The 288358-nt window shown below is 42.5% G+C and overlaps 1 protein-coding gene across 9 annotated transcripts; it reads left to right on the top strand.

Annotated features, from left to right (window-relative positions):
* Positions 1-61140: 61140 nt before the first annotated feature.
* Positions 61141-254354, top strand: EPHA5 (EPH receptor A5). Of its 9 annotated transcripts, none has more exons than XM_036382376.2 (18): positions 61152-61397; positions 76160-76224; positions 104694-105357; positions 167193-167348; positions 173005-173340; positions 202858-202982; positions 205784-205943; positions 209905-210010; positions 219425-219490; positions 226087-226154; positions 227522-227647; positions 228696-228881; positions 232445-232506; positions 233304-233513; positions 235319-235468; positions 239973-240166; positions 243123-243278; positions 251533-254354. In XM_036382376.2, the coding sequence occupies exons 1-18, from the start codon at positions 61268-61270 to the stop codon at positions 251636-251638; spliced, it is 3066 nt and encodes a 1021-aa protein (XP_036238269.1). In that variant the 5' UTR covers positions 61152-61267; the 3' UTR covers positions 251639-254354. The 9 variants fall into 9 exon arrangements, with proteins under 9 accessions (XP_036238275.1, XP_036238276.1, XP_036238277.1 ...); XM_036382378.1 differs by lacking the exon at positions 251533-254354 and adding an exon at positions 246954-247950; XM_036382377.2 differs by having other exon boundaries at positions 61153-61397; positions 209908-210010.
* The last annotated feature ends 34004 nt before the right edge of the window (positions 254355-288358 follow it).

The raw sequence follows: 288358 nt of genomic DNA, 5'->3' as shown, positions 1-288358 counted from the left end.
AAACTGTTATATTAAAAATAAAATATAAGCTTTGAGGGCATCAATGTATATGTTTCACACTTAGCAGTAGAAGCTAAACATAACTTTAAATATCACAGAACCATCAAGGTTGGAAGAGATCTTCAGGATCATCCAGACCAACTAGCAACGCTGCACCATCATAATCACTTCTAAACCAGCTCCCCAAGTGCCACCTCCAGACACCTCAAACACTTCCTTCACCTGGAGAGATAGTGACTCCACCACCTGCCTGGGCAACTTATTCCAATGCCTAACCAATCTTTCAACTGATAACATGAATCCAAACAGCTGCCTTAGCAGGTTTTGCAGTAAGATAAAGAAGGATTAATCAAGTGAAAACCTTTAGACGTGGTAAGACCAGGACCCATATAGAGCAGGACATCCTGTCTTCCCTAGTTTTCTCTAAAGGTTCATCAGGATCTCCATGGTGTAGAGACCACTACTCATGAACATCCTGCATATTCTACAAGAATCATTTCCCCCGCTAGACTCAGCCCATGTCCAGGAAAAGACTTGGTAGTAAATGTGTGTTACCATTCCTCTTTACACGTGCAAGACATATTACTGGGGTATCTGTACTACTTGATCACTATGAAGTGTTGACATAAATTATTTAAAGAACAATTGTCCAAATAAATGAGCAACATGCTGCTTATTTGTGAATGCACATTTTCTTGCTAATTTGTAACAACTAGTTCACACAGAAGGATTCAAGGCCATTACTGTGAGTTAGTGTAGCCCTACAATATGTTTTATTTTTATGGCTTAGCATATCCCTGACAAATACAATAAAATAATTTATTTTTTTTAATGTTTCATACTTCAAAGCAAATCCTGGGCAGAAATCCAACCATATAAGAAACACCAGAATATATCAAGACACACAAACTTCAAAAAAATAACTGTTTTGGACAGCAGCCTCTGCCATTATAAGGCATAAAGAATCAATGCACTGAAGTTGTGAACATCTAATCAAAGTAGGGACTTCAGCTAATTAGGGGAGTGCATTAAAGGTCTAATGGTCAGAGTCACTTGGAGTTAATTAAAGATTTTCCTCGTACAAAATATGTAATATTTTGTTGCGTTACTCAACATCATCATGTAATCCCCAATATTAGACAAGCCTGTACCCACATCCTCTAGGCAATGCCATCTAGAACTGCCAGCTGCTGCGGAATTACCAAAAGCTCTGACATATCAATAAAGATGAAATACCTCAGAGAATGTGAGTGTTACATTCATGAAGACTGTTCCCTCATTTTTTGTTTATTAAGTATAACAACTTGTAAAAATAAACAGTGATGTAAATCCAGTTTTCCCATATGTCAGGAGAATGCATCATCATTAAATGATAGTATGCCTTTAGGCAGAAGAAGATGTGAAAAAATTCTGACATACTTTATTCCTGAAATCGTGCTATTTCAAATGGCATAACGTGGACCTAATTATTCACAAATAAAACAGCACGCCTGCATTTCTGAAACCAATACCTTGAGCAGAGGGGTCACTACACTGTAGATTCCATTCCCAAATAACTCTGAAATATGAAAAAGTAGAAATAGCTCTTGCTGCACAGCTAAAGCCTGGTTTCACCCATGCTGGCTGCCACACTGAAAGATAGTCTTGCCCTCACTTGCACTCCACCAAATTCTTGCTCATTTATGAGAAGTGGAAGAGGTTCAACAAAAATCAGTAAAAGCATCCTAAAATATTCTACAGACAGCCAAATATTTGCAAGTCCTGGGAAACAGTTGCTTTTAAAATCTCTCAGTCAGATGAGGGATTTGAATGTTTTTCACATTCTGGATAAACAGTAAGAAGAAAAGATGGGGTCACAAGGTAAACACAAAATGCCACTGAGGTAACAAGAAAACACAAAGCTTCAGCATCGTACAGGGATTGTAACTACCTAGAAGTCAAAAGTTAAGTAATTTAGCACTCAGTATCATAACACACAAACTTTCTGTCTATATTCAAGTTGATAAGTCTAAAAAAAGTCATGTTTTTAAGGAAAAAGAAAAATCCAATTATTCAGGCAATCTTAAAAGAGGTTCCTGGATAATTAAGTCCCATTTCAAGAAGCATCTTGGACAGATAAAGATATGTGTTGAAAATATGTTTAATAATCAATTCTTTGGGTTTTCCAAGGATAACTAAAGGAGTCCTAGTAATCAATTCTACTGCTTTTAAAATATTTGCTTCCACTTCCCTGCCCCTCTGGCTCTTGTCTATTTATACTTTAAGTCTTTAGGACAGGGACTGCTGCTGACTGGAATGATAGAGGCCTGAACTAGGTTGGGCCTGCAGTCATTCCTTTGATGCAGACCATAATATGTTTACAGAAAGGAAAAAAGGCTATGTTCCTTAGCAGCTAGACCAACTTTGAATAAACAGCCACCTATTTCTGGCAGCAAGTACACCAGAGAACAAGCACTCCTGTCTTTGATCTATGCTCACCTAACAAAAAAGGACTGTTTGGACAGGAAATCTCCAATCAAGAGGATAACCTGGACAGTGCATCACAGCTAACACTGGTGAACAACATTTTATTAAATTCATATACTGGTGAATTATCAGCTGTTATTTTAGCCTGTGTGTAGTGCAGCTTTCAGCATTATTGATCATGAAATTTTAATATAATGCTTGGAAGCATTCACTGGCATTTCAAAAGCGCCACGCGATTGATTTAGAACTTTGCTGCACTCGAGAGACAAGTCCTTATTGTCTGCAATCCTCCTCCTCTCCCTTTTCAGCTCAGCTTGTTACTGCATAAAAAGTTGCTTGAAATTTAAGTTTGCTCTGAATCCATAGGCCATGCTGGCCTTTATGATATTGCCCTTTACTGAAACTCTGCATTTCTCAACAGCTTTCTATTACTCTATAGATTTATTTCACTTTTACCTCATTTGATGCTGTTTTGCTGGGCTGTCTTTTCCCCAGCTCCATACAGCAGTGAAAATCCAAATGTAATCAAGTTTTCTTACACATAAATGCATTCAAATCTGAAGTTATGATACCTTGTCACCCCATTGCCCTCACAGTTAATAGTCCATTTCAATTTGTTTTCAACAGATTCACCTTTTGGATAAAACCTTGCCTTCAAAATCAATTTGGACTGTAACCCACACTATGGATTACCTGCAGAACTTAAAGGCTATTTTAAAAAACCCAACCAACATACAAACCAACAAAAACCAACAAGCCCACAATAAAAATACAACAAAAAAATTAAATAGGGGAAAAAGCCTGTCACTATTTCCTCTCTCCCTACCCCAAGTACATTCTCCATCTCTTGAATATTACCTGACTTTGCTGACATTTGTTTCCCAATACTGAAATTCTGCCTCAGATATTGATTTTGCCCCATCCCCAGCAAGCTGATTATTGCAATTCCTTGTACTTTGTCTCCCTTTAGCTACTCATCAAATGGACAGACTCAGCTGACACAGCCCTGCAGGAGACACCAAGTATCACTTGGTGCCATATCAAAACACATCCTGAAATAATTCCAAAATAAGTACAAGCCTGATGCCACTCTTGTGAAATAACACCTGGCTCTGAATCAGGTCCTGAGGGCCAGTTTCATCCCAACAAGTTTCAGGCACTTAACTCACATATTCTAGGAAACCTGAAGAGAGCAAGATATCTTTGCACATTCCCACAGCAACCCACTGCTGCCAGACCATAGTCCTAAGAGAACTAGAGCTTCTAAATGTCTAAGTATGGCCACTGTTTGATAACAATATAAACTCTTTTTTTTTGTTTTACTGGAAAAAATAAAAGGCAAAAAAACCCCACAAAACAGCCAACAACAACCCTCACCACACCTGCACCCAAGTTAAAAGCATAACCAGTTGTACTGCTGGCGTGTTTCAAGTCCAAAGTGAGATGCCAGGCAAATTTAAGCATGAAGAAACAGCTCCCTATCGTTCTACACATCCCAAAATCCATTAATAAATGACAGGGTGAAAAAAGAAGCCCTAATTTTGCCATGAGAGCTCCAGGCAGGCAGCTCCCCCACCCTGGCTGTGCCCAGTAGAAAGCCATTGGCTCAGTCCTGCTGCCCTCACACAGGCAGGTGCTGGACAGGTGAATCTCTGCACCAGCCCAGTGTGCTGGTTTGGGCTGGGGTAGAGATCATTTTCTTCACAGCAGGTGGCATGGGCTTGTATTTGGGACTTTTGTTGGAAACAGTGGCTGTAACAGAGGGATGTTTTCTTCATTTCTTGCGCAAAAAAAATTCTGCACATCGTTCTGCAATCTGCCCTGCTTGCACATCATCAATGCTTTTCCTGCTTCTCACGCTGGTTCTGTGTGGCTGGCATGGCCAGGAGGAGTTGCTCTGTGCCTGGCTAAAGCAGGAGCAGCTGAGCCCTCGTGCCAGGGAAATCAGCCTCTGTGCTTCAGAGAGATATCTGCACCCTGCTGTACCCCTCTCCTGTGGAAAAGCCCTGCACAGTGCCCAGCATGTTCCCTCACAAGGGCTGGTCCCCTCACCCTCACCCTGGAGGATTGGGAGGAAAAGCCAAAAGGCAAGCACAGGATATTTTCCCAGTAGGGCAAAGCTGTACAGAGACAGCCATAATTCTCAGAACACCAGATCTCCTCATTTGCTGCCCCTCAGTCTCCTTCAGAGACATTTTATTATTCAGCAATGATTCTTCAGCTGTGATAATTATCAACAATGACAGGCTATTGAGGACTTAAAACTGACAGAGAGAAGCAATGCAAATAATATCTAAGCAGAGGATAGACTATATTCAGGATTAATAGCTATTTTCCTAGTCCTATCATTACCTTGGCTTCCTGCTGCCCATGATATCACAGATACTCTAGTACCATGTCAATGGCTGAAGCCACAGCAAAACTGTAGTCTCAGCAAGGGTGTGCAGAGGGAGAGCAAGAGACATGATCAAACCTCTGGCCCCACAAAGCAGAGCAGGGGCTGCTCTCAGCAACCCCCTTTACCATAAGGATTTCCAGAACTGAAAGCACCAGCAGTGCTAACTCCCAGTAGGAAGATCAGCTTTCATCTGGTCACTGGCTAAAGAAACACTTCCCTACAGTACTGATAGCTCCAGCCTGAGGCTCTGTGGAATCCCTTAGAGGAAATTTAGTCATACATACACATTCTTCTCTCAACATGTCATGTTTTATAGGCCTTAAACGTAGGCTTTCGATTCAACAAGCTCATCTTTCATTCAAAGAGTTGGAAATCACTCTAGCAAATAAACTATGAAAATTGCTCTTGCTTCCAGTCAACAAGTCACAGAATGCAATTACTTTGTACATGAGTTTGCTATTTCCCTTCACCAAAGCAGGACAAAGAGTTGGGCTAAAATGTAGAATATACAACAACAAATTCCTTTCTCCCCTACATCATCCTAGACAAGTAGAGAACTGTTTGACACAAAGGAAAGCGATCAGAGCCCTGTGCACTTCAGTGGAGACAAGTCAATAGCAGCTGAGTTATGTATGGACTCAATACCAATGTACCAGCTATAAGCCACTAGACCACTCAGGGAGGCAGATCTGCTCCCAAAACCCTGTTCTTCCTGAAAACACTCCAAAAGTGTCCCTTCCTGGGAGGTAGACCTCTGACTGCCAAGGGCCAACATCAGACAGCTAGTAGTAGTTTTTACCCAGCCCCAAATGTTACGCTTTCCCCAAAAGAGTGTTAAATTAGGGAGGTACAATGCATAGCCTTATAAAATGAGAAGACATGAAGTGATCGGATGACTGGGAAGGTTGCTAGATACATAACAAGATTCCTGCTGAAGCTTCCAGCACTACCTCTGCAGTCCTGGCACAGGCTGGAATATCAGCCACAATGACTAGATCTGACACAGGGCCTGACCTTTAAATGGGTGCTTGGAGCAGGCCCTTGTCTCAGAGTTGCTAGGGACACTTTGCCACCTTTCCAGAAATGAACCACTCCAGAAAAATTAATTCTGTTGTCTTTCCACTTTCACAAATCCACATGGTCATTAAGAAAGTGGAATTGAAGTGTCATTCCCAAAGATTCTCAGGTGACTAAGCTAGGATGGCTAATGACTTTTTAATATCTTTTTATGCCTTCAGGAAAAGTGACATAAGTAATGTAGTATTTTGTTTTACAGTTCTGTAAGCCCATTTGTTTTCGTCTCATTTCAGAATCCCTCTTGGAGTAGCTCTCCAATTGGGCTTATTTAGTATTTGTTGAAATTTATATCCATTTATTGTCCTAGTAACAGGGTTGAAAGCCAGGAAGCATATCATCTTTCTGTTTCTGAGAAGTCATTTCTTTCTGGCTAACCTGGTCTCTCTGACCCAGAAGAAACTGTATCATCACTGAATTAATTTTCCTCAAAAAGAGAAAAATAAGCTTAAAATGAAATAAGCCACAGGGAGCTGTGTGGAATAGGAATAACAGCAGACCGATATGTTCATTTTATGTAACTACTTCTGCTCTTTTATGAGCCAAATAAATTATTCTATTCTTCCAGTTCTTGTGCCTTGTTAAACATTAGAGGTGTTATTATAGCTACAGCTAGAAGAATCTTATTTCAGTACTATTTAAATATGTTTAGGGTTTTTTTAAAGAAATGTATCTGTGCTTAGATAGAATTACTATTAAGAATAAAACAAAACCAGCCAAATATAAACTGGAAAAGAATTACAGTCAAATGAATTGCAGGAGGTAAATGTGTTTCATAGAAAGTAATACAAGTGCTATCATTCAGACCAGAGACTACATTAGAGGAATTAGAGACAGATTATTGCTCATTAGGATTTTATACAGAGACTTTTATGAACATTTAAGCAGGCTGGTCCTCCAATTTAAACATCCTCCTTAGACCAGATCAGAGAGTAAATACTAGGACACAATTATCTAGTATGCCTTATTTTCAAGCTCATGTTACAGGTGTCTTGCAACTCACTGTACTGAAGGACTAAAGCTGAATATTGGTATCTATTTTATCACCTATTTAGAATGCTGAATTTGCCACAACTGGACATGACATGTTTTTCTTACCCCTGTGGCAGAGTCACACAATTTTTCAGTGTCATGGGTTAATCCCAGCCAACAACTTAGCCCCAAACAGCTGCTCGCTCACTCCCCTGCCAATGGGGTGGGGGAAAGAATCAGAAGCGTAAAAATGAGAAAACTCGGGAGTTGAGATAGACACTAAAACAGGTAAAACAAATGTTGTGAACACAAGCAAAGCAACACAAGGAATTCATCCACCATTTCCCATGGGCAGGCTCAGCCATCCCCAGGAAAGCAGGCTCCTCCACGTGCAGAGTTTACTTAGGAAAACAAACACCCATTCTCAAGGTATGCTGCTCCTCCTTTGCCCAGCGTTATGTGCTGGCATGATGCATGATGCCATATGGCATGGAATATCCCTTGGGTCAGCAAGGATCAGCTGTCCCAGCAGTGTCCCCTCCCAGCTTCTTGCCACCCCAGCCTCCTCACTGGTGGCGTGCGGTGAGAGGCAGAACAAGCCTTCCAAAAGTAGTCAGCACTATTGAAAATATCCCTGTGCTATCAACTCTGTTTCCAGCACAAATGCCAAACACAGCCCCATATGAACTATTGTGAAAGAAAATTGACTCCACTTAACAGTTTACAGTGCCCCACAGGTCACTTCAAAGGGAAGCACTATTGGCCACATCAGTCCAGAGACTATACAGGTTGTATGGCTGTTATCAGGACTCGCAAGCATCTCTAACAGACAAGTGAGACCTTCACTAGCAGAAGAGATTCTACCTGAGGAACAACAGCTCACACAGAGGCAAACCTCTGAATATCGCCACAAACTGGCACCAGTGACTGCCTCTTTGGCACAGACACAGGAACAATCCCTTAGGGTGTTGGCATTCTCCATGCCAGGGTTTTCCCACATAATTAATTACCTTTAGCAAGAAAAATATGTTAGGCTCATTCTCTCTTCAAACTTTGTGCTGGAACGTACCTGTTTAGATGCCAGCTACCAATGTTCCCTCCTGTCACGGTTTGAGCTGGGAGAGATTTAATTTTCTTCCTAGTAGCCAGTGTAGTGCTGTGTTTTGGATCCAGGATGAGAATAATGTTGATAACACACTGATCTTTTGGCTGTTGTTCAGCAGTGCTTCCAATAAGTCTTACTCAGTTTCCCATACTTTGTCAGTAAGGAATTGCTTATGAAGCTGGGGTGGGAGCATGGTAAGGACAGCTGACCCAAACTGGCCAAAGGGATATTCCACACCACAGAACATCATGCTCAGTCTGTAAAATGGAGTGAATTGGTTGGGATGTGCCAATCCATGCTTGGGCACTGACTAGGCATTTGTCGGTGAGTGGCATTTGACTATTGAGCATCACTTGTTTTTTTCTCATATTTTTTCTCTGTCTCTTTTTCATTAAAGTCATAAAATAGTTTGAGTTGGAGGGAACCTTTAAAGCTGTTACTACCATTATCATCATCATTATTATATTTTGTTTTCTTTCAATCAATAAACAGTTCTTGTCTCAACCCACAAAGTCTACTTTTTTTTGTTTCTGATTCCTCTCCCTTGTGGGGGGTGGGGGAGAGGATGAGTGTCTGCATTGCACTTTCTTCCTGGCTGGGGTTAAACTATGACATCTCCAGGACATTCCTTTCTGAGAACTGGAGACTACAGACTACCCTGACTCCGGACGCTCCCACCAGGCATTTCCAGGTTGCACGCAGGTCCAAACAAAGCTAAGGCTATGCCAGCAGAAGGAGAGTCACACCTGTCTCAGATACATTTTTTCCAAGCAGTTTGTTTGTTCCTCCGTCTCAGATACATTTTTTCCAAGCAGTTTGTTTGTTCCTCCGTGTGAACGTGTGCTGACAGCCTGTCTCTCTGTCTCATCTTCAGCATCGCAGGCAAGGGTGTTGTGCTGCAAGCAGCAACAGTCTGCTGATAGCTCAGGTTTTGCTGGTGATGTGGAAGGTGTGGTATTAGAGATAACCCAGACAGAGGTAGTTCACACAACATCTCCTCTCCTTAGTCCCATTCTTCCTTCAAAAAATTACCTACCAGTCTGTGGACAAAAAAAAATCTCAGCATCCAGCTGACTGCTACTTAGGACCTCTGTAAGCAGAGACAAAACAAATTACTCCTGTTTCAAAGCTCAACCTCACAAAGGAAATGCTTATACCTTTCCTACCACCTGATTTCTCAATGGTCATTCCCACAGACAGGAAATTATGGCCTTCCTCCCATCCTACTGTGCTAACTGATCCTGTCAAACTGAAAATGGTCTGCTAAATGCCCTTCCAGAACTAGCCAAAGTGGAGTAATCCGATTCCTTCTATTTGTGCTATCTACACTTCTGCTGACCTATTGGGGGTTTAATGATATGACTGCAGGGGATTCATATATGTACTATAGGAAAGTTACTTCACCCCCCCTTGTCTGTTAATCTTCTCTAAGAAAAGTAGCATGTTATGGTTTGTGAGCTAAACTCTGCCAGCTTTCACAAAAAATGCTGTCAAAGCGGCATTTCCATGAAATCCTGGTCAAGACCTTTTTTTTTTTAATCTTATGGTGACAAGTCAGAAAGCTTTATTCCATAGGATTTATAAAGCAGGTTAACCTTCACTGGCCCTGTATCTTTCTCTGGCCTTAACATACATACAAATGGGGTTAAAAGCTGTTGTATCAACAGTCCTTTATTACACTCCCTTATAAGCCATCACACAAGAGACAAAATAAGGCAATGGCAGATTCACATTCTGGAAACTTGTACTTCCCATTGGAAAGTTGGAGTGCAAGAGTACCCTTGGCCATTGCAGAAAATGTCAGCTGTAAGTAAATATTGGATTGCTTTGCATTTAAAATGTTTTGCTTCAAGGGCACCGTACACAGTTTATGGTTCCATTTGCTTCTATGAATCTTCTGAGCAAGTACCCACAGTGTGGTTGTGCCACAGCTCTCCTCCATTTGACTCCAGACCTTGTTTTTATGATGTGGTTGGCTCCTAAGTACACTTACCCTTAAACATGTTAAAGAAAGAAGGATCAATACTAATTAGATCACTCTGGATTAAAATATCCCCGCCTGCCCAAAAAAAATCTTATATTCTAATCTTGTGATTCAGTGTAATTATGTAATGCTTGTTCAGTGATGAATACACTGACAGGTTGGCATTAAAGCCAAGCTTGAGCTATTCTAGTCTGTAGCATAATGATCACATGTCCAGTAATAAAATTAAAGCAGCTTCTTGGAATTGTACCCTCAAATTCTCTGCTATACAAAAGAAATGCCTCAAGAGAAAGAAGAGCTGTAGCATTTCCTACAAACATTTTTTGCTGCTGTATGCCTTTCTGCCTTTTTTTTTTTCAAAATACTTCCATCTGCCTCCTGCAGAGCTTGCTACAGCATCCCTGTGTGCAAATAGCATGCTCCTCTATAATTAGCTTCCTCCTCTGTGACTTAATCAGTGATATTGTAAACCAGACACTGTGATAATTTGATCAGCTCAGTGGCAGTGAATTGTACCATGACTAAAAAGTCCAGGCTGGTTGTAACTGTAGGAGAAGCATCTGCTTAAGGGGAAGGGTGATATGGTCCTTAGGTTAAGAGCACATGGCTGCATTTAAATCCTATAGCTAATCCCAGCTCCTATTCCTCACAGACAGCCTCACTCCCCAGAGTAAAGACGCACACAAGCTTTCTCTCCCTCTGTGATATCCATTGATTCTTAGCTACTCCATGCAATGCTTATGCAGAAGGAGAGGGATTGCTGTATCCACTCCAAATGAGATCACAGTCCCATGATTAAATGCTTTCTAGTGAAGTAAATCTGAGTTTCAGAGCCCTTCAGGTAGGAGAGGACATAATCCTACATTTCTCCTAGCTGTACAAGTAGATCAGAAGGTATCAAGAGAAGCAAGTTTTTCTCTTGTCCCAGAAAAAAAATGAAAAATTACAGTAGTGCCACTGGATTTGGTTGGACGCAGTGATTTTAAAGGTTTTTTCCAGGCTCAATGATGATGCACACAAACTTCAAGCTTCACCCTGCACATCACACTCAGGGCAAGGTAGGCAAAAGGATGCCTTTACTGTGAATAAATGGTACTGCCTTCAAAGGACTTCCCTCCCAACAGGTTTTTATTAGTGCAAAGCTGCTAATCCAGTAGGTTACAGGGCATGCAGAAATAAACACTGTATTTCTTTTGCTTTGGAGAAGATTAATGTTCCAAGACAGCTCTGTGGTTACTTTGGGCCTCACCAGTTCCTCATTGAATCCACCACTACTAGTTTCAGGCAGTACATTGCAATCTCCATGTAATCTTGAAACATTTGGATATTCATATATGTATAAATGGATTTGTTTAATCCTGCTTTCATCCCCTACATGGAAGACCTTGCAAAACCTCCAGCAGGAGATAGCTTTATGTCCTCTGGCTTTGAGGACACCCATCCTAAGACATCCCCAAACCTCAAAGTTTCCTTCTGCAGTGTAAGTTTTTGCTAGACCATTAGTTCATACAAATTGCACTCCCTGATCTGCCAGTGAGTCCTCATGCTGGATTGTGCACTTTAATAGCTGAGAATTGCTTCCATAATTTGTCTTTCCAACCTCCCTGCCCCACATAAACCTGATTCTCTGTGCATGGTAGCTCTGGGTTTGCAGGTGTATGCTTGCATGGAGGCAGCATGAGCAAGCTTGCCTTGTGGCACTTAGTGCCAAAGCTCTCCATCAGTGCTCTCACTGAAGACCTGAGTTCACTCCTTCCTTTATGTCAGCTGGGTATGAATTTCAGAGCATATGATATAAGTGAAGAAGAAAAAGCTGTGCATTTCTTTCCAAGGAATCCAACTGAGTCCATTCAGCAATGAAGTACCAAGATACTTCTGAGAGTAGCAAAGGATGAGCTGGACAAGAAGAAATGAACGTGGTCTGTGTACACTCTGCCTGAACAGATAAGCCAAGCCATGAGGGGAAGGTGCATTGTGTTACATGTCTGGGAAGCCAGGGGAGAGATTCCCTGTCTCCAGTCAGGAAAGAAATATGCATAGGCAACTGATGCAATTACACTGTGCTGTCCCAGCACAGGGGTGAGGCACCCGTGGGGCATCATTCACAGATCACCTGATAGTGAGATAAATGGAATATGAGGGATAAATTTAATCTCCCTATTCAGAGGCCAAATTCTGCTCCCATGGACTCATGCAAAACAATTCTGGCTTCTTACCCTATCAACGAGCTGAACTGAAACCATATCATGCCCCTAAAGTGGCCCATTTTGTTCAAGGATTTGTCCTTCTTCCCCCAGGCAGCAAAACAAACAGTGCTGGTTGGATTCAGACCACTGGAGCTGCTGTTCACTCTGTGAAATGGCATCAATTGGCTGCTCCCAGTGCACTGGGAGGGGTGGAGGTGTTCACAGTCTGCTTTAATGGCCTGAAAGAATTCTGGTGATAAATATTCAGTTTGCCTGTGTGAGGGGATAGGTAGGGATGTATATGTGCGAAAACCACATGTAGACCTTATTCTTTACCTAAGAAATGCTGCTGCAGTGATGCAGGGATGGACACAATTTCTCATTGAATAGGGTCTTCCCAGGGACTCCGTTCTGTGGTCCCAATGCACAACCTAAACCAGGCTCCAGAGTTACTGTCAGGCAGACAGGAGCAGCAGAGAGTGGTAAAGCCTCCGTCTCAGCAAGCAGAATTGCAGCATGTCATGTAGTCCCCTGTGGCTTACAAAACAGACTAGATAAATCAGAAGCTTTTCAAAACCCACAGTATCTCCAGGAACAGGCACATTGCCCAATATGACAGTATTTTTTTCTCTTTCTTGAGATTCTTGTCCTGAAAAATCTCTCCTAATTTCTGTGCTTGTTTTGTACAAAGGCAAGACAGCAAATTCTGCCTTGCGTTCAGTGCTTGGATCCTTTGCCATGATGGGAGTGTGTTGCTGCAGAGCTTTGAAAAAAGCACTGAAGGAAATTAGAAGCAGAAATACCACTGAGAAATGGTGAGCTTGGCACTCCTAAATCCTTTGGCAGCCACTGGGAAAACTGCCCAGCATCAATGCAGACCCTGAATGCTCAAAGGACTTTGTTACTGAAAGAAGGATGTCTGCAGTAGGATGTCATGCTGGTGCATCTCCATTGTATAAAACACCAGCCAAAATGACAACTCAGCCCACCTCACTAAGGAAAGGGGAAAAAGGAAAACTCAACCTGTGCAAAGTTATCTTTTCCTGTCTTAACTTCAGCAAACAAATTGGAGCCGATGCAGCCTATTTATGCATTGGGATTTCTAGAGAGGGTAAGGCTTTTCCTTGTAGTAATTCAGTCACAACAACAGCACCCCACCAAGTGAGCTTGCATATGGGCTAAGTACTGTTCCAAGCAAGTACTTCTACTTAAGGGATGTTATGTGGGAGCACTTAGGAGCTCTCGCCAGTAAAAGGATCCAATTTTGGGTCCTTAAAGCATTCTCAAAATGTGTTCTACATATGCTTCGCCTTAAACTATTTGCCACAGAGCTTCTGCATAACTCTGCACCTTGCAAATGAAGAGCAGTGTTTGCTAGGACATGTCTGACACCACCATTAAAATACTACTTGCAGCCATTTTTACATTTCAGAAAAGATACTGAAAAGTTGGAGAGGAAGCAGAATTTTGCAGTTCGAGGAAGGGAAAAAATCTTGCTTCAGTAGGCCTAATTAGTGTACTTTGCTTAAATTTCCAAAACAAATATCAAAAGTTGACTTAAGAATGGAATAGTTTGATGTGGATAAAGTTCTGGGTATTGAAGATACATTTAACTACTGGAGAAAGATGTAATAAGACAGTAGCTGAGAGAAGAAGGGACACAAATTTAAATGAAAGAGGGTGGGTGTTGCATTTAACAGTGAAGGAGCTTAACTACTGCAACAAAATATTGGGGCAATGGCAGTGCCACGTCATTAGATAAGTTCAGATCCATCTCACATCTCTTTCTGACAAATTGCTTCTATTTCTCAGGGATTTCTGCTTGCAGTACAGGAGGACTACATATTGTTTTAAGGTCTTATTGGGGTGCAGACCAAATAACCTATGAATATGTTCTGAAATAAAAATATTTGCACTGAGGATCCTTGCTATACTCCACAAGACCTCCAGATCCCTGACCTAAATCCTCCTAGAGTATTCAAGTCCTTAAGTATCCTGTCCTCCACTTGCCTGACACCTTGTCTCCATCACATAGTCACCTTGAGCACCACATAGAGAGGGATCCTCACTAGAGGGGCAGTTTTCAACTCTTTAACAAAAAAAACCTCCAAAAACCTGTCAGCAGCCATGATAGAGTCACATAGAAAGCTGGGTTTCAGCTGAAATAATTGCTTCATTTTTATTGGGACAATACCTTAAATCACAATTTGCTAAAGCCATCAAGTACTACAAATAAAATCTTTTTTTCAGTTTTGAGTTGCCAGTTTTGGAGCCTGAATGCCTCAGGTTCCTTCAGCAAACACTTGCCTGAATGGCAAGTGGGAGTCCATTGACCAGGGAAGTCCCACAGCAAACCCTGAAACTGGGCTCCTTGTCTGGCAGGTGACTCCTCACACTCACATCATTGTGTGGTGGCCATAACTTGTGCTGCATGGCAGGGGATCTGTTTCCTTTCAGGGCACAAAGACAGTTAATTTTGGCAGGTAACCCTTGCTCTTCTCTGTCTAAATTCCAACGTGTCATGGCTCCAGTGTGAGATAAACATAAGCAAAAGATTCATGTGCTGCTCAGCAGCTACTGCACCACATTATGAATTCACCATATTCATTTAAGCAGAGCATTCACATGCAGTGTGGGATGCAAGTGCTTTATGTATCACACCACATTTTTATCACATACCACTCAGTCTAATTCACTATCAGCAAAACAAACCTTTTGCAATATTTTCCCCTGTATTTGTTTGGATATTGAATTTGGACAAACGGGAAGAGCTCCCTAAAGATGATCTCCAAACGATTGCAGCAGAAAGCATAATTAGGTTCATCCTTTGGAGTAGCATGAAATCATCTGCATGTACTTACAACTTCAGCAAAGCTTAAATACTTTGATGGATAAGGATTGATGCATAAGTCAGATCTGCAATGAATCTGTCTTTCAGATTGCTACACCCTTGGCACATCAGCACTCTGGTCCCAGTCCGTAATTGCTGGCTGTATTCAAGTGCTAGATCTCTTTTCCACTGCCTGTAGGAGACAATGCCAGGTAGGGTAAGTCCTGTTGGCTGATTTTAGTATAATATTGAGTAGAGTTTCACCACAAACTGAAATACTTGAAAGAAGTTTGGCATCCAATCGTTCAAAAAAAAAAAAAAAAAATCTGGAGGCTGATTGCAGCCCTCTGATAGATATCCAAGACACTTCCAAGTAATGAGTAGTATAGGACATCAGTCCAAGTAATGGCATATGCAGATGTGGCTGAAGTTTCGTTCTATTACATACGACAAGCAAGAGTTTTACAGCCATTCCACAGCCACACCATTTAAAAGATATTATCCTCCCCTTCAGCACTGCCTGCTACAGAAAATGTGGCAAATGTCTTCCATTCCATTTTTTCCCTAAAGGCTTGCAACAAATAAACCAAGATAAACCTTATCCTATGATCATAGAAAAATTCTGTTTGGAAGTTATTTGAAGAGACCATTTACTTCTCATGATTCCCCTATAAGTAAGATTTCACTGCAGTAGCATAGAAAGTTGTGTCATCTATTTGTATGAGCAAACCAAGGTCAATCTTGGTTTTGCTAGAATCTGGAAGAATGGCCTTGAGCTGGGCACCAGGAGACTGCTGCTTCAGTATTCAATACTGCTGCTGTGCAGCTTTGTGCAACCCTATCTTCTTTTTATCCTTTTTGTGGCTTAATTGCACAGAAAGGTCTTGGAGGGAGAGGCTCTTTTCTAGGATATTTGTGTTGTGTGTAGCATGATGTGGCTCCAGTTTCAGTCAGGGTTTGTAGATTGAATGATAAACTTAACACAAGAGTGAAGTGATAGCAGCACCACACAGAGTCTGCAGCAGATGCTGGAACTGAAACCAGATTTCCTGAAGCTTTGTGTCTGCCTAATCAATAATGTCATCTCCTGTGGAATTTGCCTATTTTCATCAATAAAATACCAAGATTTTCACAACAGTTCACTCATTACTCACTCTCTCTTTTTATAAGACTCATAGCAGGTGTCTGAGTTGACTGAATCATTTAAAGATTCTGGTTATTATTTTTTCTAAATCCTAATTTCTTTTTGCCTGCATTGCAAAGTTGAAAGGCATCAATTTAAGTGTCTGCACTGAACCACTCCAAATTATTTCTTTGAAGCATCATCTCACAATGGGACTCATCTTACTATTGAGGATTTTTTTAACAGCAGCACATTAATGATTTACTGAGTTATTTAGAAAAACCCCTGTTGATTTGGCATGGCAGTGAGCTCTAAAACGAATGCTCATACTATCTTTTCTCCCTCCCAGGGTGTCATCAAAATATTTAACGATGCAAGCCAGATCCAGAGCTATGAATTGGTGTTTTCTAACAACTTAGGCCAGGTATTCACCTGCTTTATATCATGATAGAGCTGCTCAGACGTGCAGAAGATATCTCTACCTCAAGAATAGTTTTCAATGGAGTCAAATTAGGCACTTTGCAAGAAGAGCTTTTTTATTATGCCAATGGTCAGCATGCCTCATCTTGGGGAGAGTGCAGATTACTTAGCCCAGAGAAAAAAATTGATGTAAGATTAAATGACAATTATTATGCCTTCTTGCCGAAGTTAATTTTACATGTTTCCTGGTATATATGATTTCACTTTGAGATTATAAAAAGTATGGTTTAGTATGCAGACACAAGCCAGCTCTCTCAAATGGAAAGAAGGAACTTTAGTCTAATATATTATAATTTAGTGATTTAAATTGTTACATATTTTTCCACTTATTCTATTAGAAGTAGTAGTACTCAGGAGAGGTGGAAGAGAAAAGACATCTAAAAACAATAATTGTACTATTTTTATTCTAAGGAACTTGCCTTTTTTTTCAATGCAGTTAGAATCATTTAGGTTGGAAAAGACCCTTAAGATCAAGATGCTCAGTTTGAAAAAGTTGACTCAGTTGCCAACAAGAAAAGCCATGGGACCAAATTGTCATGGTCTGTGAATATACTATATATTTCTGCTAACCATCTGGCTGCCTTCAGTGCTTTTGCCACTGAGGGAAAATGTCATTTACAATCAATTTCAACAAATACCATATGCATTAAGGTTGGAGAACAAATGATATTTCAATATTACACATTATAGAAGAGCTTCAAGTTCACCAGACCTTTCAAGTTGTTCAGTCTGTGGTGTTCTGGTTTTTGTTTGGTTTGCTTTTTTTCAGATTGTCTGCAGCCCAGCAGCTTGGTACTGTACCTGTGGGCACTTGCTCAGCTGCTTAGGGTGAGAGATGCAGAGAGACTGAGGAGTCCCTGCCAGGACTTGTGAGACCACCTCACAACCATCAATTCTAGAGCACTGTCCACAGCCTGGGACTGAGAGCCTCTGTCCTACTCAGACAAGGGTAAGGACCAGAAAGATTTGTATCAATCAACACCAGGGCTGCTAACCTTAGATTCAGGAGCTAGTTTGCACGCACTGAAGATTTAGTGTAAAAACACAGGATCCCTCATCCCTTAACTCCTTGAGGTTCCTTCCCAAGTATTCAGATATTCAGGCATGAGAGGAGGTTCTTCATAGCTACTCAATTTTTAAGGACAGGCATTGAGATTTTGATAAAGATTTGTCTAATAGGTTTATTTTTCAGTTAGAAAAGTATAGATTTTATTTCTACAAAAACAACTCTGAAAAATCAGTAGAATCTCATTAATCTTTTCATTTGTTTGAATATTCAGATAGTAAATATTTGAATAGTGCTTCTAATTAGTTAACAGTCATCTAGTCTTGCAAGTAAAACATATGGAAAATTTCTGCTGAAGTTGAATGTTAATGGTTGGAACTTTACAAGCAGTCATCATCTAATCCCCCTTCTATTTGACTAAAATGGAGTTTTACCATTTGCTTCAGAAAGAACAGGTTTGGGGCAATTTTAAAATTCCTTGGCTATTAAGTACATAATAACTACCAGATTTGGACAAAGTTGCTGTCTCATTTTCAAGATGGCATGATAAGTATTGATATTTTTAAATACTAATTACAGTCACTCCTCTAACATTTTATAATAGGCACATTAAGCAGGATTTAATTGCTATTCAAGCCACTAAAAGATGTTACAATTTGATCTTTTGAACCTCAGCTCAGCAGCAATGTGAATGGCATTGACAAAATACACAGAATAAGTTCAGAAGCACTTCAAAAAATATCACGTCACAACCTTCAGATTACAAATGCAGGTTCCTCAGTGGAAGTATACTAAGTTTACAGGTAAAATATTATCAGCCTGACTTCAGCAACTTCATCTACATTAGCAACTTCATTTTTCAGCATGTTTGGAACCTTATGTATTGCAAAATGTGTCTTAGAACTGAAAAGACATTTTCAGACAAGACATACAAATCACTTCCTCAATCAAAAGACCTTTTTCAAAAAACTCATATAACGTAATATTCCTCAGCATTCATAAAAAGATGTATGCTCATTTCTGCTAATGAGGGAATTGATTCTCCTGCACTGCTTATGAGCAATGTTCTTGGCGAGTTACAAACAGCACATTATCTGTAGATTTAATTTTTCATGGAAGGGTGTAATCAGCACTCCTCTTAAAGTGTGTTTTTTCAATGGAAAGTGCTCCAAGCATAGTTAGGCATTTTGCCTCCAGAAAGGAAGAGAATGATTGTTAGAGCACCTGCAATGCCCTCAGCAGATTAACTATTAGCTGCCTCCCACTTGTGCTAGCAACCAGAAATATGAACTCATTACAAAAATAAAGGAATTGTGCATTTTTTGAACTGGTCTGTTACATGTGCTGTGCCTTGGACAAGGCTGACAGGACTCACTGCAATTCTTTTCAATGAAAGTTGTAAGGTGTCAGAAGAGATTTTTATTGAATAGTGTCTATGGGGACCTGTCCTGGAGCAGTTAGCACCAGTCTGAAATAGTTCTGCTATAGATATTAATATGACACAATAGTTGGGTTTCAGGTTTTCAGAGGTTAAGCGAAACCTGGGCATCAGAGTCTTTTCCAAGACCCCTCTAGAGGAGTGGTCTTCCTAGTGCTTCTTTTGAAAGCAAAGCCCCTCTCCCCAAGACTTGTGGCTGTTAACACAAGCTCAGTGAACTAAAGAAAATCTTTCCCAAAGTCAGCTTTGTGACTGTTTCAGCTTGGGGACACACTGCCAGCACCTCACAAAACTGCCTGCCACACTCCTAACAACTGCTCAGTGCTTTGGACAGCAAGAGAGAGGCACAGCTACAATTAGGACAGGGTGACCTCTAGGCATGTCTCTCTCCATATTCACAAATCAGACACCATTTGGGTCAGATCTTTCAAAAGCCCAGGACCCTCCACCCCATATACCTTGTGGTTCGGTTCTGGCAGAAAAATCTGATTATTTCTCTCCCTGCTGTAATCAATTTTCAATCTCCCTAATTAGGGTATGTTAAGGCTGTGGGTTTATTTTCTCAGCTTCTGACCTTTTTTATCCTGTTAACTGCTATTTTCAAATGCAGGAATCTCATCATGGGTTTCCTAATCACCTCTCCACACAAAGCCCCAAAGACCTCTTGTTGAGGAATGCTTTTTGGCCTCTACATGCATTTCTTCCTTGTGTTGCCATGTGCATCTATCCATTCTCCCAAATATGTCTATTAACTGACAGGCAGCTGTTTCAAGAACATCCCCTGCCTACATAAATAGAAATCTGTAGTCTGGATATGGGACTGACATGTGGACAGCATCACATGGAAGTCTTGACAGCTGCCACCAGCTCCTTTTGTACAGCTCCTTAGCACAGCACCTTATTTCAGAGCATTTTCATTAGCATTAGTGTCTTATTGCACAATACAAAACAACCTGGTTTTGTTTGCTTATCCACACTGCCTCATGGCTAAAATGATTGTGTTTCCTTTTTTCTTTTCTAGCCACATCAGTGTTCACTAAAGCAGAAATAAGGATTAATTTAGTGAATGCACAATATTAAATAAACTCGTCTGGTGAGTACACATAACACACTGAAATATGGGGAGCATAGAATTAAAAACCCACTTCATTTATCAGCAATGCAGCTTCCAAAGAGTACTCCTGGCTTCCAGACGCCTAAGAAGCAGATTCTGATTAATAGATGAACACCAAACAAGCAGAGGAAACACTTCTGTGCTGCCAAGGTTAGCTGATAAAGAGCACTGTTGGTGAGCACTCCTGCTTCAAGTGTTTCAGTGTTGGATCTACACCGGAGCTTTTAAAGGGTTACTACCAGCATAATGCTGGTAGAATAACCGGATAATAAATATAAGTGCAGAACTCTTTGCAACTGCATCTGAAACCCTATAACTTAATTACAAGTCTGGACTGTGGGTCATTTTCACCTGTGGCACTCAGATTTTCTTTATGTCCCTGAAAAATGGAAACATCTTTTACTTAAGAATGAAGTGCTTAAAAGACTTATCCCTGATTTTTTAGCCCCTTCAGTTTTGGCAGTCTAATTACGAACAATAATACCCATAATTTCATCTATGGCAGGTGCTAAGCTAGAACCACAGGCGCTTTCCATTTGGAGCAAATGAAAAATAGCAGCACCAGTACAGCGTATTTACTGCAGAGTGTGGCTTCTGAAATATAAGATTAACTTCTGTCTTTGGAAGTTGAAGTCTAAACTGAGTGCAGTTTCCAAAGTTCTGACTGCATTATACAGTTTTTAAATATAAATATGTGATTCTAAAGTAAGTGTTCATACAAAACCCCATCAACAAAACTACAGAAATCTGATAAACACAAATTTCAGAAAATGCACCAGAGAAGAAATGTTTGTTGTGAGCATTTCAGCTATATAAAAAAAATGTGATATTTTAAAAACAGCTACAGAGAGTATAACTCTAAAACAGCTCCTCTGAGATTTATTGTTCAAATTGTGAATAAGTCTAGGGGCCCATATGAAAAGGAAAAATGCCAGATGGAGAATTGATAGGACACTTTCCCCATTACTAATCTGCAGAGCTCTACCATTAGATGTCTGTGGAAGATACCACAGAAGCATTCAAAATAGCAGCATTTGTTTTGATACAAAACATTATCAGTGTTTAGGGAATAGGTTAGGTAAATGAAGTTACTTTAGAAGTCAACTTCTATTAAGACATAGAAGGAAAACTTACTTTATAGACAACTTGCTTGCATGATGCTTATATCTCCCCCTGAAGCATCCAGTGCTGACTGCCACTGCAGTCAGTGAGGACTTAACTGGGGTCTTGATTTTATCCAGTCTGAAGATGACACTGCTGAAGTCACATGCAACTGTGTTGCACTCAACAAAAGCATCAGACTTCATTAAACATTTGTTTGTAACAGAAAATCTAAGAATCTGACTTTGATAATTTAGAAAAACCTGTAAGAGGTTTGTTTTTTAAAAACTCACCTTCACGTTGCACCTATGATTTACTCCTATTCACACAGGGCACTCAAGATCAGAGATCTTATTTCTTTATGCCCTCCTCCATGAAAGCAGAAAGTAGTAACTGACCTGGTCACATACTGAAAACACATCAACATAGCTTTAAAATCTTTCCTTGCAAAAGAGAAGTTGCCTGAAAAAATCAGATGCTAGACTAGGTGGCAACCCCATAACTGCTGAGACCTGAGAACAGGACAACAACAAGGCACACCCCAGCCAGTTACAGCTGTGACAATGCTTTGTGTTTTGGTTTACAGCTGTGAAGGTGTAGAGATGTATGCTTGCACCTCCCCATTTTAAAAGCATACCTTGGATGCACTGAGCTTTGCAGAAATGTCTCTCCTAACTCAAGAGCCAAATGCCTGGCAAAGCAGGGACCTTATAGTTTTTAGGGTATAGATCAAGTGAAGGGTTTCCTCAAGCAATTACTTTTCACTTAGCTGATGCTCAAGATGACACCAGGAATCTAACCAAGTATTGAGTGAGAAGCTGACATCGGTGTTGAGCAATTGCTGAAAACAGATTACGCTTGAAATCCAGACAACTTCAATTCAGGCTTTATTTCCAGCTGCAAAGCCCTGGCAGGGAGACACAGCTAGAGCTGAGCCTCAACCAGCTTGGCTGGGGATGTCCACATTAAACAGGGTGGACACACAACGTGCAAGCAGGCAGCCCTGGCCTCAACCTAGCGACAAAGATCCACACAAAACTGGAGGGAATGGAAGAAGGGGGCATGAAATGAGACATCCGGAGCAAACTCTGCCTTCTAGGGTACCACACAAGCATTTGTAGCCCACAGGATCAATCTTAAAAGAGTGAAATCCAATTGCTCCTTGTTCCTGGGACAGCACCAATGCTCCTGGCCTAATCTACTCTTCATTCTCTAGTCCCCCCTCCTCATTCAGTGAAAGGAATAAGAAACTACCCTTGCAAATGAGCCATTATAAGAAAAGAAACCATTTTATCCAACTGATTTATACTTGTGATTTAGAAGCTTCTCTTCCCATCACACTTCAACCTTTCTAAAATAAAAAGTTACCAGGTGAAGTCTCTTTCAGCTGCCAAATAGGTTCTCAAAATATCAAGCTGAACTACAGATGGAAAACTCTTGCTGAAGGAGGAACTGCTGCAGTTGTCGTTCTTTGTGCTATATTTTATTCATTTTCAGGCCTATTAGCACTCCTCATTTTTCACTCCCATTCCTTCTTTTCACCCTATTACAATACTTCTGCTTTGTTAAATGTCTGTGAATGAAAAGCAAATCCACTAGTCAGAATCAGAAGACAGATTCAGACCCTTGTGAGCAAAATGGGCAGTTTAAGCAACAGCTTGCCTTTGTCATTTGTTTTTTGAGCACTGACAGCTTTTTCCCTTCATCCTAGGTAAAAGATTGGACTGAAGGAACCCAGCTCAGCCAGTTTTGCTTGTTCATCTGGGAAGGATTTGGGATGGGCTGGCCTCTGGAGGATGCCTTTTCACAGGAAGTGTTCAGCCCACAACAGTGCCCACTATCTGAGAGACATTCCTGTCCTTGATGTCTCACACCAGCACTCACAATGAATATGCCAAGCTTTTCCCCTCAGTCCCTCTGTGTCATCCCCACAAGTTATCTGTCTCCTTTGCTCTCCCTTATTAGTTTGCCAGAAAAGTAGCTTTCAGCGTCTGTAGCCTTTAGAAAACAAAAACTTCACAGATCCCCTATTCAGTGTCCTGAAGAGTTTCAGGGAGCAAGGACAAAACCCCTAAAGACTAATTCCTCTCGAAAAAAAAATTCCCCTCTCTAGTTTAAGCAGTAGGAAGACTTTACTTAGAAATGTTTGCTGATGAGTAAACAAACCAGGGAAAAAGCAGGAGAAAATACAAAGAACATTCTGTAGGATTTAATGGCCAAATGTCTATCTATCTTGCTGCCATCATTTTCCCCTTTCTTTACAAGATCATCTTGGCTCAATCAAACGAACCAGTTTGCAAATCTAATTTGAATTCTTGAAAGCAACTCTAATTTATCATGATCCTCTCTGAGGTCAAATCTATTCTGTATTATTTTTCAAAGTTTTCCAGCATGGTAAGTACTGTAGCTGCATAATAAAAGGAACACAATTCTTACTTTATGGCAAATTTCCTTGAAAAAGAAAACAGCTCTGCATTGCTGTAGTTATTATGAATTTCAGCTTTTATAATGGACCTTGGTGTGTTCATCAGTTTTCACAAGAGCCTTGTATTCCTTGCAACTGGCAGACATTCCATTATATATATGAACACATAAGCACATACACACACACAGACACATATATATATATATGTAATGCTCAAAGAAGATTAAGAAATTCAAAAGATGCCAAAGTGCAGCAAACTTGAGAATTATATCTTCTTAATACCAGTGCTTTGCTAAAATCTGTCTTTAAGTAGAACAGTAGTTGATGGACTTTGCAGGACTATAGGATAGCTCAGGCGACTTAATTACTAAATATCAGTACTAGTTTCAAGTAGGCTGCTACACTGCTAAAAAAAATAGGAAAGCCCAGAGAAAATATAGACAAAGTAATGGCAGAGGAGTTGAATGCATTTGGCTAAGGAAGCACAAATTTCAAATTGCAGATCTAGTTCTCTAAGGATGATCTAATTCCCAAGGGATGGTGAATTCCCTACAGACACAGAAATTACATGCTGTGGAGCAGCATCACATCTCAGATATTGGCTGCAATCTTCTGAAAAGCCTGAGTGAGGCAGTTCTAAATACCACTGAAATTAAATACACAAAGATAATTTCATTTTCTTGAATAAGCAGTTGTGCAGAGCCACTACCCACAGAATGGTTAAGGTTGGTAGGGACCACTGGAAGTCATCTAGTCCAACCTCTTTACTCAAGCAGGATCCCCTAGAGCATGCTGTTCAGAATTGCATTCAGACAACTTTTTATTGCTTCCAGAGAAGGTGACTCCACTAACTTAAGTCAGTAGTGCTAAAACCTTGCTACCACATTGCTCCACAGTAAACACTTGGTTTCATTAAGAAGTTACTCCTATTCTTTTCACTGGTCCATTTTTAAACTTTTGACATAATGTGGAACTCTGGGGACTTACAGAACTGAAAAAAGAGGAAAAACAAGATAAATTTCTTTCAAGTAGATCACTGTAACAGCACTGCAGGTTGTTGCAGGAAGAAAAGCAGTGCTTTGTTCTTACAGACATGACAATAGTCGCTTCCCAGTGGTAGAGGGAGTCTACTGCTCTTTCTAAGCATATGGGATGTTATTACACCAAGCTTCACGCCAGCAATGTACATTAACCACTCAAGTCTTAGACTAGAGCTCTTAGACTAGAGCTCTTTTGAAATAAAGTTTGATTGAGCTTGGTGACCGGATCTAAGCTGCACAGCAAAACTTTTCTTTGCCAGGCAAGGTGCTACTCTTCAAACAGCTTTTATCTTGCATATTTAAAGCTGCTTGCAATGTTAGACTAAATCCTGAGGGAGGCAGGCCAAGAAGGAAAACACAGGCAAGATGCTTAAACAAAAAACTCTGCACAACAATGCAGCCCACAGCCTACAACTGCTCTCAGCTGTATTCAGAATAGCACCAGCACTGCCAGAGCCTGGTGCTTGACAAATGCTCATTTCACAGTAGGCATAAACACACCCCTGCGGGTATGATCTTTTGCACCAAGCTTAAGAAACAGATTGTGACCATCCAGCTCCCATAGGCACATATTCATACACCTGTACACTGAGTTTCAGGCAAATATCTACCCAGCACATCCCAATTTGGTAGACTAACAACTGATGTGGAAACTTCTACTTCTAGAGGCTTTGGAAAACCTGGAGCTGATTTATTCTCTGAGGTGTTGGGTGACTACAGGGCAGGCAAGCAGAAAGGTCTGAGTGTCTAAGGCACAAGACTTGCTTTTAGTGGTGCTCCATGGCAAACTCAGTCCAGAGGTTAATGGATGAAGGACAACTAATGAAGCCATGCACCAGTTTTTATACTAGCTCTCAGGCTTTTAAGCTCAGCAACCCTTTGTGGTTATGCTTTTTCCCACCCTTCTTAGAAGTTGGGAGCACTTCAAATTTCTTCAACAGTAAAATGTGGAGCTCAAGAAAAAGAAATCCAAATGCACTCCTCATTCTAACAGCCTGTAAGGGACATACTGAAAACCCTCCAGGCACAGTTTCCACACCAAGGCCCAGAACTCAACTGTCAAAATTCAGACAGGTTTCCCTGTTGGCAAACAGGATGACAAGGAAGGGGGAATGGTTTCCTAGCCAACGGGATTCACTAAGCCAACATTTGCCTGGTGTCTTTAGAACAACACCATAGCCAGAGACAAATGCAGTCGGGTTCTGTTCTCAAGATTTTCCCCAGTTTATTCAGTATACCCAAGACAACATACTTCACAAAAATGGAAACAGTCCATCCTCCCCAAAACTTACAGCTCCCCCACACCTCCCTCAAAGGAAACCATCAGAGAAGTGCCTTGAGGTAGGAAACCATTCCTGTTAGTGCATGCCTTGCTCCTTGTTTGGGAGTACGGACACAGGCATCGGTATGCTTTCCTCAACAGGTTTCTCCCAGCCAGGTGCTTCATGCTGCTTCTTTCTTCAGCAGCGCCTTTGTTTTGTGTCTTTTCAGTTTGGAATAATAGCTCATTTAAACAGGCAGATTTTCCACATCAGATGAAAACAGGATCTCCCACATCAGGGTTCCAAACTGGCTGCATAGCCAGAATACAACAGAAAGTACCGAAACACGGAATAAAACCTTAAGACCATTTTTGAGACAACACTGTGGAACAAGTGATTCTAGTCCCCTCCCCCAGTAATGACAATGATGACTTATGTAACAAAATTATGAATCACTGATATTCTTTTGTTGTACCAGTGTATAATTATTCCTCAAAGCATCTCCTTGCATCTGATCATGGATATTTGGACACCTTTTGACACATCTGAAGGCAAATATATACCAAGAGATGACATAAGCCTGTCTAATAAAATACTGCTTTTTACAATAGTCACAACAAGGGAATTATAGGCTGTTATTTTGTATTTGTTGACCAGAATGTCTTTTAACTACTTATTGTTTATTTACAAAACAATAATCCTCAATTTTAGAGATTCACAGAGCAAACAGGATGACTTGTTTTTCTGAAAAGAAAATTGCCCTGCAGATGTAGATGGTCATGCAACCAGTCGGGGGTGACAGCTGGTATTTAAATGGAAAATTAATTCTTTTCAGTCTGTCAAAGCAGGGACCTCATCTTCCAAAGGAAGTGCGAGATTGCTTAAGACCCTGCATACCATGAAGTCCCTGACAGGAAGAAGAAATGAGTGAGGTGAAGCTAGAAATGATCTTTCCCTATGAAGGCTGCAGCTGCCTTGTAAGCCCTGCTCCCACGTTTTCAGGGGTGGGGGGTGTTTGCCCTGCAGGCTAGCAGAGGAGTTTCATTGGTGTAACAATGGTGACAGTCCAACAGACCCTAGGCAGACAGTGTCTCACTGACAGTGAGGGCTCACACTTGGCTCCTGCTCACACTCACCCTGGACTGTCCTTTCACAGCCTGCTTTTAAGCCCTGAGACATATCTGGAAAGATGAGAGAATGAGGCTGGTCAGAATCCTGATTGCTCCCCACTGTGTGAATGCCAGTAGGTTATTTCACTCCAGAGCACTGCCAATCCCCTGGGACATCCCCCAGCTTGCTGTCAGGGGAGCTGCTCAGTCACTGGGCGCTCCTGCTGGGTGCCTAGGGAAACCAAAACCATTGTGTGCACTCTTCTGTGCATCCCATGCTCACTTCCACTACCTTTCCCTGCCTGCTCCTGGCCAACAAGGACTACCTTGTCACTGCACAGTCATTGCACAGCATAGCAGGACACTTCAGAGCTAAATTTGTGACAGCATTTGGGGAGGACATTCATGCTGTATGTACCAAAGATGGTCCATATGGAATTTTTTTTTAATTCTTGGACCATATGTATTTGTGATAGTATCCTCAGGTTCTCTACTTGAGGAGTGTTTTGACAGCCAAGGCAGTTTGTTTTGTTTCAGAAAGAATTCAATGCAGAATTATTTTAAAAGATAATAAAGCTAAGTGTTGGGACAGCCCCATGTATTTCCAGGCAGAGACTCCCATGTATTTTAAGAGCTTCTCAAATAGATATACGATCATCTTCAAATCATGAGCTTTTAAATATCTGTAGGCCAGATAAACCCCCACTAGTGTACCTGCTGTTGCCCCCATCCTTCCACAGCCCCACAATACCAAAAAGCACTACCAACCAAATTAGAGATGAAGATAAGGTCCAGAGGAAACCAGGGCAACCCCTTATGGCTGGAGTGCAGCCAGCTTGAGAGAAGTCACACAGGAAGCACCTAGCAGAGCTGGGAAGCAAGCATTAGGCACACATATACTGATACATGTGTACTAACGCTGTATTGCACCACCCCTCCCCTTCCATTTAAATATTCCATTTACTTTGTCTTCAGGCTCTCTTCTTTCCCATAGGAGGATTTTCACCAGGAAAGGAGCCCATGAGCATACACACACACCTACAGGAGCTGTGCAGGCAAACAGAGATGATTTTAAAAGCACACTAGACATCACATAGCTTTAACTTATCAAAAGTCTACCACAGACTATGCTTCATGCTCCTGCCAAAACGATGATCTGGATGCAGATCAGGGGCTCTGACTGCAGATGTTAGGATTGCACCATTCCTAACAGATGCATAATCTGATTAAATATGAAATGCAATGATATTGTCAAAACCCATTAATCACTCTTTCAAGACACATTAACGTAGGCCTATCTGACAGCTGTGATGATTTTAGTGTCTCTACAGGTACTGTTGCTCATCAAAGTTACCCATTGGGTCTCAAAGAAGAAAAGGTATTCAGTATGCAGAATATTCTTCAGTGCACAGTACCAACATTGCTTTCATGAACAGTGTTGGTATTATTGTCATGTTACTATTATTCCTGCAACTTTCTCTAGATTATTATCTGATTTCTATGTATTCCTCCTAATCTGCACCTTGTGCAAAAATAGTGATAACTTCTCAAAAATAAATGGAAATTAGAAACAAGCAGCAAGCATGGCAGGTCCGTAAGTGAGGAGCACAGCAGTAAGAAGAATTTATAAGGCTGTTGTATCAACTGAGATAGACTCTCCTTTAGCAGAAGCACCCAAATACCTAGCTTTTTGGCCTGGGAATGAAGCATGCTTGTGGTCCCTTATTTTGTCTCTGTGGGCCCAAAAGAGATAGGCCATGAATCCATCTTGATCCATGCAAACTTCCTTTATTCTGGCCTTCTATGCTTGTGATGCATCTACCACTATAAACCATCCATTGCCAAAGATATCTGCACGTTTGTGTACAATTAGAATTTATATCTACATCTGCTTTTAGTCCTATTTTAGCTTCATTTGTTTGTTTCCAGCCTTGTTACAGAACTTTCTAGACCTATGAAGTAGTTACATTGAATTCAGTGTAGGAGTAACAGCACCTCCCTGGACCAGGGGACATCAGGAATGTCAAAAGGAGACAGCATTTGGAAATAGTTGAGGGATCAGGTCCAACTGATTGGCACACTAGGGACATGCTCATTTACTTTAAGAGTTTGGCTATGACAAGCTGCCCAAGAGCAATGGCTCATTTACAGAAATTACCAGCTGTGTGTTGAGGAAAGGGCAATAAAGGCCAGTGTTTGTCCACAAAGCAAAAAGTTTTGGCAAATTTAACAGTAATAAAGTCTAGTGGCTACCATTACATTAGCATACCAGACTTCCCCAAGAAGATGATGACAAATAACAAAGCACAGAACAATAATACTGAGATGTGCTGTCTCACAGCAAGGATTAATGTTCCATCACAGACAGTGGCTAGGCACGGATATCTGCAAACATAAGGGGTTAAAACTGAAAAGCACAGTTGTTACTTCCTGGCCCACTGGAAATTTGTTTCTCAATCATGTGCCAGAGGAAACATCTCTATTTAATCTCCTGCAATGTCTTTTTATTGCATTAATTTGTCCAGTGGCACTTTGAGCCCACAGAAGCTTTCTGAGTGCCCAGTATCCTGTGGCAAGTACATTAAAAGCTTCACTCTCCATTGCATGACAGATTATTATCTCCTTTAACTCTGCCTTAACTTTTACCTACTAGCCACCTACTAGGTTACCACAATGCCTTGAAGCTCTAATGCTAGAAAATGCAACATCCCACCCTTATTTTGATTCACCATATAATTCATTACTATGTACCTGTCACATCTCCAGTCATTTCTCAAATGTTTAACCATTGCTAAGTTACAAAAACTACTCCATCATTTTTGTTTCTCTTATTTCCATTGTACTTCTCCATTTCCTCCCACCTCAGCCATCTTGTCAATCTCAGCCTCCATTCTGCAATTTACAGGATCAAATAGAGGATAAATTAGAAGCCTGAGAGTTTTGGAGGGGACCAAGATTGGCACAGCAGTCTATCATATATTGTTGATCAAAGGAATAGAGTTTATAGAGTTTATATTGAAACTCTTCAATGCAGGGATTTTTACCACATATTTACACAGTACTTGTCGCAGTGGGACTTTGCCTTCTGTAGGACTCAGGGGTGTTGTTCAAACAAATAATTAATAAATAGCTCAAATAGGTAAAACAGTGCTAGACAGGCATTTAAGGAGAATAAACACTTGTAGTTGGGGCTTTCAGGTACGCTAAAACAAACATTAAGGTGGTAATAAGTGAAGGAAAGGACACAAGCACATTTTGTAAAGTGACACAGAAATGACTTTTGTCATTGAGATGTTTCAGATCAGTTGCACTTGAATACATATGCACACATAACTGGCATACATACAGACAGCAGTATTTTGTACCATGTAGGCTGGACAAAATCCTTATTAAAAAGCATCTTTCTGCACTGCCTCTTAATGCAAGACTGTGGTATTTTCAGGGTCCCCCGTGGCAGGAAGGAAATGAATCTGACTCCACATTCTTAGAAGGCTAATTCATTATTTTATGATATAAATTATATTAAAGAATGCTATACTAAAACTATACTAAAGAATAGAGAAAGGATACATGTAGAAAGCTTAACAAGATACTAATTAAAAACCCGTGACTGACTCCTCCAAGTCCTAACACAGCTGGACTGTGCATGATTGGTCATTAATTCACATGGAACCAATAAAACAATGACCGGTTGGTAAACAATGTCCAAACCACATTCCAAAGCAGCAAAACAGGAGAAGCGGATCAGATAATGATTGTTTTCATTTTTCTCTGAGGCTTCTCAGCTTCCCAGGAGAAGAAATCCTGGCGAAGGGATTTTTCAGAAAATATGACAGTGATACAAGACCATAGAGGCTTGAGAGAGGCAGCACTATACAGTAGGGCCAGAAATAGTGGAGAGGCTTTTCTTAGCTTGAAACTGATGCATTGACAACTTAATGGGGACCAAGAACATCCACACTAGCCTTATGGATTTATGAGAGGATCACTAAAGTGAAAACTAACAAACCCTGCTGTACAAAAACTTAGCAATATTCTCTTTATAGTTACCTAACTGTAATCTAAGATTCTGTTTGCCTACATGATCAGAAAAAACAATTCTGGACTGTGGTTCAAAACCACTATAGAAACTGTTACCTGACACATCACAACCTGAAGAATTCCTAACACCACCTCCTCAGTAACCACCTCTAACAGTGCTCCACAAAAGCAGAAAAGAAATCCATGTAACAGAGCAGCTAGAAGAATAATAAAGTAACAGCATTCTAGAAAAATTGGGATTTGGATTTTTTTTTTCTCAGAAAGGATCCATTGGGAAATACTGACAGAAATCTTCCTTCTAGTCTACAATCTCAGCCATGGCCATGCTTCATTGGAACTGTTCTTGCAGAGTTTTATTTTTTATGTTGGAATGTGCAAGGTGGAACTCTCCTGAACAAATGTTTACAGAAACTCACAGTAATGTCTGTTACTTCTAAGAAGAGGTTGTCATCCTGAAAGACACTGTGCATGAAGTTTTAATGAGAAATGCTGGCCCACAGGTGGGACTGAGAATGAGTTGTCTATGCACGGACAGTTTCTTAAATAATACATTTTAGTACCCATAGGTCTTCTTCTCCAGACCCTTCACCATCCTTGTTGCCCTCCTCTGGACACTCTCTAACAGCTCAATTTCTTTTTTATATTGTGGCACCCAGAAGTGGCCCCAGCACTTGGAGGTGAGGCTGCCCCAGTGCAGAGCAGAGCAGGACAATCCCCTCCCTTGCCCAGCAGGGTCCTTAAGTTTTAGCTTTTATATTTTTCAGATTTTGTGCTGCTTTAGTGTGTAGTTCTGAGCTTCATATTAAGTGTTGGTAAGCTCTCTTCACAGAGTAGGTTGACAAAACAATTCCTTTTCTAGCCTGGGACCAAGGACAACTGATACAAGTGTCAGACACAAGAGCATAAACAATGTGGACTGAAGAGAGAAACCAAGAAGGATGGTACTTCATAATCAGAAGCTGTACCTGGACAATTAACTCCAATAGGCTAATGCACCAAAACTTACAGAAGTGAGAGGCTTGTGACTGGTCGTCCACCTTGTGACCATTTTGGGTCCATCTTGGGTGTAGGCCTGGCTGGGCTCCTGCACTGCGCAAAGTGTATCCATTAAGGCCTTTTAATAAATATCTACTTTATTCTTTTATTCCATCTAGCCTCTGTTGTAGGTCAGCCTCCTCAAGGCATCAGGGATGCTGTGCCTGATGCTCCCCAGGACATGCTTGGCCCTCCTGGCTGCCAGGCACAATGATTTATATTCAGCTTGACATTGACCAGGAACTCCAGTCTGTGGGACTGCATCCAAGTTATCAATGAAGATGTTGAAGAGACCTATGGTGAGGATGGAGCCCTGCAGAACCTGACTAGTGACTGGTCATCAGCCTGCTGTTACCCCATTCACTCTAACCCTTTGTGCCCAACCATTATAAACTATCTATTACAATCAGTAAAGTTAGTACGAGAATTTGGGGCTTTCTGATCTCCATCTCAAGCCAAAAGTCACTGCAATGGTAAAAGACTTGCCCTCTGTCACACTCTGGATCATGCCCTAACAATGCCATTTATTTGCATTTTCATTCAAAGTGGCTTTCAATGATGGTTCAATATCAAGGAACACTCAAACAGATGTATCCATCTCCCCTCTTTATCTTCATGTTTCTTAAGAGCACAAAACCCTCCCACTGCAGAAAGCAGAGACACAAACATGTGATATTAGAATACTGACTTTGTCCTTCATCAGGCCACGGTAGCCTTGTAAAGGACTGGAAGAAAAATCTTGCCTTGAGGCCATCTCTGTGCAGAGATCACCAGAAATAATACTTTATTGCAAAGTAAGGCATGACCCTAGCCTGGCTCAGGATAAGGGCACTGTGAATAGCACAGCTTGAGAATGAGCCAAAGCACACTCAGAGACTGCCAGTCTCTTCTCAAGCATCCTTAACAGCCCAGATGTCTGAAGGAGAGGATCATGGTAAAGAAAATATATTGGAAAGGCAGTGATAACACCATTTCCCACTGTTCCCTGTCATGGAAGAGTCATTCCATTATGCTAGCAGCTCCTGAGTCATTCTCCAAGAGTGGAACCTGTGGAAGGTTTTTCTTCTTTTGCCATGTATTTACACACACAGTTCCAAGAACTGACATGTAACCATACTTCTTTCACATGGAGAAATATCCAGGCTCCCAGTGTCCTTTGTAAAAAAAAATAGGCTCTAAGAGGTTCAGCTGTGAACTGCAGCACTTGTATTCTGGCAGGGACCATCTCCTCATGGTACAGTAGTCAGTACCCAGTTGAGGGATGACTCAAACACTCACTGGTTTTGGGTGACTCACCCAGTTAGGGGGTGACTCATTCCATGAGGGCAGTGATTTAACTCCCTCATGGACCCCAAAATCTAAAGCAAGCCTTTAGCAGCTGCATCCATCCTGAACACAACTCACAAACTGAAAAAAACTCAGCAGCATGGGTACTTTGATTTTCATTCCCCCTCCTGGAACTCACTAGTCACTACTCAAACACCAAGGATCAAGGAATCCAAGACATACACCTGTTAGCTTGTTTTCTTTTAGAGAAAGCAAGTTCCCAAATAAAAAAAAAAAAAAGCAGAAGCTTCATGGAAGTGAAAAGTTTTATGCACTTGCTAACATGTATCATCTGGAGCACAGGGAAAAGGGCTGCCAGAAGAACAGGGAGCAATGTTACACTTAACAGATCTGTACCCGTTTGCACCTCCACAAAAAACCTCTTCCACAGCAGGAGGCTGCTAAAAACTTCAGCAAGTTCAAGATGATATTTTCTTCCCACCAAGAAAAATACTGACAGGATCAAAGTATAATGAAAACCTCCGCATCTCAGAGGGGAAAACAAGAAAATCCAGGAACAGTTTGAAGCTAACCTGTTCATATAGCAAATCTCACCGGAAGTGTTTTTCTGGCCATTTTAAACTATACACCTGTTCTGGGATCAACTTGTAACAAGTTGAAGAGGAGGGAAGGTGCTGCTATGGTCACCTGGGTGCAGAACAGCCCAGAGCTGCTATTTCTCCATTGTGCCTTACTGAACCAGATTTTGGGATCTATCATTGACTTCCCTTCAAATCCAAGGATTTAGGCTAACTTTTATGAAAGTAATTTATTGGCTGGATTTGGACATACCCAAAACATTTTAGGGAATCTGTGTGACTGATGCACAGCATGAGAAAATTATTCTATTCTTACTCACCCCACATCAAGATGAATGCATGTAAGGTTTGTAACAGGAGCTATCTTTCAAATATCAAATTTAACACATAACTGTCACAGAAAAACAAATAGCCCACACAGCATAATCTACTGCGATAGCTAAAATCTGCTTAAAAGCAGGGCAAGAGTTGGAACAAAAATCTCTGCCAATTGTTGGCATTGGCAGAGTACAGTTCCTGGAATAACATTGCATAAGCAGGAGAATTACTCATAGAAGATAACATGGTCTGAAATTTTATTATTCTGGAATTTGCTGAAACACACAGCTTGGAGAGGAGAAGCCAGGCTGTTGATGTGTGTGACAATAGTTGGGAACATTGTCTGTATTTCAGAGACAACATGCTGTCCCCGTCAATAGCATCAGCTCCATATCTCCATATAATCACTCCAGTTTAAAATTAGAACAGAGCCTGTGGCCAGAGAGTTTTAACACTTCTGCAGCACTTAAACAGTCAACATTTGGAAGAAAAAAAATGGATCAGGTGATCCATAGTGCATGCACTTTGCTAGCTGTCAGGAGGTTAATGGTGTGCCTCAAGCACAAGGCTAAATTAGGATGTGAACACCTTAATCTACAGTTGCAAATGCTGACAGCAATGGCACTTCATCAACTATTTTTGCAGTCTTATTTGCTGCATATCTCCCTGATTTCTCAAGCCTGTGCCACCAACCCTCCCTCATCTCCACATAAATTAGCTAAATGACCTCTTGTAGCCTGCTTGAAATGAAAATTGTCATCTGAAGGAGAAAATAGCTGTTCTAAATGTTTGCAGAGAATGGAGAGGGTGTTGAGGATTGCAAGATTTTCTGCAATACAAAACCTTCAAAAAGTCCTGTGCCAGAAATTAGTCTTATCTAATATTCAGAGTCAAGTAATGAACAATTTTCCCTAAAAATTAAAAAAAAAACCAAACCAGCAGATCCCCTCCTTATACTTGAATTTAACATTTTCAGGTCTGTAATGCATTAAAAAGCTACGGATATTGCTTAAGATTTTTTTTTGTAGCAGAGCATGTTTGTTACATGTGTTTTATAGCACAGACTGTGCCATACTACTAAAATTGATGGGTAAGAGGTGTCTGAGGAGCCACCATAAATGCATTCATACTATGCTCTAAAAGCTTTATTGCAGGAGTGCATTAAACAAAGCTGAATGATAGAAACAGCTTCAACTTCATGCTGGCACTGTTTGAGGGGGAAGAGAGATACTGAAATCACAAAATGGAAATTAATATATTTGCCACAAGTATAATATTAGCAATTCTCCAATTTGTTACATGTATCCCTGCAAAGATTAATTTAAGGGCAGCAATGGCAACAAGTCACAATGAATTGATCTGGAAGTGAATTTTCTCCTCCAGGATAGCTGCCTCTGAAGACTTGACACAAAGAACAGGACTAAACAGGAAAGTTCCCAATAACTTTATCACAGGTCCTATGGCCCATCAGGTAGGAGAGGGGGATACCACCTCACTTCACCTGCTCCTACACAGTGACAGCAGAGAAATAGAGAGAAGGCTCTCAGTCAGGGTGCGAGAAATATGACACTGATTGGGAGGAGGATTATGACAAGACTTATGGCTAATAACAGTATCTAAATGTTTCCAGTGCAGTATATAATACCTTAAAGGTTTATATTATAATGTAGGTTTGGCTAGAAATGTACAGATTTGCAGTCTTTCGACACCCTTGAGCCAAGAATGACAGAAGAACAGACAAGAGACCCAATTGCAAGAGAAGAAAAAGAAACTTTATTACAAAGGAGTCTCCGGTTTATATAAACCGATATGATACATTCTGCTCGATTGGCTAGTTAATAAAAAACATCTTTCTCATACACTGTCCTTGAGAAGAACAGGAAAACAAAGTGGAAAAACACCACTTGCAGATTGTTTATACTAACAAGCTATCACATTCCTACAACTCCCTAAAATTCTCACAAGGCACTGTGAGAAACAATTGCCGTTTCTCTCTCCCTGGCCAGGCTGGCATCCACAGTCTTGGGCCCTGCAGAAGTCACAATAACAAAGCACCTATGGAGCTACTTTAGAATTTGATGTCTGTGTGTGATCAATCTTAGAGCTTGCTTTTACTCACCCACCCAAAGGTGAGTGTTCCACATCCTCATGAGTGTTACCCATCTTCAGTCCGGATGTACCCTGCAGCCGTCCCTGTCAGCGTGGGGAATACACCTGGAAGCTGCCTGCGACCTTGGAAGGCCAGTTTGCACAGTTAGCCCAGTCTCGAGCAGCATTTTATACTCTTTGGAAGGGTGATGTGTACCAAAGTCAATTGCAATCCCCACAGCTTCCCCATCTCTGCAATGCATTTATCATTTATTCACCCTGCCCATCAGGGACAGGAAAGGGAGAGGGGGGTGTGAATATGAATATGTGGGTCAGGATACAAGAGAAGACCTGACCACCTTACCTTGCCTGCAGTCACAACAGCTCAAGATGCCAGTAGCTTCCACTTCCAGGGCACATATCTCCCCCCACACCCAGTTCCTCAATAACTCTACCAAAAATTTAGAGTCCTAGGAAACTGCAAAACCCATTTGCTCCAGCAAGTTGGGGTATCTCCTTCTTGCTTATGACTGCTTCCTCAGGAGGAAAGGAGGCTCCAGAGCAGGCAGAAAGGGCAATAGAGAAATATAAAGGAACATGGTTGCCCTGAAAATTCTCATATTCAACTTGCCATTGACCAGGACCCCTTTTCACAGTACTGCTCTCCATCATCTCATTCCCCAATCTGTACACACATCCAGAGTTTACCCATCCCAGTGCAGAATCCAGCACTGGCCCTCATTAAATTTAATTTATTTTTATGTATTATGGAGGGTCCCTGTAATGCACTTGTGCAATTCTATGCAAACTGGGTTAATTTTCATCCCTAGCTGAGTCATAAAACTAGACACAATGGAGAAAGAAAAATACTCGTGTACTCAAGGTCACCTTTGTTCAGAAAGGCCATTAATACAAGGTTGCTAAGCAAGTACTTACAGTTACACCTGAAGATTCCCTTCAAATAATCATTTTCTAGATTGAAATCCAATCAAAAAAGAAAAAACAGCATTCTTGTCCTGAGATTCTAAGTATAGCAAGACCCAGCAAAGTCTAAAGTGTCCTACAAAGGAAAACTTTCTAGTGTAAATTTAGAGTACTTCTTCCAAATACAATTCACTGCTAAGATGTTCATTTTTGCACACTTGGCACAGGGCTATTGCTAGCACCTTTTGCACCGAGATCCTTGGACTCACAGCAACTCAGTTCAGGTAGCCCTGGCCTCAGTATTCACTTGTTTTCAGTAAAGCCTCATCAGTCAGAGAGGCAGTGTTCCCAGATCCCATGGAAGCTTTGGAAGGGACTGTTCTGCACAGCCATCAAATCTATTCTCTAGTTTTTGCACACACCTCAGAGGACACATGGTTTGAAAGAATTGGGACAGTGATTCCAATGGTTTTCATCACTGTCCCAGAGCCTGGTGAGATGCCCCCAGAATCACTCTCACCAGTTTCACAGAGATGTAGCAAAAGAGAGGTTTCAGAGAAATAAAAGATTCATGTCAGCCTAAGCAGAAGAGAGTGCTTCATCTGGTATTTCCCAGTGTAATGGTGAGGGGCTTATTTACATTAGTTATTCAGAGCAGTAACCACTGGCAAACCACCCACAGCAGGTTTGCTGAGTATTCTGCTGCCAGAGAAATTTTCATCTCTTTGGTGATTCCAGACCAGCAAGCAGATGTAAGAAGATAACTTTCATTATTACAATAGAATGCTTTTTCATAGCAGTTGTTACCCCATTTGGAAAATACTGCTTGATATCCTGTAATCCCTCTCTATCTGTCATTTCAGTTTATTAGTTTCTCAAGTATATTCAAAGCTGTAAATGGAGAAACTGAGCTGTCTGTGCTTCAAATTGGAGATGGGAGACAACTGACAAAATACCATGTAGCTGTTCCAGTTTAATAATCCCACATGGACAGACGATGCATCTCCTATTCCTTTAGAAGCTTATTTCCCAAAGTTGGTTATCATGCAGATGGTAAAATCCATTCTTTGAGGGTCAGGATTAAAGCCAATGGAATTACCGTGTAATTCTTTGAGGAAAAATAGCTATTACTGCTACCTGGAAGGTAATATCTATTTCCAATACAAAACACTCCACATTTTATGACAGCTAACATTTTCCCAAACCTTCCTAAGCAGCTAAACTTTAAAAAATAATCTAATTTCAGACACTGCACAGAAGCAGCAAACAAGTAAAGGTCAATATAACCACAAATGCTTTCCATGCTATATAATCCAAATAAACAGATGCCCTTACATGAAGGGCATTACCTCTCTTTCAAATCCCAAGTGCCTCAGCACCCAAAGCAGGACTTGGACACCCAGTCTGCTAAAACTCAGAAGTGAATGACGAACTTCTGTGCATGCCAAAGCTTTCCCAGCCCAAGAAACCAAGCATCTTCTGTGCCCAGCCTTCACAAGAACTCAGCACAGGTGGAGTCATGCCTGTGTCCTGTGAAGGGTCCTGGCATCCTTAATCTAGCCAGAGAAGTGGAGAATTCCCCAGGGCTTGCTCACATGATGCATCAATCAAGCAATGAAACTGATCTAACAGCTGCACTAGAAAAAAATGCAGACCCCTCTATGGCATCTCTCCAGCATGCCAGAGCATATGTAAAAATTGGCTAATGGTGTAAAACCAGAAAAATATTATCCCAGTGTGTCTTAGAATAGGTTCATAATATTTATTACTTTGGAAATTATTAATTCATATAGATGGTGCACTTTTATTTTTACTGGGGAAAAAAGGCATTCATTTTAACCCTACCATTAAAATACACTTGTTAAATGCAGCAGCAGGCATTGTTGAGGACAAATGAATTTAAACATGAGGCTGACTCTATAAAACATCAGAATCACCCTTCCAAAGCAAAAATGCTTTAAGGACATTTAAGTCTTTAAAAACAAAATTAGTCAGTGACTTAAAATGTCTTCTCTTCGTCACAAAAAATGCAGTTCTCTGGCTCAGCTGTATTTCCACTATTTATATACCTGCAAAACAGGCAGAGGCCAAAGTTCCACTTTTTATTATTCCCCTCGTCTACAGAACTGGCTAACACTCAGTTTTACCTGAAGGAATTTGCAGACTTAAGAAGTTATGACCTGCTAGCCTGCTCATGGAAGCAAACTGTGATTATCAAAGGGAAATCCATGGGGCATTCACCATTAAAAACTGAATTAGCAAGGCACTCTGCATTTCCTCTGAAGAATCTTCTTTGAGGGAGGATTTAAGGGGCACTATGAACGCAGTAGCTCAATTAATACATTGCAGTGTCACAGCAAACCTTCCAAGCACATCCTGACCCACACATTGGCATGGTACCACACCAAGGCAGGCAGGTAGCACTTGCTAGCAAGGAGCAGTACAATGCAAGACAAGGTCCTAAATTTCCTCAAAATCTGGACCTTGGCCAATCTGTCCGGATAAAACAAGCATGGCTTGGAGCAACAGACGAGGGGAATCCTCCACACAGAAAACCATCAGGCATATTTGCCTCCTGCCCCACCCCGAGAAGCTCAGATTGGGCCACAGCCCAGTTCTTTGTCAGGTCTCAGCAGGGAGAGGTGGAAGCATTAATGAGGGGTTTCCCTGACATTACAGTGTTCCATACAGTAGAAATGGAACACTCATTTCTACTGCCAGGGAAAGTTTCGAGTCTGCTGGGGTGGAAGTGGGGGGATTGGTGGGGTTTTTTGTACAATACAGCTTTTACCCCAAAGTTAATGCACTCCTCACAGACCTTTTCGGCTAGAAGGTATCATGTTTTAAATCTAAATTCCCTGTAGAGGGATGCACACTATCAATATCTTTGAGCAACTCACCACTGCAGACGGCAGGGAATTCTGCTCAGAAAAGAAATCAATGGCATAACCAAGCCTATGGTTGTTGGGACTGTTTTATATATATTGCTTTATAGCTTTTAAATGAATCCTGACATTGATCCTCAGAAAAAAATAATGAAAAATTAAATGAAAAGGAGAAAAAGATGACAAAATACTGCAGCCAAAAGGCTGGTAAGGCCAAAGACAGTAACATATTGTGCTGCTGGAATATTAAATGTAGAATCCTGAAAGTATCATAAAATAACTTTACTGGAAGCCCAGCAGGTGTTTGTGGGATCTGTCTGCATACTTTAATTATTTATTGTAGAAACAGTCTTAAAAAATAGAGTAGGGCTACCACTATCAGAAATGAAGGACTACAGAAAGCTAGCCAAAAGGATGACATTTGACATGTGAAATCCTTCAAGAACCTCTCCACTTCTAAAAAGAAAGGGACCAGATTTCCTAAATCCTTCAAGTGCATGAACAATCCTACCTATTCGGTGCAAAAAAACTAGCCAAGCACAGAAGCTTTGCCAACATGCCAGTCCCAGAAGCTACAAAAAGAAAATCCAATTTTACTGGCTAAGAAGCCACCCCTACCTCTCCAAGCTTTAATGGAGTAGTGATTAATTGCACCAAAGTGGATCTGGCCCAGTCGTTTCAATGCAACACTATTGATTTACTCCTGTAGCACAAGTAGTCCACCAGATTTTGACATTGAAATATGATCTCCTTTAATGACGCCCTCCCCTAGTAATATCTTCCAGCTTTCTCTGTTATTCATTCTGGGATTTAGATTTAATTTGGATGCTGTTATGTTGCATATACTTTTATTGTGCTCTGTTTACAAAATGATTCTTGCAATTAATTACAGTAATGAGATCATGGCTAAAAGACTCGCAGAATGCTGATTAGATAATTAATGATTGGCTGTTTTTTGTAGCATTTTATTGAATACATACTCCAGGTTGGTCTCTCCCCTTTCCTTTTTTGGTCTTTCTTGCCTGAGTTCTAATAGGTAATTGAATAAATGATTAGTGGGAAAGTAGATTACATGAATCATATTTAACCCCTCGGCACTTAGACAGGAATCCAGAGTAATATAATGGGAGGAATATAAGAAATCAATTTCTTTGGTATTTTCATTGTAGTAATTACAGGCTGAAAATAGTTTTAAATCAGACATTAGTTCAAAATTGTCAAATAGGCTGGACCCAACGTAAGGAGTCTCTCTGCAGAAGCAAGTGATGTTAGAATAGTTGCCTGCCAGCAAGAACAGGACTGATCACCCTGACAAGGGGCTGGCCAGGACACAGCAGAGCTTGATCACTCAAACCTAATGTGCCCAAGTTTACAGTAAAATGGTTGACCATAGTAAAACATTTTATTTCTGGGCCTGGAATGGAAAGAAAAGATCAGGTCACCCTTCAGGTCACTCTCAGGAACCTCCTAAGAAACCTTCAGCCATGCCAAAAGGCCCATTGCTCTTTGGAGCCAAGATATACCACAGGCAATAACACTACTGCCAGGAACTGGCCGATGAACTGCTGCAGTCAAATTCCAGACTGATCAAAACCTCACATCCAAATGCCACTGACTCAATCTGGTTTGCTTTCAGAAGACTAGATTGACTAGAGGCACAAAAGTGAGCACTTAGTCTGTGCATATATGATGATACAGTCTAATTAAGATAACTCCCATCGACTTCAACCTCAACACAAGAGTGAAATACACAGACCTCCAGTAGGAATATAGAAAATGAGGAACCTGTTTCCAGGCCAGCAAAGTAAAAGTACTCCCAGCTGTCTTCTCTTGATCAAGCCCCAGAGAGAGTACTCTTCGTATCTTGGTACACTTCGGACCTCACAGCGAAAATCAGCCTGTATTTAGATAATTGAGCAAACTTCATTTGCAAAAATTAGCCAAAGGAAAGGGTCTGGGGAGACTTAACTACTGTCTTATTGAAAAAGCAGAGCACACTTTCCCAGTTATTTGTCTTGTTTCTTTTTTCAATCTCAAATTTTTAATTAAAAAGGGTTGTTTTCAGAGTTCTGTTGAAGTGTTTAGATCTTCTTGAATAGCTGAAAAAAAATGAGCAAGGAAAGCTACCACAGTTTACTTTCAGCTTCTAATGGTGCCAACCAGATGAAATACAGAATAAATCATCAGGAGAGATGGATAAGTTACATTTATTTATAGGGACAAAGGTCTAAAATAAAAGTTACATTGTCAGAGAAGGAATTGTGGTAGATCCCGAATATTCTGTAGAAAAAACCACTGAGCCATGATCAATCTCCATCTGTCCCACAATGACTTCTATGTGATTTTTAATGCCAATAAGCTCACATAGCATTCCCAGCAAAACACAATACCAGACACCACATTTGAACTTGGTCCCGCAATTGCAGGGAGTTTCAACAAGCCCAAGTGCCAGGTCCTGGCCTTTGCCCACAGCTACCCCAGGTATTGCTACAGGCTTGGGCAGAGTGGCTGAAAAGCTGCCCAGCAGAAAAGGACCTGGGGTCGACAGCAGCTGAACATGAGCCAGTGTGTGCCCAGGCGGCCAAGGAGGCCAATGGATCCTGGCCTGGATCAAGAACACTGTGGCCAGCAGGACCAGGGCAGTGATTGTCCCCCTGTTCTTCAGCACTGGTGAGGCTGAACCTCAAGTCCTGTGCTCAGTTCTGGGTGTCTCACAACAAGAGGACATTGAGGGGCTGGAACTTATCAAGAGAAGGGCAACAGAGTCCTGGAAGGGTCTGGATCATAAGTCTGATGAGAAGCAGCTGAGAGACCTGGAGTTGTTTAGCCTGGAAAAAAGAAGGATCGGGGGGACTTTCTCATTCTCTACAACTATCTGAAAGCAGTTTGCATCAAGGTGTGGTCAGCCTCTTCTCACCAGTAAGAAACAGTAGTACAAGAGCAAATGGTCTCAAGTTGCACCAGTGAACATTTAGATTGGAAATTAGGGAAAATTTCTTCAAGGAAAGGGCAGTCAGGCAGTGGAATGGGCTGCCCAGGGAAGCAGTGAAACCACAATCTCTAGTGAGAAGAGTGTGGGTGTGGCACTTAGGGACAAGGTTTAGTGGTGGACTCAGCAGTGCTAATGTCAATGGTTGGACTCTACTTTAGAGGATTTTTCCAGCCATAACAATTCAATGATTATTCCACTACTGAATCAAACCACCCAGATCACAGTGTTTGCCATGCCAACCTATTTTGAATGCATTCTCACACTGATTTAACAAACAAAGGTGAATTATCCTGTTTCCATATACTACCAAAGACATAGGCCTCCACAGATAAATTCCTACAAGACAGACCTATTCACTATGGATAAACAGGTTAAGCTATGAAATGCCCAAGGCACAAAACTTTCTCATCATCCTCCTGTATTTCCTCAGCTGTCAGCTCAGTAGCTTTCCAATGAAACACGGATATCTTACAATTCATTTTCAGAAGAGAAATAAACTAGTAGGAGAAAAGTCAGCAAGATTTCTCTCCAGCCACCACCAAAAAAGAAACATTACCAAGTGGCTAGGAGAGCCATACATTTGAGGGAAGTTACATATTGCACACATTTTTTTTCTACACAGCATGATTATAGATAATTAGCATACATGATTGCTAAGAACACAATTATAAGATCCTGGATAGAGCTGAATTTTGCCAGAATCCAATTCAAATCAGGGGGTATGAGGGTCACAATCTGTTCTGATTATATCATATGTTATAGATGCTTCCAATATGTTTAAGATGAGGAACAGGATCACTTCTAATACAACACAAGGTTTTTCATGAGCTACAGTAGTTGAATATCTTGGAGTAAAATCAAAGTCGAGCAACATGGCTTGTTTGGTGAGAATAGTTAACAACAAACTTGCTCAAGATGCTTTTTGATAACCCACATACAGCTTCTAACACCTGATGAGTCATTGCCTTAAGATATTAAGGGATTAACATCTACCTTGAATGAGAAAAAGCATCCAAAGGACTAGATTTGATTTTATTTATAACTGTCCTGCAGTTACACAACAGTCTGTGGCAGGCTGCTGGCAGCTTGCCTGCACTCTAACCACATTTATCTTGTACTCCTGCAAAGTAGTTTTTGCATACAAGACTCTAATGCCTTCTACAGTTCTAGCTAAGAGCTAGACCCTTGCACTAACACCTTAACTTACCTTCTGTGACCAAGGGCTGAATGAACTGCACAGCAAGCCAGAAGTATATTTAAGAAGATTTTTTAATTTTCTGGATACTCTAGACTTTTGTAGAACACCTGCTTGCAAACTACCAGAGAAGCTACCATAGAAGGAGACTCTGTGTCTGGCACTTCATTCATACAATGACATTCAAAGAAAGCCATTGCTCCAACATGGGTCCCTTCCAGGGGATGCAATCCTTCAAGAATAGGCTGCTCTGACATGACTCTTCTGAAAGTCACCAGTCCTGACAGCAAGCCAGCTCCAGTGTGGAGTCCTCTCTCCACAGAGCCACAGGAGCCTCCTCTCTCCTGCCAAGGAGGCTGCTCCAGCATGGCCTTCCAGTGGGTAACAATCTTCTTTGGGCATCCACCTGCTCCATTGTGGACCTCCAGGGGCACAGTGGGCTCACGACTGTGTTCCCCATGGGCTGCAGGGGAATCCTGCTCCGATGCCCAGAGCACCTCCCGCCCCTCCTTCATTGACCCGTGTGTCTGCAGAGCTGTTCCTCTCACGTGCTCTCACTGGCTGCATTGGCTCTTGCACAGCTATTTCCTCCATTCTTAATGCTGTTATCCCAAAGGTGCTACCACCAGCACTGATGGGCTCGGCCTTGGAGAGCAGCAGTCCCATCTTGGAGCCAGCTGGCATTGGCTCTATCAAACATGGGGAAGCTGATACCCCCTTATCACAGAAGCCACTCCTGTAGCCCCCTCTACTACACAACCCAAGCCACCTCCCACCTTTGAAACAGCCTGCTGGCTAAACCAAAGGCCAGTCACTTACTCTAATTATAAAACCAGGTCCTACACTCTGGATGTCCCTGAACTGCCAACCACAGCACACATGATCCAGGCTTCCTGCTGTGAGTAAAGCTCAAAATAGCTTTTAGCTCACCATATCTAGAATTCCAAAGAGATGAAAAAGAAGTCACTTTAATTAAACCAGGAAGAAGATATTTTGGCTTTGGTTTAAGTCATTCATTTCACTACAAGCAGTTTCAGTCAGTCTTCATTTTGGAAAACCCCACTGATGTTTGGGTCAACCACTGACCAATTAGAGTAAGAGTGTCAGTCCAACGACTTGCCAAACTAACGTTTACATCAGGCAAGCCTCCTAAGCCAAGGCTAACCTCCCCACTTCACCGAGAAGTATATTGTACAGTTAGCCACTAGCTGCAATTTCCCTCATGCTGGAGTATATAGTTTGGGGAAAACCCATGAGCATTCTCACCATCTGAGATGAAAGTTGCTGAATATTTTGCCCTGAAGCCAGACTGCAAAGTGCTATAGAAGCAAGAGAAAAATCAGAAACTTGACAGGAGAAAATACTTGCAGCTAGTTCTTTTAAAAAGAACCCTAAATCACAGATACCATGATAGCAACTTCTGTTCTTCTTAGTCATAAAACAGGGAAGCCAATACTACCTAAATATTCATCCCACTTCCACAAAGCAGTTGAAAACACCTATCATACCTGGACAAATACACCAACCTCAATCACACTGCTGCTTAACTACCAGCTCCCTCCCTAATTGCAGTCACACCCCTTTGGTCCCTTGAAGGACACTTAAATATAACATAAAAGCAGATGAAGTAGAGCCAAATAGTCATATTAAACTGAAGAGCAGGACTTCAGCTGAAAGATGCAGTTTCCCACCCACATATGGCAAGTGGATGTACCAAGTTTCCTTGACAAATATCACCTGATGATTTTTTAAATTTATTAGACAACTGAGATGGAAATCCTACTCCTTTGCCCTTTTATACACTCAGGTCTAAATAGAAGATATTGACTTAGGTGGTTATTTACATCTGAGCTCAGACTTCACATTCATAGGCTATGAGGCATTTCCATGGTCTGTGCCATGCCTGATGTGATGAGCTAACTCCCAAATCAGTATTTCTTACTTTGATTAATAAGACATAAGGTAGACCTTATCAGCACACTACAGGAATTAAATGCTTATTTTTTAATTATTTGCCTGTTGACACACCACATTTATTCTAGCAGATACAGCATTAGTATGAGGAAGAAAAAATATTGAACCCCTAGGACCAGTACAAAATCGTGAGACCATAAAAATCAACTGGCCATTACAGCTATGTGCTAAAGTAACATTATTCAATACATTATTTTTTTCATTAGAGTAGCTTCTATGTAAGGGAATTTTTTCAGGTATTAATTACTAATTTAAGAAATACTATGGAAACATTACCAACAGGGAAAGTAAAATTGTTAAAGGAAGACCCAGGCATGAGCTCAGTTTCTTGAAGTTCAACCTGTGAAGGGGTTGAGTTTTACAGCATGAACAAGCACTTCTAGTGAAGTGAAACTTTCCTCAGATGCTGCACGTTACAGAGACAAAGGCACTAAAAATCACTTTTAAGATTTCCAATGTAGCTTCTATGCGTTACCTTTTAAAATCCTTCAGGTAGATCCATGTTTGTCTTTTGCAAGTTTCAGAGAAGTGTCCCATTTGGAAGGCCTTAATTTCACCTTAATTTCAATACCAGATTCAACAGCTAAAGAGACAGTAACTCTTCAGAAGTGTATGACAGTTGCTTTCTGTGCTCTTTGGTCTCATTTAACACGAATATGTGCAGTTATGCAGAAAGAGTTCATCCTTACTATCCTACAACCTGCATATAATCCTATTTACCGCTGGTGAGACAAACAGATTCATAAACCCCGCATTTGGCTAAGAAAAGTTTTCCCTGCTGGGAAGGGATATGAGCCTTATCCTTCCCACATACATAACACTCACCCTCCTCATCCAGGAGAATATAACTCATGGAGCAGTTTAAAGCACTTATCAATTATTGTTAACACAGCACAAGTCCTTAGGGAACCTGGCAAGAAAGCACCTTATCACACACACCACATAACAGGAGCAAGGAATCAATCACTAGAGACTTTGTCAAATGCCTCTACACACATCTAGATGGAGAACTTGCTATAAACAGATCAAAACCAGAATGAAATTAAGTGAAAGGGTTAAGTGTTATTGAACAGGTTTACAAAAATAGCACACTAGTAGCAAAAGGAAAGCCAGTCAGTTTTCTGCAACAGTATCTGTGAGAAACCATTTCCAAAATTTTATTTAGGGAAGACCATATAGGAAGTCTTGGTGGCAGCCCCTGCTTTACACATAATAAACCCCAGGAAAGTGAAAGTTGATATACAGACCATCAAAGATTCAAACAATCCTTTCAGGCTCATAGGTATGACCACATGCATTGTCAGACGCCTCAGTTCTGCTATAAAACACCAGCTCACAAACAGAGAGCGTGAATGAAGTCCCTAGGTCATATCATAATATGAGAAGCAGTCTGAATCAAATCTCTGGAACTTCACAGGAACAAAAATATACATCAATTAAGCTAATCACATCAAGCATTATCAGCAGACTATATTTCTTCTGCACTCACCAAGAACGAAGTCTCTTTCCTGTTGTTTCTCACACAATGCTTCATTTCATGCAGCGCCAATACATCTGAAGCAGCACCAATACATCTCTAAAATTCTCCTCAGCGTGAAGTTCTGTATATGCTTCGGTAGAGAAACAAACCTTGATCTATATATTAGCAGCTCTGGGTAGAAACTCCCTGCATTGAGCAGGCAAAGCTACCTGTACCTAGCAGGTAAAGCTTAACTAACAATTAGGGCAACAATCAGACTGCTCAAGGAAGACACAAAGTTTTAACTAATTTTCTGAAACAACAACTGCAGCAGCCACCCTCTCCCCCTCTGCTGTCCCAGGGAAAAAAAAAAAAAAACAAAGAAAAAAAACCAAATCAAAACAAAACAAAAAACCAACCAAACAAACAAAACAAAGGCCTATTACTTACTAGAAAAACACATATATAAGATAAAGAGCACCCTAAGAAGTAAAAGGTATTGTGCTACTCCTCAAGAATAAACTGAATAGAGAAAAAACATCTCTACGTACTGGTGTATGAAAGAAAGATTTCTTCAGCTCCCAAAACTGAGAATCCTTATTGTCCACTGTATGTTTTAAATATGCTCTAGTATCAGAGCCCACCTACACAGGTGAGAAGCCTCAGGCTACTCATAAACAACAGCTGCTTACGGAGAAAGCCCAATTATTTTGTTGACAAAGAAACCAAAGGGCTTATTAACACCATTGCCACCAACTACAGACCTCTTGGAAAGGTCTCCCTACTGCCTAAAATTACAAAATAGATATAATATAATATTTATTGCTTGGGTGTGTGCTAGAGGCTCTTGCTTATTCTTGCAAGACAGTAGTAGAGTAGAAGGTGATTTATTGCCTTTTTTTATTTATTGTTGGGATATGTTGCATTTGTTAGGTTTTTCAGTGTCTGGAAGGAAAGTACTGGTTTAAATTTAAGTCTTTGAATTCTGTTGACAACAGGATTTCAGCACTTTGGTTTTATTCCTTTCATTTAATTTCTCTTGTGTTTCTCCATAAGGCAGAAGACTGAAGCTGTTGACTGTTTCTTGTGGAAAAGGCATTGCAGGCATATGGTTGATCCAGTACTGTAGCTTAATGGGTGCATCCCAAAGGTATGTTATGTTATTAACTGATATTAATAACTTTTGATTATAGAGGAAAAGAAGCTACTTTTAATTATGGGTTCTATATAATATGTTTAATTCTTCTAGTGGTTTTACTTACCTTTTTTTTAAACTTTTTGCTTATACCTCCAACAGGCTTACAGAAGTTATTAATAGCTTATTAAACATTCATAAAGTGAAATTTTTTTCAGAGGACTGAGTGTTTGTTTAAAATGAAAGTAAAAGCCATCAAAACTTGTTCTCAAATTTAATCTCTGAAATAGCTCAGTTACTTTAACATTTCCTTTTATAGTTCTAGTTTTCTAATTAAGAGTATTACAGAATGTATTAATTGAAATTTTAATGAAGGTTGATATTTTCTAATGTAGGAAAATCAATGAAGAGGAAAAAAAATGTTCTAAAACTTATCTGGCAGACTGTTATTTTCAAAAACATAATTTTAATAATTTTCTTGAGGGTCTTAATTTTATTTTAGTCTAGATTCTAGTCTTAGAGGTATTTTAAATTACTCAGAAGAATTAATGATAATTAACTGGTGAAAAATTTTAGTATTATTTTAACATTCTTAAAGGATCAGTCTGAGTGTCTCCAGATCTACACGGGTAAGATGCAGACAACAATTTTGTACAAAAATCAGGACTTTTTAAAATTATATTTGTGATTGCAGAGAGTACTAGAGGAGGTTTAAGTTCAAGTAACAGCTTCCTGGTCTATAACACATTTGCAATGCACGTGTCACTAAATTTCAGGTTTGACCAGAGTCATAGTGATGCCAAGATGATTTTTTGCCTGTTCTTTTATATACCTTTTACCTATCCTCTGTACTCCTAGCATGCATACTTGTAATTCCTCAAGTCTGACAACTTAGCATTGTCCTAATGTTGTGTTAGGCCAGGAGACCAAACACCCTAAAGGCCTTGCAGCTGGAGGCTGGAAAGCCATATGCTACCTTGAGAAACCAAGGTCCTTCCTAGAACATATCCTGTAAACTAGAGATTTGGCCCATCCAGGGGGACATTCCTAGGGATAAGACTCTATTCATTCAAGCTTCTCATTGGGGCATCCTTGTTAGATATGTTAATTTGTAAGGGCTATAAATTGTACACATGATTTATCATGTCTGTGCATTGCGGTGCATCCCACCTTGGCAAAACGGTGCACCACGAGGATCCTTTTGAAAATTCTGAGGTAGAAACCCCTTATCCCTTAACCATGTCTGGCTTTCAACTTTTAAGATCAGGAAAAGGCATCAATAGCACACAAAAACTTTCAATAGTGAGCGATACATGTGCTTTTGTATTTACAGTGTTTCTGGTTCTTTGATGTTTTAACACTAAATAGGACTTTCTTTAAATGCAAAAGGGAGAAGGACTGAAACTATTTTGCAGCTCATGGTTCACCCCCTGTACTTGAATGAGAATCACACTTCTGCTAGCCTAAAAATGGTGATGCTTTTCCACATCATGTAACTTTAACCTGGTATGCCTGTACAATGTGCCTTCCAGTTTGCTGGCAGCCCGTCTTGCTCAGAGTGGTTGTAAACAGTGATGCTGGTATTTTTATTGGCTAATTTTACAAGCTGGCATCTGCTGTCAGCAGCTTCATGTAAACACACTCCTGCCACAGCATCTGTTCTGCTGCATGTTGCCCTTACCTTAGTGCTTGCATGGATCTGGGGAGGGAGTGATAAAGCTGATCCCTCTTCTGAAAGGAGGTATGTGGTGGGAAACAGGGGCTGAATAAGACTTTCTCCTGGGACAGAGTTTCTAGAAATGGACTACTTGAGTCAATTCAAGGACACTGTTTTCTAAATGTCTTTGAAGCCTTTGCTCTGAGCCTAGCCCTGCTCAGCATTGTGAGCAAGCACACGCTTTCCTAATGTAAGGCCAGGAAATATGATAGCTATCAGAACAGTGGATTTCTGTTCTGAATGAAAGATGAAGTTTTTTATGAATAAAACTTGACTGAGATGACATGACTGAATTGCTAGCTGAATGCAATTGAAGTAAGATTGATATTGTGGAACCCAGCTATAACCTAGTCAGGTATGAGTATCAGGAGAGAACAGATCACAGTGAAAGCAGGAGCACTTGTGCAAGGAGCTGGATATATACATAAATACAAACCTTTGTTCTCAATGGAGACAGTAAAAGATAACTATGACCTGCAGTTTGCCAATAGATTCTCAAGCTATCTAGTTATAGCAATGTAGAATTTAAGACCACAACAAATCAGTAGCAATGCCACAGAAGTCCAGCTTGCTTTGGTCTCAGGACAAAGACCTAGGTAAAAGCTGAATAGTTGTATGCAATACAGTAAGTTATGATGTTACCATGTTAAGTGACCTTGGCATCTTTTACTCTTTTTGTAGTGTAAACACAGTTCCTTTGAGTGTCTTGGATTTTTTTTTTTGTGCTTGTCACCATTAGCTTTTTTTCCAGCAGAGCACTAAGGGATGATTCAGATAGAGGTGATAGAGAAAGGAACAAGGGAATCAGCATTGAATTTTTATTTTTTTGAGGTGTTGAGGGCTTTTGGGTTTAGAAGCTCATGTAAGGTTTTGAATCAGTCCTAGGAAAAAGGTCAGTTGCAGAATGGAGAGAGCTGTATTGATGTATAAATGCGGCCTAGGAAGTAGGAGTCTTTTCTCCCATGTTCAACAGTGCCCAAGTGAGATCTTATGGCTGGTATAGCTCTCCTGTTCCACTCAGTGTCTTTTTCTGCCTCCAGGGTTTATGGAATGGTAAAACCCAAATACTGGAGAAGTAGCTACTAATCCAAAAATAAACTAAGCCTGTTCCATTCTCCTGGAGGTGTGGGCATCCCTGCCTCCTCTTCTCCATATATGTGACACGATGTGAATGTGCTCCCACCTTCTGGATTGGGGGCTAGCTCAGACACAGAGTGGGTACCCAACACAGAGGGGCTCAGCTCCTGGGGACGTGGTTGTGCGAAGAGTTAATAGGATGGAGTTTGCTGTAAACAAAATGGGGAGAGCCTGATATGGAGGAAATTAATATGCAACACCCACCAGCAACAAAGCAGAAGAGAACAGAGGTTTAGCTGCTACACTGTGCACAGAATTTTAGTATATACTCAGCCTTTGTGCATATGCTTGTGCTGGCCAGGGGATAATGACTGGTGCAAATCCCTGTAGTTCTGAGATGTTCCTATTTTCTGAATAATTGTCATTTGGTTAGGGGGACTTGACCAGAAAGGAGGGGCTGTGGATTTGATCCTTCCCTCAAAACACAGAAAAAGCTTATTTAGTATTGAAATGTTTGTTTGGAATAATTCTATTTGAATTGGTTCAGAAATATGAAATGTAAATGGTCAACTAGTTAGGTTAACAAGACAGAGAGGTAGATTTGCATCTCCTTCTGACTGGACTCTTCTCTTTCCAGTAAATGCTTATTTATCTTTCTATTCTGTGGACAGAGCAACATTTGTCACTTGAAATATGACAAGCTAACTTGTCATATTTAAACACAACTTGTTTGTTACTGTGTAAGTATTTCTGAGCAGAAACAGCAAGAAGCCCCCAAAGACATCATGTTATTTTTTTTAATTTAATGTTCTATTGGGATGTGTAAAGAGTCTGGATACTGTGACTACAAAATGGCAGTGAATATACTGGTTCTTGATTTAACTTCTTTAAATACACTGATCCTGCAAAGGACAATGTGTGTCTGAGATGGGATATGTTTTGAGATGGCTTTTGCTCAGTGAGTAGTTCTTGCATAAGGCATTGACCTCACCAAGGGTGAGTTCTCAGTAAATCTTTATGTAAGTGGCCTGATACTGTCTTCTGCTCACTTCCCTATGTCTAAAGTCTTCACTGTCTAAGGGAGCTATGCAATCAGTGCATCTGTAATTGTTTTATTAAAGTTTAAATGTTTATACCAGGCTCAGTATTTTCTGAAGTAAATGTCTTTGGGTGACTATGGCACTCTGGGTAAAATGTCTATTATGTGCCCTAGACCAGAGACCCATTATAAATTCACATTATGAAGAACTGTGCTTTAGGCAACAGCTGTAATCTGATTGCCACTCCTTTCTCGGCTTGCTGTGCACGTGTCCCATCTCCTTCACCTCCTGATTGAATGAAATTGTAATCACCTACTCTTCTGTTTAGCTGGGGGCAGAATTAGAGGCAGAAAATGGAGGCAGCCAGAATTGTCTGGGACAGCACATGCAGGGTGAGCTGAGTGGAGATTGAGCAAAGGTGCCACAGCCCAGATCTCACAAGAGACAGAAAGGGGAGTAATGTTTAGAGAGCAAGGAGAAGTGGCTATAAAAGAGAAATAACAGGAAATAAGCTGCCAGTTCTCATTTATAGGCATGTCATGATGCATGGTGTATTTACACCTCAGCGTACTGTCCAGTATTACCTCAGTGAAATCTGTGAGGAATACAAACATTGTCTGAGCACGCAGAGATGATGTGAGAAAAGCCAATGTCCTACTGGAATTGGATCTAGCAAGGGATATCAGAGGTCATGAGAAGGGCTGACTTCTCTGAGGACCCTGGTGACAAGTACGGCTGGACAATGGTTATCTCGAAGGGCAGTTGTGCTTGAAAGATGAGGCAAAGGCTGTGTGGCAAGGGAATGGTGTACTCAGAAGAATAGGGAGGTGAATTAGGGCACACCAGTATTGCAAGCATTGGATTTGGCTTGTCAGGATACTGCTTAGAATCATAGAATATCCTGAGTTGGAAGGATCAGGGCCAGAAGGATCATTCAAATCCAACTCTTGGCCCTTATTGAAGAATACTTTTGGTCCAGAAAACTTGGTGTGTCAGATACAGTTCCAGCTGCAGACTGAGCTCAGGGTGGGCAGGAGCCCCAGGCAAGAGGTCCTGAGCTGGTGCCAACCCTTTGCATAGCAAAGGGCACAGGGACCTGTGGCTCAGCCAGGCGAGCAACACTCAGAGACACAGCAGGAGCTGGAAGGAGACACAGCTGAGGAGGAAGAGCAGAGACTGTGAGGGTATAAAAGCCCAGGGATTCCATTGTTGGGGGTCCTCTTCAAAGGCACCAGCTCCAGGTGTTGCTGTGTTACTGTGCCATGAGTAAATGGCTTTATGGAATGGGACATCTGAGACTGCTGTGGGAAATCTGGGATGGAGCCAGTAAGGAAACCTGGTCTGACCCTGTGTGAGTGGGGTGTGCAAGGAGTCACGGGGGCACCTGTCGGGTCACTGGAGCCACCCACCATGAAAATGATTAGGTCCCAGCATTTAAAATGTCTGGTAGTAGGAGTGTGACTGCCAGAGTCCCATGAATAGTCAGGCAGGAAAGTTTCCTTAACACCCTGCAGAGGACAATGCCAAGAATCACACCACATGCCTGACAGAGTTGTCTAGCTTGGTGACCACATCTCTGGGGAGATGTTCCAGTGTCCAACCACCCTCTGGGTGAAGAATGTTTGCTTAACATCTAACCTAAATCTTCCCTGACACAACTTCAGGCCATTCCCTTGTGTCCTGTCACTGGGACACAGAGAGGAGAGATCAGTGCCTGGCTTATTAAACATTAATGAAAAAAATGCTACTGGAATAGTCATGGTCCAAGAGCCAGGCTGGCTGATGATGCCCTTCAGCCTCACCTCGGGTCTAATGACCCTTTAAAGCACATGTCTTTGAATAGGGTATTATTTGCATCTTGACACCATGTCACTGAGCATTGAGAAAAGGGTTATCCTCAGCTGAGAAATAGCTTCCTTGGGATAGTGCAGGGTGTCTGTGTTGGAAGCAAAACTTATATCAATGCACCTGAGTCTTACAGCTTAACTGCAATAGCACCTAATTGCTCCAGCTCTTCTGGTGTGGACACTTTATCTCATAATGAGCAGAAGTCTGTCTGGAAGACTTGGTCCTTTATGGTAGGTAAACCCTCAGTTTGGGAACTCCATGTCTGGAGTTGATGACTGGATATCTTCCTTTTTATTTCCATTTTTAAAAATCTAGCTCTTTTCAGCATTATTTTGTTCATGATTCTTGGGTGGGATAAAGAAAGAAACACTGAAAGCTAAGAGTGACAGTAGGAAACACATGGTATGTCACTGTGCAATATTTGTGTCAGAATTTGTCACATGAAGCAGTCTGTCCCAGAAAGGTGGCATTGATCCTACTTTATCGTTCTGCTGTTTAAAAATTACTTATCAGACTACATGCCAGAAAATTATTTATACTTACTGAAGTAGTTCTCTGAGGAGACACTGGAGTTTTGCAAGTGAAGTATTTCTGAGTTTGGAATGGAAGACTTACCTAAAGGCACAACTTGAGCACTGCAGAGGAAGGAGAAAAATAAATATGCTCCTGCATTTCACAAACAGTTGCAATTAACTGATGGAAAGGACTCAAAGACGATAGCTGTGATTCAGATGGCATCTCCAAAGAACATAAATTAGTGTGTTGGCAGCTGAAATTGCTAAGCATTTGCAAGTATTTGAGATATGATGTGATTGACAATGATGTGATTTATTTTGGAAATTATTAGGGTTAGATTGAAATAAAGAAGTCAGTATCAAACAGTTCTGCTTGGAAGAGTGAGGTGAGATGAGATGAAAAGGATATGCTTTCCTCAAACAAGAGGAAAATAGATATAGTTGGCCTCAATGTGGAATGCATGGCAGTGGCTCAAGCTAATGAAACTAGTCTGCCTATAATAAAAAAATTCAGGGTAGCCATCCAGCCTGCTATTAGAAATTAAGGAAGGCATTACTGACCTTATGAAACATAGTTCCAAAAGGAACTGAGTTCTGGACAGTACTGTGTGCAGGAGATTAATGTAGTTCGCTATTAAATGATATACTGAATTTCATCATTATATCCATTATTGTATTTATACCTTGAAAGAATGTGCATTTAATGAGTGAAGTGCTGAATGTGAGCCCTACAATAACATCTACATTTGATAGCATAGATCCTGATCAAAAATGACATGCTGGAAAAGGAAAAGTAAGAATGAAAAGCAAATGGATGTTCTAATACCTTTTCAACTTGATTCAGGACTGCCACACACCTTCTGTGTGACCTTGAGCAAGTTATTCAAGGGCTAGACTTTCACAGAGCACTTTGGTACTTGTAAATGCACCCAAGTCACTGGCACAAGCTTGTGCAGTGTCTCCTATTGCTCATGACTGACTGTCCTGAGGAGACAACCCTGTTCCCTTTAATATCTGCTGATTCTTATTCTGAAAGAAGAATAAGATAACTTCATTAGTATTTAGAGAACATTGTCCCAGATCTAGAGTAGTCATAATCAATTCAGTAATGTTTATCTGAATCTTTAACCTCTCCTTTGTTTCTGTCTATCTGTGCAGGAGTAGTAATGTTCCTCTTCCTCACAGGAGTGGGTTGGGAAGACTGGCTCAGGAGTGTGAGGTGCAGAGCTACTGCAGTTAGTGGATGCATGTAAATAGGTTATGATGAGAAATGTGGAAGCAAGTCCATTATTAAATTTATACAGGGCTAACAGTGTAATCAAATTAGCCTTTGCACTTTCTCCTGTGCTCCACTTTCTGCATTAGAAAATCTCCATAAATCTCTGCAAAGCCATTTCATTTGTTCCCTTTAATGCTCTCCTTTGGTGTGATGCAAAGAAACACCTCAATACTTGCTAAGTAGTGAGTGGGCTGCAAGTGGTGCCAGCTGTGGTGCTCACAAGTGTGTACTTCCACATCTGACCTGGATTATTTTGCTGATCAGTCTAATCCACGCTGGCATGTGAAGTGATATACACTGTCCCCTCAGGGACAGGGAACATTGCTCTGCCTTCAGTGGCCTGCTAACACCTGGGATCTGGCTCTATGGGGGTCACTGTAAGGCAGTGAGAGGGAAGCAGTGACACAGCATTTGCAAAGGGGAGAGTGTGCTGCCAGGTCATGGGCTTTTGGAAGGACTCTTATCAGGACGGAGGGCTGGTGATGAAGCACTCCAAAAGAAAATGCCAGGCTGAAATGTCATGCTTTCTCCAAGCCTTTTCTGACTGAAACAAATATTCACATGTTTTTCCCATGCATTTTCACGGGTTTGGATCTAATTTCAGGCTGTAAATGAAGTGAGCAGATTTTCCTTAGTGCACAGTTGCCAATAGCTCCTGTGTCTTGTGGGGGTGGCAAAAGAGAAATTGGTGCTGAGACCATACAAGTGACTGGGTTGTGAACTTGCACTTGCTTTATTTACCACTTGCTCATTTTTCTTCATGCAAATTACGAGTTCTTTAGTGAACATCTTTCTCTGCACTGCAGAGTGAAGATTCCAGCAGCCTGAGGGGCACAGGGATGGACATACCTCCGCTGGCCAAGCGGTGGCCCACCCGCACTGGCTCTGTAACACTCCTGTCCCTGCTGGCTCCTGGCACTGATTTGTCTGTTGTCCACTGGGGCTCTGACGATTGCTTTCTGCAGCCCAAAAAGGCTGCTGTGGTGGGAGTTGAACAACAGCCATTTTGTGCTCAAATTGTAGTTGCAGTCATGGTACTAATCCAAATATATCTACTATGCAAAGCTGCTTAGCTGCTCCTGGATTGCTTTTTTCTTTTAATATGCATCTAGTTTTTGAACAGAAGGTAATTCTTCTGTTTCAAAGGGCTTGTGGGAAAAAAACAAAAAAAAAAAAGAAAAACAAACCAAATTACTAAATTTCATTAGGGTATTTCTTAAAGGTGTCATCTTCTCTGACTCTTGAAAGAAAAGGACTTTTCAAAGGAAAATGGAAATGCTTACATGCCTAACTAATTAAACAGTTTGCTGCATTATAGTGGTCCTCTATTCCATTATTGCAATGAAGACATGACTTTAGAGGGACTGTTTGCACTTAAATTTAAAGTATGAAATTGAATCTTTTCTCGAATGAAGGCCATGTTGAATATGGAGATGTAATAAGTATTTCGCCCTTACACTTCAGTAAAGGATAATGATATAGGGAATAGATTTGGCTGGCAGTTTTTGGTTGCTGAAATAATCTGAAGGATAGACTCATTTATTTTTCAAGTGTATCCTGTTGATGATAGGATAAACAGCACGCTAATGAAATGAATTGGCAATGCAGAATTAGAAGCCAGTCAGAACACAGAAATTATATGAAGGGAACTACCTACACAGGAAAGAAAATAAACTTGGGAAAAATGAGCTTTTGCATATCTAAGTGGAAATAACCAGAAATGCACTAACTCCAAAGATGTCTGGTTTAATAAATAGTTTAAAACACATGTAATAGCTGACAGCAGATTGCATGTGAAGTGGCAAGTTACACAGGGCAAAGTTGTCATTTCAGTTTCAGACACTATGTTCAAGAGCATTTTAGAGACAGTTGTTTATTATGGCACTAGTATGATTACACTTCTGAGCAAAATGCTGATGGAGATGTAGGGAAAACTGGAGGGACTTTGTAGTATAACAGTATTACTATCACTCTACAGGAATGACTCATGAGAAAAAGATATAAAGGATTAAATATAGATCTTAACTGAGTGATGATTAAGAGGAAATGCTGTTTACATAGATGAAAAGACACAAATGTAAGGGGCAGGAAAAAGTTAATGAGATGCAGAAAGAAAAAATTGAAACTAAGACAAAATATAGGCTAGATATGGGGAGAAAAGGTATGATTCTGCAATGGTTTAGGTTCCTGAATAGTTTGCAAGGTGACCAATCCCTTGTGATTTCCACAGTAAATTTGCTCAAAGCAATAGAAGATAAACTCTTCGATGTGAAATAGGAAGGGATCCCATGTGATTGTCCAGCTTCTCTCTGATTACCCATCAAGGCTACCTGGGTTGCTGCAGCACTTTGCTAGAATTTCTTTCCTCTCTTTAAGAGCCTGCTGGGTGCACTGATGAGGCAAAATCTAGGGGGATGGGGGGGAGAGTTGCCTGCTGCAGATTACTAATAAGATTGGTGGCAAAACCAGGAGGAGAGTTTTAGAAGACAGCCCCCAGCAGGATTCACTATAGGATGCATATCCTGCACCAATATCCTGCATTTTGGAACAAGGCAATACCCCTTTATAAAGCAGCATTTCCTTTTTTATCAGTGTTCCATGATGTCCAGTGAGATGGGTGGGGTGCTCTTGCTGTGTGACATGCAGGGTGGGGAACAAAACAAATATCGTGGACTAGGAGCTTGTTTCCTGTAGGAAGAAAAGAGGCAGCTAAAATGAAATCTAAAGCATGGTGGCTATTCTTAAATAGCTTATGAATCATATGAAGCTCATCTCACTGTTTCCTAGAAAATTAAGATGTCACTAACATATCATCTGAAATGCCTCTAAATTATAAGTCTGGCAGTCCAAACAGCAGTTAGTGACTGTCAAACAGCATTGAAAATTGGGAGCACACAGCAATTTGACATGAGATTCTGTTAAGAAACTTGTCTAGCTACAGCAGCCTTGCCCTCGTCCAGCAGAGGTGCCCATCCGGCTTGCCATTTTACTTGTTCTTTGTCATCTGATCTTTTTTACTGTGCTAGCAAAGTGGTTTTCCTGATGTCTTTTTTTTCCTGCATTGTCCCAATTTCTGGATGGCAAAACTTAACCATTGCTTTTGCAGATGGCAAATCCCTAGAAAGAACTTTACCCCATGGTGCTACTCCCCTCCTTAACCTGATGCAGGGCTGGAGTCAGACATTCTCAGCTGTGATTTATTCCAGCGGAGGATCCAGTCATGTTCCATTTAGAGGGGCTGTGTGATAGCAAACCTCCTTTCAAACTTTGGACTCGGAAGGTATTCAAATGTGAAGATCTGAGGCAGTGCTGTGAAGAGATGCATGCCGCACTTTACATCTGGCTGGCAACTCTACTGTCGTACCTCATGTATAGTAACAGTCCTTGCCTTGTCCTCCTGGTGGCAGTAAAAATGTTGAATAGCCTGAGGTAGAGAATCCACTTGCAACAGGAGCCAACACTTCTGAAAATAATATGCATGAACATATTCCATATGTTTATGGAAGTAGCAGAGGTGTATATGTGGTGTAAAGACACAGAGAAACACGCTGTCCGGCTAATAAGGAATTAAAGATGAGTAATGTCGGTGTAGAGAGCTATGTTATCTGAAGTTCCCCGGTTGAAAACTACTTGTCCTCTTCAAACTGGCTTTGGGGATTGTATATTTCAATTGCAACTTGCTTGGAACCCTGGTCTTGAACGTTGCACCTTGGAGATAGAGGGTGCCCGTTGCAGGTGCTCAACTTTTGGTTAAGCTTTTTATTATATAAATCAACAGGGGTGAAATGATGGAGGAAGCATGAGGTGAGCAGGGCTCTGGTTAACTCATCTGGCTGCTTATGCACCTGCAAGGCTGGGTTTGGTCTTTATTGGCTCATCTGGAAAAAGTTTCCTCAAGCGAGGAACCAATGTGAGTGAATAAACCTCCCAGAATTAATTTCTTTGGAGGATTTTTTTTTTTTTTTTTAGGGAGATGGCCTGGCTGACAACTAGGGTTCTGAAAGGTAAAAACGTCTCAGTGTAGAAGTGTTTGAACAATACTCTTGCGCACATAGTGTAATTCTTGGGAATGGTCCTGGGCAGGGCTAGGAGTTGGATTTGATTATCCTTGTGGGTCTTTTCCAATTCAGCACATTCTGTGATTCTCTAAAACTAGCTGTGCTGGATTCAGGGCTGTGCTCTGGTGGTGGCTTGGGGTAAAATACACCTGAAACTCATCTTTCTGTCGGCTCCATTACGGAGTTTGTGGCATTTTTGCTTACCTGGCCAGGGGTTAGCCTTCCTCTCAGGCTTGCCACCCTTGTGAGATCGCGGCTTTCCCGGCTCTGAGCTCCGTGTGTAGGTTTTGGCACCGTAACCCGTGACTGCTGCGGGGAGCTCTGGTGTTCCCCGTCCCCCCGAGCGGGCTCGAGGGGCGCCTGGCAGGGACAGCGCTGCCGCCGCTCCCTCGCACGGGCATCCCGGGCGGCCAGAGCGGACACTGGCGGCGCGGTACCCGCTGCTCCCCGGCTCCGGGAGGCTCGGGGGGCGCCGTCCCCCGCACACGGCGGCGGCGGCAGCGGGTCCGCCCCGTCGGGGGCGTCTCCGCGGCGGCGCGGGGCCACCTCCCCATCCCCGCCCCCTGCCTCCCCAGTCGCGGCGGCGGCTGGACGGGAGCGGAGGGAGCGAGTGCATCCGCGCTGCCAGCCCGCCCCGTCCCGTCCTGAGCCGGCCCGAGCGGGCAGCGCTGGGGGGGAGCCGCCGCCCCATGCGCTGAGCGGCGGCGGGATGGGGCCGCGGGGCACCGGCGGCTGGGCCGGCCGCGCCGGGGCGCCGGCTCCCGCTCGGACGTGCCTCCTGCCGCTGCTGCTGCTGTGCGCCGCGCTCCGGAGCCTGCGGGCCAGCCCCGGCAGCGAGGGTGAGCTGACACGGGGCGGCCGGGCCGTCGGGGCAGCGCCCACCCGGGAGGGCGGCCGCCCGGCGGTGCGCGGCTTCAGACTCGGCGGATTCAATTTTGGGACATTCTGGGGAAAGTGGAGATGGGCTGTGCCCGCGGGGATGCGGACGGCACCGCCGGTGGGGCAGGGGGCTCCCGGCGGGCAGGCTGGCACGGGTGGGTGTGCACAGATGCCTGGGCACGGGCAGCGGGTGTTGCCCTTGTGCGGGGATGGATGGATGTGTGCGGGCGGGTGCGCACGGCGGTGCCTGCTCGCGGTGTGCCCCGGCAGTCGCGCAGGTGCATCGGAGCGGGGTGCCGGGCTGGCACCGGGGAGTTCGCACGGGGCAGGGGAGGCTCCCGATGCGGAGCCCTGCAAGCGCCGGCCGCAGTGCGCTTACTTCGTGGCTTAAAATACACGTATAAAAAGGAGATGAAGCCGTGGCGGTGTGTAACCCGCAGCGGAGCGCGGCCGCTGGGGACAGATTTTTTTATGCCTTTGATCTTTGTGAGGCCAATGGCCAAAAACGCGTCCAGGCTTCTTGTCTAGCAGGATGCTTCCAGTCTTTGAAATTGACTGGGATTATTTTCTCCGTGCGTGGTGTGGGCACTGCATGGGGCTTTCTTATATTTTTGGATCCGCGGGCAGGCTGTAATGTGAAAGCAATGGGTGGAGAAGTTCAGCATCTGCAGGGGATGCCAGCGGCTCGAAGCCGGCTGGCGTCGTGATGCACCGTAATTATTTGTGAAACTCCTTTAGAAGGAGGAGGAGGTATGCAGGGGTTTGTAAAGGAAAACCGTACCAGAATTTCAAAGATGTGGCCTGAGGTAACCAGCTAGCTGTAATTTATTTTTGAGAGCGAGAATAATGTGAATTGCAGTTTTCTTTTAAAAAAGAAAAAAAGTGCAGAGGAAGGGAGAGATACTGTTCCTCTGTGTACAAAGATATCTAATATTCAGGAAGTGCATTGGTTTGGGAGATGATTGAAATGGTTTGGCTTTGCTTTGGTTAGATAACAGTGGGCCCAATCCTTCTGCCCCCATGCAATTTCAGATTATTTCACCCATGGGAGCAATGCTGTTGAGATGGCATGGCTGATTGAGAAGGGCTTTCCCTGTTACTCACCTTCGTTTTAGGAAGCATGCTGTCCTGTGTGAGCCCGTCTGCCATGATACCGTGCTGAGAGACCAACAGATGCTCCGAGCCCCGTCTCAGTCATCCCTGCCAGTTCTCGGAAAAGCTGGATATTGCTGACTGAGTCAACGGGACCGTTTGCCGAGCACAGAGGTGCCTCTGCGTGAACAGGCAGCTGCAGAATAGGACTTTTACACGATAGGAAACTACTGGAAAGGATTAATGAAGCTGCCTGGCAAATGGCTTTAGTAGCATCTTCACAGGGAGGTTGCGAGGGAATATTACAGTAATGACGAGCAGTGCGAGCGCTTGCTTCACGGTGTCTCTGCTGCTACTTTTCTCACTGCTGCTCTCTAATTTCCATCTCCTCAGTAAATGCAAAGCTAAAAAGCTGCTGCTAGGAGGGGTCTGACTGTGGACCTGAACTTTTTTTCAGTAAGCGCTGTCCTTCGCTGCGAGGAGATTTATTTGTAAACAAGCATTATTTGACAAGTGCTTCTTGCAGCGTGCCTCCTTTGCCAATTGCTAGGGAGCAGCTCCGTGCCTGGGAATGGCTCACCCTGCAGTACCTGGAGCCCAGTGCGTGAGCAGCCTCGGGCAGTGGAGCCCTCCTGTGCCAGCTGACACTTGTCGCCAGTTTGGGTTTGAACTTGGCTGCTTCTGGGCTCTGGTGAGAGAGCTTCTCCCCTGGGGTTGGTTCTTCGGCTGGCTCAGAACTTTACCTTTGCTGAGATGGAGGTAGCCATCTTAGACCAGTGAATAATGTTTACAAAAGTTGGTGGTATTGGGTTTTCAGGGTTTATTTTTGATTTAGTATCACTCATCCTGCTCAGCGTGGGTAAACAGCTAGCCAATAACCTGTGCTGTGTAGGCATGGAGCACATCAGTAGTTGCATAGATGATGACAAATTATCAGGATAATTTTTTTCTTTACCCCTGCATTGTGTTTTTTGTTTCTCTAAATCATTGTAACCCACAATGACTTCGTGGAATAAAATACATGCAGTTAACAATTCACACTATGTGATGCTCTATTTTACCCTCTAGTGGAGGGAAGTTAGGGGAAAATGCTTTAAAAAAATCTAAGTTATGATTCAGAGGGGAGAAAAAAGTAAATTCATTGTTTTAGTTCCTTATCATGGAAGTAGCTTTTTCCATGCGTTTCAGAATCTCCTGTCATTTTTATGGAGAAGTAGTGAGTGCCCAACCTCTATCACAAATCTAGTCACTTTCATTGATATATCCAAAAATGGATTGAAGGATATAATTGGGAAAAATGAATTAATTTTTCTCCAGCCTTTCCTGTAATAGCAAAATAAAACAGATTTTTGTTTTAATCACCTTTCCTCAGTTTATATGTTAAAAGCAAAACATGTAGTGAAAGAAGAAGACTCAATTCTATTTCATGCATTTTCAAGTGTTGTTTAGCCATTACTTTTAACTCTTTAGCAGAGCTCATTGTTAAAACTAGACACTTGCTTTTTGCTTTGAGTAATGTTTAAAATTCAGAAATTAGTCCTGATGAAAATATTCCAGGGAGTACTCTGAAAGCATTGTGCAATTTTGTGAAGTGCTGGTATTCCAGAAGTGCATGGTTGCTGTAAAATGCACTCCCTGTGATCATAGGGTCCGAGAGGCAGCCCTGCAGTATGCCACTGGGCTTCCTACACTGCCTTTGGTTTAAAAATGCATGTGTTTTAAATCTTTCTGTTGTAAGTACTAGGGTTTGGGAAGTGGCTTGTATAAATTATTTATGTGGAACACAATGAATGACTGATTTGGTTGAAGACTCCCCCCCTTCACCCTAAACTATATGATTTGTTACACATCGCCCATGGATTTGAAGAGGTTTGCAGATCACATTTGGTCGTCACTTAGATGACCTTAAAAAGTGTCATGTGGGCAAATTATTAAAATAATGGAGTGTGCTATATCTGATTGCTTGTAACAAAGTAATTCCACAAGATATTTGCATAATTGTAATTAAATAAAAAGTATATTTCATTTTTGGGCTTTTCAGCAGAAGTGCTGATGAGGCAGTGCTTAACAATGAAGTGTACTGTTAAGCAAATCAAAAGAAATGCAGTTTGCAAGCATAACATTGACTTAAATAGACAGAGGTGAAAAAGGCAAAATGGATCTTTGGAGTCTGTTGTATTTGTTTTAAGACTAGAAGGATATTATTATTTTTTATGAACTCCTGCTTTTTCTCCTTTCCCTCTTAATTGTTTCAGGGCTTTTTGAAGCTTGCTTTATCCCAAGTATCATTTGTTATTTGAATGAATGAATAAATGAGTACAATTAAAGGGGTGGGTCTGGTGCTGGCAAAAATAAAGGAAGGTTGTAATTTGCAAATTATTCGTGCCAGAGCCTGAAATGAGCCTACCTGTTCTCAGTGTGTTGATTTGTGTGTGTGTGTGTTGTCTCATAGTGGTATATAATTTCTGTGTCATAGCACACAGATAAATGCATATTTAGCTATAACATTACAATGTTTATCTTTAATTAGTGAATTAAGTCTTTTTCAGGAGGTTTTTTTTTTTTGTGTAGTAAAAGCAGGTGGGAAAATAGTCTTAATTTTCATATCAATGTATATAAATTAGTCTAATGCTTCAGATGAAAATACACACTATGAGAATGTTCTGCTTATTAGGTTGTACTGCTTGGCTTAGTATGTAGTGCATTCACAAACTATAGCATTTTGTGTAATTCTGTAGGTGTTGAGTGCTGCTGGCATGCATTTGCCTTGTGTATGCAGAGCAGGTAAGTCTGGACACAGTTCAGTGTGCTCACAGTGCCTTAAGGAGGCTGTAAGGAGTTACCAGTTCTGTATTTGGTGTATTGCAATGGTTCCCTGTGTGCTTGCCATGAGAGCAGAGCATAGCCTCAGTGCCATGTGTTTATTTTACTCACTGGAGTAGTCCCATTAACTTTTAAATTTACTGCAGTGGAATTACTGGTATGAGGAAGGACAGCTCATGTCTAATGGTCTTTTTGGGATCTGTCTGATGTGTGATTTATGGCTTTTCAAGGGGTTTAGAATGACTCAGTCATGGCTTTAAAATGGAACTACTATCCTTTTGACAGTAAAACAACATTTGAAACTCAGCACTTTTAAGTATATGACTAAAAGCATTGCTGCCTAATGACACGTTTTAAACATGGAAATAAACAATGGCAAAGATTGACTCCAAGATAGTGCCTGTTTCCTTCAAAGCTCATCTTAAAAATTGTGATAAATAGTAGAAAACAGTCAAACTGTCTCAAACAGTAATTGACTGCTTATAATGTGGTAAATTTTGATACTATAATTTGATGTATAAAGCAGCTATTTGCACATCAATATACAGAGGGGTTAATTCCATGGAAGGAAGGGAATTTATTTGGCTTGTGTGACAGATTCTTCCCCCTTCACTGTTAACTCTCCCACCATTGCCTCACTTTTTAGCTCCAGTATACACGCCAGTTCCATGTCTGCTGCTCTCTTTCTGCTGAATAAGAAAACAAAATCTTGCCCACGGTGAAATGTTTATTTTTTACACTAAAAATTACCAAGCTTTTTGCAGCAGGCTTGAGGGAGGCACAGGTGGTGAGGTAAGAGCAGGATTTCATAAAATCTGGCAGAAGTTGTAAAGGTGGGACAGCTTTTGACATGGTGTCCTGTGCTCTATTCTTGCTGGTTTTATGCTTTATTGTTCCAAGGATTTCCATGCTGCTTCTGCAAGAATCCCGGTGTCCAGCATGTGCTGAGAAAGTTCAGAGCCCTTAACCTGGGAAAGTCCAGCTGAATTAGCTCAGCTTAGTGATGGTGTTGGACCCTGTTGGCTTTAGGGTCTAGACCCCCCCAGTCTTTCTGACTTGGAGCTGCATTTCTAGAGGTCCATTCCTGTAAGTGTGAAAGTGTGCATATACTCGAGTGGAGATGAGCTTTAAACATTGCTCAGGGATGTCATGGAAATTAAGCCTTGCCCCAAAATAAGAAGAAAACAAACTCTTTTTGCAATTTAAAAAAAATATTCTCACTTCCTCTTCAGGAATAAATTGAAGTCTGTATATGGAATAAGGGCAAAATGAGAGAAACCCCAAACACACACAGATTGGTCACTTTGTAGAAGCACTGAATTTCTTAGTTAAGTGCTTGCTTTTATGGAGGAAAAAGTACTCACTCAGCTCTTCAGTAGGTACTCAACCTATTACTGTCCATTAAAAAGGTTTAAAAAAGAATGTTGTTCTTCTAGTAAAACATGTAAAGGCAGAATTGAAATCTGTCACAAATGCACCTTTCTGAGTAACCATAAGTGCTGCTGAGAGATGAGGCCTCATTTCAACCCGAATGGACTTGAGCTGGGTCTTTTTCTTTACTCAAGAATGGTGCAGAAATACTGTGTTAATTATTGCATTGGAACAAAATTTTTAACTTTCTCTTCACTAAATTGGTTTTCTTTGATCTCTGCTAGAAAAACTGATCTGTATTTAAAAAGCTTGTAGAGAATTCTCTTTTTCCTCTGAAAATATATTTTATTCTTAAGGTGTGCCTGTTTTTTGGCACAGGCAGAATGGAGAGCTGGATTGTCCTTTGTTGTGCCTGTCCCTCACTCTGCTCTGTGACGAACTGGACATTGAGGTGACAGGTGAAAGCATTTCCTGCCCCAGCTGCTTTCACAGCCAGCTGTATTGGCAAACCTGAGCACTGGCCTTCAGTAGCTTAAGCTCTCTCTAGGGATTTGTTACCCTTTGAGTTGTCTCTTTGACCTATTATATCTCTTCCAGTCTCAGTTTTGGTATTTGCTATCTCTTTGGTCAGTGCATTATCTGAACCTCTCCGAAGGTTTCATGCACTTATCCTCTTGGAGGTGGAAAGCAATTATCCCTGTCTCCTGCAAGGAAGCTGCTCCAGAGCAGGCAATCAGGAGGAGATGCAAGCACTGTGATCCATGGCACCTGGCTGCTGCTGGGTGTGGTAGGTGATGGGTGGGTGGCTGTTTGCAGAGATGCAGAGCTTATTGCCTGCTGTGGACAAGGGTGCTGGGAGCTGCAGGCTGCCCTGGGCTGTGTGTATGAGCACAGCTTTCCTGCTTCTGCCTTGCAGAGAGGGCTGAAGATGCTTTGGGCCAGAATAATTGCCATGGGAACATTTCAGTGGGTGCTGTTTCACCAGGAGTGGTGTTGGTGGTAAAACACGCTCCTTTTCTCTCCCTCTTGCCTGGCATTTGAGAGGTGCAGCAGGTGTGCTAGGAGCACTCTGACCAAGGTGCTCTGGTGACCACTGGCTGGAAGCATGAGTGATGCCTCCTGGAGAAGGTGATGCTATGACAACAGGTCTGGGAATTCCCCTGTGAGGTGATCTGGCATCCCTGAGGAGGAAGGGGATTCCTGCTTCTTGTCTTCCCACTGGCAAACTCCTGAGAATCTGTTCAGCAAACTGTGCCTTGAACAGGAAACTGTGCATGAACAGCAAACAGTACCCTCAGAGGCTGAGAGCTCCTCAGTGTAGGTGGCTGTGTAGCAGGTGTTGAACCTGTAGGAGAGAGGATAGAACCCTGGGCTTGCAGCCTTTCATGTCATTTTGGTGCAGGGGGCAGTATTGAAGTGTTTTGCCAAGGTGTTAACTACTGGGTTCTCTAACTTGGATCACTTCATGTTAGAAAGAGATCAGAACCAGTCTGAACTTAGTAATTCCCAGAGGGAATAGAGGAACACCTGAGAGAAAATCAATTATTCATCATCAGTAATGAGCATTTCTTGATGCTTCTGAGTGGACTTTTATCACTTTTTAAACTGTTTGTCCCAAAACAGTGAAACTACTTGGGGAAATTATCTACATACCTGCTTTTTTAAGATAATTTCTAAAAATAACCCAGTCATTTTGGCTTATCCATCCTTGCTTTACTAATACTCAAAAGCAAATTCTTACTAAAATGTGTTGACAATGTGCTGTTCCCACTAGCTACCTCCACCCTCTTCCCTCCACAGAAATAGAAGGGATAAACTGTCAACCCCCCTGCAAAGCCAGTAGATCATTTTAAACATTTTTTTCCTCCCAAATGCTTGCTAAGCATTATGTCAGTTCCTCTTATTTTCTACTTGAATGAATTCAGTGGCAGCAGAGTAGTCATTATTTTTAACAGGAAGGCTTTATTGATGGTGGACAGTGGGATCTTGCAAGTCCACTAGTGCTGAAAGCTGACAGCCTTGCCAGGCCTGGATATACCTGTGCCAAATTTCTTCAGTTTAGATATATGCATAACAGAAATTGATCTCAATGTCTTTTAGGACACCTTTTAGGAACAGAGACCACAGAAGACTGTATTGCTTTTAGTTGTTAATTTGGGAAGAAGGTGAGATTTCATCTCAGCCCTGCTAGCGGTGTTTTGATTGCACTGAGAAGGTGTTGGGGTGCTAACATTCAGCTTGACTCTGTGTGTGCTTGATGAGGTGCTAGCTTTAAGCAGGGTCTTGAAGAAATTGCTTCCTTCAATGGCTGCAGATGCCTTGACAGTGGTTGGAGGCCCTGATCTGCAGGACAGCACTGGTATTTTGTTTCTCCATGCAGGCTGGTTGTCAGGTTGCAGGTGCTGGTTGCATGTTGCACTCAGTGGAAGCTTCTTTTTCTTTCTTAGTGGTAAAGTGATACTTGCCCAGATGGTTACCCAAAAAAGTGGGGCTGCAGCCAGCTTAGAAATCTGCTCTTGTGTTGGTACAGTGTTGTTTCCAGTGAATTTGTTGAGTGAGAATGGAAGTGTTTTACAGGCCTTCTTCACAGTGAATAAACCCTTTTCAGTTAAATGGTGATTTTGGTGGGAATAGGAGTGTTTACCATTAAAGAAAAGCAAAACATTCCTGAAGTTTTTAAGTTTCCAGGCACTTTGGTGTCAGGCTAATCCAACCACTTTCTTCCATTAAGTAATGTATGGTGGGAAGAACAAATGACTGCCTCTTGTTTTGACTGGAAATTTTTGTAAGGAAAAACTCTGCAGTTTTCTAATTGTTTTAGTGGGTCAGGTTATCAAAGTGAGCTTTTGGTCTCCCTCCCTGGTGCTACAGCTGGTTCTATGCACATGGGGAAAAAATGCAGCCAACCTGAAGAACTTTGTCAAAGGGCAATATCATTTCCTTGTAAACAGTGTGTTCAAGCAAATTACAGATGTAATGCAGAAATTACTGGATTAAATTCTCTAGTTGGTGTTATGATTGCAATTGTCCATCTGGCCTTAAAAATCTATGAATCTGTGATGCAGATTCATTTTGGCTCTTGCTATAAAAGGGAATCATGATAACTTGGATCAGAATGAAGCCAACATAATAAAATATAAATCTGCAGTTAATATTAGTTTGCAAGTTCATTAAGTAGTGTATACTTTCCTCCTCCAGTGGGCTATAAATAATAGGTTCTGCTACAGCTTGTACTCTGACGTAGCTTGTTTCCACTGATGGAAGTATTTCAGAGGCTCTTGCTTCTGTGTGTTTTGCCCCTACTCAATGTAGCTCATTAATTCAAGGCATCTACTCCCTGATGACCTTGATTTCTTTCAAGAGATACATTTTTTCATTTGTTTTTGCTTTCATGAGTTATTTTTGACTTTCACTTCTTGGACTACCTTGGATATATACTTTTTAGAGAAACACTTGGCACAACAGGGAAAACTGTTGGACAATGAATGAACTGCAGCAATGAGCTGCAATAAAATCAGTGAAGATTTATGAAGCAGGAAAACTTTGCCCCATTATGATGATGATGGAAGATTCCTCTGCTGTCTATGTGTCTTGTTAGTGCTGTGACCCCTGGAAGTACTGGGGGAAGGATGGGGGTGTACACATTGTAAGGGGAAACGAGCTCTGTTAATGATGATGTTGGCAGCTGTGCCCCCTCCTTTGGGTGGAGGGGAGTAAAGGCATGAAGCTTGGTGGAGAGTCTGTGATGCTATTCTTCTGATGACCTGAGATGAAGTCTCAGGTCAGATGAAGACCTCAGAAGAGGTCTCCTGAGACCTTCTGATGAAGTGCAAAGTGCTGCTGTCAGATCTTGTCCTGCACCTTGACCCCCATCCAGCAGAAGGTTTCACCTTGTGCTTAATTGTCAGTGAGTGTTCCTGTGAGAGGTTTCTTTAAATGTAGTTGTTCCCACGAGCTGTGAGTGTTGTGTCAGAGCTGGGGCTGCCTTGACCACCCACAGAAAGGTTGGAGGTCCATTGTGTCCTGCAGTGTGTGTGCAAAGGGGGCCAGGAGCCTGGAGGAGGATGTAGGAGCATGACCTTCTTTCACAACGAACTTCAGCTTCAGGCTACCAAAAATAACATTTACATTCCTGTTCAATTTGTAACAATTTTATTAAAGAAAGTTTTCCTTCAGTTGTTAAAAACAAAACATTTTCATTTAAGTGTTAACTTTTATTTAGGTTTAGTGTTAGTTGTTTAGAAATGTGCTACTTTAGAACTCATGTGATGTCTTGAAATATCTGTGCAGGCTTTCAGGAAGGTTTCTTTACTTCTGTTTGTTTTGTGATGGAAGGTGGTTTTTTAGGGTCAAAGTGGATTTTCTTTCCCTCCTGTTTTAGGTATATTTCAGTGAGATAAAAAAATATATTCTTATGGCTTTACATACGGCTTTATCATGATATAAATTCCATCAGCTTTTGCTATCCCGACCATTTTGCCTATTCTAGAGCTCTTAGTTAGGGTATACTTTGGTAGAGGATGCCTTGTGGTAAACCTTGGCTTGCAAATGGTGCTACTGAAGAGCAGCATTATTCTAGTGTATGATTTGTTGGAAATTAGCTCAAAGACCATGGCAACTCTGAAGAGTTCAGTTTTTGTATGTCTACAGAGACTTTGCCCCAGTGTAAGCAGTGAAGGACTTCCTAGAAGATCTTTAGATAATAAAATGGCAGGAGGATGTGTAGCTGGTAGGATCAGAAATACTGCATGTTCTAGACTGTTGGTGGGACATTTTTGTTTTTTAGCTTGGGGTTTTTTTTCCCGCTTGAAATTGGAGTGAAGGAAAAAAAACCCCAACACTCCAGATGATCCTGCTTCAGCCCAGAGCCAGAGGAACCATCTCATTTTAGTGGTGTGATCAAAACAATCCATGAATTGGTGGCTCCTACTTCAAGCATTGTTCCATCATTTTAAGCCTGTCCTGCTTTCTCCTGGACAAGCTACTGCTGCCACATGTTTTAGGTGGCTGTGCCAGGTGGGGAGCTCTGCTGTGCTGGGGAGAGTTGGTTTAGGGCAGTGTTGAATTTCATGTGCTTCCTCCCAGCCACGGTCCCTGTGTAGCCATGGTTAAGCTGCTCAATGCCAGTTGTATGACCATGACAAGGACATTTGAGTAAAAAGCTATATCCAGGCTTCCTGACAGATTCCCAAGTGAAAAACCACTATTAATTCACCAGCTAGAGTTCAGGGCAAAGGTTTAGATCACGTCTGTTTTTACTCTAACTTGATTGCTCACCTGTAGTAACCAGCCTGTCAGAGGACAAGAGTGTATGCAAACTCCCCAGGCTATTATTCTGTATTAAAAAAAAAAAGAAGCTGTGGTATGACTTTAGACTTAATCATCATTTATCCTACCCTGAAGGCATGGAAGTTAATGATGATATAGATCTGTGTGGTTTTGTGTTCCCCTTGACTGAGCATTAGAAATAATTAGGGCTTGTGGGATGGATACACTGATGGTGGAGATGAGCAAAAAATATATATTATCTTCCAAGTTTGCTGGCAAAGATACAGGTGCTAAGTGTGTGCTTATGGGGTCTGAGGTTTCTTGCTTTTTTGTTGAGGTAAAGCTAGCTGGTGCTGATAGAAAGGAAGTAGGGATAAAGGACTTCTGTTATTTTGGAGCCTTTTAAGGTTATGGGGCCAGTCAGAATTGCTAGTAATTTCTGAAGAGATTTTTTTTTTTCAGCGTGGTTAGCTCTGCAGTATCCCAAGGGCTCCTGAGTACAGCTCTGGGTTATGCTCATGGAGTAGGCAGTGCTGGGGTAAGTCCAGGAGTCACCCAGGAGCTGGCACTGGACCTTTTGAAGTGTGCAAGCCTTGCACACATAGCTGGTGGTGCTCCTGGATTATCTCCTTTGGTGTCCTGAGTCTTTGGATTACTTAGTTACTAAACACAGCCAAATACATTCTGACAGTCATCACAGGTTGAATAGGGAGAAATGCTTCTGTTCCTGTTTTCCTCTGTTCCAGGTGTCTTTTTTACCTGCTGTTTGCTCACTGATTTTTTTCCCCCAGCCTGGCCAAGTAGCATTATTTTTGATAAAAATAATTTCAGCAAAAATAATGTTCTGCCAGGCTGGAAGGTGGTGGGAAGAGAGGTGGTGCTGAGCCTGTCTGGGCTCGTGCAGTGGGACCAGCATGTGCTCCAGTGACCTCTGGGCAGTGCAGGACAGGAAGGCTGCCTGAGAAAGCATCCCCAAAGTGTGCCCCCACTGCCATGGGGAGCTCCTGCACCTGGGCTGTTGGAGGAAACACCCCTCCCTTGGAGTGGGGGATGCTGGGGCCCTGTTTTGAGGCTGCACTGGGGTGGGGTAGTGACCTGCAAATGGTGCAAGTGAAGGACAGACAGACATACTGGAAGTGACTGGGGAGGGTGCTGATGGGGAACATGCAGACACCTTGTATCTCAACAGAGCAAGGGATAATTTGTGTTTATAACCTAGAATTTTGGGGCTTCTCAAAGCAAAACATCTCTGTCCTTGGAGGTGGTTTAGGTTACTGGCTAAATGAATTCATCAGAGCAGATGGATGCAGCGCAGTGGTTCAGATGCTGCAGTGTGGAAGCTGCCCTGAGCAGGGTAGGTGATAGCTGCTCATGGGGCATTCAGTGCCTGCTGTGCCTTACAGCCCCTCAGAGCCTTTCTGAGCTGTGCTGGGAGCCCCTCTGGTCTCCACAGCAGCCCAGAGCCACGGACAGCTTCAAGTCACTTGTCACTTTTGCCTTCTTGGCACATGAGTTTTGAGTTACTGCATGGTGCCTGTCAAAAGGTGTATTCCATCCTATTTACTTATGCAGAATTCAAGAGGATACAAGAGGAATTGAGTCTTTTCTAGCTGGGGATTTGGTATTCATCTCTGCTAGCTGACTCACTAGTCAGAAAATTCCCACTGACTTGACTTAGAGTTGAATGGGCTGTATTATTTTTTCATATGCAGAAAATTATTTTGAATTGGAAGTTAATAACAGCAATTTAAAAATTGTCATTGATAGAAAGATAATACAATATTTAGTTGTATCATGTTCTTTTTATGATCTGATGTTCGAATAAAGCACTTTTTCTGGTTTTTCCTTAATTAGCATGTCATGAAGAAGCTTGTGACATCAAACACAGCATCTAATTACATTCATTAGTAGCATCTCCAGGACAACTTTTAATTAAGTTGAACAATGTAGATCAATACTTGTTTTGCATCCATTGCAACTTAACGACAGGAATATACTGTTCTGCACAGCTTAATTACAGTGATTGTAATAGAAGGAATTTGAGTAAACCTGCCATTTTAGCAACTTCATTGCTGTCTCTTGCTTTTTAAAATAGTATATAGTTATAACATGGGATGTGTTGTTTATGTGTCTTATTTTGAAGAATATTTTGGGGTCATTCTTTTTATCCCAAGAAAATAGAGTGTAGCTCAAGAGCACTTGGATGGCAGTGCTTGGCTTCAGCTGAAGCAGGAGAAATTAATTACCATTTTACCTGGAGACTTCACAAGGGGAAAGGCTGGGCATAACTGGGTGGCATATCTGGTGGTAGGTGATAGCAGTAGCTTTATTTTGCACAGACTCTGGGGTGGAAAGCCACCTGATTGTATGTTTACTTACTGTGAATACAGTCCAGTGTAGTCTCTGAGTATTGCTTCCACCACATGTCCTGTAGTTTGGTAGCACTGACAGCTTCCAACTGTTTCTGCTTTTGGCAGGAAAAAGCAATCCAGAAATGAAAACCCTGAGCCACCAAATGTGTTTTTTACTCAACATAGCAAAAATATACTTGACTAGGCAGAACATGTATGCCTTGTGGTAGTGTCCTGCATTAATACTTGCATGCATTGTGAAAATATCTGGATAGACAAATCACTTTTAAGATAAGTGTTTGCCCAATCTGAGAACTCTGTGTTGTATTTTTTGTGTTTTGGCCTGATTTTGTGTACAAGGGACTTGTACACAAGTCAGCCTTCAGTGCAGTACAATGATAAAGACCAAATTGATTTAGAGAACTTTGGTTTTTTTCCAAACGAAATCAGTTGCTTAGCCTTCCTTTGGTTTTAAATATTTCTTAATATTTTAAAGGAGCAAGCTTTGCAGTATAGTACTTCTGGATTTTCTTACTGTGCCTCCATAAATGGTGTAACCCTGAGGGTTAGTTATGATACATGCCTTCTTCAAATTTGTGCTTACAACTTGTTTGTTTTTTTCTCTGTAGCAATCTTTAAGTACTTACATCATTGCAATTCTAAAGAAAAGAACACAAAACCTCAGCACCCATTTCAAGCTTGTTCTTGGTCTAGATAATCACGTGCTAGATAGTCCTGAAAGTCCAATTACCAAAACTTCCAGTGAGATTTTTAAAGAGCACGCAGGGTGGAGGTCAGGAATTGAAGACCCAGGGAAGTCACTTCCTTTTCAGGAAGAACATGAGGACAAAAAGTGAGGTCTTATGCAAACAAATATACTGAGAGAAGTGAGTCTTGTAATCTGATGAAGTATGCTATTAAGGTAGACAAAAGTTGCTCCTAAATTGAGATTTTGGATGACAATTGACGATTCAATCTTCTGCCTAGGAGATTTAGAGCCCTGGGTGCAGGAGGTGAAAGCTCAGCACCAGAAGCTGCCACTGTTTTTCTTAGCTGGGTTAGGTTTGTGTGGATTTAGTCACTTCTCACTTTTTACCCAATATTTCAGGTAATAAGAGAGGAAAAAAATGTTACAAACTTGGCAATAGGTTTTTTTTTGCTCTTTAATGTAAATTGTTGGTTGCTTGTGTGACTTAAAGTTGTTCATGAATTTTTGTGTGTAGAAGACAAAAGATCCCTTGCAAAGCTTATAATGAAGATGTCAAAGACTTGGAGGAAAAGGTGGAAGAGGAAGAAAATTATAGATTGCTGATGAAATTAATACTTGCACATATAATACTTAAAAAATTCCTGTTTCACTTTTGTCCTAAGGGCCTGATTATGCCAAAAAATACATACCACCTTAGAAGAAATGTGTGCATAAACTTTTAAAGATGTTTGTGAGTGTATATTTTTACCTATATACTGTATGTCTGACATATACATGTAAACACACAGTGTACATGAGGTACTTATTCCCCTGGCAGGTCAAGGTCCTAAGAATGTGCAGGATCCGGATTTTGTAGAAGTTCAGTGCATTTGCAACTTGGTTTATGTGGCAGATCTCAAAGGAATAAGCTAATGGATAGAGAGAATTGTTTTCATTGTATGACCTCATTGTTAGAGGAGTTATTGCATTGTTATTTTGCTTTACAGAAATTCAGCTTCCCTGGTTAATTATAAACTATCTGTTTACCAGAGCCATCCATACCTTGAAATATCTGCTGAAGTTTGTAATCCATCTGTGTTCTTTAACAGTTTTTTTCTTTTATTTTCAGTGAATTTACTGGACTCACGTACAGTAATGGGGGACCTAGGATGGATAGCCTACCCAAAAAATGGGGTAAGTCTCTGCTGTTGTTTGCTTTCTCTCTCCCATATTATACTAATCGTTTCCATTCAGAAAGTAGACTACTGGGTTTAAAAACTCTCTAGAGTGATTTGTCGGCAATGGAGGGAAAAAATAAATAAAACAACAAGCTGTGACTGAAGAAATGGAGCTGTATGGCTAGGGAATTGATTTATTTATGTAGCAGAGCCAGCCACAAGTATTAAAAAAATAATCATGAGTCAGCCTTCTCACTCTTCCCCCCTCACCAAGAAAATCCATGAGGTTATTTAAATTTCCCTTCAATTATAAATTCTTGGGTTTTTTCTTGAGTCTTTGCGGTAAATGTGGAAAACAATTTTTTGGCAGTTAGCTTCTGAAGAGCAAGATCTGGAAGATCATTGTTAGCTTTAAATGAACAAGGCTGTTCACAAATACATCTCAGATTCATGGTAAAGTTCTGGGACTGGATAACACTGAAACAGGAGCTGAGTTCTAAGCACCTTGAAGAGCCTCTGTCCCTTACCTATATTAAGAGCTGTTCAGCCTCAAGAGGAGACAACTGAAACAACAATGTCTGTGAGTGAAGGGAGGCTGCCAAGAGGATGGAGCCAGGCTCCACTCAGTGGTGCCAAGCAATAGAACAAGAGGCAAAGGGCAGAAGCTAATACACAGGAAGCTTCACCTGAACATGAGGAAGAACTTGGTTATTGTGTGGGTCATCATGGGTTATTGTGTGGGTAACAGGTTGCCCAGAGAGGTTTTGGAGTCTCCCTCACTGAAGATACTCAAGAACTCTCTGAACACAATCCTGTGCCAAGTGCTCTGGGGTGGCTCTGCTTGAGTAGTGAGGAGGGACCAGATGACCCACTGTGGTCCTTTCCAATCTGACCCATTCTTGTGATTCTGCATCTGAAAGAGCCTGGCCTCCTATTTTATACTTGAAGTAAATGGTGGAGTTTAGATGCATTAATACCCTCCAGTGTATCTGCTTGACCTGACTGCATCACACGAGCACTCTTGGCTGTGATTTTTGGTCTTTGATTTGGGGCATCTGCAATGCTGTACTGTGACAGAGATTTAGTGCAGTCTTGAAAGGTTGATTTCTGCACCATGCTGGGTTTTCCTGTCAGTTCCTGAAATGCCATGAGCACTGTGTGAGGTGAGAAAGCATCCTAAGTTAGAAATGCTTCATGACTGAGCCCTCCAACAGAGCGAGTCTCAGGAATGTGTTATTCCAGAGTTTTAGTCACCAGATGAAACAGACTGCATAATTGTCTTGGACTCCAGTTGGATTGTTATATAGATGGTGTTTATATAAAATTCAGCCAACCTTGAAAAAAAATATATATTAGACAGTAAATTAAAGTTTGGCTTTCCATATATTCTGTGTGGATGAAAGGTTGTGGAAATGGCAGCCTCACTTGGACAAGCTGCATGTTTACAGGCACTGGTTACAGCAGGGATGTGAAAGCTACACAGGGATCTGAATTTATTTTCAATTCATTCCAAGATCTAATCCTGTTAGGGTTAGTCTGTAACCTTTTTTTTTTTAATCTATTGATTTAAAGCTGCGAATAAAACTTACTTGACTTGCTTGTGTGGCCATCAGAATGACCAGTGCCAGATATGCTGGCAGAGCAATATTTTGGTGCCATGATGTGCCATAAGGATCCCAATATCCCATCCCTTCTTAAAGGATGGTTTTATTTGTTTTTTGAACATCATCTGGTATTTTTCCTGTGGTATAAGCCCAATTCTGGTATATCCCAATGCCCCTAAAAGAATATCTGTAGAAAAACAGGGCTGAGAAGTTCAGAATGCTTCTGAGTCTGTATGTGTAGATGAGTAAATCAAAAGCTAACTATCCTATACATAACCCACAACTGTATCTTTTCATTATTTAGGGAAACCTTTCTATATTTACAAGCTCAGTTTCCAAAGAGCACATCAAAGTACACTCAGGAATGCCAAATTAAAGGTTACTGACTCAATAGGGAGATTTTTTTTTTACATTAATTAACTTCTGCTTTGTGTTTAAAAGTGAATTAGGCAGTTGGTTTTCAAATTTCCAAAAATCTCATCTTAATCTTCTTTGTTTTCATGGGACATTATAAAAATCCAGGAGGTTAGTCCAACTGTCTTTCTTTTTTCGTCTAATATATTTGCAGTATTTTATGAGCACTAAAAAAGGTCTTTCCAGAGTTACTTCTCTAATTGCTATATCTGCTCTGCAATCAGCTACACTGCAGTTACACAATCTTTGCTTAATTTTTTTACAGTATCTACCAAATGTAAGTATTTAAAGTCACTCTTTCTTCAGGATTTGAATTTGGAAAAGGAAGGAGCTTTAACTGTCATCTGATATAGGCATTCTTGTGTGTTTTGGGGCATTCTCATACAAATTTGTTATCTCAGGATGTTCTCCTAGGGAAATTTTTCAAGGTCCCTGTATCTGTCTGCACAGTCCCCCCTGAAGGAAAGGAGCAAGAATGTCAGGATGTGTCACACTTTGCTGTGCCAGAGTGTGTAGATACAAACCACATTCTGAAGTAAGCTTCTCGATGCATGGTGTTTCACTATTGCTGTGGACAACATACTGTGGAGTACAGTCACTATTCAACAGTGGTGCAGTTCCAGCTGAAGATACATTGGTTCTCTTCCAGTGTTGCTGCTTCTCCACTTGATTTTTATTATAATCTTAACAGAACTTAAATACTTTTCTTAGAACTATAAGTGCTAGAAGTAGGAGACTGTAGCGGGGCACAGTTGCTGTTAAAGAAAGCAAGTGTTTAGTCTTTGGCATTGTATGGGAGTGCTTGGGAGAAATTATCTTTATACCACAAAGGCTCAAGCTGGTAGGTTTTGAAAACAGATTTCCACATGTAAAACAAACAAACAAAATCCCACAAAAAGCCCCTACTGAGACAATTGGGATAAGAGGTCCAGGCAAGCCAAATGAACTTGCTTTTGGCAGATCCTTTGTAGATATCATAGTCTAAGCTTCTATTACAGCTGTGTGCTTTGTTAATGTTTGTATATTGAATATTTAAAACATTTCATGCTCCAAAAAGATCCAGTTGCCCTTGTTTAGTCTCTTGTTCACCTCATTTTTTCTGAACACAACGGGAAAATGTGATCTAACATGGGAAATGAAAGCAGCATTGTATGGGAAGGAGGCTGACTCTCCAGCCTGGAAACAGATCAGGAATAAAAGTAGACCTGTTTTGTGCTCTCAACTCAAATGAAGAAGCACTGTAGCAGCTAAAGTCCCCACAAGATCAGACCTTGATGCACTGCTGAGCAGTGTGTGCTGGCTCACCTTGTGAGAAGTGGGTTTTATGGGAAGGGAGATGAGCACTTCAGCCAAGGCTGTCCTCTGAAGTGCTGTGTCTGGCGAGGCACTTACCTGCTACTGGTTTGGGTGGTGGCCATTATCCTTGCAGCCTGGTTGGCCTTCATATTCCCCATGCACATAGAAGGTAGGAAAAATCCCCCTTCTTCCTTCATATGGAGTACTGAGGGATGCATAGGAATGAGATGACTGAAATATGCTATGGCCAAGTTGGGCTTTGAAACAATGCCTTCTGGTGTGAAGAACCAGCTGTTGAGCAGGAGAAAGGGCTTCCTTATTTCTGCTGCTTTTCCCCAAAGGATAAGTAAATTGCAGTAGTGTGGCTTCCTGGCTGCCCTGTGTGGGTTCAGCAGCTTGCAGCAGTTGTGCAGTCAGCTCTTAAACTTGCATTTTATCTGTTAAAAGCATGAGCAGAGTTCCTGTGATGTTCTCGTGGCCATGGAGCTTAGAAAAGGGACTCTCTTCCTGACAAAAGAGCACGGTCAGCATGGAAAATACTGTTCTTTGTGTGCTCAGGTTAGGAATTGATCCTCTTATTACATGCCAAAGGGACAATTTTGATTTATTTCTGCAGCTCTTGTAAGTTTCTTTTAACTTGAAGGTGGTTATTGTAATTACTAGAGGCTATATCAGGAAAGTCTGGTCCCTCTTGTGCAGTAGGAAGCCCTCCAAGCACATGAACAAAACCAGTCAGGTTTTCTATTAAAGGCTTGTACAGCAGGTCTGCAAAGTCTTTTACCTCTGGACCGATTGCTGGGGCAGTGCTTAGGATTGCCCAAAGTGGGCACATCAGAGGTTTGTGTGTGCATTGCACGTGGCTGTGACACTGGACAGCTCTGACCTGCAGGAAGGGCCTGTGCTTCTCTGTGCTAAACATACATTTTTATCCTATGGAAGCTTGCAGTGGTCGGAACAAGAGTAAGTGCTGTGACAGAAATAGTCAGGTGAGGTCAGGCAGTGTTTGTGGGCTATATTGCATCCTCTTCCTCCCTTGACTGGGCAGGAGGCTGTGTCATGCATTTCAGCTTGCTGCAAAGCCATAGCAGGGGCTACAGAGCAAACCCATGCTGTGCAGTTTTACTTGTTCTGGCCAAGTGAAAACAAAGTTGGTGATTAAAATATATATATATTTTTTTAGCTGGTTTGATTTATTCAGCAATTATATCTGATTTTTGTTTCAGTGGCCCTTGTAGGGCTGATTTACTTGTTTGACCCTCCCTCCTTTCACTGTTACTTTAAAATTCCTTTTTTTTACAGACTAGAAGTACTATTTTTCTGTCCAAATCAGAGTGCTGCACACCTGCTTTGCTTTTGCACAAAGGGTTCTCTTCCATCTCCTCCACCTCACACTGATTTCCCTGAACTTCCTGTAGCACAGAACAGGAAAGTCTCTGTGGTCCTTGGGGTATTGCTTCTGTGCTGTGGCTCATTGCACAGCTCCATGTGATGGCTTTTTTTTTTTTCCTTATGCTCAAACTGGAAAATAAGTATGTACTGAAGAACCCGAGGAGATGTTAATTTTCTGCAGTGAATAAAGAGTTGTGAGGGAGCTAGATGATTTCTTGCACATGGACAGCAAGAAGGAAAGCAATTGCCCCTCCTTTGGGGGGGTTAGTAAGGCCAAATACTGAAAGTTGGGTAAATTGAGCTAGACTGATTCTACGAGTTGTTTCTAATTTATGTAGGATATTGGTCTTCATATTTTTTTTGCTTGGTTGGTTTGGGGTGTTGTTTTTTGGTTTGGTTTGGTTAGGTGTTTTTTTTTCGAAGCAGCATTTCTGGCTTATTTTTTTGAGGATAGGTACCCTAGGGTGCCTCTTTAAAGTTAAAATAACAGCAGTTTTAGATTACTCAGCATGATTTGGGAATAGATTCTCTTGCCCTCTGTCAATCCTAGTTCAGATAGAGATTTAACACAGGAATCTTGGATTGGAGGCAGTGCTTGCCCTCAGGGATAGAAATAAAATAAAGGGGGAGGGATGAGGGCTAGTGAAAGGAGAAGGAGGATTCTTGGCACCATTGAGCTGTGTCATGTAGTTATGATTATAATTGGCATTTTCAGGGCAGTACTTTTGGCAGCCTGTGGTTTTTTTTCCTGCAAATGCTGCTGCTCGTCTGTGACCAGCGTAGGAAAGGAATTGAGAGGGATCTGCTCTGTGCTTTAACCCCTGCCAACAGCTAAGTCCCACACAGCTGCTTGTTCCTGTCCCTCTCCCCAGTGGGATGGGGGAGACAATCAGAAGGGTAAAAGTGGGAAAAGTCATGGGCTGAGATCAAGGCAGTTTAATCAGTAAACTAAAAACCACTTGTGCAAGCAAAGCAAAGCAAGGAATTCCTTCCCCACTTCCCAAGGGCCAGCAGGTGTTCAGTCATCTCCAGGAAGCAGGCTCCATCACAAATAACTGTGACTTGGGAACTCAAATGCCAAGGATATTCACTCTGAATGTCCTTCCCTTCCTTCTTCTCCCCAGCTCTGTATGCTCCATATGGTGTGGAATATCCCTGGGGTCAGCTGGGATCAGCTGTCCCAGCCGTGTCCCCTCCTAACTCCTTGTGCACCCTCAGCCTTCTTGCTGTAGGGCGGGGCGAGAGCCACAAAAGGCCTTGACTCTGTGTAACCTCCCCAAGGAAAACATCCCTGAATTATCAATATTCTTTCCAGCACAAATCCAAAACATAGCCCACACCAGCTACCATGAAGAAAATTAACTCTATCCCAGCCAAAACCAACACGTATTCTAACATATAAGAATGCAATTTAAACGTTAGCAGGAAGCATGATGGAAGTAATACTGAGCAGCTGAAAAACTGTAAATGGCACCCTAAAAGCCTGCAATTTGGCTGCTTTGTTTATATGTACACATTTTTGTACATGCACACTTGAGTAAGAAACAATACTGCATGTCCAAGGGTTTGAAGTAAACTGTGTAATCCAAGCCCAAGCAGTAGTACCTAATGTTTTCTGTTATGTACCAAATAAAGGAATTTTACACAAACCATGTGTGGAGTGATGTTGAGCTCAAGAGTTGAAACATATGGGGTGTTTTTTCCCCACTAGGATTTATTATATATATAATTATATATATATAGCTATATATATAGTTATACATCTGTCCTCTGTGACTCTCTTTCTGGTACTTCATGTCCATGGTCATTTTTACTCATCCCATGGGGCCATGATGATGTGTCTTCTTTTGGTTGTGCTGCCTGCTTAGTGTGCCAGAGTCATGCTTGGTTGTTTTGTATAGCATAACTCAAAAAAAAGAGCTTGAGCTTTGGGTTGGGAAAGAGGTTATTTAACCAGAGGTTAATAATGCAACTGTATGAGACCCTTGTGGTATTTAACTAATCTGTGTTTTAAAGCAGAACTGACTTCATGTTTCCAACTCTGAAAGCCCCAGAGGGAGAATGAAGATGCTGGAGTTCAGTGGGAGTAGGGCACTGCCGTGAGAGGTAAATTTGGCCAGCAGACTACTGTCCAAACGGGTGGATTTCCCTGCTGAGTTGGTGATGCTCATAGAGCTGCATTTGTTTCACAAAGCTTTATTATACCAATCCAAATCTAAAGAGATCAGCTTTGCAATGGGGAATTGGATCTTGTGTGAGAAGGCGGATGGAGTTGGGTGTAGCACAGAGTCTTGGGCTGGCCCACAGCCAGAGAGGAAGGGAAAAAGCTTTCATCCAGGGTTGCAATGGGTAGGACAAGAGAAGCAGAATTTGTTTCATCTAGACTGGTTCAGGTGAGATTTGATGAAATGTGGCTTCTAATGGTTAGTCTGTGGGGCAGGTGTGGGATTTCTGTCACAGGAGGTTTCTGACAGCAGGTTGGACTCTCTCTGCTACTCTGGTCAAGCTGAGTTAATCTCTTCTGAAGGAACAAACCAGGTGGTCTGCTCTGACCTATTGCAACCCTAAGTCTGAGGCCCTTCTGTCTGAAAGTTTGTCCTGACTCTGTCTATGGTGAGATCTGTTTTTGTTTCCCTCTGAAATTTGGTGTGCCTTTTGTTTTTTTTTTTTTGGGGGGGGGGGGGGGGTGGGGATTGAGTATTGGTGGGTGCTGGGTGTTGTTGTTTTTTTGTTATTATTTGTTTGTCTTTTCTTATTTTTTTAATCTTGGCCTGACTAAAATCAGGTTACTGCTACTCATCCATCAACCTGCATTTAAGATCCACTCTTGATACCTGCAACATATTAGCTGGAGTATGTATCTGCTTTTAAAGATACTCATGCTAGACAAGAGTTCTCATTGTATAGCCTTACCATTTAATTCATGTCCTTTCTCATATCTCCTTTTGTATCTGAAGTCTAATCTTTTCACTCCATTTGAGACTGCTCTTGTTGTCATGTCCTCTCAGCTGGCTGCCCTTTGGTTGTGTGCTGTTGACATAAATCAGCATTTATTTGGGAGCAGCATCTGGCGAGGTGTAGGCCTTATTAAAGGAGATCTAAAATGCCTAGAGTACTCTGAGGTATTGTAAAATAAATTAATGCTAGTGAGATTAGGAATAAAGCAAATCTTTATCTTGGCTAGAACTGTATTACTGGAATAATATATTCTACATGGGAAAAAATAAAGGTTGATCCTTCAGTATATCATTTTGTAAATACTGTTGTCAGCATTAGGTTCCTCCACACAGGCTCATTGGGCAAACAATAATCTCCTTTCATGCTAAAATGTCTTATTTTTTCTCTAGTGTCTAGGAATTACATTGGGGGATAAAAGAGCTTTGAAGAGCTTTATCTTCTAAAACCATTGTTTTCTTTGTTGCTTTTGTGCCAATTTCAGAAATATTGGTATCCAACAGTTAGTAACCATACAATTAAAATGTATTAATGTAGTGCATTCATGGAAAATCTGAAACTATACAGAATAAAATATTACCATTACAGAACGCATATGCAACAGCCCAGGGTTTCCAAAACATGCATTAGGATTTTATACCTTATTTTATGATTTTTTGAAGTATGTTTCTTACTGGTTCATGTGCCAAATATATTTATATATCAGTGGGTTACTTATCACTTAATTGCATAATCATTTTATAAGACTTCAAATGCACTGGCCCCATTTGACAGCATATATTTTTCCTCAGGTTAATGGTGCTTTTTTGGTAACTAAATTCAAGAATGCAGTCCTGTTTGATTTTTTTTTTTTGATGTTACTTATTCAGGAAAGCCAGCCCAAAAAAAAACATTAAAAAGAAAGAATGCTAGCTTCAAAAAGGTAAACACCTAGTAGGTGTGTTCAGAAGGAGAACATTTGAAATGCAAAATTCCTCAAAATAGTGTTAAGATGGAAGCTGGTATTTTGTCTTCATGGCAAGCCATTGCCTTGTGTATACACAGTGAATGAGGACAATAAAAATAGAGAGCTAATTTGAAGACCCTTCACCTAGCTGGAAACCTGAAAGGAGAGCTTTCCAATTGACTGTTGTGTTGCTGCAAAGTCCTGGTATGTGGTTATCCTACTATTAAGAAACAGTTCAGCAGCTGAACATCTAGGATTGTTAGAACAAACTTTCATCCATTTTTCAAGTCATTAATGGAAGTCATTCAGGATTTTCTGTTTGCTTGTCCTGATCAGAAAAACAGGGTGTTTTTCAGTTGCTGAAGGCTACATGCACATAAGTGGAAGGTGAGGCTGGGTTCTTGGTTATTGAAAGAAAATTACAGTGTTTTATTTCAAAGCTCTTCTTGTCCCAGTATATTTTGGGTTGATAGTCTTAATTTATCTTCAGGCATCTTCATTTTGAGGGAAAAGGCATACTGAGCTATATGATTTAGTGTGTGCAAGTAAAACAGTAACCATGAGGCCTGTTGGTTTAATACTGAAAGTACTGTACCAAAACAGATTGGAGTTTAAATATGAGCAGTACACATGGATGCAAATCATGCTTTGGAGGCTTTTTTGTTAACTCTGCTCCAAAGAAAAGTGGTAGCTCCTTCTCTCCAGCCTTTAGGCTCTTCAACATGAGTGATGAAGCACTGTTGAGGAGAGTGTGGGTGACACCTGGCTATCAGTCATCTCTGAGCTACCCGTGTGATATTGTATGCTGTCAGGCCACTGTGATTGATGGTCTGCACCCCATGGGATGAACAGTGAGTAGAAAAGAAATGCAGAACATGGTTTGGCTGCTTCCTCTGCCAGGGCAGAGGATTTGGGGGGAAAAAAATCTACTGAAATAGTCTCAAAATACAAAGACTGTGCCATCCTGAGGGGAGTTGTGAGTATTTAGGGTAGAGAGCAATTATTTCTTCCATGTGTGATGGGACATCACTGATTCTTAATTCTATTTCAAGATGATTTACTGAAGACACATCTGTGATGTAGTAGTGATCTGCATTTAGGAGTGAATGACAACTTGCATGTTAATTTGATCCTCACCTACCCCTGTATGATCTCTGTGGTCTTAGTAAGGAATAATCCATGGATGAGTTGCCAGTTAGCTGCAGGGAGGAGGCAGGATTGGGCCCTGGGGTTGGTAAGGATGAAAGCTCCCCTGAGAAGAGTGGGGACTGTGGATCAGCATGGTGTGATGGAAGAGGTGTAGAAGAAATTGTCTGCTGAGCTGGGCATGCCTGGGACAGCTCAGAGAAGGCTGATGATGGCAAGGAGTAAGATTGCTGGTGGCTTTCTAAAGCCTGGAGCTGTCAGATCAGGCTGAGACCTTCACACAGTCCTTTATTTGCTTCCTTTTGCTGCATTCCAAGAAGGAAAGTATTATTAGGTACTTGGTTCTTGCCAAAATGCTTTGATAAGCATTTAGCTTATGTGTTCTTATTTATTTATCTTTGTCATCATTATTAAAGCAAGTGCCAGGCAACTCCTTTGATTATATTTAATTCTTGACTTTACAAAATGAGGAGTTGAAAAAATAAAGTTCAAAAAACCTTGTCAAAAAAGTAGATGCATTTAAAATTTCAGAGAAGTTCCCCATTACTAAAGCCTGAATCCTATTGTTTTCCATGTATATGAGCTACCTATATATTGAAGCATATAGTGTCCCATAGATCTGTTACTTTTTCTCCATTAAGATAAACCAGAATCATGTAAAGATGTGTGTTTTCTGTGGATAATTGCTCTCCTTGGGATGCTTTCTTGTAAAGAACAGAACTTCTGGCTCTGAAGTGCAGGGAGGACTGAACTTTCATGCTGCAGAATTTTGCATTTGACTTCAGCAAAAATATTTTGGGACAAGTGACCTGATCCTTGTCTTCAGAGATCTTTCTATAACCCCAGTGATTCTTCCCATGATATTGACAGTATTTAGGATATTGACCATGATATTGACAGTTATTTAGGATATTGACCATGATATTGACAGTTATCAGGAGAAGATGGCACTGGGTGTTTCTTGCTAAGATTTGAGATATCATTAATCTATTTTCAGTTTGGTATCAGTTGTGAGAAAGAGCTACTTGGTGTTCCTCTAGTGCAAGTCAGTGCCTCACTTAGGCTGTGAGCTAGACCAAGAACAGGTGAGTGAGGGCAGGGTGGGAGAGGAGGTGATGATAGGACTTCTTAAAATATTTACTTATTGAAATAAATAGTTGTCTTTAGAATTAATTAATTTTTTTGAGCTGTTTGAGTTTTTCTGTGATGCGCAGGGGCCACTCCTTCTTGGATGATAACCCCAAGACCTAATTGTACTCAGCAGACACCAAGTGTGGGGGTGAAATGGTCTGGTTTTGAAAAAGAGGATTTAAGAATTTTAGGTTTTTTTCCTCCAGCTGTTCAGAAAAACTAGCACTTTCTGTCTGTGTTGGCTGCCTTTTTCATTGGGACCTGATGTTTTAATTTGGGGGAGTGAGGGTGGGACAAGGGCAGGGCTTCAGCCTGCAGACTCCAGGTACAGCACTAATGTGATTCTCCTGATTTCCTGCTGGAGCCTGGAGATCCTTACAGTTTGTCACTTTAGGCTGAGGGTCATCAAAATATGCTCTGTATGATGTCTGCTCAGCGTGGCTTGCTCCCAGTTCAGTCAGCAGTAAAGGACAGCAAAAATATGACCTTTGGTCTTCTGTTCAGAAACCTTGGGGCTGTTGAGGTTTGTTTTATTTTAGCTTTATTTGCTTCAGAAATTGAAAGATACACTTGAGAGCTTTGCCTTGGCTTCAAACCTCCAAACTGGGGGGCTGTTGGGGCTCCTTGCAAGACATAATTTTAAGTGGTTAGAACTGTAGGGCACATGCTGACTTTCTTAGTTGATTGCAGTGCGAATGTAAAGTCAGCCGATAAATCGTAGCCAGTGTTGTGATTACAAATCATTACAATAATGCGAGATTATTCAGTTTGTCACAAATCCTTCTAGACTACACAATTAAAGTCATAACCACAAATACAATCCTGTAAGATAAAGTTACTTCATTACGCAATCTCTGTCTGGTTTACTGTTTGCTTTTTATTTTGATGACAGATTGAGTAACTGAATTTTTCTGTGTAGTTAACTTAAATGGCAACACACATACTTTTAATATCTCTGCCAATTCTGGAGTTAACTTTGCATTCTTAAATTTATTGATATTGATTAATATAGTAATTAGCCAAAGCCTTGATTTTCACTCTAGTGAGGGGAAAACCAACTTTAAAATGATGAAGTTTTAGAAAAGAATTGCTAGTTATGTCCATCACTAGATCAGTCTTGTCACATGATCAGGAATTAAATGATTTGTGATCACTGGTACATTGTTGGGTAGGTGACTGGAAGGAGGTTGGTGCTTTCCTGCAAAAGCAGTGACTGCTGTCAGTCTGCAGAATTATAGTGAGGCAGAGGACAGCTGCTGAACAGGAACAAAATGAATAGTTCACTTGGGAATGGATTTCAGGCCTGAATCAAAACTTTTTGTACAGTTTCAGATACCCATCTCATTTCTTGTGTGGTACTTGTCTGTTCCTGCCATTGGATGTCCTGATGCTTCCAGTGCAGAGGAAACTCCAGTGGGCTAAGGAGAGACTTGTGCCTGTCAGCCAGAGCCCAATGGCTCAGTGTGTCAGAGTAATTCTGATAAATACCCAGACTGAGATAATCAAAACCCATCCAGGGATTTGGTTGTTGTCCTACTTATTAATTTTAATGATAATTGAATATCCATGTCGATTACTCAGGCTGTAAGCTCAGCTTCCCGAGCCCTGTGTATTCAATTTCAAAGCACTGCTTCTTCAGAGTCTGGTGTATTTAAGTCAGAGGGGTGGTCTCAGTGTGGACAGGCAGTGCAGATAGGCAGGAGCTACTGTGTCCTTTGGAGTCACAGTACGTAAGTCTGGCAGAGCCTGTTTCTCAGAGCTGCATAAGTGTATTGACTTGGCAAATGTCTTTAGCTCCCAGGGGATTTGGTTATGATGCTGCCTGTGTAATATTTGTAAAAGGCTTTTGCTGTGAAGGTGTTGAAGAGAAAGCAGGGAATCTTAAGCAGCCCTTGCTTGGTGTTTGCAAAGCTGTTTTGTTTGATACCGATAGCGCAGGTAAACCTTTTGGACTTCTCTGTTCTCTGCCCCTTTTGAGCAAAGCTCTTTGGAGAGATTTTTTGCTTGCAGGGCTGTCTGCTCCAGTGCTAACTTGGGGTGTTTCTCAGCATTGCAGTTTGCAGAGGCTGACCTTGCTGAAGCTGGATATGCAGAAGTCCCTGTGCATCTCTCCAGGTGTTGCAGAGGGTCCTTGTCAGAAGCCAGAATCTATGCTGAGCTTTTTTTGTATGTGGGGAGCTTTTCCCAAATGAGTTCCCTAGTGCTTCTGACCCTGCTGGAAGACTCCATAGAGACCCCATTGATCAAGGGTAAAGAAAGCAACTAAATCCAAAATGGGGGCTAATGCTGTAGGTGTCCTGTGTTTTACTGAACTGGGAATGACTTAAGTTAGCAATGTCTTGATTTAAACTATCTTTAAAAAACAGATTGTCCCCTTCCTTTTCTTCAACCTTTGTTTTGTTTTTTTAAAAATCAAGCAGCAAGGAGACAAAATAGAGTGTGAACAATTTTTTTTTTACACATAATGCTGCAACCAAAGATACTACTTGGCAAATTTCCTTCCTTCTTTTCACTGCAGAGTTTTAAAACTGAGAACTCTTGTTTTTCCTGTATTACAGTAAATACATAAGGAATCAAAATGGTATTAAGGAAGAAAGTTGGGCAACACCCTGCTGTTCAAATATGTTGATTGCAAATCATTGACATTCTAGACATGCTATTTCTGTTTGTTAGCGAGTCGCAGTTTCAGTGCTGCTGGGGTAAAACAATTGGCTGGGAGAAAGCACAAGGTTATACTATTTGCTAGTCCTTGCTATTTAAAAAGAAGAGCAGATCCATGAGTGTGTGGGCTGAAGGTAATGGTGGTGTACTTTCACAGGATTTAAGGCCAGTGGGTCTGTTAACATTACATAGTTGAATCTCTTGTGGCACATATGGTGTAGAAACTTGTTCAGGAGTCCTTGCAGCAGGTCTGTAACCTTGATTTGGCCCACATTGCATCTTCTGGAGAGAGATGTCTTTGAGTGAGTTATCCTCTTGTGATAAGTCCATAGCCCTTTGTAGCTTGAACCAACATCCATCTGTCCTTAATGTAAGACAATTAATCTTTCTAGCTCAAATTGGTCAGACTTCAGTTCTCAGTCAATGGGTCTTTCCATGACTCCTCTTGCTAACTTTAATGGTACATGCTACTCCTCTCTTTCTTCTCCCAACAACCCTTATCAGGCAAAGAGGCCACAGACAAGTTAGCTACCTCCCAGCCTTCTCTAATTTTTTAATGGGTTTTTGTGCTATAAAGTAGGGCTTTGATCTCTTGAGTAGCTGTGGACTCTCTTGTGGGATCTTTGCAATTTATTCTAGCTGAAGTGATGCCATTTGAAAAGAAAATGGCTTTCTGAAAGTGATATTAGCAAATTGTTGCTGAAATTAATTCTGAAAGTAAATTAGTAAATTAGTATCTTGTTTGCTCTGTGAGGCAGTTGGGAAGAAAATCATCCTTGTGATGGAAACTAGGTAAATGTGAAAAGGAAATCCTAGTGCCTGCTCAGCAGGCTGCTGTGGCAGGTAGGAGTTGCAGAACAGTGCAAGATCCTCTATGACATGAAAATGTGGGCTAGAGCTGTGCTGAAGACTGTCATTAGAGAACCTGTGGGATGGATACGTGGTAAGGGGAGTCCCTAGGAGGTGGATGTGATACTAAATGAGTGCACCTACACGGGTTTTGGTAGGAAGACAGGTTCCTGTTACAGTGAAAGATATAACCTTGTAGCCTCTTAAAGCCCTAGGAAAGGTGGGATTCAGTCCTGGCTCAGCACCAGCTGCTGTGCAAGTAAAGCCAAATACTTTGCAGCATCTCAGGACTGTGCATCCCTGAGCAGAGAAGACAGAACCAAAATCACCTGAGTGCTTGGATGGCCTGTCTGATTGCTTCAGTTAACACAAATATGAAAATTCCCCTTTTGTGTGTATGAGTAGAAGAGTTCTTTTGGGCCAGGTCCAATGTCACTTGCTCACAAGGCAAGAGGAAGCTATTGAGAAGCAACAACACATTTTTGTGTCCTTCTCCTAAATGGCTAATCCCCTTACTTGGTCCAAAATTTCTTTCACTGCTTACTGTTTTAAGTTTCTTTGTGCACAATAATTTACGGATGAGAGCAAACATTATTAGAAAGCTTTATGTGTTGTGCACTATGGGGACAACGTTTCAGCATCAGAGTACCGTTTCTTCAGCAGTCTTCTTTGCAGTGAGTATGTGTATTGGTAAGAAGAATTATGTCAATTAACCACATAACCTGTAAAAGTGCTGTTTCCTATGGTAATTATCTCTTCCTCTGAGAACTGTACTTTCAGTTTATTTTTCAAAGTACGTTCACTCATCCTTTTCCTTTCAAACTTCAACACTTGGTGAAATATGCATCCAGGTTTGCTGAAAGGCGCTGAAGCTGACGAGACAAAAATTGAAAGGGGAATGATTCAATGGTTTAATTGCTAAATAATGCTGAAACTGTGCCTGTAATTTCCTGTTAGTGTGAAATGGCCAATCAGCCCATTTTGTAGAGTGAGAGCAAGGCCTAGGATAGGGCTGGATAAATAAACATCTGTAGTTTCTGTGTCAAGTGGTGCCTTTCAGGGACTCCTGAAGATTATGTAAAACTTTTTACCAAAAAGTCAGGCTCCAGACAAGAATTATCTTGCCTAGCAGAAAAATGCTGTTGCTGCAATTTAACTTGAGTTCTGTCCATAAGCTGCACAAAATTAAGAGATGGTTTCATTCAAGGATGAGCCCACTGTGAGAATGTCTCTTTGATAAGCAAGTCCAAGTCACAGGCCCTTGCCTGTGGCTTTCTGACTGGCCTGCTGGGCTGGCAGGGGAGAGGAGGAAGCACTGAAAGGAAACACCAAAGCCTGGAGCTGTGCAGGATGGCAGATCAGAACATTCAAGGTGGCCAAAATCCAGCAGGTCCATTGCCACCAGGTGTTTACAAACTGCAATCTCCTGCCTTAGCCCAAATCTTTTGAAGGAAGGGGTGGTTGGTGGCAATCTGGATTCTCATAAGGAAATGTAGCCCCTTCCCATGTCCGTATGTTTACTTCCTCTTTCTGCTCTGCCTCTCCAAATTCCAACCTGCCATTAATCCCAGTGGACCCTGGATACAAAATAGCAGTAGTAAGAGTTTGTAGCTTAACCAAGCAGCCAGAAATGCAGCAATAGACCAATTAATTAAATTTCTATTTAAACTATTTTTGATAGTTTTTTCTTTGAGGAACTGCATGTCTTCAGCATTTCTGTGTTCTTTACTTCAGGGACTTGGGTCTGGAAGAGACTCTTACTGTAACCTGGTGAGGGCAATATACATGAATCTTAATTATTTATGTACCCACTCTCTACTCCCACATGGCATAAGCCTGTTGGTGCTAGCTTTAACCCACCTTACTTTTGTGATGAATATATGTGGCTCATCATGGCCTTGGCTACCTGATCAGATACTTTCCTCTGAAACTTCCTTGGATCCCCCTTATGATGATGAATGATGATTTGACTCCCATGGCAAGTTCTCACTGTGGTTGATTATGCCCTGCCCCCCCAACAAGAAAGTTATCTTCCCTTCTCTTCAAAAGCATTCAATTTAAATTCTGGGATCTTTTGTTGGTTAAGCAAAAGCAAGCTGATAACAGAACTTTTTTTCTCTGTGTATGTGTTGCAGTATTACCATCAAGTTAAGCCATGGTTTACTTCTTGTTTAGGAACAAATTTGAGTTTTTTCAGTTTCTTCTGAAAACTTCAGCAGCTTTCCTAGACTTTGCATTATCACAGCTGATTGCTGAAACGGCATTTATTTTTGCATTGCAGAGGTCTCAGCTGGGGATTTAGCACATGATTGTATTATTGTATTTGCTTTCCTAGCCATGGCATGCTGATGTTCAAGTACTTCTTCAGTGGTTGCCAGATATCAGGAGAGTGTGGAGGTTGCATTGTATGTTGTGTTATATGAAACATGTTCTTTGTGAAATAGTTAGGATACAGAACATCTGTCACAAACAATTGAACACATCTGTGTTTTTTCAATTCCAGATTAAAAGGAACATTGAGGTCTGGGTTGCATCTTTGTCCAGCAGATTTACACCCGTGCATTTCTGGTGCCTTATTTAAATAGTAACATAAACCTGACACAATGGGAATTAAATCCCATAGAATAAAAAGTAACTAAAAGTTTCATTATGTTGTGGAATAAGCATACCAGGCATCCACATGTATAATTTATTACCTATAGTGAGGTAAGTACTTAACAACAGTTATAATAAACCCATTCTGTTCATTCATTTTTAGATCTTAGCATACTGATTCAGACCTTAACTGAAAGTGAATATACAATCAATGTCAGGCTTTTTATGCAGGTTTAATAATGTAGGCCTGCCAAGGTTCTTTAATTAAATAATTATTCATTGTTCAATCAGAATAGATTGTTTCACTATAGGGATTGCAGGCAAGTACATGCAAAATCTACCCTGAACTGATCATGTTTTAGCTGCTTACTGTAATCCTGAGTGATAATCTGTCACACAATAAAACAGGGAAGAAAGTTGCAGTCAGATATTAAAAATGTAATACCTAATTCTGAGGTGATCAAAGAAAAGCACGCTAAGGTACAGTTTGGTGGTGCTGTGAACAAAGTTAGAGCTGTCTGACAAGTGGGAAAAGTGGGTTTTGTAGATGGTTCAGAGTCAACAGAACTGTCACTGAACTCAAAGTAAGCTAAGGTGCTCAGCGTGTGGGGAATCAGGAAATCTGGTTTTGGATATTTTACTTGTAGCCCCCTGTATTCAAGAGATGGCAAATGAAGCTGTTAAGGGGAAGTGCAGTAAATTTCATGTTGTGAGTGTCTGCTGCACACATCAGTTCCCATAGGAGGGTCTGCACAGGCAGAGCAGCCTCCTCATTTCTTCTGAGAGTATTGGAAATGCAGAAAATCTGCTTGGCAAGGGGGCTGCTGCTTGTAGCATTGCACAGGGCTGGCTTCAGATGGCCCCTGCTGCCACGGCATGTCATTAATGCAGCTCACAGCAGCTGGACTGAGAGGACTTCAGTGTTTATTAGGGGAATATAATCATTTAAGCCTGAATAAGCTTCAAAGCTCTAATGTGGCTGTTTGGCCAACAGAAATGAGATGTAAATTTGTGCTGAATAGCCACTGATTACAGAAAGATGATTAATGTGAGGTTTAAAATTGATTTATGGGTGCAGTTGTCAAGGCCTAAGCCATGAATGTAATATTATCACTCTGAAAAGCTTTGGGTAGATTAGAGACCAGGGAGCAGTGGCAAAATAATGCATTTTCTGGAGGGTCTGAGACGGTGTATGGGCCCTCTGTAGTCTAGTCAAATTCGGTGTATGCCTGAGAGGTTAGGCCTTGCCAGTGCAGCACGTGGATAATTGTATCACTTTCCTGAAATACTAGAAAACCAGGAAGTTTAATCTGTTTTGCTTTCATTAAATACACTTTTAGATCAAGTATTTTTTCTCTTTTACTGGAAACTCTTAAATGTGTATGCACTTGTAAGGAATTAGAAAAAGTCGATGACAATCATAAAGATTAAGATTTTAGTTTAGTTTTTGGTAAGTTTTGCTGTTTTGTGCATTAAGAAGAAACCAAATGATTTGTGTTATTTCAGTTGTAGTAAACAGAATCACCCCATAGATTTTGATTTGTTTAAATATTAGGTCAACATTAAAGTAACAGGAAAAACTTCCTTTCTTCCTGCTTTTCGAAGTTGTTCTGTGAACCTCTTGGTATCATCAGATGATGAGTAACGCGAATAATATCCCAAAAGCTTTGAAAATCCAAGCATTTGGTTATAAACCTAAAATTTATGTCCTGCCCTGAGTCCTCCTAAAAATCTGGCTCTGTCAGCCTCCCAGTGTTAAACCATGTGGTGTCAATACTGTTTGTTCTGGCCTTTGTTAAATTGCTCTGCAATGAGTGTAACATTAGGCAGTGAAAAATGATTTAATGGTATTGTGTTTCTTCATTGCTTCTTTCGCGCTCGTCTCCATTGTCTTCCCCTCAATTGCTGGTCTGTGATGTGAAATGGATGTTTTAATTCAGATGTACAGAGAATTTCAAACCTTTAAAAAAATAAACCTGTGGGAGGGGAGGTGGGGTTTCCAGCTAGCACACTGCTTTGTTCTGGGAAGGGGGTCAGCACAGTGCCTGATTAGGCATGCTGAGGAGGGGCTGGTGCTCCTTTTCATTTCAGTTCTGCTAGCCTCCAGCTGGGTTCTCATTCCATTTGGATTCTGGTGCTAACATCTTTCATTGATCATGCAAATTGTCAAAGTCTGAGCTAAACTTCAGTCCTGTTTTCTTTTTTTTCCCCCATGTATCTTGGCTTGCAGACTGAAAAGTCTAGGTGACTTTGTCCTGATGTTTCTCCATTTTTTAACAGCTTGAATTGTGCAGGTTTCTGAACAGATAACATGTTTCATAAGCACGTACTGAAAGTAATTTTTAAGGTTTTAATTGTTCTTTCTTATCCATTTTCTTGGGTGGTACTTTGTGTAGCAAATTGCTGCTTGTGTTTTGAGATGCTATCATAGCTTTCCAGAAATCTGCATTGTTTCTCAGCTAGTTAGTGGCGCAGAGCAATCCAGGAATTGTCAATGCTTTTGCCTTATAGGGCGTTTCACTATGAAGTCTCCTGCACAGCCTGCTGCAGAAATGGAAGGTGTGGCAGCAAACCTTACGTGCATACTACAAATAAAAAATCATGTTGAAAATTTGTTCAAGTAGTAAACTCAAATGTTTACACAACAGGAGTTGATGATTATAGAGTTCTCCATGTAAATTTAGGTGACTGATCATGTCTTCACATGTAGCTCTTCTTGAGAGGAGCAGTCATGCTTTGTCTTGTGGTTCCAGTGTGGGGCTCTCCTGTTTAGTGTTTTCCCTCAGCTCTGAGCAGTGTGATGGTGTGAGAACCTTTCTTGGCATTACCCCGTGCAGGAGGAGGATTTCTAGCAGTCCTGACTGCACACAGGATGATGAAAGGTTGACCTGGGTGGAATTAAAAATACCCAAAACACTATAAGATACCGAAGTATCCACCCAGATGCTTAAGCTCTCAGTTCTAAAAATTGCATTTTTTTAAAGCTGATGTATGCTGATGAGCTGTTCTGAGTATTGGAATGTGCAGTTGGCAGCAGTGGAGTTAGGATGAAGCGTGGTGGTGCTGTGAACATTCACCCAGCTCATTTTCAGTGTAGGTTTGTTTTTTTTTTTTATAGTGGAGATGAAACATCAATTATCTCCCCATCTTTGCTATTCACTTTCCTGCCCTTTGTCAGAGTGCAGAGCCAAATGTGAAACCTGGGCACCAAGTGAAATTGAGTCTTGTTAACTCTTGATGCAGTGGGGAGTAGCCTTTAACATGAAGCAAGGCCCTTTTTCTCCTCTTAGCATTTTTGCTGCCCACACATGGCAAGAGGTCATCCAGAAGCACATCTGACAGTTCCTGTAACTCTGCTGAGGTGAGGATTTGCCCTTTTAGTGGAGGGGGTTGAAGGAGGTGGTAATGGAAGTGACTTTCTAAGTTGGCTTTCTATTAGGTAACTATCACACGCGGGCTAGGGAATATGTGTTTGGCTAATATAGAAATGGAGAAAAAATACTCACTAGTCTGATGTGGCACATCTCAAAATCATGCTTTAAATTTCCAGTTCATACCACTTTGCTATTTGCTTCCTCCACTTATGTTTTAGCGTATGAAAAATGATCCTTAGCTTCTTGCTGGGAAATCTCCAGTAATGAGTGAGGAAACTCATATTTACTTCAGCTAATTAACCTCAGGATATTCTGTATCTGTGTGTTAACCGGACTATGCAGCTTAGTGACCAGAGTGGCATTGTAAGAAACAGCAGGGAACTGCAATCCAGTAGTAAAATAAGAAGGGTAGCCCAAAAGTAGCTATAGCATTCTTATTTTTGTTTTATTTTCCTGATTGGAGAAATTGGGAATGTGCCAAGCCACCAGAAAACGTTAAGTTCCTTCTTCAGAGACTCAGCTTTCATTAGGCCAGATTTCCGCCTGAGTAGGGAGATTAATCAGATGCTTTCTGTCCTCTGTTATCCATTATGCTTTTTGCTTGACTGGTAACTGCTGTCAGTAGGAATATATATCTGTATGTATAAATGTCTCAGTTGTAAAATTGCCATCCAAATGAGGCTTGAGTCTCGGGTGGGGGCACTGTCAGATGTATGGAAATAGCAAGATCCCAGACAGTTGCAACTGCTTCTGGTATTTAAAGGTTTTAGTAAACTCTTGCCAAATGTTGTTCGCATTGAACTCAATGCAGTTTCTTTTTGACACTGGCTCCTGCCTGAAAATGAGCTCCAAAGCCCCTAAAACCAGGCTGAGGAAGTGTAAAAAAAGCTTTACCTTTTGCATTATAAAAGTGGATGTTGGTATTGGAAAAGTTTGCACAAGTAATAATTTTTTTGTGTCTTGGTAGCCAAAATTTAAAATTGTGTTTGAGGCTAAAGAAGTACTTTGTATTACTCCAGAACAGTTTTTTCATAAATTTTTTATCTGGCCTCTATTTTGTTTAAATTCAAGATGAGAAGATGGTGAAGATATGGTTTGTGAGGCTCTCAAAATAACTGGTTTCTCTTTTACTAAATTTTTTTGCTCCCTCCCCTTCTTTCCTGACTTGATCCAAGTACATGAATTGCTCTGGTTTCCTGATTATTTGTGTTTCAAGTTTGTGATTTACTGGGAAAAGTGATGTGGCTCTAGTTGGTGTCCTTCCACCATTTGGCGCTGGGCAGCAGAGGAGAAGCTGCTGAGCTGTCAAAGTGAGCAGGCACCCTGCCCCAAAGCAGAATTTGGGTTTTAAACCTGTGTGGTTACCCTGGCAGAAATGCTTAAAAACTGTTGCCCACGAGTACTGTTTTAAGCACTGGTACTGGTGGAAAAAGCTGGATGAAGTTATTTTGATGTCTCTGCGCTGCTCACCCATTGCAAAGAGCAGGGTTGCAAACAAACATGCAGCATTGTTCCAGGTTACTGCATTTTTCTGCTGCTTGAGAGTGGTTTGGATCACTGTGCCTTACTGTGAGGGGGAACCAGGCTTCTCAAGCTCCTCATCCAGGTGCTGGTGGACTCTGCCACGATCAGTAGCTCATAGAGGTTATACATGCACCTCTTGCCAATGCCAGTGTTCAAGACAGAACTCTTGCTCCTGCCAGTCACTGTTGTAGAGGGAGCTAAAAGTAACATGACTTTTTGGGTGCTGTGTCTTTTGTGTTCTTGTTCTTTGAGCAAGCAAAACCCATTTAATGAAGACTGAAACGCCTCCAGCAAAATCAGGCTCCTGCTTAATCCCATAGCTCCTGAGCTGAAAATCTGAGCAATGCCACATATCGCATCTTCTCTTGATAACACTGGCAATATTTGGTGGCAGGATTTGAAGTCCCTGAAACAGGGACTGGCCTGTTTGTAAGTGCTGTTTTGCAATAGGCAAGATAGCGACAAAGTCAGCCTTATTTTACAACTAGCACAGCCCTGCAAAACCTTCTGCAGTGCAGAAGAAAAGATGTGTAGTGCTCTGCCTGGCTCTCACTAGAGGTTTAGCCTTATGTGACCTCACTGAAATCACTGAAACTGCGCAGAGGAAAGCCTGCTGCTTGTTTGCTTTAGCTGTGTAATACGATAGCAAGTGGAAACCAGCAGGTAGCTAAAAAAAATAACAAACCCACAAGTTTTTGGGTTTTGTGATGGGAGGGAAGAAGCAGGTTGCAAGATAAAGTTGAGTAGCAGGAGGGAACATTTGTGAGGGAGCTAAGCTGGAGGCTATTGATTGCCAGCCAGGTCTTAACATCAGCTGCATAAAAGAAATCGAAGATTCTGCCCAAATGTTACCAAGCTGAACACGAGGCTGGTTTGCCCTTCTGAAAGGGCGTCAGGTGTCCCCTTTTCACTTGGCATAGGGATTGCAGAGCACCATGCCACACTGTCCTCTGCATCATATGTGCTCGTGGTGGCCTTGACAGCAGTATTTTGAGGTAAAGTTGCCCTTCTCTGGGCAAAGCACATAGAGTATCTCTGATGCTTTCACGCATTCAAAGCCTGAGATCAGAGATCCGTGCCAGGCTTGCTTTTTTCCAAAAGAAAAAAGATAAAATACGTAAATCCTTTTCTAGTTTTACATCTTTGTGCCAGCAGATACCTAACTTAACATGCATATGTTGCAGAGCTCTGTGTGGCAGGGTGGAAAAATTACATAGGAGAGGATGAGGCTTCTTGTAGCATGGAGCCTGTGAAATATGTAGTGGGAAGAAAGGCAGATTCACAGCCCTTGGAGTGAGGGAGTCCTGCTGGGAAGGTTTCAGGTAAGTCTTAGGAACACCTTTGCTTAATGTTCTTAAGCTTCCTTCCCCTCTTAAGATCCCTAGGATTTTGCTGAATGCCTGATTTCTTTTTCAGCAGTGCAAGGATGTGTGGAACTAGGAACAAGGCTTGAAATGTCTGTACTGGCTTTTGTGGATGCTAAAGAAAGTGAATGAGTCATTGAAGACTAGTAACAAAAATTAGTACTGCAACCCCCCCCCCCCCCCAACCAAATAAACAAAAGCTCTGCAATGTTCATCCCTGCTGTCAGTATTTGGTTTTGGGGCAGCAGCCTTTCGCTGTGCTGTGGTAGCAAATTGCACTCCTGGAATCTCCGAGATTAGAAACAAGCCTGAGTAGCAGACAGCTGGTGAATGTGTTTTAAAATTGTCCATTTAACCCAAGGCTGCTCCACTGAATGCTTTTTTAACTCTTATATCTTTAGTTAGATGTGTGATATCTTTGGCCTTTCTCTAGACAGGCAGCCTGTATGAACTGTGTGCTTCCTATTGATGCCAGCAGTAGTGTGCTGGAAATTTCTGATTCAGAAATAGGTCTTCTATAAATGATTTAACATCAGGCCATTGAAATGCATTTGTGTTTTCCTTCTTAGGGCTATTAAAGATGTAGAGAAAACATTTACCACCAAATTAATGGTTGCACTTTTGTTTTAATCCTGCAGATGGGGTTGATTTATATGTCAAAAAATATGTGCTGCAGAGAGGAATTATAACATTACACAATTTTTCAGTTGTACTTAATTTTTTTTCATGCCAATAATTTTCATCTAGATGCTGTCTCTTTAATGTGGTGGGATTTCTTTCTCATTAACTGTAAGGCACTGCATGTCATCCTGTGGTTTGTATTTCTTTGTTGACTGAAATATTTCTCTGAGGTCTGTAGTGACTAGGAGGCTGGGACCAGGCAGAAGGTGCAGGGGCTCTTACTGCCATCTCCATCTCGTGGAGGGATGTAAAAACAGAAGGGTGGCAGCTTGCCTGCAGTCTCTGGGGGCAGGCAGATCCAGCTGAAGAGAAAGAAATGGTGTAGTCCTACATGCAGATAGGGGAGAAGAAGATTAAATGATAGAGCAGAGATTTTTCACAATACTGGCTGCTCTGATAAAATCTAGTTGACTTTCCCTTGAGGATTATACAGAGATAAGCAGCCTTAGCTCATTAGCACCCCCCCTTTCTCATGCTCTGATGATTGCTTTAGGTTTGATGGCAGGTGGTGATGGCAGCATTTGCTCTGATCTGGGGAGCAGTACTGGAAGTGCAGCACATCTTGAAGCCTGAGATGTTAGGCCGTGTGCCATTTCTTGCAGCTGAGATAAGACTCTAGCACAGTTCATTGATGTATTTATGCTTGGACCTTTATCCTCATGGTGTTTAGTGCTCTCAGTGCATGAAAGCAACCATTAGAATCACAGCACTTGGTTTTTTAACAAATGAACTTTGTACTCGCTCCCAAAAGCACAACTCCTGAAGCAGCAGTGGAAATGAGCTTAACTGCATAACTCTGGGGAGCATCACGGTTGGGTCCTTGAAAATTGACCTGGCAAGTATGAAAAAAGTCAAGTGATGTTTTTCAGCATGTCTTCAAGTTAGGTCACTAATGATATTACTGCAACATCACAGTCATTGTAGATATCAATTCTGTTAAAGAAATACACGTTAATGCTCTTTAGATGGTGCACAGTGTTTTACTGTGTACCTTGTGGCCCTCCATAAACATCTCCACGTGATGACACCGCTCTGAGCCATTTCCAGTGCTGAGATGCTTTGCACCACTTCCTGCTGGAAGTTAACACTTATCCATGTATGCTTGTTGGTGTGAGCAGTTGTTTGAGTGATCCTCTGACCTTTAGCCAGAAAAAAGCAAAGTTAAAGTCATTATGTCTTTCCTAGGTAATACTGGGATGTGCTCATCTGTCCCCTGGGCTCATTTGGGAGGAACCCCTCTGTGGATTGGGGGAAGTGGAGGGTTACTCTCCCTTTTCACCAAATGGAGAATCACCCCCACCTTTATAAAAATAGGACTTCACCTTTATATAGTGTCATGCTTTAACCCCAGCCAGCAGTTAAGTACCCACAACACCTCTCTCACTCCCCACAGTGAGTGAGCAAATCAGAAGGGTAAAAGTGAGAACTCATGACTGGAGATCAAGATACTACAATAGGTAAAGTAAAAGCTTCACACACAAGCAAAGCAAGCCAAGGAATTAATTTGTCTCTCCCATGGGCTGGCTGGTGTTCAGCCATTTCCAGGTAAGCAGGGTAGAATTCTCATTACAGTCCCTATCCATGGACTAGACCATTTGGGATAATGTTGCAATTAAATCCTCTCCTTGCCCCTGCTCCCTTTTTGGCCTTAGCCACAGACTTGAGTCCCTTAGAATTTTACCTGCTCAAAGTGGAGCCTTGTCTATGTACCTGCTGCAACACCAACATAACCACAGCCACAGATGCTTTGAGATGCACCTGCTCCAGCATGAATATATCCACAGCTGCTTAGGGCTGCTCTCCCATGTGGACTAATCCCCAGGTCACATTCCTGTCAACTTGAGTTCACACTGCAGATGCAGCATATGCAGTGTAGCATCACAGAAACATCAGGGATGGCCTGGCCATTTGCCAGCCTGGAGCTTTGTCACTGCTGACATCAGGATGTTGCCAGGCCTGGCAGAGTAAGATGGTCAGCAGTTCAGCAAGCAGCAGAACCAAGGAGCAGGCACTAACAAGCCCCAGGCTTTAGTGTGCAGTGAGGCAATCAAGCCCCATGGCAAGCCCAGGAGCCAGAGTCAGTAAATAGCTCAACAACAATAACAGCTATAGCTTCAATCTAGCACATTCAGATCAAACCTGTCATTATCTCAAACCCTTCCAGCCTCACACTGGCCATCAAAAGGATTGTTGTGGTTTAACCCCAGCTGGCAGCTAAGCACCACACAGCCACTCCTTCACTTCCCCTGCAGAGAATGAGGGAGAAATCAGAAGGGTGAAAGTGAGAAAACTCATGGGTTGAGAGAAAGACACTAAAATAGGTAAAGCAACAGCCACACACACAAGCGAAGTAAACCAAAAAATTCCTTGGGAACACCACTTCCCATGGGCAGGCAGGTGTTCAGCCGTCCCCATGAAAGCAGGGCTTCCTCACACATAATATGACTTGCAAAAGCAAATGCCATGATTCTTCCTGTCCCCAGTTCTTTCTTCTTGCCCCAGTTTTATGTGCTGAGCATGACACCATATGGCCTGGAATATCCCTTGGCCATGTGGATCAGCTGTCCCAGGTGTGTACTCTCCCAGCTTCTTGTGCACCCCCAGTCTCCTTGCTGGTGGGACGGGCTGTGAGGCAGAAAAGGCCTTGACTGGTCTAAGTGCTGCTCAGCAGTCACTGAAACATCTCTGTGCCATCAACAGTGTTTCTAGCACAATCCCAAAGGTAGCTCCGTATGAGTTACTATGAAGAGGGTTAACTCTATCCTAGCTGAAACTAGACAAATTCACTTGGAAGTATATATGTACAGTATACATTATTACTCAAATTAAGCTAGTTGAAGGATGGTTTTTCTGCTTTTAATTTCATATATCAAAACCTTCCTATTTACTGGAATGTAGAAAATCTAGCTGCTGAATTATTCTATGTTGCCTACTTTTCTTTTATCTTTTCTCAGTCACTCTCCTGGTAATTGTTAATTGCCTCTCCTAAAGTCAGGCATGAATCCTGCACAGATCTGCGCGGCTTTCACTGCAGACACATCTTTGTCCAATTCTGTGGTGCTGCCCAGTGACAATTACATCTTAATCAGGGTTGTGGCCTGTTTAAGCCCAGAGATACAAAAAAGGGTTACAAATGAAAGTACTGCTTGCCATGGTAAAAATGTCTTTGGGTTAGGTTCCTTACTTGGAAGACTGGTGGTGCATGTGGACTCTGCACATCACAATGGGGATGTCTTCCTGCTCAAGTCCCCACTTTCACATCCCTGGCTAGGGAGGAGAAGAAATGTTTTTCTCATGGTGGTGTTTGTAATTAATTTCTGACTGTACCATCAGGTTAGGTTCTCATGTCACTTCTTGCTGCTGTTTTAATTTAAAATGTGAGAACAACATTTCGTTTTAAAAACATATCTTGTTGTTACATTGACTCCTAGGGTGTTCTATCTCAGCTCTTCAGTAATGGCATCTGGGCTGAGAACACTCTCAACTGTATCTCAGGATGCATTTCCACTGAGAAAGCTTGGCCTTTGGCCCTTAGAAGATATGCAGCCTGAAACAGGAGTACCTTTGAATTATGCTCTGTGCATTTCCTTTGTGCTTCATCGCAGCTGTGGCCAGGTGTGTGCAGCAATGCTGAGCAGAGGATGGAGGAGGTGTTGGGTGGCAGATGAGTGGGTCAAAAGTAGAAGGGAACAAATCTGAAACCAGCACTGGCTCTCCTGGGTTCTTTGCTGCACTTAAATGGTTAATCTAATCTCTTAATGTAACACTAGGGTTGTCAAAAGCAGAGAGTAAACTCTAATGTGTATCTGTGGTAGGCACAGTTGTGATGCTACTGACTCTGAGCTGCACCAGGAAAAAGCATTTCTTCCAAGTGATGCCCTTCAGAGCATGGCTAAAATAAAATCAACAAACAGTTGCTGCAATTCCCACAAAGCTGTAAAAAGTTGCCTGAAGCTCTGATTAAAAACCTGTGTAGCACATAAACAGCTCAAGATTTGCAGATCCCTGTAACCTGTATTGGAAGTAATCTTCTCTTTGCATGAGCAAGAACTACACTGACTAGTGCACTTGGGGATAGCAAAGGCTCATTTATTTAGTGTATCACTCCACTGATTTTCTGGCATGCTGTTTGGTGGGGGAGAATAGCTTGTAGGAGTGTGCTTTTCGTTATGTGGGGCAGTGATTTGAGGATGTGGTAGAAAGGAGCCTGGGGGCATGGGGACAGACGAACCGTGGATGCATTGGAAAAGCTCACAGAAATGGCCCCATCTGCTTTTGTTTTCTTTCCTAACTGAATAGTAGTGGACAAACCCAGCAATATGTTTTCCCACTTCTGAACTGTCTAAATCAAAGGTTTTTAACCAGCATCCTTTTCTATTTATAAAGGATCATTTATCTGACTTTACCAGGAACATATCAAGCCTCTAGTACAGAAAGCTTGGCAATTAAAACTTTTTTTCCCCTGGAAGTCCTGAGTTCTGAAGCCCAAGATGCTCTTTAGATGGGAAAGCTGAGAGTTGTGACTGTTTTAAAAAGTACTTTTCCTTTTTATACAGTGGGAAGAAATTGGTGAGGTGGATGAAAACTACGCTCCGATACACACATACCAAGTATGCAAGGTAATGGAACAGAATCAGAACAACTGGCTTCTGACCAGCTGGATCTCTAATGAGGGGGCATCCCGCATCTTCATTGAGCTCAAATTCACCCTGAGGGACTGTAACAGCCTTCCAGGAGGACTTGGGACCTGCAAGGAGACTTTTAACATGTATTACTTTGAATCCGATGATGAAGATGGGAGGAACATCAAAGAAAACCAGTACATCAAGATCGACACCATTGCTGCTGATGAGAGCTTCACAGAGTTAGACCTTGGCGACAGAGTGATGAAGCTCAACACGGAGGTGCGGGACGTTGGGCCCCTGACAAAGAAAGGATTTTACCTGGCTTTCCAGGACGTGGGCGCCTGCATTGCCCTGGTCTCCGTGCGCGTGTACTACAAGAAGTGCCCGTCGGTGATCCGCAACCTGGCGCGCTTCCCCGACACCATCACGGGGGCGGATTCCTCGCAGCTCCTGGAGGTGTCAGGTGTCTGCATCAACCACTCGGTGACTGAGGAGGCGCCCAAGATGCACTGCAGTGCCGAGGGGGAATGGCTGGTGCCCATCGGGAAGTGCTTGTGCAAGGCAGGCTATGAGGAGAAGAACAACACCTGCCAAGGTAAGGGTTTGCAGGGAGGGCGCTGTGCTGAGCTTCCAAGGGGGTGGGCAGTCTGGGCTTTCTTCTCTTCCATGGTTTTTGTGCCTGGTTGAGTTGACAGTGGTGGGTCAGGTTCTCGCTTCCACTGAGGTCCTTTGAGTAAGTGTTGCAGCAGGAAGACAGAGGCCTGGGCTGGATGTCGTGGCACTTGACACCCCATGCGCAGGGGCTTCTGGTGCTGCCAACAAGGAGAATCTGGCATTCTTCTATTACCTTTGGAGCACTGTACTATTGAGTCCGTGAGGCAATTGTAGTCTTATCTGTTATTTAGAGATTTATGTTATTTTTCCTCAGTATCAGGTTTTCCTTATGGGTCTTAGAAGCCCGGTTTCTTTTTTTTCTGGACTGTACCCGGGAATGTTTGAAGTTAATCTCTCTATAGAAGAGGCATTTTGTTTTTGTATTTGGAGGAGTGTGTTTTTCTGTCTTCATCACTCTATGGGGGGCTGGGTATTTGATGTGGTGTGAGTTGATTGATTTTCCTCTCTGGTAAATAATTTAATACAAAGCTGCTCAGCTGTTCAGAGTTAAACTTAAAGCCCCACTGATAAAAATGCTTCCATATGTGCTGAAGTTTTCCCACAAGTAGCTGGCTGAAGTTGCCAGATTGCTGGTCAGCATAGTCTCCTGAATCATCAGAGGCCTTGTGCAAGAGATCTAGGGTATCTAAAGCTCAAGACTTTAAAAAGAATACTTACAAAGACAACAGTGTACTCTGAGTGTACAATATCATTTTGTGGTTTGCTGTATTACATGCTTGTTTATAAAATTTGCCCTTCTGTTGTAAATATGTTGCAGGTAGCCTAAAACTAATTTGCTTGCAAAAGAGAAGGTAAACAATGATTTCAATACAGTTTGCTCTTTGCAAAATTAATATGTATTGGTTATCTGTTCTATCTCAATTGGCTTGTCTTTGCAGTCACTTAATAATGGATTGTAATAGATACTGTGGGGAAGGCAGAGGAATTCCACTTCAGCTGAAGTCTGTGTTGCATTTTCTCTTCACCTCACTCCAGACACTGATTACTGTTTGTAGTGCAGTACAAAGAATAGATCAGTGCATATCCACAGCAAACTGTGGTCTTGATCCTTTAGTCCTTGGTCACAAGCTTGTGACCCTGAAGATAGTTCAAATCTCTTCAAAGGCTGACATAGAGAGAAAATGTAAAATTTGAGAGAAGTGTTTGTGTTGGAGAAACCTCTACTAAACAGCATGTGGAGTGGTATTTTTGACCAGAATAGTATCCTTTTTCTGCAGATGTAGTCAATGAAGCAAAATCTGTCTTGATTTTGCTTTTCCTGTGCTAATAAAGATATTTCTCCTTTTAGGGGGGGAGAAGAGACTGACTCCATGTTTGATACTGTACAATGGGGGAGCTAAGATCAACATTATTCCAAGTTGAGGAAATACAGACTGCCACAGATGAGGAATGTTGGTTGATAGATCAGCAAGGTTTTGCTTAATTATGGCAGAAAATATCATGTCACAAAATGACAAGACACAGGTCTGGTGCTAGGTCTAGAATTTTTGGAGGAAAGGAGTCCTCTATTAGTCACCCTTCAAGTCCTGTCCTCTGATGCTACATTTCTCAAAGCACACTTAGAGGTCTCATTAAAAAAAAAAAAAAAGACAAAAAAAAAAAAAACCCAAACCAAAAAACCAACAAAAAAAGCCCCCCCCCCAAAAAAAAAAAAAAACAAAGAAACTCCCACTATTAAAAAAACCAACTATGAACCAAAACAGCAAACCAAAAATACAGATTTAAACCAGAAACCTGAGACTATCATTGGAGAAGCTGGGCTGCCTGTAGAGAGATTGCAGTGTTGAGATAGTAATCTAGGGTGTGCTTTCAGAAGACCTTAGTGATTAAAGGCTGTGCTTTCTGGTTTTGGGTCTAGGTTGGTATTTTTTTTAATTTGTTTTTCTTAAGAGGACAGTATGTGGCCTCTCAATTTATGACTGTGTTGGGTAGGGCTGTGATCATAATTAAGAAGTGTAAAGATGCTTTGTGGTGGTTTATCCCTGCTCTGTTCCTAAGGTATATTCACATAAACTGCTCTTTATCTCACCTACAGACAGGATTTTTATCACTTTATTGCTCTAGAGGTGTTAAAACCAGTAATTCTTTTTTTTGTGTGTGTGGGGTAGCCCTAAATTCCGTCACCAAATCAATGGGACTTGAATGCCTATGGCAAATTCTGTTTGAGGGCCCCATTTGGATGTCCTGTGTTTACCCCAGGTCATTGTGCCAAGCTTTCCCTGCTGGTTGGCTCCAGGATGCTCTGTTGATAGGAGGCATTCAGCCTTAGGCAGTTCAGGAGGTCTGTATCCAGCATGTGTGGGAGTTCATGTCGATATCCCATGTGAATAAACACTTTCTGGTTTGGTGATTGTTACATTCACAAAAACAAGACTGTCTTCTAGGACAGTGAAGTAAACTTTGCATCCCTGAGCAGGGTGGGTAACACCAAGAAAGGTCCTTTGTATTTGTAAATGCTGAACTTTTTTTCCACGGCCTGATTGATGCTAAGGAAATGCACTCCATGCTCCTGGCTGATATAGTGGTGGTCTTGGCACTCTGCTGTGTAGCTTTCACAAACACCTAAATAACTTCTGACCTTTTGGTTTGTAAATCACTTGGGTACATCTTACAAGTGGTCTCCCAGTTTGCTTTCATTTAGTAAGCAGGTTTTTCATCACCGTGCTTTGGGAAACATTTTCAACCCAGAAGAGCCCGGCTTTGTTTATTAAAATTTCTCCTGCAAAGATGACATTTTCCAATCTCTAGTGTCACATCTGGACAGAGCAGACTACACTCTTTTATTAGAGGTGATGTAAATCCCAGTCATCCTCACAAACATATGGGAACTATTGAAATCCCTTCTGCCTACAAATCATTAATTGGCAGTGATGTTCTGAATTCATCATCTTGTCAGCAGGGTTCCTGTTTGAAGAAGGCACTGACAGTAACAGCTGAGCAATTTCTCTCACTGGGGACTCTGAGGTTGTAAATATGACATGGTCTAATCTCCTTATATAATGTGCTCACTCTGTCAATTAATATAGGCAGCTAGGTAGTAGTTACTGTAAAAAACCCAAAACTATTTGGATTTTTACACCTCTTTTGGCAACATGGCACATTTATCAGCAACTGCTAGGGACAGCTAGAGGTAAACTGTGACTGTGTTAGGACATGTTTGTAAAGGACCAGTGTTGAGGTTCATTATTCACAAGAATATATTGCTGTGCTAGTTAATAAGAGAAATTTAAGCAGTTGCTCTGTGAATTTGAATGCTGGCTTCCGGAGTGGTGGTTTGGTAGCACTAAAGGACTGATGGTTATGGGCTTTGCCTCAGTTCAGCTGGTGCTTTCTGAATGGATCCTTGAGGAAAATGCCTGCTTTCAAGTCTGCTTGGCCAGTTTCAAGTCTCCTAATGATGGTCTCTGCCCTAGCAGGCAATAAGCAAAGCTGAGGGACAGATCTGAAAATGCTGTAAAAATTGGTGTAGTGCCACTGACATTTCTCCCTTTACCCATTTATGGGTTTGACACAAAAAAAAAATTGTCTGCCCAATCTCTGCTTTCCTTGCTCCTGCACTGGCATAGGTGAGTTTTATTGTAACTTCAGTTTTAGTTGCTTACTGTAAATATCAGCGCTCAAACCATTGGGGTTTGTGTAGGAAATGAATACTGTGACAAGGGCACCTTCTGGCACTTCTCTTTGTATTCATCCTCACCTTCAGCCCAATATGTTTTCAGTGAGCAGCAAGAAGTATTTATTTTTATGCCTTTAAAGACAGTTGAGCCCGTGCAACTGGAAGAGAGGGGATGTTGACATGTTAAGCTAATGAGAGCCAAACACGTCTGCAGTGGTGAGGTCCTGCTAGTGTCCAGTGGGCTGCAAATGTAATTGATTTTGCAGAGCCTTTTTTCAGATCCTTTTTTCAGATGACTTTAGAGCTGAAGCACAAATAAATTAAATATTTGAGTAAAGAAAAAACAGAAGAAAAGAAAACTCTACAGAAGGAGAACCAAAGTGAAAAGGTGAGTAATGAGTTCAGGAGGTCATGACACTCTCCTTTCCAAGAATCGGTGCATGCTGCCACTTGAAGAGGCATCAAAAGGAGTACAGCTGGTTTTAGCCAGCTAGCAGGTATATAGACAAGCTTAAAGATGTTAGAGGGGGACAAAATAATGGAGGAAAACTCAGTGATATCTTTCTTCACCCTTGATGTCTTCTGAGGAAGAACATTGAAACTGAGGGCTGGAGGAAAGATGGGTTGGGGTATATAGTTTATGGTTTTGGAAAGGAGCTGCTGCCAGAAAAAATATCTGGATGATTTTTTTTTTTTTTGGTAAAACATCTCTAGAATGTTCAAGCCCTTCTGCTGTCTTAAATATTGATGTTTGTTTGATTATTTTTCCCTTAATCAACTTTGCTGTACATACCTCAATGCATTTACAAAACCATATTTATTTTTGCTGATTGTTCATACTTGTCTTGTGATTTAGCTGAGCCCTTGCCAAGAGAAATGAGTTTCTTACAGAAAACAAGGGCTGCAGAAAAAATGTTGTGTTCACAGGTCATTTATTTTGGACTTAATTAAAACTAATTGACACCTAGCTTATGTGGTTTAGAAGTTTACCTGCTGAATCAGTTCCTGGATGATTTTGTTGCTGGCTGATTGGGGGTGAAGCAGAGCTACTCATCTTGCTCCAAAAGCAGAGCAATCAGTGCAGGCTGTTTGAAGGCACTTTCCCAGAGCAGTGATTGCCATCCCGTTGATGAGCCACTCGAAGGACACTCAGAGGCAATTGTTTATTTACAGCTGTGCAGGAGCGAGCAGGCAGAGGTAGTGACCCTTGGCTGGTGAGCAGCAGAAGGTACCAGCTGTGAAGGGGTGGGAGACAACTGAGAACTTAAAATGGAGTGATGGCAGAGCCATGCTTTACAACTCTTGCGTTTCTGAGTCTACACAGCACCTATCCCAGAGGCCTGATGTGAATAAAAGAGATAGCTGATACCACAATAAAGAAAAGCCTCTGTATTTGCATATTATGTGTGGTTTTCTCAGGTAACACAGTGCAGGACCTCAGCCATTGCCTTCCCTATTCCCTTATTTCTAGAAATGGAAATTCTAGAAATGAGGGGATAGGGAAGGCTGCTGCACAGGTAATCTTATTTTGAAACTTGGTCTTTTGCTCCAGAGCAGACAGTGTTTCTGATTTTACGCCTGATATACCTGCAGTAGGGGGGCAACTTTTCTTCAGTCCATTCCACAAATTGCCAGCCTCCCTGCCTCATGTTGGCTGAATTCTCTCTCTCTCTCTGTCCCCCCTCCCCTCCTCCTTGTTACCTATGCTAGAAAGGCAGCGTACTGCTAAATCCTGCCTGTCTTGTGGGAGACTTCCCAGCTGGGATTCAGGTGGATAAGGCAAGTGTGCTTTTACCTTTGTAGGGGAGTGGAAAACAAGCAAAGTCCAGGGATGATAAAAAGAAAGAAAAAAATCTCTTTTTAATTGTTCTACTGGGAGGTGATTACATGGCAAGAAAAACAGTGATGGAAATACTTGGTATATGGAGAATACTAAATCTGGAAGTAGAGTTGCCCCTCCAGGGAGTTCTTTGCCCATCATTCATACTTCTTGTGCGTTTTTCTGATTAAAACCAAATTGGCTGGGAATATAGCATGCTAGGTGTTTATATAATTATGAAGTACCTAGTTAATTTTAATTAGTCATAAACCCAGCCAGTGTCAGAATAGCTGAATTTTTGGCCACACAATGTGTATTCTCTTTTCAAATGTAAAGAAAGTCACTTGAATGCAAAATGCAGTTGTCACTGAAGGGAGAATGGGCTTTATTCTGTAGAGAGGTGTGTGCATGTATATATTTAGGTGTTTTGTTCTGCAGCTGAAATAATTAACAAGAGCAGGGGAATGTTTTGCATAAATCAAAATTGTATTGCAGCAGGACTGATTAAATATTACTGTCTTTGTTTTGGTTTGTGCGGGTGTATTTGCCCTCCTTTTTGTAGGAGGCACGGTGTCCATCTATGTGCAATGGTTTATGCTTTACTAATGAGCTGTAACTTTCTGCACTACCTTGTATACTCATAACCCCAAGGACTGAAGATCTTTTCCTTGTTCTGCAGCAATGCTTTTAGACTGCTGCTTTGACCAACTTAACCTTCCTGCTCTTTGCAGTCTGGCAGCTGTGCAGTCACCTTTCAGAAGGACAGTTAAGAAATACTTTATTCCCTTTACTAAGTGTAGATTGAGCAGTGCAAACAAAATAAGGTTTGGAAATGGCTTCAGAAGTGTAAACTGTGAAGGTCATATTTGCTTCTTAACCATAAGATATTTTGGGACAGATCTTAGGGTATGCTTTTTAGTCTGGTCCTAGATAACTAAATGATATTTACTTGAGTGCTGCCTTTGTTTGGTTTTATCATTCCTCAAGATACTCTATCCATTGGTAGATGAGGGAATTTGTTAAATTATGGGTTGGCAGAGGTGTTGCAGGACAAAAGGAGTGTTGGCCATGGTGTGGCTAGATTCCTTTGATTGCCAGCTTTGACTTTGAATGGCTTGGAAACAACTCACTTATTAATTGTGGCTTTTTGAAACAATTAAGGACTCTGGAAAACCACTGAGGATAAAGTGCATGAATGCTTGTTGGCAATGCAGTGAATTTAATTGCCTTGATTTGAGATACAGCTGTGCCCAGCTGCCCACTCTGCCCCAGTGCTGGAAGCTGCTGCTGGCTCTGTAAAACTGGATAGTTTGCCCATGACTGATGTGATCAGTGGAGTGCCTGTCCTGATGTCCTGGCCTGGGGGCACTCTCCCTAGATGGTGATCTGTGGCAGAAGGGTCACTGCAACCACTAGAACTGCCAAGGGTCTGCTAGAGCTCGTTTGTCAGAACCCTCATTCCACCTAATTTATATGGGTATTAAAATGAAGTGGTACTATTGGTTTGCTCATAATTGGGGTTTTCGGTTTTGTATTTCTCATTTAGAAACATTTAGCAGTAGTTAATGATGTGTTGACATTTCAATAATAAGCTTTCTTCTCTGCATGCTTTACATCTTGACCGTTTTCACTTGCTCTGGGTTAAAATTGAGGTTGAAATCCAGGCTCCACAAAAGCAGGCTACAATTGTGTCTTGTATGGACAGATTCACAGCTTACATTTTATTTTATTTCTTTAGCTGAATAAACTTGTATCCTTTACAAGGTAAGTGTTCAGTAGAATGAAGTAAGAGCGATGAAACTGCAATACATATGTCTGTAGAAAGAGTTCAATCTGCTCTTCATGATAAAAGAGATACCCATTTATTTTGCTGGAAGATTGTTCATTTTTTGTCTTTGAAGAAGTTAATCTAGTATAGACAGAATTGTATGTATGAACAACACGGGGTTAAGATTGTATTGAACATGGTTCTGATGAGCTTCCATTTTTGATTTCCCTCAGGGTGGTTAAGAGGTTTTTAATATTGGAGCAAACTCAGAGGGGTAGGTGTTACATAAACCCCAAAATGTATACACAAACAGATTAGAGAAAAAAAACAAACAAACAAACCAAGGCAAAAGAGGCAATTCAAGGCTTGTGGATGTCCTTTATTACTTTCATACACCTGTCTTTATAAATTTATGTCCTTAAAAATACAGCTGAAGTTTGAAGAACTGGGATTTGAGATGACAACTTTCTTCTCACTGTAAATGACAGTCAATCAATTTAATGCCAAGAAAATTCTACTTCCCTTCTCCTGAAAACTCAGACTTTAAGAGCTGCAGGTAAGTGGCAGTATCAGGACAAGCTCCCTGGCTTGGGGGTTTGAAAGGAGACTATCCCTGCCTGCATGCCTCCTCATGCCACCCACAGTTATGTTCCTGGAAGCAGGATGGGTGGGAGAGGATACACGTCAGCAGAGCACCTTCATCTGCATCTTCATGCTCCTCACAGAGCCTGCTGTGGCAGTGGTGCTGGTGGGCTCAGCCTCCCTGACAGGTTTGCCTGACCAGTGTGGCACTGGGGCTAGTGCTGACTTGAGATGTGACCCATGCTTGCAGTGACACTTGGAGGGGTATCCTGAGCCAAGTCCTCACAGTAGGCTTTGACTAGCTTATGAGTAGTTTTGCTGCCACTTGAGAAGTGAGTTTTTCACTGTGAGGAAAGAAACAGTTAATGCAGACTATTCAAACTACTTCCAGGTCATGTGAAGGGCTTTCCTCTGTTGGATCTTCAACTACTCACTTCATGAAGTAGGTCAGAGTCACTATTTCTGGTTTTACAAATGACAGCCTTGGGCTGGAGACTGAGTTATTGAATGCCATTCAGAGACCAGAACCTGAACCAGAATTTTGGGTATCAGTGCTGTGCTCGATCTCATGTGCTCTTTTTATGCCCTTAGACTTACCTAAAGCCTTTTTAAGATCATTTCTCTCTAGGTGGATTCATTGGGAAATAACAATGAAATTAACATTTCTCTAGAGATGGAATTTGGACAGAAATTGTCATTTCAAAAGGCTTGCTTTTGTACCTCAGGTAGATGCTTTCTTTCAAAAAACCACTTGGCCTGGAGGTGCACTTTCTGAACAGGACTCTCACATCACCTAGATGCTCTGCCTAGTATGGCAGCTGTACTAAGGAATCCATCTCTACCCAAGGGTTCATTTCACTGCCAAAACATCAGCATTATTGACTACCAGACACTGCATATATATACAAAAGCATCCCCCGCCCCAGCAGACTGTCCAGTCCCTCTGCATGTGTGTGACTGGTATTTGTGCAATAAAGGGAGCCTGTCTAGGGAGCCAACATGATCTTTGTTGAACTCCAAGTGATGGTTGCTACCCAGGTGAAATCACTGTCTCCTGCCTGGGCTGAGGAGTCACTCTGGTACAGCACTAATTCCACAAATTACACATCAGAGTGCTTACACCAAATTGGACAGTCTGTCATCCCATTGCAGTGGTGACAGGGGTCACAGTGCTGCCTTCAAAAGCTGCCTGGAAAGGAAGGTTTTTAATTACTGCAGAGCATGGGGAATGTGCTAATTTGTAATTTGGTGGAAGCAACCTGCAGGCTGCAGCTTCCCAGCTCCAAACTGCTTCTCAGATAGTTTGCAGCCCAGGCAGTAATAGAGCTAGGAGTGTGGGCTTCATTACTGCTGGGGCTCTGGCAGGTTCAAGAAGCGACAGCAATGTTGGAATCTTGGGACAGGAGCCAGTGTTTTATTAGTATAAATCCAAGGCAATTGGGCATGTTAATTACTGGAAGAAATTCACAGCAGGGAGGAAGAGGTCCAGGATGATGGGGAGGTGCCATATATAATTGCCAAGGTCCACAGATGCCCTGTGACCCTGTGCTGCTGGGAATTCCTTCATTGCAATGGTTGACTTGCAGCAGATTGAGTGTTGTCATTGCAGGCTGCAATGTCTAGAGCAAAGTGCCTGCAGAGGGAATATGAGGCAAAAATAGCTTAAGGCTCACAGAGTACTGTAGCAAAAATAATCATGGGACCCTCCAGTACCAAGTCAGATGTTGGTCAGGGCATTTGTAGGCACATGAGTGTGCTGGTAAGGGGTAAGCAGACAGGTGATGTGGTTTTACTCTTCCTGTCCTACCTGATTTTGAGTCTGCTTTTTGCTCAAGCACTTGATGCTCTTTTACTGCCAGAGCAGATGATCAGCAAGAGAGTCTTTATAGAAGTGAAATGCTACAAAGCTATGAAGAAAAAGACAGGTGTCTATCTTGCAAAGTAATATTTCCCTCTCTGCCCATCTGATGTCCTCAGTCAGGCTCAGATAAAAGCTTTTCTCCCCTCCCTGGGCACAAGACTGGCCCCTATTATTTATTTATTTGTAATTTTTTTTTTAGAAGAGCTTTTACATTATTTTTCTTTGCTTTCACAGTTCAAGCATGATTTAATGTGTCAAAACTAGTTTGCTTAGCTGGCCTTGATTATCTTGCATACTTCCACTAAAACAGGGCAGTCATCCTTCCAGGCACTGCTGCTGCCCAGACAAATGAAGTGTCACAGCAGCTAGGACCTGCTCTTGTGTTGTGACAGCAGCAGCATCCTTCAACAAAGCCGTCAGCAGGGAATTTAGACAGGGGTAAAGCCTACAGATATGGCTTGGGTCAGGGCAGCGTGGGCCCACACAGGCAGATGTGGAGACACGCTTATGCTCGGGAGACTTCATCGATCATTCATGTGCAAAGGCATTCTGGTCCAGACTGAGAGTCTAACTAGTACTAGAGAGAGAAAGAAACCATCCTGTTGGTGCCTGCACTAGTGAGCTTGGCAGAAATAACACTGAGACCTTGCTGCAGGCTAGTGCTGCCAGACTGATACATCTGGCTGCAGGTTTCCTGGCAGAAATGAATTGCAGTGTGATCTTTTGCATTTTGTAGTCAGTGGGGATTTTATCATTGATTTTGGTGAGAGGGAGATGATAATCCTTTATGATATGTTAACTAAATTATTTCCTGGCGTAGATCTTTATTGTGTCGTGCTGACTGCCAGCAAAACACAGCACATAGGAAGGAAATTTGGTTCATGATAATTGGTATAACTCAGCAAGTGGTCTGATCCTGATCTCCTCCAAATTTCCCAAATATCAGTTTCTGGCATTTTGTGGTTGTCTTTTTCTCATGTAATGCAGGAGGACACAGGCTAAAGTTCATCCACCTGTTTCTGCACTCTTCTCCATTGAACAGAGTAGGGAAAAATTTCGAGTCACTTCTCACTCTAATTAGTTTAAAATGGCATAGCAGCCCTTGAGCCTGGCTGCAGGACATGGTGCATCGTAGGAAGCCTTCCCCAAGGTGCTGCTGTGTGCTCAACTGAGCAAGAGCTCTGCACTTGGCATCCTCATCATTGATGTCTTCGGGCTCTTGTCTCCTGGATGCATCAGTAATAACACAGTACTCAGCAGTCAGGTCAGACATCTCCTGGTGTGTTTTTGCTGGGGTGTGTGGGCTGGCTGCCAGCTGGAAATCTGGTGCTCGGGGTCTAGTGGAATCGTTGTGCGAGTCTGTTATTGATGGAGCTCTGACCGTGGCTAATGGCATTGACAAGTTGTGTCATCCTGATGGTGAAGGCATTGGGTCATGCATGGCTCTGAAATGCAGCATGTTAAGTGCACTGGTAGATGGGGGGAAGTGCTCCCTGCCAAATCCTGCCCTTCTGAAATACTATGGGACTGTTTGATTTGACTTGTTGGCCTCTTCTTTTCTTCTGTTTTGTTTCTTTGGCTTGGGTTTTGTTTGGGGAGTTTGTTGTTTGTTTGGTTGGTTTGGTTTGTTTTGTTTGTTTGCTTGTTATTTGGGGGTTTTTTGGTTTTTCGTTTTTTTGGTTTTTGTTGTAGTTTTAGTTTTTTGTTGTCTTTTTTCCCAATAAAAGACTATGCTAGATCAGATCTTGGTGTGTAAAACACTGGCCAGTGTTGTCTGGCAACTTGATTCCATGACTCTGTAAACTGGCACAAAAAGTGTTTATCAAGATCCCTGTTCATGACTCCTTCTGTGTCTTCAGCCATTCAGGTATGTGCAAGTCATTTTGCTGTACTTTGTGGGCACTGTGCGCACGACTAAAAACATGATGCCTCCAATGTGGCATCTGTCTTTAATATCTTGTGTAGCTCTGTGCTAAGAAGAAAAATGAGTATTTTACAAGAAAAGACAAACTAACCCAAACAAGAATGAATGTTTTCAGGTGAAGGCATTTGCTCTTAGATTGGAGGCATAAAAGCACCAGCTTAAAGTTGGGGCGTTCATTTCCTCTGAGCTTACTGTATTTTGCCACTCTGGTAGGGAAGAAGCAGAGGCAGCCCAACATTTGCACTGCAATTCTGTCTGTAGGACTGAGTGTGCATTGAGGGATTTAGTGAGAGGCACCCTGTTACTGCTTGTGTGCTGCTGGCAGGTGGGTGAGGGCCCATGGAAAGCCAAGCTAGAACATCTCTGGTCATGGAGTCACCTTTAGTGTTTTGCACTGCCTACATGCATGAAAACAGTGTGGGCTGTAAATATAGAGAAACAAAAATACTCCTGAACAGTTTTTTGAGAAAAGGCTTCTGGTTTAACAATTCAAATTTTAAATGTTTCAAAGACTGATTTCCAAATGCCATTGGGAAGAGTGTCAGGCCACATTCAGCTTAGCCTTATTGTTCCATAATATCTTACTGGAGTACAAGGTTAATTAGTACCATAGGCAATATGCATTATTCATCACAGCAATCAGGCTTTTCTTCTGTTGGTCTGTTGTATGCTGCAAATGTTTTCCCTTCCATTAACAAATTCTTGATATATTATTTTCAAATTTAATCCTGCCAAATCATATTTGTGATGTATAAATTATCTGGACACTCTGATACTGATGAAAAAATACTTCAGGTGTCAAAAGTACTATAATTTTAATGTTTAACTCCTGGCTTGCTTGGGCAGAAACCTGAAGGATCATGGGAGCTACAAGATGATTTTATTAATGCCCATCTTCAACCTGCCCCAAACTGGGGATAGCACTAGTGACACAAGTAGTGCAGTTGTTTATAGTAGTGTTTTCAGTGCTAATTATCAGCAGTATTTTGTTGCAGGCATACAGTGCTGAACTTGTGTTGCTGCTATGGTACTGTGGCTGCTTGCAATACTCCAGCATCTCAGTTCCTGACATTTGTGGCAGGGGAAGGCTCTTTGCAGCAGGGCTCCTTCAAGCAGGAGGGCTAAACATAAGGTGCTCTTGGCTCCTTTGCAGAGCCAGGGTCCCTGCCTTGCTCCAGGGTGCCATGTGGGCTGCAGCTGTCAGCACTGGCTGGCAGGTTTGCAGAAGGTCCAGCAAGCTGTGGTTTTCACTTGCAAGGTGTGTTTGTGGTGTAGAGGGTTTGGCCTTTCTTTCTCACTTGGAGAAACCAGCACTACCTCATCCTCAGCTGGTAGTGTGTCCACTGAGAAGAGTCATGCAGGAAGAGGAGTTACACAGTGAAGTGATTCATCTGATCCTTGCTCATTTTTACCCCTGGGTCCTGCTGCCCTCTTTGTCCAGCATTCAGGAGTCTGAGTCAATCCCGTATCCTGAGATTACTGTGTTGAAGATGCCTGGCATAGCTACTGGAGCAGTACTTGGAAAACATGCTGATCCCTCTCTGCCACCACACCTACTGAAAGAATAGTGTTAGTCTGAAAGATATCTGAAACTTGTTTCACTGCTGTTTTTGAGCTCTGATGTTTCACCCTGGCTGCCTTCTGGAAGAGTTTTCCAGCCTTCTGTCAGCTGTACACATGTGCATTAAAGTGTGTGGATAGGTATTAGGAGGCAAAACTGAGACACAAAACTGGGTGACTTGCTAAAGATCACACAAACCAATTTTGATGGAGCTAGAAGGCTCAGGCTTCCTGCTTCTGCCATCCTTGCTTCAAGATTATTAGCAATTTTTCTCATCTCTCTTGCTGTCCTGAAAAGGACTTAGGCATGAACTTCCTTTCTAACATAAGATGGGGTGGCCTCCTCGCACAGCTGGGCAAGTCTTGCAAAGTGATGTTGTGCTGTCAGGGCCCTGGGGGAGTAGCTTGAACTGACATGGCTGGAGGATAAATATGGCAGATTTCTACCTTAAATAGCCTGTGGCAACAAATCCACTGCTCAGGCAAGGAATGCTTGAGATTCCTTTGTGTTCACATCTGCAAGTAAATATTTTCCGGCAGCCCTGACTCACTTCCCTTCTGCCCCTCTTGTTTTGTATGTGCATTGTTCTCCCCTCCTGACTTTCCCTTTAGGAGGAGCCAGCTTAGGTGGCTGCTTTTCTGATTGCCTCCTCCCAGCTGGCATGGAGGGGAATTCCTAGGGCAGGATTTTCACAGTGGAATGCAAAACACAATGTTTGATTTGTGTCAGATAACAGAAAAGGAACAAATGCTTTGAAAGCGAGTACCCCTGGTGTGTCCAGGGCAGTTTGGAAACAGCTTTTAAGCGAGAACAGGCAGGTGGATAAGTGCCCAAATTACACTTATCTGTCAAACAACTAGCAAATGTCTGTGGTCTTTGATTTAGATGCTGTTGTGATATAAACAAATGAGGAGTCACAGGACTGTAAAACAGTGATGATGAGTATTATTCTTTTCTCCTGATTATTACCCACTGCTTTGAAACAAGTAGTTGAGATTCTTGTCAAGACCTCTGCTCTTGTGTAAAAGTGCAATTGTAGAGCAATTCTGATTGCTCCCAGTTAAAAAGGAATACATGCAATGTATCCTTAAAAGTTGGTTGTAGGCAACAGAATAATAAGTAAAACTCACATAAAGTATAATTATGTAAATCACCAAAAGTGGAATGGCTTAATCAGCTTATTCTTTAAGAGTCACATCAACAGCTTATGAGCTTTGATAAATGTGCAGTGTATAGATCCTACTTTGTAGCACACTGTTACGACATAATGGCAAAGGAATCTAATTTTTTGAATAATTTCTGAGGAAAACCTAAAAATTCACCGCATTCAGTGGTGTGTGAATTTAGTGTTGTGTTAAATCACCATGGGTAAATGTATTAATGAGAGAAAATCTTCTGCAGATGCTGCATCCATAGATCTCTGAAATAGCTTGTGGGGGCAAACACTAGATTATATGGCTGATAAATAATAGAAGAGTTTCACTGCCTCTCCTCCTCTCCCTTTTCTTAGGTTTACATGACATGAGCTCTGCTTGGAAAAAGTAGAATGGCATTAAGTCTGTACCAAAATGGAACAAAAGCCGTAGTTTTTCCAGAGAAAAGTTATATTTCTGTTTTGGAGCACTTGGTCTATATGTGTGTGAGTCTGAAGGCAAGAAAAAGCTATTTATTGCCACAGCTGTCTGACACCATGAGTAAAGAAACAACAATGAAATCAGAGAGTGTGCATAGGAAGGGAAAAAGGCCATCATCTTTGCTTCAGCCACACAGATATGACCAGCCACTTGAGAATCTGCCTGTTTCAGATGTCCTTAAACATGCGAACAACACGTACACCTGAGGCTGTGCCCAAAGGAAGGGAGGTCTGTTCCAGCCAGCAGCTGCAGGTTTGGGACATGGCACACCCAGGAACCTACTGATGTGGCATTTGGCAGGTGCTGTGGATACTCTGTTGTCTTTCCCTTGTATTTATATCTGATAAATGTATTACAACTTCTTGTTAAAGAAGGATGTGGTGCTGGTGCTAATGAAAATGACCCCATAAACTCAGGTTTATCCTCTTTTTTTTTTTGTTTTGGACTCTGCTTTGATAGTTTGCTTTCTAATGGCAGCAGGAAATTAAAGTCTCCTAGATGCTTTTAAAATGACCATGTTTGGAAATATTTTGAATCTTCATTTCTTAAGGAAAAAGTATCAGGTTCTGCTGTTAATAGTTTGTTTGTGTTTTGTAAAGGGCAATAAGGAAATGTAGGATTTCCTGGGCTTTAAAACAGTGACAACATCAATCTTAGTAGCAAGGCTAACACAAGGCTTCTTCAAACACAAGGGAGTTTTGTGGGTGATGATGAAGAGAAAAGGACTGAGCAGTCAGTCTCAGTTATGCTTCTTGTACAATTGCCTTTCTGAGGTGGAATTTCCAGGGCTTTTGTCACCAGATCAGATATCTGTTGTACCTTGGGGATGTCATTATCTTCATTTGGTAATGGGGAGCAAAACAACGAAAGGAATTGCCAAAATCATGCATCATTCAGTGGAAAATCAGGCTTCCCAATCTCATAGTGTACTTTCTAAACTGCATGCCTGTGCAGATACATGACTGCTATTCCTTCTCATTAGTGAGTGTAGGCATGTGTCTTCTGTATTTTAGCTGATCTTAAGTGACTTGCTTTCCTGGCAATAGCTTCAGTGATGTGATTTGTCATTTACAGTTGAGGGGTTTTTTTTTTCCATATATGTAGGCCAGGATTTCAACTGTAGCTCAGTCAAACACTTGATTACATTTTGTATTAGATGTTCTTACAGTCTACAGGATATTCTCAACTAGGTTAGGAAAGCTAGAGGCAGGACAACATCATCAATATCTGAGAATTTACTTTGTTATGTCCTAGGCTATTGGAGAAATAAGAGATCTTTAAAATGTAGAAATTCCACTACAAAGTACATGGTATTACTGAGTTATCTGTATCTTCTCTCCTGAATCAGGCTGGATTAAATATTTTGCTGACTTTGCTGACTTACTAAAAGGGGTAAATTGTGGCCTTTTCTGTTTTGCTGAAGCACCAGATCTGAATACATGTTCCAGTGTTTGCTTTAAAATAGCACGTCACTGTGCATGGTGTTTCTACATATTTAATTATCTCTTGAAAAGAGAGCGAAAGTGAATCCGTGCACGTTGCCTCTGTGGTAACAGAACTAGATCTCTTCCCCTCAATTAAAAATGAAAACAAAAGCTCTTCCTGACTTAGTGCAAAATTGGCAATCTACTGTTTAGACAAAACCTCTCAGTCTTGCAGCTTCTGCAGCCAAAACATACAAGTGCAAAGTCTCCAATAAGTGATAATTAATTAGCGTGTAGAAGTGAATCCTGCTGTGAGCCTTCCGTCCCTTCAGTTAAACTGTTTTATAATGTAATGCTATCAAGATATTTCATTGTACACGGAAAGGAAAAAAATAATGAAGTACACATTCTCAAATTCCCATATGAGGGTGAGTTCCTTTCATTTATCAAGCTTGCTGGTGTGCCTCCAGAAATTTTCTCCAAAATGATGACTAGTTCTTTAATTACACTTAGAGCTGTGTTTGTTGGTGGTGTTTGAAACTGCAGATTGAATTTAGTACTGTAAGTGTCATTAATCTGGTGAAATAAAAATACCGAGTTTTTAATAAGGTCTCAGTTTAATGTTTTTAAAAGCTCTGAAGAGATTTAATGCTAAAACAGCCAATATAAATCTGCTTGGCTCCTCTGTCTCTCTCAAGCATGTACCTCTTTTCAAGGGAGCTTGGCTCACACTAATTGCAAAGCTGTTTATTGCCTGCATGAATTTGATGGACTCTCACTTTTATTGTTAAAAGTTGTTAACATCAGAGGTGACCAGGAAGCTGATGTGGCAGAGTCTATACATGGCACTAATTGCCCTGAGTTTTCTGTAGGACCACAGAAAAACCCCAGCCTTTCTGTTGTGCTCTAGATGCCTACAGCCTGTGTGAAAGAGTTCATGGGTTTGACTCTTACTCTCTTTTAAGCCTTACCTATGAGGTTTTGGCTCCTGTTTTGGTGGACTTGGCTATATCCTTTTTGATATTGTCAACAAGTGTGTATCCGTGCCCCTACTTGCTATTGCTGGTTGCAAGGCATTGGGAGAAGGAGCTTTGTAGCTGCATCAGCCTGGCACATAGAGGTATCACGCAGTGCTAAATGGAGTAGAAATATGCCATTGCTTTCATGATTACAAATGTTTATTCTTAAATAAGTTCCAGTCTCTTTTTTTGTTTTTCCTGTGTTATTTTAGTTTTCCCTCTTTTTAGCCAGAGGTAATTTTTATAGCAAGTAATCAGACTGGTAGGTTTCAAATGAGGAAGGGAGAACATTGCTTGATGGGTGTTTTAATTTATATATATGAAACATGCATGGAAATCTTGGTGACTTCTTTATTAAACTTTGTTCATTCAACTTCTGTGGACCTGTCATCATTTATACTCAGTGCACAGCAGGTCCATCTTCTTCCTTCCTAAGCTTCCTTGTATGGGAGAGCCGAGGGGACCTTGCCCCTGGAGTCAGGATGGAGCTGCCTGCATGTCAGTGAGTGTATTTAGCCATCCTAATAGTAAATATTGTAGTTGAGAGGCAGGGGTATTCACAGGGGAGCTGTATCACTGCAGTCGCTTCAGAGCAACAAAGAGCGGAAGCTGCACCAGCCTTGAAGATGAATCAGTGCTGTGGTGATTAAAGAGATCTACATTTCCCGTGCTCCACGGAGGAGTCGGCACTGTTTTCCCCAGGGATTGTCGTCAGTCTGTAAATAAAAGATGCTGACAGTTTCCTTGGGGAGCAGCTTAAGGACTGAGAACATCGTTTGCCATTAGATACTCCTCATTAGTCAGTGGCTGACACAGGGAAGGCTGGGTGGGGTGCTGAGCTTTGGCATTTTTCTTCTTTCTATTATCACCCCTTTCCTTTCAGGGTTTGGTCCCACCAGCTAGCTGAGATGAGGGAATACCTGTGGATCCTAAGGTGTTTTGGGGGGTGGACGTGAAAAGTTTCCTTGGGGACTGAGTGCTGTGTGAAGTTAGAGAAGTGCAAATAAACACTGTGTCTCCCAGCAAGGGGCAGGGAGCCTGTGTGCTTGCAGGCTCGGGGCTGGCAGGGCATGGATGCTCCCGAGTACCACAGCACAGTTAATGAGCACTGCTGCTTTTCCTCCATCGATGTGTGAGCAGCTTGGCAAGCAGGCCAGGGAAGATGAGGGGGGCAGCTCGTGAGCCCAGTTACTGTCCTGCTCTTTAATTATTACTGTTTTCAAATCCCTTTCAGTATTCACAGCTCAATTTATGTGCTAATTGGCCCTTTTAATAATCAAAAGACAGAGACTGCAAAAGTCGGTGTGTGCGTCCTCTCAGCAGTGCCACTGTGTAGCTGTGATAAATTATCTGTGGCAAATGTTCTGTTGCTTTGTGGTGCTTGGCCTCTGTCAACCAGCACGTTTTCTGCTGGTTCTGGTGACCTCCTCTATAAAAATTCTGGTCTGGGAATGAAAAAACTGAGGGGAGAGTGGCTACAAAGTGCTGTGGTGCTGCTGGAGCAGAGCAATGCTGAGGCACAAGAGAGGGGATGATGCTTCAGGGGGGTTTTCTGCTTTGGGGATGGTGATAGAGGGGTGGAGACCATGCAGCTCCTCCCACAGATGGTATGTGAAGAGCTGTGCACCAAAAGTGCATGTTGAAGTGAATTACTCATAGCTCCTCTTAAGGTATAAAAATAGGATTCTTCATTTTCACCACCTCCCTTGGCTTCCTGTGTCCGCCTCCTGCCCCTGTCCCCCTTGAGATCCGAGGTGGAATGAAGCTCAGCTTCCTCAGTGCCTCTGGCTCTCCTCTGTGCTGTCACACACACCACCGCGTTGTGCTGGAGCTGCTCGAAATGCAGCTATAATTGTCGAGTACATGTCTGCTCTCATTCCCTCCCACTCACCCTCTGGTACCTTGTGCCAGGCTCTGCTTTTTTCTGAACCCCCCCCAGTCATTCCTAGCATTTCCACTGCCCCTCTCCCTCCTCCCTGATGCACCAGGGGGTGGAATAAGCCCCCTTCTACACACCACAGCCCTTCCGATGCACTTCTGAGCCCCCAGCAGCACTGAAGTTTTTCTGTGGTATCCACATCAGGAAGAGCTAATGTGCTGGGATGCAGATTGCCTTTTGCCTTGGGATCAGGTTTACAGTGTCACCAGGGTCCCTGGCAAGTGGAATCAATGCTTTTTTTTTTTTATCCTTTTCTTTTTTGGTTTTTTTTTGTTTTGTTTTTTTGGGGTTTTTTTTGCAACAGGCAGTCTTGTTCTGTGTGTGCGGGAAGAAAGGAGATGTAACACCCTTCCTGCTCCCAGCAGCATCCCAGGCAGCTCGGATGGGTGGGGTGGCAGGACCCAGCATCTGGGCTCCCTCCCATGAGCAGCTGAGAGAGTGGGACTGGAGAAAACTCCAGTCTTCCAGCTGCTGAGGAGGAGGTGCATAATGATATGAGCCTCAGAGGGTGATGGAGGGAAGAGACAGCTTGAGTTGCATGAGGTTTGGATTATATATGTTATAAAGCATGTGAGTTTGTTTTTTCAGAGCTCTTTTGCAGGTACATGTGCAAGTGAGGAGTGTGGGTGTGGTCTGGGCCTTTGAGGATGCCCTGTCTTCTTCTGCCTTTTTACAAATTACACTTGTAATTTTTCCTGGAGTTGAGGAAGTATCCATTTGTACCCTTGAAAAAGTCAGCCTCTTGGAGGAAGCTTTTTTGTTGGTGCCTGGGCTTCGGGCAATATTACCAGGTTGCTTGCAAGATCATAAGAAACTTTTTATTTACTGGGTGTTCTCCTTCCAGTGGTAACTGGTCGGTCTGTGAGGCCATCCCTTTTAGAGAGAAGTCAAACATATTCTGTGTGTTAATTTATTTTTAATCAGTTCTTTCATGTCATCAGCAAGAGATCTTCACCTTGAAAGAAATACACAAACTTCTTTTCACTGTTCACAGCAATAAAATTGATAAAACAGCCTTGAAGTAGAAACTGTTTTCCTTATTTCTTGGTAAGTTTGTGGAAAGGAAAGGGAAGGCTATCTGATTTGTTAACAAGGCTTGGAAAACTCCCTTGGGAGATGTTGGTATCCATTATTACTGTGAGTCAGTGCAAAAAGAAGAGTCTGCAAAATAACCAGATCCACCTAGTGCATTGAAAACAACAGTCATGATACTGCTTTGAATAATACACTACTGCAGGATCCTGCTGGAGGTGAAATAAGATATAACACAGGAGAATCAAGAGTAAGTGTTGAAAACTAGGAGGTTGCTAGGTACAGTGTATAATTACTTTAAAATATCTTTGAGTTTATCTTCCCTGCAGGCTTTGTTTGACCAGAATTTTCTGGTCTGTTTTTAAAAGTAGTAATTTTCTTTTTTCTTTGTTTTCATGGAAAATAACAAACTGAATACAGGCTGATTTGTTTCAAGAAAGCCTACCTTATTAACTAGGGATATAAAGAATTCATGCTGAAAATGTTATAAGCTTGAGTTATATATAGCTTGCAGGTTTTGTGTTAACCCATGCTCTGGCTTTATCTTTCTTCTGGTCGAAGGGATGTTGGCAGGAGGGGAAGATGTTCACATCCCTAAAAATATGTGTGGTGCTTAGTAGAGCAAACCTGATAAATTTTTAACAAGAAGTATTTGTCAAAAGTGGTCAGTAAACACATAGTTCAGTGGGTTTTCCCAGTCTCCCTGGAGGAAGGTGGATGTAGTAACTGGGGAAGGGTTGGTGTGTGGGTCAAGCAACCAAAAGGGAGACAGCAACATCCATGCTTGGTGAGAGATATGACTCCAGATGTGGGCTTAGACATGTTAAATATAGGTTCATCTTGGAAAAGCGTAAGTTTTAGACTACATATTCCTTCAGTTTGTGGGGAAAAAAAAAGTGGGAGAATCCTTGGGATTTAGCAACTTGTGAGGCTTTTCCTCACCTTTTTATGTCGGTGGTTTCACAGTATGCAGTCTATGAAATGGTGTGGTTTAGGGGCTTGGCATTCATTTCCAGTTGATAAGTCCCAGTTTGTCTCAAGCCAAGAGTGACCAGATGTAATTACCATATGATGGCTGTATGTAGATGTGGGAGTGTGGGAAAAGAGAGGGATATGAGGATATGTGTAGAGTATGGGCTGTGTGTTGTTGGTTCTTCCAGTTATCAGCATCACAGTATTACAAATGTATGCATACAGAAGTTGTGCAGTTTGCTTGAAAAATCATGAATTTTAAATCCTACTTATTTATTGAATTCTTTGATTTGCCTCAGAGATTTTGAGCTTCTAGTTTTCATTTTAAATCTTTGCTTGGCAAATACGAAGCCTGCAAAGCTAATTAGAAAAAGAAGGATGCAGATTGTGATTCAGATGGGTCATTTAATGTAAAATACAAAACAGGATGAAGATGAGAGTCCTGTCAAGAGTGGCAGCAAAATATAAGCAAACTTTTTGCAGCTGGTACCAATTGCTCAGGGCTCTTAACTGAGGGGGTGGCTCCAGGAATAACTGGGTTAGGTTTTCTGACTTCAATTCGCTCCTAGGTAAGGTGAAATTAGTGTAATGAAACCCATTTGCCTTTAACGTCTCAGTGCTTTGCCTCTAATGTCTTTTTCATCAGAGGGGCAAACAGCAATACCCATCTGAAGATCAGTCTTGCTGTCTGTATCAGAGACTGTAATGTAAATAGGCTCTGAGAGGACTTGAAATAATAGAGGTGAGTTTTGGGAATACATACTGCTTTTATCTAGACTAAATGAATTCTCTGTTGGAAAAAAACAAACGTTAGTCCCTGGTGCTGCCATTCTGTCACTTCTCTTTCCCTGCAAATTAAGATATTACCCATGGTGTAGTAAATTATTTAAGATCAGTACAGTTGGCGAGTTCTTATCTTGTCCAGTAGGCTGAAGATGAAAAATTATGCTGCATGTTTCCAAACAAAGTGTTTCATACATGATAAATAGTCTTTAAATTGTGCCTCACAGATGACATCATACCTAATAATACATTAGGGGTCTTTGTATCTATGCAGCTCCCAGGAGTCAATTATTTTGTCAGCTAGTGCTGTCTCATGAAAATAGGAGATTTTTTTTCACCAGGGCCAGGCAGCTAGCCATGAAGGAGTAACTAAAGCAGATGTGGTAGTGGAAAATGTGGCATTGCAAGGCCAGTGTAGGTGAAGTGAATACTTAGATGTTGCAGAAAACCTTGAGGCTGATGCATTTTTTTCTCTACCTTATTGAGAGTATCAAATGACCAAAGTGCAGAAACTAATGTTCAGCTTTAAAAACAACGGAGAGCAACTGAAATTTTCTAAATGGGGACATGCACCTCTAAGCTGAGCACAGGCCTTAATGCCTGTGTAATGATGTGCCTAGAAGGAAACTTTTAGGGTTTTTTATATTAGTTACTAAAGCTGTCTACATGAAACTCCAAACTCAGCCCAGGTTAGAACCTGCTCATGAGAAGCTGAAAGCTGCCTCCTAGTTGTAGTACTATTATTTATGGGCTGAGGTACACTTCATCTATTTCAGACTGCAAGCAGTCAGTATACCTATTTGTATCATATATGGCATGTCTCATATATACCTTAACTGATTTGGCCTTGGCTTAGAAGTGTTTTTCTGCTTTCTGTAAATAACAGTATGAAACATCTCATTATTTTAGGAAGTGATGAGCATGTGTGAATTATAACAATCCTGTATGGCCTTTCTTTGGAGCAGATGCAAGTCCTGACACAACTGGTAGTATTTCTTTATAGCTGTAGCTCTTTCCTGAGCTCTGATAGATAAGTTTTTGACCACTTTCCTCCTTTATTGAAAATTCCAGCTTTAAGACTTTATACTGGGGCAGGGGTGGTCTCTGACGAAAAGCTTCTCAAAGCTCACCGATGCCAAACCCTGGAGATGCCAGCTGTTCCAGAGGTCTGCAGCACAGTCTCTCCTGCACCATCTGCATGATGGTGCACTGCAGCTGATGGGGAGCTGCAGGCACTTCATCAGCTTGAAACCCTGTCTCTCATCAGTCTTTTATTTCATGGGGGTTGTTTGCAAAGTTTTCTCCAAAAAGTGAACCTAAGGTTGTTTCTGCTTTTTTTTGTTTTATTGAACATGGTAGTTAAGCATCCAGTGGATATTGAGAGAATTATTTTCTTTACTTTAAATAGATTCAGAACTTACTTGAAGCCCTGAAAAAACTGATAGTGGTTGGATCTCGTACTGAACTGGCATAGGTAAAATCATGGAATACCTACCTTTAGGTGGTAGGGTATGGCCAGAAAATGCCCATGTAAAGAACTCTAAAATAGAATTTCTTATGATAAACACTTCTTATTTAAGTGAGAATACCAGTTAAAAGTATTTGTGACTGTAATGACCTTAATCTCCAGATTCAGTTTACTGTAAAGAGTGTTAAATTGCCTAAATTCTTCATGTCTTTCACAACAAAGGATGCTGGATGCCTCCATGATCTTGGAGGCTACGCAAATTGGTCTTAAGGCTGGTTGTGACGTGACCTAGAGAGATCCTCTGCAGTAAATTCACTTTCTAAGAGGAACCCAGCAGGTTTTGCTGGAGCATCATGCCGGGATGAAGGAGAATGAGAAGCCTGCAGTGCTCAGTGATGCGCAGGAGGACCATAAGGTGATGAGGAACCATGCTTGTGGCACGAGCAGCACAGGGCAATGTGGTGCTTGTGGGAGTGGGCATGACTAACCAGCAGATGCCTCTGGCCATTTCTGTGCCATGGTCTTTCTAGTTGCTCCTGCACTGCTGTGGATTAATTTGGAGCAGCATTGTGCTGTCCATCTGATTTTGCTCAGAAGAACAAACTGGTAATTGTGTTAAATTGATCTTGCAAACGGTGGAGAATGACTGCTTCTGTTTTTTGCCTTCCCACCTTCACCATTCCAAGACCTGCTTTTCTGTGAGGACTTCCTGAAGCCCTGACAGCTGTCACCCAAGCTCAGTGAATTGCAGTTGTAACAGTTTTGCCTGCTCCTTAACGCTGTTGAAGGGTCCCCATCCTGATTGCTCTGCTCTTGGATGTTCTGTCAGCAGTCAGCCCTATGTCCTGGAGGTGGTATGCTCCTGACAGGTTTTTTTCATTTTCTCTGGGCTTGCAGGACAGATATAGACCTTGGAAGGGAAGAACCATCTGAGACTGTCTCCAGCCTCTTCCTTCAGGTCAATACTTGATGTTTTTATGGTGAAAGGACTTGGGAGTTGTGGTGTTGGAAGTGCATGGTGGTTGTGTTGCTGGACATTAGCAATCACCTTATCCATTTGTTCTGAACTTACCTTCCTATGTGTGAATGCAAAACCTGAACTATGAAGTCTTTGCTTTAGCTGTCTGATTCAGTCATACTTATAAAACACTGTTAGTCTAATTCCAGCAACATGCTTTTGCTCTCTCTCAGGGTTTTAGAGACTTTTTGTGCAGAAAATGGGGCAAAAAGAGAAGGGGAGAGTGTGGGAGCTGAACCACAATTGCAAGCCAAATGGAAATATATTTTGAGGAGGCAATTTTAGGACAAGAGGTGGGACAGTCTCAAGTGACCTTAAAAAACCAGTAGAAAGCTACCTTTTAGGTATTTTTCATTGAAATTTCAGGACTGTTAGGGAAAAAGCATGAGAAATAGTGTCTGGTATGGTGAGAGTTAAGAAAGTTTTGTAAAGCCACTTTTATAAAACAAAATAAACTCACTACCTAAGAATAAAGCTAAAACACCATTTTACCTGTTAAAACATTTCATTTTGAGTATCCATGGCTGGATTTAGTTCACTCCAGTAGTGTTTTTAAGTATATAAGAGTACAGCCTTATAGGAATGTTATGGCTATCACTGAGTTTAGATAGGACATCTACTTTCTTGCAGTATTGCTGATAGCAATAGAAACAGTGTTTTCATCATGTGTAAACCCCATGATTTTTCTAGGTTAGTGTGGAAATTGTTTCCATTGCTTCAGTGCTAGCAATACAACTATGAATTGTGTTCAGAAAATATGTCCTTGAAATACCCTTTGTTCTATCTCTTTTTTTCATGCTTAGTGTGCTCTACTACTTGTTCTTTTCCCAATAACCTGCTTTAGGGAAATTATGTATAAGGCTCAAGAGCACAGATATCACCATATTCTTCTTCTCCCTCTGTGCTTATTTTCTGTTGCAATGCCCAAAGCGTGTTAGGATGTTATATTATTTTTCATATTGTAATTAGTTTCTTCCTGGATGGATGTGAGTTGGGGCTTTTTTTTGCTCATAGATGTAATAATCCTCTGTCTTTGTTCTGAAAGTGTAGTGCAACAATTTGTGGTGTTTTGAGAAGGAATTGGAGCCTTACATCTGTTCATCTATTTGAACTTCATGCTCTGTGTTTTGAAAGAAATCACAGTGGACCCAAACCTTTGAGAGCTCTTCAGGATCCCAGCTGGAGGGTTCTTCCATGTGACCAGTCTCCTATTGCAAGCAGAATACCCATAATCAAAAAATTGGAACTATTCTCAGGTCCTTCTGTTGGCCTCTAAAAGACCAAGATCACAGTTTCTGCAAATGTTGCCTCTTCCAATTCAGCCTATAAAACCTCAACATTTTTTCCTTTGTTCTTTTCTGGCTAGAAATTACCCATACCAAGTTGTTCCCTCTCTCTGCACCCAAAGGAAGCTAAGGGTAATTTAAAAATTGCAATCCAGATGTTAGAAACTTCTCAGTATTTTGTAATGCTCATAGAGTTGAAGAGCTTGTTTCAGGATGTGCGTTAGTCCTTTGGAGATAACTTCACTGTGCTGCAGGGAGGTCTTTGAATACCTGGGTAGAGGTTTATATTGTCTATACTAAATCATCTGTGTGCTTTTGAAGCACAGATTGGGACTGGGCAGGGCCATGGGTCCTCTGGCTGTACTTGGGTGCTTTGCCTGTCTGAGCAGATAAAGCCTGTGCTGGGTACTCAGAGAGCCTCATCTTGTCCATTAAATTTGGTAAAAGCAGAGGTATTCTCCCTTTTCACCAAAGGGAGCCTAAAGCCTTGTTCCCTGCTAGGCTTGTCAGGGAAGGGGAATCATTATGTGAAAAAGGGGAGAGGAAGGAGGCAGATCATCATCTATTTCTATGGTTACTTACACATTGTTTCCACATGCTGAAATCCCGTTAGCTATCAAAGAAACTTTAAGTAGTGCTGTTTGGGACAAATTAAAAATTCTGATCTTTTCTCATCTTCATGACAAGAAACTAGAGAAGTAGCTGGAGAAGAAACACTAATCACCATCAGGGCAAATTATTAAACAGTGGCTGCTCTGAGACACCTATATCCATGTTTCAGCTCCTGTACAATTGCCCTGACAGTCAGACTTGGCATTGAAATGAGAAGTAGTTGAGAGAGCACAAGGACTTTCTCTACTTGGGTGACTTATGCAGGTTCCCAAATAAGTGTTGAGAAGACTAATTTCAAGTGAGTCATGCAAAAGCCAGCGCTGGGGACAAAATTGCATCTCCCTCTGAAAGTTCAGGCTTGTTCTGGAGACTTATGACTCAAATGTGTTGTTGATCCTGCATTGTTAGGAAGATGCACAGCCTGATTTCTGAGGACTAAATAGGAAGTGCATGGGATTGATGTCAATCCAGGGAAGGCATTGCAGTATCCTGTGAACATATCCATCTCTGCACGAAGAGTAGAAGCTGGGATATTTAAAGCAGCGCTTCTGACCTTGGGCAAGTCTTTTTTTTCTTCTTGTTTTCCACCTTCTTGTCAGTTCAGCCAGATTTTACTATCTTTTGGAGTAAAGTATACTAAATGGCACAGATATTTTTCTGGGGCACATCAGCACTGCTATATTACACATAATAGTGTTCTTGGCACTTGGTTTTTGCATACCCATCTGTTTGCCCTTACTAATGCTAGCTATCAGCTGAGAGTCCAAGAGCATTTCTGCCACATCCTGGATGTTTATACCCATGAAAGAATTAGTGACGAGAAGGGAAGGGGAATGAGCTGTTGGAAAAGAAGGTTTGACATTAGTGGGTAAAGCTGGAATTTGCTGAAACTCCTAGGAGATGGTCTGACCTGCCCTCACACACGTGCTTGCCATGCAGAGCACACAAACATGTGCAGCATGGGCAGCCTGGGTGGCTAATATTTATTGAAAATGAACAGCCTGTGAAATCGCTCTGGAAACACTGCATTGTGGAAAGACTGTGGAGAGACCTGAGGGCAGCTGTTGGACGATAGATCACAGATGCTCCTTTGGAAATGGGTGATTTGCTGCTGAAGAGCTGCCTGCCTTGTTTGTGGGGCATGCCCTCAGTGCTGCCCAGGCAGTCCACTGTGCTGGCTGCTGGTGCTGCAGCAGGATAGTGCTGAGAAGTTAACGCTTCCCCTTGGAGTTCTTGCAGCAGGACCTCCAGGTGCTGCCCAATGCCGAATCGGTGAATTGATAGTTTTGCTTAACTGCGTTATGGAAAGCCACAATGACCTGAATTTCACTGCTTCTTACCTGTCCCTAATGCTGAATTTTACAATATTTGTAGATCAAAACTTGGGGAAAAGGAATGATTTAAACTTCCTCCAATTTTAATGCAGTCCAGAAATTTGCTTTGCTTTAATTTAAAAGAGGTATAATAGACAAAAAAGCAATAGTTTGCAACTGGGCATTTTTTGACTTGTTAATAAAGCTTTAGCTGAACTGGAAATCAAACAGTTTTTTCCTAATCCTCTTGAGATACTTGAGTTTGAGAGTTTATAAGCCACAGCAGGTAGCTGTGCTGACCTCAGCTGTGGTCATCAGCCTGATTGCCAGCCTGTGGTGCAGGTGCATTCTGCAGTCTGTTGGCAGATGGAGTCAAATCAAAAAATGGATGTCACCATCTACAAAGGGACTTGGATTTCAGCCCTAGAAGACTATCCACTATTCCCCACACTTTGTCCTTGTCGCACTGTCATACTCTGGAAGGACCAGACCTTGTTAGATACCTCTGACTTAAACTGATGGGAGAATGAAAATGCTGTGTGGAGGGCACAGTCAAAGGAACTTGGGCTCTCTAATTGTGTTTCTCTCCTTAATGTGTTGGGATTTCTTATATGTTTAAAATTTATGTATTTTGAAATTTATATTTTTCAATCTTGTGTTAGGTTTGTCCCAAAAATAGCTCCCTCTCCTGTACTGTCTAAATAGCAAGTCACTCCAAATTGCAGGACTATGGGAATTTCTAGAACTGTGAGTAGTTGTAATACTTTTTAAAGATCTGCTTTACCAATCCTGGCTTTTTCCCTCTTTTGGTTATTTTGATACAAAGAGTTTTTTCTGGGAATGTTTGGCTCCTTTTGGCCATCTTGTAACTGTAACTGCCCAGGAAGCATTGATATTTTGTGCATTTTTGCCTGTCCTTGGAAAAAGTCTGTGTCAGTTAGAAAGCACGTTGTAGGTAACTAATACCTTTGCATATTTGCAGTCAGTGAGTGCCATTGAATGTCTGCAGCTGAGCTACTGGATGAAAGAATAGCTTGTTAAAAAAAAAAAAAAAGAAAAAAAAAAGATGAAGCATTTTACCTTTTACAGAACTGTGTTTCTCATTTATTTAGGTCATCTGTTATGGGGAGTGGGGGAACTATTACTCCTGCTATCTTCATGCTGCTTGTGATTTATTTTCAACTTAAGTATCATGCTGGCATCACACAGGACATTTACAGTTTTGAACTGAGATGCCTCTCTCCCTGCCTGGTGGTAATGTCCTATCAATTCCAAATGGCAATTAATGCTGTTTCCCCAAAATGACTTCTGCAGAAATAAAGTGTAATTGGAAAGTAGTTGCCCATTACAGTGATTTATCTTGTCAGTGACTGATTTGTTATTTAACTCTAAAACATTTTATTGATGTCTTTGGAAAGTGACTACGTGACCTAAGTAAAAATGTTAAACTTATTAATCATGGTAAGTTTTCTCTGCTGGGTTTACCATATACATAAATTATGTAGCTTGTAAAATAGGCTGTTTATTATGCTAAGAAAATACAGCGCTGTACTACAGGCAGCACATAGGTTTAGTTTTATTAGCTTTTAAAATAAAAGTTCAGTAGATAAAAAGGTTAAGTGCAGGTTACTTGGTTCATTTTTATAGAGTCCCTTTGAAGGTAAAGATAGTGGGTCCATGGTGAGTAGTACTGTAATTCATTTCCAAAACCTGAAGTTCTTATTAAGTTGCAGCTGAGGGGAGGATCACCTCTTGGCCCTGAAAGCTCCAGGCGTGATGGATTGCAACAGTTCAGACACTTCTGAGTCTTGTGGATTCCAAAATTTTTACAAACATCTTTAGTATAAGAAAATAGCCTTTATTATCCATTGGATTCATTTACATGAATGGTGGAGAGCAATATGACTAATAACACTAACGCTCCTCTTTGCTGCACGACTAATAACTCTGAGGGTTGGTTTTGAGAGCATAAAGCCTTGACTGAGTTGTGGCATTTCTCACAGAAGCAGGGAGAGTTGAAGAAAAAGATCTTGAATGTTTTTGTAGAAAGAAAATTAGGCAAAGGAGAAGGAATACAGCTCTGCTTGTGATGAATCCCATGAGATGCCAGAAATGAGCAAAAGGACATAGTAGATCCCAGGAAGAAGAGGGCCTGTCTTGTGGAGGAGGACTGGAAGGACAGGGTCTTCCTCGTGTCTCTGTTCTCCAAGATAGTGTTAAGCTAGGAGCAAAAAGGAGTCATCTCAACCTTAAATGAATTTTCCTCTCAACTGCACCGTTTTCAGATCTAAGAGGGAAAGATGAGCTCAAACCAATTCATTCTGTACACAGCAGTGCTTTGTGCAAATCCCTCCTTTGCAATTCATCCTCATGATAGAAATACTGAATCTTTTTTTTAGCAGAAATTCTGTCATTAAAAAAATAGAGCAAAGTTCTTGATTAAAAGCAAACCCCATGGTGACAAAATCACTGTTTCTTTCCATGCTGTAAGAGTTGCTCCCAACACTTCTCTTGCTGCATTGCAATAGGAATGAACATCGTGCCATACCAGAGTAAGATTTCTTTGATTTCCATGTCTGATCTGAGAACAGGCAGAAACTTGGGCTTTATCAAATTGGTATTTATTACCTGTTTATATTTTCCATTGCTGAACAGTTTATTTACAGCACTGTCCACATCCTCTTTCTCCTGCTAGTCCTCTGTGTCAGTGCAAGTGATAAAAAGATGCTCTGATTTAGGTCTTGAAGACACATGTGTGTGTTAATATCCTGTTGAATAAAAATGCAGCTCTATAGAACTTCTTCTCATTTCCTTCTATGTGCAATACCCAAGATATTCATTATATGATCTCATTTCATTTTATTACCTTATTCGTTTTAATTTTTATTTTATTCATAACAAAAACATAGGATAAGCAGAAAAGATGAAGATCAAATACAAGACTGCCAACGGATAAAGAACTTTGTCACATTAAATAGGAAATTTCATGCTATTAATATTCAATCACATGGGAAGCAGGTAGGGTGAGTCAGTCAGGGGGAGACAAATCAAAAAGATGTGGGATAAGCACCAGGCTTGGAAAGGATTCTTCTTCCTGGAAAAAGAGTCTGAATCATGTGATTGTCCTTCAAGCAGCAAAATAGCTGGGAATGATGAAATTTACTGACATTTATCTTCACTATGGAAATCTTTTATCCTGTTTGTTAACTGGGATAACAGTCAAATAAACCTTTTCCTTTTTTAGAAACAATTGCTGAGGAATTTGGTCTTCTGGCTTCCTGCTGCAGATCTGGGAGAGTGGAGTGTTGGCTGGACAAGGTTCACAAACTGCCCTGTCTCATTCCTCACCCATAAATAATATTCCATAAGGGATGCCCTCTGTGCAAGGTGTGCATATGAAGCTGCCAGCTCATATTTTGTCCAAATGGGTGCCATTCTGTGATGTAGGTGAGGAAGCCAAGCTGTATCCCAGCTTGAACATCAACATTGGAATGGGCTTGGAGCATGGCATGAATTGTTTTTGTCTGAGGGAAAGCTGTGAATGTCTCATGAGAAAGTAAATTGTTACGGTTTTACATTGCACAGAGCATTTGTGAGCTGGACAGCGATGATGTGAAATAAGTCTCCAAATTCCTGCTTCTCTCTGAGTTGTGATGTGATCCTCGAGCAAAAAATTCATGGAGATTTGGTAGTGACAAGAAAGACTAAGCCATATTATTACTCACATATCTGCATTTAGTGACACTTGCACAGACTTTTGATAGAAGGCCCTTAAGCCTTAATATCCAAGTCTACATTTTGTGCAGTAACCACTAAAACAAAGGGATTTCAGGGTTTTTAAAGTAGCATTGGCTTATTTAATAAAAACTGTTGCTCAAGACATTGGAGGGGGTTACTGATGACTGTTGTGGCTTCTGGTATTTAATATTGGCAGGTCATGGCTGAGGAAGTCTTTTTTTGTTGTCTGTCTGTAATGTGTTTGTGAGGTTTTGCCTCATCATGGTTTTTCCAGAACTGATTCTCCCTGTTCCTTGGGGCTCCTTATGGTCACCTTGTCAGCAGTGGCTGGTCCTGGCCTGATTAACTGGGTTTTAGGGAATTCTTGGCTGTGTTTGAAGGAATTCTTGCCTGTGTGCCTGCTTTGGTAAGACCATTGAAGTCAAAGTCAAGCAGTAGTTGCAAGGCAGGGTGGCGGTGAAAGACTGAAGGACATTGAGATGGGTGCTTTTCACAGACTATTTGACATGCTGTAATCCACTTTTGTACCTTAGTAGTTCATTTCATTAGCTTGGCACTCCCTGTCTAAATATAAAAAATGCATGCTGAAAAATCAATTACTGTCACTTGTCAGTGTGCCTCATTTACCCTGCCTCAAGTGCCTGGGGATAATTGGCACCAGTGGAAAAGTTTAGCAGCCTCCAACTGTCAGCAAGGTTGCAAAGGCACAAAACAGGCATTCCTATCATGACATGGGCATGTCAGCTTTGTGGGGGTTTTGAAGGTGGGTTTGGAGGGGTGGTTCCCATTGCAAGCTAATTCTTGCTGGGAAGAGCCTCCCCTCTCTGAATTGTTCCCTGGGACAAACCATCCCTTTTTTCCAGCTCTGCAAACCTGTCTTAAACAGCTTGCTGTGAAAGTCAGTTCAAAGAGCTGGAAGTGCTACTTAGGGAAGAAGCTTTCTTGGGGCTTATGGCTCCGTATGTGTAAATGTGTAAATTTTCCAGTTGGTTCCTCAGCTTGCACTTGCACTGAAGTTTGAATGGAGTCCCAGGACGTTTTCCTGAGGTAAACCCTGTGAGCCCATGCTTCTTGGGGGTACTTAAATTTTACTGCAGCCTTTCTAGTTGAAGATGTGGCTTTCAGAATAACTCCTGGCAAAGATTACAGTCTCTCTAGAGTGCTTTGTATTTTAATCCCTCTAATCTATAATATTTCCAGCCTTTGCATATTGATTGATTTCTTTTCTTCTTTGGGGATGTTAAAGATAATAACCAGAATGAAAATCTTAGTACAGGACATCTCTGCTGAATTGATACGGTTTTTTATTCCTAGTTAATCAGCAGCAAGTCTCAGGGTGTCAGTGGGTGGTCCTGCATATCATCAGTTATTACAGCTCTGTGGACCAACCACTGAAGTCCTGCAGTTTAAAGTGTATTACTTGATGGAGCAGCTGAGCTTTTGCCCTGTCATTTTGAATGATATTCCATAATAGTATTTAATGTGATGTTAACTTTCAATGGGAACATGACTAAACACTAGAAATGAAATTTCTTGACATTTGTCTGTTGTTCATTATGGTTGATGTGCAGTTTGTCATCCTTTTTAAGTAACACTGCATCTAGCACAGATAACATGCTTGGAACATAATGAGCTGTCAAAAGATTGTAGCTACAGAAAGGTCAAATAATCACTTAAACATGGTTAAAAATAATTCTTAAAAATGCTGGTGGGCTGCTTCTTCATTGCATTTAGTTAAAATATTTAAAGAAAGCCCCTAACTCCTATCCTCCTGTTTTCCTGAGGTAAACATAACAGATGTAGAAAACACAAAGGAAAAAGAAAACCTCCTGTTTTAGCATCATTTTAGAGAAATAAAACTAAGCAGCCTGACTTGACAGGGAAGCACTCTCTGAACATATTTTGCAAGCATGTTTGTCTCTCAGTGCAAATTAATTACTAATTGCCTGTTAGGTGATGTGTTGAAATTAGCTCTTTCTTTCTTATCATAGCTTGAGACATCTTTGCCTCCTACTTCTTAAGGAGGTCAGGGCTTCAGCCTCCTCTGGAATCCCAAATGAGATTTGTCAGTCAGGCGTAGCAAAATCTAATCTTATCCAGAGAAAAAGAAAAAAAAAAGACCAGAAAATTATCTGATTTTCCGATTTCATGGCCAAGGTTACCCCGGAAAGTGGCATTTAAAGCCCGTAACTAAGGTGGCATGCCAAACTAAGCACTAATAACAGAGCAACCGTGTGGAAAGATATCGCTTTAACAATTTTACAGTTGCTAAGTGTGAAAATTGTAGTGTGGGCAAGCTCCTGGAATCTATGGCAATTGGTTCAAAGAGCTGGAATTGATGCTCAGTGAGAAAACACTCTCAGCCCCTGTAAGTCTTAAACACTGATGAGGTCGGCTCCTGCTTTAGCTTTTCAAACATAAGGCTGAACAGCTTCATTAAAGAGATTTTTTTTTTCTTTGAGAATAAAAAAATAGCAACAACACTACGTAGTGATGGTTGGTGACTTGATAAGATGGTGTTATCAATGTGATCTTATGCCTCACAGACCTGAAAAAAAAAAGATTCGGTGGCTGTACTTAAAAGATGATGTATTTTTTCTTGTTCTAAGTGCTGTTCTGCTTTTGCTTTTTGGACACATGTGCTTCTCATGCATGTGCACAGGTGCATGCCCCCCTCCCCTGAGCTATGCCTGTGCACAGCTTTATTCTCTGGAAATACCTCGCTGATGCAATACATGAGGCACTGTCCATACATGTCCCTAGGATGGGAGCTGGGAGGTGATGTGTATCAGGATGTGTTGAAGGAGCAGATTGAAAGAAAGCATATGTTCGTGTTTCTGACATTATCTCTGGGCTGATTTGCACTAGAGGTAGAAAGACACCTTGGAGGAATACTCTGTTGAATGAGTTTGTATATCAAAGGCTGACTATTATCTAACCAGATATTAAATGAGCCAAAGGTCACTGCCTGCCTTCTATAAATCATCAGCCAGCCTTCCAATCTCAGGACAATGAAGCACTCGTACCATGGACTGGGTGAGGGCTCCAATCCCCCCTGTAAAACTGTGCTGTCAGACCTCCCTCTCTGGCAGCAGAGGTGGCACTTGCCATCTTACACAGGGAATGCACAGGGACCATCCCAGGCACCTGTGCAGTGACAGACCCACCCCACCAGAGATGGCTGGGCAGCCAAGGTGCTGCAGCAGCAGGAGGCTTTGCTGGGACTGCAGGAGCTCTGCAGAGGTCGTGACAGCCCTTCAGAGAAACACACCCAGAAGGAGAACTGCCTACAGCATGAGGAGATTTCTCGCCTCCTGTGGCTCCAGGGCGTGCCGGAGCTTGGATGAAGGCAGTTTGGGGCAGGCTGCAGCTGTACTGTGGCTGATGGGCTGTCTCTAAAAGGTTCTGGGCAGAAATTGCCATTGATGTTGGGCAGGTGCTCAAAGTTCTGATTACAGTAGTCCTTTCTGTGAGGCCTGAGATGATGGCTCCTCCTGGCTGATGCAGGACCAGTACCTTTGCAGCTGAGGTCCTTTGAGGGCCTAAATGGGGCTGCAGGGATCAAGCTCTGGGTTGCTGTTGGTTAAGGCTGTGGCTCTTAATCAGCTGGCATTAATGGGAAATTACCCCAGTCACTCTTGAGTTGGGGGTGGGAATGTTAAGCCTTATCTATTTGAGGGCATATTTATAAGCTGCCATTGAAGGGTTAGTCCTGGCCTCTGTGAAGAACACCTAGGGACCTCTTCAGGACCAGTGTATGCTTTGTGAAGACTCTGTCGTTATGTTTTCTCCCCTCTGTATTTCTGCCATTGTAAGCCTCAAGGTTCTGTGTGTCCTTTTCTCTTAGCTGGCTTTAACTCTTGCCTTTTAAAAGTGAAGATTCCTGTGTGATAGCACTGGAGAGGCAAAATGTGTTGGGGGTTGGCTGGGCTGCAATAAGCTATTTTTGCACAAATTTCTTGTCTCTCCTCATGTTGTTGTCAGCATGTCGTGTTTCCAGAAGCTGAAGTCTAAAGCAGCTTATATTTAACACTCTCCAGAGAGAGACTGGAGCCTGGCATGCTCATGTGGAGTAATGAGCTCTGGTCTTTCAAGGACAGCCCATTTGTGCCACGGGCTGCCTGATGCAGGCAATGAGCATTTGGGTGGATGAAACCCTCTCTTGCTGGGTGGGAGTGAACAAATGCTCCAGCACAGGCTTCTGCCTTGGCTGCAGAGCCTGGCAGCAAGGGCCAGGAGGTGGCTGGCTTGGCCTAAAGGTTATGAGTTAGTATTTCTCTTCTGGTTTGAGCAAGAAAGCTTAGAAAGCAGAGGGCTGAAGAGCAGAGAGGACTTCCACTGTGTTCGTGCTAGTCCTTGTCTGCCAGAAGCACTAAGTCATATCATCCTGTCCATAAACTCATTTTAGCATTCTTATTGCACCACCTGCTCCAAATAAACCAGAGGTATGGTTTAAACTCATTTGGAAACAAAAAGCTGAAGTTTAGACTTTCTCCATATGGAGACTCCTCATGAAACGAAGGAAAATCAAGGGAAATGCTGATTCAGCTCTTTATCTAGATTCCTGTCTCACCAGCCTCTCCATTTTGGAAGAATTATGAGCCATAATTGTGAACCATGAATTCATAATTATGAACTGCTGCCAGCATGCCAAAAGGAGAAGATTTTTACAGAGAAATTGTGCATGCGCACAACTTGGGCCTCTGCTCTTGGGGGCCATGTCACCTGCTTGTAATAGGAAAATAAAGCAGTCCCAGAGTGTCTTTGCAGCCCATCCCTACCAGCTCCTCCAGGGATGCTGAGGCTTTCTAAAGAGACTGAGAGAGACAGAGAAAAGCTCTTTTTGGGGGACAGCCTCTGAATTAGGAGTGTTCAGCATCCTGCTACCAGCAGCCATGATGTGGCAAGGCATTGGGCCATGGCTGGGATTTTTGGGATTCATAATGGGATGGGGGGGCAGGGTGACTTTTGGGTTATTTTGTTCTTTTTCTGTTTTTCTTTTCTTTTTTTTCTTAACCCAGCACAAGGTTATTGATGGTATTTGCAACGAGGCTGTATTGTAGTTGTAATCTATGACAACATTGGATGTAGATTTGTCGGATCCTCCATATATATCTTCTTAAACATAAAAATTGCTTAGAGTTGGCTCAACCTAAAGATGCTACAAACATGGTTGTTGTTTCAATGCATTTCACAAGTGGGTTGTCTGACTGCATAGTTAAAACCATATCCACCAGCCTGTACTGCAAGCTTTTTTCGGGTGCCTAGATTGCACTGTATGCATTTACCAATGCAGCTCTGGTTTATAAAACATTTTATAAACTTCAACCTTTCATTCACATGGTTTACTGCATCACCCATGTTTCTTGCAGCCAGAGATACTTGGACTCTGTCTACTTCCTAAATGAATGCATGTGACCTCATACATTTAAAGTGACACATGGGAGAAATTTCTGGGATTATCAGTAATAGAGAACAAGAATTGCTTACATTTCTGTCTGACCTGTTGGGATCAGGGGGGAGGAGAGTTGAGGATAGGTATCACCATACTCAGTGATTCAAGCTGTCACATGCCTGAATTTGAGATGTCACTGCTGGCTGACTGCTGGTATCTCTGTGGGTGGCAAGGCAGCTGTTAAAGGCAGTGGTTTTATATCTCTATTCACCTTCTAAACCATAAGGAAGGGTGAAACAGGAAGTAAATGACTGGAGCAGAAAAAGTCTCCAGCCTTGGAAGAAGTCAAGAATCCACTGGGTTCAGCCCTTACCTGGTTGGAGAAGCAGGGGAGGAAATGATGCTGTTTCTAGAAGACATTATTTCACTGTCAGTAGGCTTTGAAAAAAAGAAGGCACCCAGGCTGCCCACTTCCTTCTCCAGTGAAGCAGCAGCACAGCCCCTCCTGAGGTCTGGACTTTGGTTTCCAGCCAGGCAAGGTAGTTCCTCCAGGTTGTCTCCTCTTCTGAACTGATGGCTAATCTACTAAATAATGAGCCTCTCTTTTTTTTTAGAAACCTTCAAATGATGAAGCATTAGCTTCTAAACAACCTAGGGAAGCAGCATCTGGTGTGTCTATTAAGCCATATGCGCTCAAATTCAATATAGCAACAGAAAAAGACAGGGTGAACATTAATTAAGAAGTCCACTGATAATAAGAACTGACTCCTGTAGAGATGATCTGTAGTTGAAATGCAGTTTGATTTTAAAAAAAGAGGAGATAAAAAACCAAATTGGCAGAAGCTGAACTTTGAATATCCTTGAGAACAGCCCACAAAAAAACCCCTACAAAAATATCCCAACACATTTGGGCTGTGGATGGATGTGTGTTTAGGTATGGGTGTGTCTTTGAAGCTATCTACTATATATTTAGGACATGACCTCTGAATAATGTTTCACAACTAGGCGAGGAGAGGAAGATCTAAATACAGATACCTGGTTGATAAGCAGGTGCTGTGGAGTGGTGCTCTGCAGGTGTACCATGGATGTAGTACTGTGGGTAGAAGAGGGGGATTTCAGACCTGAGGGCAAGACCTGGTGGATTCCTGTACTGGGGCATGTTCTGTTCTCTTGGCCATTTCTGCAGGCCCAACTGCAGGCAGGAAACCTCTCAGGACTAAGGGAGAAAAATCTGCCAGTCTCAGTTTAGATCACCTTGGCTAACAAAGGGAGTGAACCTCATTAGCATGCTTGCACAAAAACAAAGAATCATTCATTTGCCCTGGTAGCTGCTGCAGTTTGATGGCCAGTTGTAGCAGAGTCAGTTGGAGGCTGTTGTGCTTTTTGTGAAGAAAAAAGGTTAATTTATGTCTTGTAAGCTGTTCCTTATGATCTGGCTTTGTTTCAGCCCTTGTCCCGTTCTCCAGAGGATCTTTGACCAAAAGTCCCAGATGCTGCTGTAAATTAACCTAAAGAGGCAGCCATGGTGTTGTATGGAAAGAATGTAACGAAATGTTTTGAGGGTATATGAAGTACTTGCATCATCAGCAAGGCTTAATGTTGCGGACATAGTTGTTACAGCAACTACTAAGTGTTTTCCATGAATGTTTCTGAATGGAATTAGAACCTTTTAAAATTCTCCTCATAACTTTGACTAAGATAACCTTTTGCAGAATGACAATACCTGAGCTTTGGACAAGAAGTGGAAATTATTTAAACATGTTAATTATCTAGCAATTCTTAGAGGAAAGATAATTTAGAAAAAAATAGTTTCCAGTGAAAAGTTTTTAGCAACCATAATTATAGATGCATCAGACTGCTTTGCTATAAAAGAATCCAGATGATGAGTAACTGGAGTGTGTCCAAGTTCCCCCAGTGCCCATTGTCCCTCTTAGCAAAATAAACTCTTGGGTTCTAGCAACTATTTAATAAAAGTTCAATTTCACAGATATGTTGGAAGCCATTTATGCCTGCCTTTTCCACACATGGAAAGTCCTTCTGTGCTAAGCAGGTCCTTTTTTCCAAGTGTTGCATCATGAAAAATAGTCAGTCTGAGCTTCTTGTCATACCAAAGCCAGGAACAAAAAGCAGTAAACAAAACCTCCTCTTCCAGCATGAGATACAGAAAGATGTAACTAACATCTTGAATGGGAAGGGAGTGGTATCTGTTGCATTTTTTTTAACATGTGCATATATACATGTATGTACATGTGTGCACTTGTGTGGGTATTCTGATTTTCAAAGGGAGGAATCCCAAAGGTGAAACGAACACTGGAAAAAAAATAAAACAGGTGTTTTTTGAGTTCTTGTATCTTCCATTGGACTAGCTCATTGGACTGTCTAAATATCAATCTGTGTTATGAGTCCTCAAGTTTGAAAGTGATGCTTTTGCTTTGTGAAGTCAGCATAGTGCACCAGACTACAGCATTCTAAACCCCCTGTAAAAAAAAAAAAAAAAAAAAAAGGGAGAAAAGTATTTTAAATAGTCCCTGCATGAAAATGCCTTCAGCAGCTCTCCCTTGGATACCAAGGTTACCAGGATGCACATTTCTGGCAGATTTTGCAGCCCATGGCAGAGAGCAATTGCTGCTCTCCTGTTCATGGAGACACTTGCTCACATCTTCCCACATGTGAACAGCATCAAGAGAGCCTCTGGTTTGTGACAGTAAGTGAAATCATCAGTAAGTCTGAATCCTGATGCTTGGAGATGTGCAGGACACATGCAAACTGCAGCTTGCCTGGAGATGCAGGCATGTGTGCAGGCTTGCTCCTGGAAGGTAAATGAATTTATCTCAAAGGCAGGGTTGTCTTGTAAAGCAGCATACACTAAAGGCCAGGAGGTCTGACCCACTCAGCAGGACCCTGTTCCATGCAAGTGTGACACAGAGGTGGCCCATATATTGGCATTCAGACTGGGAGCTGAACTACGTAGGCTCAAGAGACCAAGCCAGCCTTTCTCACTGCATTGCACTCATGGGAGCTGGCCAAAATCTGACGTCCTGAATTTGTTTGCTTTGGTTTATTGTCTCTGTCTTGTCTCTCCCCAGTGTGCAGCTGTTAAAAGCACAGCCCTTCCAGGTCCTACCATGGAGTAGTCAGGAGGAATCTGCAGGTGGTGTTTCAGACTGACATGGCTGCAGCAGAACCATGCAATGAACCCAGAATGACTCTGACTTGTGCTTAGCTGTGGCTGGCAGCCAGCCACTGCCTCACCAGACTTGGTAGCATTGCCTGATGATGTGAGCCACTGAGTTAGACTGCTGATTATCATTCTTGTCATTGTTAATCTTATTTCAGACTTTGTGATTTCCATTGCCACAAGTGTCCCTTGCCATTTCACTCACAGAAATTAATGGAATAGGTAGATTTGGAAGGGTTTTGTGTTTGCTTTCAGTAATAGACTCAAATACACAAAAATAGTTGTCCTGCATTGTAGAGAAATACACTCCTACCACTGTGCTGGAGTTGCCAAGGCTAAATCTCTGCATGACTTTTCCCTGCCCAGAAGGGTTACTTATTAGTCAGGTAAGTGGATTTGCCTTGAAAACATCCAGGAAATTCAACTGTTGATGGTTTTAAACTCTACGAAGCAAATCCAAGCATCTACAGGAGGACTCTCCTGCTTCATTCACCTGGAAGCAAGGTTGAAAGATTAAAAAGGGTCAGAAATGTATTTGACATCTGTGGCACAAACATGCTCAAATCTTCATCTTGGGGGAGGGAGGGCCTTTAGGTAATGGGATTTGGGAAGTTTCTGTCCTCTTTGAGACCTTGTTAGGTGATGTGATTGCCTTTCCACCTAGTAGCATGCCAATAATGAGACTTTTGATGGCTGTCACTCAGCAGGGAAGTGAATGAAGTTAGATGATGGTGATAAATTGCTTGCCATGTTGGCTGCAGAAGGGGTTAGGACAGGGCAATTGTCTGCCTGAAGCAATGCGGAGCAGGTGCACTCACACCTTCGCTCTGTAATGGGAAGTGCATTATATTAGACCTAATCTATGCATGCATGTGAGAGCGAGTGCTGCAAGGTATTCTGGGCTTATTGTTGTAATAGAAGCCTTAAAAAGCAGGGGAAAAAAGCTAGGTAGTAAGCAGAAATATCTTAATTTGTCTGACACGGCCAGTAGAGTTCTAGAGAACAGCACTGCCAGCAAGTTCCTGGCCCTACATTCTTTTTCTTCTCCACTTAATTTTTTTCCCTAGTTTCTTTGTTGAAAGTTCTTTTGGCTCTCTCAAGCAAAAGCTTCACACCTTTTCATCATGACTATCATTCTCTCTCACTATGGATTTTTTTCTCTCTTCAGTGGCTCCTTGCCTGAGAGTACCATAGCTGACTTTTGTCCTGGTCACATCGAGGGTGGGTGTGCTGAGCATTGTTGCCCAGGATGGGGTGATGCTCAGGGGAAAACATCAAGGAAAGAGTATTCCCCTAAGGATGTAAAGTGCACATAGTGGAGAAAAGCTTACCAGGGATGGTTCAGAAAAATTGTGCAACTATATAAAGAAAATGCATCCAGGCATTTTCAACGGGAATTATTCTTGGGTCTGGAGTTGGAGGATCTGCTGAAATTTTCCTGACTGAATCTCTCTGATTAGTAGGATTTTGTTTACTTTCCCTGCTTTTCATTGCTGGACAAATTAAAGAACAGGTTATTTCCCATGCTGCTGAGATACCACTAGTGGGGTCTTTGAGCTACATCCATGCCACTGTCAGGATGAGCTGAGCAAATGTATTCCTTGCTTTGGGTGTTGGCTGTAGCGCAAAACATGTAAATATTCATTTGTTTTCAATTCAGTTTTTAGCAGAATTAATCCTGAGTCAAACAAAATTATAGTGGAAGCCTTAAACCAGCAAATCATCTTGCAGGCTTTCATGCTGACTCCGTGGAAGTAGCCGCTCAGCTGTCTGTATTGCTGTATAGCTGTGCAAGTCTGACTAATTTTGTTTTCCTCATTAAGACCTTGTTGGTTGTTTTGAATTTTTAGAGTTAGATTTCCAAGAGAAGCAAATTAAAGTTACATTTCTAAAGCTATATCCAGGCACATAAGTGAAAGATGTGGAGTAAAAGCCTCTATCCCATTGAAGCTGATGGTAAGGCTTTAATCATTCCTGGTTTTCTGAGAGCATTTGTTAAGTCCCCAGGAGAGACTAGGCACTTACAGCACAAGACAAAACCCCACATGTATTTATTGCTTCAGTGTAGGACTTTTCAAAACGGTTAGTGTTACTGGGAGTGATTTGGATGTTGCTCACCAAATTGTTAAAGATTGGGCTTTTATGAGTGTACGCACAGGACTTTTGAAAACCCTGTTCTGGCTTCAAAAGTTTTTACCTAGCATCTTGCTGGAGTAGATTATTGTTTGCAAAGGATGCTAAGTATTTGCTAAATTTGAACCTTTTTTGTTTTTAGAGGCCAAATGGTGCCATTTTCTGGCCAGGAGGGAGTAAGCTCTGCTAGCAGCCCAATAACATCCCCTCACTGAATCACAGGTGATCCAGAGAAATTTGCTGGACTTGGATACGGAAAATAAAAAGCCTGCTTAAGCAGTATCCTTGATTAAAGTTGAGTTTGTAGCATGGGATAAAAAGATGTCTCTCTTCATAAGGGGGTATACTTGATGAATCAATTCTCTGTGCTGGTGGTTGATAGAGGCTTTATACAGAGTATGTGCTTGGGAATTTAGTTTGGGCACAAACACAGCTGCAAAAATTCTGCCCAGCAGCAGAAATTTCCCCATGTCTATGTTTCATGCAATTGTTACAGGAACATATATGTGCCCTCATACCTCAGCAGCAAATGCTTACATAGAAAGGAGGTGACAAAAACAATTCTTCCCCCCCTGCCAGGGTGCTTTAAAGAAATATTAATTCCTCCTAGAGCTAGAGGCAAGTAATGGAGAGGGTGAAAAGGGAAGGGAGAAGGGAGAGGCTAGAGGGAGCCTGAGATCCAAGTGTGGTGTTGAGCTGAAGGCATTTCTAAGACAGAAAGCCATGAAACCCACAGGTAAACAGCCACTGACCTAATAACAGATGTTGTTACCACACAACAAAAACAAAAGAATTTTGTATGCATATGTCTGGCTAGGACCCTCAATTTCTCAGCCCCTCAATTTCTCAGTTCATCTGAGTGCCAGTGGGTTGGATCCTGGCTTTGGGGCTCACCCAGGGGCTGTGGGGTGCCAGGACTCAGGCACAGAAGCCTAGTCTGCAGTTAACGCTGTGTATCTCCTGAGATGTACCTTGCGATGATCAGTAAATCAGTAACACAATCAAACAGTCAAGATTTTAAAAAGTACCTTGGTTTCTGAATTGGAAATTGCAGTGATTTTTTTCTTTAAAGCATGTGTTCTTACGGTGGGAGAAGATGTAGCTGGAGCAGCAACAGAAAATCCTGCAGTGCTTCTAGACCAGCACGATTTCCCATGCATATGGATGAAACAGAGGAACTATTCCTATTTTCCCCAAAAGACTCCACCAATGTCTGACATGTTACCTGCAGGTCTACCAGCAGAATAACAAAGAAAACAATAGTTTTCCTCTGTGGTCTCATCGACTCTCTTTAAGAGTTCTGGCTTGGTATTAACAAGTAAACAATGTTTGCTTCTGCTAGATTGCCTTATGCTACAGAGATAAAATAAAATTACCAGGAAGGGAAGGTTTTATAAATGAGTTACTGGGGTTTTTTCCCTTTCTGAAAACAACCCAAACCAAATGCTGCCAACCGAAAGGAGCAAGGGGAGAAGTCACTGAAGGAGGAGGTGATTAGATATATATTTATTGCATTTGTAGGAGTACATTATTGCTGATTCAATGAAATAAGAAAATTGTTTAGGCTTGCCTGAATGAGCATTACTTTATCTAATCAACCTTTTCTAAATTGGTCTTAATGTACTTCTATAAATACATTATTTCCAAACCCCAGGTTGTGTGGGCAGTATCAATTCTGCTCTGGCACTGAAATATGCCCACCCTTTTGTTCCATGTTGGAAACATTATACTTTTCCCCACACGCACCCCAGAAGGAGAGTTTTGGAAATTGGATGGAAGGATAATGGACTGTGTGTGATAGAGAGGAATGGGTTATTTAGAGATGGGATGCCAGCTTCTCTGTAGGCAGGCTGCTGAGCACAAGCCTGGGCTGCTGTATGTGTAGGGTTGATTTTGGTAACCTGCTGGTAGCTTTCTTACGTCCTTCACGCCAAGAGGACTTGGCATCCTTGTGCCCACGAGGTCTCTGGAGTAAGTTTCTTGTCCTGGGGCATGGAAAGCCAAAATGCTTTGGCATTTAAGTCCTGAGAAAACTCTGGGGCTTGGGACTCAGTTGCCACCAGGCTCAGTTTGGGGCTTTTTAGAAGATAACCTCCAAAATGTGATCCAGAAGGCTGATTTCATGAGGAAAAATAAGGATACTCTGCCATAGTTTAGCATAACATCAAGAGGAGCTGTGGTGGTATTGATCCTGGTGTGAGAAAAGGAAGAGCTGCAGTCAAACCCTGAAAGAAGCCATGTGGGCTTTGCCCTGAGGAGCTGGGATCAGGGACTGAGCTCTCATCCTGGTGCTGGTGAGCAGGGAAGTTTCTGGCTAAGCAGCTAAAGGAAGGTTTGAGCACAGGCTGATGGGTTTTGCCTTGCTAGCAGAGCATGCTCCTACCGGAAATTAAGCTGGGACTGTTCCCTTAAACACATTAAGTGGTTGTAATTGTGTTGTTATTAATCCAAGGTGATATATCGAAATGTCTTCATGCATGCATCATGAAAAAGCTAAGTACGGGGCTGGGAAGTAATAAACTATGGATTCATGAAAAAGAAAATCAAACCAACAACGCTTGTCAGTTTTGCCTTTGATAAGCAGTTAATTTATCTCAGAACTGGCAGAATTCCCTGTAGTTTGTGTAGGGAATTTCCAAGTTGTGCTGTGAATATCAGAGTAATATTTTGTTATCTGAGTCAACTGACAAGTGTTGGAGCATGACAGCTATTGGGAAAGCAAATTCCAAAGACAGGTTGAGTCTGAATATATAAAAAAGGCTGCTATAGGTGTGTATTATGAGAGAACAAAAGGCACTATTGTTGTAGTTAATGATAGCAGAGGCTCTTTCTACATTAGCAGGTGGGATGATGCCTTGGGAACGGATTCATAGGCTGAAGCAGAGTGCTGTGCATCTTTGAAGGCCCCTGATTTGTGCCGGCTGTAGCTTGGTCCCTTTGAAGAACCTAGAGCAGGCACTGTGAGCAGCGGTGCACTCCCAGGACACATCTCCAGGTTGAGTTTTATTCCCTCACGAGCTGATGGGTTGTGTTCTAGGTTACAGGTCCGTATGGTGCTCCGTGGTTAGAGAGCAGTCCCAGGTAAAACTGTGAGGGAACAAGGTATTGAGGCACACAGGAACAGCTCACACTACTGAGGGACCTAACAAGCAACACAAAATTAAATCTGTAACTTGGAAACTCCAGCTGAGGAGCTCCTGACTATTTCTTTAGGTGTTCAGATGCCTGTGGGGCTGGGGATCAGAAGGAGGGTGCTGCAAGGATGGCAGGGTAAGGTCTCTCAGGGGCAGACTGGTGTGCCGGGCAGGGGTAGCTGTTGCATTGGGGGGCGTGGCAGAAGAGCAAGGTTAGGAAATCATGACAACAAACAGACTCTGTTTGATCCCTGCAAGGCAATAGGAGAAGTTTAATATGTGGCCTTTTGCAAAAGCAAAAACATCATCATTTGTAACCTTTCAAGCAGCAGTCTCATTGAAGGGAAATAACAGATAGCAATCTGGATTTTTTATTTATTTGACATAGTTTAGAATAAAGATGAGAGCTAGTTTCTACATTTGTTCATCTTTGGATTTACAAACAGCTCTCCAAGTAAGCCACACATGAGTTTCACAGACTGTGGTGGTCTGTTTTAGTTTTTTTAAGAGCTATCAAGTAAATCCAGAGACTAGCAGATAATATACTCAGCTTGAAAATGATAAGCATGGAGATATGAAAAACATTCCTTTCTGTGCTGTTGAAATGGAAAGATTAGTGGAAATGTCATGGCTTAGAATTCATGAAGCAATATTTCCCTAATCAAGTATCAGAATAAATTGCCAGAGTACAGTATATTTCTTTTACATGAGAAGATTCTGTCTGAAGGCATGCTGAAACAGGTGCTATAAATATATGTAGAAACCCTTATACATAATGTTCTGCATTACAAGGCTTATCTCCTAATTGTGTTATGCCTGTGATTAGCTGCTATAAAACAGCTCAGCATACAACTTCATAAATACTTGCCATAACAGGCTCTGCAGGAGGGGCCTGCCCAAGCTTGGTGCTGCCCATTTATCTTGGCTGGGGGCATGGCCCTGTGGGTGTCTGGTGGTGCTCCATCCTTTGACTCGGGAGCAAGGAGGACCTAAAGGCTTCCTCTTCCTTCAGGAGAGGTCTTGGCAGTGCCTGCAAGTGATTTGATGCTTTCAAATGGTGAGTGGCCATATCCATATTGCTTCTGCCATTCTTGGGAGATGTGGAAAATGCCAGATTTAGGAAGAATGGGAGATAGAATTTGCATAAGCATGTCCTATACATATAAATGTAAAAATACATATACACACACACACACACCCTGCTGCTCCTGAGCTGGAGGTTTCTCCTGCCCTGTCAGGTCTGGACAGTAATTAGAATGAATGTCTTCTCAAGAACATTAAAAAATTATTTAAAATAATGAGCTTTCTTCTCTGAAACAATTGAGGGAGTGATCACTCCAGGTGCGCTGCTGACAAATCATCTGATCAGGAGCACAACTGGGGCAAATAAACTCTTACCCCATTAGAGCAGAGTACAGGAAAGGAAACGGGTCCCCCCAGCACTTCCCAGGATGGTGTGATCTTTGTGCTTCCCTCTTCTGCAGAGGGAGCAGATTGGAAAATAGCTCTGCTTTCTTCTGAAGATGCTGTGTGACCACAGAGAGGAGGCTGCTCCCTGGTAAAAAGAGGTCTCAAGGTAAGTATGAGATGAGGGACATAAAGCAGGAGAAGTACTAAACCTGGCGGAACAACACAGGATAACTCCCTACTTATTGACCTTGTAATGCAAACCCCATGGGCCCAGCAAGTGTGCCAAAAAATATTGCATGCTATTTTGAGGTTATATTACCTTTTTTTATCTAACATGGACAAAATTCATGCTCTCAGTTCTGGGCTGAGATTTATAGCAGTGGAGATATTGGTACTTTTCCGATTACAGAGCTCTGGCAGAAGGAGACTTCCATGCATCCCTCTTGCTGCTAGAAGGCTGACAGCCTGTGCTTATGCCTGCATGTGTATTATCAAGGGTTATTCATTTCTTTTGGATGCAAAACTAAAATTAGTGTCCCTTGGCTTTTTCCTAACTGAAAATGGCTTTTTAAATATGTAAGAATCAGAAATAATTTTTTTGATACCTGGGTCCTTTCCTGAGTCTATCATTCACATGATCATTTGTCATTAGGCACAGCGGGCAAGAGGTTAATTGTAATTGCATGGTCATCTGGACCATTGTGTGATTTGAAGCAGAGTTTCTCTGCTGTGTCAGGTCCAGCAGTATATTATTTGAAAGCATTAGTGCCAGGTTGCTCTTTAAATCTGCCAGGGGGAACTGAGGAAGAAGTGATTTAAGCCTTCGATTTAGTGCTCTCCTCTTGCTGTCCGCTTCAGGCCACTTTACTAGCGATTGCAGAATGTGAGCAGAATTAAAATACAGAATTTTTAAATAAAATCAAATCCAATGTAGCAACTGAGAAGGTGGAACCCTTCATCATGGTAACTTAATACCGTGTATCTTTGTTGACAGCTCTATATGTAAATCACTAATTATCCTAAACTATTCAGCTCCCCTCCAGGAAATCTAGACTTCTACATTAAAGGCTGGCTATAAGGAATGAAAGCCTTGCCCAATTCCCCGCAGGTTTTATTAAGCTGTGGAGAAAACCCAAGGTTTTTTTTTTGCATTGTAAGTAACAGTGATAGAGAGATCAGCAATTTACCTACATCAGTGGATATTACTGGGTTTGCAGCAATAATTGTAAGCACTTTAAGGCTTCGGTAATACATATTTTCTACCTCGGTGGAGCAGCAAGGTAAGGAGGACACGACTGGCTGTGCTCAACTGAGATCTCCTTTCATGACTTCATGCCAGAGGTGATACACAGGAGTGCTGTGAAGGTGCAAAACTACTCAGGGATGTCTGTCATGGGGTTTTTTTGACACAAACTTATTTCAAGCCTTCCCTTTGTGGGGGGATGGCAGGTCATTTGCAGACATGCCTGGTGTCTGGGATCAGGTTTGGTGGCTTTGGAGGTGTCTGGCCCTGCTGTGGGTGTTGTGGTTTGGTCCTGCTCCCAGGCTGAGCTGTAGGTTGATGTGTGTGTGGTGGTATGGTATGTGCCCTCCCATAGCCATGGGATGCCCAGCGCTCCTGTGCATCAGACAGCACCCATCTGGTCCTGTGTGAGCTGGGCAGGGGCTGGGTGCTGGACTTGTTCTCTGATCTCTCATGTGTGCTGGGCCATGGAAACTGTGTATTCAGCTGCATGGCCTTGAGAGGACCGGGCAGGAGGAAGATGCCTCTCTGCAGCCTGGTGTAGATGTGGCAGGAGCAGCTGCCATGCATTCTGGAAGAGGAAGAGGCAAGCCCTTGCCTGGTTGTGCAGCCTGTAGGCAGCACTGCTGTGGCTGATGCTGGGTAGAGGTACATTTTGAAAGGTAAGGTATGGTTACAACCCCACAAATTAATACTTTTATTTCTGAATTTTAACACTAGGTTTGTGTATTCAGTGTTTCTTTTAAACCATGCTTGCAGAGATGCAGGAATCACCCAGACTATCAAACTCCCATTCTTATCTTTATACAACAGCCAGTAACCATAAATCTCTAAACTCTGGGTACTGTCTTGTTTAATGCTGCATTCATTTTCTGTTGTTTCATCTTTGTAGCTATTTTGTACTCTGTTTCATTGTAAATCATTTGCTTGCTTCTGGTCCAAATTTCTTTGCAGGAAGAAACAAGCTGAAGGCTTCTAAATTCCTACATTATCCCTGGAAGAGACAGCTTCATCACCTTCTGCTTCTTTCCTCAGGCTGGAAAAAGGCAGCCTTGGAAAGCAAAACTTCCTGTTTAGATTTATTCTTAAATCTAATTTCTCTCGAGGAAATGAAAGCATCCTTTTTTTTATCTCTCTTTTTAAAAAATAATCAAGACTCACCAAAAAACCTTCTGTGAATGAGTGTTCAGTGATCCTGTGCCTTCTCCAGCGCTCGCCTTTTGCCTTCTTTTTCCTCTGCCATCTATTTATGTTATTCTTGGCCACCTTTCTCGAAGGAGCTATTGATTAAAGGATGCAAACTGTCTCAGATCCTGCATATCAAGCTGCTCTTTTTTTTTTTTTTTTTTAGTTGCTCTGTATGTGAAAAGCATCCATTTTTGCACTGCAGTGCAGGTTCACCCAGATACCTGGTTTCTCCATCTCTTTTCTTCTTTTTCCTTTGCCCTCCCATCCTGCTAAATGGACATCTTGTCAAATCCTGTTTGTACAGACTGACAGCTATAGAGGTCTTGGAGAAAAAGCCACATCCCTGCACATACACTCTAACAAACAGAATCAAAATGTCAAGGCACAAATGAAATATATCACTGTGCTTCCCTGTCAGATTTTACTAATATCACCTGGCTAAATTGACAGAGGAACACCTGCAGCAAGTTAGCCTGGTTTTATTAGCTGTTGTTTCACATATTTATATTTGGTTATGAGTATAGGGACTGCTGGGGAAACAGCTTTCAGTTATTTCCTCGCAGGATGAAATTCCCCCTGTTCTTCACGCCAGATACAGTCGGGGCAGTGAAGTCACTTTCAAATAGCACAGCAATTAATAAAGAAAGAAAAAATAATTTCACAGTCTGTTGTTAAATTAGCAATTCTTTAGTGTCTGGAGTTTCTGACAGAATTAATATGCACGCAGAAGCCTTGGGCAGCCTTGTGCATATCATTTACCCAACAGCTGTAAGAGCCAAATGCAGAGACAAGGAGTGGTGCTTGATTTCAAGGGAAATACTGGAATTATCTGTCTAGTAATCATTTAGCAGCCTTGTTCACAAATAATCAAGAAACATTTGGATTTAGATTACATCCCTCATTCTTTCAAGACAAATGTAGGAGAAACAGTGGCAGGAAAATAATGTGTTAAGTAACACGGGTGAAAAAAAGGCAAGGAGCAGCATACATTTAAGCAGGGAGAAGAAAATATACAATAAAAGTGCAATAAATTTCCCGTGGATTGAAGGGGAGTATTTTTATAGCAGCTTTCTGCAAATTGAATGCATCTACATAAATAATGTAGCGACACATTTAATTGCAACTATTTATTTTTAAATTTGGCTGGATGATGAGAGAATTTCTGTGTGGAATAATGAACCTTGTATTTTTACCACTTGCACAAATTTCAAAAAAAATAAATTGTAGATGGTATTTGGGCTAAGTGTCAGAGCCACAGAAGTTTCTGGCAGCTCTCTAGTGCATCTGAAAAGAAACCAACATCCAAAAGTGCATCCATATGAAATGGATGCTAGATATTGGAAAGGCCAAGAGATTATTGGGTAGAGAATATTACCAGTCGATACTTGAGTCCAGAAACTTCTATTTGCTCTTTCAGTGCAGAGTGTTCCTCTTCAAATAAAATAACTAATACTCGATGTTTTGCATTTGCCTTCTGCTGGCTTTGCTGGTGGTTTTCTCTTTTTCAGGCTTTTTTCTCAAAAAGGCTAGTAACCTCTATTTCCCTCTTGGGTTTTTTTGGGCCTTCTCTTCCTCATGACAAGACTGATTCTTCATGTTCTCCTGCAGTCTCTACATTTCAGGGCTGCTGAGAGGACAGGCAGCCTCTTCCTGTGCCACCCTTTCCTGCTGGGGATCACAGGACAGGTGCCACAGCCCTTGACAAGGCTTTGGAAACAAGGTGTGGAGCTGGAGCTGGCAATGAGGAGTGCCAGGCTGTTGAGGGTGGTGGTGTATGAGACATAAGACCAGCAGGTTGCAATCTTTTTTCTTGCAAGACATAGATCCACCAAACCAAGAGTGCAGTTCCCTTGTGCCCATGCCAACTGCTCCCTTTTCTCCCCTCTTGGTGTCTTCCAGTCTTCCCTTGAAGAAATACAACATTAATGGTTTCTCTAAAGCAGAAGGTTTGGTTTGGGTTTTTTTTTTTTTCCCAAGCTGCCTTAGAAAGATCGTTCAAGTTGATGCAATGCAAGGATGCAGAGATGCAGCAAAAATTACAAATGAATGCAGTGCTGTGTTTCCAGGGCAAACAAGCTCATAAAGGCATTGCTTATTTCTTTAGATATAGCTGGAGAGCCATGTGAGCTACATGTGAGCAACAGTATTCTTTTATAATAGTTTGAGAATTAAATCTCCATAAATCAAGCTTTGGCAGCTCACAACCTTAAATAAAAAGCCTGTGAGAATGCCAGCATTGCCGCTGCAAAGTGTGCTTCAGGCTAGTGCTTTACAGGATGGGGAAATGGATTTGGCAGGGAGGACATCATGGTAAGGCTTCATGTAGCAAGAGGGAAGGCAGTGTTTGCTTTGCCTTACTTTTTGCTTCATATGTGAATTTCTGGAACAGTTGCAAATATCAAACAGCCATTTTTGGGGCAAAGCCTTTGAGAAGAGGCAATGGACAGGGCTGTTAGCAGGATGTCTCCTCCCAGCTGACGCTTTTGTCTTAGGAAAGTACTATTTGTATGCAAAGTAATGTTTATGTTACATGGAAAGTAATGTTTATATGTCTGATAAAACATCATCTTGGGATATAACTGCATTTTTTTCCCCCTCTGGGCTTTTGGGTTTTTTCTGACTGGGTTGGAGTCATGGCAGTTATAGCCAGTTCATGGCAAGGATGACCCAACTCCAGCATCCAAAAGCCATTAGGCTTCCTGCCCAAATAGTATTGAGATTGGCTTCAGAACCAGAGGGTTTAAAGTATCAAGTTACATTGTTTTATCTTGTGTTTGAGCATGTTTTATATGCAGCAAGTTTTCCTCCAGAAACAGGAGAATGGTACTGAAATAAATTCTCTGATGGATTGCAGCACAGAAGTAAAGCTCCCAGTATTGTCTGGCTGGCATGGGAAGAGTCAGCAATGCCTCAGGTTGCCCTTTGGTGAACTTGATGATAAAGAGGAGCTGTTTGGTGAAGTTACTTGGCAAGGCAGATGAGCTGTAAAGTGTTGCAGTGTTCATCTGACCCAAAGGGTAGTTTAATCAACTTAACAAATAATCTCAGTATTTTTAAGTCTGGTTCTAATTAACCAGTCAGTCTGGTTAATTAAACTGAAATGATGAAGCATTCTATTGGCATGTGACAGGATAACTGATGTTTCTGCACTTGGTTGTGTGTTTAGAGCTTGCTCAGCTCTCCTGGTTAAATTTCTCAAGGTATTAATATTTGCCATGTCTTCCTTGCACACATTCCTTGATTTGTGGCTTTCTAACAAGCCAAAGCATCTTGTGGTATGCACATCAGGGCAGAATTTACCTCAGTGAGACCTCCTTTTGTAACTCCAATCAGCGTGCTCCAGTGCAAATGTCCATGAGCTTCTGTGGAAGGAAACATTACTGAAGGGAGGTGCTCTCCAAGAGATATGTCCATGTTTCTTTCTGTGCTCCTCTCAGCTGCCTGCCCACGGCAAAATTGGCCAGCATCACCTGCACCTTAAATTTGCAGTGACAACAAAATGCCCCAACAAAACCCACACACCAAGAAACATCACTTCCCCAAAGTCATTGTTCTGTGCATAAACCCATTTAGCACACTTAGCTCTGTCAACTCTGGATAAATCCTTCCTATCTTTTTTTGGTCAGGACTATAAAAGATCCATCTCCGTCGCCCTCTGATGGAATCTGAATAGATGTGTCTGGAGTGACATATGTTCAGCCATAAATTACAGAGGAACAATTTTAAACCAAATTGTCTACAGCCAATCCTGCCGAATTTACCTCCTGAGACAGATGATCATAAAGCTAGAAGCAAACAAGCCCTTAAACATTTGACGCCAGCTTTGAAAGGATCCTTTTGAGTAGGTGTTAGCCTCACTGTAGATTAGTGGGATGCTGCCTATTTTGGACCAAATAGTCAGCAGAGGAAAGGCTGGTTTTATACCAGCAAGAAATCTTGTTCAGACAAACAAAGTTAAGCAAGGTAGAGCCAATTGGAGAGAAACATTATAAGAATTTTTAATTCTCTTTACTGTCTGCATGTGTACAGTTTATTAGTTCAGGCTAAAACCTTAAAATGTTGGTAGAGTAAACACACATGGCATAAATCATCAAAATAAATCCTCCCAATCATCATATTTCTTAACCACAGTGGCTTGCAGTTGTCCAAACCACAGCATAATTAAAGAATGTTTCTTTCTTTGCCGGTTGTGCTCCAGATCCTTATGGCAGACTGAACCATAAGACTAAAACCCTTCCATTGTAGTATTGTGCCAGCAAACATAGGGCTCTTTGAAGAGCCCTATTTTCCAGGAGATTTTGCCAACTGATCTTTGCACTACTGTGTGTAATAGGTGTGTACAGATGGACACGGGGGTTTCGGCTGCATCATTTTCAAGTTTGATCCTGTCCCCCGAGCTGCCTTTAGGGACGATGCTTGTTATTGCTATTCAGTCAATGCTGCTGTGGAACTCGGGGGAGTTCTGTGCCCTGTCCATCAATCCTCCCCTCGCTTAGCATGACACTGCAGCTTGAATGTTTAAGTCGCCATTCGCATAACAAAGGATAACCCGGGTGTGTGTCTTTGTGTGCACAAACCCCCAAAATAGACTCCTGTGCCTCTTGGATTATGTGTGGAGTCGGGCATCTTAAGTTATGTTTATGAGCGTGAGGAAACAAATGTGTCTGTGCTGCCTTCTGTGTCTTAAATTGTATTTTTCCTTTAGGTGCAGCATTGCAAATCATGGCTTCCTCTGTTTAAGGGAGTAAAATGATTTCATTTTGTCTTCATTAAAAAAACTGAGACAGTAATTTAGGAGTAATTTAAGTGCATCTTTGTCCCACACCCCAGAGAACAAACTGAAGATACACAGATTTTTGTGGACCTAGAGATTTGTGAAAATACAGAATTTATAAATATGATAGGCAGAAAAGCTGCAGTGACAGGATCTGGACTTCCTTTTTTTATTGTAAGCCAGATAGTTGGGGTTCAGTGAGATCAACCTGGATCTGTCCCTTGTAGCTAGAGAGCAAGGAAGACTGCAGGTGCTGCCTGTGCTGAGAGCTGAAGGAGCCCTTGTACATGCTTGCAAAAGCATGCAGCTGCTGGTCACAGAAATTTTGGTTTTGCTAGGAAATGACACTTCACCTTAATTGCTTTCTCTAGAAATGTACCAGTTTCTCTCAGTTTTTTTTTTTTGGAGAGGTAAGTTTGGCAAAAAGGAAGACCTCACAAAACCAAAGCACAGCTGCCTAGCCCTGCAGTTGGCACAGGGAGCAAGCCTGTGCAGTGCTAAATGCTTTTGAAAAATCTTCTGTTTCCCCTAAGACCATTTATTTTCCATAGCTTGCTTTCCTTCTGTGAAATCAACCCAAATGATAGCGTGGGTTTGCATATATGCCAGTATAAATCTCTTTCCCTGCTCCTCCATCATGCTGCTGAGAGTTTAGGCTTGACTCAGGTTTTGCCTCATTGATTGCTCTAAAATCTTCTTTAGAGCAAAGTCAGAATGTGCAGAAATATAGCCCATTAAGATACTAATGTAAGCATGAGCGTTTTCAAATGTGTTGTGTTCTAGGTATTTTTATGTCTTGAATTACTTGGGAATTTGATGAATTTTTCAGAGCAATGCCATGTGATAAAGTTTTATACCATTTAGAGAAAAGACATTAATGTCATTAGTGGCAGTTAATTCTTAGTTTTCTAGCGACTACGGTTATGTCATAAATTATTGTGTGACAACTTAGCGAGCCACGTGATAGAAAAAAGTGGTATTTCAGAGGAAGGAACTGAAAGCACTAACTTATTTATATTCTAGTTTTTAAGGTTGTTTTTGTATTCAGAGCTCTGATTTCAATGCAGAGTGGAAATAATTCAGCCTGAGTTAGTGTGGGGTTGGGCAGGACAGCATCAAAAGACAATGTTTTCTTAGAACAAAAGAAAAAAAAGCTTTAAAGAATATTTCCCATTTGAGATGCATGAATTGGTTGAGATTCAAGCTAGAGGCTGAGTCTATTTTTTTTCACAGTGCAGAGCCTGTAGATGCCTCACTTGTCCAGCAAGCTCCAGGACATCATTTAAAAGGACCGTTTGCAGCTCTTGGACTGCAGCATTGGGTGCTGGGCTTCCTGAAAGATGCTGGCAAGTCTGCTGGATTGAAGTGAACCGGCAGCTTCAAATTACAATGTTTTACTAGTGGGTATTTATTTAATTCCCTTCAAATCCCCATGGCATGCTACAGGAAGCAGCATTGCACTATTGCAGATAGAAGAGACCAAGCCTAAAAGAGATATAATCGGGGCATTTTACACATTTTTCTGTAGCTTTGTAGCTTTGGCAGCAATTTCAGTGTCAGTGTGCCGTTCAGGAAAGCTTATAGGGAGGGCTGGATTAGCTCTTGGGAGCCTGCTTGTAAATTCTGCAGAAGGATGCTCTGTGGTGGGTTGCTGTAGTTCTTGAAACACTTTTTAGAAGAGCTTGGCATTCATATGTTTGTGCTTGTTGGGAGACACGAAGACAGTCCGTTGTGGTTTTCTGTTTTGTTTTTTCTTGTAAGTAAAAGAGCGTGTCAGGAGCACAAGCTGAGGCTTGGAGCCTCTCAGCATTTTAATTGATTCCACATTGTAAAGACTGTACCTTGCTAAACCCTTTTATAGGTTTTGGACACATCTAAGAGGCAGCAGCACCCTCTTCTCGTGCAAACACTTCAAGGCATGGCAGCTCCAGAGAACAGGGGTTGATTTATTTGTAGCTTGTTTTTGCTCAGATCCTTCAACTCTCAGGGCATATTCCCTGCACTGGAGCAATGTGCTAATGAAAGCAGAGCTGATGAGCTACAGAGCTGAAAACACACACACATATACATGCACATCCCTCCATATCCTGCTCGTGTTTCAGCTGAGAGCTGTCTCATTGTGGACTATGGGTCTGTCCATGGGGCAGAGAGTTTTACACTGTGCTTACTTTTAAAAGCTGTGACAATTTGAGCTATGTGTCCCTGTCTGAAGAAGTTGGAAGTCTGGAAAGGTAAATGGGACTGAGGGTGTGAAGGAGAAGCCAGGGGTCTTTCCAGGCTGGGGAGGAAACCTCAGCCAGATAACCTGTGCTCCATCTAGGGTAGGCATCCTTATTCTCATTAATTTTTGTTAGATTTAGTCCTTTAGCTTTATTTATGGATTAGTGGCACTACCTTATGAGTTACACTTGTGGTTTCTGATTACTGTGGAGACTAATTTGGTGCTCTGCAAGGGAGACAGTGTAATTCCTGTTTGAGTTTTATGTTCTGGGACATATGAAAGGTCACTTTACTGATCCTAAGCACTTGAGTACTGTGAGCTTATCCTCCCAGCATCACAAGAGTGTGAAAGAGTAATAAGTTGGACCTTATTTATATCTCCTGGGGTTTCAAGGCTTATAGGGTCATGTTTCCTAGCTTCTCTCTCTACAGGGACAAAACTGGAATTCACACTAATACTAATTATAGGATAAAGAGACTGATAGAGTATCCTACAAGCAGCTGGCTGGTGTTTCACATTATCCCTTGTTCTTATGGGACACTTCAACTTCCTGGATGTCTGCTAGAAACTCAGCACAGTGGCGAGGAGGCTGCCTAGGAGGTTCCTGGAGTGTGTGAAATATTGACTTCCTGACACACTTGGTGAGTGAGCCTACCAGGGCCAGTGTCCTGTTGGACCTGCTGCTTATGAAGAGAGTCGGGCTGGTGGGAGATGTGGGGGTCGAAGGCCACCTTGGGCATTGTGACCAAGGAATTGTAAAGTGTTCAATTCTTAGTGAGGTAAGGAAAGGGGTCTACAAAACCTGCCTTGGACTTCCAAAGGGCAGACTTTGGCCTGTTCAGAACACTGATTCAGATACAGTCCTTAATAAAAAAAGGGTCCAGAAAGGCTGGACATACTTTAGGAAGGAAAACATCTGACTGGCAACTGGTGACAGGATGGGAGGAAATGGCTTCAAGCTGCACCAGGCAAGATTTGGTTGGACATCAGGAAGAATTTCTTCACTGGAAGAGTTTTCAAGCATTAAAACAGGCTTCCCAGGGAAGTGGTGGTGTCACCATCCCTAGGAGCGTTCAAGAAATGACTGGATATGGCACTTGGTGCTGTGGTTTAGTTGACATGGTGGTGTTTAGTCACTGGTTGGACTCAGTGATCTTGGAGGTATTTTCCAGCCTTAATAATTCAGTGATATTTGGGTGGTTTTGCTGACATGGTCATGTGAGTATGGAAAGCCTTGGATGTGGTCCTTGCTTCCAGCATATGTTGCCTTGGGTCAGTGTGCAGCAGAGGCATGGGGAGCTGGAGAGGAGAGCAGCCCTGCCTGTTGGCTGCAGTCTTCAGCCAAAGCTCAGGGAAGGGATGGTTACAGGGATGCAGCTGCAAATCACTGGATGTTAAGGCTTGCAGAAAATAATCTGGCAAGCAGTCCCAGCTGGGTGGTGTTACTGGTTAGTTCTCACCTCTTTTTGCTTTGTCTCCTCACCAGTACTCACTGTCTCTAGTACTGGTATAGCACATTCAGCATGTTGTTGGCAGAGGCCAGTTTTCATTGTAAGAGGACCAGTGGTTCTACCTCCATCCACCCACATTCCTTCCAGGAGCCAGAGTCCTTCAGCATGGCTCTTGTGGGCTCTGCTCTGCAAGGTTCAAAGACAGTTTCTAATCCAATTGCTGTTGGTTTAAGGGATCAGCCCATGCCATTGCAATCCCAAGATGCTCTTGCTGCCATCCTTCACCACGGCAATCTCTCTCTGGCCCCTTTAAAGAGTGCAGCAAGAGGCTGCACAGATGTTAATGCTCTGTGCATGCCACATTTTGTGGTTGCTATTAAAAATAAAAAGAGTGAAATTGATTTGCTAATAATGGATGTGCTACTAACAGAAACACATCCCACTTGTACCTAACACTAGCAGGTTGTTTATGGCGTATTTGCTGTCTCTAAAAATAATATTTTTTTTTCTAGCAACCGATTTAATTTAAAGACTATTTTCACACATCACTGGCTGTTAATCAGTTAAAGAGTTTTAATATTAAGAAGAAAGAAGCAGATCTCATCAACAGCTTCAAACTTGATTTCATTTCTTTTCAGCTGGCTTGCAGCAGATTATGGGGAGCCTTAAGCTCATTTTATTTCTTCTGCTTTCCTATCCCCTTTAAAAGATAGATAGCACCATTATCTGTATGACTGTACTGTGCTAGTTCTGTGTATCCTTTCAATGGCTGGTGAATTGGAAATACTAAGATAAAAATATAAGAAGACTAAAATAGGATTTAATTAGGAATTAAACACCAGACACCCATGTAATTTTAAATAAAGCCATGTATACTTCATGAAGAGATTATAAGATTGACTGTCAGAAGACGAATGGTAAGATAAGAGACCAAAACCCAAGGTACATGCAAGGTAAGTTGGTTTTGGCCCTGTTCTGCTCTGAAACAAATTTGCAAAATGTCTGAGACATTGCCACCAGTGGCAGAACATGGGCAGGGTACCAGCTGCTGCTTTTGGCTGTTCAGCCCAGCAAAGACTGTGCTCATCCACCTGCTCTGATACTTGCTCTGCAGTGTGGAGGCGTAGGGTGCCCCCGGGTCAGCTTCCATCTAAGCAGGGTCCGTTCCATCACAGCATCTCTGTCTGTTAAACAATTGCTGCTGGAACCATCTCACAGGCTGTCCTCTCCTCTGTGTTGTGTACAAAGCAAACCCAGGAAAGGATACAGAGGGAAGTGTTGTAGGAGATACAAGTTGTGCCTGAGACACCCATGCAGCTACAGCTGCTTCTGTTCTTGAGCCTGGTAGTGCAAGTGTGGCTTCCATGGAGCTGCTGGTCATGAGAGCCTGGAAGACTGTGCTGGAGAGCCCTGCAAATCCCCCTGTCCTCCCCAGAGCATCTGTGTCAGGTGTGTGGATTCAGCCAACGCCATTCACTGTGGCACTTCTTGCATTGATTTTGGTTTTCTATACTCCTCTTTTTTGCATAGCCCATCTCCTGTCCCTGAATTCTTCCTTTCTAACTGACACAGGAATATTTCACCTGAATCCAACAGGATGCTGCTCTGCTGCCTGTTTGTTTTGAGGACTCATGTGGAAATCTTCAGGATAGCATAATGCTCTTGAGCATTCCTCCTAATACTTTTTGAATATAAATGGGACTTACCTGGCCCATGAGAGCCTGCAGTTTATACAAAAATTAGTCTAGTTCAGTTCTATTTCACATCTCTCATTAAGACATGGGTTATTTGCCTTGTGCATCTCTTGGCTCCATATTTATTCATGAAAACCACACATTCCCTTTGAGCTGAAGCGCGTATTGTACCATCATCAACAAGCTACAGCTCGTTTCAAATCTGTCAAGGAAATCTGACTTATTTTACATTTGCTGCTTTGCACAAAATAGAAGCACAGTAAACTCTTGTGCTATAATGATTTTCTGTCTGTCTTGATAGAACATAATGAGATAAATTCAAGTCCTTTTTTGAGGGCTAATTACATTGTGTACACAATAGATGTGCACTGCTGTCATTACATGTTGCACATTTTAGTGCTTTCATTTCCCCACCTCTGCTGTCTGCGTGTGCAAGGGTGTTTGATTTGACCTTGAAATACAAATTGTGCGCTAGAAAGGAACCATTTGGTGATCTCTTCTCCCAGAAGACTCTCCAGAGACTCTGTAACAATCCTTGCTGTAGGTAGGGCAGCATTTGAAGGTGATTGTAAAGTAAATAGAAGAATTTAAGTGTGTGCTGGAAACTGAGGGATGTGCCATAAATCACAAGGGCAGCTTGTGGCAAGTTTGCTGAAAGCCATCAAGCACAGATTCAGCCCTAGATCTGTTCACAGCTCCTGGTGTCTGGGCACCAAGCAGAACAACTGCATCCTGCAGATGGATACCACAGCCTAGGAATGGAACACTAGTTGGATGATGAGCAATTTTGGAAAACGGGATTTTAGAACCTGTAAATCCCTCCAGTCCAACCAGTTGTTCTCTGCCTGTGTTGTGGGAAGAAAGGAAGCTGTGGAATAGAGTGGGAGGGTGTTGGTTTGGGGAGGTCAGAAGGGAGCTGATCACCCCATACAGCAGGGCAGAGAGGCTGCAGATCCATGGGATGACCTGGCAGCCTGTGCTGAGCTTGGGACCTGCTCAGGGCTGCGTGGTGCCTGCTCTGAGAGGTGCATGGTCCAGGCAAGGCTGTGGAGGTGGGTCTGGGGAAGGTCTGTTGGATGCTCTTGAATCACACATTTGATGCATGAGTGATCTTCATCACCAAAGACCTACAGTTCAGCTCTGGGAGTTGGGAATTGATGTGCAAGGGTCTCACCTTTGGTGGAGAAACTACTGACGTAAAAGGGAAGATGTCAAGGGAGTTTCTCTGGTACTGCAGGAAGCAGAGCCAACCTTAGAAGCAGTTGTCCTAGTTGGTCCATCAGAGGAAAGGGAGCACTAGTAAAAACCTATACTTTACCTACGGTGAAGATGAATTCTTTCATCACTTGCTGAGTTTTAGCACATGCTGTGATTGTCTGGGACATTCCTGATGGGATAATATTAATGCTTTCACTGTACACTCATTTCCTTTGCAAGCTAATTACAACTGGGAGAGTTTGAATGCAGATGGAAAGGCTCTGGGATTTACAGGTAACTTCTTCAAGTCTGCTAGCAGATCTGTGCATCATTAATATCATACTGGGCAGAAATATTTTAAAGCAATTCAGAAGGAAGAAAGGTAACAGCACTTTACAGCTACTTTAACATGTCCCTATGCCTCTGTTTTTTGAGACAAACAGAAAATCAACATTTCCTCCTTTTGCTAACAGTGCATTTGTAATTCTGTGTATAATGGTATGATACAGAGCCAGCTGGGTTTTTCCCTAAAAAAAACACTTGCAAAACTGTGGCTATCACTGCTTCTGGCAGAGTGTGCACACACAGGTGAAGCGCAGAGAGCTTTGCATAGGTGAAAAAGCACTTGTTTCAGGATGATGGAAACAAGATATTACTGTGTTCATTTCAAACTACTTAAAAAAAAATAAAAATCCCAAGCTACCCATAGCCGTGGATTTGTAAGAAAAAAAGTAGCTCTCAGATCAAGTCCTTGTGCTTCGTCATGCATATGTATTGGAGCTGGAAAAATATCTTGTATGGTTAGCATGCCTGGTTCAGACTATACCCAGAACAGCCTGTCATGTGGAGCACTTTAAAATTCCTCACAGGTTTGCAGGGGGAAGGACCCTAGGGAAGTAGCCTTATCACAATGTCTTAAAGATGTCGATCTTGAGATCCCCTCCACCACTGTGTTGCTATTTGTTTGCTGAGACATTGATTTCTGAGTGTAGAACACCTTAAACAAAAAACCATGAAATGTATTTTACCTGTTTTGCTAAGACTGAAGGAAAAAAAAAATCACAGTAATGTTTTCTAAAGCAGAGCCCAGATGATGTTACCTCTAATGCATTCAACAAGGAAAATAAAGATCCAGCAATGGCAGATGCTAGGGGAAAGAAATAATCAACAAATTCACATTCTCTTTTCATGCAGATATTTAAGTATGCACTATCTGCTAGTGGCATAGACTGTTTTAAAATATGCAAACTAAATAGCTTGTGAGTATTTGTCTGTTTTATAGCTGAAGATATGGGGTTTTTTTTAAAGGAAATGTGAAGAGACTGATTTTATGATGGGAGAGCTTAGCCTGTGGTTCTTCTTTTACAGTATGCAGACCTGGGTTCTTCAAAGCTTCACCCCACAGTCCATCCTGCAGCAAATGTCCCCCTCACAGCTACACACTTGATGAAGCATCCACATCTTGCCTGTGTGAAGAACACTATTTTAGGAAGGAATCAGACCCACCTACAATGGCCTGTACAAGTAAGCATGTGCTTATAGGGTTGTTTTTAATCCTTTCAAGCTGTTCCTGTACTGTGACTAGACATTATGATACTAACTGATGTGCTTTTTCAGGCTCTGCACTGGAGTCTGAGCTAGTCTTGACACACTTGTAATGTCACTGTCATTGTCCACCGTACTTCGGGTTACACGAGAAGAGGCTTCTCAGTGCTTTTTGCTTTGAAAGCTGCCATCCAAGCCAGGAAGAGTTTTTGTAATGAGCAAATGCTCTGTCTGCTCCCTGCACTGCTGGGTGGGCTCAGCCATTAGCATGGCACCAGCCATCCCTGTTGGTGTGTGCTTGGGTGCCAGCATGGGACACATGTGCGGAATTAACTGCAGGGTAGTCCCTGCCAGCAGCGGGCATGGATGGAATCTCCATGGCCCTGCTTGGTGTCATCCCGTAGCTCATTTTCACTAAACAAGCTGGGAGAGCCCTGTCTTTCCAATCTGCCTGGAGATGGCCATCCTTCTCAAAACTCTGTGAGGGAAACTGCTTCTGCAAAATGTAGAACTTATCCCCTGGGTGTAGGGGCGTGGGCAGTGTAACAGGCACGCTGGGCTACTGGGACTCCAGAGTGGAGCTGGTGTAATCAGAATCACTAATTTTACCCTTCTCCTGCCATCCATGAGCTGTTCTGTCAGCTGTACCTTGAAAGTCCCTTGTTCAGTTTATGTTTCAGATACTTAAGGCCACAATTTCCATGCCCCCACCTAGTCCTGCTGAGTATAGCACAGATCTGAGCTGGGACTGATGCTCCAAATGTAACTTTTGTGGTGCAGAAGTGATTGAAAATTTCTGAAATGGAGTTGAACTACTGATGCAGGAGCAGTTGGGCCTTCCAAGAAACTTAAGCAATGGAGGAAAAAGTAGATTTATGACTCCATACATACTCAGAGCCACTGGACAATGGTGCAGTGGTGACTTCCATACTGTAGGGAAGTACTTTGCATCATGTAGAGATGGTAGTGGCTTTTGTGCCTTTCCCAGTAAATACAGATGTCCTTCCTATCTTTCCACTTCAAAAAGAGAAAGAAAAAGTCTGTTCCTGTTGGAGACACGCTCTCTCAAAGGAAACTGCCCTTGGCAGCTCTCTGCTTGCCTGCAGGAGGCACTTGGAGCAGAATTGGGCCCCTTGAACTCTGCCTTTGATTTTCACCAGGCAAAGGAGCATGGCTGTTGGAAGCTGTGCTGCAGGGAAGGAGAAGGCAGCCTTAGGCAGCATTGGAGTCACTGGTGCTGTCAGATCAAAGAGGTCGGGGGTTGAGTCATGCAAGCACTTCCCAGTTTATTAAATAGGTGTGCCAGAGTTTTTTGGAGGCATGGCCAGGGTGGGTTATAGTATGAAAAATCTGATAGCAGCATTTCTTGATGTTCATTTTACCCCTTGGCCTGACTTTAAAAAACTCAGATAAATGTGGTCCAGCATGGTATTGGGAAACACACTGAGCTCTGGAACACTCATAAAATAGACAGAGCCAAAGCCAGCAACTGAGAGAGAGTTATGCCAGACTCTGGTGTCTGCTGTGCCTCCTGCCCACTGTCAGTGGTGCTGCTCTTTGCCCTTCCCAGAATGGAAAGGTGCACATGCAGTCTGTCCTGCTGGTGCTTTAGCCAGGGAAGGAGCTGCCATCCCAGAGGAGGATGTTTATGCATGCCTGTGGCCTGAGTAGCATCAGCAGGGTTTGGAGAGGCACAAGCAAGTGAGGTGAAAAACTCCTGTTAAAAAAAAGTTCAAGAGCCTATCTCTCCCAGGTTTCTAGTGCAGTTCAAACCCTCTAGGTGAAGGCTGTAATTTCCAACGTACAACTGCCATGGGATTTTCTTTTTATGTTTGGTTGGGGATTTTGTGCTTGTTTATTGGTGGTCACTGAGTTTGTTGGCTTTTACTGGTTCGTAAAACAGTAAAACGGTGGTTTTCTTTCAGTGTGGGTTTTACTTTTGTTTTGAGAGTTTACTGTAAGCTAGTGTAAAGCCCAGACGTGGTGCCTGAAGCTGTGTTAGGATATGGCTTGGCAGGGTAAAGAGTCCTTCTGGGGCAGATGAGAAGTTTAATACCCATCAAGGTGCAACTCAGCTTCTGCTTCCCACTGCAAACCCCAGAGCCACAGCTGAGGACATTGCAGCACCTCTGCTGGCATTCACACCTACCTCCCCAAAAGCAGGGTGGAATATCTGAGCCTTCTCCATGTGCTTCTGTCACCCTCACCCTCCCCATGCATCTTTTCTTAGGATTTTGTCCTAATACTGCTCTCTTTTTGCTGAAGGTGATGAGGAGGGCTCCATGTGCTGTGCCAGCTCAGCAGCAGGGGTAGAAGATTTTGGCAGGGGCAGTAAAGAGTAGGTAGCAACACTGGTGTTCTAAACCAGTCCAGTTATTTCTGCAAGGCAACTGCTCATCGTGAGCTAAAACAAAAGTGAGAGAGACTTGATTCATGACTGGTAGGAAAATATTGCAAGGGTTTTTTTTTTTAACATTTTTATTATTTATTGCCACAGAAGTTAATAATATTCATAGGATTCCTTCAACAAGAAATGCAGTTAATTTTAGAGAATACATCAATGTTTGTTTTCACGTCTACACCTGCAAAGTTGCCACTCAGTATAGCTGTAAAATCACATTTTCCTAATTTAAAGTGAGAGTTTTTCAGTTCCAAGCTGCATGAGTCTCCCCACCACCACCACCAGCAGCATCACTAAAGAAAACTAGCTGCTGTATCACTGTCACTTGCTCAGTTAAGTACAGAGAGAGGGAGGAATATATTTTTGTTCAATTTTTCCAATTTCTTAAGTATGTCTTATAAGTAATGATTGGTAATTTTGAAACTGATTGTGCTGTGATGCAGTCTGAAATAATTAGTGCTCTCAGACAAAAAAGAAAAAAATTTGTTCCTGATGGATATTTGAGAATTCTTTTAATATTATTATGCATCTTCCAGTAAGTAATTGCATTTTGTTTCTTCTTAACTAAGTAATCCTAGCTTCACTTCCTTGCACAACATCTCTTTAAAAGCAAAACAGTTCCACCCTTTTCTCCTCATGTCTCTTACAAGTAGCTTTATTGTTTCTCAGTGCATGTTGGGGAAATATTTGTAGTATTAAGACACATGGGAAAAATCGTAGACTTTATTGTATTTACTGTAATAGTCTACTTGCAAAAACTTTACAGTTAACTTTGAGTGTTTACATACATATATTTCTATCTTCAGAGTAATTTCTCTCTTACGTTATATTTTTAAAATATGTGCATCAGTAAACAACAGGTTTGCTGTCCATCAAGAAAATACTTTTGTTTTAAAATATTTTTGTTTTCAGAAAGCGTTTGCCTCTTGTCAGAAAACTGTGGTGCAAAAGGAGTGAATCTAAGGGTATAAAGTAGCAAATTTTAAAATTACATTGATCTTTTTTAAACTGAGTAGACTAATATCTGTGCCCTTGAAAACAGGAGTTTGGAAATTAAACCACCTTAGCAGATCTAGGCCCCCCCTATTCTGAAGGTAAAAACACCTTTTTGTTCTCCCAGCTGGGGTTTAGCCAAGTTTTATTCAGGTACAGCTTCAGGATTCTACTAAAGACCTTTCTCTGAGGCCCTGGGAGAACACTAATTTTATAGGTTACAAAAGCCAGTTTTAAAGCATTTCCACTGAAGCTGATGTTTTTAAGCCCTCAAGAAGAGTAGCTGACTTTTCTGTACAAAGCAAGTAAAAACCTCTGGTGACTTTACAAAAGTAATAATTTATCCCCTGTTAAAGACACATTGTCCAGTAAGTGTTTCTTGTGCCTGAGTTCTCTATTTTTTCCTAGAGTACTGGCATCAGCAAAAGGGCATTCATCCAGTGGAAGAAAAAATAGGGCAATTTAACCAGTAAAAAACATACAAAAAAATCCTCAAGTACAGCACATATAACTCCATACAGCTCCAGTGATGAATTCAGTGGTTTCCATTATATCAGTACAAGTATGATGCTGCAGAAAATAGTCCTGTCTTGGGCTCTATGTTGGTGTTGTTAGCTCAATAGTGCTGCATCCCTGGGGTGCAGCTTGGGAGTGGATTGCTCCCTATTTGTAGGGATCTGAAGGGATCACAAAACAAAACAAAGATGATCTGGCATTTCCTAAGCCAACTTAGCTTTTTTCTTCACTGCTTTTCCTCTGAAAAACAAAAGAAAAAAAATACATCAGGATTATTTATTTCCTCTGGCAGCGAGTTTCTCATTGAATCAGAACAGCTTGAGTCGAAATCATTACAGTATTTCAGTTTATCAGTGTTACAAATTTTATAGACTCAGAGAGGGAAATAGAAAAAGGAAATGGAGGAGAATGCTTCTGGTTTATAAGGTGATTTCATTTTTGCAACACTGCCTGTTTTAAATAACGAATTGAGTTTAGTTATCACAACAAAATGAGAAGATGACAGCCTAAGTCAGCCTGTTAGGATTCATATGGATGTCTAGCTAGTGAAGCTACTCATTGGACCCTTTTCAAGGAGCTGCTCATGGGTTTTGACAACTTCATTCAAACTGTAGAGGAGGGTGCTGTGTTGCCTTCCCTTGCAAAAATCCCATCCCTTGCTGTATAGTTACTGGTGGTCTGTGACTAAAATCCATCCTGGCTTGCTTTGATAAATTTCCTCTTTCTTCCTCATTCATTAGCATTCCTTGAGTACTTAACATGAGGATATCTTGCATGAGACTCCTGCTTGTCCTTTCACATTGTCTTCAGGGTGTATCTGCAGCTTGCCCTTCATTGCAACACAAGCCTGTTCAAAACAAAAACCTTCTGCGAGGAAGCAAGTCTTGAAGGTGCCTCCAGGTGGGCTTTGCTTGCCCAGCTGTGGCCTTTCCCACCAGGATGAGGAGAAGCAGCCCACTTTGTGCAGGTGCTCTGGTACCTCTGCAGCAGCTGCTCTTCCTTGGATAGCCTTGCCAAGTGCCATGCTGGCAGCCTGAGCAGGGAGGCTTGGCAAAGTAAGCAAATGTGGCGTGGGTAACCAGCCTGGCAGGACCAGGAGGGTTGCCATGGAGTGGCTGGACACAGCCGTGCTTCCAGTGGCCCGTGTAGATCACCATCTGCTTTGGGCTACATCAGGCGTCTCGCTTAAGTGTGATTTGGATAGCTAAGCTTTGGTTTCACTGCTGCCAAATGGCTGATGGGAAGAGGCGGCTGCATACAGAGGAAAGATTTGGCATCTGAGTTGAGTACCTGGGTGGTGGGAAAACTCCAGTGTGTGTCTTTTTTTAAGGACCTAGGGGTTAGTGGTAAAGGGGCAGCGGGGTAAGGAGGAGGAATCTTGCCCCTGGTGAAGCCAACAGGAACTTGGACAGGGCAAAGACTTGCTAATCCCTTTGCAGGAAGAGCAAGGAGAGCACCGGAGACAATGCCCCAAGGTGCAGTGCTCCTCCTCTTGGGTTTCAGCCAGCCCTGTGTCCTGTCCTCCCACTCAGGTGACTGCATCCCAACACAGATCTCTTGAGCAAGGTGCTCAAAACAAATCCCTGTTTTCCCAGTTCTTCAGGTGTTGTTGCAAATGGTCCCCATGAGCAAGGGGGACATCTCTCTTCAGCCTAGAGAGTAGTAGCTAGCAGGATGACTGATGATACTGTTTTTACCATGTGTTTTTCTCACTTTGCAAACCAGGACCCCCCTCTGCTCCTCGGAGTGCCATCTCAAATGTTAACGAGACTAGTGTCTTTCTGGAATGGATTCCCCCTGCTGATACTGGTGGAAGGAAAGATGTGTCTTATTATATTGCATGCAAGAAGTGCAGCTCACACTCGGGTATGTGTGAGGCGTGTGGCGGTCATGTCAGGTACCTCCCCCAGCAAACCGGCCTGAAAAACACCTCTGTCATGATGGTGGATCTGCTTGCTCATACAAACTATACCTTTGAAATTGAGGCAGTGAACGGAGTGTCCGACCAGAACCCCGGAGCCCGGCAGTTTGTGTCTGTAAATGTAACCACAAACCAGGCAGGTAAGTGGATCTTCAACCTGGGGGAATGTCTGGGGTGGGAGCCTGAGCCAGTCAGACCCAGTGCAGACCTCCCTTTGGAATGGGTGGAAGTCTCCAGGATGGAGGGCTGGACTATGGCCTCTTCAAATATGGGGGGTGGGAGGTGGGCAGTGCTTGTCTCATAGGTTATAATTACTGCAGTCTTCAGTATGTTTCCTTTAAGCAGGACACTGACACATTTTTAGGATTTGTGACTTTTCCTTTTACATTAGGCTATTTGGAGGTACCTCCACTTCTTCACAGGTTGGTGTATCCATCCACTAAACCAGGAAAAAAAGGCTGTCTTTCCTGCTGGGAAAGGGAAATTTCTAAGAGTCCATTTTGATTAAAAATGCCTAAAACATCTAAACTTTACAAACAATTACCCTAAGAAAGTTGGTTTTAGTGACTTCAGGAAATTTAATCCCTCTTCTACACTGTGATGCTAAAGTGACTGGGTTCAGGCTGATGAGGTATGATATGTTGTCACTGCTTCCCTGACAGAGTAGGGCTAGGATTTCAATCATACTGTGTTATTCTTGGTTTTGCACTGTACAGACAGAGATCATGTCGACTGGTTTATTCCTTTGTCCAGGGCTCTGATCTGTCTGCCCTTCCTTTGCCCAGAAGTTGAAATGACTTGTCACTTTGGACACAGGCATGGAGTTGCCATTGTCCCCTGTCACTTGGAGGTATGATGGGAGGCAAGAACATTATTACTTCTCCTTCTGTGTGCATCAACGCACCAGACATCACACAACTTCTATAAAGCTCTGGAGACTGACCTATCCTTCTCTGGTCCCTCATGCTCTGTGTTTTAGGGTCTCTTCCTTTTCCTATCTGGCTTACTTCCTGCCATTTAATTTAGTGGCTTTTATCCACCATGAAGCCCTTCCAGGACTGTTAACAGGTGGCGTTTGAGACTGTGAGGACTGTGCTGACAGATCACTCGAGCCACCCCCTGCCTTCTCCAGACAAGGTTCAGCCAGGAAACCTGGTGGGCAATTCAGTGTGACAGCTGGATGCAGATTGGCAGATCCTCACTGTGGAACAGAAAAACACTAGCTGGAGCAGGGCTGCATCTCATTCCTGCTACCCAGGTGTACGTGCACAGGCTTGGCAGCCAGCAGCAAGGAAGTGCAGATACCTGTCCTGGTAATTAAACTGGATTGTTGAAGTGTTGGACAGATCATTCATATGTTTCTTGAGGAGAGGAAATAAAGGCATGCTGGGAGTGCTACTGATAGATGTGGCATGGAATCTGCTGGAGGAATATTAGAGGACAGCAGTATGACACCCATTAAAGGCACCTGTTTAGTGCAGATCAGTGGGTGTCACGGTCCTAATGCTGTTTACTGTTTTCCTGTTGTGAAGGCTGCTGCCAGTAACTCTGCTGTTGGAAGAAGTGTATTTTCCTGTTATTGGGTTTGCATTGGTCCTTCATTGCTGCCACTGGATTTTCCCTGATGTGTGGCGTTAAATCCACATAAATCTCAGTAAATGTAGCTGTGCATGAGGAGATGATACCTCTCTGATCAGTGAGGAAAAGGTACTGGTTTGTGACTTATGTCCCAAACTCTCCATAGATAGCTGCAGCAGAATTTATCCATGTAGCTGCATCTCTGTGCATCAGGCCAAGAAAAACCCCCTTGCACAGTTATCACCTGCAGCTTTGTATTGGAAGGTCTCTTAGAGGAAATGGGAAACCTGTGACAAATATGTCCCGTGCTAAGGACAAGTAGGTAAGTGTAGCTTCTGGTTAAGTCTCCCTGTTTATCTTAGTGGAGCCACAATCACAGGAGGTATTAGTGGATCAAGCCTTGGGTGTTTGATACACTGTGGGATGTTGAAATTGCACCTGTGTGCTCTCATGGTTGATTCAACAGGAGGTTCAACCAAACTGCAGTGTAAAGAACGCAGTGGTGACTGTGTTTCCTTGTCTCTCTGGCTGGTCCCAACATGCATTTGTGAGGTGAGCCAGGCCTGTCTGCTGGAGCTGTAGCATCAAATGGGCTTCCCAGTGATGTGCTCTTTCAGCACTCCCCTGGGCCATCATCGGTGTGCCCATGCCAGAAATAAAGCAGATGGAAAGAGGGACTTTGCAAACCTGACTGACTGCCAAGCATAGAAAGTGAGAATCTGTTTTTTTAAGGTGCCGCCAAAAAATGTCCTTTGAGGCAAGTAATGGAGTGCTCCATGCCCAGTGATTCTGGATATAAAGACTGACTTCAACAGTCAAGTAAGAGTAGGCAGGGCACATCTGGCTTCAGGGAGTCTCAGGCCACCTACCTTCCCCCTGGAATTATCTGTAAGAGGTGCAGCTCTTGTGTCTCATCTTTTCCCTTGCACAGGTTTTCTGATGGTGATTATATTTTCACAGAGGCTGGTTAATGAAGTTGAATCAGTGACTCAAGGCCAACTGCAGCAGTAGAAATCCTGCTACAAGATCTGTTGGCTGCAGGAAATTGAAAAATTGCATGCCATGGGATAGGTCTGGCTGCTGGAGTCCTGCTGGCACATATTCAGTAACCCAGCACTGCATAGAAATGCCAGGGTCTGTTTTGTTGGTTTGGCTTTTGTCCATCCCATGAAGACCATGCTCATTTCAGAACTGTAAAGAATGTGCAAGCAGTGAGTCTTCATGTGCACCACCTCTTCTGGTTATGGCAGCTTTTGGCAGCAGAAGCTACCTCTGGTTAGACTCTCAAAGGGATTCCTTCCTGAAAAAAAAAAAAAAAAAAGGTGGTTCTCTCCAAAATAGTTTGTCCCCCTTCCTCTCTCCTCTATTTAAATAATGAGTAAAAGAATCGGTGCTTGCAATCCATCTGGCATTTTCAGACTGATTTAATTTTACTCCAAACTTTTGAACTCAAGTTTGGAAATAGAGGGAGGGAACAGTAAACTTTTGTGCACAAGAAGAGGCTGACTGCTAATCTCCACTGGTGACCCCAGCATTCTTCTGTTCCCCCAGTCCTTGGAGACCTGGCAGTACTTGAGATGGAGCTGATCCATGCAGGACTAATTTTCCTGTAACCCTCTGTTGTTTCTGTGGGATTTTGCTGGTATTTTCTGCTGGAAAACAAGTGTCTAGGAAGGATGAGCAATGCCACAAGCCGTGAGAGATAGAAATTGTGCTGGCCTCCGTTGTCGCTACCCTAAAGGTGCAGCAGGCAGACAGAGGACCTTCTTCCCTTTGTAGGGACAGGAGTTGACCCAAGCATGCTTTTCCCCTATGGCACTGCTGCAAAATATGTGTCCAAGGGATTTACCAGCACAGGTGGCAGGGAGCCATCTGTAATGCAGTCTCACAGTGTGTTAAGAAGTGTGCCTCATGCATGTGGGCTGGAGCACAGTGAATAATTCATAAGTGCCAATGACAGCATCAAGTTAGCCATCCTTCCCTTGCTCGTGGTTTTGCTCAAGTTTTCATATTTTTGGAACTTCCACCTATTTAAATGGTTCCCAGAGAGCAGTCTGTGTGTACTGTTAATACTGAAGTTTGCTTTTCAAGTGACAACTGCATGACTTTTTTTTTTTTCTCAGCGCTTTCACCAGGCTGGATGATTAAGGTATGCTGTCGCTCTGGACAGAGATGTGCATCTCCCTTGAGGTCTCTCACCTTATCTGCCCTGTGTACAGCAAGCACCCACCATGACGTCCTGGTCAGAGGCGTGTCTCCTAATGGGTCCATAGGGAGCAAGCAGTTTTGATTCATGGTTGCCTGCTCACCCATTGTATCATTGCAGGAGCACACTGGAAAGATGCAATGTTTAAAACCTTTCTAGGCTTAAAACCTGCCAGGAGTATTCACTTTAAGCCAGCCAAAACAGCCAAGCAATTTTCTTTGCTTTTGATGTCAGCAAGTCCCATGCTGGGAATGGCTTCAGGCACAGAACTGGCCTGGAGGTGGGGGGTATGAGAGTGGGGCAGTTCCCCTGCCGGCATCCCAGATGCCACAGACTCCTTTGCACTTAAAGACCTTCTCTGTGTGTGTTTTTAGATAAACCCCCTGCCTGTTTTCTGTTTGAAAAGTTAGAAGCCACTGTTCAAACCCCTTCTGTGACCTGTATGATATTTTTGCCCTCCTTCTGGGCATAGAGGAGAAGAAAGGTACAGATGTGCCTGCTAACAGAGGAGGAGTTAATATGTCTAATGCCTCAAGAAGTCTGCATGTCTGAGGCCAAACCAGAGATCGAAGTTGCATCCTGTGGAGCAGCAGTGCTTTTTAAGCAAAGGTGTTGGAGGACAGAACCTGGCAACCTGTAATGCTGTCTGGGAGGAATGGCTACGGATTTCCTACTTGACTAAAAATCACTAGCTGCTTGGAGCAGCTAGAAGGCTCTTGGAGTGGGGAAGTGTGCTGAAAACAACGGTCCTTCCTTTAATTGCACAGGCTGGGATGCTGCAGTGGAGGGGAGCAAGGGAGAAGGTGTTTTCCATAGCAGTCAGGAGAGGTACATTCTTTGAAAAGCAGCCAAGGGTGATTTGGAAAGGGAAACCTGCAACATAGAGCTTGCTGCAATCTTACATCAGTATCTGCATGCTCTTGAATTCAAGAGACTGCAGCCCTGCACAGTCTGGAAAGAAGACATCAGAAAATGAGGCAAGAGATGGGAACCACATTTCCAGAAATTGCCTTTGGGAACTGATGGGTTTAAGTCCTGTAACATTCAGGGTCTGATTCTTCCAACTTTGAAGTCTTCACAGGTTTGTTTGGTTTGGCGTGGAGAAGGGAGCAGTTTACTTATTTTCTTCAGGAATAGCAGAAAATTTCCAAGGGGATGCTGCAGTAGAGGCATCATGTTCCATCATCTCACACAAGAAGCAAGACTGGTCTTGCAGTTCTACTTTTCAACCAGAACTGCTAGCCCAGGGTCTGCAAAAGCTTAAGCAGATGCTTGCTTCTGAAAAACTGCCTTTCCACAGCCAGCATGTTAGGCAGGGCTTGCCTTTAAACATCCATTGTAACCATACTTGATCCACTGGGCTGCTCCACCTTCCCAGCAGTGGTCACTAGTGGATACCACAGAAGGGCTAAGAGCAGGATGCACACACATCCCAGGGCTTCCTTAGAGCTTTCTCCAACCTCCAGGGAACACTTCTTTGTGCTTTATAGCCGTTAATGGATTTTTCTTGCATGAATTTGTCTAATTATTTTAGGGACTCTGAGAAAATTCTAACGGCTGCAGGCAATCCTTTATGAATTTGGTATGCCTGGTAGTTTAAACTCTGCTTTAGGTTCACACTGGCCAGAGAGGAGCTATTAGTGGCATAAATAGAGGTTTTAAGGTTTGCAATTGCCCATCTCTATGGAAGCATTGCATTTAGAGATGCAGCACTGGCTTCCAGCGTGTTAACCCAGGTATTGCAGCATTTAACCTAGAACAATGTTATCTTAAAAGCAAAGAATGTCTTCCATACCAGGATGGGTGAATACGGGGCTGTTTTAATATGTGCAGGTAAGCTGTACTGCCTCAGAGACCATAGTCTCTATTTAAAGCTGAGTGCACCCTGCACTGCCCCTTGCAGCAGGATGTTTCTGCTGGCTGTGAACACCCTTCATGTTCAGGAAGATGTGAAAATTAGTGTTGATCTGCCAGTGAAGGTTCAGCCAGAAAGAGAATAATTTCATTTGTCAAGTTCCATGCATATGCTGGTAATCAGCTTCAAGAAGTATTTTGGTATATTTTTGAAGCACAATCTCATGCAATCGCAGCTTGTGAAAAGCAAACACACTGGCAAAGTAAAACCTGAAAGCTGGTGCTGTACAAAAGGTTGGTTGTTTCAATTTTTTGTTGTTGTTGTTGTTTTTTGGTGATGGCTGCATTTATACTGAATGCAAAATCTTCATCCAGCGTCCTTTTCTGGAGTCATGAGTTCACCCCAGCCCAGATGGCTGGATGTCTGCTACCAAATGAATTATGGAGCAGATTAATATTTTACTCTTTTATTTACAACTCCCCTATTGGTAATTGCTGCTTTTTCATGGTTGTTATAAGTCTTTTTGTTATACTTCACATATTAGAAATACATGCTTGAATACTGAGACAAGTCTTTGGAATATGAAAAAAAAATCCCCAAATTACAATATGACTTTTAGTTAGAGGTCATTTTTTTTCTGGAAGTATGTGAGACAACCCTGTGGTTGATATATAAGGACAATAAAAGATGAAATAAAAATAATTTTCCTGCATCTCCAGACAGACCTTTCAATTTTGACATGAAATTAAAACATCTTACTTATAGATGAAAATAAAAATAGTAAGAAATAGTTGTCTCTATCTACCCTCCCCCTGAAAAAGAGAAAAAGAAGGATGCTGAAGATCTCATTATGAGATTCAGCTCATGACAACCATTGTGTATTGTGCAGAAGGGTGCAGGTTTTACCATCTCCCAGTGGCAGTGAGACAAAACATCTTTATGGTGAAGCAATTACTCTTCTTCAAAGTGTGCTACTTGTGAGGCATGAGGTACAAAAAGCAAATCCTGGGTTATACCTGGGGAAAATGAATCCATGGCCTGCACCCACATGGTGGCATGCGGATGGGTGTGAGGGAGAGAGAGCTGCCCAAATACTTGGCTTGAGATGCTGCGGCCAGCCAGGATTGGCACTGCTCTGTAACATCCCTGAGCCACCAGAATCCCCAGCAGCAGCATCACCTCAGGCTTGGGGTAAAGTAGCAGATATTGGGCAATCTTGGGCAATCTGAGACCAGGTTTTTAGAGGCGTATGAGTAGCAAATACTAACTTTTTTCCAAAAAGCATACAGCAGGCCATGCTGCAATCACGTGTAGTAAGAACTTCACAAGGTCAGAGCTTTAAGAAACTTGTGTTTTTGCAGGGCATTACTCATGTTACATTACAAGAGTGATAGAGCTGGTTTAAAATCTTATTTCCCATTTTACTGGCATATTTTTAAAGCATTGCCAAGTAATCTTATACTAATCTAATTCTAATCCCCTTAAAACACATTCTTCTTGGCCAGGGAGTTTTCTTTGTATTGTACTGAGCACAGTACCTGGCAGAGACCAAAAGCAAAGCATCTGAAATGGTTCCACTGACCAGATGACATCAATTTATAGATTGTTTTTTTCCCCCATGAACGTTGCTTTTGAATTTCTCTGCTGATATAGTCCCATTCAGCTCTTTAATCTCAGTCTGCAAGCTGGTAATTCCATTGTCTCCTATGTTATTTCTCTGATTTTAGCATTAAAAGTAGTTTTACATTTTTAACAGTCTGCATAAATGATACTGTGGAGAGTACTCTTAAGACATCAGGATTCCAAAATAGCCAAAAAAAGAATGTAAAAATACTTTCAGTGCTGTTAGAGAAATACACTTGCAGGCATTTAATAACACAACCCACTTGTTCTCTGTCTGCAGTAGCAAACCAAGTAAGCTCTTTATGGTAATCTCCCTCAAACATTAAATATAACAGTGGAGGAAACAGGAGTTTGGACATTTGTGTTTCAGTAGTTGTGCATTGAAGAGCTGTGCTATAGAAACACTGCTCAGGGTATGGCAGCTTCACAGAGCATTTCTCCTCTCCCATGCACCCATCATGCTAATCAAATGAATTTGTAAGAGTGTGAAGGTGTAAGTACATACATGGCAGCGTGGGTGCCATGGTTCATTTGAGGTTGCCATGGTTTGGTTGAGCTTTTAGGGCATGGGTTGGACTCAATGATCTTGAAGGTCTATTCCAACCTAGTGGTTCTGTGATTCTGTGCATTTGTGTGTGTATGAATATGCAGGACGCATGCTGGACAGAACACAGAGATTACCCACCCTTGTGGGTATCTGTGAGAGCTTGGTAAAGCTCAGACACTCTAAGTGCTTTTCACTCTTCGTGTCCTTGTGCCAAATTGCTGCCTAACTGGGCCCACATTTGAAGAGGGTGGTTCTCTGAACCAGCAGTTCTCTGGTCCCTTCTTCTTTCTGTCTGATTTCTTTTGCCATGAGTATGACCCTTCTTTAGTTAGCAGTTTGTAATATTTATTTGTTCATATGGCCAGATTTTTTTCCCTTGGTTGCTGTTGTGCCTGGTGTCTGCAGCCACACAGCAAGCTGGCTTCTGTATCCCAGGAAGGATTTTGCTGTACCAGAACTGAGCTCCAGCTCTCAATGTGCATGAATTACAGGTTCCCAGTTAGTGTTTATAGTATCAGGCTGAAATGCTTTTTTCCCCTGGATTGCTTCTCATTGGAGAGGTGTTGTTTCAGTGAGGCTTGGAATGTTTTTCCACGTTTTCTGTTGTGGTTGCTATTACAGCATATTTCGACAGCAAATCCCTTGCTCATTCCTTGAAAGATTTCCAAAATGCTACTTCTGACACTTGTATTTCTTGCAAAGGGCTAATGTTATAGAAGTAGTAGGACTGGCTAGTACTTTTTCCCAGATTACTGCCCTTTCTTTTCCCACTGTGGGGACAGGGAGGGGAGAGCTCTATCTGAAGAGCTGAGAGTAGCACTAAGGTGACAGACAACCCAGCAATAAATGATATTTCTTCCACAGCAGCTGGGTCAAAGTTCAGCTGCATGCAAATACTACAAAAAGCTCAAGAGCTGGAAGGTTTTAATTAAAACACACTTCAGATGTGCTCTTTTGCCAGCGTGATGGAATGCTTGCTGCATCTCCTGGTCCTGGAGGAGCAGTCGTGATCAAAAGCAAGTAACTAATGGGATTTCCAGCTAGATCAGTACAATAGAAATCACCAGAAGGGAAGGGTTATTATTTATTTATTTTCCTCTTTTTTCGGGCTTGGCAATTTCTAAGAAAACAAACTCTGATCAAAAGGCCCTGTACGAATCGATGTGGAGCACCCACTGGCTATGGTGGTGCTGGGTGAGGGTTTTTCTGCTGCAGTGCAGGAAACTGGAGTGAACCACTGCTCTTTGTGCAGGGGGGCCAGCCACACTGGACTGATCCTCTGAGTGCTTTGGCAACCCATGGAGAGAGCGCTGGTGTGGGGAAATGGATAGAAAAATTAGCAAATTCTCTTATGCATTTGACAAAATCTGCCCTGTGGGTTTTGGCCAGAGGTGGTGGGTGTGCAGAGTGATACAAGGAGCCCTTTGCATCTGGCCCCTGGGCTCTGCAGAGAGAGAACAATGGCCTCAAAAGTAAATTTGGAGAATTAGGTGGAAAATGCCAGTGGAGGGCACTAGCATTGCTCACTGCCTTCCCAGGAATACACAGCACAATTGCCCTCCGTGCTTGTGCAAATCTTGTGCATCCTACAGGAGGCACAAGGAAGCAAAGTTGAATCAGGTAAAAGCACAAACCTGGGCTTGCCCTCCCTCCTTAGGTTTGCAAGGCTATGGCATTTCTTTGTAGCTTCCTTCCAACTTTCTGCAGTCTGCCTCAATCCAAGGAGAGAAAGTGCTGCTCAGCCAAGTAGATTATTAATTATTCTATTTCCTGAGTTGCCTTCCACACAGTTCAGCATCAGTGTGGCTTATTACAGGAGGGCTGATCTGCACCACACATTATCCTGTCATCTCCAGAGCTCTGCCTTCCCCACAATGGGCTCTTGCTTGGATCATTAAGCCATGAAGCTCCACGGTTCTGCCTTGTTCTCCTGAGGGGTGGCACCAAGAGCATGAAATTGTTTGCTGTCCTTGTTGGAGACTTATGGTCTGAGCCTTTAAACACCTGGCCATGCAAGGACAGTTTCCACAGAGAGGTGCTCTCACCCAGTTCAGTAAACTGGAAGACTATCACTGCAGAAATGACTGGGTTATTTAATTTATTGTACATCCCTCTGTCCCAGATGGAACTCAGCCCCTGCAAGGACATGGAAAGGAGCTGGAGGATGTCTGGGTAAGGATGCACATGAGGGCACAGACCTATCTCCACCTTTTCCAAAACTGCAGACAGCAACTAGCAAAGCTGGGAGTGCATGAAGGACAAAATGCCCAGTGCCTTCCACAGAGGTGCTGCACCAAACCCTTTGCTACATGTTGGCTGAAGCTTCAAGGGGGACTTCTGCCAGAGTCAAATAGCCCTGAAGGCTTTTTAAGTGCTATTTGCAACCCCTGCAGAACATCTCTGTAGATCAAAACAAATCCCCCAAATTAGTCAGTTGAAAATGTTGTTTGTGCTCTAGTAACAGTTGTGCATCTGTTGTGGCCTCGCACTCTTTCTCTGTCTTCTGATATTGGTCAGTGAATGAGAAGTGCTATTTTAAATTCAGTTTGTACAGTGTCCTGTTCTTCATTTAGGGCAAAATGGGGAAATTAAATACATAGTCATTATGCAAATTAATGAAAGTTGGCTCAGCTCTCTTGTACGCAGACCTGATGGATACAGCGTCATTGGAAGGGATACCTAATGTCAGTAAATTGCTAATTCGATGCCTAAAACTTTATGCGTTGCCTTCATCAGGGAGGTTTTTCAGGCATCTGGTTCATTAATGGGGGAACTGGGGCATGGAGGTGTGGTGTGACAGGCTAGAGGACACACACCAGGACTGGGACTCTTCTTGCTGCTCCTTGCCCCTGCTGAACTCGTCCCGTAGGGCTGGAGCCCTAAGATGCATTGGAAATGTTTCCTAACCTGTTTGCCAAACTAACTTAAGAGCAGAAAAAAGAGGCTGGCCAGAGTCCACTGGAGATGGGCTGTTGGGTTTGGGATTGCTTTTTCTGAATGTGGTTTCAGTTTCACTGCAGCACTAGAGATAGAAATGTCAGACAACAGTGTATTTATCCAAAGCATTTAGTGAGCTAAAGTGTGTTGAATAGCTTGGGGAAATGTGTGACAGGGGGCCCCTTTGGTCCCAGTCTTAATTGCTTGCAATAGTGAAAATTTCCTCCTTTCCTATTTTGCACCTTCTGTCAGGAGAGACAATCTTTGATCCAAGTCCAGCTGAGTGCAAGGTGTTACCTTCAATACATCTGCTCGGTGAACTGTGCTTTGTCTTCTAGAAAGGGAGCTGTTAATAATGTGACAGTGTCCATTCCAAGCTGTTACAAATTCCAGTGCCCAGGCAATTAAATGTAACTAAAATCCTGCTCGATTTGATTTGGTATCTAGCAAGAGAGCAATTGCTACCTGTTCAGTAAATACAGTTGAGTTTTATTTGGCCTCTGACAGTAATAGTATTTAGAGTGACTTGGCAGCTGTTCACTGATGAGGGTCCAAAAAAAGCACTTAAAATCAAGTGATAGCAGGAACAAACTGCTAAAGACACTGGCACTGTGTTTATCCACTTGAGCACTTTAGCAGAGATTCAGGGGCTCCTCCCAGTTTCTCTTCCTCTCTTCAACTTTTTAATCTGGATCACGAGCCCATCTGCCAGGGACTGGTGAGGTGGCTGCCTCCCAGCCAGGGGCTGTGTCAGGCTCTGGGGTCACACTGCCCTCTGCTCCCTGGTCCCCATGGCTGAGCCCCAAGCAGGTGCCCAGGGGGCTGTTTTGGAGAATATACAAATATCTGAAGTATGGAACTATCAGGCCTCCTGCCTCCCTGTCTCCATCTCCAGCTACTCTGCCTCACAGAAGTAATGATCCTGGGGATGAGGCATGCACATGGCTCATGATCCAGTGGCCCATGGAAGTTCTGTGCACTTTGCCCTAGCAGGAGGAGAGCTTTGGCACGCAGACCAGCCACTGCCTTCTTCCTTTGCCATGAGGGTGCTTGAAAACTTTAGAGATGCCGCAAGTCAGACAATTTTACAGCTGCCGTTTGGCTGAGTAGAGGAGTGTTTTCCTCTCCAAGAGAAGCAGCAGCTATTTTTCACAGAGCAAATGAAGCCACCTGTTGGGTTAACTGGGCTTTATTCAGTCCCCAGGCTGCCTTGCACAACCTTTAGGGCCCATAGGAGTCTTTGAAGTACCATTGAATTTCATTGTTAATGTCACAGTCATTTACTGTGAATGGAAAAGGGTATTTTTTTTCACTCCCAGGCATGAATAAACTCTGTAGATTGCAGGAAATAATCCCTCTTAAAGGAGAGTTGAAAGTGCTGTCTTCTAATAGAAGAGACCTGGTACTGAGCAGATGCCTAGGACTACTCCAGGTCTTCTCAAAAATACTGAATTTTGCTCAGTGATTAGAAACAGAATAAATGAAAGGAAAGCAGCTGATGACAGGGTAATACATGTGTCAGAGAAGGGGAGGGAGTGGTGAAGGAAAAGTACATAGTGTGGATGACTTTAATTATGTGGAAGGTGGGAAGATTGACTTCCCTATCCTGAGGGGGGTGTGTGAGAAGATACATTAGTCTGTATTCTAGCAGAGGTTGATGAGGTCTTCTCCGAGATGTTAGTAGTTGCTTGGGTGCACTTGCTGGCAGTATTTATGAGGGCTTTAATTACGTTTCACAGACTGACTTCCAATTAGAAGGGAAAGTAGGGGTGAGAAGATGAACGAAAAGATGTACAGCATGTTTTAAGAGCACGGTGATAAATCTATGGCTAAGGATTATGGTAAAAAAGATAGTCGTATGTCATGGCATCATTTGCACACTTATATTTTTAGATGCTTACTCCAAGTTCCCTTTCACCTCCCCCCATCACAAGCAAAATGCATATAAAGGGGTCAAACACAGGCCTCTGGTACTCCTCTTCCAAGATGGAAGTCAAAGATCATTTGCAATTGCTGCAATACAGGGCTGTTACTTTTCCTTTTTTTTTTTTTTTTTTTTTTTGCTAATTCATTAACTGTGTCATAAAATGGCACTCTAGAAAAGGCAGACAGAGACCGATCACAATATTTGTCTCCATGATGCATGAATAGTGGGAAAATATTGCTGTCATCAGCACATCCTTTCACATTTCTGCAGATTCTCACATTTAGAGTCATAGAATGGTTTGGACTGGTTTGAATTATCCTTGCTATAATCTCACCTAAACAGCTTCTTATGCAGATGATCATGATGCCCATTTATTTTTATGTCAGGAGGTAACACTCAAAGGGGAGATACCTCAATTGCTCAGCACTGGCTTAATTCCCTCTGCACTGTAGTAAACCAGGGACTTTGCCACTGACTTCACTGCAAGGACAGTGCCTTCATGTCTGAATGGCACTGGCACAATTCTCTCATTACACCCCTCAGAAAGAAGCTTCTCTGTACTCTTTACTTGTGGTGTAAGCTGTTTGCCAGTATCTCCATAGATGGTGCAGGTAAGAGGTTTTACCTAACAACATCAGCGTTAGAGAAACGGGCAATACTTTGGATCTTGTGGTAGTGGTAATTAAAGTAAAGGTAAGTCTGCAGACAGTTCATGACAAGCACTGAAATTCTAGCTGGAGAATAGGAGGGACTGGCTAGTGAGATTGCTTTCGTTTCAGGTAACATTGTTCCTCCCCCTGATTCCTAAAAGGGTTGACAGTGTTTCTTAAACAGCAGTGAAATGGCTTCAGTGAAGCAGCGGCAGTACTTCAGCATATGGAATGTTTTTCTCTTCTTTGATTCCATGATCACACTTGGTAAGCTAGTACAAAGCAAGGAGGAAACTCCTCTTTCTTTGGTGATACTGAAAACAAATCCTTGTTTATTTAAAAGTAGCTGTGTCAGGAGGAAGGTATGATGGAGTATAATTGCCAAATTCTTACTTGGTAATTAGTATCTTGCAGCCGTCTCAACGCTGTAAAGATGCAGGCATAATTGCACATAGGATGCCTATATTTATCATGGAAGTTGGCACTTCAGACCATTAGGAAGTATCTGTAGCTTTGCTGTATGCTGCATATAGATAATCTAGTTTAGGAGGCTTAAGAGCCTGTCAGAAATGCTCCCATCATCCAAGCAGTAGTAACATCAGGCGCTGGAGAACCCTTGGAGAGGCACCAGATGGTTTCCATAGCCCTGCTGCAATAATATTGTGGGTTCCTGATATTTGTGCATTTCAGAGGTTTAGCTGTTGCTGGCTGCAATATTCACCTCTGCCTGTTATATTTACACACCTTAAAAAAAAAAAAAAAAAAAAAGTGGTCAGGTCCAGGAGGGAGGAGTGTTCCATTTGTGCTCTGTTGTGCAGGGTGTTTCTGCATGCCAGCATTGGAGGAGAGAAACCTCGACTCTTGGGAGCCCCTGAGAAAAGGCCTGTGAAGTAACTCCAGATACATATCACAGGTACAGGGCTCTGCCACCTTGAATGAGAAAAAAATTGTTGTAGGGATTCAAACATGTTCCCTTGTCAGCCCCATCAAAGAAAGTAGAAGCAGGATGTTGCAAAAATAAGCAAGTCTGGAAGTCGTGTCGAGGAATAAGATAGGAACAACTTGGCAAGGGAAGATGATTTTCAGTAAAAGATCATAGCTAGAAACTCATCACTCAGGGCTTTTTAATTAAATGTTTGGGAAGGAATAGGCAAATAAGATCTCAGGGGAGAGATTGTTTTAACCACAGGCTTAAGGCTGCCACCAAAGATGAGAGTATACATGCTGCAGTGGAAGATGTTAACTGCAAGCCTGGTTAGTGCTTTGTGAGCAGCAGGAGTGTCCTTCCTGCACTTGCATTTATAGGCTGCAGAAGAGAGTAAAGTGATTTTTCCCAAGGTCACCCATCAGTTCATAAGCAGGGCCAGGAAGAGACCAAAAGTCACCAGGGTCTAGTGGCACTGTGCTTTGCTGGATTCAAGGTGGAGACATAAATGTAACGTATTTATTGTGTCCTTCCTTTAGTCCCCATGGATCTTGACTGCTTTTTAGAGCTCTGCACAGGAATACAGGGTTAGGGATTGAATCCTGGTGTACACCTGGGTCCTTCCTGATGAAGGACTGAAGTACAAGACCATAAATAGAATCTCTTCCAAAAGGGAAGGGCAGATTTTCTCTGTGTTAACCTGCAGCTGACCATAAGTCCAAGTGGTCTTCTGCTTCATTCATTTCTTTGGCTAATTCAATACTTGGAGGGATGTATTTTATTTTGCCTTCCCATAGTGGATCAAATTCTTGTCTTGCTGGTGTGGAAGCTACTTTTGATGAAGTTGGTGAGTAGCTTCTCAAGCAGATAAATGCAAGAAAGGGCCTGATGTCTCAGATAGGTTTGATCACCACACTTCTTTCTCTGGATGTCTTCACAGCTGCTCTTGTGTTTCTGTTTGGGCTCTAGAAATTTTGGCTCTAGACATAATTTTTTCCCCAGGGTATTGAGGAGGCAAGATTATCTTGTGCATGAAAGTGCCATCATTCTGATTTTTGTTGTTTTATCAATGCAGAGTCTTCCCCACATTCTGAAAATCCTTTTGCCCAGGTCACTCAGTATATAGTTGTAGTATATGATTTGACATGCTTTACTGAGGAAAAGATGAAGCAGAACACCAGATTTATTATTGGGTCACTGGCTGAGATATTTTTTCAGTTCCCAGAGCTTTATCATAGTGGCCATCCTGGGTCTTGTTAGTAAAGAGATTATCTCAAGAATTAGATCACTGAGATCATAATACACTGCTGTGTTAGACAAGGTTCATGGCTGAGAGAGGATATGGCATTTACTGGGCCTTTTAAATGTCACATTCAGACTTTAAAGGCCATAGTCTTAGAATAAACAAAAGAGAATGCAGCTAGCTCAAGCAGCTTTAAAATGAGCAGCATCCTGGTGATCCAGAGGGAACCTGTGGTCCATATTTATGCAGCAGACACCAGACTAACCAACCACTGGAAACCATGCAAGGATGATAGCAGTGTCTTTCTTGAGATACAAGGTAAGATGTGCCTGTGTAGTGAGCATTCCTTCCATTTAGCTGCAGAAGGAAGTAAGTAATATGAAGTTCTTATCAGAGCGATGCACAAGAAGTTAGACTGGCATTAATGGCTTTTGAGAAATTTTGGTTGGAGTACAGTAAATGAAGTGATTGAATACCACACAAAGTAAGCAGTCTCTGCAAGCAGTTGCTTGGCAGTTGAATGACTGGATGGATTTTTTTTTTTTCTGTTTCTTAGTTATGTGATAGTTCAAGTGGATGATAACACTGGGCAAAATTTATTTCTTTCCTCAGATGCATTCTTCACTGATAGAAACAGGCCCATAGGAGGGTAATCCACAGAGCTGAATTCTGTACACTGCAGTGCTATAGAGCATAAAAATGCATGTGGGCAGTTCCCACTGATCAGATGTGATAGCTCAGTATCTGCAGGCCTTGTAAAATCAGGCTTTTTTGTAATTTTTATGAACTGATAAATCTTGCCAAATTTCTTGGAAATTTACTGGCAGTCTTCGAGATTTAAAAACTACACTCAAAGCATACATCCTTTCTTCAGCCTCTCCTTGATTTTTTTTTTCCTGTGTGGCTTATGGAAGTGTGCGTGTGTGTATATCTATATTTAAAAGTGTCCTTTTCTCTTTTGTTCTTCATGCTCTCAATAACTGTTGTATTGATTTTTTTTAAACAAATTTTTTTCTTCAGTACTAATTTCTAGAACAAAGTTCAGTTATATCTTAAAATGTTTTATTCTTTTAACCAAGTGGCATGATGGAGCAGCAAGCTACTGTGTGGTGAAGTTTGGTAATCTGCCCTCAGGACTGAATTGTTATTGATTTAAAGGAAGATGAAAAGTCAGTGGTGTTTTGTGGGAGGGCTAAATGATCTCTTTTGGCCTTAAGATCTAGGTATATTGATTTAAAATTATCTTGCTTTACCTGCTGCCTATAAATTTACAAATTCAAGTTAAATGAACATAAAACACATTCTGTTTGAGTCCACTGTATTTGTACAGGGTTTTAACAAAACCATTTAAAATGTTATTCTTTTTATTAATTCTACTTAGCTGTGTATAGCTCTCTTAGAGTACTCCTCATTTTGGGGGAGCAGTCTAGCAACATTTGTATACTTCACTGTAATTGAATCCTGATGCAAATCCAAGTCTTTGTTATTCTTGCATTCACTGCAGTGACCTTGATAATGTGAATGCTTCACCTTTGCTGCTCCTTGGAAGGCAGTCCTGTGAAATGGGATCAATTACGTGCATTGCTAGGATCCCATTTTCAATACCACTGAATTAAAAACTGTTAGAGCTAGTTAATGGGCTTCCCCCTTGTGTGAGGGAGGGGCTGGGGGAATGAACAAAGGAGAATAGAAGCTGAATTGTTTGAGAGGAGGTAATCTCTGTTTTGTTTCTGCTATAGATTAGGGATGATCAATTATCGTGTCAGAAGGCAGAGAAGCTAATATGCCCCAGAATCTACACATAGTTATTTAATCATCCTGCCTGATGCATGGCATTCATCATTCACGTTTTTAATGCCACTTACTGTTATAATCTCACATTTATGCAGGGAACATTTAGGAAGAGAGAGCCATGCTAATAGGCAAAGACCTGGGAAGCAGAATAGTGGGGAACCTGTATGGTTTGATTTCTGTCTCTTCAATCTCAGCAGCCTGAGCCCTGACCCATGCAAACTGTTGTGCATGTCTGGTCTTGAGATGATACCCCTGCAGATGACTCAAGGCATCGACTGAAGGAAAATCTTCATGAGCTCCCATCTGTACTGGGTGGGTAATTCTCAGTGGTGCTGGAAGCTGCTTTTTTCCAAGAGCAAGTGGCAGACAATGTCATCACAGTCCTGTGAAGGAGACAGGCAAATGCCTGTGAGCAGCTGGTGTTGGTGCAGTGAGCCCTAGTATGCCATGCCATCCTGTCATCTGCTGTTTGGACTACTTTCAGACATCTACAAGGCACAATTTCAGCCAGCCACTAGATGCAATGAACACTTGCAGCATAAAGATTGGTCAAAGGAGAGTCACAAATGTGCAGGGTGCTACCAAACAGGCAAGTGTTTTATGTATTGCATCTATGGTGACATACATACATGTATTTTAATTCTCAGTAAGTCTTTTGGTGGTCTAGTCCACTCACTGAATAACGATGAAGATGAGAAAATTGGAAGGACTAGGGCACTTCCTTACATCTATCCAAGTCATTCCCTGGTCCAAGTTGGAGAAGAGAGCCAAGAAACTCCTCAGAAGGAGGAACCCACAGTGACTGATGTTAAAATGCCTGTTTCTCTTCTGGCAGTCGCAAAGCTGAGGGGAAGCAAGTGAGCAGTATAAGGAGAACTTGCCAAAACCAAATCCTGCTAGAGTGGTTGTGAACCCAGAGAGGAATCTGGATGCAGTGAAACCTGTCTTTCCTCCATCTTTCTACAAAGTCATGGGAGTGCCGAGTGAGATGATGTCACCAAAGCCTCAGGATACATTAGAGAGTGCATGTGCAGCTGCCATATGAAACAGCCAGAATCTCTGCTGGGATCATTAGCTTCTGGGTGGCAATCCCACCCCCCTCAGATGTTCAGGCTGTTCTCCTTGTACCATTGCATTGCCTTGAGCTCCACAGCCTGTGGTGACCCAGTTAAGTAGACAAGGGCTTAGGACATATCCTGTCAGCACCAAGGGGAAAAATTGGACTAGAGAGTCTCTGTGCAGTCCCTAAATTGGGTTTTCATGTTAGAAATGTTCTGGTGTATTCTGAGTTTGTCTCATCAACACCTTCATAAACTAACTGGACTGAAAAAGCCTGCCGTATTTTGTCAGAAGAGTCTGTATTTGCTTCCTGCAGAAAAGCGATGCCTCTGCAGGGTGGGAGAGTCAAAAGCCATGCTTTCATATGCAGCTGCATTTATCCTATTCTAAAGGTTGGTGTTCATCCTGAGCTTGTGTTGCTCGGTCGCGAACTCTGCAGTTCTCCCTCAGCAAAGCAATTTTGCACAGTGCTTGTCTTTAAGCGCAGAACTAGTGCTTCCACTTGGAAACAGAAGTGGGAGAGAGTTATTAAATTATGGAAACAAGCCTTTGACACAAATTTCCCCACAATTTTCCTCTTTGTCACTCACATAGGGGTTTTGTTCTGTGTTTGAGCTCAGTGTGACATCACCAGTTGCTTGTGACTTAAATAGAAGAAACCAGCTGTCAGGAGTAATGCTTGCAGGTATTCCTTCTTTTCTTTATTTGCCTTACGGCAGTGCCTGCAGGCCAAAGCAAAGATTGTGCTGGCAGCACCTGAATGGTTAGTTGCTGCCCCTCAAGTCTGTACAGATAAAGGAATTATCATTATCTTCATTGCACAAATAACAGCACAGAAAGATGAAGTGACTTGCCCATGATCATACTAGGATCCTCTGGCAGAGACAGAAAGCATAGTATTGTTTCCTCTGGTCGATGCTTTTATCCCAGTGCCATCCTTTTGTGTGACCGGCCATTTTCAGCAATTTAGATTTTTCCATCTCACGTCTCCTGGCACAAACAACCTAGCTAGTAAATGGCACTACATATATGTCTCTTGGATCTCTGCCTTTCAAGATCCTTTATATTTTTATCATTTACCTTGTGATAGCCAGGTGTCTGTGTAGAGCCTTGTTTCTGGAAGGATCTCAGGATGTGCTCATCTAACCTGCTTTAAAAACTCCATAGAGGCCACAGGTTCACTGGGTGGTATTTTTCCAGTGCTTCATTATTTTTGTCCTTAGAAAGATGTTCATAAATTTATTACTGTGCTTGTCTTGCTCCAGAGACAGCAGCCTTTTAATTATTTGGAGACTCATATTCTCTTTCAGTCTCCTTTTCCCCAGGACAGAAAAGTCTCTGTTCGCAGCTTTCTTAACTTGTGGGTTTTCTCCAGTTCCCTCTTGGATTCCATAAAAGTGCACTGAGTTTTCCTGACATCCAGAATGGAGCACGGTCTGGAGCTCCCTCAAGTGCTCCCTTCTTCTCCCCAAGGACCTGATTAATCCCTTTGCCTACTGGGAAGCCATGGGTTGAGGACTTGCCAAAGCAAATAGCATGGAGAAGGTGCATTCCACAGCAGAGCAGGGCATCAAGATGTACAGGAAGGTCTGCTGAGCTAGGGACACCCCTGAGGATTGCCGAGACTCACCAGAAGCCCACAGCTTGTACAGGAGCAGCTGATGAGTCAGTGGGGCCAGGAGCAGCCACTGCCAAAAAGAGCAGCCCCAGGGAGAACCAGGAGGGGAACAGGGCATGGCAGGACACTCTGTGTGGGAGGGTGCACAGGAGGTCACAGTCTGCTGACTTGAAGGGGAGAAGAAACTCAGCTCATCCCATTCCTACCAGCTTGATGTCAGAGCCAGCGAGAGAAAACCTCTGGGAAGACCTTACAGCCCCATCCAGGGCCCAAAGGGGGCCTACAAGAAAGCTGGAGAGGGACTTTTACAGGGGACTTTAAGGATAGGACAAGGGATAATGCCTTAAGACTGTGAGAGGGCAGGTTCAGACTAGATATAAGAAAAACATTTTACAATGAGGGTGTTGAGGCACTGGCACCAGCTGCCCAGAGAAGTTATGGTTTGACCTCCCCAGCAGTGTTCAAGGCCAGGCTGGATGGGACTCTATGTAACCTGGTCTATTGGAAAGTGTCCCTGCCCACAGTATGAGGCTTGGAACTAGGTCATCTTTAAGGTCTCTTCCAACTCAGACCACCTGTGAAGCTGCATCTTCTTCCTTCCTTCCAAAGGGGCATTGCATGCTCCCATGTTTCACACTGCAGAGGTGTGAAGGAAAAGCTTTAGGAAGCTGAAGGTACACAAATTTCACTTGATAGTATGAAGAAGAGTTTTCCTAAGCACCTGTAGTAAAACTGGGGTTTGTGCTGACTTGGGTAGTTAGCTTCATCTCAATGTTCGGAACCTGAGATTTTAGGACTAACACTGCCCATGATCACACTTAAGTGCCAAAAGACTGGGCAGGATATCCCAGCTGGCAGCAACAATGAGATCTATTAGATTTTTTTATTTGTCTGCCATTTCCCTTAAAAACCGTTGAAGCCTAGGCAGCATTTGCTCTGATCCAGAAAAGCCACTGTCAGTCTCAAACCAAGGGTTTTATATAATCACAGGTACATAAACCTTTCCATTTCAGCCCTAGTAATTTTGAGGTTTTACTGATTTAGGGGTCTGATCTAGTATTACCTGTTTGATATATTTTATTTGTTTTTAAGAATTTTATTTCAAGCCTTCCAGTCTTCATTGGGGAACTCACTTATGGAAGAGGTCTGGATTGTGGTTCTGCAAAGCTGTGACCAGCTCAGGGTTCTGTGACAAGTGGTGGGCTCATGCTGTTCTCCCATTTCTGAATGAGAGGTGAGGTAAGAACAGTGGTGATATTCAGAGGGACCAAACACCACAGGAAGTCAAAAACAAGCTACAGTGGGTGTTAAGCACTTTGGCTATTCTTCACTCTGACCCGATGCACCTCTTCAGTAGCTGTTCTTCAAGTGGAAACATAAGGAATTAATTTGGCAGCCCCTAATTTCACTAGAGTGTTTAGTAATTTGGCTTTAATGTTAGAATTCATCAGCAAGACTGATTGCTGTATCATACAGAGTGGCAGGCTTAGCAGAGAAGGAAATTTCCCACACAATTTAAAAATGGTCTATGAATTTGCTGGGTTTAGAGTTTGATAACAGCTAGAAAAAGGACGCAGCAAGTCTTGTACAAAGGAAGGAGCCAATTTAGGAATTAAGAAGGTGAGATGGTAGAGAGCAGGAACCTGCACATTTTACATTTAATTCAGTAGCTGTGGTTTGGCTTTGTTTTGTTCTTAATGGCATGTGGTTTTTAAAAGGAAGTTTTTGCTTAAATGCAAATCAGATATGAGGGTACTAAAGATAGGGAAGGCACTCCTTGGTAAGTGTGATGGAAGCTAGTCTGATAAATGTACTCAATAATGAGAATTCTACAGCAAAATGCTGAGCCCTGTGGCTACGATCCAGCAAAATGCTGACAGTAGTGTAGCACTCATGCACTTAAAATTAAGCATTTTCCAAAAATGCTTTGATGGATCAGAGCTGGAGTCCTTACCACCTTGCTAGGAGTGAATTTATGAGAGTCTTGTAAGTCAATAGTATTTATTCTTAGGCTTCACAACTAAACCACTAATGGAATATAGGGAAATTACAGCTTTTCTGTGGTGTGAAGAAATCTGGCTCTGGTCTTAACCACAATCTGTTCTCCAGCTTTCAGAAAAACTTACTATCTTGATTTCCAGAGGCGCTAGAAAAACAAAATCAAGTATTGGAATTTCCTGTGGATCTGCACCCTATAAGAAGATATTTCTTCATGCTCTCTTCCCTGCGCCAACAAATATTTGTCTCAAATACACATTGGCCTTGAGTGCAAATACCTGCTAGGGATATCAGGGTCATCTCTTTTTCCTGAGCCCAGGCAACCTGTGATGCCCTGTGTCTCCCTCTCCCTTCTGAGGCTCACAGTAAATTGCAGCTTAATAGGAACTGGCTGTGTAGGACACAGGGCTGATGCTGCTGTAAATACAAATGAATGTATGTTAGGCCTGGTGATTGAAAAAAAGTTTCTCCAACAATGAGCTATGGTCAGGGCCAGTCTTGTCAGGCCAATTTTTTGAATTATTTTTTCTAAACAGCCTGTATCTGTACGAAGGGGACTTTGCACCCTGCAAATGCAGGTGTTTGCAAGCCTCCAGGTTTCAATAGAAAAACATTACGTTGATTGTTGTTACAGATCGTGGTGCTCTTTGTAGCCTTCATTATACAGAGTCCTTAAAATTCCTTAAAACTGTTGTATACCAATATTCCTGCTAAGGACTTGAATGTGTTTGTTGATGAACAAGCTGGAGGAAATACTTCCCCTCCTTTGAGATGAGTGGCTCAATATTACACAATTTTCTCTTGTGATATCTCGTCATGTTTTCCTCAGGCCTCGTGCCTGCAAGTTTTGTGGATCTGCAGGCAGCTTCCATTCTTTAAGAGTTCACGTCTCTCATCCATGATTGGCAGGAGCCGAGAGCATGTCTGTGCAACTCTGTAAACAGAAGGCAAATGGCAAGAATCCAATTTATTTTTTGAAACCATGTGCTTTTAAGAGCCTTTCCAAAGGTTATGTGTTTCTTTGAGATGGCAGTGATATATGATAGGTATCATTAAATATTCTGGCTCTGTTCTATATGGGGTGGTGTGCACATGAGGAATGACAAGGCAGTCTTACCCTAAAGGCTCTGTAGTTTAGTGCCTAGATTTTGTGGTGTCTTTGGGCTTTGTTTGTAATCCTGTTGCAGTTTTAATATATGATAGCCCTGAAACAAAGTAACTTCCTTATGGTAGATTTTGTAGAAATTATTTGTTTGTTTTTTGTGTAAGTGGTGAATTTTGGAAACTTTCATGTAGTCAGCAAGAGAAGAGTGCCAGAGGTGAACTGTTGCTACACCTTCCTGGGTTGCTTCCACAAAAGTAGGCACTTAAGTAGGTGAGTCTTAGAAATATTCTCTAACAGTAAAATACTTTGTGAATGGCAAAGCTTTCACTGGTTGCATCCACTGTCCTTCAAGGAATATGTGTTGAGTCCTGCTGTCTCACAATTAGCAACATATTTTGATTAAGAGGAAAAGACTACATTCAAACATTTAAAGCTATGGATTTGTTTTCACAATTTATATGTCAATGATCAGTACTTGGTCTTAATAGCAAATAATATTTTACAGACACATTTTTATAACACAGATTATTGCAGGAAGGATTTTAGTAGTGATTTTTCACATGCAGCAAGGCACTTGTTGCTATTTGTTCTTTTAAAACCATTTTACAGGAGTAGCAAAATATCGAGTGTTCATCTAAAGATTTACCATAAGAAGCAGTAGGTCCTTATGGGTGGATCAGTTGATGTTAGCTTGTTGCTGTGGTTTCCTCTGTTTTTTCTTTTTGCTGATTCTCTTGCAAGCTCCTTTAGGAGATACTCAGAGAAAAGAAAGCCTTGAATTACTGAATTTAGTGTGCACACATCTATCCTCCCCCTTCAATTACTGCAAGAACATGAGTTCTTGCACAGTAAATCTTGAGGCCTTAGACCACATTGGTGCATAGCCACACAGATCTCCTGAGTTGTTAACAGAGATCAGAAGTAAGAGATGAGCCATCATCCCTGTGCTAATGCAAATTGCATGCAGATTACTTTTGTTATTTCTCTAATGTGAGTATGAATTGAAAGTGTTTTCCCTGGTTTGTGTTTACCAACACAAGAGCACTTCTCTGTAGTGGGAGTGCTGGTAATTAAAAGCATTGGTTCATAGTGTCCACAAAACCACAGCATCCCCACTGCTCTCTTTGCCTTTAGGAAAGGGGTTTTTCTGGTGTCTTAGGTCCTAGGATTAGAAGCCTAGAGAGAAGTTCTCTGAGGAAAGCTTTGTCAAAGAAAGAACAGGCTCTTCAACACAATTAGGCACAAACTGGGGTTTCACTTTTCATGAACTCAACCTTCTGTCCAGCTGGGAGGCAGCAAGGTCTTGGGAGCACCTTGGCCGTGACCAGCTTGGGTGTCAAGTCATGTCCTGGTGTCGAGATTAAGGAGCTGTGTTGAATCTTAGAGGAACCAGGATGGGAGCCACCTGAAAGATCACGCCTTTTCAAATGAGACAGATCTGGTTGCTTGGGTTAGTCATGGACTCATATTACAGAAATGGGGCCCTGCCTTCTGTCAGGGCCATGGAGTGCTTCATTTGGGTTCCTCTCTCTTGTTTGACCTGTTTTGTTTCAAGGTGCAGGTCAGGGCTCCTCAGGTTTCAGAGGCATTCAAAATGTCCATTCAGACTGCAATGAGATCTAAGACCTGGCACCTCAGGGGCTCATCTTGGAACGTAGAGGTTGTGAAGAAATACTATAGAGCCATTGCCAAAGCAACTTGAAGATTGTGTTCTCATTTTGATATTTGGTGTGTGAAAAGGACCAACATGAAGTCCCCATCTACACAAGAGATGCTTTGAAGAATCATTCAAAAGAAAATGATCTCCATATATGAACGATGTTTTAGGGTTTAGCTCCTACTTTGCAAGGTGTTCAGATTTTGTCTAATCCTGGGGCTAAAATTTACCTCTTTGCCTTATTTAGGGCCTGTGCAGGATTGAAGTCCTGCGAAAGATCTCAGATAGAATAGAAATAGTATTTAATGCTACTTAGTACAAGGACCTTTCATTCCCTGAACTCAGTTTTCAAAAGCACCTACTTGCAAACACCTACAAACTTGGGGCCCAGTCTGTTTGCCTAACTAGCCAGGCATGGTTTGCAACTCTTTGTTCTCAAGGGACAAAGAGTTTTGAAATCCATTATCAGACAAACTTGAGTGCACTTTGGGATATGAAAAACTGCAGCATGAAAGACAAGTTATAATTTAAATCCTAAGTTCTGACCCAGGTGTAATGTTCACAGTAAAACTGCCCTTAAGAGAGCCACTGGGTGCTGCCCTAAAAGTTCCTATATAGAAATACAGAGATAATACAGTGAAAGCATTTTTTTCCTTCCCCTTTCAGTGTTCCTATTTTAACTAACATATCTATATTTTTTAATTAACCTACTGCTTGAAGCCACCTGCAATTTTGCAATGCCTTTAGTGTGACTTGGTGAATAAGGCAAGTCTTGCTTCAAATGCTGAAGTCACCAAAGGCCTGAGAAAGAAATTAGAAACTGACTGAAAAATTACAATATACCAGGCTTTTGAAGTGAAACCAGAGTTGCTTGTCTTGTGGTTACTCTTCTAATACAGGTTTTATTTTCTTCAATATTACCTGGTTTTATTAAGTGCATTAACTATAACATTTTGTTTGGTTATATAGTAACAGATAAAGGGTATGGCTTTGGGACTAAGTAAGATGGGGAACCATTAGCTGTTGTTTCTGCCAGAGTGAAAAATACCAAGGCAAAAGTAATTGGCCTGCAGAGAGCATTAGATAGACCATGAAAAGTAGAAACTGGATTATTTGTTTTGTCTTGGTACAGTAGTTGTTCACCTGATAACATTGGTTTCTCTTCAACTATAATTAGCATTTTATTCCACTAAGCATTACTGTATGTTAGTTATTAGTGGGACACAGCACAGTATGTTGTAAATATGGCCTTTGGTGCCTAGATGGCTAATTCAGTGCTAATGTCATTATCAAAGGTTGCAGAGGAACAACTATCCTAAAAAGTCTGTTCTTCTTGAAATAATTTCCTGTAGTTATGCAGATGTGACAAATGATGTGTCTTCTGTAGAAACTTTTATTTATTTATTTGGTATGTCCCCTTACTCTTCCTAAGATACGTTAGAAACAGAACAACAACAAAAAAAAAAAAAGAAGAATCAGTTTTCTATGCTTTTTTTTTTTTGCTTCCTGATTAATTTTTGGTCTCAGGAAAGCAAAAATGTACATTGGCAATTTCACACCTTGTTACATCTTCTGTTTGCTTTTATCACATGCATGGCTGTTTTCATAAATGGCAAACATAAACATAAATGATGTAATATTCCTCTTTGATCTTGACTGTGTGGTTGAGAAATTAATGCATAGGTGCAGAACATGAACAATTCACAATGTACCCCACCTTTTGTTGTGTCAAGGCAGGGATTTGAACAAGACTTCTGTCTGCTTACACAAGAAACATGGGATATTACAGCTTTATATATCTTGACTCTTACGTGAATTTATTTTTTTGCATGTTGTACTCCAAATGGAAGGGCTCTGTGGTTTGACTTCTTTCTACTAAGAGGATGCTGCCCTTGCAGAAGCAGTGACCTTTGAAAAGCAAGTCTTAAGTAATCCTTTTATTTTTCTGAGATCATATAGCACAGTATCCAGTTGCAGGCTTTTAAGATGGAATGATTGCAGACTTTGTCCACTTGCCTGGATTGAATTACATTTTGTTTGACAAAGAAAACTCTAAAATACTTATACCTTCCTTCCTTCTCTTCAGAGCCTCGTAATCTCTGTGCATTGAGGATGCAGAGTGGTTGCTGTATCACGCCAGCACCGCTGGGATTTATTGAATTTACTTAATTGGACTTTATCTCACGGTTACACTTTAACACTTCTTTTGAAGGAGATTCAAAAAGGATACGGTTACTCCTTTTCTAATTTACTTGGAGAGTCGGGTTACTAATTTTCTTATCTTCCATCCATTTCCTGGTAGAGCAGAGCATTCTGTGAGCCACAGTTGAACAGTTTAGAGACTTGCACACCCAGAGATTTAAGTCCATGTAGCTGCTCACTAGCCAAGCTTTTTGCACATGCTTTTTAAAGGGAATGCTCTGATTTAGGGGAGTAGAAGTTTGATGGGTGTGTTTGGGTTGGCTGGTGGTGCATTTTGTCTTGTACTATGCAGGTGCACGTAAAGGAGAACTAAACTGCCCTGAACCTCCTAGGGAAAGGTTTTGCAGCAGTGTTTGGGAGCACTAACATTGTTTTCTTGGCTGTAAAGCACCTGTGAGCCTCAGTCCTATAAACACTTCAGGAAACCTCAATAAAGTGGATGAAAAATCCACTATTTGATCAGGTGATTTTGATACTGGGATTTGCATGATTTTCACCTTCCTGAGAGGCATTCAGTACCAGAGAAAACTGAGGTCTCCCCTCACTGCTCTTCTCAAGTTTACTTTTGCTAATAGGAGTTTAAAATGGTTTAATGCTCAGCACTGATGTTCTCTATCCCACCAGACCTCTGCTGCCAGCTCTGTAAGCATGGGATAGGCATTGCAGGGATTTGGGGGCGTTGGAGACCAGTCCCAGGGGGCATAGGACCCTTTTTTTTGAGTATTTTGGTGGCTCCTCCCTGTACATGGTAGCATCTGAGTGGCTCATGATAAGTGAGCAGTACGATCTGTTTAACGAGGATTGTACAATCTCCTTTTACTTGGCACCATCACCACACAGCAAGACTTGTTATCCAGTGGCCCTGAAAATTATGTAGCTCCCTTGCATCAGAAGGGGCTTCATTCTATTTTGATGGAGCTCCCTACTCCATCTTGTCTGAGCTAATATATCTGACTGTACACGTGTCCACAGATCTTGTATCTCAGATGCACAACTCAATTTGCTGTGCACATGTACCCACAGTGCAAATTTAGGCACCTGAGTCAATTAACAGAAATACCTTTACCAGATTAGCAGTTTGTATTTAGGTTGTTATTTGCCCTCACATAGCCCAAAAACTTGTAGAGGACGTCAGTCAGGGAGGGGTAAGGTGACTTTTGCAGATGAAAAATTGTTGGTGATCACCATGCAGGGCCTGCATAAACAATGTGGTTATGGTTCAAATCAAGGTGGATTTTACTCGCTCAGTGGAGCAGTTGTGAGTACAGTGGTGGATGCACAGTTAAAAAGCAAACAGTGTCTGTACAGCTTGATGCCAGCTCTCCAGCAGAAAACAGTATGGAAATAGCCAGCACCTTTCAGCATTCTTCAAGAGCCAAGTGGGGAAAGTAAACAGGAGTGTAAAAAACTAGGGCTGAAGCAAGACTGAGATGTGGCAATTTGCTATAGCAGAGAAGTCTTACTGCTAGCCTTCAGTCCAAGAATAATTGTCTGGAGCTCTTCTCTTACTTTTTGGCTTAAAATCAGACCTGAAAAAATTATTGTATTTGTTGTCTTTATTTTACTTAATGGGTTGGGGTTTTTTATAGTGTTAAGATAATTAGCTAGTCGTGCATATTAAAAAAATGGTTTTCTATAGTTCCAAATGCATTTTGGAAGATGAAATGTGGTTGTTGCTCTTTCCATTCCATTCTCCATATGGCCACACAAGTCTTTGGCATGGGTCTCCTCAGGCCCCCTGTCATCCTTGCAGGAGGGTGAGTTAAAGTCCCTCATCCAGGCATGGCCTGTTCTTATCTCTGGAGAAGCTGCTCTTGGCCCTGCAAATGGGAGACCATGAGTTTCTCCAGTCCCCTTTTCTTTTCACCTGGTGCTGTTTCCTAATCACTGGCATGAAACACCTGGGGTGTTAGGGCTGCATTGCCCACAGCAACTTCTGCTGGAGAGCTGGCAGGGGGGCAGCAACCACAACTTAGAAAGTCTCTGCAGACCTTGGACTGAATACAAAGGATCAAGCCTGTTTCTGATGCACATGTGTGCTGCAAAGAGCAGATAACCTTTCAGGGCTGCATCTTAAAATAATGAGCAGAGCTTGTATGGCTGCTCTCATGCTGTGGCTTCCCCAAGCACACTGTGAACTTCCAAACTGTGATTGCCATTAAAATCTTTTGCCATTTGCAAGGAATTAGCATCACTATGTGAGCCTGCAACACCCCAGTGATATTTATGGAGAGCAATTGAATTATAAAGGTTGTAATATTCCTTGCTTCTGAAAGGAAGGGGCTGAAAGATGCCTGGGCTTAAACTACTTAAAATCCAAAAATAGTTAAGGAGCCCATGTAATCTAAGGTCTTCTGAAAAATATATGCCTTGAAAGCAGGCAAAAGAAAGCAAAGCATAATCAGGATGTAATTCTGATAACGCAGACCCCTGACGCATTTGAAAAGAGAAGGTGTGGGTTTGATGTGCTTGAAAATTGCTTGAAAAGATGGGGTCGATGTGATAGTAGTTCATGTCATTACTTTGCCTTGGTGGTCATGCTACCACAAATCCGTGCAAGTCCAGTTGTTAAAAATGGGCAAATGCTACCAAGGTGAAAACAGACCCCACTGATCTGCAGTAGCTCGGGATTGCCTTGTGTTTGAGCATGCACTGATGAGTTTGACTTTGGCTGAGGCAGACCATCTTACTAACCATGGTTTTCATCTGTTCTGTTTTTTTCCTGTCTTGCAGCACCTTCTCCAGTCAGTACTGTGAAAAAAGGGAAGATAACTAAAAATAGCATCTCCCTTTCCTGGCAGGAGCCAGATCGACCCAATGGCATCATCCTGGAATACGAAATCAAATATTTTGAAAAGGTGTGATGGACTGATTGCTGAGCTTCCCAAGTACCTTCTCTTTATTGTTTTCTTCTTTTAGTTGTTATTATTTGAGTCATGGAAGGGAATGGAGAGATTTTATGCATAAATCAATGTCAGATTGATTTTGCAGTAAATGATTAGGAAGACTTGAAATGAGGGTGTTGTTTTCCATTAGTGTGCCACTTCTCTTGAACAAATACATTAAATCCGCATGTCAGATTCCTCTCCAGCCTTATCACATTAAGATAGAGCCTGCTCATTTGTTAAAAATAGAAGGGGATGGGGACTGAGCATCTGTCTCCTCCCAGAAACATCAGGCAAAACACTTTGCCTTTGGTATTTCAATTTCTCACTTGATTTTCCATCCACTGTGAAAGGAGAGGAGAAGGGGCTTGTGGAGAGAGACTGCATGTGCAGATATGAAGAAGGGCGTCTTGGCTAAAAACTTGCCTGGGTTTTCCAGCTCTTTCCCTCAGTTTAAAGGGAAGCAGTCTCCCCACAAAACTTGCCCCTCCTAGTCTTCATTTCAAATGGTGACCTGTTATCTTCCTGCAAAATTAATGTTGTTTAAATGAAAACAGTTACAAATGCACTTTATCAAATATCTTGAGTATTTGTATTTTGAGTGATATGGCCTTAAATCTCTAGAAATCTTAGATTTCCAAAAATCAGGTTTTCAGGATTTGACTGAATAGCATTTTTTTTTGCCTTAGCTGGAATTGTAAGGTGTCCTTTTTTCCTCAGAAACATCCAGGCTTTCTACATGAAAACAAGAGGAAAATAATGAAATTGTGTCACAATTCACTTTTTAGGGGGGTTGAATTTCTGTTTTAAAGAAGATATTCCATTAGGTCTATTTGTGATCCAGGTGAAATTGTTCAACATGGACCAGGATTAGGTCCTTACTCCTTCTGTCTTCTTTCTCTGACCATGGGAAGGACCTGCTCAAGCAGTCCGTGCAAACAGGGGAAAGAATTTCATAAATCTTCTCCATCAAAATAAAATTAACAATATTTTTGCAGATGAGGGAGCTTGTGAAATAGATATGTGAGTGACTTAAATAGGGCTGAAGATTAAGGTACATGCAAGAATCAGGTTATTTTGTTTCTGGAAATAATCCATCACTAATTATTTATTTATTAACTTGTTCGAATGGCTGTTGTGGGTACATTGAATCCTTACCATGGAATGGCTTGGGAAGAACAGCTTTTAGAAACAAACAAAAAAAAAAAAGATAAAGCAAATAATTAAAGTGAAAAAAAAGTGTATTTCTTCATTTTCCTTAGTTTGTTTTCAAACAAGTTGGCAGGAGAGGGGACTTAAAATGTTGTATTTGTAGTCCAGAACTAGTCTCAAATAGCTTCAGCAAATAGTTCTTCAAGAGTGAGTCCTTTGTGGAGAGATAGTTCCAGCCAGTCCAAGTTTATGCTATCTTGATTTATTTTCTTCAGGCTGAGAGTGAAGCTTTGCATTTTCCATAGAAAAGCTCAGGAGTCCAAGTGTTTGCAGAAGCCAACAGTGTATTGAAAAGTTAATTGGCTGACATACAGGCAAAAATGTGACCTAATATTCACTTACTGCTTTTAACCAGTAGTTGAGATAGGCTGGGGATATTGCCATTAATCCTTTTTCTTTGTTGCTACTATAATTTATATTCTCTCAGTTTTCAGTCCTTCATAAAGGTAAATTCACATTCACTTCCAAGGGACAAGAACATTTATATTAAATGTTTGGGGAAACTGAGTTTTGTCAGATTGCATTCCTGTAAGAGGGATCACTCCTTAATAAGAAAAAAAGGGCACATATATTTATATGTGTGTGTGTGTGTGTGTGTGTATACACATTTCTCCAAAACAGGTGTCAATTGAGAAATTTTGTAATCTTACAATTTAAGACATTCCTAGCACCTTAGCCAGGCATATTGCTGTCAATGGGAAGTTGGCCATTAAATTAAAAAAAAGAAAAATTAGCTCAGATTCTAAGAGCTATCCAGAAATCTTGGTAAGGAACTACTAAAAACTCTGGTTTAACTCATAATAATTTGGATCTGAGAAGATATGGTGAACAAAAAGCAGTCTCCAAATTTGTAGACCTTAATTTATGAGCTCTTGTCTAGATTATGTGTTACAGTAAATAATTCTAAGAGTAATTACTTAGCATTTCAACAAAACTTTAATCAAAGAACTGGAACTGTTTCACATTAGAAACTGATGTAGATGAAGATTTATTTCAGCAATTTTTCTTCAAGTTCATTGCTTCAAAAGAACCATGCAAAAATTAGGTATTTTCCTGGAGTTTCGGTTTATTATTCTCTTCCCAAGGTCTAATTTGTGGTTCTAGAAATGCAGGCATAAAGTTGTATAGTGTGTAATATATTATTCTCTTTTAGGCCTACTTACACTACTGGGAAGCCGTTTTGGTGTAAATCAAAATCCTTTTTTAAGGCAATGGGACTTGTTTTATCTTCCCTGTGCTTTGGGATTGATCTTTGTATGATAAACCTTTCCATTGCCCCAGGCCATGTACATCCTGAGCAGGGGAAAGCTGCTTCTACTGCAGATGTTGGTTGTGTGCCTCCCAGAATCATTGATTATAAAAAGAGAAAATCAGATCTCAGATTTTGTATTGCAGAAAGGACCTTCAGAGAGGGAGGGGGTTTTGAGGCAGAAATCTTCCAAAATGCATACTTCAGTCATCTTTTGTTGTGTTTCTCTGGGGGTTGTTAAGAGTCTGTCTTCTCTGAGAGCCATTCTGTGTGTGTTTGAACTTTGTGCTTTTCGGGGGGGTGTTGGGAAAAGGACCAGGAGACGAGCTACACCATCATCAAGTCCAAGGAGACAGCGATTACGGCGGACGGCTTGAAGCCGGGCTCGGCGTACGTCTTCCAGATCCGGGCGCGGACGGCTGCTGGCTACGGGGGCTTCAGCCGCCGGTTCGAGTTCGAAACCAGCCCAGTGTGTAAGTGCTTCTCATTACTGCCAGCCCCTGTCCCTGCAAGGCTGCCCTGAAACACGTCAGGGAATCAATACCTCTGCACAGAGCGCTTCCTTTGATTGCTTCATCCCTTGACTCTGGAAACGTCAGGAACGTCGTGACTCTGCACTTGGCATATCTGTCCTTTGCTTCCTCATGGTGGGGTAGGAGATCTTCAGGCTTCAGAGATTCATGGCTTTCTATGCTTAGAAAAATCCTGTATTTACAGAAGCCTGGTGTAAGAGAGTTGTTCCTCTCAGGAGGGACAGAGGGGATGGGACCTGCTCCTTAAAGGCTGGCTGCAGAGGATGCTGAGCTCTCTTAATTATCTCCATCTGGGGGGGAAAAACCCTGAAATGGTGCCTCTCTGCAAGGGGAAGGGTTGAACCAGCATTAGTGTCTTTTGTGTTTTTTGGGGAAAGTTCCTGTCAAGTTAAAAGATTGTTTCTGTTGGCTGCCAAGGCCACAGCCTTAAGAAAAGGAGGTTGACTCGTAATCAGAAATCATAAAAAATGTGCACTGCAGGTGCAGGACTTCTTCTTGGCCTGTTACATTTGTGGGGTTTTAAATTTTTTTTTTTTTTTTAATGAAACTTATCCAGGGCTGGATTCTGAAACAGATTCTGTGTCAGGGTGAACTCCTGAGGCACATGGAGGCTCAGCTGCTCTTTCTTCTGTGTTTAGGCACAGCTGTGGGGAAATTCTTTTTGTCCCAAATACAGAATTTTGCCAAGGTGTCAAGTACAATTTTGTCCACCAGAAAATATGTCTTCTCTCTATTAGTTTGTACAGCTGTCATTTATTAATTTTTATACTGTGTGCATGGAAGAGGAATTTTATGGTGGAAATACTCTGATCATTCCTGTGGGAAAGGGACTGTTTATTGTGTTTTCCTTGGAAATTTAAATGCATAAATACTTTTATTACTGTTACTCCAGTTTATTTAAAATTCGTCATCTTTGAGGAGAAGATGTCAAGTTGTCTTTTCAGTGCATGCTGCCTTTGAAGCCATAATAGATTTTCAAGGAGTCATTATACATGTGCAAATGTAGCTGTGGAGCCAGAGATTAGCTAATACAGTGAAAATTGCATCACAATGCAAGCATTAATGCAGTAAGGACAGTGTAATTAATGTATTTCTCATTGTGTTAACCATTAATTGTGCTCTATAAGTAGCAACCAAATCATGTTATGCCAAAAAATTATTCTGTATAGTTTTTCTCAGTTGGAAAGTTTCTAGCTTAGAGTTGTTTGAGTAATAGTGCTCTGGTCTATTAATGAGTAACACATGAAATATATGCACATTTGATCTATCACCTATGATCCTGCTCCAAAAATAATGGCACTTTTATCAAGCCCATCATGTAAGTATCTGTGTTAATCAGGACTTTTGAAGGATATCATGTGGAAATACTTTTAAACACTAGAAATTCTATGGGTCATTTAGTCATACCCACATCCCAGTCTTTTTCACATTTTAAAGGCAGAGAAATAGACACTTCTCTGATATTGAGGAGTTGCTGGTATAGTCAGAAGAATACCTACTACATTGTCCCAAGTTTGGGAATGGGAATTCTTCATCTGTTGGACTCAAGCTCTGGCTGAGGCCAGACTTAACTAGATACTTTAACGCTTAATAGGATTGAAATACAATGTAAGCCTCAGTATCTTGCAAAATGCAGCTCTGTTTGACATTTTAAACCTTATAAAAAGCATTTTTTCCCCCAAAGTCCTGTATAAAGTCAATATTAGTGTCAGGAGTGTGACCAGACTCCCACTACTTTCCTGCACATCCTGGAGATTTTGAAAGCAAGCTCAGATCGAAATCTCACTGCTAGATCAGAGTACAGATCTGAACTTCTTGTTAGAGCCAAAGCAAACGATTTTTATTCAAGCACGGATGAAAACCTTTCAGTGGGTGTTCTGAGAAACAAAAACAATTTCCAAGTCGTTTGGACTGAACAACAGGTTTTGTTTCCAGTTTGCAAGGTTTCTGTGGTTAGTTTTAGTACATTTGGAAGAATTATACAACAACAGCCTGAGGAATGCAGTGGAGGAAAGCCGTAAGCTGTTTTGGACTTCCCTCTTTTTCCAGATTTTGGGAATTTTTACATTGTCCTGCTTGTGCAATTCTGCGAAGCACCATGAAGCAGCCAGGGCTTCAATTTTCAGCGGAATTTTATTATTTGAGTGGAAGGTGTTGCTGGGTGCATCTACTTGTTACTTCATCCTTTCCAAATGCCACCAAGCTCGTCTAGCCCCAGAAACTAACTTTGCAAAGAGCTGGGTTTTGGCTGGATTGGTGAGCTAATCTAGCTGGTCTGCTGGGCAGGAGTAGGAACATACCATCAAGCTGAGAAGGGGTAATGCAGGGGGATGTGTTTGTGTCCCTGACTTTGAATGGCAGCAAGCCCCAGCTTGGCTTATGGGTTCAGGCTTTTCATCTGCCATAGACCACAGTAGAATTTATCTCATTTCCCCATCCCTTGAGCTGTGCAAAAAACCACCAATCACTGCTTAATGTTCTCCTTTAAATGTTTTTCTTTTTAATTATTTTGTCAAGAAAGCAGTAAAACACTATCTTAAGGAGCCTCCATAACTTTGTGAGGCTAATAAAATCTCTGGATGATGGCAGGGGTTTGGAGCAGTTAGCATGAAATATTTAATGTGTCAGGACCAGTCCTTCTGAAATCACTTACACTGCTGTAGCAGGTCCACCCCACCAGTGGTTAAGCCCAGTGCAGATCAATGTTTAATGCCATACCTTTCTGTCTTTCCTTTCCTTTAACAATTAATATGGGACTATATTCAGTTATTTTATAGCCTTGATAACGTTAATCCTGTGCTAAGGACCCTTTTTTAGTTCATCATTTAGTTAAAGGCTTCTTCAGTACGCAATCAATTCCTGCTGCTCTCTGGGGTGGATGGAGCTTCATCCTGGGCTGGCACAAGGTTAAGAGCTATAATGAGGTTTTCCCCCACAGAGCAGTGGTTCCTGTGCCAGGGAGCTGGTTTTGCAGGGAGGATGTGAGGTTTGTACCCTGGGGAGCTTATATACTTGCAGCTAAATAAGCTGGCAGCAAAGAGGGCAAGGTGAGGAGATTTGGTTTGTGCTTGGAGAGCCCCATATACAAACCCCTGGGGGAAATGGGCTCCTTCCCCTGCCAAGTGCAAGTGATATTAGGGTTTCCATTTTACAGCCTACAGGAGCTTGGTCACCTGCTCTTATTTGACCCATGTCAAAACTCAGTTCTCAATCAGCTCTCCTGACCTTTCTGCTGGCATCTTTATCACCAGTTTAGTCTCCTGCCTTTTGGCAGGAGGGCTCTTTACAAGGCGCAGACTGGAAGAGTTTTGCTTCCCCAAGTTTTGGCCATTAAAAAGACTAACCACTGTACATGTCTTAGCAGATTCCTGTTTTACAGAGGGCACTCTATGGCCATGTGATAGAGATGCCACAAGGAGTTAGTTTATAATTTTTTATGTCTTCTTGGAGTGCAGGTAATTCTTTTTATCTTGCAGATTTTTCTTGTGTCTGTTAGCAATAACATTCCATAAATGTTCTCTCTGACTGTTGGGTTTTCATCCAAATGAGAGCCTGTTGGGTTTTCATCTTTTATCTCTGATTTCTAATGCAGCTAACTCAGGGAGAAAAACTTGAGTTCACAAATGTAAAGGCTGCATCCTGCAATGCTTTGGTTTCTGAATTGAGCAATGAGATGGAATCTTGTTGGGTTTTTGGCTTAGTGTTGCATGTGGTTTTGTTTCCTTTCCACCCATATCCTTTCAAAACTAGAAACAGACAGCAAAAGGAGGAAAACACAAACCGTAAAAGAATAAACGAACTGGTAAGACTTGAAACCTTGCTGGCAGCCTCACTAGAAAGACTCATATGAGTGCTGACTGTCATTTTAACCCTAATCTCCATTTTCTGTTTCTCATCTCAGCAGTAGCTGCATCCAGCGACCAGAGCCAGATTCCTATAATTGTTGTGTCTGTAACAGTGGGAGTCATTCTGCTGGCTGTTGTTATCGGTTTCCTTCTCAGCGGAAGGTAAGAGAAGAAGCTGTGTATTTATACTTCTTCAACTTTTGCAGTAACTTTTATCTGACCAGCTGATTAGTGTGATTTAGGCAAAAGCAGCATGTGAACAAAGCTGTCAAGCGGTAGCACTGTAAAACAGCACGAGGGTGGGCTGATTGATCTGTTTGGACAAGCAGGAATGACAAAGGCACTCTCACAGATGTAGTTCACTTCCCAATGATTTTCATCTGTGTATAGGCTGGCCCTGATTATTTGACTTGATTCTCCCAGGACTGTTTTCACATTCCTTTAAAAATAAGCAGAACATTTTATTACAGGTTAAATATCTTCACCCCCATATGTTTGTACTCAGAGCTTGCAATGGACTTTGCTCATGGAGAAAACTTCAGGAAAGCACTTGCAAAGAAAATGAGAATAAAGCCACTGATATGGCCAAATGCCCCACATTTTGGTCAGATCTGGATTTCATTTCTCATGTGTACGATACTATGTGTCCCCCAAGCGTTAGTAAATCATACAGAGAGCTTCCCCCACAGAGGGAGACACTCTGCCTCAAACCATCCCATTGACTTCTCATGTGCTTAAACATAGGCAAGTGATGAAAGCCTGGACTATACCATCTTTGACAACTTTAATGGAAGTTGATGGAATTTTTTGATGAACAAGAGATTGTGGTACTGGGGCAAAATCTGGCCTGTATCAGGATAAGTTTGTACTACAATATTAAACTTGTTTGGCAGCCAGCCTGGAAGGCACTTTTTTCATATTCTACATGTATATTAGTACCTTTTTAGTAGCAGTAGTCAAACAATGCAACATCCTTCATGCATATGTGAAGTACTCCACAAAGTTTGTGAAGTACATCTACTGATAAGGCTGAATTTGTTTTCAGTGCAAAATAAACATTTATGCTTCTAAGGTACCCATCAGCCCACAGTTGCTTTTATGATACAGGTCTGTCCTAAGCTCAGGTCTAGCAAGGTGGCTCTAATTTACAGGATATTGTAAACATTAAGAGATGTTACAGATGCAGAGGAAGTGCACTGAATTTGGTTGAGTTGGTTGAGGGTCTTATTTCCCAGAGGAGGTAAGGTATCAGTCTGCAAATGCAGAGCAGTGAAATCCTGCCAGGCTGAGCAACTCTGTCCCCAGGCATAAGGCATCCGTGGAAGGACACGGACAAAGTCATTTCCTGTCTTGAAAGGTAAGTGTGCTGCCAGACTCATCTCCAGTCAAGGTCAGAGACTGACAGTCTCTTCCAGCTCAGCTGTTCAAGCTCCTGTTGTCTGCTTTGAGTGACTTGTTGGGCTTGAAAATGGAAAAGTAAATGCTTCTGTCTGCATGAGAAGCATGCAGCAGCAGAGAGGGAGGGGGGTGAGTCAGTGGCTACAGGCAATTCACACCAGGGCCTACAGGAAAGCTGTAGTCAAAAGACTTGGCTCTGAACACTCTAGACAGGATTCAAGTCTCTCCTTAAAGACTAGAGGTTGTGATTGAAATTCCTCTTCAGTCAGAGCAGGTGGATGTGAACCTTGGCTTCCCCCAGCCCGGATGTGTGCTTGTATTGGTGCAACAGGAGAATGCATGTGTGACTGTAGGGAAGTTGTGGATGTAACCTGGCACCTCTGCAAGGAAGAGTCTGGGGGCTGAATGACAGGTGGAGGAATGTACATCCCTCTGTGGCCATAGGGCATCAGAACTGTGTGGCTGCCAGTAGCTCCTGCTCTTCCCACAGTTGCTGGTAAGGGCTCAGTACCCCTCTGAGGAGGATGTACCTTTGCAAGTCTCCTTTTCACTGCTACTCTCTCTAGTCTCAGCAAGCAGTTGCAAACGCTGAGCCATTTGTCAGCAGTTCTCATTAGTTAAATCTTTCTGTTCTCTTGCCTAATGTGCTTTCCAGGATGTGCTTCCTCTTAGCTCTTTATCTCTTGGCATGCTTATGAAAGCCCTTGTGTCCTTTGGCTAGAGTTTTATTGCTGCCTCTGCTGCTACCTTAATCCTCCTGCCTTGTACTCACACTTCCCTCTGTGGACCCCAGGGCAGCTGCAGGTTTCTGGAACATTCTCCATGGATGTCTGGAAAGGATAGGCACAGGGAGCTGAGCTCTTCATCCATTTTTATCTTTTCAACCCTTACCCTAACTGAAAAGACCACAGTCCTTCATTTGGAACTGGTGGAGAAGCCTCCCACACCAAGGTTTGGTCCATTATCAGAAAATTGGCTTTGAAACCACAGGACTTCTCTGCCAGTTTGACTTCCCATGAATTTTAAAGCCCATCTAGTACATTGAGTGACTTGTGAGAACAGCAAAATAAACCCCAAAAATCCAGAAAGATGACAGACAATTTGAAATTAAACAAAACAAAGAAATTGCTCTGGTTTGGAAGAAAGCAGAGATGCCAGGGAGATGTGTTACTCATGCTGCTTTGCCTTGGATAGGGATTCAAGATAATTTGTGGACTAACTCTCCTGCTGTGACAGCAGGGACAATAAACATGTTCCAAGTCATGGGATAATCCCTTTCTGAAGCAGTTAACCTGTTTCTGGAAGATGTTTTCCTATTAAACCTCTGGAGTGGTTGTGTTGTGAAGCAGTGCCTGGTTCCAGGGGGGTTGCATTTTCTTTCCTAATTCTTTCCTGTATTTCCTATTAGGAAAACAGCTATTTTGAACTCCAGCTGGAATCACTACTGCTTGCCACACCAAGCAAGCTGTGCAAAGCCCGGGCTCTGTCTTTTCTGTTGATGTAAGAGAGCAGGAGGAAGAGGAAAACCATCTTGCTCTGCCACACTGAAGATGTAGCCTGGCCAGCTCTTGAAAATAGGCTGCTTTGTGCTGGCTTCAGGGTGCTCCCAGGTCCCTGAGAGGCCCTGGACACCTCAGGATACTCCTCCCTAGGATGCTGTATGGCACCTCTTTGCACCTATCCTCCCAAGTCCCAGGCTGCAGCAAGCAGAGGCTTGAGAGCAGTTCTGCAGTGCAAGGTGAATGTCGTCCTGCTCTTGGCAGTTCTGTGAGGAGTTTCCAGTCACAGGGCTGAGGAGTTTGCTGGAGTCTGCAGGCTTTTTATTTTTTGCTAGGTCCCAAAGGCAGGGCCACACCTCTGTCCTCTTTTTTTTTTTTGCTTTCAGGTCTCTGCAGTTCTCTGGCTTCTTTTGAATGAATGTAAGTAACAGCTTGGCATTTCCCGTTGGCAGCTGGCCCTAACCAAAGGTCAGCTGAACAGTAGCCGTGGTGGCATTTCCACATGTCAGCGTCCATCTGTGGAAATGCACTTTGCGTCTGAAGCTGGAGATTCCTGGGAATTTGAAACTAAATGTGCTCTGCCCTAAACAATTAAGCTGAATTTCAGAGCTGATTCACTTGCAGATGCTCCAGAAAACTTCCTGTAAATAACACGTCCTCTGACCAAGGTCATAAATGCCAAGCCAAATAGCTGATCACTTTTTTAAGTTATCCTGCTCCTTGCAGCAAGGACATATTAATAATATAACAATTGGGATTACAAATCAAAGAGATTCACTAAATCAGACTGTAGTTGTCTCAGCATAAAAAAGAGAAGTGGATTGAAAATCTATTATTAAACCAGCTACAAGTATTTCATTAAAGAACACAGAGTTGTTATTATCTCTGTTTTGTTGGGATTGTGTGTTCTCAGAAGTGCTGTGCATTTTACAGATAGAGCAAATCTATAAATTTTGCTTTCCTAGCAATGCATGAATTAGATGTCTGTTACCATTACTGTTCCTGACTGAAGTATGTATTAATCTAAAATCATTACTGACTTTTGTTTTAAAGTCTGCGTCAGACAATCCAGAGACAAAGATCTTTGCACTCCATCTCACAGGGAGCACTAAAGTGCCTCAGTTTTTGTTGTGTGGTATCAGTATCCTTCTCCCTACAAACTGAGGTCAAGAGCCAGGTTTTCAGCAGTCTGAGGAGGAGACAACTGCTCCAGAGCAGTACCCCTCTTTTGTCCTTCAAACCCAGCCCTCTTTGCAAAATAGACAAGGTCTTAGAGTCAGTGTAAGAGACTGCTGGTCCCTCCAGTCCCTCAAGCTTTCAAACTTCATAGCACTGAACAAAAGCATGAGCTTTTACAGAGTAAAGTGGGGAAGATATTAGGTCAATGCTGTGCATGTTTGCAAAAGCTGTTCAAAACAGCCAAGTCAACTGTGCATCTGCATTTATAGCCAACTACCCATTATGGATGACCTTTCCATCTCAAGTGATCTTCCACAGAACCAGAGGGAGCTTTTCATAGAACTTAGGGGGAAAAAAAAAATTGAAGCAGCAAAAAACTCATCCTCACCCTGTGTCATGCATATATAGAAAGTCTCCTTCTGGCAAGGAACTACCCTCTGAAAGACAAAGCAAAGACAAATCTTGCCACCTGGGTACTGGCAATTAGAGGCTCTTACACCAGTGTTTCCATCTTGACCTTGGCTGATTTAGACTTTTAAATATCTGTGCGTGTGGTGGCAGAGGGCTACTTTCTGGACACAAATATGTGCATCTTGTTAAAAAGTGGCTTTCAGGGAATAGAGAGGGTGAAAGATTGGGGTTTATATCCCAGGTCCTGAGAGAGTGTTTGCAACCTTCTGTGATGTGGAAGGTCAAAATGGATGAATTTTTCCACAGCCTCCCCCCATCCTATTTTCCAAGTTGTGTCAGGGCTTAAAATAGTTTGCTTTTTCAATATTTCCGTAGGAAATGGGAGACAGTCTATAGATAATGGTTTTCAGAGAGAATTTTTCCAGCATGAGTCACAATTTTTGTTAGTTGGGACATTTTAAAGGATTTTTATCTCTGCATTCTTGCATGCTCTTCCTTCTTCCTGCAGGTCATTGTCTCCTGTGATTTATTGCCACTTTATTATGCTGCCTACTGCCAAATATCCCCCACGATTCACCTGACAAGAGGAAGGATTTTGTTGAGGAAGCTACTGCTCTGCCAAGTCAAAATTCCCATCCACCCAAGAGCAGGCAGGATCTGGTCCTGCTTCTGTTGGGGTCAAGGTTTTCACTACTTCCAGCCTATTAACAGCCTCTTTGCTGGGACATTGTCCCAGAGAGAGAGCACTGGTGTACAGTACAGCTCTCTGAAGGGAGCGTGCTCCAGTGCCCAGTGCTTCTGCAGGGGGTCAGACCTTCCTAGGGCCTGTGTGGAAATCTGCTGCCTATAGCACCCATCTCTAACATCCTGTCAAGATCAGCTTGTCAAATTTGGCTGCTCCAGCGCCTCATTCCTCTTCTACTCTTAACACTTTTTGGCTTAGTGCAGACTCACCAGGCTCAAGGCAGTCTGTGCTCTGCAGTTTCAAGACAGGTTTAAGGATCCAGGCTAATCTGCCTTTGGATGACTTTGGCCCAGACAGAAGGTGAGAGTTGACCAAATCTAAAACTAATCTAAAACTAAACTCCAAGTCGTTTCTGAGTTCCTCTGGCAGCAGCCAAGGGAATGGGCTGGAAGGACTGTGATGAACAGATAAGCAACCAGCATAAGCTTTGTCTGGGCAGGGAGAATGGGGGATAGTGCAGCAGTAAGTGATGAAACCTCCTCGCCTCCTTGCAGGTGATTTGTTTGATAGCATTGTGCAAGTCCTGTTTCCAGCCCAGAAGGGAACGGGGCTGCCCTTCAAGCTGGAATTTGTAGCAGCTTGAGGCTTCTGCTCAGCACCCCTTGTGTATGTAGTCTTTGAAAGTGGGATTTTACAATGTCTTCTCTTGACTGTGGAGTGGGTAGAGAATGAAAAAGGAAGTCAGACTCTTGTCCTTCTGCACCTCTGAATATGTGGATGTTTCACTTTGCTTTGAAATCAGAAGTGTGACCTCTCCTGGGGCTTCACCATGTAGCAGCATTTGGCCTCTTACCTAGAAAAAAGGTTATCTCTGCTTTCTTATGTCTTAGACATAGAAAAGTATAATGCCAGAGGTCTTTCCAAGTGCAGTTCCTTTCCCTGAAGACATTGTTTTCCTTCCCCATAGTGACTGCATAGCTGTCATCTGCTTGGCCTTCTGCATTCTCAGCTTCTCTCAAACAGTGCAGACACACTTTAATGTATGAGCTAGGATAGCTGAGCAGGTGACTCCTTAAACATTCGTACATTTTGGGACAAAGTGGGAATATATTCCTAGCAGCTCACAGTGTTTAATGGTACTTCTCTGATGTTTAGAGCAAGCATGTTGACTCAGGAATTGCTAGGTGTAGAGCTGGCCTCCTGACCTGGAGATGCAGGAAGCAATCATTACCATCACTCAAGGCTGTATGAAGGATTAGAAAAATCTTCCCAGGCACCCTCAAGTATTTCAGTCTCTAATTGCAAGCCTCTGAAGAACATCCCATTAGAACAGCTTATTAAAAGCAACAAATGAGACTTCCATTTATCATGATTCCAAGACTTCAGCTTATAACTCTTAAAAGCCACATCTATATATGGCAGAGCCTCTCTGAATTCTATCTAGCCATTAAAAATGTAGTTTAATTCCAAATGCTCTCTGGGTCATCTGCAGACTTGTGGTAAATTAATTACTTTAATTGCAGGCACAGTTGCTGGGGCCCATGATATATATACATTTCATTAACCAAGCCCAGGGTTTGAAACAATGCCAAGGGTGTTGATAAGTGCTCCTCGCACAGGTTTATTAAAGTTTGTGCTCTGGACAGTTGGGTTTGCAAACCTCATAAGCTTTGTGGGGGTCACCTTATCTAGAAGAGGAGGAGTGTTGTCTCTGTGTGCCTGAGATAGCTGAAAGCGGCAGAGTTGGGCTGGCCAGGGAGCAGGGCAGTGCCAGCAGGCCACAGAGGTCCTGGAGGTGTCACTGCAGCTGCAGGCTCCTCTGCTTTTTTCTTTCCCATCTGCATCCCTTTCCTTGAAGCCAGGGCTAGAAGCAGGTGTCATACCTCGTTTCAAGCAAGCTTGGCTTTTGGAGATGTTGTTGCCTCAGAGCCTGTTCCTTCCCAGCCAAGGGGATTTAACACTGCAGGTGTTTTCTCAATAATTTTTGCTGTTACATGGACATGTCATCTGTTATCCTGCAGCAGATCAGAGGGGCTCCTGACCAGGAGCAGCCCCCACTAGCTCTCTTCATAGTTTGCTCTTTGATTCAGTGAGCTTGGAGGAGACTTTGCAGATAAAATTGATGTATGCAGTGCTTGGTTCAACTCTGCTCTCCAGTATAGGTCAGCTTGATGGCTAAAGATCTAAAACCCTGGAGAAGTCCGGCTGTATTTCATTAAAAAGCATTTCAGTCTTACCCATAGCATTTGATCTTGTCTGGAAGGCTTTTGCTTTCAGCTCCTCAGTTTTTAGACTAAGAAAGCCCTGCAGGAAAGGAGGAGATGGGAGCTGGGCCCCTGCTAGAAGCCATCAGGCACCCAGATCCAGTGGCCACAAGATGCATGATGGCTTTGCTTGAGTTTAACATCAGTTTTATTTGCCTCAGGATTTTTATATTTTGAAGTTTATCTGCAAAATCAAGCCATCCTTTTAACTCAAGTAGTAATAAATCTTCTTTTGTCCTGACTGTTCAGACCAATTAGTAAGTTCACTTACCTAACCAAGTGCTCCGTGGACCGGAAAGTGAATTTTATTGTCTGCTGATCCTGTTTAGTTTGTTTCTAAGCACTTTAGATTTCCCCTAATGCTAAACCTCAGAGTATTTTGACCACAAGTGCACAGCTGATGGGTTTGTAGGAGCAAGGCTACACTGAAGTACATTTCTCTTGCACCTGAACATTTGTTTTTTACTCTGTATCAAAAGAGTGAGATCTGGATTCAGCACGGGGAACTGATTTAGTCTCAGAGCAGCCCTGTTGCTGATGGCCTCTTAAAGAATTTTCTTTGTTCAGGGAAACGTTGAGCTCTTTTCATTTTAAGGAAGTGGTTGCTTTTCATGTTAATTGAACAGTTGTTTGGAAAACTTTGACTTTGTATGCTGAGTGGTGTGGAGGTGTGGGAAGGTCTGGTGGCAAGAGCATTAGAAAATGCTTGGGGGAAAAGGGCCTCCTGGCTGAAACGTAAGCTAAAGGGTCACAGCCAAACTGATCTTTTGGAGATGCACCAGTTCCCTGCACTCAGATCCTGCAGGGTTAAAGGAAGAAAATGGCCAAATTGACTCAAGATATTTAGTGCTTGAGTTCCCTTTGTGTACCTTTGAGTTTTGGATCTCTGGTGTTAACTTGGATCTATGGAATGGGTTAATGAAGGCTGATCTCCTTCCATATTAGTATGACTGAACAAACTGGGGCATTATGAAAATAGAAAATATTGTTAATTATAGTTAGAGATATTGGCATTGCTGTTTAGAAAATGTTAGCAAGTTATTTTGCTGATGCAAAAGGAGCTTAGAAGACATTCTTCACCAGTTTTAATTTAAGTAAGCACATAATCCAGTGTATAATTCTGTAAATCATTGCATGCCTGAAGTTATTTTGCATCATAATTTAAGGCAATGCAGTTGTAGAATGTTAATTTTGTCTAAATAAACGATTTTAATGTATTTAGGCATTGTAAGTCATACTGTATAAAATCTGATGTGCACAGGATTTTTTTCAAGAATGACTTCTTGTGATGACTGAGGAGAAATGAAGTGAAGAGATCTTCAGCTGACTTTAATTGGAGTATACCTGCACCACTGGGCTCCTGCTTGTACTGAAGTCCTTCCTGTTGTTTCTTCTGCACTGTGTTCTTTTCCAGGATGAACTATCTTAATAGATTTGGTAACAGAAAAATTGTCCGTGCAAGTTCTCTGACAAGGGATAAAGGACAAATACTGAGGTGCAGCCAGCATTGGGTTGAGAACTGATGCCAGGCAAACCCATAGTCTGATTAAAGTAATGGCTGAGCAGCCTTCAAAGGCAAGCTGTGGCTGCATGGAGTGCCTTTCAGCTCACCATATTTCGAGTGTATTTAGGCTGAATGCTCTCACAAGGTCCTGCTTTTGCATATACCTAACATGTGCAAAGCTTTCCTGACACAAGGAGATGCAGAAAGGGCTCTGTGAGTACATGCATAAGGATCTGCAAAAGCAGGGCTCGTATTCATCCAGTGCTTTTCCTTTGTTAAAGGCAATTGTTATTGTACCACATGCACGCTTGTGGAAAAAAAGTCACTTTGCCTGCTTCAAGGCAGGTGCTTAAGTTTAAGCACATGGGTGGCCCCATTAATCCTGATGGTGGTACTCCAGTACAGGAAGCACATGGTTAATTGCTTTACAGCAGCAGGATCTAGACACTCTCCCCAAGGCATGTTTCACCAACAGTAGCACATGCCATGAAACTTTTGCAGCCCAGCGTGTTCAGGTCCAAATAATAAATGCAATAAGAAGGAAGAAAATACATATAGAAATGTTGTGAATGTATTTGCACCTTGCCAGGGCGGTGGGATTATTCCTTATCCTGGGCCTTTTTGTTTGCTTTTCAGTTGCTGCGATCATGGCTGTGGGTGGGCTTCTTCTCTGCGTGCTGTTGCCTATCCGAGCCTAACATGGTCAGTGTTCCCACCCGTGCTGGCTCCTACTCCGTGTCCTCCGTCCGTGTTTTCTGTGCACAGTCTGCCTCTCCCTTCCTTTCTTGTACTGGCCTGGAAATCACTTTCTCATCTGGTCTCTGTACCCAGCTTGTCTATCTCAACAACTGGAAATAGCGTGACCTGAAGCAGAGTGTATCTTCAGCAAGAGCAGGGATCTCAGGGGCAAAAACCCGCTGTGTTATGCCATGATCAATCCAGACACTGCAGCAGGTGTCTGATAAAACACCATGGATGCTGGACACCCATCCAGTCCTGCTTCTTGTCATCCAAAGGGGCTGGGGGGAGGTCATGTGCCGCCAGAGGAGGCAGGGGGTAGGCGGGAGCAGGAAAGTGTGTATTTGGTGGCATGTGACATGCATGTCAGTGGAATGGAGTGTATGTCATGGACATAGAGGGCAGTGTATGACATACACAGCAATGAGATGGTGCTGCTTGCCCCCGATATGCTCCAGCAGCAGTGGGCATATCCCTGCGGGTGTCCTGAGGTGCGTGTCCATGCTGCATGCTGTCCTGTTCTGCCACCATCTGGGCTGCCTCACCACCCTCTGCTCTCTTGTACTCCCCTCTTCTCTAACTGCTCAAAGGAGGGGTGATTTTAATTTCTGTTGGTTTGACTGGATGCCAGTTGAGTTGCTTCCCAAAGAAGAATCGCCTGTACTATTTGTGTGGACAGAGATCTTCCTAAGCCTCCTAAGAGACGCATGTAATCACCATCTCCAATCAGATAGCTGCTTAAGACCACAGAATTTCTGAGACATCCCACATGCATTGTTAAGCTGGGAAGTTTTCTCAGCATAGCTGGTGAGAGGTGTAAAACTCTTCTGCTGTGTCTTCTGGGGGATGCTGAGGCTTTGCATGGTGGTAGCTGGGCATGGTGCAGTTCCTTGCTGTGGGGCACAGCAGTCACTAAGGTGGACCATTTTTGGTCTTCTGGTGCTGTATTTTTTGTTTTGATAGAGAAGGAGTTTGGGTTTTGGTTTTGGTTTTTCCCCCTGGTGAAGCATTTTTTACTTGGTTTTTTGTGATTTTTCGGTGCTTAAGAGCAGATTTAGCAAGCAAGGATGCTCAGCTCAAAGTGTGTGCCTGTAAAAAGTTGTTCTGGTATGTGGAGCACTGTTTTGGCAATGATTGCTCTGAAAGAAAACCTTGCCAGTACTTTTACTGTCTGTCATATCTGTGGTACCAGTGCGCGAGGCAGTCCCTCACTGCAAGTCATGCTTCAAATGTCCTCAAGCAAGGCCCCCAGTGGAGGATGACAGCAATGGAAAATAGTTCTCAGAGAAGACCAGGACTGGAGTGGATGGCTATGAAGAAGAAAGACGCACAAGGAAAACTTGGCTGACCTGGAAAACACCCTCTGCAGGTTTCCTCCTGAGGTGCAGGGAGACCAATGTGGCAGCAGGCTGGGAGGGGGAAATGGGAGAAGTTACTTCAAGGCACGGATGCCACTGGCTGTGCTATGGGAAGGCACGACAACCTCTTTAGAGAGATTTATGGAAATAACTTCAGAGGGAGCTTCCTGCAAGAGGGGAAAACGGTATCTTGTTTAAATTATTTTTAATTGTTCTGGCGGTGGTTTAGGAAAGCAGGGAGTCGTTCAGCGCAAAGGCAGGGAAGGACTAAAGGCTAAAAATACCACTGCTGGATTTGTGAAACTTCCTTTGTAAGGCATCCAAGTTAATCAGAGGTCAAACACAGGATCACACACGTGTAGAGGGGGACAGCAGTGCTGGGAAAGCTGCTGAGAAGATTGTGAGCCCACAGCCCTTTGGAAGGGAATCTGCCCCGTTCCTCTCAGGCCAGCCATCTCCTGCATCTCCTGAACTGAGCTAAAGGTCTTGGCTTGTCATCAGCAGACCTTTTACTGCTCTTTTGATCTTGTGCAAGAGGAAAGTGAACAGAAAAATGGAAAGCAACTTCCAATATAGAAGCTGTTCAGTTTACACCAGTCCCTTGAGTATTCTCTGGTTTTTTGATACTGAATTTATCCTAGGATTGCAAGCAGCAAAGGCAAATGCTGAACACAAACTAACATCACTAGTGGTAGTCTTCTGCCTCTGGCTCAGTATCAGGATTGTTTATCAAGGATAAAGCTATTCACTGAAAAAGTTATTGTCTCCACACATGAGCTGAGGCGACAGGATCTTGGCCAGATGGAGAGATCCATGTTTGTTTGTTCCTCTGCATGGAACACGATCCTGCACTGCAACACGTATGCAGCTCTATTGCTTTAACATCTTGGAACAAATAGTCTGAAATAAGCACTAACCCCTTGTAAACAATAACCTTGCAGTCCTTGCAAACCTCCTGTAAAGTGACAGCTTGAGATGGGTTGGAAGCATTCCTCTAAGTTGATTTATTGCAAAAGACATGCTTCTGAGTGAAGGTCTCACCCCTGAAAAAATAGTGGTTTGTCTCTGTTTCAGAGAAGTGCCTATGCTTCGTTTATCTCATATTTGAGAGATTAAATACATGTGTAGGTCTTTGCAAGACTGGGATGAGGGATTGCATGCTGCTTCAGGGCACAACCTGTTTGATGGTGCTGACTGCACCTGGCAAGGTGAAGTCCCTTTCCTCATCAGGGATGTCTCAATGCTGTCCCCACCTGCACTTCCAGTAATGCCTTGGCTGTGTGCTGAAATGCTTTGGTCTATGCCTGTAAAAAAGGTATGTCAAGATTTTTTCACATCATCACCTAGGGCTTGACATCCAAGGTCCAGGTTCAGAGTCCCCTGGCTGTGTCTTGCCTGGGCTGTGACCAGAATGGTGGCCCTGGCTAGGGAGATGAAAACTCTTTCCCTTGGGCATTCTGTGCTTTTCAGGGGAATGCCTTGACTGGCCAAAGGGCCACACACAACCCAGCAGGGGTATCCTGAAACACAGGGCAGAAACAAAAGAATCTCCATCAGTCCAGGGAGAGCAAGCATCTTTCTGCCTCACTTTGTGAAGGATTTTTCTCTGTGAATTGGCTTCTGTCATGCAAGGTAGTGGGCATTGGTTTCCCAGCTGGATTGTTCATCTTTCTACCTGTCCATTTTATATTTTATAAACCTATATAGGGATCATTTTATAACTTCACTTTTATAATCTGCTCCATAAATATTTTACGAGCTGCCTGCCAATCTGCAAGTAGTTTTTAAATAAGACATGATGCCTTAAGAATATTTAAAGTCTCACTTTTCTTTTTACCTCTGATACTTTTATTGAAAAACACAGAGCTGTGCAAGGAAGGCATCTGCTTTCCACATAGAGAAACTGGGACAAACCCACAACAGGAGTAAATGAATTGAGATTCAGGTGTGCTGCTGAATTATGTTACCTCTTTGGCTGAGCATCTCCAGCTCAGTGGGAGATGAAGCGAGTGTCAGGATCTTTATGCTTTTGCTGTGCATGATACAGAAAAGATATAGGAAATCTATGGTTTGTACAGTGATAATAAAGTAGAGAATGAGTCTTCCATCAGAGCTTTTGACTTACAGCTTAGCCAATAAATATCAAGAGCAAATGCACATGCAGAAGTGGATTATTTCACAAACAATTGAGAGCTTTTTTTTTGCCCAAAATATATTGCAAAGCCACAATATTTAGATTCTTTGATCTGCCAGTAAGATTCACAAAGCGACTCCGGACTGTTAACCCAAAATTACATATTTTTATAGGATTTAGTTGGGGAAGACAGGAGAAAAAACTGCTTGTGTGTGTTATTTAAAGCATCTGAAGGTCAAGAATGGAAGAAGCGCAGTTTGGCCCCAGTCAGTGTGGACTCTGGGTAGTTTGAGAAAGTGTGTGAAGGGCTCAAGGGATGGCAGGTTTTGCAGCAAGCTTTATTAGCGACACCCAACTGTTGCTTGACAGTCACAGTCCACTAGCTGCCATTTCACTTTGATGTGTCTTGTCAAGGCTTGTTTTAATGATGCTTCAGGCATCCCAGAGCCTGATTTTGTATGCTAATGTGATGTGCTGCTGTATGTGTTTCCCAGCTCAAGAGAAGAGGGCAGCTGCAGCCAACTGGTTTGTGTTGGCCCTTGGAGTGCATCCCTGGGCAGTAAAACATGGACTGTTATGCAGCAAGGTGTGCTTGGATCACTCTCTGCAGGGAATGGTGTCTCTCTGTCTCCCATATTTATGGTCAAGGAATCAGGAGATGTAGGTCATAGAAAGAATGATGTTAGAAAAGCATTTTTACAGGCAAAGTGCTCCAAACCTGAGGAAGAGATAAGGGCATTTGCTCCAAAAGGCAAAACAGAAGTATTGGATACGTTTTTTTGGTAGAAGGATGAACTGAGTTATATGTATTTTTAAAAGGCAAACTGAGTCATATGCCTCCATCCAGAAAAGTTAGTTCTACAAAAAACTGATGTAACTTTGGCAACTTGCAGCAGAAAAAATTGGGGTTGCCTGAAGTGAGACTTGATACTGAGACTCACCTCTCTATTTAGATAAAGGGGAGGTCATATGATGAAGAAGAAGAATCCATTCTCACCAAGGGTTTGTGAACACCAGAATGTGCTTTGAAATGACCCTTACTCCCAGAGTCTCCATGTACACCTAATGCTTAGGTTTTGAGTTAATGATGCAGGACCCCCATCTCAGGAAATGGCCCTGCTGCTTTTAGAGCAAGGCAATGAGCACCAACATGCAGATAACTGAGCCACATCTCTGGGCACCTCAGTGTTGTTCTTGTGGGGTTTGCATTCAAAGTGTTATGGTCTTAGCTTGGTTGCTGCTGCTGAAATCATGCCCTGCATGTATAGCCTGGCTGTTTATCGAGTGCAACCTCTCTATCTCCCTGCCTGCGTCCCCAGACTGCCTGCCAGCCTTCCCTTGTCTTCTTGATCCATTCCCCTGTGCTTGCACAACCTTTGCAATCTCTTTTTCCTTCCTCTCCTTGTAGCACAGGTCTCCTTTGTCCCCAGGGTAAGCTTCCTCTTCCTTGGAATAGCCCCAGAAGCTCACGTTGCTTTTCCCCTCCTAAACTGTCCAGCATCCAGCTCTGCTGAGTCCAGCTCAATGGTGGGATCTCATCATGTCCAGGCTTTTGTCTGTGATTGTGATCATTTCACAAACCCAGTGCCAGAATCCTATAGCCAAAAGGCTGCTTGGCCCCTTGCATCTGGGCAGACAGCAGTTCCCTGTAATAGGCCTTCATGCTGAGTGCATGTTTCATGCAGATGCCTGTTACTGCCTCCTCCTAATTGCAGTTTTGTTCCTGCTAATCATATGCTCTTCCTTGCTGTGAGTGATGCTGGAGTGCTCACGTGCCCCTAGCTCAAAAATCACAGAAGCAATGGAAGAGAGGTCTCTCAGCTTTAAGTGGCTTCTTAGTGGCTTGAGGCTTTCTTTGAGGTGTGCCAGCTAGTGACTCCACTGCATCCTGGCTGGCTTGCAGGTGTCTGTTCCAGGCTTTTCATTCTACCAAGCAGTGTCCTTCAGTCTCATGTTCATGCAGTTTTCTGTAGGATGATCCAGTTCCTGTTTCCAGTTGTGTTATCAGGTCCTTGGAAGGACAGGCATATGTATGTGTATCCTACATACGTCATCCTGTCCTGTATTTTTAAATGTATGTGTGTGTGTGTAGCAATTTTTCTTGCCACTGCAGTTGTCCTGGGGCTTCCATGTGGTTGTCTAAGTGAAGCAGATCTCAGAAATGCCACCAAAGCAGACAGTTAATGCTAATGCAAAACTATCACCTAGAAAACCAATGAGAAGAATGAAGAGTCAGGGAAGAGCGACCAAAAACTAACAGGAGATTCCCTAGGGGAGATGCAACTTGCATACAACTGTAGTTGTGACTCCATGGTAGTATCCAGCACTATCCTTGCACTGTTGGGCACTAATGTAGGAGCAGGATAGGTCAGGCAGCTTTCCTTCTTCCATCTTTTTTCTGCTGGGCAGAGGGGATCCCATGAATGGCAGCTCTCCTGTGGAAAGACAGGAGATGTGCATGAAATGCTGTGCAGAGCCAACAATATGTAGGAGACACCTGAAGGCAGTGAGGCAAGAGGTTTGGTTTTGCTTTGGTTTAAGCCATTATTTTGCATGTATATAAGATGTTAATGTTTACACAAGGCCATTTTCTAAAATACCATAATTTAAAGTTCTGTCCAAATGCACAGTGGATGAAGGGGAGCATGCAAGACATACACCACAGTGCCTGCAAAAGCTCTGCAGTCCAGGAGATTTTGTTTCTGCAATTCTAATGTTTCATCCCATTCTCCTTTCGTTGTCCTTCCTGTTCCCGCTTTCTCTTCTTCTTAAAAATAGCTGCATTAGATGTCAGGTAGAGTGGAGTTTTTCAGAAGCATCTGTGGGATTTGGAAACACAAGTCCAATTGAAAATCCATGGGCCTTGAGCCCTGAATCCCGTTTGGGAAATTGCAACCAGTTTGATGAGCTAAAACTGGGACAGCAGCAATAGAGCCACCAGAGAGGTTGGGTTCGTCACTGCTCTGGGTTTTTGTGCATTGTATGATTCAAAGTAGAGAATGGAGTTCTGCCATACCAGAGACAAAAATACTCTTCTGTTGTGGTTTGTTGTTTTTTTTTTTCCCCAGGCGATGTGGCTATAGCAAAGCTAAGCAAGATCCAGAAGAAGAAAAGATGCATTTTCATAATGGCCACAGTGAGTAAAGCATATATATGTGGTTTTGGCTTTCTGTGGTAATGAGAAATTCAACTGAGAGGTGGTTTACTGAGGGAAAAAAAAAAATCTGCTTTTGGTGGTAATTGACAAAAGAAAGAATTGTTTGTGCAGAAGTTTCTTCCTGCCCCTGCTGCAAGCCCCACAGAGAACTAAAGATTTGAACAGTCCTTATATGTGCTGAGCTATTCACACCTGTATGTTTGCACCCGATAATTCTAGTGAGCCATTTCGGTTTGTTCCTCTGTCTTTGCTGTGTGAACCAAGATGTTATTAATTTTTTCTGCTCAGCACATAACAACCCAACATTTTTGTGGTCTGGATGCATCAGTCCAAAATACCTGTTTGAAACCTTTGCTTCACCCCAGGCAGCTGTGAGGACCAAGCCCACTGCTGCTCTTCAGCTTGGATGCCTCTGCAGAGGTGTGAGGAATAACACCAATTTCTGCACCTAGGAAGCTTTCAGAAATGTTGTGTTAATGCCTTTGTATAGAAAACCCCTCTGCAGTGATGCTAAAAAGTAAATCTCATGGTTGTTATCAGTCCTTCCTTCATCAAGAGCTGTGGGATCTGGGGATGGGTAACAGTGAGGTGCCTTTTGGGGTGGAAAAGGCAAACACATTGTGAGTGAAAGTCAAATTTCCATTAGTGCTATGTAATGAAGGCAGCAGGAAGCTAATCAATTAAGAGCCACAGTGTAATGTAGCTGTCTCATTAGACTGATGAGCAATTCTTCATGTGAGTAGCCTTAATGATTGTCAAAACAAACTTATAATATGGATAATGAAAATACTTTTTCCCCTCTCAAGTCCTGGAGAAAAAGCCCGCTATTGATTATATTCATACTGATACAACCCACAGGCTTTGTACTGCAAATATGCAGTTCTTTTAAATCTCAGTAACTCCGTCTGAAATAATGTGGGCGATTGATTAGCTGATGTGTGACTGGTAGGGTATAATTTATTTCAGCTCTCCATCAACCCACATCCATCCAGCTTGCTTTGCAAGTTACTCCTGTAACATTTTGCCATTTGTACTTTTCCTCCTGGTGTACCCTCTTTAGTTCCAGAAAGGAATCCTTTTCTACCAGATGCTGGACCAACCCATTATACAGCACCAAAAGGGATTTTTAGCTGCACATCATTCCAGCTGAGCACTCCTGTGCTTTTCTAAATATGCCGAAGTTGCACATATGTCACATATAAACTAAATATCATTTTTCAAGAATGATACTCATTTTCACCATAGAAATAAATTTCCAGCAGGGCAGAGTGCCAGGGACAGGAGTGTGTAATGCCCATTTTCCGTGTTGTCATGTGCCATTAAATGTGCTCAATTTGTGTTTGCAGTTAAGCTGCCTGGAGTGAGGACCTATGTTGACCCCCACACCTACGAGGACCCTAATCAAGCTGTCCACGAGTTTGCTAAGGAAATTGAAGCTTCATGCATTACCATTGAAAGAGTTATCGGAGCTGGTATGGAGATGCATTCCATGACCCTTTTGCAACATGAAGGGTTGGCTTTCTTAACGTGAGAGATCTGGGAAGGGCTGTGAGATACTTGAGCTCTTAGGTACCCTGCAAGTGAAGGTGAGCGTGTTCCAGCTGAAGTTTGGGACAGACCTGTCCCTGACTGCGGTTTTGAAATTCAGGAGCTGAATTGAAAATTCAGAAAATGGTCCAGAAAATGGTCACAAATGGTCAGCTGAGCTATTTCAGTGAATGCTGGGGGAAAGGAGTCACTTTAAGTTTAGCATTCTTTTTACCATTTGAACCTTTTTATCCCGCAACATTAAGGTCACTCTTGAAGCAAAAATTAAAAATAAGAGGTCATCTGTGACATTAAAAAGCCACAAGCCAAAGTCCAAAGCTTTAAACTTCCTTGGTTAGAAGAAGAAACTCCCGTTTTATTTCCACTAAAGCTGTTTGTTTAGACTTGCATCCAACCTTAGGAGTATTTTCTATCGTCTGAAATTGTGGGCTTGGATGTAATGTAGTGTTCACCAGAAAAAAAATCTATTTAGGTTACTTTTTGGGAAAGGTAGTAATAAAATTGTAAAGAATTTATAAAACTCTTAAAGCTCTATAAAAATAAATGTTACTGTGAAAGGCTGACAGCTTTCCATCTATGTAACTTTCCAAAGGAAGGTTAAGAAGCAAGTGGTTTGAGTTTTACAGCTATCCACACAGGACAGTGATATAGGATATGACAGGACTCTTTCATATAGTAGACAAAAATATTAAATGAGAAAAAAGCCCAGTGGAATATAAAGCATAGCTCTTTAAATATAGGAAAATTACATTTTTACTCAATGTTTTCTTGTGCTTATGAATTACTTGGCTTGTGGTGCAGTGGCTGTTGGAGACAGTCATCACTGCGATGTTCAGCAGTCCATATCCATGAATGCAGGGCAGCCCTTTGTGCTTTCCATCAGCCAAGGCTGTGCTGCATCCTGTAGACACAGGCACATCGTGTGTTCCCTTGATGTGATGTGATCCTGTTCTTCCTCATTTTCTTCTGCAGGTGAATTTGGGGAAGTCTGCAGTGGGAGGCTGAAGCTGCAGGGAAAGCGTGAGTTTCCAGTGGCTATCAAAACCCTGAAGGTGGGCTACACAGAGAAACAGAGGAGAGATTTCTTGGGAGAAGCAAGCATCATGGGGCAGTTTGACCACCCCAACATCATCCACCTGGAAGGTGTCGTCACAAAAAGTAGGTACAACTTGCTGTGGGCTGCTCACTGTGAGCTCTGGCTTTGGGGGAGTTGGTTAAGAGAGAAAGACTTAGGGAGAGAGCCTTAGGTGATGTGATGCCTGTTCTGAATGCACTTCTCATCATTTCTCAAAAAAAAGTGTTCCTTTCCAGAAGCAGGGAAGAAGAACAGGACTGTAGGTGAAGATGTCAGGAATGTATAAAACCACAATTAAAACAAGCTCCCTTTGGGATCTGCTGGAGATGCCCCTGATAATAATTGCCCATGGTGCTGGCATATGGGAGGGATTGAGAGTTACTGAGGTCTGACTGCTCAGTTAGCAAAACAGCCTTCTGTAACTTTTGCAGCCCAGTTCTTCTCCAAATTACAGTATGCACTAAAGATAAGGGCAGGGAAAGGGACAGCACATCCAAATTGCCCAGCACATGGCTGTTGGTGCTGTGCTGAGCCTGTGGAAAATGTGTCAAGTTGTTGTTACTCATCCATTTTAGAGCCTTGGAGGACCTACATTATTTGCATCAAGGATTATTTTGTTACCTAATTCTAAATTCTAAAATAACTACTTCTTTATTTTAAGTTGTGTTTTAAGTGTAGAAGCACCAGCCTCACAGGTGTGAATGGCTGTCTCCCCTGTTGCCTTCATGCTTGGCAGTGTCAGAGCTTGCTTAGCTGCTGCTGTTCAGATGGTGGCATTTGGGGCCATGTGCTGCTCTCAGTACCATTTGTCATTCCTCAGAGGAAGCATCTCCAGCATTAGCTCTTTTTCAGGGCTGCAGTAGAGGAGGTACAGACAGAGGCTCCAGCTGTTTGTCCTTGTAATCTCCACAAAATCAATGCTGTTTTGTAATCAACAGCCTTTTCTTGCATTTTTCTTTGAAATTGCATTTCCTGAAACTTTTAAGAAAAAAATAGCCAGAATGGATTTCTCCCAAAATTTTAATAAATACCAAAATCTCTTGGGGACAACCTGTGTAAGAGCTCCAATTTCTAGCCCTGCAGGAATGTGGAACATTGGGTAAAGAGCAAGTGATGATTATACACCCATGAAAGCTGCTACTGGCATTGGCCTGAGTCCTTCTGGCTGCTGGGGCCTCAGGGGATGGTTGGAATTTCCACTTTTAGTGAGAATGTGCCTCCCTAGCAAGCTGCCTTTATATAAAATGGCTGTCTGCTTCAAAAGCTGTGGAAACACAGGGAGCCCTGCTTCTAAATTGGACTTGGAGCAACTAGAGTTTGGATTCAGTATGCACCTAGAGCTTCTCATTAGCTCAGTAAATATTTGTTTACTGCACTCAAAATTTTTTTCCAGCAGACATCTGTAGCATCTTCATAGGTTTTCCCTTTTCTTTTACATGGACCAAAGCAATTTTTATGAATCTCTAAGTATTTAACTTCTTTTACCCTTCAGTATCTCAGTCATTGGCCTTTTGTAGAATCAGATCTTTAGGGTAAAATCTTTAGGGTCTTTGCTGCATCATGATTTACCTTGGAAGTAAATTAGGTTAAATTGAATTTAATTAGGCCATTTTTAATTCTTAATGAGAATATCATTGTATTTAACCGATATAGTTCAAATGCACACCTTAGTTAATTTGGACTAATCATGCTCATTGTCCTCTTGTAGACAAACCCTTTGCTATTTCTGCTTTACAAAGGTAGTGGCAGTTTTCATTTGCATCCCATTTAGTTGCACCGATGCAATGTGCACACCACTGACATGAGTGCCATCCATATATATTTTATGACCATGTAATGCCAGCAGGAGGAAGCCCTAGTGACACAGAGAATCAGCCCAGCACTTTGGAAGGGCTGATGTTTACTTTTAATTTACTTTGTTTGAAAGTTATCTATTTGTGTCCTTATTTCCATGCTCTTGGAGATGGGGTTAATTTATTCCATGATTGCTGCCAACCTGCAGCAGTCAGATAATGAAACATAAGTGACAGAAATCTTGCTGGTTTTTTCTCTGATGGCATCCAAAGGCAGGAGTCTGGAGGAGGTCCCCCAGGGTGGTGGCATAACAAGACACCATTCTCACTGCAACACTGCCTTGAAGTGTCAGAGATAAAGGACCCCATGCTACAGTTGGGTGTTTAGCTTTTAAAATCAAAACAAAACATTAACATTTGAGATATCCCTGGAGTTTTCTTCCCTGCAAAGCCACTGACATGTTTGCCATCCAATAGCAATGGCCCCTGAGATCTCTCCTCCCTCCTACATTCAGCCCATGCCGTGTGTAGACAGATAGCTGTCATCCTTAAAGGTGGGGCCCATCTTTCATTTGGGATTCAGCAATATTTTTCATGGTCCCAAGGTGCATTTCTTATATCAAAAGTAATATTTTGGGTGAGTTTCAAGCTTGGGCAGCAGTTGTGAGAGAAACGTAAAAGAATTGAAGCAGCACAGGTCCTTCATGCTGCAAAGGTAATGTTTGCACAGCAATGAGTATTTTGATTGGCAAGTTCACAATTACCTTTGTTATGTACATAATTAAGCAGTAAATTAGGCAAAATAGTTAAGGAAATCAAAAATAGGAAAATTAAGATCTATCTAAAGGGTAGGACATGCACTGATTTTTAGTATTTACCTTCATGTTCATGTTATGACACACAGCAGCTCTTGTTGATCATTTCTATAAAAGACATTTATAATGCACTTTACAAATAACTGACAGCTTCTCTTTTGTCTGTGCTTTGTGCTAACTAATGGAAATTGATTTAAATAAAAAATAATTTACATGTTCTTATAAGATTTCATTGAATTTACAAGGGCTAGAGCACACCACATTAATTATTGCTACTCTGTTGTGGCAAGCTAGCGAGAAATTAGATTTAAAAACTGAGCAAAAACTATATATAATTACCATTAAAATGACTCGGGCATGAAAATTAATCAAACAGATTTGGAAAAACATTATTATTCCTGTCAACAATAGGACACCAGGTCTTTTGTTAAGAACTTTTACTTTGATTTCCACTTGCACTCATTCCACACTTAATGAGCTTTTGTTCTGCAGTGTAAATATTCCTTCTCTTACTTCCAGATGTGTTTGCAAGGATAGTCACTTGAATTACAAGGAATGAAATCCCATCCTTTCCTAGTCTCAGTTGTGATGGCTACCAAGCCCAAGCTTCAGATCATCCTTGTTGCTCTTGTTGGGCTCCTGTTGTTATTTCAGGGTGTTAAAGCTTGAGGGAAGGATCCAAAGACTTTGCTGTGTGCATTTTGGCCTCTGCAAGCTTTCAGCTTGTTGGTGGAGACAAGAACAAGGCTGCCTGGCTTCAGCTTGCAACATCCTTCTCAATCATCATCTAAACAGTCTAGGGCTTGGTACCCCACCCGTAATATGGTATTAGTTTTTAATCCACTCCTCCTCAATTTCCCTACTTCTCTACATATTCTGGGAACAACTCTTGTCATCCTGCTGGGACAGCAGTGTCTTGGTGTAGATTTACTGTTGCATGGCTGTATATCCAGATGCAGAGACACTATTAAAAGACTTCTTTATTGCTCATGGTTTTTAGATAAATTCCTAACAAACTCATGCACTTTTTTATTCTAGGCAAACCAGTAATGATAGTGACTGAATACATGGAGAATGGCTCTCTGGATACATTTTTAAAGGTATTTCTTAGATCCTTTTTCCAGGGGGACCTGGGGACTTGTTTTGGGTTCCTTGTAGATGGTTAATATCAATGAAAATGTTTTCTGGGTGTTGGTGCTGCCCAGGGGCAGGAGTAGCTCAGTTGTCTCTTTGATCTGCATTTACACAGCATCATGAAGGACCTGGGGCGTGCAATGATAGAAACACGTAAGAATAAATTGGAGGATATTACATTTATTTTAGAAGGTAGTGGAAGGTATTAACTTAGCCTGCAAAATGTGGTGTGGTTCAGGAGCAGACCCGTACTGCAGCATAGCAAACCCCAGACTTGTCAGAGTTTTTCCATGAAATGTAAGAGCTAGAGAAGGGAGAGTGAGGGAAGTGGTTAGAAATGCAATGTGGCAACATGGGGAAGAGCTCCTACCCCCTCAAGTGTTCATGAACCCCTACAGGTAGGACTTCCATGCAACTTGGTGCCATTCAGTTGCCTGACTGAGAAACAGCCCAGCCTGGTGCCCTTATACACCTTATACACATGTGTTTGCTCCAGTCACAGTCTCTCTATCAGCCACCAGTAGATGCAGCTCATTCCTTGATCTCAAGTTAAAAGAACTACATTTCCTTATCTTTGTCTCTAGAGATCTTAATCTAAACAGTGAAACTTAGAAAAGCTTCATGGACAGAGCATGAGAGTAATGAATTATTAATTTTCCTGGTTTCCTTCCTTGGGGACTTGCCTTTGCATTTTTATTCCTTCACACACAATGCTGAGGGTGCAGAGGCTCTCAGCTCATCAAAAGTCTCCTTCCTTTTGCAGAAGAATGATGGGCAGTTCACCGTCATCCAGCTGGTCGGGATGCTGCGAGGCATCGCCTCTGGAATGAAGTACCTGTCTGACATGGGTTATGTGCACAGAGATCTGGCTGCCAGGAACATCCTGATCAACAGCAACTTGGTCTGCAAGGTGTCAGACTTCGGCCTCTCCAGAGTCCTAGAGGATGACCCTGAAGCAGCATACACAACCAGGGTCAGTTATGGGGGTACCAAGCTGATGGAGCTCAAGAGAAACTTATTTCTTGCCACGTTTTGCTGTTCAGGCTCTCTAGCAAAGAGTTTCTACAAATCCAGAGCCTCTAAACTGTGCAAGAGGGTTAGATCAGGTGATAACAGTTAATTGTCACCAGATTAATTTTGCAAATGCCTTTAATTTATAGTGGGGGTTTATATAACACAGAGTTTAAATAACACAGAGTTTAACTAATAACTCTGAAGTTTAAGTAGGGTACACGAGTCAAGTAGCAAACTTTGCAAAGTTGCCATGCTTCCAAGCTCTATTCTGTCCTCTTTGGTGAATAGCAAAGGGAAGAAAGAGCAATTGCTTTGCTCAGGCACCCATCCTGTGCTGTAAGCCATGGTCTTCTAAACAATTTCACCTTTTTAAAACATTATTGTGTAATGAATGCCCATTGTAAATAATGCACACTGCCCTCAGCATTATCCAGTTGAGAGTAATTTCTCCCAAACCAAGAAAGAGCTTTTCCAACCTCAGTGCTCTGCCCCTGCTCTGTCCACATGGCACTGGCACGGGAGAGAGGGGGTGGGCAGGACCCACCTTCAACAGCACAGACTTGGAGAGAGCCTCCAATATTAATGGCAGTGATTGGCACTCCTTGGACACATCTTACTACTGTGTTTTTCCCAGGGTATTGTTTTGAGGGTGGTGGGAGCTGTCTTGAGTCATGTTCCCTGTTCCTGTGGACATCTTGGAAAGGCCTTCCAGCTTTTGTCAGTCATGGCCCCATGATGGGACTCAGTGCACAGCTGGACTGGCACATCCCTGCAGGCTGAAGGGCTCTTGGCCAGCCCTGCTGTGGCTCCCATGTGCTGCCATGTGCTAATTGGCACTGCTGAGAATCTGGCCCTTCACTTAAGGCATGCGCTGCTGAGCTTGTGAATAAGTAATTATGGGAAGAAGAGACTTTTAAAAAGTTGCTTTGAAAATGTGTTCCAAATCCTGTCTTTTTCCAATAACAAACACTGTTAGGGGGCATTCAGGGAGACCTTCCAATATTTAGCTCAACACGTAGAGGAAGGGACTTCACAGCAAAATATTTTTTTATATAAATCAAGAGAGACAGCTCTTTAAACCCAATGAGAAAAGTATTCCTTAATCCAGACTCTCCTTTCCCTCCCCTTTCCCTTCTCAGAGCTGATCTGAAGTTTGATTTCTAAAATGATAGAAAGGAGAAAAGGAAACAGCAAAGCACATTTGACAGCTGTGGCATCATTTTGAGTCCCACAGCAGAGGCTAAGCCGGCTGGTCTTTGCGCACACAGATTTCTGTGCCTGCTACACAGATCTCTCTGCAGGACCAGAACTGCATTAAAAAAAAGAAAAAAGAAAAAAAGGGAATTACTTCCGCAGCAATTTGCATGAAGCCCTCATTAGATCAAAGTCTTCCTCAGCCTCAGAACTGTCTGTTCCTCCCCCGCTCGCTCTCAGAAATGGAGGAACTGTATTCCCTTACCAACCCGTGCAACATAATTGAGATGTTGATCCTATACATGTCCCAGCATTCAAACAACATTCAAACAACAAACCTTCAGGACAGCCAATTAGTAGGCAGCCTACAAATGCTTATGGGCTGAGATAATGTGGAAAGGGGCCCCATGCTGTCAAACAGATTTACTTTAAAATTCGATGTCTCTTTCCAGAGAGAAAATAACATCCCTTGGTGCTCTGAGAAGAGCTGTTTCGACTTTTTTCGCGTGTTCTCTGCCCTCCTCTGCAATCTATTTTTTTGGGGGTTTTCTCCATTTCTTTTCCATTTAGGGAGGGAAGATCCCCATTCGATGGACAGCACCTGAAGCGATCGCCTTCCGCAAATTCACATCTGCCAGCGACGTCTGGAGCTACGGCATCGTGATGTGGGAGGTGATGTCCTACGGCGAGAGGCCTTACTGGGAGATGACAAACCAAGATGTAAGCACATGCCAGATCTGCTGTGTGACGGGACTTTGAGGGCTCAGCACTCGTTCTGCTGTCAGAGAGGCAGAATGGGGACTGGAGGAGGACAGCTGCTGTAAGAATGGCTTTGCTGCCCCATGGCAGACAGAAATGATCCTCCCTCCCCTTTGATGCTGTTTTTTTTTTGCAGCAGCCCAGAACAGGCTGTGTGCAGAGGGAAATGTGTCTGCACGGAGGCAAGCCTGCTTCCCCCGGCAGCCCGCTGGAGCTTCACTAATGCTGTTAGAGCTGGAGCCTGTCCCTCCTCTGCTTAATGACAAAGGCCTGCCAGGGGATAGATGCTGATAAACTGGCAGCATTTCAGTTGTGTGTTCAAACCCCTGCAGCCACATAAGGCAGAAACTCACGAGAGTTGTGGTGAGGGCTTTGTTTCCCAGCAGAAAAGCTGGGTGATTTGATCTAGTGACAGCAGTCCACAGAGTTCCAAGAGTCTTGGTCATTCTTGCATTGCTGATCTCAAGAGAATAGTTTTGCTCCAGTTGTGAACATCTTGTAAGTCTGTGCTTGCACAGCTCTCATGCATTTGTACAGTACCCTTCGAGTTGTGTCCCCTTGCTCCTGGGTTCCAGTGCTCCCTTGAGTCTCTGACCTCGAGGCCACCCTCTGAAGCACCTCCAAATAGTGAGATGCCTGGGAATACTCTCTCCCACCTGACTGCAGCTCCAATCCCAGCCTTGGTAAGGATCTTTTGATCCTACTGCAGGGCTGCATTCTGCCCTGAGCTCACCATCAACATCTGCCTTTGTCTCAGGCTAAAAAAAATTTAAGCCTGGGGTAGCCAGATTTTCTAGGTCCCTCCTTCCTCTTCACATCTCTGAGAACTATGATTTACAAAGGTCTCTGAGAATGCCAGCTAGTCATGAGGTCAGATTCACCAACAGGGCATGTGGGGCAGCCCTGCTACCTGTGGAGATCCTGCTGCTGGATGGGTTTCCTCTGGGCACAACACTTGGTGTTTCATCCTTTCTACTTTTTTTGAGCAGTGTTCCTATTCCAGCAATTTTCTTCTGTTTCACTGGCAGCAAGAGCTCTGGCTGAGCATTCTGCTCTCCCTGGGTTTTGTTAGCAAGCCTTTGCCATCAGTGGATGTTACTACCTGTCACACTGAGCTGCTGTCTCATCTCACTTTGAGTTCAGGTGTGGAAACAAGTGGTACCTTTGAGATGGTCACACCATCCTCCTTGCCAGGGGCCTGAATACACTGTTTGGCTTGAATGCCCCACTGCTCCTGCATTGCTGAGCCTGTCACATTTGCAGGAAGTTCAGTAAAGCAGCATGTACCTACACAGGGATTTATCTTAATCAAATACAGGGACTTGCTTCCATAGTCTGTGCAGAGAATGCAGGAGTTGAGAGCCAAGCTTTTCTGTTCACACTGAGCACTGTAACTATCTTTAATGCTGATGTACTGGCACAGCACAGATGTTGTTCAGTAAATGCCAGGCTAAGATTGAGGCTGGTGCCAGGGAGGTAATGGTCTGTGGCCAGGGGAGTCACTTGTCTGAATCATAGCCCTGTGAGCGTCCACACTTTACAGAACTGTTCCAAAAAGCCCAAATGCCTCCACGTTCTGTGGGGCACAGACTTGCCTGGAGTGAAAGCAGAAAACAAAGGACTACTCAGATATTTATGAGCATCAGTTCCTGCTTAGGCTTTGCTTGTGTAACCTCTCTGTTACTTGCCTCTGCCCTTTGTGCAGATGGTAAGTGCCTGGATGGTTGTGGCATAGGAACTTAATTCAGTGCTGTGGCATATTTCTCGTGCAATTCTTCCTCCTTCAGCTCCTGAAGGCCTCCTTTTCTTTCCTCCTCTGCTTGTGTTGACAGAAGAGTCAGTGGTGTTAGATACAGCACTGGCTTTTCTGCTGAGAAAAAAGGGGTCACATAAATTCTGGACTCTTGCAGAAGAGTTGCACAAGAGTTTCTTGTTGTATGACTTGTAATTAAAGCACATCATTTTCAAGCACAACTGATGATGAGCAAAATTATTCTCACCCTGTTACAGATGGCTTGCTTTAAAGGAGGTGAAGTGCAAAAGGGCAGAAAATGTTTTAAGGCTACAAATCACATTTTAATGTCATGCTGGTTTCTGGATGGCCCTCTAAAATATGCTTTGGCTTGACCACAAGATAAGGCTTTGCTGCAGAAATTATGCAGAGGAATATTGTGGCCTGTGTTGCACAGGTTGATAAGCTAAATAATCACAGTGGTTGATTTTTATTGTTCAGACTGGTGAATCTGTGAAAACACCACTGAGTGTTGCTTTGCTTTACTGGAATAGACTATCCCAAATTGTCCTCTCCTAAACATCCAGTTCAGTCACCCCAGTCTGAATAGTGCTCGTCCAGAAGAGGAAGAGAGACAAAAGTGCCTCCTTAGGTGCAAATTCTAAACCTTCAAGTCTTACAAATCAGTAAGCATGCCAATGAATGGAGCAGCAAATGTCCCGTTTTCTTATTTTCTAATCACTGTGGTGGCTGCAAGTGACTCAGTCTTTCTTGTTTCGGTTTTTTTGCTACCCTTACTGCTAGAGGCCTGAAGGCACCTTCAGATGCAAGAGTCTATTTCAGCATCCTAGCTTCTTGCAGCATTTTGATACCATTTACATTGTATCACCAGGACGGATGACATCCTGTAAATTGAGTTAACGCTATTGATTGTGATGTTACTGCCAGGAATATCCAGCACGCATAACCCCACTGCAGATATAGTTCAGATATTCTGATCTGGTGCCAGATGGTCTGCTCCTTGTCTTGCTGCTATTTTCTTTCTGCTCCAGTTGGAGGATGACCCATTATTGTTATAAATACAGACGTGGACACAGCAAATAGCATTCTCATGGCTGTGCCACACTGAAGCTTTTTCTTTATAGGGCAGTTGCAAATTTGGAATCAGGGACCAGCTGAAAAGCATGGTATGAAGACCAGAGAGTATAAATAGCACAATGTGATGGAGCTGGGAGCAGCAGCCAGGCCATAAAAGAGATCTCCTTGCAAGTGTAGGTTGGATGGAGAGTGCTCCACTGAAAGATGAAATCTCAGATGGGCACAAAAGGACTGCACATACTGTGGCCCAGATCTTCTGCTGTGCTTTTTACCCTTGGAGGAGATGGTGAAGCCTCACCTAAGTGCTTCTCTGCCATGTACATCCTCAGAGAGCTTGAGGTTCCCACTACTGCTGCTCAGTCAGCCTGGCTCATTCCTGCAGCTCTTACATTTAGCAAAAAGCTCTGTGGTGGAGGACAATTTAAAACGAGTCCATTGTGAATTTTGAAGCCTTCTGAAGTGCAGTGCTAGCCTGACACAGCTCATCCTGTACTACTCATCTAGCCACTAAAGACCAAGACAACAGCTTCCATGCTAATCACAAAGCCTTCTTTTTCAACACAGAATGTTTTCAAATTGTGAAATGAGTGAATAGCATTTAAGGTAGCCTTTGGAGTGAACAGTGAAGCACATGTGGTTTTCATGTGGTCGTAGCAAATACCTGCTTCCATCTCCTTTTCATCAAGGAATCTTGGGAGTGGAGGGTGTGAAGATGGGCTGCCGTGACTCCCTTGGCACAGACACAGAACCTTGTGGCTTGAAACTTGAGCTGCATTCTCGTGAAAATTGTAATGGTTCAAAATGGGAGCTGCTGGGCTTAAAGCCCTGCCACAGATCTGCCCCAAACTGGGGAAAACAAGTTGCCTTCCTCAATTCTGCCCTCATTTATTAATTTCTGCCTTTCAAGAGGGCAGGCAACACACATGCATATCACTTGTTTTAGATATAAAACCATAGATGATTTGTATTTGAAATCAGTGCAACAACTCCCCTGGTTTTAATTTACATACTCTTGGGCTGACATTTTAAATTCCTGGCAGAAGTGTGGCCACACTAAGAAACTACTAGACCCAGACAGTATTGAATGATATATGAGATGGTTGTTCTGCCTCTGCCTTGAATCCATCCATCAATTAGCATTCAAAGTCTCTTTTGAAATACAGTCAGACTTTTATTACTGTAATACAAATTTGTGGTCTAGCACATGCCTTTTCATTTAAAAAGAAGCCAACATCTGAATAAACAAAATCACTGCACTCCAAGAAGATGCCAGAAAGCCCTGTAGTCTCTTTTTCATGGATTTAGTATAGGCTCCAGGAGTTTCCTGGTATATAACATAGAGACCACAACTGAGCTTTGAACAAGTGCAACCAGGCAATCTGCCCCCCAGTTGCAGCAGTGCCTTGGCTATCTAGATTCATTTTGCAATGACTAAAAATAAAGTTATTCAACACATCCCATGGAAAATATGAAAGATAGAGGGGCTTACTGAGTTTGCTTACTGAGTGTGCAGAGCTGGGCGGTGGCTGGATTTTTTTGTGAGCGTATTGTTGATCCCAAAGTTCTATGTTAAAGTCAGCTTGCATTTGGGCAAAAGATGAGGGGAAGAAAAGCCTTGTGTTTTGTGTCCTGCAGGTGATTAAGGCCGTGGAGGAAGGCTATCGCCTGCCAAGTCCCATGGACTGCCCTGCTGCTCTCTACCAGCTAATGCTCGACTGCTGGCAGAAGGACCGCAACAGCCGGCCCAAGTTTGACGAAATTGTCAGCATGTTGGACAAGCTCATCCGGAACCCCAGCAGCCTGAAGACATTGGTTAATGCATCAAGCAGGTACAGACTCAGCCCAGAACCATTTCTCAGAGCAAGCTCCTTGTCTGAACACCCACCCCTAGGGCTGGATTCCCTCTGATTATTTAGCCTGAGTGTGTGTTCTTGGGGGAATCCTTCAGCTTTGTTATGTCCAGGGGAGTTGACTCATATCAAATTTTTCTGTTGCAGCTAAGTGAGCAATTCACTCACTCCAAATGCAGTGCTGCTACCACAAAGAAAATTACAGTAGTCTGTCTTTCAGAAACAGGAGTTTCAGCAGTACTTTGTCCGTGCAAAACTATCTGTGCTCTACTGCAAGGTTAGAGAAGGCAAGGCTTGAGTGCATGAGCTAGATAGTAAATACTGCTCCAATTATCTGCCTGTTGACTTTATCTTGGTAATACAAATGAAAAGTGCCTCTTGGGGAAACTCTTAGGATGTGCAAAGCTTATGGATGTCCAGGTACATCCTTCCACAACTATTCCCAGGCATGCTAGCCACCAGTACAAGTCGTGAGAGTCGTGGTAATTGGAAGAGGAGGTCTCTGGTTACCAAAATACTGTACACAAACCCTTTGCTAAAACCACATGAAGTGAATAGAACAGCCAGTTTGTATTTAAACATGAATCTGAATAGCTACACAGCTACAAGTAAGGTAAACACAATCAAGAAATAAAGCTGCACTTGGGGAGAAAGAGCTAAATAGTCTTGGAGAGGCTTTTTCTATTTTCACTGTAAGCACACATTAACTTCTGAGCCATCACTGTTGCTAATCACGCAATCCCTGCAAGGTCATAAAGAGATAGATAGATAGATAGATATATATATATATATATATATAGATATATATATATATATACATATACATATGTATGTATATATGTATATTATTGCTGTTTCACGGATGGCAGTGGAGTTCCCCAGATTAACCATGGAAAAGGCCCTGCAGAAAAGTTTATCCTTGGGGGAGGGACAAAAAAAGATATGTTGTTTTCTTTAAACAGGAATGAGGGAGATAAGATTAGGTTAGACTGGTGGGACGGGCCAAAAGAGATATACTGCTGTGAGCTTGTAGTCATTTGTCCCCACATCTTCCAAGTGATCCTTGCACAGCTGCATGTGGCATATCTCCCCTGCTGCAGCTCTGGTGGCATGTCCCTGTGCATGGCATTTCGTGCACTGAAAGAGAACCTGACATTTCTGTTAATTTTTGAATACAAGCTAGATCTGGTTCCTCGGGCTATTTTACATGTACCATTTACCATCTGAAGAAGAAATTATTTTTATTAGCAATTAGACGTAACATCAGTGCCAGCAAACCTGCAGGAAAAGGTTTATGACAGCATAAAATATGTGAGGTTTCTCTTTTTTCAACTCAGAACAGTTATTTTCCAGGCCTGTTATATGGTGTTTCCTGCACTCTTTTATACCAAACTGTTATGCCAGATGAGGAAAATAGGCAGAAACCATTTCCTTGAGCTGCTAAGCACTTTGCTGATGTTTTATTCCATGAATGGGTCCATGCAATTCCAAACCTCTCCTTTTCAGAGCTGCTGTGGATATTTTTGATATGGATGAAGCACCTGAACCGTCAGGCTTTGGGGCTGTGCTTCTATTCTCATAGATTGCTGTTCCCAGACCATAGTAATTCCAAATGAATCATAATTTCAATATAGAGCAGCTGTAAAGGATTTTTTTTATATATGTAATGTGTTCTTTATGGAAATTCTCATTAATGCAAATAAGGGAGGAAGTCACTCTCTACATTACAGCTTGTGCTATGATATCACTAGGTACCTCCTGACATTAGTGATGAAAATCCACTTCTCATTATGATTACTTAGGAGTTTTGAATTTCTCATGTGTATAAAATGTTATGGGAAGCCATTATGTTCTTGGTACTGCAAGTATTCACATTTTATTAGACCCTTCAGCATTGCTATTAAATAAACAAATAATACTAATGTGCTCATAAAATATATGAAGATTCCTGAAGTGCTATGATAATATAATATGCCAGCTCTCCTTCCAGTTGAAAGTCTTTTAAGTGTAATAGCCACCGTCAGAGGCTGACCTGGAAAATGTTTTTTTTTTTTACCTGTGGGTAAAAATCTTTGCTCAGGGCTTGTGTTAGCTGTGTGTCCCATTTTACAAAGCAGGGAACAGATCTGGTTTCTTTCCTGGCTGACCTTAGACAAGGCCTCTGTGCTCTCTGCACATCATTAGTGGGGTGGTGGACCCTGCTTGTGCCAGGTACTGTGTCAGTGCTCCAGCTGTGGTGAAGGGTTATTATTTGCCTGAATTGCTTCTTCCGTGCGTGGCATAGCTGAGCAGGGAGCAGTTGCCTGGCAGGCTCTGAGGGAGGGTGTGGGAGCAGGAGTGCACCTTGTTTGCAGGCCTGGAGCGTGGCTGGAGCATTGCTGCTCTCTGCAGGCTCGTTGGATGCTGTCTGCATCCAAACCCCCCTCCCAGTGACTCTGCAGGAGCAGCCCCTGGACTGTTTAATGCTCCCTCGACTGGGAACAGCTGCCTGCCATTGATGGCCGCTGCTGGGAAATGTAATTTGGGTTTCAGTTTCCAGGCTCTGTGCTGGCTTAAGTTAATTATGAGCTGTAAAGGTGGAGGAAGAGAGCAAAGCAGGAGTCATCAAAGCAAAGACTTTGAATTAGGAGTGACTGGGGGAGCCTACTTGTGGCCAGGAGGTAACTGGGGTGGATGCCACTCCTCTCCTCCTCTTTCTGCTTGTGGTGAGAATTGGAAATGGCAAGAGCCAACTCAAGAATAGGTGAGGTTGCAGGTGAAGTGCTGTGTTTGATACATTGCATATCAAGCCAGCTAGGAGGATTTAGGCTGCAGCAATCACTGAAAACAGAGCAAAAGAATCATCTTTACCATAAAAAAATGCAAGCAAGTTGAGTCATGTTGTGTATCTCTCAATACTGATTTTGTTTGCTTCTTTGTTTTTGCTTAACTTCAGAGTGTCAAACCTGTTGGTGGAGCACAGTCCAGTTGGGAGTGGTGCCTACAGGTCCGTGGGTGAGTGGCTGGAAGCCATCAAAATGGGCCGATACACAGAGATCTTCATGGAGAATGGATACAGTTCAATGGATGCAGTGGCTCAGGTGACCCTAGAGTGAGTAGTGTCCAGATCATTTTCACCTCATTTCTTGGAATTGCAACAGGAGGAGGGAGGAGAAAGACAAATTATTCAAGAATATGTAAGGAAGAGGCTGCGGAAAGGGAAAACGTTATCCTGCATTTGCAGTAAGCAGTTTCCCTTACAGCATCTCTATTGATAACAAGTGCAGGCAAGACTAAAATTTACAATTACTACATTGGCGGCCAGTATTTTGTCTCCTTTACTCACAGAAATTAATGCATGAGTTTCTGTAATTGCCAGGCCATCCTCTTGACACACTAGCAGTTGATTATTTGGGATTACCAACAAAATAAACCCTCTACCCTACCAGTAAATGCATAGGTCCCAGCTGAGACAGCCTGGCTTCACAGCAGATGAGCTGGATTCATGGCTGATCTGGATATAAGCAAGGGAACAGTGAAGCTCAGTAAGGTGTGGAAATGGTACTCAGCATAACCAGAAATAGGTAAGAGCTGATGCCAGTGCAAGAGCATCAGGAACCCACAGCTCTAGAGGACAGGCTTCCTGAACGAGACCCTTTCTTCTGAATGTGCCCGTGGCTTTTGCACGTGAGTGTGACTGCAGCTGAGGCAACAGCCTTCAAATTACTTGGTAAATGCCTCAGGGCTGCTAATTTGCTACACTGCACCTTTAATTGCCTGCCTTGCTTATGAAGTTGTGTCAGCACTTTCCTGCTGCTGCCTGTGCTGTCTCAAACTCCCCTCCAAGCCTGCCTTTCTAGCTGGGTTAATTCGAGTTTAGCTTACTGCAGGCATTAAGGCAGAATGGGAAGAATTGCACTCTGCTGCTTTGGAGAAGGTTGTGTCTCCTCTGACCACATGCAGATTGCCACTGCACATACAGAATTGCTTCTGAGGATTAAGAATAAACCAAGAAAAATCCCCCTACCCCACGAGCTGCAGCATTTCCTCCTGTCTGCCACAGTGCTTGCTGTGGAGCTCACCATACAGCACAGGAGTGTGGGGCAGGTCAGTGACATCTCCATGGAGTTCAGTTTTCCATTACATACACGGAGGGAGTGCAGGAGCCTCTCTGCTCTCACTCTGATGTTATTTGCTCCACTCATACCATCAGTATTTGCCCCTTATACCTGGGCTCATCCAGTCTTTTTTCAGCCATTGACATGAAAACCCTGAGCTAGGGATGAAGTCCTCTCCAGCAACTGTCTGGGAAATCAGGGTGCATGGATTCTTACCTGGATCCTCTTTTCAGCTCCTGAGACCCTTACATGTTGTTTCCCAGACTTGTCCTGCAATTATGTGTCACTTTACTTGGGCTTTTGAGGACTCCACAGTTTAAACTGATGATCTACAAACAAAGACCAAGGAAGAGGGCGTCCATCCCCAGGCTGGTCAGAGCCCACATAGCAGAAATAGCTAGCCAGAGGCTGAGTGGGGAAACGGGGGATAGGATGAAGCAGTAATTTATGGAAAAGAAAAACATTGGAGCATTCCTCTCCACAGTACCACCCCAATCTGATAACCAGAGCAACTTTTGGTAGAAAATGCAGTTTGTCTAAAATCCATCACAGATTTATTGCTGTTTGGCTTAATTAGTCATGTCAAAGAAGAAAATTAGGCTTCTACCATGTTCCTCTTCAGAATTTTCTGTGGTTTGAAGAGCTCTACATGAAATGCTCAGAAGTAAAATGCTTTTGTTTGGATCACAGAAAATGTTGACTTCAAACCCAAATTAGTGGGTATTTTCAACAGCAAATTAGAAGTTTACTTACATGTGTAACTTGAAGAGGGATCTTTCTATCCCTCCTACACTGTCTTAGCATGCCATGTTGCTGACAAAAGTATTCCTAACCTTCAAATTCCCCAATGTGCAACATTTCAGATTATGAAGTAAGATCCTTAATTTGACTTTAAAATTTAACTATTTTTCTATGTTTACTCTTTAGTATTCTGGAAATTTTTAAAATGTCCCCGAAAATCTTTTCAGGTGATGCAAAAAGTGCTTTAAAATGGTTTTTCTGATTGGCAATGAACCAAGAAACCAATTACCTGCACAGTTCTAGCCAGAAAGGCGAGTTGGTTTGAAAGGCTTTAAATGAGATTATAGCTGCCAAAGATGCTCTGACTCTCACCAGCTGCAAAGCTCCTCAAAGGCCCCCTCACCAGGTCCCAGGATGTCCTCCATGGCACAAATGTCATAGAGGACATCCTGGGAGTCTATAGAGGACATCCTGTCCCAGTGGAGACAAGTCTGAGCTGCTCAGCTTCAGCTTTCTTCTGGGCTTTTAGAACAGCAGAGCAAACAGCAAAGGAGCTCAGGCCTGGCAGCCTGGGGGAGATTTTGGGTTTGTTGTTTTTTTTTTAAACTGGAAGGAGGCATTTCATGGATCCATCTTCCATTTCAGTTGAAGCTGATAAAAGGTTGAAACCTATTCCAAGTAGCTATCCATGTCAGCAAATAAATTCCCCCTGCCCACCCCAGCTGCCTGTGGACAGAGATTCTTGCAGAGATGACTGCTTGGTTCTTCTCTGTCAGCCCACACACCTTTGCATTGCAGAGGTGGCTTGGTCAAAAAGGTTTGACCCCACTTAGGTCTATTTTTAGAAAACCTGTGGAAGATTTATCAAAAAGCCAAGTAGCCATCCAAATCAAAACTTCTCTCATCCCTCTCAGAAACAGTATAAAATGAAAAAAGCAGCAGATTCTCAGCTGTTGAAAAAAGGGAAACCATCATAGCAGCTTAAGAGGAAAAGTGTCTTGTAATGAAGTTCTGAATTCAGTCTGATGTAAACTGGCAGACTGCCCTTAAAAAATAAAGTAAGGGAGAAAAATGGCTCCTGGTGGGCTCAGCTGAGACTCTCATGGGTTCTCTAGAAAATAAACACCAGATCAGGCAAAGTTCTTTAAAGGTTGATATACTGAGAGGGGTTGGTTTTCTGGAGGTTTTAATTTTTTTCTCCCTGTAAAAGGGAGCAAGAAAACATTTTGTACTCTACGAAGGAGAATTCAGGTTAAATGTTCCTTGTCATTTTTAATGGAGGCAACTGTTCTGTATATTCCAGAGCTGGGACTTGGGGGGATCGGGTGAAAAGATGATCTGAACATCTGAAAGTAGCTTGCTTTCCCCAAATGACATCAGTAAATCAGTCTTTACAACTTAAGAAGTTGCCTTCAAATACCATCCAAAATTATCTTTACCAAATTCAAACTGTGCAGGAGAGAGATGTAGAAATTAGGTGGATAACTGCTGTCAGAAAAAGCAGGACAAAAACATATGATAAATGTAAAGAATTTCTAAAATCTACTGAAAAAAACCTACTAGTGCTGTAGGAGGAGTTGGCCATGACACTGACAGGACTGGTAACTGTGGGTGCCCAGCTTGTGGCTTCTTTAGAGGACATGGTTGAGGTAGTTGATGTTCAGCTTTTTTTTATAAAAAAACCTCCCTCCCCTGGCATGAAAAGCAAAATCCTGATTACCATTCCAATTCTTTCAAACTGATGGCTTGATGCATTTATTCCAGAAAATAGTAGTATTAGTGACAAATTTCTGAAAGCAAAAGATTAAAAATGTAAGATGGATGGATATCACCCCAAGTCCTAAGCTCTGCCTGCTTAAGCTAAGACCTGAAAATGTATGTGTTCAAACAAAGAGTGATTTCTACATTTAGCTCTAATTCTTGCAAAGGGATGAATCACCTTGTGAAAAGTGGAGCCTCACCCTCCACCCTCTCTTTCCAACTGGATATCAGACTTGAAGGGAGCCTTTCCAGTGGACCAGACCTGCTCTTTAAACTTGTGGACCACCTAGTGACTTTGAGTGTGTCTGGAGCTCTTTCAATCCACTGCAAGAATAACTTTACCAGGACAATACTCAAGAATAGATAGATCCATGACATGAGTTTCAGTCTGACCCTTGACTGGACCAATTACTAACCATGTGGACTACATATTTTCACCTTTTGAAAGATCTGTACTCACTGAATCTCAGGACACCCTGTTGTTTGTTATTAGATGAAGAGCTCTGAATATTTGTAATAATATGTGTTGTGTTGCTTTGCATTGTATATATTTTTCTTCTAAAATAAAATAAATTATTTATTAAAAGTTATACTGGATGAAGAACATTTAAGAGTTCACCTGCTCTAGATGCTTATTCTTAACCTAAAATCTCAGTCCTGGGATTTTGATGCTATGTCTGCTTCTGAACAAATTCTCATCTTGTAATCAAGTAGAATGGGAATTATGAGTAAGAGCAGATGAACTCTTAAAACAAATTTTTTTAAGTCCTCATTTCATGCAAATGTCCCTAGCAAGTGGATTCCTCTCTCTTTAGCATCGTCTGAAGGTCTTTGAGGTTCTTCTTGTTTCCCCTCATTCAAACTGACAACTAACTAACTCCATGAGTAGTCCCAGTCTGCATGGGCAGCTGTAGTTACACCACGTGCAGAAGAGTGGTGATATCTGCCCTGGATGGGAGAGGAAATACAAAATTCCTGTGGTAGGCTGGCGGCTGCTGACCTCGGAGATCTTTCAGGACTGTGGCCCTTTTGCTTGCATGACTAAACTGGCTGGTGAGGGGGTTGTATTTTATGTGGCAATCCAGTCCTAGTCTACACTGTGTTTGGCAAACTGGTCCATGGTGTATAAGTAGTTCTATTTGTAAATAAAATGTTTTAAATCTATCTCTTACAACATGGAGACTGTGAATTCAACCCTTGCAAATGGAGGCTATTGCAGGGAAGGGGATACCGTGTTGTCACTGGCATGTTGCAGCTGGGCTTCCATGCAAGGCAGTGGTAAGACAGCAGCATGCATGCAGCTGTGTACAGGCTGCTTGGGATGAGCTGACACCAATTTTCCCCTTTATTTTCTCGGCTTTTTGGTCAACTTAGGTAAGCCTTTTATTACCTTGTTGGCAAGTTATTCAAATTCCTGCCTGCTTTAATTTCCAGTCCTACATGAATGAAAGAAGTGAAAAGATAAACTTCCTCCCTAAAATAAGAATAAAAGTTGTCTCATGGCTGGGGAGGCCAAGTATTTTGAAGCAGGGAGAGCACCCAGCACATGGGTGCACAGATCTCCACTGCAGAGGCACACACAAAACCCAACACCAGGGGTCAGGTCACTTCCACACCAAGAGGCAGCCTGGATCCTGTGCCCGCCGGTCTCAGTTGTGCCTTTTCCTGCAGGGAGTGCACATTTTTATTGTAAAGCCCCAGAGGGTGTCTGCACACATCTCCTCTGCAGAGCTGAGCCCAGTGAAATTTCCATTTGGCTGCAGTAACAGGAGCCAAAGAGCACTGGACTGGAGCTTAAAGGCAGTTGTTTTTGCAGCTCTTCGACACAGAAGTTGTTGGGGATTTTTTGTCCCCAAACCAGCTGGTTTGTGCACCCAGTTCTGTTCAAAATTGTCTTCTGCCTTACACCGCTTTAAGTGCTTCAGCACTGGATGCATGGGAGCATGCAGTGTGCTGTAAGTCATGCTTGAAACATCAAAATTAAAGCTCCTGCATTCTATAGGCAGCTTTTAGAAAGTTGTCTTTGGTATGTGCAAGGTGGCTTTTGAATAAACCTGCTGATTTTTATACTTGGCAAGCATCTGGTTCAGGAGCTGTGTCTTCTGGTTCATCTTTGCTGAGGTGCAAGACCCCACAGAAGTGTTTTTACCCTCTCTGAGGAGTCCCTCATGCTTTTGGCTGGTGGCTTCACATTTGAGAGGATTTGATATTAAAAAAAAAAAAAAAAGACTGAATCCCCTGGTGAGCAGTTAATGTATTGAAACCAGAAACTCTTTTTTCTTCTTTCTCTCTTGTAAATCAATGAGACACTCCTCAAGGATATTGAGTTAAGGGGATACAATATGGGGAGAAAAAAAGGCTGTGTAGTGAACTGGGTGGGGGGTTTATTGGACTGATGGGGCTGTGTGTGAAAGGCCAAGACATGCATGCTTTTCTCCAAGTTTGAGGCTGTTTTTTTCCAGCATAACATGCGAGAGTGTCAGAAATTATACATCTGTGAAATACGTGGTACTGGATTTTCAAAAGAGCTCAGCTTGCACTTTAGATACCTGGAAAAAAAAAAGCTGATTTTTCAAAAAGTGCCAGCAGAGCAGGACTCAGCAGGGGGAAGATGGATGTTGTCTCTTTTAAAAATCAGGTCCTATACTGTGTTGGTTTTGAGGGTTGGTTTGTTTTTTAGTTTCTTTTTTTTTTTTTTTTAATCTCTGGTGTGAACTTCCAACTGTGCTGTGTACATAAAATAAATTGCATGTAACAATAGCATTACTTCATTTTCCTTCATTATTAAGATGGCTTGCTGAACTAGTTTCACAATTCAGTGGAGACAGAAATGAAAGCATGTCCCCCTGAGAAGGTAGACACCTTTTGCAGGTGCTGCAGCCTTTTCTCTGCCAGGTAAGGAGCACTGCTGATGTGTCTCATTGACCTCCTTTGCTCTGTGCCCCTTACATTATGATTTCCCTTTGCATCATTAAGAAGCATTGCTGAAAAAGGGTACAAGAATGAAATTATGTGTTTAGCCCGAAGCAAAAAACTTGGTATTTTCCAAATCAAAAGGCAGAAAACATGACAGTCCTTGGAGAAGTACAGATGTAGCTTTTGGCTTCAACTAGTTTATGTGCTAATGTATTAGCCTTCACTCAAGACTGCTTTTTATTCAAAGCAGCGTTCATCTGTGTAATTTGTGAACATGGATGATTGGTTGTTACTTGCACAGGAGTTTCTTTCTATCCAGAATGTGAAGCTGCTGAGAGAGGCACACCTCCGTGGGTAGTGTGAAAATGTTTTGGTGCTCCTTGCACCTTGTGCTCTCCTGCAGTCCAGTACACAGCCCTGCAGTGAACTGTAGGCCAGGTTTGCAGTTGTGTCTCAGGTGATGGTTGGGCTCCCAGGTGTTTCTGGGGATTTCCAGCTTTGGCATGAATGCAGCAGCGTGGTTTCCAAAAAAGCAGCTGCGTGATCAAGGCCACATCTCCATGACTTTTGGTGGAGAACTTTCTCCTAAAGAGTTGCACACCGGGTGTCAGCAGCTTGGGGATTCACAAGTGTATCGGCAGGACCATAAGGCACAACTTAAGAACATCCTTAATTGGATGATTGGTTCAATCCAGTCTTGAGGTAGAAAGTGGGGGACTGATATTTTTCTATCAGTGGAAGTCTTCAGACAAAACACCACATCTCTTATGGTGAACCTGCTTCTCTAACAGCTTCTGTGTCTTGGGCTGGAAACATGTATGCAACTGTCTTGATGTTTCTGCTGTGCTTTTATTCCTACAATTTCTTTGTTAACACTTTTCTACCCAGTAAGAAATTTCTGCAATTACACTCTGCCATAACTGATGGCTTTACCTGGCTTAGAGGTGTAATTGATAACCCAAGGTCCTGCTTTGCTATCTCCAGGAGATTATTTGTCCCACTCCTGTCTTTGGATGGGATAAACCAGATAACCTCTTAATGCCATTCATGTGAATCACATGAAAGTGATTACCTTCATCTATACACCTGAATTTTGGAGGGTGGAGTTGATGACAAACAATCTTTCCTCCTGATCCTGCATTTTACGTTAACTGTCTTATTTTACAGCTTTCCTGTAGTGGTAGCCCAGTAGGCAGAATCAACACAAATGCCCTTGGCATCTAGAATTCACCTCTTCAAAGCGAAACCAAATGTGGGTTTATGGGAAGATTTGCAAAGACACAAAGGGGAGCTGCTTTGCTAATTCTTGTTGACTTTAAGGAGTCATCAGGATGGTGGCCGTGCTCGAGGCTTTTGCCATTTGTGTTTCTTTGGCTTTCCCTCATCTGAAGAGGAAGAAAGCACGGATTGACCTCACTCCTCACTGCTCATATCCAAGATCAAATAGTAGCCCCTCCCATAAGAAGAGGAAACAGCAACATGGGCTTTCTTACCTGGCTTTCCTCTTGGAAATAGGACTTTTCATGCCTAGCAGAATCCTTGGCCAAAGACGATGCTGACACTTTGCTGTCTGGCCTTTCTCCTTGGCCAGCGAGGTGATCTCATTCAAATCACATCACCTCTCTGAGGTGCTGTCAGCCATTAAAAAAAAAAAAAAAAAAAAATTTACAAATGGGGAAAATGAAACCTGCCAACTAAACTTGGCTCTGGGAGCTGCCAGTGATAACAGGTAGGCACTGGCAGCAGCAGCGACAGCGCGTGCGGCGCGTGGTGTGCGCGGCGACGTGTGCCTAAGAGGTCCATGGAACCAACGTCTGCTTTCTCCCACAGGGATTTGAGGCGTCTGGGAGTGACACTTGTTGGTCACCAGAAGAAGATAATGAACAGCCTTCAAGAGATGAAGGTCCAGTTGGTGAATGGGATGGTGCCGTTGTAACACGGTTTTTAAAGTTGCTTCCTCAAGTGGGTCGGTCCTGCACTTTGTACTCTAGCCCTGAGATTTATTTTGACTAAAAAAAACCCAAGAAAAGATAAAAAAGGGAAATTCAGTGGTTTCTATAATTGAAGGACATTGGCCTCTGCTGCAGCATTTCTAAAGCAGTGTTTGACTAAAGTTTTGCTTTTCTTCCTATTTGTGTCCTCATTTTCATGAAGTCAATGTAAGATGCATGGAACGTGGAAACGAATCTGCTGTACATGAGGTTAACCAGTCTCTTGAGCTTCAGCGGTGATGACAAGCCTTCCACCACGTGTTGTCTGTACATGGGAGGTACATATATATATATAGCACCTTTATATACTGAATTACAGCAGCACATGGTAATGCTTCCAAGGACTGACTTGAATGGCAGATTTTTGTGGCCATTCATGGACTCCCAATAGCTGCAGTTTGCTGAAGTATAACTTCGAGTCTTACTTGTCTACAGAAGTGTATTGAAGAGCAATATGATTAGATTATTTCTCGATAGATATTTTGTTCTGTAAATTTAAAGAAAAGAAAAATAATGCTGTCACACAGCATTAAGTTATAGAGAAGACTAGCATATAAACATGTCGCTTGCTCCATGGCAAATACAATACAGGATGTATATTTTGTTTTCCTCCTTCTGTGTTACCAAGTTCTTTTTATTTGCTCTTTGGGGAGGATAATACATGTGGAAGATGTATATACTGTACAGTTTGCTACTCATCAGGTACAAGATTGGGACTCTTTCCTTGATTTGTTCTTTTTTTCCTTCCTCTTTTACTCAGTCTCCCTTTTGTGTTACCCCCATGCTTTGTATTTTTGCTGCAGTTTGGTTTGATCAACACATAAAGCCTTCAGGAGTTTTCATTATGTATATGAGGTAGAAGGAAGTTGCTTAAATAAAAGATGTTGCCCCCCCTTCTTCCTTTACACCGTGGGTTGAGGACATCCAGAAGAAGAGAAGTAAAACATCTGGTTCTTGATGGCCTCCAGCAACAACGTGGCATCGATTTTTCTGTGTCCTGGCCAAAGGTGCCATGGGATTGCCTCGGCACAGGCGCTTCAGCCCAGTAGCCATCACCCAGTGCAGCCATCACCTCTGTTCCCGGAGCTCAGGAGAGAAAGCATAAGGTAGTTTTAGCTGAAAGGAAGGAATTTTGTTGTTCTTTTTCTGATGATGTTGGTTAGGTCCTGGGGCACAGGTTTGGAAATGAGCTTCTGGCATCCAGTGTGGAGATTTTGTAGTATTTCCCCCACAGTGGTGGGAGTGGGATTATTTTTGGAACTGTCATGTCCCAAGCTGTCTCTCAGCATTCTAGGTTTGCTGTGGACCTGGCCACTTTGTGACAGAGCACAGAGGGGAAATAAGAGCAGAGCAGCCCAACATGATCACAGTGATGGCATCCTGAGGGCAAGGAGATGCCATTCATCTGGGGCTGGCACAGCTCAGATCAAGACTTGGCTGCAGCTGGGGCTCAATGTAGCCATTAAAGCCCATGGCTGGTACTTTCAGAGGACCTGAGTGCAACCCAATCCCCTGGGAATCACACCAAGAAGTATTTTGGGGTTGTCCTCCTGTTTTTATTGTAGATAGGATTAAACAGCACCATTAATTTCGTATTCAAAGGTTGGGCTTTTATTTTGTGAAGATTTTGGTAAGGATTTTAAAACAGCTCAGTGGATTGCAAGGGTTTGTTGTTTCTGTAAATTTATTGCTTCCTTAGAGTTTGGATAGCATCTTGTGGCATTCCTCCTTAGCAATAACATCAATATATAGAGTTGCTGTAGCTCCCTTCATCCCCAGTTCTGCAGAGCCAAGCCCAAAGAGCTCAAACAGCCAAAAGGAGGCCTGTGTCCTTCATGTCTTGCAGAAACAGGTGTTGCAAGGCACCTGAAGCTGTTTCAAAGGATTTCTTTCATTTCCCCCAGCCTTTGGATGAGATTTGATACACAGAATGGTTTTTTTCAAAGAAGAGAAGCACCTAGGAGAAGAGGTTGAGTGGTTTTTTCCTTAGCAGCAGGGCTTCTTCAGGCAATATTTTCCTGTCCTGAAATGGCCCCCTCCGCCTCTGCAACTGCTGAGTTCCTCAGGAATCAGGAGAAATAGGAGGGAAAAAAGCCACAGCGAGGCCTAACAAATCTTGATAGTGTCATTTCTTATCCCGTTGTTTCATTTTGGCAGCCACCAGACCACAAAAGAGGAAGAGGGTATCAAGACATAACAATTTCGGCACGGAAAAGAGATTTGTCATATAATAAATAAGATTATTAGAGCTGTCAGCAGAAGAGTCTTGAGATTATTTGTGTCTCCCTCTCTGCAACACTTGGGAAAATACATGTAGGAAGACAGAAACAGCTCATTTCACCAGGAGGAATCGTTCGTTTGCCTGCATCCACTGGTGGCACTGAAATGCTGTGTGCAAATATGTGGCACTTTCTGCCCATCTTCTCCACTCATTCCTGTCCTGTTGGCTCTGTGGGAGGAGTTGAACTTGGTCCTTTTTTTCCCTGGGCTCTTAAAAGCAAAATCCTCTTTTCGTCACTTGTATTGCTGGAATACCTAACATTCAAAATGACAAACCAGTGGAAAACAAAACTGTTCTTAAGCCAGACTGCGTTTGTAAATTGGGAATCTCTTCTTGCTTCTTCCAATAAATAAATAAATAGCTTTTTCTATTTATTTCAAGAGCTGTTCTTGCTACAGATCTCTGTATAATAGACTTTTGTCTCGGGGCTAAATAAAACATTGTTTTAATTTGTAGGGTCCAAAGGTTACAGCTTCTATGTCCATGAGCAAATCACAGAGACAATGGAGGTTTTCAGTTCCCATCCAAGAGCTGCAAGAACTTTGTGCATTGGGCGTGATTTTATGTATTGGGGTGCAGCAGAACGAGATGACAGCAACATTTGGTTGGTTATGTTCTTGGAAAGGGCTGTAGGTGGATTTCCTGCCCCTGGTAAGTCCAAGCACTTTGCTTTTCCAGCTCACTACAGCTGAGCCAACGGATTCCATTTTTTCCAGTATATTTTGCTGATAATTGAGAGGGAGGTATTTCAAAGGATCCAAAAGGTGGACAGGCTTTTTTTAATACAGTTTTTCATTTTGGGAGAAGGAATGGCTTGTGTAGACTGACGCCCTTTCATTGTGTAGCTATTTCCACTTGGAAAAAGTACTTCAGCATTAAAAAGGAAGACTGATATAAAAGGGAGAAAAATCAGTTTAAAATGTTATTTATTCCTCCTATATGTTAATAGTGAGAAGAATAAAAAATAAAGGTCAAATTTTTTTGTCTATTCAGTGTTGAATATAATGTAGAAACTCCCAGTGCTCAAGAAATTGTGACTCCTTGGACTACTGTGGACTTGAAATTAGATGTTAAGGTAGATGTAAAATACATCAGTAGCAGTTTTAAGATCAACACTTAGTTGCCAATCCTTTAATGTAATTCCTTAGTGCAGGTAGAGCAGGAGCTGGTGCATCCAGTGCTGCCAGAGCTGCAGCCTCTGTCTCAGCTCCTTGCCATCAGTGTTTTAACTCATAGGAGACTGTAGCATTGCTGTATTTATTCCTCCCCTTTCTCCCTCTTTGGATGCTCTCTGTGCATTTTGTTTGTGTACATGGGGTTTTTTTGTAGTGTAAGATGGAAAATTTTCTATTTTTTCATAAAAATAAAAACCTTTTGACTACAGCAACATCCAGTTGTGGATCACACATACGCTTGACCCCTCGACTTTCCACAAAGCATCAGGATTTCCCCCCATTGAAAGGAAATCAGTTCTCTGTATTTTTCTCTCCTAACTGCAGATTTGGTGCTACTCTTGTGGTCCCTGAGGGAAAGAGAGGCCTTTGGGATGAGTGAGACATGTAGACCCACATGAATGCATGTGCCCTTGTTACAGGCTGTTCCCACTTTGTTTTGGGGGGAAAATACGATTTTTTAGGCTAGTTTCTAAGGCAAAGGGCCTGCCAAAGCCCCAGATCAGTCCCTCACCACATATCCCTCAGAAATACCATTTTTTGTGATTTTTTTTTCCCCTCCCAAGACGTGATTTTTCTCTGAATTTTTCCTGGAGAGACCCCAGCAAACCCATGACCAGCTGGAGCACCCACCCCCACATCCCCTGCTCCATGGATTTGGGGGCATCCACAGGCTGCAGAGGGGCACGGGCCAGCCTTAAAGAGAATTGAGAAAAGCCGCAGGTGGGAAAGGCCAAGGGGAAAAGACTGACCTGGAAAGGTCTTAATGGAGGTGGTGCTGGGCAGCCACCATCTTCTTGTCCCCTGCTAGAGGACAAAGGGAAGAGGGGCAGATAAAGATACTGTGTCTCCTGACATGACAGGAAGCTGTGGCAGATGATGGGTAGTGGCCAGGAAAGGCATGACAGGCTGGGACAGCAGGGGAATGCTGCCTTATATATTAAAGGGAGGACAAGGTCAATTGGGTTAGCAAATTGAGGTTGTCAGCAGCTTGGATAAAATCCCTCTGGATTGACGTGCCAGTCCCAACACTCGGTGTTCTCTTGTTCAGCTTGAGGTTGTCTGCTGCTGGACCACAATGGAGGCAGAAGCTGTAAGGAACCAGAGGACAGAGGGAAGAACTGTTAATTTGCCCTTGCAGACAGCATCCTTGATAGCTTTGTGGAGGCAGAGAGCCTGCTAAGGGCAAAATACAAACATGGGGAAACTTTCATTAAAAATCAGAGTTGGCTGCAAACTCCTTCCACAATGTTCCATCTTAAGTGAAAACTAAGGAATTCGGCAATTTCCATGAGTATTTGTGCTCAGATTGGCTTGGGACCAGCTCTTAAACAAATTTCAAATCAGCATTTGCCTATGATTTTCCTCTGCTGGGCTCAGACTGAGAAAAGGCACTTGCACTTCATGGGCACCAGCTAGTAAATTTACCTGCACAGAAAGGTAAGGTGCTTCACCTTCAATGTGGGTCCTTAAACACATGCCTGACTTGGTTTTGGGTGGTTCTTCTGCACAGCCTCTGTCTGGCCCCTGAATAAATGCACAGCTGCATCTCGAGTCGCAAGCACCAGCTCTTGTGAATGCTTAACAAGCTGTGCTCAGGGTAATATTCTCTGCATCATTCTTGTTTGCAGCAAAACTGAAACAAACTGCAAGGCAAGATGATGGCTGTGCTGGAGACATTGCAGGGCAGCTAAACAGTAACTTGGACTTATTTTCCGATCCAGTAATATAAAAATGGGGCTGAGGGGGCTCTGAACCTGTCCCCTCCTGTGCCAGCCTGGAAGGGTTCAAGGCTGTAATGCCAGAATCCCCAGAGGATGCTGTGGCCCCAGGGCAGGAGCAGCGGGGAGGCTGCTCCCCATCACCCCACAAAGCCGAGCTGCCATGCAGAAAGCAATGCAAGATTTATGAAGCTGTGGGGAGAAAGAGCGAGGGGCTCTTCATGTATTTTTCATGGGCTGAGCTGCATAAATAGCATGCAATGCATAAACTGTGACTGGATACTTCCACAAAAAAAAAAAAAAAAAAGAAAAAAAAAAGTGAGAACCAGCAAGCAGAAGTGATGAAAGAATGAGATAGCTTTATTCAAGTCAACAGGGCATTCTCAAAGTCACCCTCAGGTGCATTAAGGAGCAGCCAAAACAGCACAACCTCATCCCAGAACAATTCATCTTTGCTGGTATGTGGAGGGACGTGGACCTCGAGGACTGGAGAAGGGCACACATCATTCTGCTTGGTAAAATGTGTGGGTGGCAGGAGAAAAACCACCTTATCCACGATGCCTCAGATGTGGTGGGGGACTTATGGAGATGCTAGGACAAGCTATTGCACCAGCAGATGGGTCAGAAAGTGAATGGCACTGGGGCACAGAGAGACAGCTCAGAGTGAGGTAAGACTGGAAAAAGAGGATGCCACTGGAAAACTCAGTGCAGGGATGAGTGCTGAAAACGTGATGTTCCCTGTTGCAGTACCCTCAGCAGGTGCATGTGTGCTTCCAAGTGTGCAGTTTTAATAATGCATCTGCTGACAGAGCTTAAATTTCACGTACATGAAGACAGGTATCAAAACAATCTCAGGCTGAGATTGGGTAGGAAAAGGGAGCCAGAGCAGCATGGTGGCCAGCAGAAAGCTTTGCTCATTTTGCAGCCATGGTAGCAGACCAGGATGTGTTTGCAGTTATTGCATGCCATAGGGCTTCCAGGGGACAAAAGCCTTGGAGATCAGGTGTGAAGCGTGTGATGCCCACTGAACACACCCATTGTGTCTATAATGTGACTGCCTGTGGGATCATCTGGTGCAATTCCTTTGGGAGCCACTGGATGTTGGTGGCTGCAGGCCCCAACAATAAATGACCTTTGACAGCCCATTAACATATGGCTCATTATTTTCCTCCCATGAAGTCCTGTGAGCCAGCCATGGAGGAGAGCAAGGCACCCGTGTAGGTGACTTCTTACTCCTTCATTTCCTCACCTCTAGCTGGGGTCAGCTCAGTTACTCATATCATCAGCTATAGTAATGTCCAGCAAATTGAGTGTAAGAAAAGGAGATGCTTTCTTACACTGCTGTGCTGCTTTCATAACCCATTAACAGCTCTAACCAGGTTTTTTTGACCCCAGAACTCTTCAAGCTCCCTCTTAAATGGCCAGCAGATGCATTTGTGCTGGAGAAGATGACTTATTTATCTCAAAGCTTATTTTTTAACTACAAAACCAAAGGAAAAATCTTTCAAGCTGAAAAAAGAAAAAAAGCAGAAAAACTGTGAGATAGGCTGCCTGCCGTTTTCTTGGTTTGCTCCCACTAAAGAGCATATTTATTACAAGAAAATAGAAATCCTATGGATTTCTCTTCTGAGGTCTGTGTTTCAAGCTTGACATTTAAACATGAAACCACAGGCTCTAAAATTTAATCATTTGCTCCTCAAGAAATATGATGTGTGGAGCTGCTGAGAAAAAGGGCATGCAAGGTAAAAATATTTCATTGGGAGAAAAGAAAGAAGGTAGGGAAATTACATGTTCATTTAAAAGGAAAAAAAAAAGAAAGAAAGAAAAACAAGATAGGGAGCAGCCCTCTCCCATCCAGTGGGCAAATGCATCCTGTGGTCCCTTTCCATGAGATGTGTAGGAGCATGGAATATATATATAGAGAGAGATGCATGGCTACCTGTGCACACATATGCAGAAGCACTGGGTGATCACCTCTTAATTAAGACAAGAATTAGGGCATGGCTAATAAATGGTGAATGGCAGCAAATAATCAAGGAGTGAGGCTGGATTGGGCAGAAGAGAGTGTTTTCAGCCAGGCAGGGGTAGATAGATGGAGATGATCAAGGTGTGGCACTGGAAAGGATTTGGCTTTCATTAGTGTTCCTGTCCCAGGAGGAATTAATGGCCCAGCTGGGAGAGGAGGGAGGCAATGCTAGGGTGGCTGCAGAAGGGATAGGTGTTCTCACTATTGCTAAAATCCCCCAAGTTCCATCCCACTGGGCAGTCACCAGCCATCAAAGCAGGGAAGGGGGATTGAATGGACTGGATAAAGTGGTTGGGAACATGCATGGAAAAATTAGATGGAGGGGAGCCACAGTCATGGCTTTCATCCTGGCTTAGCCATTGCTTTTGGGCTTGAAAGGCACTCACAGACCTAAAGGTCAATCCATGGTGCCCAGGTGGGGAAAAAAAAAGTTTACTTGGCTTGGAAACAGTGGCCCTTTTGGGGGGGTTCAGTATTTTGGAGTGGAAAGCCAGGGTTTCATAACCAGAATTTGTGAGCAGCTGAGTACACACTGAGCCCTACACAAGGACTGCCTTGCTCAGCAGCTGCTAAAACCTGGGTTTGGGTGACTTTAGGTCTTGAACATGCCCATGTGAGTCCTTCCCTTGGCCCAGCAAGGGGAAAGGGAAGCATCAATGGTCCCTTCATCCCTTTGAAACCCAGGATTTGGAGAGCAGGGCTGTACAGCCAAAATCTTTTTGTCACGTGTAGCCACAACAACACATATCCCAGAGAAAACAATCAAATGAAATTAACAAATAAAATAATTGTAAATATTCTGTGTAGGAAAAGGTTGTTGGCTCTGGCAGAGGCAAAGTTGGGCTGTCCCTTGGGAGGGGAGTGCTAGAGGTGCAGTGTCCCAAATCAACATGAATAGCTGCTTCAGGGCACAGAAATTGGTCCTGCAAAAACCATCCCTCTCCCATCCCTGCCAGCTGTGCTTCATTGCCTCCCATTTTCTGCAGCAGCCAAAGAGAGCCTGAATCCTTGGCCCCTGCATTTGCATCCCTTGCACCAGGGTCAAAGCCCTGGTGCACTGTCCATCCCTCCCTAGGACCCCGAATTTGTCTGATTGCTTCATCGGGGAAGGCAATTAGCATTCAAGTGCTGCTGTTAGCATAATCAGAAAGACAAAAGGCTGACAGCAATAGCTGCAAAGCCAGGGCCCTGGTCAGAAATTTAATGGAGAAATAAATTATGGCAAGAGAGCTCATTCAGATCCAGACTGGAGCTGCAGAGGGTAGGAGGGCAGAAAGGAGCCCTGCCTCCCGCTAGTTTATCATCCACGCTCCAGAGATCCTCATGGCTGTAACTGATAAGCAGCTGATAAACAGCTCTGCTTCTTCCGGAACAGAAACATTCCTGTAAGGAGTGGCTGAGACCCCAGGTGCCAGCCAGGGACACTGTGAGCCCTCTTGGCACCGCACCCTAGTTCTTTAAAGCCAGACCTTCCCTTGAAAAGCTCAGCTTATTTCAAAGTGCCGCTATTTAAGTCTTTGTGATAGAGGGGATTTAAGCGCCCCAGGGTTTCACAAGCTGGTCTGGGGACAGTCACATCCCAATAACGCTGAAAAGGGGGAGGAAAAAACCAAAAGAGATAAAACCTGATCACTGGAAGCAGGCTTGGGTGTAAAAATAAGGCTTGAAAAAGCCAGATAAGTATCCCAGTGATCCCTGTAAATTTGGAAAGCCTGAGTAAGCTTGGGAAGGGAAGTACCCAGTTGTGGCTTTCTATGCAGCCACGTTGGGCTCCCCATGAGCTAAAATAAAAAGACAAAAGCAAACAGACAAAAAAAGAACAGGCAAAAAAAAGGGAAAAGGCAGCAAGGTGAAACGCCTCCATCAGTGATGCCATTGTATGGGCATCTGGTCCCGGAAGATGACACTGTTATCTCAGTGTAAGCTCTTTTTTCAATATTATTCACCTATTCAAGGGAAGAAGAGATCTTATTGTCTAAAGGAGAGATGAAAACAAAGGTCACTGTGCTCACTGCAGAAACATCCCACTGATGAAGCAGTGACTTTGTAGGAGCTGATAAATCAGGAGAATGAAAGAATGTTTTTTGGTTTTGTTTCCTCAGCCCCCTGATTTGATTTGATTGGAATTACCTTCATTAGAATATGACCCTCAGCAAAGCCCTTTTACATTCACCAGAAGGGCACAGGGCAGTGCAAATTTCCCATGTTTGAGACAAGACAGCATGAAGGGAGATTATAAAAGTATATGAGAATATTTCTAAAAAATATATAAAATATATGTGTAATAAAAACTGAAAAATGTAAAAGCCTTTACCAAAGCAAATTTAATGTTCTAGAAATATGATCTTGTGCTTCCCCCAGACAAGAGAAAGCTACAGAATCACTCCAGATGGGCCACACTGAGGACTTGTATTTTTGTGTGTGTGTGTCTGAGGGATGCAGAAAGGGAACCAAACTTGTGCTAATAGGCAGCTACTCAATATGCCTTGATGAGTGAATATATTCAGAGTCTATAGAGAGTAAAGTGTGCTGCAGCGAGAATGGGAGATGATTCCCCTCATATGAATTTGCCTAAGTACAGAATAAACATCTATTTTTTTTCTGCTTTCCCCCTTTTTCTAAAGCCCAGCTGTCTGTTAATGCATATAATGATGGTCCCTCCAGGGACCAAGCCTGAATTCCCATTCATATGCAAAAATCATAAGTGAGAAACTTTAGGTTTGGCCCAAACAGTGTGCACTTCTCCTAGTGAAGGAAATTGAAGGAAATTCCAGCTTGCCATATTTTTCCTGCTCAGTGCATGCCAGATGTCTAAAAAAAAAAGGGGGGGGGGGGGGTGGTTATTGCTGTGTATGAGCCAGAGCTGGCAGCAAGGAAAGGATGCTTTTGGCACATCCCTAACACACCACCTCCACACGGGAGGGAGCATGGAGCACGGGAAAGCCAGGGGGAAATGGCCTTGCTCATGTGGCCACCCTTGTACTGGACACCAAACCCCTCCTGAGGGTGCTGTGCTGACCCTGTGAAAGGCAGTGGCTGTGTCACAGCAGGATGCATTTAGGGTGAGAGAGGAGGGAAACAAAAGTCTGAATATGACAGAAAAGGGCCTGAGGCAATGGGAAAAACAGGTATTTGTGCAAAACCAGCTCCTGAGTACTCTTCTTCAAGTGGGCTGCTCAGTGCTTGCATGCCAGTCAGCACTGCCTCCCTGAAGCCCTGCCTTAAGCTGCCCTCCAAGAGCCTGCCAAATGTTCATGTTATGGAAAGCAGAGACTTAGAAAGCTGCTTTGAGGCTTCACCAAATCATTTTGCTTTTAAAGGAGGCCTCTGGCATGGCATGAGAGACCACCCTGAGCAGAAAGAGCAAAGCAATGCTTTGCAGTGAAGTTTTGCTGCAGGCAAAGCATTAGAGCAAGTGATGAGGCTCATCCCTGGGTGATGGGGATGGGGAGTGATCTCATTTTGGGGAGAAATAGCTGGATTCTTACTGGAAAACCAAAACCTTAGAATATTCCTCCTTGAGAATATTCTTCCTTGGGAGGAATATTCCTTGGGAGGCTCAGGCATCACTGTGGGATTATTCTGGGGAGCTGTATGGGTCATGTGTGGCAGGCAAGTAATTTTTCGTGCTGGATGCCTGCCCTGGGATCATGTGCTTTGGACAGAGGAAGTGATTTAGGAGGAAGATAGTCAAATTCATGGGGTTTTTCTCTTTACCCAATAAAAAGAAAGGGTCAGGAGAATATTCCTTTCCCACTGTCCCAAGATGAGCCGGGGCTTCGTGGTGCTGAGGCAGTGGTGGTGTGTAAAGAGCCTGGAGGATTAGGGCTGGCAGGGGGGCTCTGCTGGGCCTCACAGCTGGTGCAGGTGCATTTCCAGCCATAAGGAGTAGTAACAGTCCCAGTGGAAACATTCAGCTGTGGTAAGTGTAGACAGAAATCTATTATCCTTGTGAATGCAATGTCAATATTTACAGAGAGAGGTCAAAGAAGAGAGCTCTGCTCAGGAAATGTCAGCTCTGGAGAAGGAGGAGGCATTAGCAGCATTTGCATTTGTGCCAGAGCAATCCCTGCAAAACTGAGGAATATTCAGGAAGGTTTTACCTTCCAGCCCTATTCACCCCATCTTCTTTTACAATTTCATCCTCTACTGCAGCAGTTTAGGGCACACCTGCAACGCCTGGAAGCAATGCTGGATGCTTCCTCCTCCTTGGGGGTTACCAGCATGAATGTGGGTGGTGATCCATTTGTGATGGCTGCAGACAGCTTTCCTTATCTGCCATTAGAAGGCTCCTTTAGAGAGAGGCAAAGACAAGAGGAACAGAAAAATGGCACAGAGTGAAGAACACAGGGTCCAGAAAATCATTCAGGCTGATCCAGGCTGGTACCTGTGGCTAAGAACCCACCAGCTAAAACAGGATTATGGGTTTAGATAAAGTATCTCAGAATATTTTTCTGCAAGCTTCCTCCTTAGGGTGGAAAATGGTCAAAATGGATTTAATGCCCCTTGCTCAGTATTATTAGCACAGAGGGGCTACTGGTATTGCTAGTAACACAGGAGTTCCTGGGCCCTCTTAAATGAAGGCCTTTGTGTGAGCATGAAAGGGGAGGGCAGAAGAAGCACAGGCAAGAGCCCATCCTCAAAAATAGCTTTTTGCCAGCATACGCAGTTGCTGCCCACAGATGTTGCCCGTGGGAATGACAGGACCCCCAGGTGATGCTTCCAGGTGTGGGAGGACAGGGGAGCATTACCACCCCACAGAGCAGGTATCCAGCCTTGTGGCTGCTGGGGGATTGGCTGTTTCCCCATAAAAGCATTTTTTTCACTGGGGAAGGAGGCTTGAGATGTCCCAGAAAAGTTGAAAACTCTCATGCATTTCCCAAGTGGAAAAACGCCTCTTGGCTTAGATTTTGCATGTAACTCTATACATGCTCAATGAAAACTTCAGGGACTGGTGGCCTGTGAGGATGTGGGATGTGCCAGGTTCTGGTTTTCAGTGGGATTAATGTGTACATGGCCAAACAGATGGGAAACCACGCAGTGAGACAGAGCCAGCGATGTAAATAAACATCAGAAACCTCTCACTGCTTGCTTAGGCACTGCTTGCTTTGCCCACATTGCATGGGCCCAGAGGCATGAGATCTGGAGAGCTGAGGAGGTTGAAAGTGGGAATTTCCCTGCCACAGCACTGAGTTCAGAGAACACAGCAGCCGTGTGGGGTGCAGAGCATCCCAACTCTCTGTCCCACGTGCCTCAGATGGCAAAGGACAGCTCTGTGGCATGGAGAAAGCAATTTTGGGCTTTCACGCTCCCTTCAGATTAAATGTTATTGCATTTGGGCTGGATATTTTGGAGCTGTTTCTCTGCTGGCCATCTCACTCCAAACAGTTTAACTAAAAACCCAAAAGTCCTGGCAGGTTTATGCTGTTTGGTATTTAAAGCCAGATGATGTGGATTTATTCTCCATAGGATCTTGTGATTTGCCCCGTCTGCAGTGTCAGACAGCTGTAATTGAGTTGATATTAATGCTGATGAGGAAAAATAACGCTGTGTTCCTTCCACCTGAGCACGGAGAAGGATATCACCTTGGAGTGATATCCACAGGAGTTCCCTACAGCCAACAAAATATCCAGAGCCATCTCTCTGGAAATGAAGCCACCCTAGCAGCACGCCTCGTTCCTAGACAGCCTGGGCTGTCTCCCAGCTTGCCTCAGCGCCCTGGCAAAAGCAAAGCTTCTTTCAGGATGGAAATTCCCACCGCCCGCTGGAGATTCCCTGCCCGCCCCACTCTGGCTGGCCCGGGGCCGGCCCAGAAAATAGGGATAAAGCGGGACAAAATGGGGCAAACCGAGACAAAATGAGGCAAAACAGGGTCGTGTCCTGCCTTCTCCGCACACCGTGGCCGCCGGGATTCCCAGGACTGCGGGTCATCCATCGGTCGGTGCTGCCCCTGCCTGGCGTCCTGGGTGGATTTTCAGTCGCACCCTGGCTCCCGCCCGTTCTCCTGGGAGAAGTGGGATTTTCTGGAGTCTCATCCCTGTTTCCTCCTGCCCCATCTGGGTGTGGATGTAGGGCAGAAGGGAGGTGCTGCCAGAAGCACTGGAGAGCTGCGAGGAAGAGCTGTCCGGGAAGCAGCAGGGCTTGGAGGGGCTGCAGCCCCCTTGGACTGTGCTGTGCCTCAGGGAACTCTGGCAAGGAAATGCAGGGAATAAAGTAGCCAATTCTTATTAGTCCATTAATCACTAGAGGTCTTTGACCATGGCTACCAGGGTCTCCCATCCTTTTCTTCCAGTTGAGAAGTCCAGATCTCTGGGGCATTAGAGACCTTGGCCCAAGTGTGATGGGTCCACCCATGCCCAGCTGTCCTGGCTGCTGTCTCTGCCATCCTGGTTGGATGTTATGAACAGCAAGGTCCAAAGGCAGCATCTGTGCTAACTGGGCTTCCTGCTCAAGCCCAAAGCTCAGAAACTCTGGCTTGTGCCGACACACTTGTGTGTTTCAGGAGCCAAGCTGTCTGGGCTCTGCAACAAACCTGCTGCCCAAAGTTAGTACAGACATTAAGACCCATTTCAAAGACATTAAGCCCATACCTTCACCCAGCAAATTGTTTGTAAAGACATGAGCTTTCCTCTCACTCCCATTGCTAGAGCAGGAAACTGAAATGTCCTTGATTTAGGTTGAGCACTACTGAGCAACAACTAAAACATTAGTGTGTTATCTACACTATTCTCATATTGAATCCAAACCACAGCACTTCACCAGCTACTAGGAAGCTGAAACCAGGACAGATAGAAGACAGAATGAAAGCTGCAGATACAAAAACCTCCTTTAATTAATAACTAATTTCACTAAAAATTAGGATAAAAATAATACACATTATATTGAAGAATTATTTCCCAGAAACAGGCAGAGGAATTGACTAGACCTGATGACTGACTGCTGTGCTTGGGAACCAAGATGAACGTTCCTGTGGCCACCAGCTTGGATTTAGATTTAGGGTCTCCCTTCATCTGGCTCTGTCTCTGCACTGTGACAGACCTTCAGAGCCAGGAGAGCTTTTGTTTTTATCAACCTGCACTGGCCTTGGGAAGGTTAAATAGAGTAGAATAGAATCATAGAATCCTAGAGACACTGAATCATAGTATCATAGAAGGTTGGAAGGGCCCTTGAAGATCTCCAGCCTCCCTACGAGGGGCAGGGACACCTTCCACTTGTTCCCATCCAGCTTGGCCTTGAACACTTCCAGGGATGGAACATTCAGCCTTATATTGGCACAGGAGTCTTAGAAAACCAAAGCAAATTTCTCTGCAATTTTTTTCTCTAGGTAAATAAGACATATTTCCCAAGGTTCTCTATAGATCATGACCATCTCTCACACAGCAGTGCAGGTTAAAAAGGTCAGCCCCCTTTAAATAAGCCCTAATTGACACTTACTTCCCAAAAGGAGGGTTATCAAAGTTTAAGGTACAGTTCCCAAGGCAGCCAATGACTTAATTCTAAACATCATTAAACTGTTTCACTCTGAAAAAATTGCACTGGCATTTCAAAAATCCCCCTGTAAGGGTTGTTGCTGCTGCTCTTCTGGAGGTTGCCCCTCTTGGATTCCTTTGCCAAGAGCTCCTGTCACTTCCCACAGCCACTCCTCAGATGATGTTGATGTTCACCATTTGGCTCCTTCCACCCCTTGCTGTTTCTGACCCCTGTGTGCAGTGGCAGGGAGCACAACTCCTCTTCCTCTCCCTTTGCTGCAGGTCAGCTAAACCTTATCCAGCTCCCTTTTTGCACTGCTTCACCTGCTCTCAAATGGTTGGCAATTTCTCCCTGGCAGTGTGGGTTGGAGAAGCTCCTGCTCTGCCCTGGCACGTGCAGGGAATGTTTGGGCTCAGGTAGGATTTATGGGCAATGACTCACTTGAGCATAGGCTGCACAAAGGACACTGTTACTCACAAGCCCTTTCTCTGGCACTTGGCTCCTCTCTTATCCTGGGATGGAGCAGGACAGCTGCTTTGGGCTCATGCCTGAGTCAGCCTCTGAGTTTGTGTCTGAGCACACCTGCCCAGTGTGCTGCCCGAGGGTAAAAGCTGTAGTGACCCTCCTGCCCCAGCTCTGCATGAGTCTCCTCTGCAAGCTGACACAGCAAAAACTCAGACCCTAGCACAGTCAATGAGTGACTTTCTAGATGGTAGACATCCCCCCAGTTCAGTCTCCCCAGGGATTGTCATTCCAGATGTTACTGCACAGCCATCCTTGACTAGTTCCAATCAGCAAAGACCAATAGTCTAAAACATTTAGTAGTAAAGGAAAATAACAAATAAAATAATATTTTAGGTAGGAGAAATCTGGTTAAAATATTTTCTACCATCTCAAAATAAGTTTGTATTATATAGTTGACATCTCTTCTGTGGTACAACACTGGTTCTGCTCAAGCTGAAACCATGGGGATGGGAGGAGAAAGTGCTGGTGTCTCACCTGCTCTGTCACTGCCCCTGGGAATCCTGCTTGAGCAGTGTCTGGAAAGAAAAAATCCTTCTGCTGGTAAGGCTGCCTCTGCTCTCAGGATCTGTGGCAGCTTGGGAGGGACCAAGAGCTTGTAAATGGCTCAAAAAATTCAGATTGCTGAGGAAAACCATTTTTCTTATTCAATTTATGTGATTTGAGCTAGAAGGGGTATGTTCTGAACATGTTTGGGTGCTGTTATAGCAGCTCCCAAATTTGCTGCTGACCCAGGCATCACTTCCCCTGGCCCAAGGCAGAAGCTGGAGCAAGGCAGGGCCAGCAACACATTATCTGAGACCCTGGAAAGGCAACAGCATTGCCTCTGCATTCCCTGGCAGGAAACACCTTCATGTGAAAAGATCTCCCACAGCCCAACTATGGCATGAGTGGGGGAAAAAAGAAGATATTAACAGGAGAGGTACTGAGTGGTGTTTTTCCTGTATAAATTGCTTTATTCTGTGTCATTCCAGTAAAACAAATTATAAAGAGAATAGCTTCTTAGTTTACAGACATGGCTGGAATGCGCTTTTTGGGTATATTTTAGAAATGAACTCTGGTAAAGAAAGATGGAATTGAGTGATGTGGGAAAAATAGTGGGGGACTTGGGAAGAGGATCTTTATTATTTTGTTCTCACGTAGATAGCCTTGCTAATTAATATTAGAGTTGTAACTTGGCAGTTACTTTGTATGACTAAGAGCAGTGTTTCCTACAATACAGTCTGAAACATTAAAGCAAATCATTAGCAAACAGTTTATCCAAGACTCAGGAAAAAAAGAGAAAGAAAGTAAATAAGAACATGACATATGTCTTCTGACAAGTCCTGAAACAGGTCTTTCAGGCCACAGAGCAGATATTTCAGATGTGTCAAGAGTGGGCTGACATTCTTTAAGTCAAAAGGAAAAAGAAATGGCTATCATGGGAATCGAGCGGCACCATTTGCCTCTTCATCACCCTGATGTACAGCAGAAGGCTGAGGCTTATTTACGGGAAGCTTGAAGTGAAATTGCCAACTTGTGTGTACCTCATCAGCGCTTTGCTTCTCCGGCAGGAGGGAGAACTTCCCCAGCACCCGCTGCTGTGGGCCTCACTGAGCTGAAAGTTAACAGAGGCCTCAAGCAGACCTCCCCCTATGGCGTGCTATTAACTGATAAACAGTATTGATAGCAATCCTTGGGAAAAAATCGTTATAGATAGTCCTCTGCCTGTTTTTACCAGGCCTAGATTAATACACAGCTCCAGCCATTCATCACTGATGGTGAACATCTTGACGCAGAGAATCTCAGTTTTGCTGTGTTACATCAGACCTCATTCATGCAGCCAAGCAGAAGTCACATTCACCAATCCTGGGCTATTAGGATCCAAATTAGTGCACAGACCTGCAACACCAGCTGAAAAAAGTTGACAGGCTAGAAATAAAACCAGTTACAGCTGAATTTAGGCACAGTTGCTTTTCCTCACCTAGAAGGTGTTTTAACAGGGAGGGAGGTGTACACTGCAGTGCTTGCCCCAGGACTCTCTGAGAAGTGTAAGGAGGTTCAGAGTCCTGCTGTGCAGTCACACATAGGGCAGTATCTGATGTACCTGCTGTTAGACTGAAGGTGAGGCTTCATAAATACCATTTAAGAAACAAGGACGTGTTAGTGTGGGGCAAAATGCACTCCTTGTGCTGATGTTTTGGCTAAAAACAGGCCATCAGTGTGGATTTCTTTATCCCACCTTCCAAATCAGAAGTGCTCCTATTTTGTCAGCTAGTTTTTCCAGCAATTACTTGAAGATTTACAATATGCTTAATTTCAGTCTTTCATGTTAACAGAGAAGAAGGTGAATCCATGTTTTTCCCAGGGCCTTGTTGAAGTGATCTGCTTGTGCCAGCAGAGTTCTTCTCACCCACAGAACTTGGAGTTCAGAGCCATCCTAGGACACAAGAGCACTTGTCCACCAAAAAGCGACACGCTGGCTCTCTTGTCTTCTGCACCTTCTTAAAAAACTTTCAACACCTGTGTGAAAACCTTGAATTACTGTGAGCAAAAATATGCTCCATCCTCATAAGTCCAAACTGGTGTACATTTTAAAGTCTGCTTAATGTGCACCTTCCTTAGGAAGAAAAATGTGTAAACCAAAAAAAGAACTACAATTCTTCAGTTCTTAAGGCAGCATACCAATTGTAACAAGGGCTGCACAATACCTGTACATGTAATGAATATTGCAAATTTGCAAGTTTAATTCTAGGAGTAGAAGGATTGCAATATTCTCTAGCTTTAGTTTTCAATTCGCCTCTGATCATTCCTAAACAGAAGTATTGTGGCTAATTCTGTAGATACTGCATCAAGAGACAAGATTAAAAGGAAAAAATGTATATAAGAAGGTAAGTTCTTAATTGTACAGTATACCTTAATGAAATAATTATTATTCATAAATTTAATCAGCCTGTGAAGTAATTTGCCTGCAAGGCACCCAATTAAAATAATGGCAATGAAAAAAGACTCCCTGGTGCCTGTGCCCAGCACCTCTGACAATCTGGCCACCTCAGCTAAGGACAACAGCACCAAGCTGTGAAATGAGCCCCAAGCGGGCTTTTACTGCAATCATTTGGTTCAGCTGAAGCCAGCTGTGCTGTGATTTTCTAAGGAAAATATTCTTCCCAGAGGAGCACAGGCTGCTGTCCTGTTGTTAGATGGACTCAATAACAGCTTTGGAAAGATGGAGACACAGCAGCATGAGGTCTGCTCGAAGGGAGCCAAGAGCCATCTGTTCTGTTGAGATTGGACATCACTGCTCACTCTCATTCCTCACTTGGTGCTGAGTGTAGGAAAGGTTTACACCTCAGCAGGACTTTAGCGGAGCTCAGTCATCTGCAGGAAGCTTTTTTTGAAGAAGGACCCTACTCTCTTGCTCATTTGTATGCCTCCTCAGCCTGGGATATGCCAAGGGTGGTGACTGGTTTACATTTGGGAGCCTAGCTGAAGACAACAGGGTGTCTTCAGAAGACAAAGCACAGATTTAGGAGAGGCAGCCTTTGCATGCACTGCTGCCATAGAAGGGGCTTCTAGAGAAAGCACTGTTTGGAGCTACATTTATTTAGCTTGAGTAAGAACTAAGTGATCTATAAGTGATCTTTTCACATGTCTTATCTACTGACCTTCCAAAACATAAATGTTGCAGGAGAAGTTAATTCCCTGCCATAATCTTCTTGATTGCTTTTTTCCATTTTCAGACACAGAATATTTTTTAGCCTTGTGTAACCCTAATTACATCTTCTACAAGAAGATATCAACAATGACAGATGACTAACAATTATTTTTTTATTTTTCCTTTAAATGTGAGGCAAGTGATCCTCTGCTGCTGAATCCTGCAAAGCAGGACTAAATACCCAATCTGAGCTTTCTGGAGTGAAAGGAAGATTAGGCTGGCTAAAAAGGCAGCTTTCTCTTTGTCTTCAGGGAAAAGTTAACCAGTACACCCGTATTTCAAGGCACAAGCAGATACAAAAGCTCCAGCTGAGTCACTGCTTCTCTAAAAAGGTTCAGAAACAAGGCATTGGATCCCCAGCAGCACGAAGTCACCTCTGAGGATAAACCTGACCTGATAAGACCTGGCCATGCTTGGGTGCTGCAGGATTTGGCTCAACACCAAGAACCCAATTCCTCAAAACCTGAGTCTAATTCTCATCCCATTCTCACCTCATGCTCTCAAGACCCTTGATGCAGATATCACCCACCATTAGATTTACAAATAAACCAGAAATGCCTATGAATTCTTACCCACCTTATTTTCCAAACAAGGCTAAGGTGGGGTTTTTCTCCTTCTTCTTGTATGGTACCGTAGAAGGATCACCCAGAGCCTTCAGTCCCTTCCAGACTATGGAAGAACTTTTCTTGAATTCTGGGGGTGCTTTTCTTTTTCCTCTTTGTTTTAGGCATCTGTATAATACAGGGAGATTTTATGACTCACATGCGCACCAATTTTTAAAAATACCCTGAGACGTCCAGGAGAGAGGCTCCTTTGAGAAAGTCTCACAGCAGCTGCTTTAGCTTTGTCAATGGCTTTTTGCAACCAAAGGCTCCCATCTGAAAAATGAAACGCCCACAAATCAGCAAGATAAATACTGCAGCCTTTCCAGTTCTCATTGGCAGGATGCTCACAGAGCCAGCCAACTGCTCTGAGAGCTTTCCCGGTATGAGTGCACTCATGGAACACTCTGCCAGAGCTCAACAGGCAAAAACCAACATTTAATCATCTTAGGAGAGTGGCTGGCTGGGCTGCTGTGAAGTGAAATTAAAAACTTACAGCTTGCACATCACACTATCAGAAAGCCAACACCCTCCAATACTGGTGCTGGTAGAAATCTGAAAAAAATGGCTCTGCCCCACAGCACTTTGCTGGCTGGAAAGCAGCTGGACACAGCTGGAAGTGCACATCATTCTTCCAGGCTGAAGGCATCTTCTGAGCCAAGAGAGCTCAAATGCTGTCAGTAGTGTGGGAGCATGGGAAAGGCAGTGAAGAAAACCAATCAAATTACATGACTGCTCTGATATTATATTTAGGTTTTGATAGTACTTTCTATGGTTTGGAAAAGCCTGCTGCAGTAGGTGATAAATTTTTCCTTTCTGAAATTCAATACTCAGAATTCTCAATTTCCCCGCTGTATTTAATAGACAAGATACAATGCTATGACAGATCTCTAAATCAATATTTTCTTTTGTACCAGTGAATTGCCAAAGGCAGTAGAAACGACCAGAACAGGAGGTTAGACTGCGTGCTAAAAGCATGTTCCTTTACAATGTTCATGTCCCCCTGTCTTGACTTTCATCTTGATGCATGAAGAAATTGAAAAGCTCCATCATGCAGCTTTTCTCTCTCTGTAGGGTTCATCTGTTGCCCTTGGCTTTGCAGTGGTCTGAAGTCAAGATCAAGTTGGTGAAGTTCTGACCAACCGCAGGCAAAACCACAAAAAAAATGTGTGCTTGTTGGTGAAATATTCATCTGAGGTTTGAAACTCAGGACTAAATTCTTGTCCCCACTACAGAATCCCAATGGATGGCTGGGCAAACCAACTCAGCTCTGGGTCTTGGAGCTGGACTCCTTTTCCTTGTATAAACCCTGCCAAGTTTCAGGCCCTCTGTGTGTATCTCCCAAACAAATAATAAATAAAGATCATGCACACCCTGAATTCTCCCTCCCTGACTCTCCTTAAAGCATAGTCTATTACTTAACTCTGAGAAACACTACAGCATCCAAGTCCTAAGGCAGCAGAGTTGCTGCTCTAAAACATTGGTGGAGGTACTCTGACCTCTGAAAATGTGGCTGAAAAATGAGATGTAAAGCATTGGGTATCAGGTTTATACCAGAACCCATACCAGAGTTATTGTCCAGAAAAAGCTGATGGGAATCTGATTATATTTCTCTATTATGCCTCTAAATTGTCCCTTTGCTTTAGCTATTTGTCTATTAAGCAACTTCCTCAAGCAGATGACTTCTTCCTGCCTTCTCCCATCCATCTCCACTGTATCCCAGCAACAAGACACATGGGCTCCTGGTGAGGGTCCAATATTGGTTGCCTTCTTTCCCCACACTACTTTTATGCATCACCTCCCTTCTCCACTTGTCATTCACTTCAGTGCAATGCTTTCAGTCAAAGGCTGTCCAAGGCCAAATGGGGAGTGAAGGGAATTGATGTTCCTGACGTGAAGCCTCCTGTTTTGATGCTTTTTTTTTTTCAATTCACCATTAATGTGTTGGAAATTGCTCTCTTGGACAATCCATTTGTTTTCTCTGCCAGCAGAATGGAGAAGCAGCCTTTCATATCATGTTCAGATAGGGCGAAAAAACAGGCAAAGCTGAAGTCACTTCAATCTTTCTCTTTTCCAGATGTGTGCCAGGTTGGTGCTGAATAACTAATCTGATTTCCCATCCACAAGTCAAACAAAGAAATTTCCAAAGGCATATCATGTTTGTTACATATAGCTATTCTCCTATGTCTAATTATATTAGCAGGGCATTAACAGATACATTTTAAATGGTGAAGCTGAAAAGAGAGTCCAATCCTGAAGATGCACAACCCTTCTCTTCAATATTTAAGTAGCTCTTCATATATTTGCCTATTATGGTTTTGCCCCATTGCATGAAATCTACTGATTTCATGACAGTTCATTCATCCTGACACTGTAGTCACCCACATATTTCACAAGTACCTTCTAACTATGGAGACACAGAAGGGAAGCAGAAACCCTGTAGAATAACTACAGGATAAATCTGTCAAGGTGCCTTGTGCTGTTTTGCATATACCCTGAATGTCATGATTATTGAGGAAAAGGACAAGGTCCCTGACAAGCTGAACTCTTATTTCTTCCTTTTCCACAGGACGTTCCACTGTCTTTGCAGTACTGGTAAATCACTCCCCTTCTTCCTTCTCCACACCCCTAACATCCACATTGGCTCTTGAGACAGGGCAATTTTATGGGATTCCCTGACACTCTCCACTGCCAGTGCCTCACACAGGAAGCTACCAAAGTGACAGGACCCTCTAGACCCCACAGTCATAAAAATAATGATCTCTGAGCAGCACTGCATGCCCTGCATCAGTCTTGCTCAGGAGATATATTACCAGCACCCTCAGTTTGCCAGCCCTGCCTGCTGCTGTTTTTTTAACAGGAGAAGCCAGGTGTTGGAAAGAAACAAAGCCAGGGGCCAAGGGTGACCACAGCACAGGCAGAGCAGTACCCTCACCAGCCAGGGAGCAGCCCCACAGCACCCAAACGGGGCAGGCAGAGCAGGGAGCTGGCAGCAGGTTTCTCTAGCAGGCAAAGTCACAAATCAGTCCTGTGGACCTCTCAGGGGATCAAGACAGGAGCAGCAGAAGATAAATCCAAAGACAGGACTAAAGAAAAGTATACCCACAGCATGACCCAGGAATGGGATGCAAGCCCTGAGCTGAACTGGAGTTCCTGGAGCCATGGACAGAGGCAGTGGGAAAGAGTCCCAGGAGAGGCTGGTCAAGACAATAAAGATCTATCAGTGCCAGCAGGGCTGCCTGCTGCCCATCCACTCCTAATTTAAACAGGTAATAGGTACAGCTTGTACACTGGATAAAAGGAGGGTTTTATGGAGACAGCAAAGCCTGGGATGCAGATATTTTTCCAATGAGAGCAGCACTGTAGCACCTCATGTTAAGACCCACCCCTGAAGGCAAGGTAAATGAAATTCTTGTTAATAGGCCCCTTGGGGCAGATTAGAGTGAAATGTCATTGAATAACTGATGTTTATATAAATGTGTATAAATGTGTGTGTGTATATATATATGTATGTATGTATGTATGTATGTATATATATAGGGTTTATTTTAGAACAATTTGATTGCTCAAACCTAGACCTGTTCTGCACAACAAAATCATCTACAGGGATGGATGTCAGTGTGAGCAGAGAGGAGCAGCGAAGTGCTGTGGCAGCAAGTACCAGCACAGTGCCTCTGCTCTCCAGGCATTATATATTTAAGGATGACCTACCAAGGCGCCCAGATGGTATGAAGTTGTTTTCTTTTTGTTAAAGAGTAACAGATATCCAAGTGGATATCTTTATAGGCTGCTTTTTAGGTGCAGTGAGTACATACCTGAAACACTCCTATTTATATCGGGGGGCTTCTGACAGATCCTATTGCCAAAGCAATTTCTCTTGTCCTTACAATTAGTATATGACAGCTTTATTTCTGATACATATTCATGTATGTTCTGGTGCTCCTCTCTTAGCACTACACTGTAATACTGAACTAACTGCAGAAGCATGTGATTGGAGCTTACACAGTTCAAACATGCAGAAATAGGGATTTCATTTGGCTTAGGGAGGCTTTCAGGTCCTAGCAAGGACCAGAAGTTGTTTAGTTCTTCTCAATAGCACCTCAATCATACACAGAGGGGGAAAGTTTATTCAATTTTGCCTTTGAGGAAGTGTCAGATTAGATGAAACTAACTATGCCAGCTAGTTTTCTAAAAATCATTTCAGTTCAAGCTTCATTAAACAAAAACTTCTTTGTTTTTAAGAAGATCAGGCACAGGTTTCCACACGTGAGAACCTCAGCAAATACTAGGAAATGGTTACAGCAGACCCGTTTTGCTTCTGGTAGTCAAATCCTGGTCTAGTGCGGGAAACCTGCAAGATTCCATCTCCAGGGAAAACAAAAAGTCTGATGTTGGAGATGAGAGTCTGGGGAAACTCTGGGCTCAGGGACCTGTGGAGGCTGTTTCTTAGGCAGTAGATGTCTATACATAATATTTTGCCAACACATGGGCTCAGAGCTGACAGCGGGACATTGAGATAACAAGCCTCAGTGAGAGGGAGAGCACGCAAGCTGGGAAGCAGAAGCCCACTTGGGGCCATGTGAACATTGTTCACAGAGCTTCATATCAGTTTGGAGCAAGTGACAGAGTGACTTGCATCTCTTTGTAGTACATTTTGTAGACATATCCCCAGAGAGCTTGGAGAGGCAGCTTCAACCAATATCACAGGGACACATTTTCAAGAACATCTCTGCTGAAAGTAAGTTCCTGCAGCTCCAACTGTGACATACTTGGCTGGACTTGCAATGAAAGCCACCGTGAGAAAAGCAAGAAAAAATCCTCCCTGTTTTGGATCATGTTTTTAGAAGTCCATTGCATTTAGGCATGGTGCCTAAAATGACACCTACTGTGTGCTGGGGACCTTTGCTGACCTGCCTGTTAGTAACAATAGTAGAAAGTTAATCTCCCTGAAATCTCACTCCAGATCAAACTGCATTTCAGAAAAACTGCATTTATGTGCACACAAATCAAAAATATCAACCTGCCCATAGTTTTATTCCAAAAGCAGGGATCACAATGAACTGCTCAATTAGAAATTCTTCCATAAAATAGCCTGGACTATTATGCAGGGGAAAAATACAACTAGGGAGTTGTTCTCTAATTTGCCAATCTCCTTATTTTATTGTTTCAACCATTAGCCAAACCTGAGACACTTTGAAGTATCAGCTGTGATAAGCTGTTTGACACTGCTGTCAGTGTCATTCCCAAGATGTCATTCATCATTCCCAATGAAAAGTGGCAGTCCTGAGATTAAACTATTATTTCATTATAAAGACGAGGAGTCACATTTATTTATAATTAATATGCAGGCTTTGACAGGCCAGACATTTGTAGCAAAATTTCAAATTATCAGCACAAAAAAAAAATACTTATTAACTGCAAATTAATATTTATGAGGTGGGTAAGTAGTTAATATTTACTTCTATAAAGGAATAGCTGTCCTCTTTCATGGGAGAAGTATTCAAACCAAAACTTGTGAATACACGCAGGGGGTTTTTCTGCATCTGTTATGCTTGTTCAAATGCAGGGGGAGATCTCACACTGTCAGAAGAGTGCTTTGGAAGCTTCTTTCCACAAGTTTATTTCCCACTAAATTGGTTAAGCTCAGCACATAGAAATCTCAGTCCAGAAATTGAGAGTCTGAGCGAGTCTGGAAGGCTGATTGGGCTTCCCACAGCAGGCAGGAGCTGCTGAGAGCAGTCACCAGAGGAAGAGCTAATCTGGGAGCTGGGCTCAGCTTCTGGTCTCTGACCTGCTGCCAGTGTGGCAGTGATGCTGTTTGCAGCCTTGCCCTGCAGAAGAGATTCCTGTGAGAATCCCATGCTGTGGAGGTGCAGTGAGCCACTCTGGAGAATGTGTCATGGCACTCTCCTGGTCCCCCATGGGCCCTGTGGCATGCAAAGGGATGCCAAGACACTGCTGTACAAAAGGAGAATCTAGTGACCAGAGTCTGTGGTATTTTCTGGGGTCCCCCATCGTGGGGAGGAAAGATGAATCTGACTCCATGTTCTTAGAAGGCTAATTTATTATTATATTATATTATATTATATTATATTATATTATATTATATTATATTATAGAATGCTATACTAAACTATACTAAAGAATAGAGAAAGGATACAGGCAGAAGGCTAAAAGATAATAATGAAAAACTTGTGACTCTCTCTAGAGTCCCAACACAGCTGAACTGTGATTTGTTATTTTTTATTGTATATTATATATTTGTATATTTGTTATTTGTTATTGATTTGTATATTTATTATTAAGTTAAAACAATTCACATGAAACCAATAAAACAATGACCAGTTGGTAAACAATGTCCAAACCACATTCCAAAGCAGCAAAACACAGGAGAAGCAAATCAGATAATTATTGTTTTCATTTTCTCTGAGGCTTCTCACCTTCCCAGAAGAAATCCTGGTGAAGGGATTTTTCAGAAAATATGGTGGTGACCATAGTCCCTGGGAAAGCAGAGCCACAGAGAATCACCAGAGGTAAACCTATGGACTGGAGTTTTCTGAGCCTCATGCCTGCACTCGGGCCTTTGAGCCAAGCAGGCACAACCTGAATACATTTAAGGGAGCTTCTTTCCCCTTTAAACACAGTTGTAGTTTGAGAACAGACAGGGAATGAACAGGGTAATCATTCTGCCATGCACTATCAGCTGTTATTGCCAGCAAGGTCTTTGCTAAGCACTCTAATTCCTGAAATAGCTGCAAGAAATGGGGTCAGTAAAGTACCAATTGCTCATTTAAATTGCAGGGATAGAATCCAGACTGTAACAATATTTGCAGAAACAAGCTTCAAAGGAACACAGGTAGCAATAATTAATTCCCAATTTCCACCTTTTGTGCAGACTGACCTGGATGAAGAAAAAATAACTGAAACATGAAAGAACAAAAAATTGTTTCTTCAAAAGCACCTCTGATGAGGTAGACTGTACCAGGAGAAGGAAGCAATTCTGCTCATTCTGCTCACATATCAGAAGCTGATTTTTTGCTTCATTAGTCTGAATCACATCCAGCTTGGATAATACTGAAGGAGTATTTACTGGAGGAAGGCTGTTGTGCCTACACATAACACTTCCAAGGATGAAATACAAATTAGAAACTGAAAGCAAACAAAGAGGCCTTTGTTGAGATGACACATCTGTACATGGGAAAGATTGGAAAATACACCAAGCTATGTGGCAATGCCATTCTTTTTTATTTGCTCATTCATGCAACTAGAGCCATGATATTTAATTCATCACTTAAAATGCTTTTACTTCACACAAGTGATTTTCAGATAGTGGCAGCTAATTCATTCCATGCCGGATAGCTTCATCACTGAGATTCACTGCAAGTTACATGATTTCTTATCTTGTTCTGTGGAAAGTGCATCAAAATTGTGAAGTTAAAAGTAAAGAAGGATCTCAAGGACTCTTCAGGCTGCCAGCTACAGCAGTGGTTTGGAATCTTTACTCACTGAGAGCCAACAGCAGATATCCTGAAGATGACAATACAGAAGCTTTTTGGAATTGGTGGGGTAACTCACTACATGTGGAGAAAACTTAGAAAACTCAGTGCAAATACTTTTATGACAGAAGCACATGTTCTTCTATGCTGAAAAAGAAAATTATCGACTCTTACACGACCCACAGAACACTCATAATAGTAGTAAGTGACTTAGAGATGTAGAAGGGCCATAAAATTTTGTTTTCCACCATGACTGCATCTCCTGAAAATGCTACAATTGAAGAAGCAGTGGCCAGTAAGCAAGTACCAAATAGGCATGAGCTCCTGAACATTCACTTCATTTAGAAGTCCTTTGTTGTGGCTCCCTCTTAAGATTAATTTAATGTAGAAGTTGCATCAGTAACTGTGCCAGCATCAAAACTCTTGGGGGCTGAGACACTGCAAGGAGCCTTTCCATCATGTCAGAGTTTGTTCTCTCTGGAAACTCTGGCTGCTAATTAGCTGCAACATTTCTGACAATGGACCATAGCTCACCAAGTGCCTGTTTTCTTAGAGTTAGTGTATTTCCAAGGCTTAAAAGAAAAGTGACTCCCATAACAGATTCTCTATCTTGGCAGCAGTTTTCTTTTTTTGCAGTAGCTGTATTTTATCAGGCATATGGTACAGTAAAGATTGGTATTAAAGAGATGATGGTGATGTTTAGGTCAGTTTTTAATCTTGGGAACATTTTCTGTCAATTAGGGAGGTTAGCACAAACTCTCAGACAGATTTTCAGTTGGAATATGTTGTAAAGTAGCATAACTGTAACTGATTGCTTCAACTGAGATCATGTATTTCAGCAAGAGTAAGCTGATTTGCACTGGCAGAGAGCTGGTCTTATGTTATAAAAATTTGCTAATAGTCCTGTATGCTCCAGAATTCACTAGAGTGCCTGGTACTTCTTGGTCCTCTTGTAATTCAGATCAGCATTCCCATCAACTTCAGTACAGCACATATTCTGGAAAGGGCACTGCCATGCTCAGTCTGGCCAAACCAAACATTTTAATGTCTGCCTCCCCTTCCCCAGAGGAATACCATCTTTTCCTAACATCCTTTGCAGCTGCTCTCATAGGGAGGGGGGTGCTGTGCAACTCAAATGCGTTTGGAAATCTTTCTCTTAGATAGTGAGACTTCTTGACCTCTAGAAAGAAGTTTTTAAATAACATAAACGTTAAAAGAGTTACATCTCCATCTCAAAACATGATCCTCCTTAAAGGTTATTTTTAATAATCACTCCTTCAAAAGCTGCCTGGTTTTGACCAATATTAGAATCTTCTCAGGAGATATGGATCCTTCTTTTCACAGAAGCTCTTCATTCTAGTGTTTAAGTTGCATTCACATTAGTGACACCTCCTACTTATTAAACATATTAGTTCTCCCTTATCACTGCTTTACAAACACTGTTGCAGTCAGGCACTTAGAGAAATTTAAAGTTTCATTCAAAATATGAACCACCTTCTTCTCTAAAAAGCCAAAATCACTGCTAAAGGCAACTTAATTCTTCCTTGAATCAAGGCAGAGAGAGAGATCCTTTCTTATGTTTGGTACTAAACACTCTCCTCAGGATTACTCCAGTAAAAAACATTGACCAGAGAGCTGCAAGACTGGACTGACCACACAAGGGAAGGCAGGCTGGGAGCTGAGGATGGCAACAGCATGAGCAGGGCACTGACCTGAGTGACTGGGCACAGTCCTGAGGGTGACCTGAGTCACTGGGCACGGTCCTGAGGGTGACCTGAGTCACTGGGCATGGCCCTGAGGGTGACCTGAGTCACTGGGCACAGTCCTGAGGGTGACCTGAGTGACTGGGCACGGTCCTGAGGGTGACCTGAGTCACTGGGCACAGTCCTGAGGGTGACCTGAGTCACTGGGCATGGCCCTGAGGGTGACCTGAGTGAGTGGGCATGGCCCTGAGGGTGACCTGAGTGAGTGGGCATGGCCCTGAGGTGTCTGAGCTGGGCAGCCCAGGCAGAACAGGGGCAGTGACATCTTCTCTCAGCACTCCAGAAGCCATAAGGGGAAGTAACAAGTCAGGTCTGTTGTCAAGCCAGGAAACCCAGCAACAATCTGGGAGCAGAACTGAAACACGGTCACTTAGAACTATGATCAGACCAAGACTGATGGTCTGGGCTTGAGATTGCATGGAGCTCCTGGACAATGAGCAGCCAGTGAGGATGGAGGAACCTGCTGAAGTCTTGTCACAGGAGGGGATTGTCCTGCTCTGGTCTGCACTGGGCTGGCCTCGAGTCCTGTGTGCAGTTTTGGGTGCCACAACATAAGAAAGACACTGAAACTCTTAGAGACTGACCCAAGGAGGGCAACAAGGATGGCAAAGAGCCTTGAGGGGAAGCTGTGTGAGGAGTGGCTGAGGTCACTGGGTCTGTTCAGCCTGGAGCAGAAGAGACTGAGGGGAGACCTCAGTGCAGTCATAACTTCCTGGTGAGGGGAAGAGAGGGGCAGGCACTGATCTCTTCTCTGTGCTGACAGTGACAGGACCTGAGGGAAAGGCCTGAAGTTGTGTCAGGGCAAATTTAGCCTTGATATTAGGAAAAGGTCCTTCACCCAGAGGGTGGCTGGGCACTGGAACAGCTCCCCAGGGAAGTGGTCACAGCTCCAAGCCTGACAGAGCTCAAGAATCATTTGGACAGTGCTCTCAGGCCCATGGTGTGACTCTTGGGGATGGCCCTGTGCAGGGCCAGGAGCTGAACTCAGCATATTCTGTGATTCTGTGATTCTGTAATTAGAGATCATTGGTATACTCTGGACTCTAACAAAATGTGAAAGAATACAGTTCTTAATTACAGCATGACCAATCACACAGTATGAACAACAGATTCGAATAAAACTTAGCAATTATTTCCAGTAGGCTGAAATATAGCTGAATAAAATGCTTGCTTAATAATTTAGAAAGAAGGAAAAAAATAGTCTTGTTTGCAAACTGAACAGTAGAAAAGCTTAAAGGGGTTAAATTAATCAAATAAATTATTAATTACAATTAGCTCATCCATTAGAGTGGTGCATCTAAATTCACCAGCAAGCATTAGGGTCCTTTACATTGGTCCCAAAAGAGACATTTCAAAGTACAAACACCATCCTATAGGGAGTAGAAGAGAGGACCTCTTTCAATTGAATGTCTCACCACCAGTTTTCCAAGCTCAAACTACTCTTTTCCTTACCTGGCCTAGTAAATCATTGTTTTCTACAAGTGAGAATATTCCTTCAGTAAGAGTGACTGTGGATCTTGCTTAGCAAGACCCTGGAACCCTGAGGTTAAGGACATTCTGGAAAGTGCAGGGTGGAAGGACAAGGGGAAGAACATTTTGGGCAAGATCCAAAGTGAACCGAGACCATTTCCTTCTTCTGTAAAGAATTTAACACTGAAAAGAAGCCCTAACAGGATAGGACATGTGGATTGTTTTTTGCCCTGAATATTCTCTTTTGGAAGAGAAGAAACAAGCATTTGTTTTTCAAACACTGAATATGGGGAGTGGTAAGATGTTCCCCAGAAGCAGTAAGTCACCCAAGACCCATGAAGGTTGGATTCATTGGTCGATGGGTATCACCCCCTTCCCTGCCCCTGTGTGTCCAATACAGGCAGGTGGGTGATGGGATTGTGCATGGTGTCCATAGAAAGAGAGAGCACAGGTCTCAAAGCGGGAATTACAGCACTCAGCCTGGAAAAACTTAGGTCAGCAGCTTAGAGTTTCAATGACAGAGCAAGGACCAGAGTGTAGGTCCCACAAGTCACAATCCAGTGCCTGACTCACTGGACCACAACCCAGATTGCTTAAGAAAAGATCTTAAAATATATGTAGCATGAAGCTTGTACATGTTCCTCTATCAGGATCAATAGGACAATTCTGCAGAACTATGTTCTACTAAAATTCAAAAGACTGATTAGAACAAAAGTTTCAATAGTATATTTTTGTGATACCATTTATTATCCTGCACAGCTTGACATAGTGTAGTATATTGCACCTATAAATCAGTTGCAGCAAATTATTTAATGATGCATTAACTGTGGAATTTCACATATATTACAGTTCTTTAGCCAATGTTGAATGCTTTTTCAACAGCTTAATCCATCCCTGAAGTACCAAGCAGGCATATTCATTCATCATCAGGGTGCACATAGTCTTCTCTTTGCTCTTTTTTATTTTATTAAAGCCCTCGATCTACAAGCATGACATTAAATAATTCCCCAGAGCCTTTTCTTCACAACACTCCCACCACCATTCTCACACTTTTATTGGGAAAAAAAGATCTTTTTTTATTCACTATTAGGTTCTCTTTGTCCTTTGGCACAGGTTAAGCCTGGCATTGACTTGGACAACACTGTGGAGAACTCATAGATGACTCATTGGTGCCCAGGTGACAAAAGATAGGAGAAGGTGGAGTTACTGAGTGGCTTCTTTGCTTCAGTCTTTTACTGCTAAGGCCAGCCCTCAGGAATCCCAAACCCTAGAGGCAAGAGAGAAAGTCTGGAGAAAAGAAGAGCTGCTCTTTGTTGAGGAGGATTGGACTAGAGATCATACAGAAAAACTGGATACCCACAAACTCAAGGGTCCTTAACAAGGACCTTCCTCCATTTGGGGAAAAGCTGTGCAACCTTTAGCTGTTAGAATCACCTTTCCAAACATCTTCCATTTCCTCCAGGTCCTGCATAAAACTGCTTCAAATCCTGGAGAGCAATGTGGAGAGTGATGATTGATTTTTCTTCTGTCACTTGTCACTGCTGGAACAGGAAGAGAGAATAACTCGCTTGTGGCTGTTCTTCTTGGCAATTGTCTTTCCTCTCCATTCACCTACAGAGATAAATCCTGCCATGGCAGAACATAGCCTTAAGGAAACTCTTCTGTACTGTATGGAATGTTAACATTGGATTTCATTCTATAACATTGGTTTTTAAAGGTCCTCCCCTTCAGTTGGTACCTGAAGGTGTTTGTGCTTTTTCTTCTTATTCTTTGTGTCCTCACTCTGGTGGTAATTTGTGCAGATCCTGCCAGTTCAATCTTTATGCAGAGTAACTAACAATGGCACAAGGATAGCAAGCTGGATCATGTTGCTTTCTTTTTCTACTTTAGAAATGGAGGACAAATGTCTGAGGCATTATTCCTGGGCTTGGATAGCCTTCTTAGGAAAAACCTCAGGATACTATTTGATAAATGGAAGCATTTTGGAAAACCAGTGTGGTTTCTAGGAGGGAAAATTGGGCTAGAACTCTAGAGAAAATGAGGAAAGCAAAAGCTTGTAATTCAACAGCATACAGGGAGAAAAGGTCACCCCAGCTGCCTCCCTAACAACCACTGTAGAAAGAAGGCAGAGGGGACAAGACCTGATTTCTGAAAACACAAAGCCTCCCCTTTCAGGGAGTCAGAAGGATGTCTCCAGGCAGCGCATCATCCCAGCAGGATGGCTCCAGCCAGCGTACTGTCCTAGCATGAGAGACTGAGCTGAGTTACAGCTGCAGACTTGTCTTGTCACCTGTGCAGCACGCGCACACACACACACACACACACCCCTCTGTAAGAGGTAGGAAGCAATGTTGTAACATTGTAGAAACAATGTGAGAAAGGTCAGAAAGAGACTTTATAGGAAGGGAAAGTGACTCACATCAGCTCTCTAATGGCACAAACTCACAAGTACCAAGATGTGTGCATGCAAACAGGCTTCTAAGCAGTCAGGCACTAAGAGACTGAGACATGAGAATGGTCATCATTCTCCTGATGACACAGAGAATGAGGAGCAATGTCTATCCAGCCCACCTTAACGTCTTAGGATGATGACCCCTGGCTGGATTTTGATAGGCTTTTTTTTGAACCCTGCAGGAGCTGGCAGTGATTCCACCGTTAAAGCACCTCACCTTTTATACTCGTATAAACAGTCAAGAAAAGTTCCAAAGACAAAATATTTCTTAAGGAAATAGTTGCCCTCTTATAACCATTTCTCCCAGATGCACATACTTTAATGAGAAATATCCAAGGGATCAGGGTTTACTTATTTGTGCTGAAAACAAAGCAAGTGACAACATTGCTTTTGGTGCCCCCCAAATCCTCCTGATACTCAGGTACTTTCCTGAAGGTCAACAGAAAATAATTTAAGGATCACAGTTTATAATCAGTCAAAACTATTAGTTGACATACTTTTAGGCAAATTATTCCTACTGCCTCATGAAGGATTATGTTTTGCACCTTTTCAGGTGCTCCTGTCTTATCCAATGAGTAATCTCTAACATGACAATTTGGGTATTCATATCAGCTAAGCATATTTTCCAATGTGTCACTGAACTCGTAATCCATCTCCTTCTTTCCCTATCACTGGGTATGGAACATTTAATAATTGACACTTTATACAGTCAGTATTAAATCATGTTGGCAGAACTCTTCATTTATTGGTCTCAAGACAATCCTTTTCTCTCCTTCCTAGTGAAAGGGGTAGAGGAGTAACGAGAGAGGAGAAGTCAGTCTCTACCCCTGAGTGTATGTGGTTTTCCAGAGAGAGGATGGAAGAAAGGGGGAAAGCTGTTCTACTCTTGGATAGAGCCTTGAAAAAGAAGTGATAGCAAAGTCCTGGTCCAGCCTCAGTAAGCACAAGGCACCACTTGCCTCTAGCTCAGTGCCACAGCTTACTGCCTCTAGCCAGGGGTCAGCAACTCAGGGCTGACTCAGACCTTTCCCTGGTATGTACAGATCCACAAAGACTTTGTGCACAGGCAACAAGATAAAGAGCAGAGCTGAGCAGGAAAGAATAGAATACAAGAGGTGAAATTGGGATCTTGGCCAGGTTTCTGAGCCTCCTGCTCAGAGACAGTGTGTGCCAGGCCAAAGAGCTCCAGCTCTTTGTGTGACAGAATCACAGAATGGGTCAGGATGGAAGGGACCACAGTGGGTCATCTACTCCAACTTCCCTGCTCAAGAAGGGTCATCCCAGAGCACATGGCACAGGACTGTGTCCCTCCTGCTCTGCTCATGCTGCTGCCAGTGTGTGCCCAGGACCAGGGATGTCCCTTCCCTCCTGTGCTAGCAGGAGCACTGGCTCACATCTCATTAGCTGAATAAGGTCGATTGCTTTCTCCCCAGTTACAGTAGTGCAAACTGCCTTCTATTCTTGTCTCACACCTCTTTGTCCCTCTGTGATCTCTCTGGGCTGAGGAGTAAATTATTTTCACTGCCCACATAAGTTCTGGCTTCCCCATTCTCCCTTTCCCTCACAAGCCTGAGTTCTCCTTGTGTTTGGCACATGAGGTAAACATCTTCCAGGCAGGACTGGCATCATACCCTGCACCCAAGGCATCTCCTCTGTCCTGGCTGGGCAATAGGTGCCCAGAGCATGCAGCTCCTGTCTCTCTGCAGGAGAGACATCATCACCTTCTAAATGGAGAAGTTCACTGAACAGTCCTAAAAATGGGACTGTGTCTAAAAGCAGTTGTTGTTGGGCATCCGTCTGGCATTAACACCTGGTTACCTCTGGAAGTAGTTTTGAATGTTCCCCAGTGGATGTCCTCTGTTTGCTGAAAGCCACTGAGATTATTATTGGGAAATTTACCACTTGAGTCATCTCTTTCCCTGACAAAATTTGCTCTACACTTTCACAAACAGGAAGATTTATTTTCCCTCAAAATAAATATTGATAAACTTACTTCAGTCAATATTTACTATTTGGTTAGGGAAAGAAGCAAAGAAGTCTAGCCCAAAGTTTAATAGAGTTTGATGTCTGTTTTTTATCTACACTAAAAATACAATATCATACTGCTATCTTGGCAGAAGAAGGAAAATTAGTTTTTATTCATATTACTGAAACGCTATGGGGCACTTTGTAGCAGGAAAATGATAGGAGCCTGAGGCTTGTGCACCAGTCACATTTTTTACAGCCAACAGCTTTGTGCTTGTTTCAATTATTTGGGGGGAATACTGAGGTGTGAGTTCAATGTGACCTGTCACTTCTGTTCTAAAAGGCTGCATATCCATAACATCTCCATAACACAGAGACTCTCCTCTTATTCCAGAACTAGATGTTTCACAAGCATCCTAAACACCACAGCGCTTTCTTATGGAGCTCTTCACTGTGCTGTGTGAAAACATGTGCACTAATTTGACCTGGCATAAATTCATAATTCCTGACACCTAGAAAATGAACATATTACCTTATTAAATGCTGCTCACTCACAAATGCACAGACCAGCTGTTTCTTCCCTCCATTATTGAACTGTGGCAAGCACTTTCTAGAGGAAAATTAAAAGTAATGATTACAATCAATTTAAAAAATTCAATTTCAATTCTGCTACATGGGGAACCTCAGCATATTTTTTAAATGTTGTCTTGTATTTTTTTTAAAGTTCCTACATGTTACATTGGATCCCAAATAGATAAAATATCTTCCTTCAAAAACACAGGTTTGTTTACTTTGGAGAATGGGCATACAACTAAGGAGAAATAGAAAAAGTGACTGGGGAAATATGGGACACCATGTGAGAGAAGCAAAAGATATTCTGGTCTTTGGCATGTGTGTGTACATGTACATCACATACTCCCTCTCTTTCCTGTCCCTGAGGGGCAATGTCATTTGTCCTAAGAGCACCAAGTGTGTATTAATTATGTTCACTTAATTAATGCTTCCAGAGATGGGGGAGTCCAGAGGATTGTGATTGACTTGGGTGCACATTGGCCTGCAAAAGGATACAAAAACCTGATGGGCCAGTGGGATAAAGTAGTCTCTGCAGGCTGTGAGTAAAAGCCCTAAGAGATGCTCAAATACAGAGAGAAAATCCTAAAATAGCTCTGTAGGTGCTTTGCTGCTTTTTAATTGTCGTTTCTGCAAGGCCAAAGACTGTAAATCTGTAATAGATTAGTTGTTATTTAGATAGTGTATTATCAATATTTAGATACTGTGTTAGCGATGCATCTCCTCCTAATCATCCATGCAATCACTGTGTCCTACTTGTCCCACCTGGCTGAGACCCTTCTCTTGGCTACTCTGCTTCACACTTCTCTTCCCAAAATATTCTGAAACTCTGGTGAAATATGATACCAACCATTTCCTCAGGCAGTGGATGATGACTAAACTCTCCACAAGATGGCTGAAATTCAGCTATCTGAGGGCTCTGATCAAGTCATAAGAGAATTTGCAGTACTCAAACAGTTTCAACCAATATCAAGAAATTACACTCCTTTCCCAGTTCTGGTAATTTTTCACAGTTCAACATAGAATACTTCTTGCACATGAAATGCTTTACCTATGGCTTGCATTAAATTGCACCCAAAGAACATTTTCAGTGCAAGCAGGGGATAAAAATTACTGCTTTCCAGAATTATTGATGCTGGCAGGCAGCAGGTGTCATTCCTGCCCACACACCCCCTGCTTTTTCTTCTTGCTTTGTAAAGTATGGATTTTTAATGGATACTTTTCCTTTGTATATCAGCAACTTTGAGTGTAGAAAGCAGCAACCATGTCCTGATTAATATGCATTCTGCAAGAGCGCTTTACCTGGCAGAACAAATCACTAGCATTGGAGCCAGCATGCAAATCTTGATTTACAACCACCATCAATGCCTGCCAAGTGACAGTTCTGATGGAGACAGCCAGAAGTACCTCTGTTTGTTGTCCTCATTTCAACACAGCCCTCCTTCTCTCCTCTGCACCTTG

Source organism: Molothrus ater, chromosome 4 (genome assembly GCF_012460135.2).
Source record: "Molothrus ater isolate BHLD 08-10-18 breed brown headed cowbird chromosome 4, BPBGC_Mater_1.1, whole genome shotgun sequence".
Taxonomy (NCBI): domain Eukaryota; kingdom Metazoa; phylum Chordata; class Aves; order Passeriformes; family Icteridae; genus Molothrus; species Molothrus ater.
The sequence above is the reverse complement of the archived record's forward strand: the minus strand, read 5'-3'. Positions and strand labels throughout refer to the sequence as shown.

Bases quoted from the DNA above. Each gene is read 5' to 3' on its own strand.
- EPHA5 (XM_036382376.2), top strand. From the start codon at position 61,268: ATGGGGCCGCGGGGCACCGGCGGCTGGGCCGGCCGCGCCGGGGCGCCG. The intron at 76,225-104,693 runs GTAAGTCTCTGC...CTTTTTATACAG, and splicing joins TAGCCTACCCAAAAAATGGG to TGGGAAGAAATTGGTGAGGT. The intron at 228,882-232,444 runs GTAGGTACAACT...TTTTTATTCTAG, and splicing joins GGAAGGTGTCGTCACAAAAA to GCAAACCAGTAATGATAGTG.